This window comes from Cynocephalus volans, chromosome 8 (genome assembly GCF_027409185.1).
Source record: "Cynocephalus volans isolate mCynVol1 chromosome 8, mCynVol1.pri, whole genome shotgun sequence".
NCBI lineage: Eukaryota > Metazoa > Chordata > Mammalia > Dermoptera > Cynocephalidae > Cynocephalus > Cynocephalus volans.
Window position 1 is genome coordinate 102,174,874 of NC_084467.1, and position 288,358 is coordinate 102,463,231.

The window sequence follows — 288,358 nt, forward strand, 5'->3', positions numbered from 1 at the left end:
TTCTCATGATCCTGTGAACTGGCTGAATGGTTCTGCTGGTTTTGACTGGGATCATTCTTGTGGCTGCATTCAGCTAGGAGATTACTGGTGACTGGACTGATAGCTCATCTTCAAGGAGGCTAGACCAGCTTCCTCCCATGATGGCAGCCAGGTTCCAAGAAGGCAAACACCTGTGGGCAAGTGCTTACCAAGCTGCCACTTGTGTCAACTTTATTGATGTCCCCTTGGCCACAGCAGGGAACACAGTCAAGGCCAGAGTCAATGTGGCAGGAGACTAAAACAGGAAGTTTGATTCATTGTAGTCCAATAGTGTAGCAATCTACAACATTATAATTAATTAATTGTAAACTCATTTAAAAGGGTTTTTGAATCCAAAATGGCTTTTCATCATAATGTTTTCTCAATCATTAGAATGTTCATTAAAACTTCAGATACTCTTGTGAGGCTCCACGAAACTTTTCACACTGTAAAGGGATCCTCGTAGTCAAAAGAGATGCAAACCTCTACTCTAAATAAATGTACATCTGCCAGGAATTTAAGATATTTGGTCTTATTGATGTTGGGGATGAGATTTGACATATTTGGAAAATGCTGCTTTAATGTTTATTATGTTTTCCACCATACTAGGACCAGGAGTATCAAATGAAAAATGTTTTAAAAGTTAATTTACTACTGCACCTTTGCTAGAGGAATAAGATGGGGAGTTTGTTCCTCCTCACCCAGGGCAGACCATATCACACTGAATGCCTCCAGCCCACCCCTGGCTCCTATGGCTTTAATGGGGCAGAAATCAAGAATAAAGTACCTTTGAAAAAATGCAACATTGTAAAAAGCTAGCAACTGACAAATATAAAGCCTCTACTTTTAAATGCTAGTTTTAATCATGAAACCAAGGATCTAAAATAATGTAACATAAAGCTTATTTATTTTAATTTTTATATATTCTCTAATATGCCATACAAAGACTATAAAGTGAGAAAGGCATCAACCAGTAACGAAATAGGCAAGGAAAATAGTGTGTGAGTAAACTGTAACATTGGCAAAGAGAATCTTGTGGTCAACCTGCTGGGGTGGGGGGAAATCATAAGTAGAAACTTAAGTTTCTGGGTGAGTTGGATATTTTTCCATCTTCGCTGGTGATAATGAGTCAGAACTCTGGGCAATCAATAAACTCGCCATGCAGGAAGACTCAAATGGAGGAGACACAAGTCCTTTCCAAGGGAGCCTTCCAACAAGGGCCTACAGGGCAAAAGTAGTTAGAAGGCAATTCATTTGCTGTGGCCAACTGCAGGCAGCATCACACTGGCAGACTCTGAGAGGCTGCACCTGGGCATGCTGTCAGCACAATAGAGTTAAGTTGTTGTTCATCCCCATCTTTATCTGTGCCTTCCTGGGGTGCCTCCCCCCGCCTCCCCATTCATACAGAGTTTTCTACCTGAACCTGATGTTTTTCTTAAGACCTTTCTAGTTTCTCAAGACTATTTTCTTAGTTTCTCCTCTGTGGCTTAGCAATCCTCTCCAGTCTTCTTTTTGTTTTCTAGTTCTTCTCATTAATTTACTCAACATGTATTGAATAGCCACTGTGTTCAATGTTCTTTGCTAGTTACCGGGGCTACACAGTGAAAATGCAGTTGGTTAGGAGAGAAATATCACCAAATAGTCTCAAAAAAAAAGTAAGAAGTGATCATTGTAGGAGGACAGGCCCCTGAATAGCCTTGGCCAACCAAGCCCTTCTCCCTCCCACTTGTAGTTCTCAGGATAAGCATATACTGTAATGTCCTGAGATAAGGAAGAACTGTCTGGAACACCCAGGCCATGTCCTTGTTCCTTCTCAAATAGGATGTTCTTCAACACGTGTGCTCAGTGATCCAAGGAATTCCCAGGATATAAAATCCAGGGCAGGGTGATTTCTAGGTTCCTTAGCTATGGTGTGATATGGGGCACATGCAGACAAGACTCCATCCACCCTGGGCAACTTTCCTGAGTCTTGGTGGACTGGCTTACCATGAATCCTAGTGATACAGGAGGTGATCAGTTTCCCGGGGCTCAGGTTATGGAACATGCTTCTGGGTTACAAACCATTCCTCAAGGTTTCAGGTCCCTCATGTTAGCTCTCCCCTAGAGGAAAGCTAGTGTTGCCAGTTAGACCTATTTTCAGCACCAACAGGGGAAAATGAGACTGCAGGGAACTGGCTTATGCAAATCCAGAGGCTGGGCATGCTCAGTAGAGAGGGGTTATGTAACCCTAATGGCCAGGCATGCTCAGTAAAGTGGAATTTATCCTCTGAATGACCTTCCACTAGAGGTGCTATAGAGCACAGAATGTTCTTGAATATGCCTGGTGCATGTGACAGGATTTGAGCCATGAATATGTTCCAGGAAGGGACCAACTGGGCATGTGCAAGACTAATGTTACATAACTAGGGACCACCCCCTTAACTAAATATTCATTAGGTAGCAAAACTATAAAAGCTGAATCCCAGAAGAAGGCAGGGCTGTTGCTTACTCTCCTGGAGCCAGCCCACACTCTGCCTGTGCAACATGTATTTCTTTCTTTTTGTGTCAAACTTACTTTCAGCAAGCAGCTGTTCATTCTCTTGAGCCAGCCTACACTGTATGTATTTCTTACTTTTGTGTTAAACTTGGTGTGGGCCCTGCTCAGTCTCTGGAGCTACACTGCACTCTTTCTGTGAAATCTTTATCTCTTATTCATTATATTAAACCTGTTCTCACTTTCTGCTACGACTCTGCACTTCAATTCTTTCCTGTGGCAGAGTCAGCAACCCGGTGAGAGGACGGGGTGGGTTGAGGCCGACTATCGGGCCCCCAGACCCTACCTCTGGCATCACTAGGCTTCTGTTTATCCTTGCTGCATATCTGTGAGTAGTCAATCTGCTTTGCCCAGCTTGTGAAATTGCTCAGTCTCACCGGACTAGACCTAAGAATCTTTGCAATGATAAATGTCACAAGAGGTAGAATAAAGGGTCAGAGGGAGGAGCTGTTTCCCTGTTCTCCTACTTCCATGAGCATTGCTTTCCAGCTGGCTTCACAGCCTCCTTTTCCTCTTTGCCAGGACTCACTTTGCACCCTCTTCTCTTTCACTTGCTAAGCAACACCTCATTCCCAGCTCTGACCATACTCCTTAACTCCCAACCGTATTTTTAACTATCAGACATTATCATTGAAGGCTTCTAAGACTTCTCTCATGTAGCATGTCTAAAACTGAACTCATTTGTCTGGAACCTACTGCCCTTCTTGTGTTCCCAGACTCCAACAATGGCTATAAGCTAGAAACCTTAAATGATCTTTGATACATCCTATGTCTGGATTTCTGAATCTAATATCTTGCAAATATTAATTGGTTTTACCTTGTTTTTTACCTTTTTTACCAATACCTTGGTTTTGCCCCTGAAACTCCTCATCTCACACTCTTACTGTTTGATGACCTGGTTATTCATTCTCAAGATCATTACACAAACCTAACTTGTCTCCCCACCTCCATCTCTTTCTTCTCAACTATCCTCCACTGATATCTGAGTGATTCTTTTAATATACAAAATGATCATATCACTTCCCTGCTTCAGAACCTTATCATTGTCCAAAGTCCAGATTTGTTAGCAAGGCATAGAAGACTTCCATAACCTGGTCTCATTGCTGATATAGTAATATCCCCTCTTCCACCACCCCACCCCCATATTTCAACTCCTCTAAAAACCTCCCAGCTTCTCGGGGGGAAAAAAAACTGTCAAAGACTTGAAAATGATGAGAAGTAATTACTAGGAGTGCCTTCCATGAAATGTTGGCCTTGTCAAGTGGGACCTTCAGGGATAATCTGACTCTATAGGGCTGTGTTCCTGTAATTGCCTTTGATTGACTAGGCTATTTTATGATTCTGTAGAAGTAGAGGTTAAGTGTGGAAAACTGATAGTAGTAAAAATGTTTTCTTCCACAGCAATGCAAATGATTCCTGTCTATAACTATGCAAATAAATTTTGTCCCACAGAGATTATAAATCACTGAAAGTCAAATCTTGATTTTAACTGATTTTATCATCTTACTGGGCCCCTCATTACTTAAGGAGTTATATAAAATCACACATGTTCATTTAAAATTTCTATGAAAGTCATGAATTTGCCTTTTTCTGAATAATATTTTAGCAGTTTAGGAGGTCATCCACCAAAATGCTCTGGCGGACGGTCCTGAGGGAGCCAAGTGACTTGCATTGCATGAGACGTGTACCTCCTGGGCCACTTCTGTCCAGGCGCATCTTTTCTTAGCTCTCAGAGTGGCTCCCAAGTGGCAATAGAAGCTTAACTTGTTTGGTCAAGAAACTTTTTGTATCAACATAAATTATGTTTTGTTGTATGTCAGCTTAAGCATAATTTTCAAGATCTTAAGTAACTTAAAACCTGGAACTAATATTAAAGGGAACTAATACTTGAAAAAGAAGACATTTGGATACAAGCATTAATTACTAAGCATATTTTTAATTCATTTACTTTTGCTTTTTATTTTTATATGCTAAAGAGTGACTATATCTTTTGGTCGTTTTTGCCACTTTAAGAAGGTATATTCAGATCCCCACACTGGCCAGGCACCAAAAAAAAAAAAGGTGTAAAAGGATTGGGCATCTATAGAAAGTTGTGTTTTGTATATTCAAGATCTTTGATGTTCTGCCAAAATGCTTGTACATGACAGAGGTCAATTACCTATCTCCTAGTTTTCTCTGTAAAACAGAAATTAATTACTTTGATTAAAAGTAATAATATAATAATAATAATAATAAAATGTAATTATAATATAGGTGGTTAAAACTGTATAGGAAAAATAATGACAAAGAAAAACAACCCTGTGTTTTTGTTTTTCAAGGGAAAAAGAATACTTTTGTCCTAAAATGTCAGTTTGTTCCTGTCAGAATAAGAAAGAGCTTAATAAAGGACAAAACTTGAGGAGAGTGAATTCTATTGCCTGAAAAAAATTATGAATTCTTAAAATTTTGCCAAATTTTAGTCAATTCTAATGGGCTTGCTCCCTTGGTTTATTGGTTAATGCCTTTGTCTACATTGTGGAATGTTATTTCTTACCATTTCTGTAATCTGCCTAGAGATCAATGATTCCACGTCTTCACAGAATAATTTTCTGTGCTTTATGTTGACTTTATCATTATTTTTGATTATTAAAAATTTTTCTTCACCTGTGAAAGCATGAAGTGTTCATAGAATTGTATTATTTTCTTCCATGTTTATTTAGCTATTTTATCACAATTAAATTGATGGTAAGTGTTGCTTCTCAGTCACCCAAGATTCTGTCTATGTCAAGTCATCAAATCTCCTCTCACAACCTCTTTGATTTTGCCTTTCCAAGATTAGACCCTAAATTCAGAAAAAACAAAATAATATTTTCAGAATATTATTCACACCTACAGCTTTCTTTGAGAGAACCCAAAAGACACATGCAAAATGGCAAAAATTTGTCATTTTACCTTATAAACGGAGAGAAGTTAGAATTAGGTTTGTTTGGCATGCTCCATATTTATTAACTAGCTCAACATTTATTGTAAGAGTTGCATAGGGGGAATTATCAAATTATAAAAAACACTTGGCCTCCCCTGAATTATGTTTGAAAAGGTTAATATTATTAATATAAAGATTTCAAAAATATTATGCTTTGGGCCAAGCCCGTGGGCTGGCTGGGAGCACGGCAACGCTCCCGCCGCGGGTTCGGATCCTATATAGGAATGGCCGGTGCACTCACTGGCTGAGTGCCGGTCACGAAAAAGACAAAAAAAAAAAATTATGCTTTATGTGAAGGCCCTGGAAATTTTTCAATGTGCTAACCATCCCTAATATGTTTTTACCCTCAGGGGAAAATGCATATAAAATCTGTCCCCCAGCAGAGAATAGTTTTGTACCCCAGTAGAGAATTTTATATATTGTTCTACACTCTAATATTATAAATTACTATAATAAATTAACCTTAGCCTTTCAGTGTTTGTCATCTACAAATAACTTTTTTTACTCAGATGCTCGTCTGAAAATAGAATATTTCAGCCCCAAAATATATTTCTTTGATGTATTTCAAGATGGCTAATTCAGAGAGACTGGAAAAACAAGATTAGCTAGAAGACTGCTTCTTCGTGAAAAGAAAGTTACGTCTGTAAATGCAAATAGTCGAGCTTCCTCTGAGATGCCCCTTCTTTGGCTACTGTCTATTCTTTCGGCTTGGCTGTTAGACTACCTGAAGCATTTTCATTTGCATACTAAATGACTTCCTTCTTTCACCTGTGACAACACCTCACCCCAGAACGTCAGAGAATCCTGGTCTCAGGCCATTGTTCTGGGGCTTCTGTCTCTCCCCGCGTTCTCGTTCTCATGAACACTGGTGTATGAGCTTCGTTACTTCCATTGGAATTTGGGACATGACTCTCTGTGATTCTCCCTGAGCTCTGCCTTTTCCCAGCGCATCAAATAATAAAAATCGTTATGCTTTTTCTTCCTATTGATTTAAATTCGTTAGTGATTTTTATTAATGAACTTTTAGGGGTGAAGTTTTTCTTTGGCCCCTACAGTTGCATCAGGGACTTTCAACTACTGATACTTAAAAAAATGCATTCTTGGATGTAGGCTTCCGAGCTAACACTGCTTAGACAACGTCAGACCATACCAGTGAACTAAGTGGATTTCCAGGACTCATTTTAGTCTGGAAGCGAACAGCTTTATGAAGGCAAACTACTGATGGAAAGCCCAGCAGCAAAATAATTAATTACATTATTACATTAGACTGTATGAGGTAAACTTAATTGGAGCTATTTGTTTGGAATATTGTTCATGTTGTTTTTATGTGTGGTTTTTAAAAATGACTATAACAGGAAACTCGTCCCTTTTTCCTTAAGCTATTGCTGACCCTCAGTGTAGTAGACTCTGCTTTTCTACTTGAAATGAAACAAAAGGTATCCAATTCTCACCAACACTCCTCTCCCCCCGACCCCTAACTCAGAAATTCTTATAGAGTTTCCTAACTTTCCTTGAACAATATAGTTATTTGCATAGGTTAGATAAAAATCTGTCTTCTTTTTTTTACCAGGATATAATTGAAAACACGGACTATACAGTCAAGGCCATGCCTGGAGTGCCATGTATGAGAAAGATTCTTGTTTAATCAGATATGAGAAAAGGAACGTATGTGGAGCCCACAAAGCCCTTTGTCAGGGAAAGACTTTGACAGGGACGGGGAAGATTAGGTGTTGTCCTCTCTAGCACACCCCTCTTTCTGGGTTGTCTCCACCTTTTATTGTCATTGAGCTATTTTACAATTCTGTATGTTGTAGAAATTAATGCAATAAATTTGATTCTTGTCTGTGGAAATGCAAATTGTGTTTGGTGAAGATACAATTTATTATTGCCCTGTGGATATTGACTGGTTTCACACAATTAAGCAAATTTATTTTGACATTTCTAACTTATGTATCTACTCTTCGAATTCTCCTTTGAGCCATTCTTAATGTCTTGCTGTTTCTTTCATTAATAAATGAGTTAAATTAAATAAAATCTTTGGCATGTGTTTATTTTACGTTTGTGTGAATTATGTCCAAAAAATTATCTTTTCTTTTTTTCAAAGTTATCTGAGTTACCCACTGGATTCACCTGACAGTACCAGGTAAACCACATTGTCAGAGGAGTGTACTTTATGAGAAGCTTTAGCCCAGGTCTATCTTTTCTTGTTAAGTCTACTTTTATCCCGTCCTTTTTTTTTTTTCTTTCTACTGGATTTTTTGTTTTTGTTTTTGTTTTGTTTTTCTTATGGCCAACAAGTTATTCCCCAGTAGTGTCAGCAACATTGAAAATTTGGTTTTATGCCCTCACAGTTGGGTGATTTTTCTAGATGGATGATAGACGTCTATTCTCTGTTGGGAGAGACAACAGACAACCCAGTTTGCCACTCTTTTTTGGTTTTTATCTATTTGTCTACTTTTATGTCAAACCAATTAAGCATCTCTTGCACACTGGGAAGAAGAACAGCTCTTTGATATCTGCAGTGGTGAATCTTTTGTTTCTGTATTTATTCTTGACCTGTGGCTAAAGTTGTAGGTCTGAAGCTATAAGCTCTCATGTGTCTATGTGTCTATCTATCTTTAATTCAGAAAGACCTATATCTCTCATTGTGAGAGTGTGAAATGGTTTCCTATCTTTGGAAAACTCAAGGTCTCTGATGAGGTTGCAGTCAAGCTGCTGCCCAGGGCTGCAGTCTCATGTAAAATCTCGAGTGGGGAAGAACCTGCTTCCAAACTCACTCATGTGGTTATCAGAAGGACTCAGTTTATCATGGACTGTGGGGCAGAGGTCTTCAGTTTCTTATTGAGTGTTGGCCAAAAGCCACCCTCAGTTTCTTGTTACATGGGTCACACCATAGGACAGCTCACAACACGGCAGCTGACTTCCCTCAGAATAAGCCAGCCAGAGAAGGAGAGGGCACACAGGAAGGAAGTCAGTGTTTTTGTAACCTAATATTGGAAGTGACAACCCATCATTTTGCCATATTTGATTTCATTAGAAGCAAGTCAATAAGTCCGGCCCACATTCAAGGAGGGTAGATTACATAAACATACGACACCAGGAGGCAGAATCACTGATGATCATCTTAGACGCTGCCTATCCCAGACCTCAGAGCATTTACACACGTGAGTTACAACTGTCAATGTCATCTGTATTGGAAATGGACACCAAGAAATGCTTGATATTATCATTTATTGATTGACTCATTAAAGATAGCAATAATAAATGCGTTACATGCTAACATAAATAACATCTCAGTATTATTATGAAAATAGTTTTGACCTGATGGACATCTGAGAGAGAATTGCTGTCCTTGAAGTGTCAGTTTATTTCTGAATATGAAAGAGCATAACAAAGGACAAAACTTAGAACGTTAAATTTATTTGCCTGATTTAGCATATCTGCATCTGAAAGAAAGCTACAAAATGTGTTGAAATTACAGCAAGGTTCACTCATTGTTGATGGGTTTACTTCTTGGCTTACCAATTAATGCATTTATTTTCCTATAACATGAAAAACTATTCTTTATCTCTTTATAATCTACCCATATGATAAAGATTCTGGGTCTTATCAGAATAATTTTCCAAACTTTATATTGACTTTATCAAGACCTTTATTACTTAAGGAAAAATAAAACAAAACAAAGGTTCTTTACTTACAAAAGAACTAAGATTCTTTTCAACCCATGTCATCTTCTATGTTTACTTTTGAATGTTTTCTTGTCGTTTTAATTAGATAAGTAACGACATACTGTTTCTCAGATAGGATCTCAGGATCCTATCTTAGTCAAATGCCCAAATTTCCTACTACAACTTTTTTTTTTTTTTTTTAATAAAACTTTCAGGATCTCTCTTATACCTAAAACTATCTTTCCAGTTCCCTGGAAAATCAGAAAGATTTGTTCCTTTATCTTACAGAAAGAGAGGCATCAGGAATAATTAGATTTATTTGATGTTCTTCTCCTGAAGCAGTTACACGGAAAGAGTTGTCAGATCAGAAAAGACACCCAACCTGCCTCAGGTTAAATTTGCATGGGTAAATTATATTAATTTATATTTTATATTAGTAAAATATAATTATTTCAGGAATTGCATGCTTTATGGGAAGTTCCCGGATATTTATTAATGTCCTTCTGCTATAACATGTTGTTTTTCCCTAGGGATAAGACTGATCAAAATTCTAATGAAATAGCTCTGCTGAATTTTTCTACATTTATCAGAGTCCTGAAGGTGCTTTGTCTGATACGGGGCAACAACAGTATCACATTATCAGTCATAGTTTTGCATATTATTAAAATGTTTAATTGGCCACAATCTTACTTTTTAAATTTTCATAAATCATCTGCTAGGCCAGTGGCTCTCAAGTTGGTATGCACATCAGACTTATTAGAGTTTTACAAAAACACAAACGTCTAGGCCCTACTCCATACTTACTGAATCTCTTTACTTAATAGTCTTAGAAAAAATGATGTCTCAAGATTATTATATGTCAACCTCAAGATTTTTTTATCTTTATTGTACATACCATTGAAACGACCAAATTTCAACAGTTGCCTTTTTTATTTTATGAAGCTTCATCAGGCCTTTAACATTTGAAATTTATCAGCTATAAAATAACTACAGCCATTAAGCCGCTATTGTGCAAATAGATGAAGATGGCCCAAATGAGAACGAAGAAAGTCTATTTATTCTGAGCTTGCTGTTGCAAGGGAGTCGGCCACCATCACTTGCATTTGCCAGAGACTCAAAGGGGTTTGGCAGAGGAGTGGGAAAGCTTTAGAGTGGAAAAACAGGAACACTTCAGGAATGCCCTCACAGGAGGCTATTGGCATGGGGGAGCTGTAGGTGCACTGACTAGAAGCAGGGCATCCTATGTGATTGGTTTAGTGAGCATATTAGGCTTTTTCTAGTTGGTCCTAAAATTGGTAGCAGGGGCAAAAATTAGGGAAGCTGTCGGTTATTAATCAAGTCCTGGCCATTTTGGGCCAATTGCTGCAGAGTTATTGTCTGGCTTCTCGGACTGGTTGCTATAGATAGTAGGTTGGCTTCCAGGGCTGGTTGATGCAGTGTTGGTCAGTTCTACTTGTACAGTTTGGCCATAGTCTATCTCACTATCATTTACAGATAGCTTTTGTCCCACTCAGATGTTTGCTTGAAGTCTCTGCTGTAAGCTACAGACTAGTGTTTGTGTCTTGAACAAAGGACAGTCACAGTGCCTGGCTTGTGGGAAAAGACTACACCAGATACTACAAACTATTGACTTTTCAGAGAATAATCTCTTAGGTCCGGCTTCTGTGCTGACATTGCTTAGACAGCTTTCAGACCAAAGCAGCCAGGATTTCTAGCGTTCATTTTTAGTGTAGAAATAGGTGGCCTCATGAAAACAGGCTAACACATGATCTAGAAGAACAGGAATTAATTATATAAGACCTAACTGATAAGGGACTTTTTTTGGTGGTTATTTATTTTTGATATTATTGATATTTTTTGATGGTCTATCATCCCTATATGCATATATATATATATATATATATATATATATATATATATATATGAAAGTCCCTTCTTTCTCTTCCTAAGCTTTCTGTAATCCAAAACATTTTAAGAAACTCTTCTTTTGTAAACTCAAATAAAACATTTAAAAATGATATCTGGTTATCCCTGAACCCAACATCAGAAATTCTGAATTCTGAGACTCCTGTCTTTCTGTGGAAATGGAGCTATTTGCAGAGGTTTCCACCAGGATGTCATTGAACAAATTGATTGTGCAACCAGTTTCCTTAGCTGGAGTGTCAAATCTGAGAATGATACTCATTGAATCCAGTATGAGCAGCCACTTTTAAGGAACAAAGGGAGACTTTACTTATGGAGTTGATGCCTACAAAGCTTCACTGAGAATACGGTCCTGGCTTATAAGCTCCCATTTTCAAAGGTGATGAAGGTCACACCTAGAAAGCCAGGGACCTTAGCACATTTGGAGGACCTTAAGAAGAGAGGGATTTACTCAAATGTACAGGTACTGCAGGTGAAGTCTAGTGGAGAGAGTTTCGTAGGTTTGACTTCTAGCATACTGTTCCCTCTGCCTGAAATCACCACCTACACTTCTCCCTCAGATGGATTCCCACACCAAACCCAAACATCCTTCCAGGCCTGGCTCAAATACTTCCTCCTTGGAGAAACTTTCCCTAGCTCCTCCTCTAGGCAGAGGACCTCTTCCTTCCAGGTTCTCAAAGCACTTGCATGTTTTTATTATCCCGACAGGCCCAGGGCAAAGTGCAGCACATGGCCCTACACTGGAGCTAAAAATATGACTGAATGAATGACCAATTGATGAATGAATGAATTGATGAAGAGATGGCTTGCAGCTAAGAGAAGATAGCATTTGAACTGAGATTTCAAAAGATAAAGTTTTAAAATCTGGAGCAAAGTGAGTCGAGGTTGGGCTCTTGACAATGCTACCTCTTAGCCACATTGGCCCACTCTGGGGATCTGCTGCCAGGGGGACTGCCCACTCCATCCCAGGAATGGGGATATGAAACTCTGATGTTAAAAGCTTGGGAGTCACATCTGGTCTGGAATTCTCTGTCATTTACTCCTGCGTGAGCCAGCAAGTTACCTAACCTCTCTCAGCCCTCAATTTTCCTTATCTGTGGAGTGAGAAAAACAATATCCAAATTCTAGTATGGCTCTTAGGGTGTAAACAGATAATGTCTGTAAAACATTTAGGCCAGTTACTGGCACAGAGTAAATGGTAGCTATTGTATTATTATCATCACTTCCTCCCCCAGATTTTCCATTGTCTATTATATCAGCAAGTTAATAAGCTGCCTGATACGTCTCTAATCCTCAGTGGCTGCTTCTGCTTCCTTAGGCTTTTACCTCTGGAGGTCAGGGCCCACAGCTTGTGATTTTTCCCTAGCTGGGGTGTGTGTTTCTGGGACTCTTGAGGCTTTAGGTGCTCCAGGTGACTGCACCCAGCCTAGGAGTTTGTTCCCAGAGGAGTCTCTAGAGCATCCCCTGAGTGTTCCGTGTGTGGGTTTTGGCAGATGCTGCTGAGGCCTGAGAGGCTGGGCTGTAGGCTCAACCCCTCCTGGGTGGAACGCAGCCTCGGCCCTGCCTGTTGGAGAAGAGCTGGCCCACCCACCTGGAGGAAACAGAGGGAAGGCTGGACAGCCGCAGGTCCCAAGCCAGACCAGAACTGAGTTTGACTGACTTTGTAGGCTTCTCCTACCTTCAGAGGAGGGTAGGGAGGGGCTGGGAGCTAGAACTCTTCTATACCAAGGACGCACTTCATGTTAGATACTCTCTGTCCCTCTCAAAGTGTGAAAGGCCCTGTTTTTCGAAGCTTCTGCTACATTTTTAAGAAATGTTATCGTAAAAAGGGCAATTTATAAATTTTTCATTAATGCTTAAAAGGGTACCTGAATAATCACATTTGGAGCTAGTACCAGGCTCAGATCTCAGGCTTTCTGGGCAGGGGAGACTGGGGTGCTCCTGGCCCCGCTCTCTGGTGTGGCCCTCCAGGCTGGCCGATGGAAGTGGAGGAGCAAGGGGTGTGTCGGAGAGCAGGCCGCGGACGTGAACGGAAGTGAACTGGCTATAGAAACACAAGGCTGGTGCTGGGCATGGGGACGCCATTTCCTCCTGATCTGGGCCTGAGGAGGAGGACCAGGGACCCAGTCCTTCCTTCAGCAGTCCTGGCCCTCCTCAGAGCTGCTGCAGTCCAGTCTCCTCTTAATTTGTCCTCGGTCATTTCTTTGACCCTGGGACCACAGCCAAGTCCCCTGACTGCAGGGTAGATTCCCATGCTCCACCCTGGGCCCCAGGAGCACTGCCGTGCCCTGCCTATGCTTGTGGAGGTGCTTACCGGGGCCCTGAAAACGGGCAGAGCAGGACTGAGGAGTGGGGCACTGGGTGCAGGGAGGATGGACAGAATGACTGAAGATCATCTCACGCCATCCAGGCTCCCCGTCCCTGGAAGAGCACAATGGATGGCCCCTGTACTTTGTGTTCAAGGGATGGCCTAGGAGCAGCTGAGAGGACTCAGCCTGGTCTGACCAGGTGCCTAGCTGACCTGTAGCCTGTCAGTCCCTATGGCTGTCCTTGGTCCAAAGAATGCAGCACGAGCCATTGTGCTTGTCCAGGACACAGTGAGCAGGCTGAGGGCTGGTCTGGTTCACCTCCGTGCCACTGGGCCTGGCCATGGGAATAGAAGTCTCTGGCAGACCCTCTGAACTCCTAGGCATAGAGTGAGGGCAGGACAAGGAGAGGGGCCCTTTCCCAAGGTTCAAACATTTCCACATGGCCAAGACCAGGGAAATGCCAGAGGGTCATTCATTAAGTCATTATCAAATTATTAGTAAGCACTTCCTCTGGCAAAGGTTCGTGGTTGGCACTTTGCTCGGAGAGAAGAAGTTGCTCCTGCCTTGAGGGAGACGTGGAAGAAGAGCTCAGACTTCGCTGTCCCCACTCTCCCCCACACACCTGGAAAAGAGAAGCCAGCTGTCCCCTCAGCATCATGTCATCTCCATCCTACCCATCCAGACAGGGAAGATGGGGCCTGACGAGACCCTGCTGCTGCCTCTCTGGAGTGGCTGAGGAGCAAGAGACACCCATTTGTTCCCTTAGAGTAGCAAGACATGAGAAGGACAGGCCAGAGTGTGAGCGACAAGGCCTGGTCTCCCGCCTCCCACACCCCCATACTGCCTCCAAATCATAGAAGCAAGCAGGGCAGCGGGGAGAAGGGAGGGAGGGAGAGGTATCGAGCATGAATTGAGCGCCTCATTTTCACTGTATAAAACTGCTGTATGTGTAGGTCAGAAGCAATTCATATGAGCAGTTCCAACCCAATATGTGCCTGGCGTATTCTCTCTTTGAATCTGCACGAGCCCTGGAAGAGACATGTTGCTATTCCCATCGCTCCATGTTAGCGTGGGGGAACCTGCCCCAAGCGTCTTTGGTGGAGTAAAGTTTAGGGCTGGACACAGGTCCCGGTGGCTCCAGAGCTCCAGCTCTTCTCCCACGACATCATGATGAAATCATGAAAGACTGAACATCAAAGTGCGTTTTTCATATTCTCGTGCTGAATACTCTCTTCTTGCTCCTCCAGAATCCCCGTCCTGCCTTTTCTGTCCTGCTCTCTGCCTGGCTTTCCCACCTGCATCACACCCTGCCTTCTGGCCTTCCACTGGGTTTGGCCAATGGGAGGCCCCTACAGAGAGCCCAGGAAGTGGATATTGGGAGGAAGCAGAAGTCAGAGGAGGGCACGGCTGGGGCATTCACCCCCCCGGCTCTGTGCAGCCCTGGCCCTCCTCCACAGCCACGGTTCTCCCATCAGACCCCAGGAGCTGCCCCTCCACTTGACCTTTGGCTGAGGTTCAATCATGACCCTCTTCTCCCGTGTTGTTGGCACTACTGCAAATCATCATCTCTCATTGGTTTTCCTTAATCCTGCTCTTTCTCTTGTCCCTTGTGCTGTCATGCAACTCTCCTCAGTCACCTGGTTTGGGTGCACCTTGTCTTTCCAGCGGGACTGCCACACTCCCCGTCACCCTGGGATGCTCCTGCCTCCCTTCTTCAGGTACCCTCTCCACTCCCTGTCCCCCTCCACCAATACTTCTCTGACATAAAAAGCTCCAACAGTCTTTTATACTAAAAGGCCAGAAGATGAGTTCTCAATGCCAGGCCAAGGAATGAGGCTTTCGAACAGAAGTGTTTTAAGATCTGACAGCTAGATACCCACAGACTGGAGGGGAGGTCGAGGCCTGGGGGCAGGGGATGAGTCAGTGCTGTGGAAATGGCTTGAGCATGAGGCACTGAGGGCCGGAGGGCAGTCCTGGTTCTGTTAGAGGCTTGGGAGACTCTGTGAGTATGGAGCTGGGGAGCCAGAGGAGCCCAGATGTTAGAGACCATTGTGGTATCCTCAGGTATCTTCTTAGGAAAAGAATAAGGAAGGATTGTTTCTGAGGGAAAGGAGACAGGACGTACCTGGGTCTGAGGAGTGGCCTAAGACCTGTGTCTGACCCTGCCAGGGGCACAGGGACACCCTGACTGGGACAAGGGGGTGGTCTGGGAAAGGGGCGGACTCTGGAGCTCTCCACAGCGGTGCCTCGTGGGAAATTCACACCGCTACTTCCAGAACTGCCTGTTGGATCAAGTGTGGGTCAAGGTAGTCAGAAGAGAATCTTCTTATCTGCTTTCTACCAATAACTTTAGATACTTCCAGGCCAGCCTTTTTTGGGGTGACTGATAGTGCCAGTGTCTACATTTTAGTCAGCCTGCTATCTTGTTCTTTCCTTCCCTGTGAGGAGGGCCTGGCAGAAATCCTCAGAGCCTTTTACAAGTCCACATCGATTAGGCTGGCTGAGGAAGTCACAAAACTGAATTAGCGTGTGTGTGTGTGGCGCCATCTAGTGAGTCAAGGTCCACCTGCACCCCGTCGGACTTGGCTCTCCCCGGATACTGTGCAGACTTTCTCAGATTTTGGTGTGCATGAAGACCACCTGGGATGCTTGTTAAAAATGAGAACTCCTGGGCTCCAGACCCTGATGTTCTCATTTAGTTTGTCTGGGGTGTTTTCCTAACTAGTATCTCAGCTGTGTGTGAGGCAGGTCTCTGGATTACCCTTTGAGAAAAACTCTCATGAAGGACTGTATCTCTTAAATGTCCTGTTCTGCATGGGTAATTATGTACCCTTGCCTGGTTTTGAGGACTGTGGGGAGCACTCCTAACTTTGTAACTCAGGAAAAATCTCCTGAGTTTCAGCTGGTATTTTTTAACTGGTTGTTTATATCTCCAGAAACAGATGCATGGATTCAATACGGCCACATCTGAATCCTTAATCTCTAATCTCTTCCTCAACCCCAAAGACCCTTGTATTAGTCAGGATTCTGTAGAAAAAACAGAACCAACAGGATATACGTATATATAGATAGAGATTTACAAGGAGTCTTCAAAAAGCTCATGAAAAGATTCACATTATCTTTTCATTCAATGTTTCTACGAACTTTTTGGCGTACCATCGTATTATAAGCAATTGGCTCACACAGTTAGAGGCTGAGAAGTCCCAAGATCTTCAGTCATCAGGTTGGAGGCCCAGGAGAATCGATGGTGTAAGTTCCAGTCTGAAAGCCATCAGGCTGGATGGATACACAAGAGCCGACATTACAATTTAAGTGCGAAGGCAGGAAAAGATTAATGCCCTTGCTCAAGTAGTCAGACGGGAGGAGTTCCCTCTTACTCATGGGAAGGTCAGCTTTTTTGTTCTGTTCAGTCCTTCAACTGACTGGATGAAACTCACCCACATTAGGAAGGATAGTCTGCTTTACTCAATCTACCAATTTACATGTTAATTCCATCCAGAAACACCTTCAGAGACACACCCAGAATAACGTTTAACCAAATATCTGGGCAGCCCATGGCCCAGTCAAGTTAGCACATAAAACTGATCATCACAAGCCCACTCCTTGTCAACCTGACACACATACACATCTACCTAAGCTATACTTTAGCTCCAAATGAAGACAGTAACATCGTCATGATTCCACGTACAATGGTTCGACTATCCTAGTACAACTGAAAATGTACTGACCCTTCCCTAGAAGAAGAGGTAAGGTTCTCGAGTGATGTTACTCTTTTCCTTGATATCCCCAAACTTTAACAGTGTGATGTGAAATTAACAATACTTAATACTATGATATAAAGTCAATACATTTTGTTACATGATAAGGGAAAAAGAGAGGAAGGAAAACAAAGACATTTGATACACACGCACATGCATATATCTCATCACCTTCTTCAACTACCCATTCCATATTCCCTTTGCCTTCAGCAAGAGCCTCAGCTAGTTGTGGTTCTTTGCCTGGTGGGGTGACGTAAACCTTCATTCCTGACGGTCTGGGTTATTAATAATCCTATCTGAATTGGCTTGTTTGGGTTTTTTATTTACCTTAATTACAGGGAATGTTAAAACTAAGACACTGTAAGAGATCTCCTGTATCCCAGACATATGCTGCCTTACTTTCATTGTGGAGTAGTAGCTCAAATTCCCCTTGGTAGTCCAGATCAATCACTCCAACTAACACTGTAACTCCCTTCTTGGCCTGTTGACTCAGAGGCATGAGGAGCTCGAAGTGGCCAGGTGGCAGTGTTAACTCCCCGTTCAGTAGAATTGTTGTTGTTTCCTGAGGTAAGCATTCCTCCCTTTGGAGCCTCTAGGCCAGTTGAGCATGAAGTCACAGGAACAGGAAGCAAAAATTTTTGCTAGTGGATCACTCTAAGTAATCATGAGTGGTTAACACTCCCATTTCTACCCCCTGACTGCTGGACCTATGAATCCTGGTTATCGGAGAAATAGTAGCATATATAGGATGCTGATTTAGAGCATATACAGCTTTCTAGAGAACCTTGCCCCAACCCTGCAAGGTATTGCCACTTACCTGGCACTGTAATTGAATCTTCAAAAGTCCATTCCACAGTTCGATCAGGCCAGCTGCTTCAGAATAGTGGGGAACATGGTAAGACTGTTGAATTCCAGGAGCATGGACCCATTGCCACACTTCCTCCTGCCTGACTACCTTTGAGCTGGAACATTGATTTTATTCCTGCCTTCAGACTCTAACTGAAACATTGACTCTTCCTGAGTCTCAAGCCTGTCAGCCTTTGGACTGCAACTATACTATCAGCTTTCCTGAGTCTCCAGCTTGCTGACTGCAGATTTTGGGATTTGTCATTCTTTGTAATCACATGACTCAATTCCTTAAAATAAATAAGTAAATAAATAATCTTTAGTGAATTCTGGCTAATAAAGATTTTGATACTGGGAGTGTGGCGCAATGGCGAATGTCTTTAATCCTGTCAACATTGCCAATTGTAGCACTCTCAATCCTGTTCATGACGCCAATTGTAAAGCTAGGCGACCACACCAGTTGTTGGGCTCTTTTACCTGCTGGTGATCCTGCACCAACTGAGCCTATTGTTGAGCTAGAGCTGGGTCTGGAGCTCTCAGACCCCTCAAGCCCATTGTCCAGACTGGGTCATAAACCCTTCATATGCCAGGCTGGGTCAACAGACCCCACATGTGCCAGGCTGGGTCACCAGACCCCACACATGCCAGGCTGGGTCACCAGACCCCTTCACGCAGGTCTATGAGCTAGGTAACCAGCCAAAAGGTCCTTGGAGCCATAGGTTGGAAGGCATGGCTATGCAGGGCAGACACCCGGGGCAGACGCCCACCTGCCTGCTTCACTAAAACTCCTCTCTCTACTCTCTCTCTCTCTTTCTCCCCCTCTGAAGAACACAAGAAAAGCAACAAAACTTAAAAGATACATTGGCGCACATGTGCACTAACTCCACACACACAAAATTTGCTTACAAAGAATGCTGAACCACACCCAACCGGACCTGAGGCAAGGGCCCTGACCGAACTATTCTATTTTCCCAACAGGGAGTAGTGTTTGACTCTTGGCAACCCATGGCTCAGTCAAGCTGACAAAATTAACCATCACAACTCTTTTTCCTTCTTTCACCTCTTTTATGTACCAACATATTCCCAGTCACCAAGCCAGAAAACTAGGAATATCCTTGAGTCTGTCTTCTTTGCTCTCCCATAGCTATTCAGTGAAGGTTTTATGCTAATTTTGCCTCATAAACTTATGTCCTCTCCTCTCTATCCCTACTACTATTTGAGTTCAGGTCCTTATTCTTTCTTTTGTAACCTCTTAACTGGTTTTACTGGTTCTCTCTTGCCCCTTCTTAAATTCACTCTTTATAACACTGGCCAAAGTGATATGTTTGTTGCTTTACTGTTGCAAATGCTTCAATAGTTCCCATCTTCTAGAACAGGGTTGGCATACTTTTTCTGTAAAGGAGCACATAGTAAATGTTTTGGGCTTTGCGAGCCATATGGTGTCAGTCAGTTCTGCTGTTATTGAAGTAACAAAGGCAATATCCAAAATAGAAAAATTCACTGGATGGGTTTATTAAGAAAATGAAATGTCAGAGGAAAGAATCAGTAAACTTGAAGAAATTATCAAATCTGAAGAACAGAAAGAAAAAGTATTTTATAAAATGAATGAGTCCCAAGTACCCATGAACTAACAACATGAAAGTTCTAACATTCGTGTCACTTGAGTGGCAGAATGAGTGGAGAAGGGGAGTGGTGGGGGAGTAGAGTGTAATATACAAATGTGTGAGTGTGTATGTATACATGTCAAAAACTTCTCAAATCTGATGAAAGACAAAACACAAACTGCATAAACTCAAAGAAGACCATGTCCAGGCACATCATAAAGCTGCTGAAAACCAGAGATTAAAAAAAAAAAAAAAAAAAAACTCAAGGGAAGCCGCAAGTTACTATGCAGACATGGCCAAGTCCAAGAACCACACTACATACAACCAGTCTCTGAAATGGCACAGAAATGGCATTAAGAAACCTCGATCACAAAGACATGAGTCTCTTAATGGGGTAGACCCCAAGTTCCTGAGGCACATACGCTTTGCCAAGAAGCACAATAGGAAGGGCCTGAAGTAAATGCAGGACAACAGTGTCAAGGCCTTGAGTGCATGTGCTGAGGCTGTCAAGGCCCTCACAAAGCCCTAGGAGGTCAAGCCCAAGATCCCAAAGTGCACCAGCTACAAGCTTGATCAACTTGCTTACATCACCCACCCAAGCTTGGGAAGCTTGCTCATGCCTGCATTGCAAAGGGTCTCAGGCTCTGCCAGCCAAAGGCCAAGGCCAAGGCTCAAACCAAGGCCCAGGTTGCAGCTTCAGCTCAGGCTCCCAAAAGGGCCCAGCCCCCCACAAGGCTCCAGAATAGAGGCCTCTGTCTGCCAATATAAGGACAGAAGAACTGGTGTGACCCCTGGGCTGTTGTCTGTATTGGGGCTGGTGTCATCCTGTGCTATTTGTATGAATAAACTTGAGGCAGGATATGTAAAAAAAAAAAAAATCTTGAAAAGAGCCAGGTAAAAATAACTCATTATACAAAGAACAATTATTCAAAGGACTATGAATTTTTCATCAAAAACCATGTAGACAAGAAAGCATATCTTTAAAGCAATGAAAGAAAACAAAAGAAATAAAAGAAAAGAATTCTGTATGTGGGAAAATATCCTTGAGGAATAACAGCAAAACACAGACATTCTCAGGTAAAGGAAAACTACGAGAATGTGTCACAAGCTGAACTGCTCTAAAAGAAATGCTAAAGGAAGTTCTTTGGGCTAAAGAGTAATGAATGATACCAGAGGAAACTTTGGAACTTCAAGAAAGAAGAACAAAGGAAATAGTAAAATCTGGGCAAGTACAATAGACTATTTTCCTTCTCTTAATTTCTTTAACATATGCATAACAGCTGAAAGCAGAAATTATAACATTGTTCGGTGGGGTTTCTGATGTCTACAGAGTATAGATTACAAAAATAGAGAGTAAAGGAACTTGTATGATTATAAGATTTCCACATTTTACTTGAAATAGTAAAATATTAGCTCTATGTGGACTGTAATAGGAGGAAAGGCAGAACAGAATAAAAGCAGAGGTGATAAACAAAAAAGAAATAATAAAATGATAAATCCAATCATATAAAATAATACGTCACATATAAATGATCTAAATACATCAATTTAAAAATGAAAATGTTCAGATTGGATTATAAAAAGCAAGACCCAATTATAGTTGTCTACAAGAAACCCACTTTAAATATAAAAGCATAGATAGATTAAAAGCAAAAGGGTAGAAAAAGGTATACCACACAAAGATCAATGAGGTGGCTATGTAATATCAGACAAAGTAAACTTCAGATCAAGGAATATTACCGGGGATAAAGAGGGTGACACTTAATGATTAAGGGGTTAATTCACCAAAAATGCATAACAATCCTAAATGTGTATATACCTAATGACTAATCTTCAAAATACAGGAAGCAGAAACTGATAGAACTGAAAGGAGAAATCGGCAAACCCACAATTATAGCTGCAAATTTCAATGCTCTTCTCTCAGTAATGATGGAAAAAATAGAAAATCAGCAATGGTATGGAAAACCTAAACAACACAATTGAAACAACTTGGCCTAGTAGTTGTTTATAGAACACCCCACATAATGACAACAGCATAATACACATTCTTTCCAAGTGCACACAAAACTTACACCAAGATAGACCACATTCTGGGTCATAAAACATACCTCAGCAAATTTTAAAAAGTGCAATTATGCAAAGTATGTTCTCTGACAACAATAAAGTTAAACTAGGAATTGATAACAGAAAGACATCAGGAAAACTACCAAATATTTGTAAGTTAAACAAAAAGTATAAATAACCTATGCAGCAAAGAGGACATCACAAGAGAAACTAGAAAATATTTTGAACTCAGAGAAAATAAGATTACAACATATCAAAACTAAAGCTGTGCTCAGAGGAATATTTATTCCATTCAATGTTTATATTAGAAAATAAGAAAGGTTTCAAATCAGTAATCTCAACTTTCACTTCAAAAACTTAGAAAAAGAAATTAACAGATTAAACCCAAAGCAAGCAAAGAAGGTAAATAAAGGTAAGGGCAGAAGATGCCAATTACAAATAACAGGAATGAAAAAGAGAACATCACTATAGACCCCATATACATTTAAAAGGATGTTAAAGAAATTCCTCAAAAGACTTTATGCCAATACATTCCATAAAGCTTAGATAAAATGATCAATTTCTCAACAGACACAAATTACCAAAGCCCACTCAAGAAGCTAAACAATCTGAATATTTCTATATTGATAAATAAAACTCCAGGTCTAGACTGCCTTGGTTAAAATCATAGTTCTTGACCAATGGAATAGAACAGAGAATCCAGAAATCAACCCACACACTTACTGCCATCTGATCTTTGACAAAGGCACCAAGCCTATTCACTGGGGAAGGGACTGCCTCTTCAGCAAGTGGTGCTGGGATAACTGGATATCCATATGCAGGAGAATGAAACTAGATCCATACCTCTCACCGTATACTAAAATCAACTCAAAATGGATTAAGGATTTAAATATACACCCTGAGACAATAAAACTTCTTAAAGAAAACATAGGAGAAACACTTCAGGAAATAGGACTGGGCACAGACTTCATGAATACGACCCCAAAAGCACGGGCAACCAAAGGAAAAATAAACAAATGGGATTATATCAAACTAAAAAGCTTCTGCACAGCAAAAGAAACAATTAAAAGAGTTAAAAGACAACCAACAGAGTGGGAGAAAATATTTGCAAAATATACATCTGACAAAGGATTAATATCCAGAATATATAAGGAACTCAAACAACTTTACAAGAAGAAAACAAGCAACCCAATTAAAAAATGGGCAAAAGAGCTAAGTAGGCATTTCTCTAAGGAAGATATCCAAATGGCCAACAGACATATGAAAAAATGCTCAACATCACTCAGCATCCGGGAAATGCAAATCAAAACCACATTGAGATACCATCTAACCCCAGTTAGGATGGCTAAAATCCAAAAGACTATGAACGATAAATGCTGGCGAGGCTGCGGAGAAAAAGGAACTCTCATACATTGTTGGTGGGACTGCAAAATGGTGCAGCCTCTATGGAAAATGGTATGGAGGTTCCTTAAACAATTGCAAATAGATCTACCATACGACCCAGCCATCCCACTGTTGGGAATATACCCAGAGGAATGGAAATCATCAAGTCGAAGTTATACCTGTTCCCCAATGTTCATCGCAGCACTCTTTACAATAGCCAAGAGTTGGAACCAGCCCAAATGCCCATCATCAGATGAGTGGATACGGAAAATGTGGTACATCTACACAATGGAATACTACTCAGCTATAAAAACGAATGAAATACTGCCATTTGCAACAACATGGATGGACCTTGAGAGAATTATATTAAGTGAAACAAGTCAGGCACAGAAAGAGAAATACCACATGTTCTCACTTATTGGAGGGAGCTAAAAATTAATATATAAATTCACACACACACATACACACACACACACACAAACCGGGGGGGGGGGGGAAGAAGAGATAACAACCACAATTATTTGAAGTTGATACAACAAGCAAACAGAAAGGACATTGTTGGGGGGGAGGGGGAGGGAGAAGGGAGGGAGGTTTTGGTGATGGGGAGCAATAATCAGCTACAATGTATATCGACATAATAAAATTTAAAAAAATAAAAAATAAAAAAAAATAAAATAAAATAAAATCATAGTTCTACCACTTATTAGTTTGTGTAACCTTGGGAAAGTTACCTAATATCTCTGGGCCTCAGTTTCCCCATTTCAAAAGATATTAAATAATACTTACCTCATAAGGTTGTTTGGAGATTTAAACGAGTTAATATTTACGTAGAAATGCTGGACACCTCGTAAAGGGCTCCCTTAAGTGTTTATTAAATAAACTAACTAAATAAAAATAAATCTAGAAAAAGTCTACAGAACAGAAAAACATCTTTAAAGCAGAGAAAAGAGTGATTAGCTATAAAATATTGATAATTAAACAACTGTCTGCTCAAAGACAATAACACAAGACAAAACATAGTGAAATAATGTCTTTAATTTGCTAAGAGAAAAACAACTGGAATTATCTAACAAAATATTTCTCAGATACAAAGATGAAATAAATTTATTTTTAGGCAAACAAAGACTGAAAGAATTGACCACAAAGGACCTTCACTAAAAGGAATTCCAAGGGGTATTCTTAAAAAAAAAAAAAGAAAGAAAGAAAGAAAGAAAAATTATTCCAGAAGAAATATCTGAGATGTGAGAATGAGAAAGCAAAACAGTAAAGATGTCAGTAAATCTAAGTAGTACAAAAGGCCTTATTTTAAAAGAGAATAATAATAGCATGAAAAGAGTAGCACATAAATTGCAAGGAGAATCAGAGTTAGTGTCTAAGCTTCTGTTATTCTTTGGGAGGATAGTAAAAAGATTAATTAACTGATTAGCATGCACGTTAAAATTTTTGAGATTACTATAACATGAGAATAAGAGTAACTTTTAAAGTACTAAAGTGAAAAATGGAATAAGAAAATGTATTTAATTAATCCAAAAGAAGACAAGATAGAAGAAAAAAATAAGAAAATGTGAGACAAATAGAATGCAAAAATAAAATGGTAGAAATAAATCCATGTATCAGTAATCATGGTAAATATAAACGGCTTAAAAGCTCTACTTAAAAGGCAAAGATTATCAGGCTAGATTTTTAAAAATTCATGTATGTGTTGTTTAAGAAACACAGCTGACAACTAAGGATACAGAAGGACTGAATGAAAAAGGTTGGAAAAAGATATACCGGGCAAATGTTAATCAAAAGAAAGTAGTGTAGCTATATGTAAAATCAGCAAAATAGACTTTAAGGCAAATAGCATTAGTAGAGTTAAAGAAATTGCCACATAAATATAAAAGATTTACTTTACAAGAAAAAAAGTAGTGATTCTAAACTTATATTTACCTTGTAGCCCTGACCTATAAAAAGCAAAATTGACAGACCTACAGAAAGAAATATGTTATGCCATCATGATGGATTTTGTCATACTTTTTCAGTAACTAATGGACCAGTCCTGATGGAAAATCAGTAAGAATATTGAATATTTGAACAACACAATTATCTATTAGACATATATGGAATTTTGCATCTAACAATTGGAGAATACATATTTTCCTCAAGAACACATAAAATCAATTTTTAAAAATGACGGCTTTAAAACACATGTATTTGAAAATTTAGAAAGATCTCTTCTTAACAACTCATGGGTCAAAAAATTAATCACCCTGGAAATTAGATATTTCTTATGTTTTCAGAAACTCGCCTCGTGTACGTTCCCAGTCTCTCAGCTATCCCTTTTTTTCTCGTGGTCAGTGGTCCACCCACACCAGGTTGCCTCTGCACTTTGGACTTCACTGAAACACCTCGCTGTGGGGTATGAGATCTTGCTTCCTGAGCACCCAATGAAGGACTTGATGATACACCCTGGAAATGTGAGTTTCTTGTGGTATAAATCTAAACTGATGGGAAATGGAAGATGAAAAGCAGCTGGGAAAATAAATGACTCCTTTTCCTCTCCTGCAAAGGACAGGTGAGGTCCCTCCTTGCAACTTTTCGACATGAGTGAACACAGCTGCTGAGCAACCACTGCCTTTTCGCGGCTCATTGTGAAGTTGTCTGTGGAGCAGTTCGGCATTGTGTCACATTTCACTGCAACTCTCTTGCCTCACTTGTTTGTCCCTCACCTTCACTGGCCTGGACTTGTACCTTCCAAACATGTTAACATTTATTTTTTTTATTTATTTCTTTTTTAAATTTTATTTTGTCGATATACATTGTACCTGATTATTGCTCCAAATCACCAAGACCTCCCTCCCTTCTCCCTCCTCCCTCCCCCACAACAATGTCCTTTCTGTTTGCTTGTTGTATCAACTTCAAATAATTGTGGTTGTTATCTCTTCTCCCCCCCCCCCCCGGTTTTTGTGTGTGTGTGTGTGTGAATTTATATATTAATTTTTAGCTCCCACCAATAAGTGAGAACATGTGGTATTTCTCTTTCTGTGCCTGACTTGTTTCACTTAATATAATTCTCTCAGGGTCCATCCATGTTGTTGCAAATGGCAGTATTTCATTCGTTTTTATAGCTGAGTAGTATTCCATTGTGTAGATGTACCACATTTTCCGTATCCACTCATCTGATGATGGACATTTGGGCTGGTTCCAACTCTTGGCTATTGTAAAGAGTGCTGCGATGAACATTGGGGAACAGGTGTACCTTTGACTTGATGATTTCCATTCCTCTGGGTATATTCCCAACAGTGGGATAGCTGGGTCGTATGGTAGATCTATCTGCAATTGTTTGAGGAACCTCCATACCATTTTCCATAGAGGCTGCACCATTTTGCAGTCCCACCAACAATGTATGAGAGTTCCTTTTTCTCTGCAACCTCGCCAGCATTTATCGTTCAGAGTCTTTTGGATTTTAGCCATCCTAACTGGGGTTAGATGGTATCTCAGTGTGGTTTTGATTTGCATTTCCCGGATGCTGAGTGATGTTGAGCAATTTTTCATATGTCTGTTGGCCATTTGTATATCTTCCTTAGAGAAATGCCTACTTAGCTCTTTTGCCCATTTTTTAATTGGGTTGCTTGTTTTCTTCTTGTAAAGTTGTTTGAGTTCCTTATATATTCTGGATATTAATCCTTTGTCAGATGTGTATTTTGCAAATATTTTCTCGCACTCTGTTGGTTGTCTTTTAACTCTGTTAATTGTTTCTTTTGCTGTGCAGAAGCTTTTTAGTTTGATATAACCCCATTTGTTTATTTTTCCTTTGGTTGCCCGTGCTTTTGGGGTCGTATTCATGAAGTCTGTGCCCAGTCCTATTTCCTGAAGTGTTTCTCCTATGTTTTCTTTAAGAAGTTTTATTGTTTCAGGGTGTATATTTAAATCCTTAATCCATTTTGAGTTGATTTTAGTATACGGTGAGAGGTATGGATCTAGTTTCATTCTCCTGCATATGGATATCCAGTTATCCCAGCACCATTTGCTGAAGAGGCAGTCCCTTCCCCAGTGAATAGGCTTGGTGCCTTTGTCAAAGATCAGATGGCCGTAAGTGTGTGGGTTGATTTCTGGATTCTCTATTCTATTCCATTGGTCAGTGTGTCTGTTTTTATGCCAGTACCATACTGTTTTGGTTATTATAGCTTTGTAATATAGCTTAAAGTCAGGTAGTGTTATGCCTCCAGCTTTATTTTTTTTTGCTCAGCATTGTTTTGGCTATGCGTGGTCTTTTATTGTTCCATATAAATGTCTGGATGGTTTTTTCCATTTCTGAGAAAAATGTCTTTGGAATTTTGATGGGGATTGCATTGAATTTGTATATCACTTTGGGTAGTATGGACATTTTCACTATGTTGATTCTTCCAATCCAAGAGCATGGGATATCTTTCCATCTTCTTGTATCCTCTCTAATTTCTCTCAGCAGTGGTTTGTAGTTCTCATTATAGAGATTTTTCACCTCCTTGGTTAACTCAATTCCTAAGTATTTTATTTTTTTGGTGGCTATTGTAAATGGGCAGGCTTTCTTGATTTCTCGTTCTGCATGTTCACTATTGGAGAAAAGAAATGCTACTGATTTTTGTGTGTTGATTTTGTATCCTGCTACTGTGCTGAAATCATTTATCAATTCCAACAGTTTTTTTGTAGAGGTTTTAGGCTCTTCGATATATAGGATCATGTCATCTGCAAACAGGGACAGTTTGACTTCATCTTTTCCAATCTGGATGCCCTTTATTTCCTTCTCTTCTCTGATTGCTCTGGCTAGTACTTCCAACACTATGTTGAATAGGAGTGGTGAGAGTGGGCATCTTTGTCTAGTTCCTGTTCTTAAAGGAAAAGCTTTCAGCTTTTCCCCATTCAGGATGATATTGGCAGTGGGTTTGGCATATATGGCTTTAATTATGTTGAGATACTTTCCCTCTATACCTAACTTATAGAGGGTCTTTGTCATGAATGAGTGCTGAACTTTATCAAATGCTTTTTCAGCATCTATAGAGATGATCATATGGTCCTTGTGTTTGAGTTTATTAATGTGGTGTTTCACATTTATTGATTTGCGTATGTTGAACCAACCTTGCATCCCTGGGATGAATCCCACTTGATCGTGATGAATAATTTTTCGTATGTGTTGCTGTATTCTGTTTGCTAGTATTTTAGTGAGGATTTTTGCATCTATATTCATCAAGGATATCGGCCTGTAGTTTTCTTTTTGGTTATATCTTTACCTGGTATTGGTATCAGGATGATGTGTGCTTCATAGAATGAGTTTGGGAGATTTGCGTCTGTTTCAATCTTTTGGAATAGTTTGTAAAGAATCGGTGTCAATTCCTCTTTGAATGTTTGGTAAAATTCTGCTGTGAATCCATCTGGTCCTGGGCTTTTCTTTGTTGGGAGCCTTCTGATAACAACTTCAATCTCCTTTATTGTTATTGGTCTGTTCAAATTTTCTACGTCTTCACGGTTCAGTTTTGGGAGCTTGTGTGTGTCCAGAAATTTATCCATTTCCTCCAGATTTTCAAATTTGTTGGCGTATAGTTGTTTATAGTAGTCTCGAATGATTCCTTGTATTTCAGATGAATCAGTTGTAATATCGCCTTTTTCATTTCTAATTTTTGTTATTTGAGTCTTCTCTCTTCTTTTTTTTGTTAGCCATGCTAATGGTTTGTCAATTTTATTTATCTTTTCAAAAAACCAACTTTTTGATTCGTTGATCTTTTGAATTGTTTTTTGGTTTTCAATTTCATTCAGTTCTGCTCTGATCTTAATGATTTCTTTCCGTCTGCTAACTTTAGGTTTGGATTGTTCTTGTTTTTCTAGTTCTTTAAGGCGAAGTGTTAGGTTGTTCACTTGCCATCTTTCCATTCTTCTGAAGTGAGCGTTTAATGCAATAAATTTCCCCCTCAATACTGCTTTTGCAGTATCCCACAGGTTTTGGTATGATGTATCATTGGTTTCATTAGTTTCAATAAATTTTTTGATTTCCTGCTTGATTTCTTCTTGGACCCATATGTCATTAAGTAGAATGCTGTTTAATTTCCATGTGTTTGTATAATTTCCAGAGTTTTGTTTGTTATTAATTTCTAGTTTTAATCCATTGTGGTCTGAGAAGATACATGGGATAATTCCAATTTTTTTGAATTTATTGAGACTTGATTTGTGACCTAATATGTGATCTATCCTGGAGAATGATCCATGTGCTGATGAGAAAAATGAATATTCTGAGGTTGTTGGGTGGAATGTTCTGTAGATATCTGCCAATTCCAATTGGTCTAGAGTCTTGTTTAGATCTTGTGTTTCTCTACTGATTCTTTGCCTAGATGATCTGTCTAATATTGACAGTGGGGTGTTCAGGTCCCCTGCTATTATGGTATTAGTGTCTATTTCCTTCTTTAGGTCTAATAGAGTTTGTTTTATAAATCTGGCTGCTCCAACATTGGGTGCATACATATTTATGATTGTTATGTCTTCTTGATGGATCAGTCCTTTTATCATTAAGTAGTGTCCCTCATTGTCTCTTTTTATGGTGTTTAGTTTAAAGTCTATTTTGTCAGATATAAGAATAGCTACTCCAGCTCATTTTTCTTTTCTGTTTGCATGGTAAATCTTTTTCCATCCTTTCACTCTTAGTCTGTGTGAGTCTTTATGGGTGAGGTGGGTCTCTTGTAGGCAGCATATAGTTGGGTCTTGCTTTTTGATCCAGTCAGCCAGTCTGTGTCTTTTAATTGGGGAATTTAAGCCTTTTACATTAAGAGTTGTTATTGAAAGGTGTTGATTTATTCCTAGCATTTTATTGGTTGTTTGGTTGTCTTAGGTTTCTTTTGTTCCTTGCTTTCTGATTTACTGTTTGGTTTCTTTGTTTGGTGGTTCCTTAGGTTGTAGATAGTGTTTTTGTTAGCTTGTTTTCTCTTCATGAATGCCATTTTTATTATACTAGCGGGTTTAGATTTTTCTTGGGTTTTTATGGCAGTGGTAGTTATTTTTCAGGAACCAAACCCAGTACTCCCTTGAGGATTTCTTGTAAGGGTGGTCGTGTGGTAGTGAACTCCCGCAGTTTTTGTTTGTCTGAGAAATATACTATTTGCCCCTCATTTCGGAAGGATAGCCTTGCAGGGTAGAGTATTCTTGGCTGGCAATCTTTGTCTTTTAGTATTTTGAAAATATCATCCCATTCCTTTCTAGCTTTTAGGGTTTGTGATGAAAAGTCTGATTTTAATCTGATTGGGGCTCCGTTATAGGTGATTTGACGCTTCTCTCTTGCAGCTTTTAAGATTCTCTCTTTGTCTCTGAGTTTTGCCAATTTGACTATGACATGTCTTGGAGAAGGCCTTTTTGGGTTGAATACGTTTGGAGATCGTTGAGCTTCCTGGATCTGAATATCTGTGACTTTTCCTATACCTGGGAAGTTTTCTGCCACTATTTTGTTGAATATGTTTTCAATGGAATCTCCATTTTCCTCCCCTTCTGGAATACCCATGACTCGGATATTTGAGTGCTTGAGGTTGTCTGATATCTCTCTCAGATTTTCTTCCATGTCCTTGATTCTTTTTTCTTTCTTTTTGTCTGCTTGTGTTATTTCAAACAGCCCATCTTCAAGTTCAGAGGTTCTCTCTTCAACTTCGACAAGCCTGGTGGTTAAACTCTCCGTTGTGTTTTTTATTTCGCTGAATAACTTCTTCAGTTCAGCAAGTTCTGCTACATTTTTTTCAGGAAATTGATTTCCTTGTACATTTCCTCTTTCAGATCCTGTATACTTTTCCTCATTTCATCATGATGTCTGGCTGAGTTTTCTTGTATCTCATTCAGTTTCCTTAGAATTATCACTCGAAATTCCTTGTCAGTCATTTCAAGGGCTTCTTGTTCTATAGGATAGTGCTGTGCCAGGTCGGGTGCTCGCTCTCTGTCTCTGGTTTGTCGCCTTCCGTGTTCCCGGCTGCTGCCGCCTCGGGCTGTTCAGTCGCGGCGCGGCTCGGGCGCTCCCAGGAATCTTCTTTAATGCCGGCCTGAAACCTCGAATCCTGAATAGGGCAGCTGGCCGCCTTCAGCACGGCCCCGGCCTCAGGGATCCTGGCTGCATCCACAGCAGCCCTGGGGCCGTGTTCCCTGTTTCGAGACTTGCTTTTGCAGCTAAGAAACAGTTGTTTTCCTGCTCCACACTTCAAAGCTGTTGCCTGTAAATGAGGCAGCCTCTCCTGCCGGGGGCAAAGTGGCGGTCACCCCCCATGACCGGCCAGCAGCAGCAGTCCTCCCTTAAGAGATGGCGAGAGGAAGGACCACAAGTTTCCCGGCTGCCTGAGGCCTAGTGGCCGCCTTTTCCACCTCAGCTACTCCACGCCAGCCACCGCAGCCGGCGCCATCTTGAAACCCCCCAAACATGTTAACATTTAAATTATTGCTTCGGGCTCTGCTTCCTAAAGGACCTGGGCTAAGACAACTTAAAAGTGAATGATTAAAATACTGTGTAGAAAAACTTTTGTAATGCAGCTACAACTATCTAAGGGGAAATTTTATGCGTTAAATACCTGTATTAGAAAAGAAGAAAAATTCAAAATCACAGAGTTAACTATCCAACTAAGAAATTAGAAAAGGAATAAAATAAATCCAAAGAAAATAGAAAAAAGGAAATAATAAAGTTTTTAAAAAGTTAAGAAAATGAATAACAAATACATACATCAATAAACCCCAAACTTGGTTCATTGAAAATATGAATATGTCAGAAAAGCCTGTGATAGAATGATCCTCAGAAAAAGTATCACAAAATCAGAAGCATGCCATTTGTGACACTGTACACACGCACATGCGCGCACACACGGACCATTCGTTAAAGAAATTGAACTTCCTTGTACCAACAGAAGAGGGCAGTGTTGAATTAAGAAATCTAGTAAAGCCAGCTGTCTCAGCCCGGTTCCCACAAAAGCAGAGATTGTGAACAGAGCTTGCAGGCAGAGAATTATTTTGAGAAGTGATCTCGAGGAACAGGAGTGAGGGACTAGAGAAAAGATAAAAGGAAGGAGGAAAAATCAAGCCAAGCAAGTGAACAACCTAACACTTCACCTTAAAGAACTAGAAAAACAAGAACAATCCAAACCTAAAGTTAGCAGACGGAAAGAAATCATTAAGATCAGAGCAGAACTGAATGAAATTGAAAACCAAAAAACAATTCAAAAGATCAACGAATCAAAAAGTGGGTTTTTTGAAAAGATAAATAAAATTGACAAACCATTAGCATGGCTAACAAAAAAAAAGAAGAGAGAAGACTCAAATAACAAAAATTAGAAATGAAAAAGGCGATATTACAACTGATTCATCTGAAATACAAGGAATCATTCGAGACTACTATAAACAACTATACGCCAACAAATTTGAAAATCTGGAGGAAATGGATAAATTTCTGGACACACACAAGCTCCCAAAACTGAACCGTGAAGACGTAGAAAATTTGAACAGACCAATAACAATAAAGGAGATTGAAGCTGTTATCAGAAGGCTCCCAACAAAGAAAAGCCCAGGACCAGATGGATTCACAGCAGAATTTTACCAAACATTCAAAGAGGAATTGACACCGATTCTTTACAAACTATTCCAAAAGATTGAAACGGACGCAAATCTCCCAAACTCATTCTATGAAGCAAACATCATCCTGATACCAAAACCAGGTAAAGATATAACTAAAAAAGAAAACTACAGGCCGATATCCTTGATGAATATAGATGCAAAAATCCTCACTAAAATACTAGCAAACAGAATACAGCAACACATACGAAAAATTATTCATCACGATCAAGTGGGATTCATCCCAGGGATGCAAGGTTGGTTCAACATACGCAAATCAATAAATGTGATACACCATATTAATAAACTCAAACACAAGGACCATATGATCATCTCTATAGATGCTGAAAAAGCATTTGATAAAGTTCAGCACTCATTCATGACAAAGACCCTCTATAAGTTAGGTATAGAGGGAAAGTATCTCAACATAATTGAAGCCATATATGCCAAACCCACTGCCAATATCATCCTGAATAGGCAAAAGCTGAAAGCTTTTCCTTTAAGAATAGGAACTAGACAAGGATGCCCACTCTCACCACTCCTATTCAACATAGTGTTGGAAGTACTAGCCAGAGCAATCAGAGAAGAGAAGGAAATAAAGGGCATCCAGATTGGAAAAGATGAAGTCAAACTGTCCCTGTTTGCAGATGACATGATCCTATATATCGAACAGCCTAAAACCTCTACAAAAAAACTGTTGGAATTGATAAATGATTTCAGCACAGTAGCAGGATACAAAATCAACACACAAAAATCAGTAGCATTTCTTTTCTCCAATAGTGAACATGCAGAACGAGAAATCAAGAAAGCCTGCCCATTTACAATAGCCACCAAAAAAATAAAATACTTAGGAATTGAGTTAACCAAGGAGGTGAAAAATCTCTATAATGAGAACTACAAACCACTGCTGAGAGAAATTAGAGAGGATACAAGAAGATGGAAAGATATCCCATGCTCTTGGATTGGAAGAATCAACATAGTGAAAATGTCCATACTACCCAAAGTGATATACAAATTCAATGCAATCCCCATCAAAATTCCAAAGACATTTTTCTCAGAAATGGAAAAAACCATCCAGACATTTATATGGAACAATAAAAGACCACGCATAGCCAAAACAATGCTGAGCAAAAAAAAATAAAGCTGGAGGCATAACACTACCTGACTTTAAGCTATATTACAAAGCTATAATAACCAAAACAGTATGGTACTGGCATAAAAACAGACACACTGACCAATGGAATAGAATAGAGAATCCAGAAATCAACCCACACACTTACGGCCATCTGATCTTTGACAAAGGCACCAAGCCTATTCACTGGGGAAGGGACTGCCTCTTCAGCAAATGGTGCTGGGATAACTGGATATCCATATGCAGGAGAATGAAACTAGATCCATACCTCTCACCGTATACTAAAATCAACTCAAAATGGATTAAGGATTTAAATATACACCCTGAAACAATAAAACTTCTTAAAGAAAACATAGGAGAAACACTTCAGGAAATAGGACTGGGCACAGACTTCATGAATACGACCCCAAAAGCACGGGCAACCAAAGGAAAAATAAACAAATGGGGTTATATCAAACTAAAAAGCTTCTGCACAGCAAAAGAAACAATTAACAGAGTTAAAAGACAACCAACAGAGTGCGAGAAAATATTTGCAAAATACACATCTGACAAAGGATTAATATCCAGAATATATAAGGAACTCAAACAACTTTACAAGAAGAAAACAAGCAACCCAATTAAAAAATGGGCAAAAGAGCTAAGTAGGCATTTCTCTAAGGAAGATATACAAATGGCCAATAGACATATGAAAAAATGCTCAACATCACTCAGCATCCGGGAAATGCAAATCAAAACCACATTGAGATACCATCTAACCCCAGTTAGGATGGCTAAAATCCAAAAGACTCTGAACGATAAATGCTGGCGAGGTTGCGGAGAAAAAGGAACTCTCATACATTGTTGGTGGGACTGCAAAATGGTGCAGCCTCTATGGAAAATGGTATGGAGGTTCCTCAAACAATTGCAGATAGATCTACCATACGACCCAGCTATCCCACTGCTGGGAATATACCCAGAGGAATGGAAATCATCAAGTCGAAGGTATACCTGTTCCCCAATGTTTATCACAGTACTCTTTACAATAGCCAAGAGTTGGAACCAGCCCGAATGTCCATCATCAGATGAGTGGATACGGAAAATGTGGTACATCTACACAATGGAATACTACTCAGCTATAAAAACGAATGAAATACTGCCATTTGCAACAACATGGATGGACCTTGAGAGAATTATATTAAGTGAAACAAGTCAGGCACAGAAAGAGAAATACCACATGTTCTCACTTATTGGTGGGAGCTAAAAATTAGTATATAAATTCACACACACACACACACACACACACACACACACACACACACAAAAACGGGGCGGGGGGGAAGAAGATATAACAACCACAATTACTTGAAGTTGATACGACAAGCAAACAGAAAGGACATTGTTGGGGCAGAGGGGGGGAGGGAAAAGGGAGGGAGGTTTTGGTGATGGGGAACAATAATCAGCCACAATGTATATCGACAAAATAAAAAAAAAAAAATCAAGCCAAGGGTGCATTATTGAGCTGATTATTGCTGTAGGCAATTAAGTGTCAATCTTGCTGGGAACCCTCTGTGGAGTCATGGAGAATGCAGAATTATCCGCCCTAGAGATAATCCCAGGAGAGTATTTAATCTACTAATTCCCTTCCCCATTAGCTACCGTGCGTCCAGAGAGGTGTGTTGCTTAGATCTCCCTTCAAGAAAGGACTTGCCATTTAGCTGCAAAGAATGCCCTCAGCCAAAAGTGTCCAGCTGCTGTGCCTTCAGGATCTGCCCCTGCTTTTGAGCCAGTCATGCTCTACTGGGGCAGCACCAGTTAATGAGTGAGCATGATGGCTGTCCTAAGGCCTTGTGATTTCTGCTCAATGGGAGTGTTTGTTCCAGCTCACTCTCTTGGGCTAAGACCGCCAGGTCTGCCTCACCATTTGAGGTTCTCCCTTTCTAACCTCGTTTCCTTCCGTATATTCTTTCACAAGTGTCAGATCTGCATTGCGGTCTGAAGGTTTTTCCTACCCAATTCTGCTTCATCTCCTCCCCCCACATCCTCTTTTATTCTTTCATAGGAGTTTTACCCAAATAAACCACTTGCATCCTTACCTTCATCTCAGCATCTGCTTCCTGGAGGACTCAACTGATACAGTCAAAAATTGCCCCATTGGTGTTAACTCCCTCAAACTCCAGGTTTGCACATGGTTCAGAATGGCTGAGGGGCTCACATGGGCATGTCACATGGCAGTGCCAGAGAAACCCCAGGGAAGAAAGCTGGATGTGTGTAAGGCAGCTGAGGCCAGATGCTGCCAGTTTATACCTGTGCCCCCTGGTAACCTCAGTAATGACTACAGTAAGAAAGGTGAACTGGGAAAGTGTGAAGCCAGACATGAGAGGTGTCTGATGCAGCCAACCACCCTCTGCACCACAGATTCATGCCTAACCTTAAGTTCAAGCTGTTACAGAGCCTTCAGCGTGTAGCCAGATTCAACACACTATTTAGCAAATGGACTGGAGTGTGCACTGCTGCAACTAGTGCTGAAGCTATCATTTATATTCGTCATGTCCTTCCTCCACTGCTCCTTCTAGATGTCCCTTCTGCTCAGCCAGTACTTAGTGGGTCTTGGTTGCCTGCCCGGTGTGGTGCTTCAGATCTTCATCTCTGAGGGGTCTCTGAGCCCTTGTTGGGCCATGGGAAGGACATCCCCTGGATTCTAGATGCACTTCTATCATGTAACGGCGTACGTAGCTCTTCATAGTAACGAGGGCCTACCCTCCCTACCGATACTGCAACTCCTTTCTTTGCTGCTCCACTGGCATGAGGATCCCCCAAAGAGGTAGTAGTCACAGCTTCATTTTCAGTAGAGCCCTTATTGTGTCCCCCGGTAGAAGACATATAACCCCTCCAAACTCCCCCTACACAGCCAGGGTAGGAAAATGCCAGTCACCTCTATTGGCAAGTGAAATACTTCCCCCATTTTCTAACAGTGGCAATCTTTGGACTCTTCACGTTTGACTTGAGGGTAAGGGACTCCCCTGTGGGAGAGAGGAGGAGAGACTGTAGTGTTCTTCACTCCTGTTAGGTCCTTTTCAGGGGCTCTTTCCTTTCTCACTGACTCACTACTTTCTCTTTGTGGGCCTGAGTGGGGTGGGAACCTCTGGACCAGCTTGGCCACCCCTTAGCAAATTCTGTGGGGATGGGTCCAGTGCCTTTCTTTAGAAGCTGATGCTATTTATCATCTGTTCTTAGTTTTGAGGCTACAGCAGAAATTCTGAGCTGATCAGAAACGTTGAATTCAAAGTGAAAAGATGTTGAGACTCACTGTGATCGTAGAAATGTAATAAGCATCAGGAAATGTCACTTTTGACTCACAAGATTGGCAGAAATCATTAAGAGCAATAGCAGGCAATGTGAGCAGGACTTACAGCAATTCCGGAAGGAGCTAATGGGAATGCAATGAAAAAATTTTTTTTCTTTTGTTCATGTGGGGAATACTAATTACAGTTCATTTTTAAAAATCTAATATACAATATACTAATGTTTTAATTTTTAAAACCTAGTTTATCTTAAAAATTTAAGTTCCACCTACAAATCATCTTGTTTTATTTACAAATCTGGCAATTAAAAAGAATTTTAAAGATCATTTCTACTGGCTCTTTGATCCGTGTTCATCTAACTTGTTTAACAGATTAAATCCTTCTTAAATGTTTACTCCTTTTATTTTTTAATTAATTGTACTTCCTTAGACATTTGAAACTACAATCACAAATTTAATATATCAGATTTATCCAAGCAGTTGAAATTCCTGTTGTGGCAGACTTAAGCAAAATTATTTTCAGCAGTTATACTACTTTTGTAAATTAATAAATTATCTTATAAATGTGGCAAAGCATATTCTCTTACCTATTTCAAACATTATGATAACAGAAAAGCAAACAAAGCATATACAAAGCAGCACAATGATTTAATGGTGTCAAGACTTGTAACAAATCTCATTTAATACAACCCACTTGAAAGAATTCTGTATCCGTTTTTTTCTTTATCTCTGTACTTATTTGTTTACCTGTCCAGGGTTATAAATTGCTCCCCCAAACGAGGGAAAAAATTATGAGCTCAGCAGAATGATCCTATCCAAGATACATGTTGAAAAGATACCTAAATTTACTGCCTGATTTGAGATGTGTCTGCACCCTTCTCTCTATAACTTGTGAACCTTTCTCATTGCCCACTTTTTCTACAATACAGTGTTGACACTTAGAAGTGATGAGCCTATATGGGGTCGTCATATAGCCTGACAAGGTCACACTCATAACCACAGGCTGGCAGGTTTACACATCCTCAATTCATAGTTAGAGTATAACCTCTCCTCTATACCAAAGACTTAGGGGGAAATGCCATGCTAAGTCCACTCCTCCAGAGTACATGTTCCCATTTAGATGAATAAGCTTCCATCACTGGCTTTCTTCTTTATAAAATTTGACTCTTGGTTTGAAAACAAGTCCTTTTATACTCAAATTAGTGGTAACACTTCAATTAATGAATCTTCTGGAAAAAACACCCTTTTGTTTAAAACACACACCTCATAAGTTATGTTGGCACATGTATAGTTTAGCAGCAAATTCTCCACTTCTCCCTTCTCTGTTCATCCCAGGTGAAGTCTCCAATACCCTCTTTCTACCTCCACCTCTTCCTAGTTCCTCCACTCCCCTTCTTGCCATTGGGAGGCAGCGGGTTGGTGATGGCTGAGAATATGTCTTGTTTACATGAACCAAATACTTGGCCACCATGGTTGATCCTGCACAGACCCAGTCAGCAACCTGACTCCACTGCTATCTTGCTGGTCTGTCCACAGGTCTAAGCTTCAGTCTCCATTGTTATCAAAACACTCTCCTAAAACTGAAGGCCTTCGCTAGCCCCCAGCCTCCTTGACTGGGACCCTCCCCTCCTGTATCAGTGTTTCTCCAAGTACGGCCTATGATCACTTGAAGTAGAATTACCTGAGGTGCTTGTTAAAATGCATAATCTCAGGCCGCATTGCAAATATACTGAATCTCTGGGGATGAATGTATTAATCTGTAAGTTTAAAAGGTGATTCTTGGCTGGCAAATTTTTTCTTCTAGTATTTTGAATATATTATTCCATTCTCTTCTTGCCTGTAGAATTTCTATTGAGAAGTCTGCTGTTAGTCTTATGGAAACTCTCTTATAGGTGACATTACATTTTTCTCTTGTTGTGTTTAGGTTCTCTCTTTGTCTTTGAGTTTTGCCAGTTTGACTATAATGTGTTTCAGAGAGGACCTTTCAGAATTGATCTGTTTAGGGATTTTTGAACCTCCTGGAAGTGAAGGTCCTTGTCTCTCTCCCTGTTTCTAGGAAGTTTTCTGATATTTATTTCTATGAATATGTTTCAATGCCTTTTTCTTCTTACTCTCCTTCTGAAACACTCATGATTTGGATGTTTGTGTGCTTAAGGTTGTCTGCTAGATCTCTCACATTTTCTTCTTCTTCTTTTTTTTTTTTAAAAGATGACCAGTAAGGGGATCTTAACCCTTGACTTGGTGTTGTCAGCACCACGCTCACCCAGTGAGCAAACCGGCCATCTCCGAACCCATGGCCTTGGTGTTATCAGCACCACACTCTCCAGAGTGAGTACGGGCCGGCCCCATTTTCTTCATTTTTTAAAATTCTTTTTTCTTTTTTCTTTTTTTTTTTTGGTCCACCTGGGTTATTTTGAAAAGACTACCTTCAATATCAGAAGTTCTTTCTTCTGCTTACTCTAAACTGCTGCTTATGCTTTTGGTTGTTTTTTATTTCATCGAATGAATCCTTCAGTTCCAGGAGTTCTGCTACATTCTTTTTTAAGGTATTAATCTCTATGTAAATTTCCTCCTTCATATTCTGGATAGTTTTTCTCATTTCATTGTGTCTTCTCAGTCTTCTTGTATCTCATTGAGTTTCCTTAAGATTGTTACTCAAAATTCCTATTTAGTCATTTCAAGGGTTTCATGTTCTATGGGGCCTGGTACTTGAGAATTATTGTATTCCTTTGGTAGACTCATATTTTCTTGGTTTTTTTCATATTTCCAGTACTCTACATTGTTGTCTGTCATCTGGTGGAGCATTTGCTTCTTCTCTTACACTGGAGTGGGCTTTGAGGAGAGAGACTTCCTTCTGCAGACGTGTTTTATATTAAATGTTGAGTAGGGTGTTTTAGTGTTGGTTCCAGGTGGCATAGGAATGTAGTCTCCATGTGTGTACTTTGGCTGTATTCAATGTCAGAATGCATGTGAGTGGTACTGGGGGCACTTACTGATTCCTTGCTGAGGTTAATGACACTGTGTTGGGTCAACCAACTCACATGGGTGAGCTCTTGAGTTCTTTGGAGAAGTGCCCGGGTGCTCTGTAGCTCTTTGTCTGGGGTGGGTGACTCTGGGTGGGCTTCTTGGCACCCTGGCTAGTGTCCCATGACACTGATGGATGCACTAGGGGGTAATGGAGATCCTCAGTTTGAATGTGTGACCCTGAGTGGGGTTTCTTTTCCTTTCTTCCTATAAGCAGAGGCTCCTCCTGGGTCTATGCTTTCACCAGTGGGGGGGATGGGTTGATGGTAGATGGAAATTTTCTCTCTTACTTTATTTGGCTGTCCCAGGTTTCTGCACTCTGCAGGGGTTCTGCATGTGTCTATCCCTGGACCAAGGAAGTATTGAGGGCTGAAAATGTACCTGCCACCCCCAGGTGCACTACCATAGTGGGTAGCATAATTCTACCTTGGGTTGGAAAAGGGGGAGAAATAGTGTATTTCCCAGAAAAACAAACAAACAAACAAACAAAAAACTATGACAGTATACCATCACATGACCAACCTTAGAAGAAATCCTTAAGGGAGTCCTGAATCTGGAATCCAAAAAACAGTGTCACTGCCATGAATACACAAGAAGGAACTAAGCCCACTGGTAGAACAAAGATGCAAATGAGAAAGAGAAAGAAACAACATCTTACCACCTGAAAACAACAACAACAACAACAAACACTGAAGAAAAAAAATAAAAAGGGAAGAAAGGAAAAAAAGATGTTTAAAACATCCAAATGAAAATTGATAAAATGCCCGGAGTAAGACAAAATCTTTCAATAACAACCATAAATGTAAAGGCATTAAATTCTTCACTTAAAAGACACAGAGTGAACGATTTGATTAAAAAGCTAGACCCAACTATATGCTTCTACAAGCCTCACCTGTAAAGACACACACAGACTAAGAGTAAAGGAATGGAAAAAGATATACCATGCAAATGGATACCAGAAATGAACAGGAGTAGCTATTCTTATAACAGATAAAATAGACTTTAAACCAAAACCAATAAAAAGAGACAAAGAAGGCCATTATATAATGATAAAGGGATCTATCCAGCAAAAAGACATAACAATCATTAATATATATGCATTCAACATCAGAGCACCTGGATATATAAAGCAAAAGCTATTAGACCTAAATAAAGAGATAAACTCCAATATGGTAACAGTTGGGGACCTGAAAACCTCTATCTCAGCATTGGACAGATCATCCAGGCAACAAAACAACAGAGAAACACAGGATTTCAACTACACTTCAGACCAGTTGGACTTGGCAGATATCTACAGAACATTTCCTCCAACAGCTACAGAATATAAATTATTCTTATCAGCACAGCAAACACTCTGCAGGGTAGACCACATGTTAGGTTACAAATCAAGTCTCTACAATTTTTTAAAAATTGAAATCATTTCAAGTTTCTTTTCAGATCACAACGGATTAAAACTAGAAGTCAAAAACAAGAAAAACTCCAGAAACTATACAAACACATAGAAATTAAATATCTTCCTGAATAAGCTATGGGTCCAAGATGAAATTAAACAGGAAATCAAAAAATTCATGAAACTAATGAAAATAAAGACACATCATACCAAAACCTGTAAGGTACTACAAAAGCAGCACAAAGACTGAATTTTATTGCAGTAAACCCTTAGCATCAAAAGAGTAGAAAGATTTCAAATAAACAACTTAATGCCACACCTCAAAGAACTAGAAAAACAAGGACAATCCAACCCCAAAATTAGTAGATGGAAAGAAATAATTAAGATCAGAGCAGAACTAATTGAAATAGAGACCTCCAAAAATGATACAGGAGATCAATGAAACAAAAAGTTGGTTTTTTGAGAAGATAAACAAAATAGGCAAACCATTAGCTAGGCTAACTAAGAAAAAAAAAGAGAAAAGACCCACATAAAAAAAATTAGAAATGGAGAAGGAGATATTATGACTGACACCACAGAAATACAAAGAACCATTAGAGATTATTATAAAAAAATCTATATACCAACAAATTTGAAAACCTGGAGGAAACGGATAAATTTCTGGACATATCAAACCATGAAAACTGAACCAAGAAGAAGTAAAAAACCTGAACAGACCAAAATCAAGCAGTGAGATTGAAGCAGTAATCAGCAGTCTTCCAACAAAGAAAAGCCCTGGATAGATTTACTGCTGAATTCAACCAATGCTTTAAAGAGGAATTAATACCAATTCTCTTCAAACTACTTCAAAAAATTGAAACAGAGGCCAAATAGAGATAGAAGAAAAAAAAAAAAAAGAAAAAAAACTATAGGCCAATATCTCTAATGAACATGGAAACAAAAATCCTCAAGAAAATATAAGCAACACATCAAAAAAAAATTACACACCATAATCAAGTGGGATTCATCCCAGGGATGCAAGGATGGTTCAACATATGCAAGTCAATAAATGAGATACACCACATCAACAAAACCAAGGACAAAAACCATATGATTATTTCAATAGATGCAGAAAAGCATTTGACAAAATTCAACATCACTTCATAATAATGACACTCAGCAAATTAAGTATAGAAGGAAAGTATCTCGACACAATAAGAGCCTTATATGACAAACCCACCACCAATATCATCCTGAATTGGGAAAAGCTGAAAGCTTTTTCTGTAAGAACAGGAATGAGACAAGGATGGCCACTCTCACCACTCCTATTTAACATAGTATTGGAAGTATTAGCCAGAGCAATCAGGCAAGAGAAAGAAATTAAAGGCATCCAGATTGGAAAAGATAAAATCAAACTGTCCCTGTTTGCAGATGACATGATCATATATATAGAAAAACCTAAAGACTCTACAAAAAAAACCTCTTAGTGTTGATAATGATTTCAATAAAGTTGCAGGATACAAAATCAACATGCAAAAATCAGTAGCATGTTTATACTCCTATAACAAGCTAGCAAAAAAAGAAATCAAGAAAACAAGCCCATTTTCAATAGTCACTCAAAAAATAAAATACCTAGGTATCAATTCAACCAAAGAGGTGAAAGATCTCTACAACAAGAATTATAAATTACTGCTAAAAGAAATTAAAGAGGACACAAAAAAGGTGGAAAGATAGTCCATGCTCTTGGATTGGAAAAAGTAACATTGTGAAAATATCTATACTACCCAAAGCCATCTACAAATTCAGCACAATCCCCATCAAAATACCAATGACATTCTTTGCAGAAATAGAAAAAACAATTCTAACACTCATGTGGAACAACAAAAGATCTCAAATAGTCAAAGCAATCCAGAGCCAAAAAACAAAAACAAAAACAAAAACAAAAAAACAGAGGCATAACACTACCTGGCTTCAAATTATACTACAAAGCTGTAGTAGCCAAAACAGCATGGTACTGAATTAAAAAAATACACACTCAGACCAAGGGAACAGAATAGAGAATCCAGAAATCAACCCACAAATTGATCTTTGATAAAGGCACCAAGAACATACATTGAGGAAAAGAATGCCTCTTCAATAAATGGTGCTGGGAAAACTGGACTTCTATGTAGAAGAATGAAACTAGACTCATACCTCTCGCCATATACCAAAATCAACTCAAAATGGATCAAAGACTTAACTATAACACCTGAAACTATAAAATTCCTAAAAGAAAACAGAGGGGAAGCTTTTCAGGAAGTAGGGCTGGCCAAGGACTTTCCGAATAAGACCCCAAAAGCACAGGCTACAAAAGAAAAAATAAATAAATGGGATCATATCACATAAAAAATCTTCTGCACAGCAAAAGAAACAATTAATAGAGTGAAAAGACAACCTGTAGAATGGGAGAAAATATTTGCAAACTATGCATCCGACAAGGGATTAACATCCAGAATATACAAAGAACCTAACAGTAAAAAAGGAAGGAACTCAAAGAACCTAACAGTAAAAAAACAAGTAACCTGATTTAAAAATGGGCAAAGGACATAAATAGGCATTTCTCAAGGGAAGATATACAAATGGCCAACAGACACATGAAAAAATGCTCAACATCACTAAGTATCAGGGAAATGCAAATCAAAACCACATTGAGAGACCATCTCATCCGAGTTAGACTGGCTGTTATCAAAAAGCCCGAGAATAACAAATGCCGGTGAGGATGTGGAGAAAGGGGAACCCTCCTACACTGTTGGGACTGTAAATGAGCACAGCCATTATGGAACACAGCATGGAAGTTCCTCAAACAACTACAGATAGAACTGCCACACAATCCAGCAATCATACTGCTGGGTATATACCCAAAGGAATGGAAATCATCAGCCAAAGAGATACCTGCACTCCTGTATTTACTCAGCTCTATTTACAATAGCTAAGAGTTGGAACCAACCTAAATGTTCATCGGTGGATGACTGGATAAGGAAAATGTGGTATATATCCTCAATGGAATACTACTCTGCTATAAAAAAGTATGACATTCTACCATTCACAGCAACATAGATGAATTTAGAGAAAACTACATTAAGTGAAATAAGCCACGCACAGAAAGAAAAATACCACATGTCCTGACTCATAAGTGGCAGCTAAAAAAAGAGTGAAAGATACAACAATCACAATAATGCATTGAATTTTTAAAGGGAAAGAACAGAACTGAGGCTGCCAGAGGTGGGAAAGGGTGGGGGGTTAGCAAGAAATTGGTAATGAGCCACAGAAAATGAATACATTGTATAATGATGAATATACTAATTATCCTGATTTGAGCATCATGTACTGCTCACAGGTATTGATATTCAATGCTGTACATCACAGATATGTACAACCAATTATGTTTTAATAATTTTTTTTAAAGGTGATTCTCATGCAAACCAGAGTTTGAGGACCATACCCTGATCTTTCTGACCTATGCCTTCCCTTGGACCAACAGAGATGGCATCCTAATCCTTGCTATGAATAGACTGATGCCAGGACTCCATTGCCCCTCTGATTGCAAACATCACCTCTTACCTGCATAACTCACAGTGAGCCACTTATTGGGTGTAATTTTCAACCATTTTTACGTAAATCCCAGCATGCCCTGTTTCCATGGCTTGATTTATATTCCTGCTTAATGGTACTTAACTGCTTTTGTTTTTCATTTAATGATTATTTGTTTTATAAGTACCCCCTACTGACAATTTGAAATGCTAATGACACTCTAATTACTTTCTTGGCTAAGTGAAATTTGCACGTCGTTAGAGCACTATATTGTTCAGGGTTCTTCAGAGAAACAGACCAATAGGATATATGTAGGTATATAAGGAGAGATTTGTTATGGGAGTTGGCTCCCACAATTATGGAGGACAAGAAGTCCTGTGATATGTTGTCTACAAGCTGGAGATCCAGGAAAGCCAGTGGTGTGGTTCTGTCTGAGTCAGAAGCCCTGAGAACCAGGGCAGCCAATGGTGTAACTTCTAGTCCCAGGCCAAAGGCCTGAGAATTGAAGGTGTGCAGGGGGAGTGTAAGTCCTAGAGGCTGAGGGCCCCCAAACCAGGATCTGTGATGTCAGAGGAAGAAGAAGGTGAACATCTCAGCTCAAGAAGAGAGAATTCACCCTTCCTCTACTTTTTTGTTCTATTTGGGACTTCAAAGGTTTGGATGATGCCCACTTACATTGGTGAGGGCAGAGCTTCTGTACTCAGTCTACTGACTCAAATGCTAATCTCTTCCTGAAACACCCTGACAGATACAACCAGAAATAATGTCTCACTAGCTATCTGGGCAGCCCTTAACCCAGTCAAGGTGATACATAAAAGTAATCATCATGAATACTCTCTGAAGGGCCACTAATCGTAGACTGGTAGGTTTCAGGTCAAAGAACTACTTCCTTCAGTTAGTCATAGAAGCAGAAGCCTGTGCTTAATTGTGCAGCTGAGGGTGTGATGGACTTCCATGTAGAGAAATAGCCCCCTTCAGGAGATCCAGTGAATTCCTTTAGGAGCTTTTGGGTTTGAGCTGCAAAATGAACAGGCTCTACAGCTGCCGGGATGGCCAGGCTCCTGCAGGGCAGCCTTGGGCAGCACTGTGAGGCCCACTTTTTGCCCTCTTGCATGCTGAAGACCACATCACACATCCTTCCAGAAGGGCCCCAGCCCACCCCACTTTAACAACTGCTTTTGTGAGTTCTAACTCTCAGGTGGACAACTGAGAGAGAAACCCACACAAGCTTTTACTAGTTTGATGTGTTAGCTCTTCTTCTAAGTGTGTCTGCCTCTTCATAAGTTACATACAGAGTCATAGTATGTCAGACCTTAGATTGTCTTGTCCAAATCCTTTTTTACAGACAAGGAAATGAGCTCAAGGTAGCAGAGTCACCTACAAAAATGCACACTAGGAAGGAGTAGAGCCTAATGTGAGCAGGAGAAGCCTGCCCAGAGCCCTGCCCCTCATTTCCAGAGCCTTCTCTACAGCCTCCTAAAACCACACTAAATGGGAAAAAGAATGAACGTTCCCCCCAGTACTGCCCTGTGTCACTCTGTCATTCTCATTTCCAGCCTTAACCTCTCTCCCACATCCCAGACTCACATATCCATCCAACTATTTCACTGTTCCTCTTGGGCATCAAACATAACATGTCCAAAACCAACTCGAATCTCATCCCCTCTCCAAACTTGCTCCACCCGTAGTCTTCCTTACTTCAGTAAGTGGCAAGTCTGTCCTTCCAGTTGCTCAAGACAAACAACTCTGAGTCATCCTCATTGCTTCTTTCGCACACCATATTCTGTCCACCAGCACATCCCGTCAGCTCCACTTCCTACCCAGAACCTGACCAGTTACGACCAAGGTCACAGCCATCATTTCCTTATATTGCAATTGCTTCCTAAACACTTTCCCTGCTTCTACACCTACCCCCTTCCTGCAACACTCAGGGTGAAGATGGGACCATGACACTTCTCTCTTATAATGCTCCTGTGGCTCCCAGCTCAGGTTAAAAGCTGTGGTTCTTTTCGTGGCCCACGTGACATATGACATATGCCAGAGCTCCCTCCCTACCCTCAGCCCCCACCTCATCTCCTGTCCCTCCCCACCTCCTCCCTCTTCTCCAGCTACCCTGGCCTCCTTGCTGTTCCTCAAACTTGCCAAGGATGCTACAGACTGAAGACCTTTGTGTTTCCTCTTTCCCCTTCCACCAGCTCTCCCTTCCCAGATGCCTAATGCTCACTCCCTTGCTTGCTCGAGGCCCCTGCTCCAACATCACCACATGGAGGAGGTCCTCTTGACCACCCTACATAAAGTGGTAATAGTGGCCCTGCCCCCATACCACCTTTCCCCTTGCTTTATTGTTCTCTGAAGCACTTACCATCGGATGTATTTTATATTTACTTGTTTATTTATTTTCTACCACTGTGCTCTAGAATATGAACTCCATGATGATAGGAAATTTATTGCTGAATCTCTAGCATGTAGAACAGCACCTGGCCCTTACTAGTTGCTCAATAAATATTTCATGAATGAACGGACAAATGAGTGATTCTGTGGCAGACACTGTGGGAGGCACTTCATGCTCATTATCTTATTTCATCCTCACAACAAACCTGTAAGATGGGCTTCATTAGCCTCATTTTTCTGATGAGGAAATGCATGCTCAGAAAGGTTAAAAACTAAAAACAAAAGGTTTAGTTCACAATGCTCATTGCTGATAATTGGTGGACTCGGGATTTGAACTCAGTACTAAACGAGGCTCAAAAGAGGACACCTGGGGAAATGCTTTGCAAAGTATTGTCCCAGCGTGTGCTGTCATTATCACTCTGCTATGCTAATTCTGTCTCACGCGTAGTTAGACACTTGCATCTTACCTGAAACGCTAATGAGACAAATCTCTCCAGGGCTGCTCTAAATTGTGATAGGATCAGCTTGTCTGCCTCTCCTCCCCTTGAGCACCCTCTGACTTGTCCCACACTTTTGCTGGGGCTCTCTCCTGCCATTCACACCCACAGCCTTTCATTCATTTCATATACATGATACACACAGTTGCTAATTCTCTTGGACACGCACACACACGTGCACGCGCGCGCGCGCACACACACAGAGCATTTCCCCCCATCCTCACATTTGGACAAGGCAGAGCAACTTCACTGAAAGAACACTTCAAAGAAGGCCATGAAGGGAGGACAGGGAGGTGTGTTTGACAAGTGGCCAGTAGGTGAGGGTATCTGCATTGTGAATGGCGGGGCTGCAGCGGTTGGGGGCAGTGCTGGGGAAAACACAGCTGTGAAGGTAGGTGGGGCCAGGCGGTGGAGGGTGAGGGGTCCATCCTCGGTCCTGAGTGCAGTGGAGAACTGGGGCACATGCTCTCTTCACAGTCATCCTACAGTCCCCCTCCTCACCCTTTGTGGGGGGCAATTTCTGGCCAGTGATATTTCAGAAAGCCACCCAGTCAGGCTTTTTGTTCTTGGCAGATGGGTGTATTCTTGCCTCTGAAAGAGGTGTAACTGTTTGTGATCCTCACCCTGGGTGGTCTCTGTTTCCCACACTCTCATTTCAGACTTTCTGCCTGTCTCCCCCCGTTCCCATCCCAATGGAGCCCTCACTCAGGTCCTGTAGCTTGGGAGTCCCAGCTTCATCATCTGCCAATTAGAGAACAAAACCTCTGCAAGAGCTTAGTTTCCTGTGTGTAAAACAAAAAACTCTTCTGGTCATTGAGAAAAAAGAGAGAATCCAATGACAAAAAAATGAAGCTTCCCCCAAGAATGAAGAAAGCTGGAAAGAATGTTGTTCCCACCCTAACAATGAGGAAAAGCTGGATAAGCTACAGAATTATAAAATGTATGGAGCCCATGAAAAACTGTGATCAAAAGGCAACCAAGTAAACTAAATTCCAAAGAGGAACGAGGTCCTCAAGGGTGAGGTCAGGCACACACGGGGTCTCTCCTTCGGCAGAGCGTGGGAGAAAGACATGACCACCAAACGTAAGTCAGAAGTAAACTAAAATGTCAATGAATTCTTAGAGGCCAAGGGTGGGCCAGCATGTCAGTTTGGAATAGCTGGGGGCCCTAGACACAAGGGGAGTCTGCTCTCACTGGCAAGCTCTTCTTCATGAGCCTCAAAGACTGGGGGCAGAACAGGAGACTGAAGAGAGCCTCCTTGCTGGCACAGGAGAAAATAGGTGATGATGGTTGAGGGGACAGGCACAGAAGCCTGATTACCTCTCCAGACCTTCTCTCCTCTGAAGCAAAAGCCTTAAGCCATTAGGGGAGAGGTAGTGAACCCTCTCCATCCATAGCTTCTTGGAGAACAGTAGAAGTAAAACCCATCTTTCTCTGGAGAAGTTTGGAAACCCTCTCCCAGGACATAAGCAAAGAGTATTGCTACCCGAAGAAAGTTAGAAGCAAAGATCCTCCTCCCCTAGAAAGGGCAAGAAGTCTCTTGGATCCAGAATTCTACTCTGATACCAAGAAGAGTACTGTACGGCTGGAAAATAGAAGTCAATTGCCACCCAAGAGTAACAACAGATACGAAGCAGAGTTTGGCAGGCATGGTGAGCAGGGCAGGAACATCGACAATGACGCAACTCCTGAGGCCCAGGGGCACAGCGTTCACCTAAGAGTGAGGCCAGTCCAGAAAAGAGAGAACACCTCCTGCAATACCGTGAGCCTAGCGCTGAGTAACAAGAACTCTACTGCTTAGGAAGGGGGAACCGTTTATAAATCTGGCAGGGACAAGGGAGTCACTTGAAAACAAGCGTACATCAGAGAACCCCAGACATGTTAACCATTCACAGCTCTTCCAAAACATATACCCAGCTGTGGTGTTAGCACTCAGGGACAGCTGAACGTTGAGGGGGAAGCAGAAACACAGAAAAACTCACTAGCACCCCAGACCCACCCGAAGCAGATGGTAATGGCAGCCCACTGTTAAAAGAATTTTGAAACCCAAGCCAGCTCAACTCCTGACTAGAGCGGCTTAACTCCCACCTCCACATCCCCACCTCCCACTCCTACATACACACTAATGGTCTGACAGGAGAAGCAGCATTTCTATTTCCAGGTGTGTGAGAGGACACGTCCCCAGAGGACCTTGGCTGACCTAGCTCTCCCCACTTTTGTGTGCAATTCTCAGGTAGAGTTTATCAAGAATGCAACATCCTGAGATACGGAACTGTCCAGAATAGCTCAGGCTTTGTCCTCATTCCTCTTGTAACAGGATGTTCTGCAACACAAGGCTCAGCAATCCTAATTCTCCTGGGGTGTAAAATCCAGAGCTGAGTGCTTTTGCCTTCCCTCAGCTGTGGTGCAAAGTGGAACACATGCAGTTGAGACTCCTTCTGCTGTGGGCAGCTTGCCTGAGCCTTGAAGGACTGGCTGGCCAGGGACTCTAGGCTTCTGTTGACTCTTGCTGCCAACCTGTGAGTAATAACATGGCTTTGCTTGACTTGTTGTATGTGTGTTCTGTCTCACCAGACTCATACGCTGGTACCAGGGCTTGTGCAAAACCTCCTGCCAGATCTAGGAATCTTAACAAAGTGTAAATACTATTTACCTCAGTCTCTATTACTCTTCAACACATGATGTCTGGCATTCAATAAAAAATTATGCAGTCATAACTGGGTGCTAAGAAAGAAGGAAAGAAAGAAAGACCACAATAATACGTTGAACTTTCAGAAGGAGAGAACAAACCTAAGGATACCAGAGATGAGGAATAGGGAAGGAGGTTGGGGTGTGATGGGGAGTGATTGGTTGGGTAAGGGGCATAAAGAATAATTACAATTTGTAATAATGAATATAAAAGAAAAAATATGAGACAGACAAAATTGCAAAAGAAAATGAACTTTTGTCAAGAGATAAATCATTCAACAAAACCAGAGTCAGAGATTATCCAGATGCTGGAAATAACAGACAGAAATTTGAACATAACTAAATAATACATTAAAAGTTCTAAGGGAAAGTATGAATTCATGAAGAACTGGGGAATTTCAGCAGAAAGATGAAAATGATGAGAAAGTGTCTCTGCTAGAAATTAAAATCATGATATCAGAGATAAAGAATTCCTCACGTGGGCCCATAAGTAGAGTGGACACATCTGAGAAAAGAAATCAGTGAATTCACAGGTAAGTCAGTAGAGACTATTCAAACTAAAATGCAAAGAGAAAAGTGAGTAAAAAGAAAAATCAAAGTAAAGCTGTGGGACAATATTTAATGGTCAAATATACATGTAATTGGACTCCTAGAAAAAGAAGAGAAAGAGGACAAAGTGGAAGAAATATTTGAAGACATAATTGTCAAGACATTTAAAAAATAAAATACATGAAGCCACATGTGTAAGAGTTACAGAGAGCCCCAAACAGGATATATATTTTTAAAACACTTAGACACATCATTGCTAAACTGAGAAATATCAAAGATAAAGAGAAAATCTTGAAGGCAGCCAGTGAAAATAAAAAACATGAATAGCAAAATGAAGACTAGAAAGATAATAATTTCTCTAATCTCTCTCTCTCTCTCTCTCTCTCTCTCTTCCCTGGCATCTGGCTGGTATAGGGATCAAAACCTGGACCTTAGTGTTATTAAGCTGTGCTCTAACCAACTGAGCAACTGGCCTGAAGTACAATAATCTTCTTGTCAGAGATATACTACTCAGAAGAAATGAAGTGATATCTTCAAACAATTGAAAAACAAAATAAAAAAACCATGTCAACCTAGAATTCTATACTCAGAAAAAATATGTCTCAAAAATAAAGGCAAGATAACGACTTTTTATGACAGTCTAAATCTAGAATAATTAATAGACCTGCTCTACAAGAAATATTAAAATTTAAGTTCTTCACATAAAAGGATTAAGACATCAAATGGAAGCTTGAATATAATCAGGGAATGGAAAAAAACATAAAAGGTAAGCATTAAGGTAAAAGACATTATTCTACTTATTCTTAATTTCATTATAAGATAATTGGCTGACTAAAGAAAACAGTATAATAATGCATTGTACAGTGTAAGTCTGAACATTTCTTTATTTTACCTTCACTTTTGAAAAATATGTTTACTGTATATAGAAGTATATTGTTGTACAAAATTCTAAGTGAACAATTTTTTTTTCTTTTAGTACTTTGAAGATATTACTCTGGTGTTTTTATGTTTGCATTGGTTCTGATGATAGATTTGCTTTTATTCTTTTCTTAGATTTTCTGCCTGTAATGTATGTGTCTTCCCCTGTTACATTTCTTGCTATGTAACGGAGATGCAAAAAAGATTACTCAAAGCAACGTGAATGCAATAAGAAGCCCAAAGGGACTGCACCTCAGCAACTCCTCTGTTAGAAGGAGAAACTGGGTACAGCCCCGATTCAAAGTTAGCTTCTGTTTTTATTGTAAAGACAAAGAAGTTTCACAAGAAAAATCAGTTGATTCAATCATTTCAAAAGGACACAAAGACATAGACAACATGACAAAATTTATCTATGGCTAAGTATAGCTTAGACAATAGAAACTAGTAACATCATTTAAATTAACAATGTGACATTCCAAAGTACAATTTGTGAAAAGCTGAGTTGATCAAACTGTGATCATTATCTAATCTAAAATATAACCTCTCCTTAAATGATTTAAGCAAAAGTTACATTCTTACAATTAAATCTAAGTATAATTGTCTCTAAAGTTTCCACCAACAAACAGCTTGCCCTTAGCAAACATTTTTTTACATTTTTCCTTACAGCAATTCTTTCAACATCCTTCAACAACAATCAGTATGTTAAATAATCAAAGCACATAATCTCATCCCTAAACAGTGATTAGAATTGATTAGATGGGCTTCTGCCCACTAGCTGCAGGCCACTGCCCCCTAGCTAAGGACTTTTCTCCCATAAGTTTATTAGCTAAAAGCCCTATACTAAGAATTAACTGATAATCAACATTTACTTGATTGGATAGGCTTTTTGCCTCCTAGCTGTAGACCATTGCCTCCTAGCCAAGGACTTTTGTCCCATACATGCATTACCTAAAACCCCTATCTAATAATCAAATAAGAATCAAGATTTCTAACTCTTTACATTCCCCTTACCCCACTACCACCCTGTGGATGCTTTTCCCTTTGTTACTATTTTTTAAAAAATTTTAATTTTTATTGAATCAAAATTGATTATACATATTTTTGGGTTTCAACATTGAGATATGTGGATCAAATTAATATTATTAGCATATATATTGTTGCAAATTGTAATTATTCTTTATGCCCCTTGTCCAATCCCTCCTCATCCCCCTCTCTCTCCCCCCTACCCCCTCTTATCACCCTAGATTTCTTCTCTCCCTCTGAAAGAATAATGGTCACTCTGTTGATTTGCTGCCCAAATGATCTGTTGTCCAGTGCTGAGAGAGGCATGATTAGGTCCCCCAATACTATCATAGAGCAGATGTCTCTTCCGTCACTACGAAATGGGCTCTGTGGAGAGAGACATCCTCCTCCTTTCTTTATCTCTGCTTGAGTGAGTGTGTCAACTCACTCCAGTGGCTGATGGACCATCTGCATGGTGGTTGTGGCATCTAGCTGCCTTCGCGGCAGCCATGGTTATCATGGTGGCCGTGGTGGGCCACCCACATGGAAGAGATGTTTTTAGCATGCCCTGTGGTGCTGGCAGTGTGCCTGGTTGTGGAGAGTATCTGATCCCCAGTTCCATGCCTTGGGTCACCGAGTGGGTCCCTAGGCACCGGCACAGTGTGCTTGGTGGTGGGAGGGAGATCCAGTCCCCTTCTCCATGCCCTGGGTCCCAAGGCGGGTCCCAAGGTGCTGGCACGGGGTGCCTGGTTGTGGGAGGGGATTCCGGTCCCCTTCTCCATGCCCCAGGTCCCAGGGTGGGCCCCAAGGCACTGGTGTAATGTGCCTGGTTGTGGGAGGGCGTCCAGTCCCCTTCTCCATGCCCCAGGTCTCAGGGAAGGCCCCAAGGCACTGGCATGGGGTGCCTGTTGTGGGACAGGTGTCTTGTCCCTGTCTCCATGCCCCAGGTCCCCAGGAAGGCCCCAAGGCACTGTCATGGTGTGCCTGGTTGTGGGAGGGGGGTCTGGTCCCCTTCTCCATGCCTCAGGCCCCTGGGCAGGGCTCTGATGCACTGTCCCAGAGTGCCTGGTTGTGTGTGGGGGGTCCAGTCCCCAGCTCCTTACTCTGGGTCCATAGGTGGGCCCTGAGGCACTGGTGCAGTGTGCCTGGTTGTGGGAGAGGGTCTGGTCCCCAGCTCCATACCCCGGGTCCCCTTGTGGGCCCCAGGGCACTGGTGTGGGGTGCCTGGTTGTGGGAGGGGTGTCCGGTCCCCTTCTCTGTACCCCAGGTCCCTGGGCAGGCCCCAAGGTGCTGGCGTGGTGTGCCTGGTTGTGGGAGGGGGATCTGGTCGCCTTCTCTAGGTCCCAGGTCCCAGGGCAGGCCCTGAGGAGCTGGCACAAGGTGCCTGGTTGTGGGACGGGGGTCCAGTCCCCAGATCCATACCCCAGGTCCTCTTGTGAGCCCTGGGGCACTGGCATAGGGTGCCTGGTTGTAGGAGGGGGGCCTGGTCCCTGGCTCCATACCCTGGGTCCCCAGGCTGCCCCCGAGGTGCTGGCAGGGGGTGCCTGGTTGTGGGAGGTGGGTCTGGTACCCTTCTCCATGCCCTGGGTCCCAGCACGGGCCCCAAGGCACTGGTGTGGTGTGCCTGGTTGTAGGAGGGCAGTCCAGTCCCCTTCTCCTTCCCCCGGGTCCCTGAGCGGGTCCTGAAGCACTGGCACAGGGTGCTCAGTTGTGGGAAGGGGGTCCAGTCCCCTTCTCCAAGTTCTGGGTCCCTGGGTGGGCCCCAAGACACTGGCACGGTGTGCCTGGCTGTGGGAGGGAGGTTCGGTCCCCTTCTCCATGCCTCGGGCCCCTGGGTAGGCTCTGATGCACTGACCTGGCATGCCTGGTTATGGGAAGGTGGGTCTGGTCCTAGCTCCTTACCCCATGTCCCTGGGTGGGTCCTGAGGTACTGGTGTAGTGAGCCTGGTTGTGGGAGGGGGCTCCAGTCCCATTCTCCATGCCCTGGGTCCCAGCGCAGGCCCCAAGGCACTGGTGCGGGGTTCCTAGTTGTGGGAGGGGTTCCAGTCCCTTTCTCCATGCCTCGGGTCCTCAGGTGGGCTCCAAGGTGCTGGCTCTGTGTGCCTGGTTGTGGGAGGTAGGTCCGGTCCCCTTCTCCATGCCTTGGGCCCCCAGGTGGGGCCCTGAGGCACTGTCACAGCATGCCTGGTTGTGGGAAGAGGGTCTGATCCCTGGCTGCTAGCCCCGGGTCCCCGGGCAGGCCCCTAGGCATTGGTGGTGTGCCTGTATGTGGGAGTGGGGTCCAGTCCTTGACTCCAATTGTCAGGTTCTGGGTGGGGCCCCAAGGTGCTGGCAGTGTGAGTGGTTGTGGGTGGGGGTCCTGCCCCTGGATCCATGCCTCATGTCCCCTGGTGGGCCTCAAGGCATTCATGGTGTGCCTGAGCTGGAACTAAGTTTTTGTCCTTTGCTTACTTCTAAAATGGGAACTTCCTGTGAGAACCAGTACTTGAGCTATGTGGTTGAGCTAAATTGCTGCTTTGCTGCTATTTCCCTAGGGAAGGCTTTTTGTACAGCTCAGGGTTAATGGTTGAGCTTATAGGTACTTCCGGCTCTGGGACTCTGTGCACCTGGGTTGTGTAGAAACTCTGATGTGGGCCCGAGTTTTTTCATCAAACTGCACCCCATGCAATTCTGCATTCCTGACCAGTCTCCTCTGAGTGGTCCTGTGCTGATTGGGGGGCAGATTGGCTGTCCTTGCTGTGTCCCAGTGTTCTCCTGGTGGGTCTGTCTCCCCCACAGCTCATGCACCAAACACTTCCCATGGGACAGGCCCTGCACTGGTCCCTTGTGATGACTCACCGGCCTCTGAGTGGCTCCCCTTTTTCAGCTGTTCTGGCTCCTCACTCCTGCGTGGGTCCACAGGAACCCTGTTAGTGGTCTTGCTGTCCTGGGGGCCAGCAAAGTCCTCTTCTCCCCTGCCACCTCCAAGTACCTCCATCTAAAGGGCACAGCTGTGGCTTCTGCCTGCTCCTGCTCCATGTGCTCCAGCATTAAAGTGGCCACAGTCCGAAATGCTGAGAGCAGTTGTTTCTTTCTCTCTTCGTGGTTTCTCCTGCCTTCATGAGTTCCATAGGTCTCTCCTCCTCTTCACCTGAGCTCCAGTGGCCCAAGCTTGGCTATTGTTACATTTTATAGTTGTAAATTCATTGTTTTGTGGGAGAGAGTGATGCTGGGGACTGTCTATTCCACCGTCTTGATCAGAAGTCCCCTTTGTTACTATTTTTAAACAGTTTGATTTTGATGAGTCTTGATGTCCTTTTCTTCATGATTCTTGTGCTTGAAGTTCATTGAACTTCCCGGATCTGAGTGTTTATAGTTCTCATCATATTTGGAAAACAGGAAGCTGCAGTGAGTTGAATTTTGTTCCCCCAAAGTTTAATGTGTTGGGACCTTGGTTCCCACTGTGACAGTGTTAAGAGGGTGGGAAATCCTATTATAGTAATTGAAAGGTGGGGCTTTGAAGAGGTGATTGGATTGTGAGGACTGTGCCTAGTGAATGGATTGATCCATTCATTGAGTAATAAATTGGTAGATTAATGGTGGTCATGGGTGTGGTTCTGATGGCTTTAAAAGGAGCTAACTGAGAAGGTTAGCTCTCTCTGTGTTCTTCCATTCTCACCATGTGACACCCTGCATTGCTGTAGGGTCACCTTACCAGATGTATTCCCTGGACTTTGGACTTCCCAGCCTCAGAAACTGTGAGAAATAAATTTTGTCTTCTTATAAATCACCCAGTTCCAGGTATTTTATTACAAGCAGCAGAAATGAAATAATACGGAAAATTGGTACCAGACAAGTGGAGTGTTACTTAAAACAAATACTTGAAAATGTGGAAATGGCTTTGGTACTGGGTGTTGAGAAGGGGCTCGAAGAATTTGGAGGAGAGAGCTAGAAAATACCTAGCTGCTGATAGGAGTTTAGAAGACAAGAAAACCAGGGAAAGTTTGGAACTTCTTAGAGACTGGTTAAATGGTGGTGAGCAGAATGCTGTTAGAAATATGGACAGTAAAGGCCATTCTGAGATCTCAGATGTAAATGAGAAGAGACTTACTGGAAACTGGGGCAAACATCACCCTTGCTATGAACTGGCAAGGAACTTGGCTTGCATTCTGTTCATGACCAAAAGTTTTTTTTCACAATGGATCTGAACCCTTGACCTTTGTATTATATATCACCATGCTCTAACCAACTGAGTTATAGATTTGCTTTATATCTTCAATTTCTCTACTTATCATGCTTAATCTTTCTTCTAGCTTTTTGAATATATGAAATACTATTAAAATGACCATTTAATTTTTTTTAACTACTTCTATCATCTGTGTCAATTCTGGTGAGTTTAAACTGATGCATTTTCCTCCTCATTGTGAGTCATATTTCCCTGCTTCTCTACATGTTCGGTAATTATTTTATAGGCTCCTAGTCATTGTACATTTACTTTGTTGAATGCTGGATATTTGTGTATTCCATAAATATTCTTTTTTTTTTTTTTTGACTTTGACTTTTTTTTGACACTCTCATCACTCCTATTTAACATAGTGTTGGAAGTACTAGCCAGAGCAATCAGAGAAGAGAAGGAAATAAAGGGCATCCAGATTGGAAAAGATGAAGTCAAACTGTCCCTGTTTGCAGATGACATGATCCTATATATCGAACAGCCTAAAACCTCTACAAAAAAACTGCTGGAATTGATAAATGATTTCAGCACAGTAGCAGGATACAAAATCAACACACAAAAATCAGTAGTATTTCTTTTCTCCAATAGTGAACATGCAGAACGAGAAATCAAGAAAGCCTGCCCATTTACAATAGCCACCAAAAAAATAAAATACTTAGGAATTGAGTTAACCAAAGAGGTGAAAAATCTCTATAATGAGAACTACAAGCCACTGCTGAGAGAAATTAGAGAGGATACAAGAAGATGGAAAGATATTCCATGCTCTTGGATTGGAAGAATCAACATAGTGAAAATGTCCATACTACCCAAAGTGATATACAAATTCAATGCAATCCCCATCAAAATTCCAAAGACATTTTTCTCAGAAATGGAAAAAACTATCCAGTCATTTATATGGAACAATAAAAGACCACGCATAGCCAAAGCAATGCTGAGCAAAAAAAATAAAGCTGGAGGCATAACACTACCGGACTTTAAGCTATACTACAAAGCTATAATAACCAAAACAGTATGGTACTGGCATAAAAACAGACACACTGACCAATGGAATAGAATAGAGAATCCAGAAATCAACCCACACACTTACTGCCATCTGATATTTGACAAAGGCACCAAGCCTATTCACTGGGGAAGGGACTGCCTCTTCAGCAAATGGTGCTGGGAGAACTGGATATCCATATGCAGGAGAATGAAACTAGATCCATACCTCTCACCGTATACTAAAATCAACTCAAAATGGATTAAGGATTTAAATATACACCCTGAAACAATAAAACTTCTTAAAGAAAACATAGGAGAAACACTTCAGGAAATAGGACTGGACACAGACTTCATGAACACGACCCCAAAAGCACGGGCAACCAAAGGAAAAATAAACAAATGGGATTATATCAAACTAAAAAGCTTCTGCACAGCAAAAGAAACAATTAAAAGAGTTAAAAGACAACCAACAGAGTGGGAGAAAATATTTGCAAAATGTACATCTGACAAAGGATTAATATCCAGAATATACAAGGAACTCAAACAACTTTACAAGAAGAAAACAAGCAACCCAATTAAAAAATGGGCAAAAGAGCTAAGTAGCCATTTCTCTAAGGAAGATATACAAATGGCCAACAGACATATGAAAAAATGCTCAACATCACTCAGCATCCGGGAAATGCAAATCAAAACCACACTGAGATACCACCTAACCCCAGTTAGGATGGCTAAAATCCAAAAGACTATGAATGATAAATACTGGCGAGGTTGTGGAGAAAAAGGAACTCTCATACATTGTTGGTGGGACTGCAAAATGGTGCAGCCTCTATGGAAAATGGTATGGAGATTCCTCAAACAACTGCAGATAGATCTACCATACGACCCAGCTATCCCACTGTTGGGAATATACCCAGAGGAATGGAAATCATCAAGTCGAAGGTATACCTGTTTCCCAATGTTCATCGCAGCACTCTTTACAATAGCCAAGAGTTGGAACCAGCCCAAATGCCCATCATCAGATGAGTGGATATGGAAAATGTGGTACATCTACACAATGGAATACTACTCAGCTATAAAAACGAATGAAATACTGCCATTTGCAACAACATGGATGGACCTCGAGAGAATTATATTAAGTGAAACAAGTCAGGCACAGAAAGAGAAATACCACATGTTCTCACTTATTGGTGGGAGCTAAAAATTAATATAGAAATTCACACACACACACACACACAAAACCGGGGGGGGGGAGAAGATATAACAACCACAATTACTTGAAGTTGATATGACAAGCAAACAGAAAGGACATTGTTGGGAGGGTTGGGGGGAGGGAGAAGGGAGGGAGGTTTTGGTGATGGGGAGCAATAATCAGCCACAATGTATATCGAGAAAATAAAATTAAAAAAAAAAAATTTAAAAAAAAATTAAAAAATTAAAAAATTAAAAAATAAAATAAAATAAAAATAAAATAAAATTTAGTTGTATGTATTTGTCGGGTACAGTGTGTTATTTCAATACATACATATACTGTACAATGATTCACTTAAAGGAGATAGCATATCTATCACCTAAACATTTATCTTTTCTTTGAGGCAGTTATGGTCAAGATCCCCTTTTCTAGCTATTTATTTATTTATTTATTTATTTGTGGAGGCTGGCTGGTACAGGGATCTGAACACTTGACCTTGGTGTTATAACACCATGTTCTAACCACCTGAACGGACCAGATCTTTTAGCTATTTAAAAATATGTAATATAATATTATTAGCTCTAGTCAACCTAGTCCACCAGAACTTATTATTTCTATCTACCTGTAACTTTGTACCCGTTAACCCACCTCTTCCCCTCTCCCTGACCCCCTTCCCTTCCCAGGCCTCTGGTAACCATTATGCTATTCTCTACTTCTACAAAAACCACTTTTCTTTCTTTCTTCTTTTTAAGATTCTACATATGAGTGAGTTCATGTGGTATTTGTCTTTCTGTGTCTGTTTTACTTCACTCAATATGATAGTTTCCAGTTCCACATGTTGCTGCAAATGACAGTTTCATTTATTTTTACAGATGAATAATATTCCATTGTGTATATATATCACAATTTTTTAAATCCATTCATCTGTTGATGGGTATTAAGGTTGATTCTATCTCTTGGCTATTGTGAGTAGTGCTATGATGAACATGGGAATGCATGTGTCTCTTCAATATATTGATTTCATTTCCTTTGGGTATATACCCAGTAGTGGGAGTGCTAGGTCATAAGGTAGTTCTGTTTTTAGTTTTTTGAGGAACCTCTATACTATTATCCATACTGGCTTTATTAATTTACATTTTCACCAACAATGTATCAAAGTTCCTTTTTCTCCACATCCTTACCAGCATTTATTATTCTCTGGCTTTTTGATGATAGCCATTCTAACTGGAGTGAGATGATATCTCAGTATGGTTTTAATTTGCATTTCCCTCATGACTACTGATTCATATGCCTGTTCACCATTTGCATGTATTTTTTTGAGAAATGTCTGTTCAAGTCCTTTGCCCAATTTTTTTTTGTTTAAAGATGACTGGTAAGGGGATCTTAACCCTTGACTTGGTGTTGTTAGCACCACACTCTCCCAAGTGAGCCATGGGAAGGCCCTCTTTGCCCGTTTTTTAATTGGAGTATTTGTGGTGGTTTTTGCTGTTGACTTGTTTGAGTTCTTTATGTAATCTGAATATTAGCCCCTTGCCTGAAGTATAGTTCACAAACTTTCTCCCATTCTGCAGGTTTTCTCTTCACTTTGTTGATTGTGCCCTTTGCTGTGCAGAAGCTTTTTAATTTGATGTAGTCCCATTTGTCTATTTTGCCTTAATTGCTTGTGCCTTCTAGTCTTCAAAAAAGTGCTGCCCAGTCCAATTTCACGTAGCGTTTTTCCTGTTTTTGTCTCTAGTAGTTTCAATTTGGGGTCTTAAATTTAGGTCTTTAATCCATTTTGAGTTGACTTTTTGTGTATGGTAAGAGATAGGGGTCTAGTTTCAATCTCCTGTATGTGGATATCCAGTTTTTCCAGTACCATTTATTGAAGAGGCTGTCCTTTCTCCACTGTATATTCTTGGCATCTTTATCAAAAATTGGTTGGCTGTAAATGCATGGATTTATTTCTAGGCTATCTATTCTGTTTCATTGGTCTGTTTGTATTTTTTATGCCAGTACCATGTTGTTTTGCTTACTATAGCTTTGAAGTATATTTTGAAGTCAGGTAGTGTGATGCCTCCAACTTTGTTCTTTTTGTTCAAGATTGCTTTGGCTGTACTTTTTGGTTCTTTTGTGATTCCATACATATTTTAAGATTGTCTTTCTATTTCTGTGGAGAATGTCATTGGTATTTTGATAGGGTTTGGGTTGAATCTATAGATTGCTTTGGATAATATGGACATCCATAAGTATTCCTGAACTTTATTCTGGAATGCAAAGTATGGAAACAGTTTGACACTTTGAGGAATTACCTCTAAGTTTTGTTTGGCACCACCAGAGCATCATTTAATCTAGGGTTCCCCCTGCCCTCCACTACCGAGGTAAGACTTTTCTGATTACACTTCCCAGTGCTGCATGGATTATGAGGTTTTCCAGCCTGGCTGGTCATAACAGGCACTATTTATATTCCTGTTTGAGTTCTAGGTATTGTTCCCTTTTACCCATTCATGGGATCTTTCTTCACACACCTGCACTAAACAGTATTCATTTCAATACTTGAGGGGAACCTCTGTAGATTTCTAGAGTTCTCTGTCCCTGCAGCTCTCTTGTCTCTGTTACTCTGCCTTGCAAACTCAAGTCTCCTTGGCCTTCTTGGAATCTGATAGAGTTTGGATATATTGTCCCCAGAGAAAAACTCATGTGGAAATCTGATCCCCATTGTGGCAGCATTGGGAGCTGTTTGGGTCATGGGGTGGATCCCTCATGAAAGGAATCATGCTCTCCCTGGGGGCTGGGGGTACTGATTAGTTCCCTGCAAGAGCTGGTTGTTTAAAAGACCCTGGCACCTCCCCTCTCTCTTGCTTCCTCTAGCCATGTGATCTGCTTATACCTGCTGGCTGTCTGCCACTTTGTGCCATAAGTAGAAGCAGCCTGAGGCTCATGCCAGATGTAGCTGTCCCAGAATCGTAAGCCAAATAAACCTCTGTTCTTTGTAAATTACCCAGTCTCAGGTATTCTGTTATAGCAACACAAAAATGGACTAACATGGAATCCTAGCCCCACTTCTTTAATGCAGGAGGACCAACAGGCTCTGCTGGGCTCCTCTTCCCTGCACCACAACCCCAAAACTCTCTCTAGGCAGCAAGCTGGGGAAATTATAGAGATTAACCTAATTTGTTTCCTGTTTCTCAGGGATCGTTGTCTTCTGTTGCCTGTTGTTTTTTATATTTTGTATTAATTTGTAGTTATTTCAGGTGAGAGAGTACATCTAGCTCTGTTAGTCTATCTTGACTCTGATGTTTTTAAAAAGCATGGGAAACAAAGTGCATATTTCAAAACTATATTACTTAAAATGTAAAAATAATTATAAGTTAGAACCTAAACTCTCATGTAATCAAAAGAAGGAATTTTGTTATATCCTGGAATTTATAATTTATTTGTCTTTCAGATTTTCATCTGGTAGGGAGGAACCACAGATAACATTGCAAGGAAATATTTAGAAAGGGAAAAGTAGAAAAGTGGTGGGGAGTGGGGTGGGCAGTGATCATTAATAAGGGAAAGAAGAGGGAATAAAGAAACAACAAAAAGAAATCTGTCTTAGTTATCTATAACCAGTGGGGTAAGAAAGTCCTGAGATGGGGACCAGAGGACCTAAGTTAAGCCTCAATCCTGTGACTTTGGGAAAGTCATTTAACCTATTTGAGTTTCTGTAAAATATCTACTTTAGATTGTTACCAGGAAAATAGATAAGAGAATAGATAAAAGATGACTATTACAATGCCTGACACACTGTAAGAACCCAATAAATATTAATTGCTTCTCTCCATTTGGTCACTTATACAGTTCACAAATTAGCAAAGATTCAATAGAAACACTGTTTTAAAATGTAGGTTTTATTATATTCAGGTATGGTAAGGCCAACAGATCGGGGAAACAATTGCCATTGAAAAGACAGTTTGTTACTCATAGTTCCCAAGAAGAGAGGGGTGCCATGCAGGGCCACACAGGGAAGGGCCAGAATCAGCCAGGAAGCAGCAGGAGCAGAAGGAAAATGTGGGCAAGAGCCTTTATTGTGGTTCCTCTGGGAAGGATCAGGCAAGGCAGGATAAGCAGGCTTAGGACTGGCTAGTTTAAATAATTTCAGTAGGCTCTGGGGTGTAGGAGCTGTCTCTACTTGTCTGGTACCTGGCCCTGGAGTGATCAGGGCAGGAGGATAGTGGCCCAGAGTGTATGAGACCCACAATAGCCCAGTGAAGGAGATAATTGGGGTATGGGTTCTGGATTGGTTAATTTGCACACAAAAAGTATGCTCACAGGTGAGACTTTACCAGGCTAAGCAAGGCTCCAGATGTCAAAGCATTACAAATATGAAAATAAAAAGGCATAATTAATACAAACCCCGATTGTTAAAATGGGTGCTCAGTGTTGTTATACACAGACCTAGCCCTCCTCTTCTGCAGGTCCCACAGAGACCATTTGTGACTCAGGAGGGAGAGTGGATCTGCTTGTGGGCCAGAAGCCGAAGTCTTCCTTCTGTGCCTGTGTCTCCACAGCCAGGAGGAGTCTGAGCCTGGGCCAGCAGCTCCAGAGGCTGGCTCACCCTTGGGAAATAATGCCACCTGGTGTTAGTCCAAATAATTAGTTCAACACTCTATGTGGTGTGTTATTCAAGTGTTCCTCATAAATAGTTAATGAATTACTAATGATGATACTACAGATTAAAAAACAACATTAAAGAGGAAACTTCCAGGTCCCAGAAGGTATTATTAGCCTAGTCCAGCTCTGCCCATGATTGGCCCCGACTGTGATCCTTTGTACTTCCCAGGCAAGTGAAATCATTTTGAGAACACCTAGCAGCCCAAGGCCATGTGTACTGACTAATGTCTTTATCAGGCTCTCTGCCCCTCGGCTTGGCTCATATCCCTGTCACTGATAACAAGGTTGCCAAATTGAAGGGGTTGACTTGTAGGCTCGGCAAGATCCTGCTTCTGAGATCTGAGATCTTTACCTGACACAGCACTCCCTCCCAGCCCCCAAGGTAATGATAGCCGCCGGGCTGGGAGTGAGCTGCCTGCCCAGGCCTGCAGAGCTAGAGCAAGCAGCATGGCGAGACACCAGCAACTGGCCTGACTGGGGAGCTAGTGCAGTTGATCCACAGATCACGACTGCTTGTTCAGGCCCCCATGGGCCAGGTGACTTTACACAGAGCACACTTGTTTCCTGTCCACAGAATACACTCTCAAGCGCAGGCAAAGCTATCTAAAAGAAAATTCTACCATTTCAACTGTGTTTTTAAGTTTCCACTTGGACATCCCACCCTCACCTCAAACTCAGCTCATCAAAGATGAAAATTCTTAGACATCGAAGAGATTTTAGAGAGTACTAAGTCTGGGGTCTCTGGAAGGGCCTTGGGGTCTGAGAGCCCATTGAAGTTGTTTGCAAAATATTGGGGAATGTACGTTTTTCTGTGTTTTCCATGTGTGGCAATCAGATTCTCAAAGGGCCCCTGAGAAGTCACCAGATACATCTCTTCCTGGCCTGACTCCATCTCCTGACCTCCCAGGTTCTATCAGAGCTTCTTGCCTTGTACTTCACGAAGAACACTGAAATGGCTTTGACCTCCGATACCCACCAGGTCATCTCACCTCTGTCTGCAACAGTAGAAGGATTGTTCTTCCACCTGTGCTCTCAATCACAAGTCCTCCTTGTCCCCCCAAATACCCCTTCTTCCTTATATTTTGAACCTCTCTCTGGTTATTTCTCCATGGTCTATAAAGAGACTTAAGAGTTTCCCGTGTCCAAACTGAGCGACACCTGTCTTACCTTTGCACATCCCTGTCTTAACTCTGCTTCACAGTCTATATTCATCTACCCACTCTTGCTCTTTTCTCTACTGCATTGCTAACTACATGGAATCTCTGAAAACTGTATTCACCCACCACTAGCCTACCTTCTCCTGAGTTCTAAAACCACACTGCCAAAAACCAGGATAGCTTATAGATTAAAAATGAGGAATCTGTGGTCAGCCAACCTGGATTTGAAGCCTGGCCCTACCAATTAGCAGCTGTGTGACCTCAGGCAAGTTGTTTAACCTCTCTGTGGCTGAGTTTTGTCTCTGTAAAATGTAGATGATATAAACCTACATCATGGGTTGTAGTGAGGAATAAATAAGACATGTAAAATACTTAGCATAGTACCTGAAACATAATAAATGCTCAGTAAAAGTGAACTATTATCTTTGGACTGGCACATCCCTAGGTACCTTACACTTAACATGCCTAGAACTGAACTACTTTTCTCCTTGAATGCCTTCCTCCACCTGGTTCCCCATTTGTGATTGAGGTTTGTCTGTGACAGCTGCATTAACTTGTGCCCATTCACCACTTCAGGGTCCCTAGGTCTCACCGGCCTCCCATTTGGTCTCCCTGCCTTCACTTTTCACTCCCACCCAGCCACTCTCTACACTGCAGTCAAGACTGCTCATCCTATTCCTCTCCATAAAAACCCTTCAATGACTCCCCATTGCCTACCAGAAAACATCCAAACTTCTAAGCCTGCCATGTAGGGCCCTCTGAGCTCTGGCCTCTGCCCCTCTCTCCCGGGGCTGTGCCCACCCTTTCCCACAGGTCTCAGTCCTGTGTCTTCCCTTATGCCCTCCCATGCCAAACTGCCAACAGGCACCCTAAGGAGCCACTTGCTTCAATACCCTGTGCCTCCCTTTCCTTCCCCCATAACACCATCAGCACTGCGGTTTCTTATCCTTACAAACTTGCAGTTCTGCAGCAGCCTTCAGGGTAATCTCCCAGCCCCACTCTGCCAGCTCATCAGCACTGCACACTGCCCTCAGTTGGACATCCTCCGCCACACTCCTATGCCTTTTCCCAGGATGCTTCTTCCCTCTTTATTTGCCGAATTGGCCTTCTTCGAGTTCTGGTCCCAGGGTCATAGCCAACTGAAGTCATGCCTCTTCTGCAGGCAGAGCTGGGCCTTCTCTCTCCATGCTCCCACGGCATTCCCATCCTGCCTCTTGTCTCTGTCTCAGCATAACCACGTTTGATTGCAAGGCTTTGTGCACATAGCAGTGTCGCCCAGGAGTGCCTGAGCTCCTCCAAGAGAGAGTTGTACACACCCTTGCTCACATCTATCTCCTTTCCTGCTTTATTTTCTCCTTAGAACCCGTTACCATTTGACACTCTACTCATGTTGCTTGTTTGTCCATCTCTCCCCATTAGAATATAAACTCTATGAACACAGAAGCTTTTGTCTGTTTTGATGTATCCCCATAGCCTAGAATACTGACTAGTATATATAGTGCTCAATAAACACTTGTTGAATGAATTGTTGAGTCGATGTTACATTACCTAGCTTTATATTCCTGGTAGCTAACAATTGCCCAGCACATAATAGATACTAAGTATTTGTTTTTGGAAGAATGAATACTTTATCATGTGGCTAGCCTGTTTAAATTCAAACACTAGTGTTGGGTTCAACACTGTCTACCTTCTAATCCTAGCCACTCAACTTTGAATCCGTTATGTCTCAACATAAGCCCTTGTCTTGACCCTCACAGACCTGCGCCCTGGCCTTGAGTACGTACATCCCAGGCACTGCTCTCACCACTCCCTCGCCCACACTCCAAACAGAAACGTTCTGAACCATTTACTCAGCACGTATATATTGAGCTCTTGGGACAGGCCAGTCACTCTTCCAGCCACTGTCCTCCATCTATGCCTGTTCCATTTTTCTTTCCTCAAGGTGAGGGCAAACTGACCTTCCATTAGGAAGCTTTCCCTGACTATTCAGGCCTGTGTGACTCTCTCCTTGGCACTAATAGGACCTCATCACTAGCATTATTAACCAATAGACATATATTAAATATTTTACAGAAATATAGATTTTACAGAAAATGGTCCTTTAGAGAACAAGCACTTTTTAATATTTTGGATGAAATCTAATATTTTTTTTCACATCTTCCCTGTCTTCTCAAATAGAGTATGGTATACAGAATATCCATCTCGCCTTTTCACAATGCAGACTCATCACTTGCATTACCATCTATTATGCTGTGATGTGGCAGTGTGCCAGGAGGACTAGCTGTTTAAAGGAAAGGGCATGAGCTTTGAGATTAAACAGTCCTCACAATGAGCCCCTATGCAGTCCCTGGGGTCTCCCTGAGTCCCTCCTGACTGTCTTTTAATGTGTTTCTAATCTATAGCGGGATTAGGAATCAGATCATTAAACTTATTAGAATTGTTTGTAAACTAAGTGTAAACTGTATGAAAATTAGGGTAGGAGTGATTCTCCTATTTCTTGTCTATTTGCTTTAAAGCAAAGACTTTGCACAATCTATTTTGTTGATCATGGGCCTTTTCCACTTAACTCCTGTTTTTCAGATATATTCAGAATTCTTGATGTTAAATAAGTGATTTCTTAAAAAGTGTGCCTTTGGTGCCTTTAGCATTTTATGTATTATCTTTTGTTTTCCATTATCTTTCTGTGCATATATCATAACTTTTCAATAAAATTCTTCTCTGGTTAGATTACTAACTTCCCAGGGGTGAAAAGTACTTTATAGTCATTTATTCATTTGCTAAGTATTTTTTAAAGTAACTACTATGTGAAAAGATCTGTGATAGAAAAAAGATAAATAAGATATTACATATTACCGAGGAGATAAGATGCAAATAACCAATACATTGTAAAAAGGTGAGCATAAAAATTCAGAGTGCTATGGAAATTCGAATGGGAGAAGAGCCTGTTTTCTGCTTGGGAAAACTGGGGAAGGCTGATATTTCAGTGGGGTCTTGGTAGACAGGAAGAATTTTAATGGGTAGCTGAGGGGAAAAGACAAACAAACTTACTTTCTTCCTACTATAATCTTACAACACACAATGCTTCTGTGACCAAATGTGTAAAAACCAAATGTTTTTCCCCACATACCAAACAAGCAACCAATTCTGTGGTGGACACCAGCTGGGTGTCCTCTAATTCAAATCCATTCTAATGCTACCTACTTAAAGGGCTCAGTCCCTAAGACTGCCCCCACTTCAGATTCCAGTCTCAAGTCAGACCTCTGGAACTTCTGGCCAAATGCCTATTAATCAGAGTTCCCACAACCCCCTCCTTGCTAGATTAATTTGCTAGAGTGGCTCACAGAGCTCAGGGAAACACAGGTTTATCCGTTTATTGAAAAGGATATTTTAAAGGATACAAACAGCCAGATGAATAATAGATATATAGGGCCAGGTCTGGAACCATCCTGAGTGCAGGAGCTTCCATCCCTGTGGAGTTAGGGGCACCACTTTCCTGGCACATAGATGTGTTCTTGTTCACCTGCCTGCAAGCCTGTTTGGCTATCTGGAAGCTCCCCGAACCCAGTCCTTTTGGGTATTTATGAAAGCTTCATTACATAGACATGACTGATTAAATCACTGGCCATTGGCAGCTACTTAACCTTCAGCTCCTTTTCCCTCCCTGGAGGTTGGGGGTGGGAGCTCAAAGTTCCTCTGAGCACTTGGATGGTTCCCCTAGCAACCAGTGGTTATCTAGAGACTTTCCAAATATCACGGCATCAACATAAGCTTAGGTGTGGTCGAAAAGGGTTTGTTATAAATAACAAAAGGCTGTCTTTCACTAAAAGATATTTTTATTGTTCTAGTCACTTAGGAAATAACAAGGCCTACAGCAGCTGTGAGTCTGGAACCAGGAAAGAAACCAAAGTATATACATCATAGTGTAATAGTAGCACTCCAGGATTTGGGAAAGGGTGTGAGAATGAGGAGATAGAGAAATGTAAGCATGCATTCGTGGGCTGAACAGTCATGCTGGAGTCTTGAAAGCATCCAATACCTGATATACCATTTCCTGAATTGCGTGTGGAACAAATGGATTAGTGAGACAAAAGAGTGACAGATGGTGCCCACAATATTATCTTCATTAACTGCGTAAGGCTAAGCTGGAGGACTCGACTTGAGGGCAAAGCCAAATGAGGATGAACCACTTTGTGACTGGTAACTCAAGCCAGGGCAGGCCTCCAGCTTACACAGACCATCACTCAAGTCCTGAGAAGTTTTACAGCGCTTACCTTTTCGACTTGAATACTCAAGACTGTTGGATAAAAATGACCCGTAAATGGCATTTAAAGGTGAATTTATTATTTCAAAATAGAATTTATTTTGGACTACCTCTCTTTCCCACAAAAGTGAGCTAGAATTACTCGCTATGAAAATTCATCAAGGATCTGCGTATCACATTTGGGCTATTCAGGAGCATCAGAACTAGAAGTGGAAATCCCTGGCCTGTTTGAATTTTCAAGGTTCTACATTTTAAAGATGCAAGAGACATTTTTATAAAGCTCTACATTTCTGCACCTGGGCAGTGATTCGGGTGGATAGACAACTGTCTTGACTGGTGCGATCTGGCCACCTGAGTAAGCACCCTCTAGAGCCTGCTGAGAGGTTGGGGGTGGGCGGTAGGGGCAGTAGAGCCTGGTGGCTAGGAGTGGTGGAAATCGGCTGCACTGAACATATGTATCCTTTCAAGGAAGTGTGATATTTGGGGGAGAAAATGGGGGATAGAAAGGGTGAGGAAGAGGTGGTCGGGGATAGTTAAGGCTTCCTGGGGCTAAAGTTCCCGACCAAGGCTAGTTCAGGGTGGGCCTGCATTTCCCCAGCCCAACTGCCCACACCACTCCAGGAGACACCCCTACAAATTCAGCGCTTCACTACACGCTGCCTCCATTCTGTTCCACAAGCAGCTTTGGGTTTGAGCTAGAAATGCTCCCCATGGATCCCTAACCACACCGACGCAAGACAGCGAAGCAAGAAGAGTGCAACTGTTCTTGAAAATAGTTGCCAACTGTTCAGTACCTACTGGGCATTGGGCATAATCCTCAGCACAATCCTGTAAGGTGGACATTAGCATCCTGGCCACTTTCCCACAGGGGAACAAAGGCTCAGAGAGGGAAGCAGACCTGACTGAACCAGCACGGAACCTTCCGCGATCTGCCTGAAGCCATGTGTGCTCTTCCAACAGTTTCTAGGAGACTGGGGCTGTGGGCAGTGCTCGCTCTGTTGGGGCTGGGGCTGGGGCTGGGGAAGGGGGTGCTGGCTGTGGTGGCCTGTAGAGGGTGTGGGAGTGTGTGGTTATTTTGTGGGGTCATTTCCTGAGCTACGTGTGAGTTTAAGGGTGTGTATGGACATTTGTGGGTCAGTTCTTAGATTGTGCGTATATGAGCCTGGGGAGATTAGTCCCTGAGCCAGTGAATATGTGAGCTGAGGCTCTGGTGAGGGCATACAGGCTCGGATTTTGTGCATGATCGTAAGTGTGTGTGTGCATGTGTGTGAGCTTCGAAGTGCAAGTAATGTTTAGGCGCTGGGTGGGTGGAGAGGGGTCAATCCCTGGGCCATGTGTTTATGATGCGTGTGTATCTGCAAGAGGCTGGCTTACTGGACCGTGTGTGTCTGTGTAGGGTGCGTGTGTTGTCAGTCCCGGGGCCCTGTGTGTGCAGGAGTGTGACTGCGTGCGTCTCGGTGTGTATCTGTGTATGTCCGGTGTCTGCGTGTGGCGGGGGGTAGTGACGGGGACAGGGGGACGTGGGCCGGGCCCCCGCCCTTCGCTGCAGGTGGGCCGGGCCCACGGTGGGACTGGCTGCGCTCGCTGCTCTTGGCTCGCGGCCGCGCCGGGCTCGCAGGGCTGGGCTCGGTCCGCGGGGCGGCGCCGGGACAGGAAGCGGAAAGCAGCAGCGCAGCGGCGGCGGCGGGGCTCTGCCTCTCCAGGAGCCCAGCGCAGGCCGCAGAGCCGGGGCCGCTGTGAGCCGAGACCGCGGGCCGCGGAGCCCGCACGGCCGGCGCGGAGGTGAGTTCAGCGAGAGGCCGAGCGCGGCGCGGCGGCGGCCCCCGGGGGCAGACCTCGGGCGGGGAGACGCCCTCACCGGACCCCGCTGCCCCTGCGCTCCGCTGCAGCACTCCCAGCGCCGGGCTCAGATCCCGGCGCACTGGCCGGCAGCCTCCTCCGCTCCTCCGCACCGCACCCGGGTCGTGCTTCCCGGGACCCCACTCCTCTGCCATCCCTGCGCGGTGCGCCCCTCTTTCCCCTGCCCCACGCTCTCCGCCGCACCCCACTCCCGGGCTTCCCTGCCCTCCCCTCGGACGCCCCCTTCTCCTTTGGCTGGTCTCAGGGGTGCGCCCCTTGGGTGCTCGAGCCGGGGTCCGGGGCGCGGCGGGGCGACCGGCTGGGAGTGGCCGAGCGTGGGTACAGGACCGGGCGGCCGTATCGGCCGAGTGCGGCGAGGGCCGGGCCGTCCTGCGCTCCCGGGAGTCGGGCGCGCACCGTGGTTCCCACCCCGCCGCGGGCTCGACCCGGGTAACCGCCAGCGCCCGGGGCCGCCTGGCCCTTCGCCAGACACCGGGACAGAGCGGGCCTGTGTTCGCACCTCGCTTACAAAATTGAGTCGGCCCCGGAGGCCCGGGGCGCGAGTCCGGTTGCGCCTGGGAGAGCGCAACAGGCAGGTAGGAGTTTACTTTCAAAAAGGCCGGGGTGGAGCAGAGGCGCCCGGCGAGTCTGCCGGAGGTGTCCGTGCTTGGGGACACCTCACCGCACCGGGGCAGCCTTCGCCACCGGCAGGAACTCGCTTCCTCCTGCAGTCTTTGAGCTGCCCCAAGCAGCGCGCCCAGAGAAGTTGTGAAGCTTTATAAAAATTTAAACGCGTCGGCAGTGGAGGCAGGAGTGGGGCGGAGCCGCGGCCTGGCGGCTCGGTGAGGAGCAGGCGAGACTTGGAGCGGAGAAATCTTGCTCAGTTGTAACATCCGCGAACCAGGTATCGTGTCCACGCCGCGAAGATGTTGTAAGCTCATTAGATGCTCGTTGGGTGGGGTTAGAACGGTTTACGATGATGATTGTGTGGCTGGCATGTGCATTTTGTTAAAACCCTGTGATGGGGCTGTGGTTGGAAATGTATTTATTTTTAGACACTTATCCCGAAAGCTAGCAAGCTGTAAAGAATCTGGCATTTTCACTGACATGTTTATAAATTTTGCAGGGTTGCTGAAAAATATTATAAGTTATGTTACCAGTCAGCAGTGCTAATTAGCATTCTCCTTCTAGTGGGTGGGTTGTTTGATTCCACAGCTCCTAGGCTCTTTAAGTGAGGTAGCAGAAACTGTCTGAATCCAGGGACACATAATTAGCTATTTAACGTAACCACTAATTAAGAGTTTTTAGAGTTGAATTAAATCAATGTGATATAGTTGGGACTTTGATTTGTGAGAGGAAACTGTGTTATTCTGCAGTTCAGAGAAATAACACACTTACCTATCCATGGGCATTTAGCATTCCCACACGTTGGTGTCTCTCAGTATAATTAGTGAAAACACCTAGTGTGAAATTTCACTGTTACAGTGTTGGCAGTGTGACTTCGTTGCAACTTAATTTGCAAGTAAAATGGGAAAAGAATTTTGAGAGTGGTATATTTGTAAGGACTGCTTGCCAAGCAGTGTATTTTTGTTGTCTTATGTATTGAACAACAGGACAAGACCATAAATGAAATTTAAAGTTTTCTTACCAGGCAACAATTTCATATCAACCTTTTCTATTGAAGAATAAGTATGTGGAGTGAATAAGGTACCCTCCTCTTTATCTCCCTAACGCACATATAAACACACATCCTGTTTGCTACTCTAGACTTCAGCAGTTATTTGGGTTGAATGAGCCCTTATCACGTTGTGTTTAATTGGAGATCTCCACCTTTGGGCTGTGAACTCTTTAGGAGCTAGAACTATTTCAGAGTCTTTTCTTTTCCCTGAACTCTCTACAATGCTTGGGACACAACGTGTGAGTAGGAGTTGAAATTACAAAATTCTTTGTGGAGTTTTGGGTGGTTTGGGACAATTTATGATTGTTGCCTACCCTCCCCTATATAAATAAACAATTTTGGTAATTACTGCATTGCTATAAATTTTCCATAGCAAAGGGCACAGATTCTGGAGTTATACTCTTGAAGTTCAAGCCCTGGCTCCATCACTTACCGGGTGTGTGAGAGCTTGGTTTCCATAAATGAAATTAATGTTTTATCTTCCTTAAAGCTTTGCTCTAAGGATTGAGATATTACATGCAAGTTACTTAAAACAGTACCTAACACATAGCACTTGATAACTTTAAGCTGTTGGAGTATTATTGCCATCATCTCTCTGTAAAGTCAGCTAGCTCTGGTCAGGAGGCTAGCTGTGTGTGGTGTATGTGATCTGGACATTGCACTATTCTATTTTCCTTAAGATGGACAAGATTAAGTGGGTTTCCACTGGACCGTGTTTCTACTGGCAGTCCGTTCTTGCTGAAGTATCATGAAAGGCTGCATGCGTGTTCTGCTACTGTCTCCATCAGTGTGCTTCTGAATTCCACTTATTGAACAGCAGTCACTGGACCCAGCACCATTGGATTTACAGAGGAGGTAGTACTCATGAAATCTGTCTTTCTGAAGTTTAAAAATCTGGCAGGAACAAGGGAGTCACTCAAAACCAAGTGTACATCAGAGAACCCCAGATGTGTTAACCATTCACAGCTCTTCAGAAATCTATACTCAGCTGCTGGAGGTGTTTCAGAGGTAATTAATGACTCGAGCCAAGAGCAGTTACTCTGGCAAGGCAAGTTGAAATCAGTGGCAAGATCGGTAAAATGAAGTTGACATTTTTTTCCCTTGTGAACAATGACCCAGAATCATTCATTTATAAGAGTTCTGTTGTAATAAAAGAATCATTGGGTGTGTCCAAATGCCACAAGTCCTGTATATCCTCACATCAGTGACCCAGGTAATGCTTTTTGGTTTATAGACCAAAGTTCAACAAAATGTTTTGCAGACTTTGCCATGTTTCTTCGCACTCTCTTCCAACTCTATGGCCCTCCAAATAAAACCACTAAAAACTCACAATTTTCTCTGATCTTTCCGACATTCCCTTCCAATCTGGGGATGGTAAATGGAGGCCTGCAAGGCACAGAAAGGAAATCATGAAATCACTTAGCTACAGTTACAGTAGTTGTTAAAGGTAGACTAGCATAGACCCCCAAAATGTATATACATTCAATAAAAACAATGCATAAGTCCTGTGCTATACAAAGGTATTCTTCCTAACTGAAGGAATTTTGCTTTTCTGAATAATAATAATGGCTGACAGTTGTGCTTACCTTGTGCTAGGTACTGTTCTAATGATTTTTATGAATTATCTCATTTAATACCCACCACAAGCCTATAAAGTAAGTAAATATAATTCTGTTGTTACTGTTAGGGAAACAGAGGCACAAAGAAGTTAAGTAACTTGCTCTGAGGTCACACAGCTGATAAGTACCAAGCCAGGATTTGAGTGCTGATAGTCTAACCTCAGCCAGAACCTGAGCTCATTGCCACTCCTCTCTAAAAGAAAAATTGACTCTAAACAGAATTATTTAAATTGTCATTTTCCCTTCGAGTGACATATAATTAACAATGGGTACTTTGAGAAAAATGTTAGCTTCAGGACACAAATGGTAATTAATGGAATAAACCCTTTAGAATTATATGTATGGTAAAAATCAAATATTCAAACTAAAGTACATAGTATATATGGGCACAGTTTTACCAGAAACTTCTTTCCCTTGGAAATACATGCACTGCAGAGGGAGCAAAATAGCTCTTTAAATTCAGTGTGTGTCTCTGTACCTCTTGCAAGGTAACTACTTTCTGCCTTCCAAACCAGAGCTCCCTTAATTACTTAATAGCTCTAGGCAGAGCTGTTGATGTTTTTATAATTTCCTTTTTGTGAAGGTTAGCTGTGTTTACCACTGTCCTTACCATATTTCCTTCACATGATTTTCTGAATGCTGTTTTTCTTTTAAGTGGTACTCAGGTATATTTTATGTGAGTGAATGTGACTTAGGGGAGGATTCTATACGAGGCTGCTGATCTTCACTTTGCTTTTATTAAAGGATGGTAAAGGAGGTTCTTTCTGACATTTTTGCCTGGGAATTCCAGAATTTAAGACACCGCCTCTCAGACAGATGTACCCTGTGCACCTGTCTCCACAGTGTTCTCCTTGCCTTCATGTGATTTGGTTTGATGAGTGCAGCCCCATGCTAATGTGTGCCTCCATTCCCCACCAAGCAGTGCCTGTAGCTCTTAAGGGGGTATAACAGGAGGGACAGGATGTCCTGGGAAGCAGCCGAAAGAGACTGTGCAGATTTTTACTTAGCACACTGCAATATAAGTCCTGCTGCTAAGTGAGACTGCCCTACGAGCCAGCGGTGAAAACTAAAGATTTAAAATAGATAATCTTTTAAGGTTTCTTCCACCGTGGATCTATGGCCTCCTTGTCCTGAGATTTGCCACAAAACCTTTCATTCATTCAGCAAACATTGATGGGGTGCCCATTATGCTCTAGGAGCTTGAGAGACAGCGTGAAAATGTTCGCTACCCTCATAGAGCTTACAGTCTATACAGGAGCCAGACCATAATTAATCACACAAATAAACATGTAATTGGAAATTGTGATAGAAAGGAAGAGTAAAGAGTGCTGGGAAAGGACCTGATTTAAATCAAAGGATCGGGAAAGGCCTCTTGAAAGAAGCAGTTTTTAAATTGAAAGGGATGAGTAGGAATTTGGCAAAACGGGCATGTAAAGAGTGAGTACCAACAGATATACTGGAGTCCGCCAAGGCCCTAAGGCTCTGCCATAGAGAACTTGGAACTAGAGGAGCAGGCAGCTGGAGCAGTAAGCAGGACATTCCAGATCAAATGAAAAATTTTGTATTTTATTTAAAGTGCAGTGGGATACTATGGAACAGTTTTAAGCAGGGAAGTGACAGCTGCATTGAAATTCAGAAGGTCACTGTGCCTCCTGTCCAGCCTGGGCCTAACACAGTGTGGGTCATGTCAGGGGTCAGTATGACAGAGGGACAGCTCTAGATTCTAGGGTCCATATTCACACCATTGTATGACTGTCCCAGTCAGGCCAGTGCAGCAGCCTATCAGTTTATTACCCAGGGCATCTGATTCCTTATCATTACTTTATTATCTTTCCTGATAAGGGATTTCTGTGAATTGTGTGTGTATACAAGGGAACTATCTGGTAAATGTGTCATTGCAGTGATAAGCTGCAGGATATACTTTTATATTAACTCTATCAAAGCTCTTACCTTGGCTCAAGTTCTCTTTTAAAATGAGTTCACTCTGGGATTTTGTTCGTTTGCCTCCTGTTGCTTCTCCTTAATCCTCACTCAGATCTTGGTTAGGACAAGAGCTAATAGCTCTGATAGAAATGGTATTGACTTAGAAGAAGGGGCCTGAGCTCTGTGTAGACTAGATGAGAAGAGGAAGCCTGGGGGCTTTGTGATAGTTTAGCTCTCTGTTGATGGAGCCTGGAGGAAGTGGGCAGCTGTGGACCCAGAGAGTGAAGAGAGGGTCCTTGAGGACAGGCAGAACTCGGTGACAGGCAGATGTGTGGGAGGAGGAGGGGAGAGCGTGTCACAAATGGCACAGGGTTTGATCTGTAGGATTGATAGAGGGTGATGGAACCATCTTGTCAGAGGAAATTGGAAAGCGTTGGTTGGGATATCGAAGAGCAACTCTAGGGGTGATGATACTCCTACATAGAGCAGGAGGTATCTAGTAGGAAATGTGCATTTGGGATTTGTTCTTTCAGTGAGTATTTGGTGGGTACCTATTGTGTTCAAGGTATCTTGGTCAGCGATAGTTCCTTATACTGTACTAGACTTATACCATAGTAAGTCCGTGGGTGGGGAAGAATAACAGGGTGAGTTTTGCATATTGGGGATGGGGAAGGGAATTGTTGGAGGAGAATTAGCAGTGTAAGTGCCATCTCATTGGAGGACAGCCTGCAGCAGAGAAGCTCTGTGAGGGTAGTGGACCCTTGTCGTTACTGGGCTTGCACTGCTTAGCATGGCCTCTGCAGCTACTTACTAAACATGGAGGTGGATGAATGAGTAATGGGATAAGAAGGGCCAGGGGAAGGAGGACAAGGAAGTGGCCTTTGGATTGGGCTCACAGCAGTCTTTGTAGAGTTTTGAGGGTGGAGGATTTGGGGTACCAATTGAGAGGGAGGGAGGACAGCATGTACAGACCACCCCTTTGGGGAGTCTGGGCAGGAATTGTGGGAGAGAAGCTGGGTAAGGGTGGTTGATGGAGTTGGGGAAAGCCTTGCCCCACAGGGCACTTGGGAGCCCATGGTTTCCTTTGAGGAACATGCCTGGAATTGCTTTAATGGATGGCCGGAGGTTTTAATGAGGACAAAGAATGACGTTCTCTGGCAGAGGGGGAAGGGAATGAAACATGGGTTACCATGTGACAGAGACTTTACCTCTGGAGTTCTCCTTTAATCCTCAGCAATGTCTCTCTTCTGCCAGTAACATCAAATCCCAATACAGCTCTTACATCTTGTCTCTGCTAATCATCCTGTCTCTCTGAACCTAAGAAGAGATAATACTAAATGACTTCATTTTACAGGGAGGGTGGAGAACAGAAGCTCAGAGAGGCAAGCATCTGCCCCACAGTGTCACAGCTAGGAAGCGTGAAGGTAGGATCAGCGCAGGTCTATGGGGCCTGGGCTACCTGCCTCTGAGACATCCAGCCACATTTAGCAAGAAATAGCTAGAAGTTGGGATGGAACAGGGAATCAAGAGTATGGGTTAGAAGGCAGAAAAAAGTGTAGGGGTTGTGAAGAGTTAATTATGAATCTAGAAGAGAGGAATCAGCTTTCTGGGTAGAGGAGCCAGATGTTAGAATCTGCAGGTCAACAGAGAGCTGGGTCAGGGGCTTTCAGGGAAGTCTCAGTTCACACAGGGTGGAAGTCTCAGCTGCACTTCCTAATGTTGGTGCCTGCCAGGTATGAAGCAGATGAGAAAGCAGCAAAGCCCAGAGCAGAAAGGAAGTGAGAATTGAAGGTGCTGAAAGCTCATTGAAATTGCTAGTGAAAATGGTGGGACAAAGAGTGGGGAGAAAAAAGATGAGCCAGCTCTGGAAGTCTTCTAGGAAAGTCCAGAAGTAAAACTAACAGTTTTTAAAATGCTTGTTTTCACATTTAATCTTTACAGTCACCCCCAGAATAGGCTGCCTCATTTCCTTAGGAAACCTGAGGCTCCAAGGAGAAGCTGCCTTGCCCAGGTACACAGCTGGTTAGAAAGGGGTGGACTGAGACACGAGCCCCGTTCTGTCTCGCTGCAGGGGAGTCTCGTGGAGGGAAGGCCTGCTGTCTGCCTCATGCCTTTCTGGGCTTTTCTCCTACTGAGAAAGACAAGGAGAACATGGGGTTTCAGAACCAGCCAAGAGAGTGCTGATCGCCACCCACTCTCATTTACCCAGTGCCTCTGGATCCCATGCTGGGCACTTTCACAGTTGTTAGCTCATTTGGTCTTCATAGCAACCCTGATATTCACATTTTTCAGGAGATTGAATACTTTGACTGAGGTCCCATAGCTGGTTAGTGAGTAAAGTCTGGGATTGGAACCCAGCTCTGGATACTGTATCTGCTTGTATCTGCAGATCAACTCTGTGAGGCCCCTGGCTGGTTGATTTATGCCTGTTTAACAATGAGGAAACTGAGGCTTAGGAAGGCAAGTGGCTTATCCCAGGTTGTACTGGACCGTGGCTGAGCTTGGGCTGGAACCCAAGCTTCCCCACGGCTAGCCTTGGGCTCTTGATGGCAGAGAAGTGAAGGATGTCAGGATATCCAGGACCAGGGAGGCTAGCCCTGGGGGGCAGACCTTGGAAGTGAATGCACCGGGCAGAATGAATGGTCAGGGCAAATGCACCCTAATTCCAACCAGTATTTGAAGCTCTGGGGCTGTGTTGGTGTGTGCCCCAGTCAGCCTGATTCCCCCCAGTCTTACGCCTTGTTGCTGGGGTCAGGGAAACTTGGTCTCCTCCCAGCAGGGGCAGGGGTATGGCATTTACAGCTCTTTTGTTTCTTCTTCCCTCTTATCTCACTGGCTCTGTTTGCAGTTTCAGCTTCCAGGGGCACTGGAAGGAGGAACCCTGTTGGGTGGAGACCAGCTCTGGGGTGAGGGGTGCAGGGAGAGACAGGGTCTCGGTTTTCTAGAAGTAAAGGTTTAACATATGGGAGCTCAGGAATGTACTTGGAAATGTTTCCAATTTATTTTTATTGCAAAGCAATATCTAATGAAAATGTGGGAAAAGACCCAGGAGCCTGCAACTAATAAATCAACTGCTTTTGCTTTCTGATGTTCACTTTTAATCTTTGTTCTTACATAAGTGATTTTATATGATTGTAACTGTAATGTAGATTCAGTGTGTATCCATAATCCTGTATCCTGCTTTTAAAATTTATCAGTATATCATAAAATTTTCCATTCTTTATAATTATCATTTTAAACAAATATGTGATATTTCTTTGGGTGGGTGAACTGTGATTTCCTTACCTCATACTCAGTTTTGGGGGCGTTTAGATTTCTAGCTTTTTACTATTATAGACAATGAGATAATAATTTTTTTCTTTTTAAGAAAGAAATGAGTTCACTAAGATAAATTCTCAGGACTTTAGATTCCTGGATTGAAGAGACTAAGAATATTTTTTTAAATTGACTTTTGGAAATAATGACCAAGTCCCTTAAAAGCTGCTTCCCTGGGTATTGTTTTTATAACCAGCACATTGGCAGTGGGGGGCTGGGCACTGTGTCTGGGACTGTGGGTGTGGGAAGCCACACCCACAGCCTAAAAGTCAGCAAGGGTGGGGCTATGTTCAGGAAAGGGATGAGTGCCCAGGTCTCCCCACCTCCCAGATTTTCTGCTGCTGTGACAGGGGTTCAGCTTGCTCAGCACCTCTCCTGTGTCTCCCAGACACCCGAGGAAGCTTATTGCTGTGTGAGTGGAGCATTCAGAGTTCAGATGCTTCACCCTTATTCTCTTGTTCCATGACAGCGACCCAGAGAGGAGGTTGCTGCTTATGAGAGGTGGCTGCTGTCATTAATCTTTCAGCCTTTGAATATTGATATCTTTTTTCCCTCCTTTCCCCAGAATTTGTTCCTGTTGAAGAGAGTGGCTCCTCCTCTGATTCTCAGACTTCTTGAGGTTTTAGGCATCTAGTAGGTGAAATTCTCGACCTCTAAGGAGACACAGTACCTCCTCCTCCATCACGAGCAAGCTCTCCATTGCTATGGATACCGAATCCACATATTCTGGATATTCTTACTATTCAAGTCATTCGAAAAAATCTCACAGGCAAGGGTATGTAAACTATTCATTGTTGCACTTTTCCTCTGGGAGAAACCTGCAGGTTGATGGGGTTTTCTAGGTGTCAAACAATGATTCCAACTAGCAGGGCTGTTGACGCTGGAGGTTCAGTCCACTGGTGCGTGAGAAACCAGCTTTAAGAGCACTTAACATCTGTTGGGAGTAACTACACTACCAATTTACATTTTATAGCCACCATTAGAGTTGATGACCTTAATTTCTCACAATTGATTTTAAATTAAACTTTCTCCTGCAGTGGAAATGTTTTTCATTTCTAAGTACTTCTCATAGATGTCAGTTTTCTTAAAGCTTTACCAAGAATGTAAATGAAAGTTTTTTTAAAAAAAGTGTTAATTTGTTGCTTTTCGCCCAAAGTTGTTAACTCATTCATTGTTCATTATGTACTTGCCAAAAGGCTTATACATTGAACCGTGGGATTGGCGTGGTGCCTTGTTTCTTTTTGGCTAGTCTTCAAGTGAACAAACCTGGGTTTTGAAAATGCTTTCCTAGGTGATGGGGGCCAAATTCCCCCTCCTCTGCAGAATGAACAAGTCTGCACTGATATTCATAGGACCTGCTGTGTTACTGGCATGCAGAATGTTTACTGAGTAGAGGAGTAAGTGAACGAATGAGGAAATAAATGAATAAAGGGGTGGTGCTGTACCCATTAAGAATGCAGTTGGTGAAACTGCAGTGCATCCACTTACCTAGTTTTCTCATCTGTGATATGGGTACAGCAGTCCCCTCCTTACAGGGTTGTGGAGAGGACTAAATGTTATCATGCATATAAGCATTTAACAGCATAGTTAGAGGTCACTAACCAGTGGCTGTGTTAATGCTGTTGATGGCCTTAGCATTTCAGCACGATATTCAAAGGTATCAACTGGCCCCAGTGCATATGCCCACGTCTGGTCATAGCTCTGTGCTGGCTTGGGAACAGTGACTGTTTCCCTGACTGAGCAGTTCCCCATACAAGCAGTTGAATGCAGAGTGGAATTTTGTTTTGTAAAACGGCAATGGGATATGTACTTCTAATTATTTATTTACAAGCCTGTATGAATGTACACACATAGAAAGAGGTGTAGAAGGGTAGACTCCAAGCTGCCAGGATTGATCATCCACAGGAAGGGGCTTGGCAGAAGCCAGAGACTGACGGGAACTTTCATTTATGCTTATCTTTCTATATTCCATTTTTTTTTACAAGTGTGTATTTTATAATTTAAAAAAATCAATGGAATAAAAGAGCATAAAGGAAAGGTTTTCAAAAATTACTTATTTCATGAACATTTTCTCATGTCATCCATGTTACAAAAAACAGGATTCAAAACTTTGTACATTATAATAGTAATGTATACATATGATAAGATGAATGATGACATATTTACCATGCCTGAGTATAGGATTATGGGTGGTATTTTTTGACTTTCATTATCTTCTAAATTTTCATGTATTGCTCTTATAATCATAAGAGCTTGCATTGGAGCCTTTCTAATCATGATTAAGGAGCTCGGGGTAGGTGCTGCGGGGGAGGGGGGGCCCTGCAGTAACATACCGGAGGCTAAATTCTGAGAAAGTCAGACATCCTCTGGTGATAAAAATTGAGTCACAAACATCAACCAGTTTGTAAACTTATCAGATTTAGTTATAAATTACCAGAAACAGCTCTTTTATGAACCTAACTAGAAAAAGCAATTCTCTTGTCAATATGCCAGGCTTCCCTCTTCCACACCACAGTGATAGGAGGAGGAATTGGGGTTCTCTTGGTGCTTGGGGATGGACCAAGAAGGACGGCTTGCAGTATTCCAAGAAGGAACCATCTGTGTCCTCCGTTGTCAACATGTGCATCATGATCATGCTGCAGGGCCCATTGCCACACTCCCCTGTTTCCTCAGGCTCTTTGGGGCCCCCAGAAATTGATACTCCAATGCTCTTGTGGTGACTGTAAGAGACTGTAACTTTCAATTAAAACAACATGCAGAACTCTCAGTGCCTTCTCGGACCCATGTGAAAAGTACTTGGCAAATGTTAATACGAGCTGAGACTTTTAATCAGTTCATCAAGGAATGTTACTGAGTGCCTGCTCTGAGAAAAGCCCTGAGTGAGAGATGAGCATTAGAGATTGTAGGTGCGCTCCTTGGGTTCTTTAAAAAACACTTCCCATGGGTGGTGGATTCTCTAAAGACATTGTAGCGTATAGCAACTGCGGGGCAGAGGTTGTGATCAGTAGGTAATATGTGCCATGGAGTACTTTGCTGGGCATGAGGAATGTTCAGCAGTAATAGTACCCTCCACAGACATGAGAGCAGGCCCTAGACCCAGCTGAGGGTCTTGTATCCCAGGAGTGTCCCTAGGAGGGCTGCTCTGCTCCATGATTTGTCAGGAACTTGAATGGAAGAGTTGGAAAGGGAAGGACCTTGTTTTTTTGGTAACTTTAGTAGAACTCATACTCTGAGAGGAATAATGAAGTGCAGCAAACTTGATATGCCTGATGATGTGTGATCATCTTGGAGGACTGGCCAGATTCCAAGCAGATGACAAGTGAGTCTTTTCTAACAAGGAGGTCAGTGCTGATTTTGTGATGCCTGCAGTCTCTAGAGGGTGTCTAGTTAACTTGCTGGGAAAATGGTGCAGACTCCAGCTGACCTGGCCTAACCTTTGGGTTTGGAGCCCGAGATCCTTGATGTAGACACAGAAGCTGTCAGTAATAGGGACGAGTGCTTCAGGAGTGCCTGCTAGGTTCCTCACAGTTGTATCTCTCACCTCACAGCAGTCCTAAACCAGCTGGATGTGGTAGCCCCACTTTGCAGGTGATGAAACTGGGGAACAGAGAGGCAACATTGATTGCTTGGAGTTATGAGGTTAGTAGGTGCCCTCAGTGGTTTTGGGCCCAACTTGTTTCTTTGGAAGGGAAATGCCACTTCTGAAAAGGGAAATGAAGGGTAGCACGTGTGATTAGTGTACTAAAATGCATGGTCGAAAGAGGGCCTCCTGGGCAGTGGAGAAATTAGTGCTTTCACTCCAAGGCTGCGTCAGAGTTGGTTTGCCCTGCGTCCAGCCTTCCCACCCCATCAGAGCGAGAGGAAGCAGCCCCAGCGTCAGGGGAGGGAAGGAACAGGTAGTGGGTGGTGGTAGAAAAGGAAAGGGAGGAGTAACCGCTGGGGCTGGCTTTCCCCAAATAGAAAGAGACAAATAACAGAAACAGGACGAAATAGTCTTCCCAGGAAAATGTTGACTGTAAGTGGGAACAGTACAGGAACTGCAGGGATTCTGGCTGGAGTGAGGGGGATTCCAGCAGCCCCCACGGGCTTAGCTCTAGAGTTGAATTTCCACACACGTGTGCAGGTACAGACACATCCCCAGGCCTCCTACATGCTGCTGCTTGCTCTCCCTGCCTCTCTCACACACACATGTACAAATGGACTTATCTTTACTCATATGGACAGATGTTGCATGGAGACAGATTCAGAAATAAAGATACAAAGGTTCCCGGAGCTGACACAGCTGCCCAGCCAAGGCGCACAGGTGAGCCTAACCACTTAGGCAGAGTTGGAGCAACAGACGGGGGGGGGGGGGGTGTGTGTGTGTGTGTGTGTGTGTGTGTGTGTGTGTGTGTGTGTGTGTGTGTGTGTGTGTGTGTGTGTGTGTGTGTGTGTGTGTGTGTGTGTGTGTGTGTGTGTGTGTGTGTGTGTGTGTGTGTGTGTGTGTGTGTGTGTGTGTGTGTGTGTGTGTGTGTGTGTGTGTGTGTGTGTGTGTGTGTGTGTGTGTGTGTGTGTAGCACCCTTTCAGTGGCTTGGCAGCCTGTTTAGCCAGATTTTCCTTGGAGTTATAGCATCTGAAACTACTGGGTTGAACATTTGGGTACATAATGCAATAATGTGACCACACTGGGACTTGTAGTTTTGCAAACCGGAGAGCACTGAACGGCAGTATTTTTCTTGGCCATTATTATTAAGTCTTGGCTTGGCTCAAAGACCTTCCTGGAGCAGTAATTCAGGACCAATGATTTCTATAAAAGCTGCATGACATGTCTTGCTCCCTCGATAACAAGACCAGTACCAGGAGTAGGCCACCTGGCACCCTGCTGGTGCTGAGTTGATAGAACGTGCCTTACATTCACCTCTCACTTGATGGTATGTGGAAGGCTCTCGGCTCTGGGCATCTCTCAGTCCTGACTGCCAGCCGTCCTAAGTCTTTCTCCCAACTTCGTCTCCTTAATATTATTTTACTGAAGAAGCACTGTATATTGTAATGTTGTACAGCTCAGCATTACACTTATGGCTCCCGTTATTGAACCCCTCCTGTATATAGGGCATTTCACCAATTGGAAGACTTCCAAGCAGCTATTCCAACAGCCCCCACCCCCAGGAGCATTTGAGTGGGAGAATCTTGGGGAAAGTTTCCTGGACTACGCGCATCCTAATCCCTTTGGGTGCTGTTGAAAAATCTAGATTTCTGTTGTCTCCTTTCCAGACAAATTCTTTGACGGTGGGGCCAACAAATCTTCACTTAAATCTGCACCCTGGGTGGTTTTTCTGCACAGTTGGGTGTAAGAAACACTAGTTTAGGGTTTCAGGCTCTGGAGGATGAGAAACCTTCCTTGGGTTATCAGATAACAGGTTCTTATTTGGTTTACCTCAGATGGTACCCAGGGAGTTGTTAGACAGTTGTTTCTCATTTGGGTGCTCTTAGGCCCTTTAAGAGCCAGGCTGGGAGAGATGGGGGTCAGGAATGCTGGCTGGCCGTGGTGAGGCTGTTTCTAGCCCTTGGTGGCTTCCTAGTGCTCTCTACCCCAGTAGTGTTCAGGCTCCAGGAATTGGCACTCGGTGAAAGAATTTTGATTTACAGTGGAATTTGTGCTGTCACAGGATTTGACCCGTGGGACTAAGTGAATAGATAGATGGGTTAGGAGAGCATGTGACTTGGCTGATGGCCAAGAGAGTGATAAATGTGAGAGCAGTTGGGGAAAGTGGCAATGGATTAAAATAGAAGAGGGGCTTTGTCCATCTGGTGAAGGTGGGACTGGGTAGAGCAGCAGTTCTAGACTTAGTCTGAAGCTCATTCTGAAGAGTGACCAAACATGTGAGAAATCTCTCTCAAATTCTTTATTTTTTCTCACCATGAGTGCCTTTTGAAGTGATTGTATCCGACAATCCAAAGTGTTGGGCCTGTAGCTTTGTGCTATCTAAGGTCACAGTCCAATTGTGACTCTTAGCAGGAGCTTCAAAGGCATGTTTCATTGCTCCAGTGGTTTGTCAAGTGCAAGGGTGTGAGAATGAGCATTAGGAATATTTACGCTGTGCAGTCTTCTGACTGCTCTTCAAAACGGAGCAACAACAGTGGGTTTGAACAGAGGTGGTGGCAACAGACCTGGATTCTGATTCTGCTCTGCCACTTACTATAACTTCAGGAAGTCACTTAAACTCTGCGAGCCTCAGTTTCCTCATCTGTAAAATGGGGACAGTAATACTGGCCTCAAAGAGTTATTGTTAGGATTGAATGAAATTCATATAGTAAAGCACTTAGCAAAGTGCTCTGTGAACTGGGGTAGAGTGTGGGGTGATTGGTATTGTTAGATATATCTCTGGGTAAGCAACAAAATTATCTGCCTATTTGACTATTTACCTAGTTGCCTGGTTAAAACAAAACACCTGAGTTGACCAGAACACCTGTATTTCTAGAGTCAAATTTAGCAGTAGTTTGTAATTGTAAGTATGCTCTAGAGATAGAGTTGTTGTCACTTAAAGATTCTCTGGGGCCCTGGAATCTCTCTGGCTCTTTGAAGGAATTAACCAATGCTTGTCCTAGAGAGATATTGACAAGGTAGAAGTTTGACAAGAAATCTGCATGTGGCTTTTTTTTTTAGCTAACTAGCAGGTTAATAGGCGATGTATATATGGAGAGAAGGGGGTTAGATTGTGCTAATAGTTCATTTACATCTCTTTCTCCAAGGTGCACACCCTCTGCTCCACAAAGTCATGTCACCCTTCTTTGAGCACTAGGTGCTCTATGTGGTATTGTCATTGACCCTGTTTTAGTCCGTTTTGTGTTGCTATAATAGAAGTACCTGAGACTGGGTAATTTATAAAGAACAGAGGTTTATTTGGCTTACGATTCTGAGACAGCTGCATCTGGCATGGGCCTCTGGCTGCTTCTGTTCATAGCGGAAAGTAGCAGGCAGCCAGCGGGTACAAGCAGATCACACAGCAAGAGGAAGCAAGAGAGAGAGAGGAGGTGCCAAGTCTTTTTAACAATCAGCTCCTGCTCACTCAGGCCCCTGCTCCCAGGGAGAGCATTAACCCATTCATGAGGGATCCGCCCCCATAACTCAAACTGCCACACTGGGAATCAAATTTCCATGAGTTCTGGGAGGACAATACATCCAAACTCCATCAGTCCCCATTTCACACATAAGGAAACTGAGGCTTTCAGAGGTTGAATACCTTGTGCAGGGCCACACATCTAGTAGGGGCATAACTGAAATCTACAAGTATCTGTCTCTAAAACTTCCATGTGCAATTCTACTTCTATCTGGCCTGGGAGACCTTGGGTGTGAGAGCAAGTGGTTATGGGAAGGAGGACTAGTGTGTGTCCCGCCTGTGGGGACAGGAGCCTAAGGGAACTTCCTGACTCCTGGTCACTGAGGGGCACCTTTGGTGGGGGCTTCTGGGTGAGGGGCACTGGCAGCTGGAGGCAGGAATGTCAGTTTCCACAGGTGTTTATTGACCAGCTGTGACCTCTGGGCCTGACCACAGTGATTTATTTCTTTTGTAATTTCAAGATCACCCATGGCAGGGTGCTCTCACAGTCACTCGGGAAGACCACCCAGGAAGCTGGTCTGGGGTAAAATCATGCAGCAGCCAGCTTTCCTTAGGAGGAAAATCACACACACACACACACACACACACACACACACACACACACACACACACACACACACACACACACACACACACACACACACACACACACACACACACACACACACACACTTCACACTTCTTGGTGTCATTTGTTCTAGCTTTGTTTGTTTCTGTGGGTGTCTTTGAGTTCAACTAGAACCGATGGGAATGACCTTTAGTTTTGAATTTGTAAGAATGAGAAGTAAATGATTCTGTGTATTGGTTTAGAATTTCCTTTCTTCTCTTCTTGTCCAAAGGTAGGGTGAGAGTGTGTCCCAAATGTTTTTGGACAGACCAAAGCTTAGATATTCTACAATGTTGTCTCAATAAAAAAAAGCCCTAGAAAATTGGTTAAGGCAAATTATAACCAAATTAGGTCAGTAATTATTAAAATAAAATGTGCTTTAGCTACAGAAATTCTAAAATTAAAATTTTAGGTTTTGGGAAAACATGATCATTGTTGATAGAGGAGGAGTGATGGTCTTTGCTTTGGGTCTTGGAATGGCACAAAGAAAATACTAAGTAGGAAGTAAAGATCATCCTCCTTTTTGTCAGGGGATGGGGTGAGCGAGCATTGGTGCTGTGTGCATGTGTCTGTGCCCGCGTGTGTCTGTGTGTTGTTGTGTATATATGTACAATTTTCCTAAATTCAAAATGAAATTTGTAATATATTTTGATGAAACAGAGAATTAATTAACATGGTGTAAATGTGCCAAGTGAGTATCATTTTTTTCAGGGAGAGGACTAGAGAGAGACACAAATCACCCCGGAGTAAAGATGGCAGAGGGTCAGAAAAATCTGTCACCATTCAAGCTCCCACTGGAGAGCCCCTTTTGGCAAACGATTCTACTCGGACGGAGGAAGTTCAGGTAAGGATCAAAGGCAGTCTTTAAGCACACTGCCACTTGGCCAAGACTCCTTTCTGTAAATGTTTTCCTAAGCCTTGTTGCAATAGGTCCTCTTGGGTTTTTATCTGTATTTTTCTAGCATGTTAATTAGTTTATCTATGTCCCGTGGTTTCTTGTTGGTCTAAGGACAGCCTCTCCTGCCATTGGGTAGTCTGGGGATTCTTCTAAGGTGTGATTGGTTGGCTGCTTTGAATGGTGTTGAAAGGAAACTGGCAAGGTTGACGACACGACAGGGAAGGGAAAAGTCCCAGGCTAGAGTCTCCAGAGACACATTCCAAATGGAACAGGATAAGAGAGGGAAGGAAACTCCCTCTCCAGAAAATCTTCGTAGTGTTGGGAAGAAGAGGAAAGGTAAAGCCAGCCCAAACTGAGTGTTAGTTACTGCTGGGTAATGTGAAATAAATCAGGGGCTGCATACTCAGATGTCTGGTAGGAAAACTGAATTATATAGGCCCTGGGTCAAAAACACGGGGCAAAAATATATCCAGCAAGCTTTGAGATTAATAGCAGTCTGTGCAGTGCCTCTGTGTCAAGGCCATGGTATGGAGTGAAGGAGTCTCTGGCAAACTGAAGAATGCGTTTCCACTGCCAAGGGAATAGCAGCTCCTTGGCTCCTCGACACTTACTGCTGCTCAGGAATGCAGGAATTCAGTGTTACTGAGTCTTTCAATGCTTAAGAAAAGCTGGGAATTAGGATTTTATGTGAAATCACTCAATTTTAAAATATTGGCAGTTGGTTAATTTTTTAAAAACATTGTGTGGGTTCTTCTCGGGGTCCCAACTGTCTGGCGGCCCACCTGGTTTAAATAAACATCTGAGCTGTATTCAGAAACATGTTTGCTCACCGTCCGCACATCCTGAAATACATGCATGTCGAGCCTTGTCCCACACAAACAAAGCAATGTATGCATATACAGCTGTAAAGATACAGGAATTAGATAAGCCTATAGCTGTATGCACCTATAGGTGTACACAGATACGCATATATAACCAGATAGATGGATTGAAACTGCAGTTTCTTGAACGCAAAAGGTGCTGTTGGGACCCAAAGCTGCAATTGTGGGTTGAGCATGGGGTTTGTTCATTGATGACCTAATGCCTTTACTGTTGTTGCACTGCCTTGGCTCTGGGAGCGCTGATGGGTGGATAGATGGATGGATAGATGGGGCCAATCCTGGGAGTGAACCACTCTTAAGTGCTTCAGGGGGTTAGTTTCCTCCTAGATGTGGATTCAGAGGTGCTGGTGGCCCACTGTGAAGGCATTTCTTTCTTTGCAGCTTCTCTATACCTTGTACTTGCTGAGAAGCTACATAGGGATGCTACTGGTGTTTACACCAGGAAGATGTGGTGGAAGGAGCATTGAAATGAGCATTTGGAGGCTGTATTTCTCAGAACTACGTCACCTTGGGCAATCACAACCTTTGAGGGCCTCAGTTTCTTCATTGAAAATCTAGGGGACTGGATTAGAGGATCTTAGGTTCTTTTTGTTCTAAGATCCTCAAGTTTGAAAGGATCCTTTGTATATCTGCATTTTTGGTACAGATGTACACAAATTCTTTAAATGGACAGAAGATTTAGTTAGCAAGTCTTTGGCAGGTAAAAGGATGAAGAGGTGCATTAGAGCAGTGTGGTGGTCAACAAAATGACCACAAGGTACTAGTAATGATTATTTCAGCATTGATTATCAACTGCATACTAGGCAAAGTACAAAACGTGGGATCCAGTATTTGTCATTTTCTGTAGCCTGTGAACATATCTTATATCAAAGCAAGTTGTATATCTTTGAATTTGTGGCTATCTTTTTCCTTGCTGATGATGTATTTATTTTTTTCTTTTAAAAAAATTGACCTAAATTTATGCACAGAGAAATGAGCAGATCTTAAGTAGACAGTTTGATGATTTTTAACAGATGAATACACCTATATGACCGACACCCCTATCAAGATATTTCTGTCACCCCAGAAGGTTCTCTTATGTCTTCCCAGTCAGTCCCTGCCCCCAGCCCCACCTCTCCAAGGCAAACACTGTTCTGATGTCTATCACTGTTGATGAGTTTTGCCTGTCTTGGAATTTAATGTAATTGGAATCATATGGGTCTTTTTTCCTCACTCAGCATAATGATTTTGACATTTATCCACGTTCTGGTGTGTTTTGACATTTCATTGTTTTTATTGTTGTTGTTGTTGTTGTTTTTAATTTTTGCTGAGTAGTATTCCACTGTATGACTCTGCCACAGATTGTTACCCATCCTTCTGGTGGGTGGACATATGGGTTGCACTGTTTTGGCTGTTATGAATAAAGCTGTTAAGAACATTCTTGTGTAAGTCTTTTGTGGATGTACGTTTTTATTTATTTTGGGTAAAACCTGGGAGTGGAATTGCTGGGTCATATAGTTAAGTGTCTATTTAAATTTATATGAAACTGCCAGACCAGTTTTCCAGAGGTGTTGTACCGTTTTATACTTCCACCAGCAATGTTTGAGAGTCCTGGCTGCTTCTGGCTATTGTCTTAAATAGTAATTTCTCTCAAGGTATGTGATACTTCTAACTTTCTAACATGCATACTGACTGCAGGTAAGTCTGGATTTGTATAGTGATGTAAGTTCCTTTGCTATATACCCTTTGCTCTTCAGAGCTATTGGAGGGTGTAGCAATATTTCCCATTTCCAGAAGTTGGAGTTTGTAAGCCCTTATAACCCAGCATGAATTGGGAAGAAAATGCAGTGGGTTTTCTTCTATAGGTGGGCTTTCACAAGGTTAGTCCAGTAACTGGATTGTGAATTGCAAGGCAAACTCCCCGGGCCTCTCAGAGCCTCCTAGGGCTTTTCAACACAGCAGATGATAATCAATGTTATTAAATTATGTTTTCTCTGTTTGAAAATGTAATATATATATAATACATTTTGAAAAATTTCAATGCAAATTGTTAAAAACTTCAATATTTAAAGAGTTCAGTTTCTATTTTCTAGAAAGCCCCTGCCTGTGGGTTGGTAAATGAGGTGGGCCCTCCGTGTTGCCCTTGTCTCTTCGTGGCACTTACAAATGACCTGCTTTGTGTGGTTCATCGTCCTCACTTTCTTCTCACCATCAGGATGACAACTGGGGAGAGACTACCACGGCCATCACAGGCACCTCAGAACACAGCATATCCCAGGAGGACATCGCCAGGATCAGCAAGGACATGGAGGACAGCGTGGGCCTGGACTGCAGACGCTACCTGGGCTTCACCATCGCCTCGTTTCTTGGACTTCTAGTTTTCCTCACCCCTATTGCCTTCATCCTGCTGCCCCCGATCCTGTGGAGGGATGAGCTGGAGCCTTGTGGCACAATTTGTGAGGGACTCTTTATTTCCGTGGCATTCAAACTCCTCATTCTGCTCATCGGAACCTGGGCACTTTTCTTCCGCAAGCAAAGAGCTGACGTGCCACGGGTATTTGTGTTTCGTGCCCTCTTGCTGGTCCTCATCTTTCTCTTTGTGGTTTCCTATTGGCTTTTTTATGGGGTCCGTATTTTGGACTCTCGGGACCGAAATTACCAGGGAATCGTGCAGTATGCGGTCTCCCTTGTGGATGCCCTGCTCTTCATCCATTACCTGGCCATCGTCCTGCTGGAGCTCAGGCAGCTGCAGCCCATGTTCACGCTGCAGGTGGTCCGCTCCACCGATGGCGAGTCCCGGTTCTACAGCTTGGGACACCTGAGGTAAGGGGAAACATTCAGGAGGCAGAAAGGACTGCTGATACCTTGCTAGAAGACAGATGCCAGGTGCTAGGACCAGGCTCTGACTCTTCCGATTTGGGGAGGGGCTGAGTGAGCATGGGGGTGGGGTGGGGGTGCAGAGTGTCCATGTGCATTGACTTTCTGATAGGGCAGGGCAGTTGCGGGCTCTCATCCAGGTTGAGGTTTTGCTGGGCCTGTCCTAGAGTTGTTGACAGTTCCCAAGTGATGGAGAAAGGATTATGTATAGTGGTGGGTGCCTCCTTTGACCCAGAAATTGACCCGAGGGTGATGAATAGGGTGACCAGCTGTTCCATTTTGCCCAAAATGGTACAGCTGGTTTACCCTGTGGTTCCAGTGTAATTATTAATCATCCCTTTTTCCCCATTCTCAGTGGTATCTTGGTTTGGGCTTTAAATTATATGATTACCTAGTGACCCTCCAATAAAGAATTAAGTGCAGGTTAGAGACTCCAAATATGTAAGGGCTGAATGTCTTGAAAATGTATGCATGAGAAAGAGCTAGAAATTAATTGGAATGTCATACCTTAAATCTGTGCATAAAATCTGATTATTTTGTGTTTAAAGAGTGATGATCATTATTTTATTTTTATTTACCTCAAGGTGAGCACTTTACATAAATTGCACATTTAGTCTTCGCAGAACCCTGTGATATGGATATTATTAATCTCTATGTTATAGATGAAGAAATTAGGCTAAGGGAATTTGAGTAATTTTCACAAAATAATATGGGTAGCCTTGTTTAGGACTCATTCAGTGTCAGTGGGCCAGGGCTTAATTAATGACCCATCACAGCTTCTCTCACTTTGAGTTCAGTGGCCAATTTTTCCATATGTTTTCTTCCACAAACTGTAAACTCCCTGAGGACGGGTTCTGTGTCTTAGTACTCATGGCATCCTCAGTGCCTGTCCCAGAGCACAGCCCACAGCTGGCACTCAGATGGTCATTGGGTAAATGAATAACCTGGGATGTGTGAATAACCAAAGGCTTTGCCATCTCCTTGGACCCTTCTGCCTCCTTAGGCAATATGTGCTGATGTCTGTAACCTGCTTGACGCATGGTAGTCACCTAGTTAATTGTAGCTATTACTGCTGTGTCATGGTAGCTGGCGAAGCAGCCGAGATCAGCAAGGGCACCTTAGTGGGTATCTGAACAATTGGCTTTGTCATAGTTTGGGCTGAGGCCCAGGGAGGTAGCCCAGACCCAGTTTGGAGTCAGGTCACTCTGTCAAACCATCTCCATGTTGGCACGCCCCCACTTTCATTCCTCTGGCTCAGCTCGTACCGCCTGAGGATGGAGGACTGCGTGCTCAAGGTTACTGCCACCCTAACCCATCTTCATAGGGAATAGTGTCTGATTCACATGCTCTACCTAGCAAAGTGTGGTGTTTCAAGTCCTTCACAGGTACCTGTTGGGCTCAGAAGGCAAGTAGGTCACTGCTGCATATTAATCTCACACAGCTCCCTTTCCTTGTATTTCACATTGGAGAATGACCAGCAGACTCTGTCATCTGCTATATGCAGATCCCAGGACTCAGGGCTTCAGGGTTCCAGAGACACAAGGTGGCTGCCTTCAAAGCTCTGTTTCTGAACTTGTGGTGCTCACAGTCACTTGGAGAGAGACCGTGCACTGTTGTACAGTGGGCCTTTGCTGAAACAGGCCCAGGCACAGGTGATGGGGGCACAGGAGGAAGAGAATTTGAGACAGTGGCAGTGATAAAGTCCAGCAGGAAACACTCTATCTCAGGACAGGTTTTTCTTTTTTTTCTTTTTCCTGACCAGTAAGGGGATCGCAACCCTCGGCAGGGTATTGTCTGCACTACGCTCAGCGCTGCACTCTCCCGAGTGAGCCACGGGGCCGGCCCTCAGGACAGGTTTTTCTGAAGTTAAAGCAATGGAGAGAAATCATCTGGGGTCACAGAGGAGAGGAGTGCTATTTGGACTCTATGTAAATACAAGTAGCCAAGACATTGGCCAGGAGTGAGGCCTGCTGTGGTTTTGTTTTTTGGCCCTCCGCCCTAGTTGGTGTGAATCCCACCTGTGCAAGCAGGAAAGGGTAGCGTGTCTTCTCATCTTAGGTAGGGTGGTGGGACTGACTTCCCTCCATGGCTCCCACGTTGCTCCCCTCTAAGACTGGTTGATCTGTATGGTAGATCTAGGTGGCAGGTGGGGGGGGGGGGCAAACCACATAATCCCAGGAAAATATGCCTGTGGTGTGATCAGAAAATGTGATTAGCGGCAGTCCTCACATGTCAGCACACAGCTGTACTAGGCAGGGGTCACAGAGGGCAGGAGAAGCTAGACTGATCATCTGCATGGCTCGCAGGCTTGCTGCAAACCTCTGGTCTGTTCTCACTGTGACCAACAGCTGCCTAGTCTTTACTTTCTAAAGCTGAAGCCAGTAACCCCAATCCCCTAGGAAGACTGAGACGGTGGCGAGTGTCCAGCAGTCCTGGGGAGAGCATTTCGAGGTGGTCCCTGGTGTCTTCCTTTCGGCTCCTCTTTAGGGCCATTTGTTTTCCCCTCTCCTTGCCTTTAACAAGACCCCCTTTGTCCTTCATTGGAGACCCTGGGTTATGGGGTGCAAAGAGGGGCTGGGGAAGAAGAGGCGACTTTTCTCACAAATCGAGCCTTCAGGCAGGACCGGATGCCTGAATGAGAGCCAGTCTGCTAGAGCAGGGACAGGCTTGGCATCTCTCCCTGGCACTGTGGGCTTGGTCACCCGCCGATCCTTGGGCTAAATCTGGTCTAAACCCAGTGGTGGCTGAAAGAGTCACTGGGCTAGAAATATAACTTGTAAGCCCTTTGTAAAGTGTAGAAACAGACAGGAGGGAAGGCGGAGTAGGGACAGACAAAGCGAGCCTCAGAGATCAGCACAGCCGGCCTTCCTCAGACCCAGCCAGAGTCACCAGGCGCTTCCGCCTGCTCTTTGTGAAAGTCTTGGCGGTGGCAGCCCACCTATCTGGGCCTAGGTGCGGAGCGATGCTGAGCTCTTTTTCTCTGTGTTCAAAGGTGGTTTTATTGAATCCGCTGAGCTATTTTTGAGTGCTGTCAAAGGAATGCCTACTCTATGAATGCCTAAAGAAAAGGCTTCTCGTTAGCTCTCATAAAAGGCACTTGCAGTAACCCTGCTCGTTGGCAGGAATGGAGTTCTGGGCTTATTTAAAAACTTTCAGAAACATAAATGGTTATTGTTGTAGAATGTGAGATATCATAAATAGATTAAGACACTTCCTAGCCTTTGTCTGGTACCTTAGGAATTACAAAGGATTTTTCATATTTTTTGGCTCATTTACTTCTCACTGCTGGGTCAGGGGTTGGGGTAGGTGGGGTCGTGGTGTCCCCTCTTACAGTTGAGGGGTCTGCTCAAGGTCCCGAGGAGCTAGTGCCTTTTTGTGCATCACACCCCTTGCTCACTGCACTCTACAGCACCCAGGGGTCTTAGCACAGTTGGCTTGTAATTCCCCATACACCCCTCACCTTCACTTTTCTTGGTCCTGTTCTCACAATGAGTTGCTAACTTTTGCAGGATTTCATCAGAGATGATTTTTGATCTGACTATATCTGGGGAGAAACCCAGAAGAATAGAGAGAAGAGACTAAAAGTGAAATTTAATTATCCTAATTAATAATTTCTCATTTTTGAAATCTTTAAAGGGAAATACTGTGAATATTGGCATGTAGATGAGTGTAATTGACTGATGGAATCTGGAATGTAGGACAACAGAGAGAACAAAGAAAACCTTAACAATTAACAATTATGTAGTCCTTACTGTGCGCCAGGCACCTTCTTAGCTCTTAACATACAACTCAATCTTTACAATAGTCCTATGAGGTAGGTAGTGTTATCCTCATTTTCAGATGAGGAAACTGAGGCATGGGAGAATTAAATTAGTTGTCTAAGCCTCCACACAGTTTGTAATTGTCAGAGCCAGGATTTGAGCACAGGCAATCTGATTCCAGAATGATCTTAACCATTTCACCATATCGCCTCTGAATAGGTGGGTTCATGTTCATATCACTGCTTTAAGAACATGTGAACAAACTCGTAAGCATTTTTTGAGTGCTGACCATGTGCCAGGCTGTGTGCTAGCTGTTTTTATATACATTATCCTATTCACTCAGTTGACAGAGCCTGGTCCTACACAGCAATAGGTCAGACCTTTTTAACCTGCTGTTCTTTACATGTCTCAAAGAAGACTTCTTTTATCTATTGCTGTGTAACAACTACCCCCAAACTTGGTAGCATAAAACAGCAACTGTTTTACTATCTGTTACAATTCTGCGATGTGGGTTGGGCTCAGCTGGGAGGTTCTTTTGCTGGTCTTGCTAGTGGTCCCTGTGTGATTACACAGGACTTGTCTTTCTTTCTCTTTATTCTTAGGCTTTCTCCCTCTCCACATGGCCTCTCTTTGTTTCTTAATTAGGGTAGCTAGACTTCTTAAATAGCAGCTCATGGATCCCAAAAGCACAAAACCAGAAACTCCCAGGCATTTTAAGGCCTACGCCTGGAATTGGCCCAGTATTACTTTCACTGAATACTCTTGGTTAAAGCAAGCCCCAGCCCTAGCCCAGATTGAAAGAGAGAGCACTACTCAAGGTGGGAAAAAGTAAGAGGCTTAGGTCAATCTAGCAGACTTCCACAACCACCTTAGGCTCTTGTTCTCAGAGGCTGATTATTCTTACTTTGCATTTAGATTGAACAAGTTTAATTATTGATTTCTATACCTTAAAAGGTCCAGAATATTTCAAATGGGGGAAAGAGCTGCTTTAAGGAGGCACATAAACATCAGTGGAAAGGGATGACTCATAGTCAGCAGCAAGCGGGGAGATGGAGAAGCCCCAGCAGCAGGTACAACCTTCAGCCCTGGGCAACTTTCTTATTCACAGTGACCCATCCTGTAGGATGCTCACATTGCTGGAGTTTCATTGTGCATAATTCAGCCAGCAGGTTTTAACTGTTTGAGTTTTTGAGCATGCTTCATTCATTGAGACTGAGTATCTTATAAAACGGCACAGACCATGGGCGTTTTTATCAAAAAATGTGCTAACTAATCACAGAACCACCTGTACTTTAGAAGAAATGATTTTGGGGTTGCTTTTCAAACAGTAGAAGTTTATGGGCCGAGCCCGTGGTGCACTCGGGAGAGTGCGGCGCTGGGAGCGCGGCGACGCTCCCGCCGCGGGTTCGGATCCTATATAGGAATGGCCGGTGCACTCACTGGCTGAGTGCCGGTCACGAAAAAGACAAAAAAAAAAAAAAAAAATTATGATTGTGCATAATTGTCGCATTATTGTGTTGAAAAGGGACTGTTTTAGACTGAATTATTTTGTCCCCCCGCAAATTCCTATATTGAAGCCCTGACCCCCATTGTGGCTGTATTCGGAGCTGGGTACCCTAAGGAAATAATTGAGTTTAAATGAAGTCTCAGGGTGGGGGCCTGATCCAGTAGGATTGGTGTCCTTATAAGAAGAGACACTAGAGTGCTTATTCTTTCTATACACAGACGTGCACGCGCGCACGCGCACACACGCATGCACACACACACACACACACACTCACTCTCACACACTAAGATAAGGCCATGTGAGAACACAGAAAGAAGGTGGCCATCTGCAAGCCAGGAAGAGAGCCCTCACCAGGAACCCAATTGGCTGGAACCTTGATCTTGGACTTCTAGGCTCCAGAGAACTGTGAGAAAGTAAATTTCTGTTGTTTAAGTCACCTAGTCTATATATTTTGTTATGACAGCCCTAGCTAAGACAGGAACATTACACACGCTGGTGATTTTTTTCCCCTAAAGCCCCTGGAAACTGTGGGTTCAATAAGTGCAGCTTGGCCCTGATGACACAGAGCTCACATCACCTCTCTCCAGCTCACTCACGCATCCTTCCAGCTTGAGTGGGCACCTTGCTTCTCCGGGTTGCCTTTAGTTTTCTAGTTATACTGGGTCAAGTAACACCCAACTGGAGATTACAGTGCTAATCAAACTTGGCTGTCTTGCTGGGCCAGGCCCCTCCCTCCCATGCTCAAGACACATACCAACAGTCTCTGGAGGGCCCAGAGCCTTTGGCTGTGAAGTTTGGGAGTGTTTCAAAATGACCCTCAGAGGTTTTGGCTTATGTTATTATGATCATGTTTTCACGTAAAATCTCATTTTTAGAAGTATGCACTTTTTACTTGTAACTACTTTTCAATAAAGATGTTTTGCCAGTCCACACCCCTGCTACCTAAAAAACCAAAGGATAAAAACGAACAAGCCAAAAAGAAGAGCATGAAGGTTTTTGGTCCAACTGCTTTGCTGAGGGAGAATTTCAAAGGTTGGGAATGGAGCTGCCGTTTGTGGTTTGGTCCTGCAGTGCCTGTTCAAAGTGGCTTTAATGAGAGTGTAAGATGCTGCACACTGAAGCCCTGTGTTTATACAGCTGCCTCCTGGCGGTGGCCACAGCTGGGACAGCTTCCTGCACATGGCTCTGCCCACAGCCTTGTGCCCAGGCTGAGCGTGGCCGCCAGCGGCGAAGGAGCTGGAGAAGGTAGAGCTGGTTTGAGTGACCTTCCCGCAGGGCCACAGGTCGCTGGGAGATGGTTCCTTCTCCGTGAGTGGTGTGCTCTTCCTTTCCCTAAAGGACTCACGCTGTGGGCAGGGCTGGCACTCTACACACTTACCCACATGTGGATGGGTGTTATTTGACAGAGTGCGCCATGAGGTACAAACCCTCAGGGAAAATGGGCCAGAGCCTTCTCTCCTGTCCTGCAGCACCACTGTCCTCTCTGCTACAGTCTTGCCTGGCCTGATCGCTATGAGTGAGCAGAGATCTAGCTGGGCAGGCTGGTGGCCCTGACTCCTGACTTCTCATTGCCTGCTTCTGCAGTTTGCCTGAGGCCAGAGGACTGACATTGAGAAAGGTGAGATGGGATAAGAGAAGGCCAGTGAGCATCCTGGGCGGGTCTGCAGGTGCTGTTGGTCCATGTCTAAATATACTGCTTAAAGCACCCCAAGCAGGCACTTGTCTTTGATCTCCTGTCTCTGCTGTTTATCTTGCATGATTCAGCATAGTAATTTAAGATGCTGAGAGAGCTGAGTTCCCATTCCCAGGCAGGGGAGATGCAGCACAGGTTGGGCCATGCAGAGAGGTGGCAGCATGGTGGGGTCTGTGCTGTGGCCTGCAAGCAGGGCTGCCAGCTCTCCAGGCAGACTGGTAGAGCCAAACCTGTCACTTGTGGGCAAGTATGTCTCCTAGGTACCCCAGTGGGAGAGGTCTGCCAGTATCTCTGTGCTGTGGGGAAGCAGCCAGAGGGATCCAGCCATGACTGGATCACCTCCTCGGAACAAGGCTGTCAGTGCTGTCTCTGCACTTGAAACTACCTGCTGTATCATGGTGTTACACCTGGAAGGAATGCACATGAGTGATAGCTTTGTGTGTTTAGTTCCTGAGACCAAAAGAGACCGAAAGAACCAGGTTGTTGCATGAGCCATTATCTACTTCTACTTCTCCCAGTCTTCTCTCAGTGTTGGTAGACCAGGTGTGGTTTCATTTGTATTATTAGAGAGAGTATTTTCCAGGGTTATACTTAATTGTCTGAAACTTAAAGCGGGGACAGTAAAGGGCATGGGGAAATGCTCTGGATGTCCCCAGACTGCTCTTTGGAGGCCATTCTGTGATTACTGAGTCCTGTTGATTCTACTACTGTGGAGCTTTGGGATTAGCTATCCCAGGTTTTTAATCTGCTTGTCCTTCTTGCAATGGGGATACCCTGTGGGGCTTGTCCATGGACTGATATTCAAAGCAGAGGCTAGAGACATCTTCCAGCTTGGGAATATTGATTCAGAAAACTTGGTCACTGAAGCTTCTGCATACCTGAGGAGCCAGCAGGCCTGGGTACCAGTGAATCCAGATAGCCAGAAGAGAGACCTTCCTGTGGCCTCAGCAGCCAGACAGAGCCACTTCATCCACTCACCTGTTTCCCCACTCAAGATGGGCAGTCTGTCTCATAGCTCAAGATCTCAAGCAGCAGCTTGTGGCTCTCCTGCTCTATCCTGGCAATGTCCCACAAAGTCCAGGCTTTCTCCCAGGTCATTCTGCAAGTTAAGCCAATGTCAGTAAACACAAGCTAATTCCAGTTTTTGCCCTTCCTAGTCCTCAAGTTTCAAGGTGATCATTGCCTGTTATCTGTTTGGGACTTGTGTAAGCCGACTTGCCAAGTGCAGCTGTAAACAAACATTTTAATTAAAAGGCAGAAGGGTCAGGAGATATAAACGCTTGTGTGCCTGGTTGTCAGCAGAGGCGGCTGCGGTGTTCAGGGGCTAATTATATTTGCTTCTCTGGGACTCACACAAATATTGCCACAAATGGTCCTGACTGTCATACCGAAGCCAATTTATCTCCCAAGTCCAGGGAGCAGTGCAACCCACACATCTAGGTAGATTTAGCTCTTGTTGACTCTTCTGGGGAGAAGTAGCAGTTGGGTAAAACTGAGGGCATCAACTGTCTGGCCCTGGTTGGGGCTTTTCACAGAAAGCTGAATCAGCTTTCATTTTGGGTCCTGCATTTTAGAGTTTTCTCAAAGACCTAGATTTGGACCCTAAAGTGCAGGCACACTTTAAAGAGTACGAGATGGGGTGGCTTTAGTATACAGGCAGCCTTTAGTATTGGCATCCTGTGGTCATCACTGTCTGCTGACCCTCTCTCTCTGTCCCCACCTTCACTCACCTCTGCATTCAGTGGAGCCTCAGTTACCATTGACTTTTACCCAGCCTTTCCCTTTCCCTGTCTCTGTCCTTCTTTCCTTAAATGCACATGTGTTAGTTTCCTAAGACTGCCATAACAAAGTACCACAAACTGGGTGGCTTAGAACAGTTGTCTTTCTGTTTCTCAGAAGTCTGAAATCTAGGTGGGGTGCTGGTAGGGCATCTCCCCTGAAGGCTCCAGGAGGACCTTCCTTCCTCCTCATAGCTGCTGGCAGTCACTGGAGTCCTTGGTGTTCTCTGGCTTGCAGCTGCGTTACTCCAGTCTCTGCCTCCGTCACCATGTGGCCTTCTCCACGTGTGTTCTGTGTGTCCTCTTTTCTTCTCATAAGAATGCCAGCATGACTTTACCTTAACTGATTATAACAATAGCTGCAAAGACCTGATGTCCAAATAAGGTCACATTCTGAGGTTCTAGGTAGATGCAAATTTGGGGGACACTATTCACTAAAACAGGTTTCTCAAAGCTGCCCTGTGACTGATCACATTGACCCCATTCCTTCTATTGTAGATTTAGGTGGGTTGTCTAACACCAACCTGTTTTGGTTCACACTGCTTCCTCTGCCTGGAATTTGCTTTACAGCCCATTGTCCACATGGTGTGACCATCATTCATCTTTTCAGACTCAAAAACTCAGCTTTGCCTCTTCTGCGGATCTTCCTCCCCTGCCCCATGCACATGTTCTGTCACAAATGCTAAATCACTTGGTTGTACTTACTGTCACCACCGAGTGGAATGTAAGCAAAGGTCTTGTTCACATCCATATCTCAGTACTTAAGACTTAGCAAGTACTTATTTACAATTGCTTGTGATGGTGCTGGAGAGCCTGGTTATTAGGATTTTTCTGCATGTCAGCATTTTTAGTTGGCTCGCAAGATAATGAGTTCATGCTCTAAAAGGAAATCTTTGCAGATTTTACTATGTGACAAGAAAACTGTCTATTTAGTGCTTTTTCTGTATCAGAAATATACCCTATCAGAATAATGACCTGACATTTATGCAGGGCATTAGCATGCAAGAAATACATTCACATTTTCCACATGTGAAGAAAGATGTGTTTTTTTGACAGAGCTAAAGGGGTCAAGTTAACATTTGAAAAGAGGTAGCTAAAACTCAACGGGACTTGCCCACCTGGCCCTGTCTTCTCTCTTTCTTCTTCTTAAACTCATTGTTAATTTCTGATTTTAATAACAGGTACTAGTTTGATTACAGAAGCCACAATCAAGTCCAAGGGAAAGTGAATGAATAGGAAATAGGGGACCCTGTGTGTTTACATGTGTATGCATGTGTGTGTGTGCAGGCTCTCTGTGTGTGCACACTCTTTTCTTAGGCCATAGTGCCCTTATCTGCAAAGTAAGGAAGTTAAAAAGGAGGAGGTGTAGCAACAATTGTTTCCTTCAAGTATTTGATGGGTGTTCACAAGAAAGAGGGACGTGGGTCCAGAGCAAAATGGTTAAACTTAAAGAAAGATTATTTCAGTACCATGTGAGAGTAAACTTTCTTTTCAAGCAGAGGCTGGAGGTTGTCTGGGTTATAAAAAGTACTGTCTATGGGTTGGGAGATTGAACTAGACAGACTGATTTCTTGAATCCCTGAACACTAAGATCTTCTCCATTTCTAAAGTTATGTGATTCAGTAAAAGTGGAAGTTTGTTTGTGCTTTTATGCCCAGGGACGGTATGAATATCTGGCTACCAGCCAGCTCCATCCCCTGCTGCACAGTGCTCATGCTCATTATTAGGAATATGATAATATTTTCCAATTGTGTAATACTTTATAGTTTATGAATGCTTTCCCTGGCATTATTTCATTTGCTGTCCTCAACAACCACATGCAGTAGTTGGTATTATCTCTTCATCACAGGGTAAGAAGCAGGCCAAGAAAGGTGAAGGGCAGCAGGATCAGGTCTGGAATTCAGACCTCCTGACTCTGAGGGCAGTGCTGTTTCTACTTTGTGAACCATGCATGCCTCCCTGTAAGTGGGTTTGATTTTCAGGCAGCTAAGTTGGCAGGAAGAACTGCATAAAAAGAAAGAGTAGCATAACTTTATGTCCCTAATCCCTAAGGAAGACCATGCGGAGGGGACCCACCTTGCCTCATTTCCATGGCAGTACCCTTGTGGTGAGCCTTTGGTGGAGAGGTTGGTACAGGCTCATGTAAGGGACAGATTGGCTTCCCTAACGTAAATGGACATGTAAGCCCATGGTGGCTACCACTTATAAGCCATTTTCTTTGGTTCAGGCACTTTAAAATATATTATTTTAATCTTTAGAATAAAACTAAGCCAGGCAGGCAACTCCTCAGGAAGCAGGAAAGTGGAGGGTAAACTCCCAGGTCTCCAGTGTTTTTCCTGGCCTAAATGCCAACTAACTTTGGAGTCTTGGAAAGTCTTAGAGCCCAGAATTGTCCCCATTGGTATTTAAGCTCATGAGAAAACTGCCACAAGGTGATGCCAGCCTCAGCCAGCACCTGGTATATTTGGATCTCGCAAACTGTCCCTAGAATTTCTGACAAGCTACCTGCACCAGGTCTGCCTCAGTTATTTCATTAGCCTTCCAGAAATACATTTTATACCATTGAGTATTCTGGAGCCCATTTATCATGTTGTAGCAGGATTTTCTGGATTATTCCCACCCTCCAGTTGAAAAGTCAAGTTCTGGAGAAACAAATAATTTGTTCAAGGTAAAGGAGTAAATGAAAGAGCAGAGTCCTGTTGTCTGGGGCCAAACCTGCACCCTTTGTGCTGAACCTGCCTCCTCCCACAGCCTGTGTAAAGATGCAGACTTGCACAGAGCCCAGGGGCAGTGGAAGCTGTAGATATGTAGGACAATAATTTGGTTTGTGTGTTTTTATTCCTTCAGAGTTTATCTTTCAAAAATACATCTTTCAAATTTTTATGAACTGAAATTTGAGCTATGTTTCGATGTGCTTCTCTCCAGGTCAGTTTAAGACATGCAGCACGCCCCTCTTCGCTGTTGCCATGGCAGTCGTGTAACAGTTGTCAACAACATTGGAAGTGTTTTTGTGGTTGATTAGACACAAAAGACCACAGCATTTACATTCCACCCTCTTTGTCCTGAAAAGAAAATAGGCCAGTAAGGCAACATGGTCCACAGTGGGTTTTAAATATGGCTATGGAATTCCCTCAGACATCTGTGCTGGTCAGAGGCCTCTGTGTCCTTCCCTTGAGTTCAAACTGGACCAGCCTGGACCCAAGCATAGTTGAGGAGGTTACTTTCCCATTGGTAACAATGTCAGCTCCTGAATATTCCATTATCCAAATTCTGTTTTGATATGTATATCTGGGATTCCTATGTTTGTGTTTTTATGTGTAGGTCTCAAGTGGATTTCTGTAACAACTAGTGTGGGGAAAATAAGATAATTTAGTCAGGCTCCCTCTGCTCAGGTCTTGGGTGGGGGTCGAGCAGCACATTCTCATTTCTTTGTAAACAAGTTGTGTGTGGGTGGAGTTAGTGTGCATGTGCACCAATGTATGTTTTTAGTTAATTGCTATTGTGTGTTCTTGAGTTTGTGAAGCAGGCTGGCCGGCAGAGAGCTCACATCTAAAAATAGAGCATGTTTACTCTGCTGGCAGCTGCTCAGTTTCAGTTTTTCTTTGGACTTTCCTGGCAGCAGTTGAGTTTCTGAGTTTCTTCTTTGGATTGTTTGGCTCCTGGACATGTGTGTGCTGAATAAAGACTATTCCTTCTTCAACCAAGGCTTCAAGGACCTATTTCCTGGTTACCTAGCTTGTAGACCTACATGTGAAGGGTTTGTGAATAGGCTCGATGGGTCTGTGAGCTCCAGAAGCTAGCCCTAGCCTGACAACTAGTCATATCTTTGTATGTTGTTTTCCACAAATCTCTGTCGTCTGCAAAAGGGTATCTTCCTGGATGGTGACATAGGAAGGTATATTGGCACAGCTCAGAGTTCTCTATCTTGGGAGGATGCTCCTTGCCATAGGTTTTTGGTGGGGCCATGCCCACCATTTATACCACAGGCTCCGCCTTACTATAATACAGGGTTCCTGCATAAGGACTGTTTAGTCAGGTTACTGCCTTCTGTCTCTGAAGATCCTGGTGATAAGAGAGGTGGCAGGTTTCTCACCAACTCAATTTTTCTTGCCTCCCTCCTTCTGCAGAGGATGTCTGGTCTAGAGAGTGGGGTTAGTTGAAGGGTTTGCTTTGTTCATCACTGAGGCCCTTCTTGCCTCTGAAATTCCATGGTTTTATGAAATATATACTCAGGACTGATCCTAGACCTATGGGAATTCTAGGTTTTCATGGGTGGACAAGTTAACCCAACAGATATTTGTGACCATGGAGAAATCAAAGGAGGTGTCCCTTGTGGGTGAGGGACGTATGCAGGCAAGCTTGTTGACGAGGTGAGACTAGCATGCTTGACTCCCTAGAGGATGTCACGAGTCGTGTGGTGGCTGTTGCTTCTGTGAGTTTAGGGGCAGTTCATTGGGGACTGGAGAGTTGGCAAAGGCTTCCTGGAAGAAATCAGTCCTGCTCTGGCCCTGTGTAGCACCCTGTTTGGAGGATGCAGAGGAACAGAGGCAGGAGGGGTACTGAGCCCTGACATTGGTGGAAGGAATGGGCATCCTGGCCTTCTGGGGCTATGACTTAGGCTAGTGCCAGGGAAGGCAGCTAGGAATGGCTTTGATAGCCAGTAATAAGGGGCAACACAGAAGAAAACGTAAACAAGACAGCCTTGAGCGTTCAGACTGTGCTGCAGCATGGACATTGAGCATGGGGACACACAGCCTCTGCCCCGATTGGACCTGATGTCTCCACTGTACTACATGCATGGCACAGCTCAGTGATTAAGACACACAGTCATCACCCTGAGGCATCAGCAAGGCTTACATCACACGCTACACACTCTACTCTCATTAAAAAGATGGGTTTTTTAAAGCTGGACACTACAGTTATGTGGTAAGTTACGTTGAAATTCTCATGCCCAAATATTGCTGGATATGTTGAATGTGAAACAGACTGTTCTGAAGGCAGGAGTGTGCACAGCTCATGGAGGCGTTTATAAACTTCACCCTGGGAGTGCTTCAGCTCCGGTGTTACTTGTCAGCCTGGGAGGCTGGCCAGGTCCACACTGCTTCTGAGTCATTCTGGTGCCTCTGCTGAAATGATGGTGCTGGGGGAAGAGGAGGGTGCCTGCACTTTTCCCCTGCTTGGTTTTTCTGAGCAAAGGTTCTTGAGGTTTGGGAGGACTGTGAGACCCACGCATGTAACAGTGGGGACTCTTGTCCTGTGGTACCCACTCCATCCAGGGGACACCTGGGCCTTTGCCTCAAGGTGGGCTCTCAGAGGACTGTCAACTTACCCCAGTTTGGAGAATGTCTGCCAGAGCCCCCATGCTGGAAGGTGGCGGTGTGGAGCCCTGCTGGAGCTGGGCATGGAAAGAGCCACTTGTCTGTTGTCACGGGGTGGAGGGGTTGAGAAACGCAGCGATGAGGCCCTGATCCAGCCATACCCATGCTTGCTGGGATTCCCTGGGCTCCTCCTTGCTGCCTGGCCGGACCAAAAAGTAAAACTCAACAACCACAAGAGGGTTTTGCTTGAAGGTGGACCTGAGGGGAGCCTCTGAAAATTGCCTTCTGATTTTTAAATTTTGATTGGGGAAATAATTTTCTCTTGGAATCCAGGTGCCTAGAGATGTTTTTATGTCAGTATAGAAGTGTCAGATGAAATAGTTTGAGCCCCATGTCTGTGTGCATGAACTGAGACTTATTTCTGTGTAGCAGGGCTCCTTGTCTCACAAAAGCCTAGAGACTCTGGAAAAGTGGCATGTGGGGTGGGAGGTGTTATAGGCGCACAAGGGAATGTGTGTGTGTGTGCGTGTGCGTGTGCGTGCGTGTGTGTGTGTGTGTGTGTGTTATCGGGAAGAGGGCCACGGTAAGTCTCTGATGGAGTAGGGATTTCTAAGCACTTGCCTCTCTCTGGGGAATGCTGTAGACAGAGGGGCAAGAGGAGGTTGGGACCTCTCTGAGCTGGAGATCACCAGGCTGGAGATATTTCAGAGCAAGCAGTAGACTTCTGCACGAAGATCTGTAATGACACAGAAACCTCAGGTCAAGGGCCACCTCCTCAGGGAACTGCCCTCGCACCCCACCCAGTCGCAGGCAATGGGAAGCTCTCTTCTGTGCTCACTCAACCCCTGTGTATTCCAGAGCAGGAGTAGGCCATTGTCACAGAGCTTATGTTCCAGGTACCTGCATTCCCAGTGCTCAGCAGACATGGGTATGTAAATATGGGAATGATGAATGAACAGCTGAGTCATAACTCAACAACTGAGGCTTTCAAAGTATGCATTTGCTCTTAGGAATCTTACACTTCTTATGTTAAACGAGGTGGGTCTTGCCAGATTTCCTGACAGTGTTCCCCAGCCTCATATGACTGTACGTATCTAGGGTGAAATTAAACACCAGCTGAATGCAGCTCACTGATCCAAGGCACTGTTGGGGATATAACTAAGAAAACTGTGCCATGACTCTGCTCTCAAGGAGGTTAGCTGACTTACTTAAAGATTGTTATTAGACTCTGTGGTAAACTCTTAAAGTAGAGCCCCAAGGAGAGCTGAAGCAGTGGGTTGACAAAGTCTCCCACTGTAGGTTAGAGGCTGCATTGTGTTGGTGTGAAATGAAGATCCCTGAGCCACTCTGAGAGTAGTGGAACACAGCGTGGTCATCCGGAATCAAAGGCAACCCCGTCCTGGTGCTCAGGCTATTGTAAATAATCTTTGTAAGCCAATCTACTTAGCAGGGCACTAGAAAGGAAAATATAAAGGGCAAGATAAAAATATGTTTGTGGTATTTAGCACACTGGTGATTGGTGAACAGTTTAGAGAGCTGGCAATGTCAGGGCGTACAAGAGGCCACATGTTATAGGGAAAAGAGCTCAAGCTGGAGATTTGTTAATCCACATCAGAGTTCCAGCTTTCCTGTTTATTAGATGCATGCTATTGTGCAGGTCATGGATTTTGGAGCCTCAGTCTTACCTCGAATGGTTGTGAGGGTCACATGAGGTGAGGTATGTGAAAATCCCTGTTGTATCATTGCAAGTTGCTCCTGCAAGTGATGACTGTCCAGTATCTGACACCAGGGGGACCCAAGAGTGTGCTGAGTACAGACACACTCCCCCTATTCTCTCCCCACTGGTTGATGTCACTTCTTCTTTGCTCCCCTGCTGTTCTCTGAGGGTCCAAACAGGTGACAGATTGGAAACCTAGGTCAGTGGGGGGGGGGGGGGGTTAGTCCCCTTATCCCCCTCTGCTGAGGGCCAGAGACAGGAGTCCAAGGGGCAGGAGGCCTTGTGGACCAAGAAAGATCCAGCGGTCTCAGCTGAGGCCTTTTAAGTGGACTCTGTACTGTATGGATGCAATGTTTTGATCTATATAGTAACCTAAAACCCAGGGTTTCTTACACCTAGAGGCAATGGGGTGTAGGGAACAAAACAGTGAACTAGGCGTAAGAAACCTGAATGTACACTTTGTTCTTTCACTTGTTAGCTCTGTGGCCATCAGTAAGTGTCTTGCCCTTTTGGGGATCTTCAGTTTCCTCTTTTGTTAACTGAGAAAAAAATAGGAAAAATTCTTTATAACCTAAACCTAAATGTAAATTATAAGTGTGACTTCTTCCTTTTCCAATTATTGGCTAGATGAGATGTGGCTAATGATGTACCCTGGGAGGGGGCACTGAAGCCACTTGGCAGAGGGACTTGGCTTCATCTTTAAATTCCCATCCTGAAGACAAAAGTTGTGGTGGAACCCAGTAGACTTCTGTATGAGGTTATCCTTGATGTTTTGTAACTTTACCTGACTCCAGAAAAGGATTTTTCACCGAAGACCTGCTTATTCATTGAAAAACCTTTGCATTAATTTTGCCCTTTTTTCTCAGTATCCAGCGAGCAGCATTGGTGGTTCTGGAAAATTACTACAAAGATTTCACCATCTATAACCCGAACCTCCTAACAGCCTCCAAATTCCGAGCAGCCAAGCACATGGCTGGGCTGAAAGTCTACAATGTAGATGGTATGTGCCTTGAAACAGTGTCTGTGGTGTGCGTATGGGGCACAATTGGGTGACTATTTAGTTTAAACTTTGTGATACATTTGGTTCTTCTTCCTCTCTCTGCTTACCTTTATGATGCATTCTCATTTCAGAACAATTTCTTTCTTTTTTATTAACGCAGGCAAACAAATTTTCAGAGGAATGTTGATTTACACTCTGCATCTGTGGGAAGCTCATTTATTTAGGGATTTTATGATTGAAAACAATAGTGGTATATGTTTTCTGCCTGCTGCTGAGAACATCTTATATTGAAAGTTATTAGGAAAGGGCTGCTTTTCAAAATTTGGATAGATTAGCCAGATTCAGAAACGTACCCAAATCCTTTAACACCAGAAATCTCAGTAGTTCTGGCATCTGATGAGATACAAGTGTTTCTTAATCCTTGCTAGGAGCTGGACTTGAGTGGGTGTCAGGAGGCTGGAGGCCAGGCTGGGGAAGCCCGAGCTGTGTTTCAGGGTATCGGATGATTAAGTACAAGAAACAGGACACAGTGCCATTTCTTGCTGGGTACCTTGGGTCAGGGCAAGAGCTTTGCAAACCCTAGAAGAGGATCATGTTGTCAGCAAGTCAAATGTTTTATATATGGTGTCAATTTTCGGTGGTGATATCTTCCCAGTTTTTTTTTGTTTTGTTTTGTTTTGTTTTGTTTTACAAGGTATACACTCCCTTGTGAATCCTGAAGGATTCACCTGTGATCTGAAAACTTACCAAAGAGTTCCCTTAGTGAAACCAAGTCACCAGCCAAGTAGGTCATCTGTAAGAAAGCCTAGAATCTGCCTCGTCTTTCTGAAAAGTTAAGGTGGTCAGGGAACGAGACAGGAGTTCTGAGTCTGTATTAATAAATGGGCCATTTTGCATGTCCTCAAACGTTGATGTTTTCTGTAGAAGTTGTGGCTGCCGTGACATTCCAGCATAGCTTGTTTCCTGTTTGTGATCAGTGTCTCATAGCCCTTGACTTTCTTTTTTCTCTGTCTGTCCCTGTTCTCCCCATGCCTCTCATTCTCTCATTGTCTTGTTGCTGAAATGTGATGTCTCAGCTGCCCGTATGGCCAGACTAAAGCTTTGTGTAACAGATGGTAAACAACATCTTCAGCACACTGTGTGTTGTTTTTGGCCAATATTTAAATTGACGAGCATTCTTCACTCCCTTCTGAGTTCTTTTTCCATTTCCTTGGATCAGATTGGGTTTTAGGGAGATGTCCTTATGCCTTGGGCACAGTGAACGTGGAGCTGGGGTACTATTGACCCTCCTCAAAAGTTACTTTAGGATTTGTGTGTGTGTTTCACAGTATCGACAGACTGTGGTGCTAGTTTTCTGCTTGGTTTCCCAGCCCCTTGGTACTCAACCTGTTCTTCCTTTGCTGTCTTTTCCCCCTAGGCCCCAGTAACAATGCCAGTGGCCAGTCCCGGGCAATGATCGCTGCCGCTGCTCGACGCAGGGACTCCAGCCACAATGAGTTGTATTATGAAGAGGCCGAACACGAACGGCGTGTCAAGAAGCGGAGAGCAAGGTATATGCCGTCCTGACACCAGTACCCTCTTGTTGTGGGCTTGTTTTTCTTTTCTTTTTTTAAAGCATAGGAATGAAGTTTCAGTTTACAAACATGACCTGCTTGAGCCTTTGGAGTGTATCTTGCTCCAGTGTTTCTCAATCTTTAGCATTACAAGCATCACCAGGAGAACTTGTTAAAACATAGGTCGTAGGTTCTGGGCCCCACCTACAAAGGTTACTGTTTAGTAGGTCCGGGCTTGGGCCCACAAATGTGCATTTCTAACAAATTCCCAGGTGATGCCTAGGCTGCTGGCCCACGGCCCCAACTTTGAGTGGGCCTGTCCTGCATCCCTGGACCCTTGCTGTTTTCCACAATCTGGTTACATTAATTGAAGGGGACAAAGGTGGTTTCCATCTCTTGTGCTGTGCTCTCCCTTCTTTTTCCCAGGGGCTGCAGTGTGGGTGGCTGGGTCAAGGGGGGTGCAGCTTGGGTTCTTTATAAGGCTACTTCTGCACCACTGGCCACCTCTCAGTTTGTGCAAAGCCTTTTTTAGCCAGAGTGTGAGGGCCTTAGAATGCTTTTCATCTCACCCTTCATCGAGAGATAAAAAAAGGATTGAAGTGAATTTCCCAAGCTCATTGGTGACAGAATTGAGACCAGAGTTCATCTCCCAGTCCCAGGGCTCCTTCCTCCTCTCCCTGGGGCCCCATCCCACATATTATTTTTGCTGTTGCCTTTTTTCCTCCCTCCCTCTCCTCTCAGCCCTCTGGAGGATAGCTAAGGATGTGAGCAGTGTGATCAGGCCTTGGGTGAGTTGGTGGTAGGCCGGGCCATAGCAGGGTAAGCAGGCATCATTCCGGGTCCTGTAGGGCTCTGTTCTCAAGCCCCTCAGCCAGCACCATCCTGATTCTTGTGTTGGATCACCTTCCAGGCTGGTGGTGGCAGTGGAAGAGGCCTTCATCCACATCCAGCGTCTCCAGGCTGAGGAGCAGCAGAAAGCCCCAGGGGAGGTGATGGACCCCAGGGAAGCTGCCCAGGCCATCTTCCCCTCCATGGCCAGGGCCTTGCAGAAGTACCTGCGCACCACCCGGCAGCAGCACTACCACAGCATGGAGAGCATCCTGCAGCACCTGGCCTTCTGCATCACCAACAGCATGACCCCCAAGGTGCGCAGCTCCAGGCCGGCTCTGCTCACGGCAGCCTCAGTTATCACTGAGCTTGGGCCAGTCACATCTCAGGGTGTTACTAGGAATGATAAGATCCAAAGGCTTTTCTAAAACACCAAGTAAAAAGAATTGGTGTTTCTCACTCATTTTATGTTATCTTAGTACAATTGTTTTTTAAATGTGCCTTTCCAAGGCCTCTAGATTCTATCAGAGACAGTATAGTGCAGTGATTAGGGGTACTCTGTGGGCTTTGGAGCCAAATTGACTCATTCTTACCTGGCTCCTCCACCAAGCAGCTGTGTAACCTTGGGCAAATAGCTTAATGGCTCTGTGCCTCAGTTTCCTTGCTTGTATTGGGGATAATACTAATACCTACCTCACTGGGTTGTTGTGGACACTAAAAGAGTTAATTATGCGAGGTGCTTGAAACAATGCCTGTCATATAATAAGGGCTGACTAAATGACCATTACTGATAGTGGTAGAAATAATGCCATCACTTTGTTGGGCATTTTGGACATTGTGGAATTAGTTTTACTGAATGGTCTTTTTTGGGGGATTATGATGTTAGCATAGTTTTAGGGATATTATTGAAAACATCCAGGTATCTAATAGAGGGTTGTGGCCAAGGAGGCAAAATAGAAAGATTGGGTGTAGCAAATGACCTTTCTACAGACAGAGGAGGGTTCAAATCCTGGCTTCACCACTTGACTGGTTTGTGACTACACAAGTTCCTCCACAGTTGTTTTCCTCTTTCACAAAATGAGGCCAACAGTAATATCTACCTGATAGGGTTGCTGTATAAGAATTACATTAAATATGGCAACATGTAAAAGAGCTTGGCAAGTGGTGCACATGTAGCATTCAGTGGTTACTGTGTATAATAAGGCCCACATTCATATATTGCCCTGTGTATGCATCCTGCTGGTTGCATTGCCAATCAGTAACAAATCTTAGGAAAGCAAAACAGAAATATTTAGTAAGAAACTATAACATTTTTTGTATTCTTTGATTCACTAATCCCTCTCATAGGAAAAGTATTCAGCACAGCCAGATTTATGCATGAATATATACAAAGGTGTTTTTTGCAAAATAACATGTAATCAGTCCAAACTGGAAAGCTACCCCTTGTCTGTCTTTCTGTGTCAATACATACACAGAAATGCATTTAGCATTCAGATCTAAATCATTCCTGTAATAGCTGCATCTTATTCTACCGAATTTGTGATATGTTTTAGCTTATTGCCTATTGACCCACATTTGGATTAAGAGTTTTCATTAGTCAAAGCCAGGGGTGGCTGTTTTTCTTAATCAAATGTCATTGGAACACAGCCACGCCCTTTTATTTGCATATCACCTATGTCTGCTTTCACTTTATTCTGGCACAGTTGAGTAGTTGTGACAGTATGGCTCGAAAAGCTGAAACTATTTACATTTATAGAAAAGTTTGCCAACCTTGATCTAAATGGTGTTGCAGTGAATATCTTTTTGCATATGTATTTGTGCAAGTATTTCTAAAGGATACATTTCTAGTAGGGCAACAGCTGGGTCAAAATTATAGATCCTGCCAGATTGTCCTTTTAAGAGGTGTTAACCATTTTATACTTTTGCCTCTAGCATCTGAGATTTTTTTTATCTCCCCACACACTTGGCAGTGTCGGATGTTGTTATTCTTTTTAACCATTATCCATCTGAAAGAAGGAAATTCTTTTTATTATTTTAATTTATATTTCTTTAGTAATAATTATATTTCTTTAGTTATTAATATGATAGACAAATTTGTGTTTTTCATTAATATTTATTCTACAAATTGTCTTATTCCATTTCTCTAAGTATTGTTATTTCTTTTTCTTATGATTCATTAGGGCTATTTTTGTATTAGAAGTGTGAAAGTAGGCAAGGCTCTACTTTCTGCCTTAGAATAGATGCCCCACAGATCAGAAGTACTGTGCCTGGCAGTAGCAGTGAGGTTTGGATGGAAGAGGATACCACTTAAAAACCATTCTTGACCTTTGACTGGGACCGGATCGATACATCCTAATATTTTGCTGTCTGTATCACTGGTTCATTCTTTCTTCCTCCTCTTGCAGCTAAATCGTTATATTTAGTGATTTAATTCATATACTCTTGAGCTCCTAGTAGGTGCCAGGCACATTGGAAATTTAAATTAAAAAAAAAAAGAAAAGAACAGAGTTCTTGCCCTCCAGGAGAGTCAAGTCTCGTTTGGAGAGCGACAAGCAAGTCAGCAGTAGTAGTTCAGAAAGTAAAATGTCACATGAGAGTCATGTCTGTGATCATAGGCACCTAGAGGAGGGCATGTTAATCCATCTGAGAGTTTCAAGGGAGATGGTTTGAGAAGGTTTGAAGGGCAAGGAGGAATTTGCAGAACAATGATGGTTAGCAAGAGGAACGGCACATGTGAAGGCACGGTGCAGTCAGAGAACCCTGGCAAGCTAGGAGCCACCGGTGCAAAGGACTCAGGAGAGGGAAGGTGGACATTGGGTCTGCTTGTCCCTTGGACTTGCCCTGTGCACACTCAGCCCCATGTAAAATAACCATCGCTCACATTGGTTGTGCTTACTCCATGCCAGGCATTGCTCTGTGAGAGTTAACCCTTCTGTCCTCACAGCAGCCCCGTGAGTTAGGTAGCGTTATTATCTCCACCTCCAGAGAGGGTAAATAACATGCACAGTCAGCCAGGAAGAGATAGAGCACCCATTTTTGTGCATGCAGGTATATTCCTCTGTTCATTCAGCTTGTATTTGCTGAGTGCTCTTCTGTGCCTGGCATTTGCCCTGGCCCTGAGGAACTCTTCATTTAGGAGGAGAAGGTACAGTGACTTGTACAGTGGCCTGTACCTTTGGCATGGGGTTATGCATCAGGAATGGCTCCCAGGCAAACATTGGTACCAGCAATCCCACCTGCTCTCACCTCTGTGGCTACCAGCACCTGCACCCTCTGGTTAGAAACTGGCAGATGAGAATGCGGACATCCAAGAAGTCTCTTCCCAATAATGACTCCATGCTGAGGGTCTGATGGAAATTCAGTGTGATAAGCTGGGTTCTGGTGTAAGGTCTTGTTTTATTTGGAAAACATTAGGTGTACGAATGAATAGCCCCTGGCAGGTAGGACTCCCCTTGGAATAGGGTATTTCTTCCCTGACGGCCTTTCTCCTCTGCTTTCAGGCCTTCCTAGAACGTTACCTCAGTGCGGGCCCCACCCTGCAGTATGACAAGGATCGCTGGCTCTCTACGCAGTGGAGACTTGTTAGTGACGAGGCTGTGACTAACGGATTACGAGATGGAATCATTTTTGTCCTTAAATGCTTGGACTTCAGCCTCGTAGTCAATGTGAAGAAAATCCCATTCATTGTACTCTCTGAAGAGTTCATAGACCCCAAATCTCACAAATTTGTCCTTCGCTTACAGTCCGAGACATCGGTTTAAAAATTCTATATTTGTGGCTTTATAAAACAAAGAAGAATATATAGATATACAGATATATATATATATACCAGAGGGGTGTCTTTTTTTTTTTTTATTATTCTTCATTGCTGACTGAAACTGGCAGATGATAGACCAGTATTCTTTGACCATCTGCACTTTATTTGGAAGGAAGCAGGGGATGTCGCCCTGAAAAAAAGTGACTGGTGATATCTAACTTTGTAGATGGGACTTCTCAAGAAGCCGTTCCCTGGAATTTCTGTACAGCTGTAAACCAAAGCGGAGCTGGTGCGTTCTTGGGAGCCTCGCCTTACAGCTAGTCCCTGCCTTTCGTCCAGTACCACATAGACTTCTGGGGGACACATCTTTATTCTGTTTCAGGAAACTAGACACTACACGTCCACATATGTATTTCTGTATGTAAATGTCCAGTACCACATCACCCATGGGGGTGTGGGCAGTTCAGGAAACACCTGCCTTTGTCTTTGTTCTTTGTTGCCTTAGATTCTTTGGAGAAAGATGACAACAAAAAATGTGCACTATCAGTTTACAGCTATTAAGTGATTGGATTTTTTTTTTTTCCCCAAAGACAAAACCTACCTGCCATGTTTCTGACCCCGCTCCTCTGCTGGCTTGAAGCAGGAAGCCCTTTGCCAGCCCTGTGATTGCCGATCTGGTCTCTGCTCCATCCTACCCCACCTGGCTGGCAGGTCTGGCTAGGTAAGCTCAGCCTCACAGAGCTGACTGGGGCCTGGCTCTCATGTGTGCCTCAGGTCCTTTGCACAGCCTCAGGTCAGTCCCATGGATTATTTCCATGGGGAAGTGTGGAGCGCCCACCAGGGAGAACACAGGGAGAGCAAGCCAGCCAGAATGCCACTTTTAAGCTATAGCAGGAGCTCTTCTGTGCCTGATTCTGCTCCGCACCACCTAGAGGAAGACTAACACTGTGACTCCGGTTGGCAGGTGCAGTTTAGAGCCATGTAGTTTCCTGGGTCAATAAGTTCTCACAAAGCTCATACCAAGCTGCTCTGCCAAGGGAGACCAAATAATGCCAAGCATACTGGCAACTGCTGCTGTCCAATCCCTGTGTTTTATGACCACCATCACTGTGCAACTCATCACCTCTGCCACTTACTACCAGAAGGGGCTTGTTTAGCTCCTGATGTGTAAATTACTCTTAGTTGTTGGTCAAGTAGGGAGAAGGAAAATGAACACTCTGCAGAGTTTGGGGAAAGAAGAGGAGGGAGCCAATCTTCTGGTCCAGAACGATTCATCTGTGATCTGCTTCTTAAATGCAGCTGGCTTTAGGGGCCTTCCTCCTGGCCCTCGGGGTGTAGATGCTGCCTGAGTTGTGGGTGTAGGATTCATCCTGGTGGATCCCTGCTGCAAGGGAGCTCCTTAAGGAGCCATGTCCGGACACCGTCCAGTGGGCTGTCTTTATCTCTTTTGCCTTCCTGTGTCTGCAGCAAACCTTTAAAAAAAATTCACTCTTGCTTTTCCCAGATATTGAGGATAATCAGTTATCTTGTTTTAGTAAAGGGCGACACTGTCAAAATACTTGTTGTGTATGTGTGTGTACCCTTACTGTTTTATGTGCTCCACAAGTGGTACAGTATGTTGTGTGTCATTTTTAAAATCAAACTTCAGCTCAAAAAGGTGTATTAGAGAAGAAGGAAGGGGAAATCCGAGGGTATGGCATGGAGGCAAGATGTACTAACTACACGGTCCCGTTTATGAAAAACACATACCATGTAACCATGGTGCTTTTGTTCTTAGTTTTTGCCTTTAGGTCCCTTCAAAGTTCCTTGTGATGTCTTTCTCAGGAAATATTTTGGGAGATAGAGTAAGGGATGGTGAATTGTATGACTCTGGCTGCGTAAAGATGATAATGTCTCAGACTAAATGTGTCACAGGCTGCTGCGTCATGAAGACAGTGAAGTCGGAAGTGCTATAAATGTACATCTGTACAGTTAATAATGACACTATTCATCAGCTTTCTAAAATACTGTGCTCTCAACCCTATTTTAAATTGCTAGTCCAGAAAGGGTTAAGTTGGATTCATATGTTTTGGCATGTGCATTCTCGGTAGGGTGAAGAAAGGTTTAAAATAAGGAATTCATTTTCTCGGTCTCCCTTTCCCTCTCCCATTCTTTGTGTAGGATAATGTCATACTTTCTGGAATTATTGTTTCTGTTTTAAATTGAGTATCGATTTTTTTAGTCTAACTTTGTATTGAGTCCTTTTTGGAAGAATAACAAAATTAAGTGCAGGATCTTTGTAAAGCCTTTGCACTTTCACCCTCTTAATAGCTGAGTTACTGCTGCAGTGGGAACACTGTAAATGGCATTAAAAAAATTTAAGGTTTCAGAAGGCCGCATCACACGATGGAACACATGAATTTTTATTTCAATTCTGGGAACTAGTAGGCGATTTTTAATTTTTTTAAAAGAGGGTAAACTGTGCTCTAAGGCTAGTAGAGTATACATTCATATTAAAGGAGACAGGATTTTATTTGCCCTGAATGTTTATAGATTTTTCTATAAGTTTCAACCTAAGTTATTAAAATTTGAACATTAAATGTTAGAGAAGAACTTAACGAGGAGTATGTGTCTGAGATCGCTCTCTTCCCTGGTGATGTTTTAACCTATGGATAACTTTTGTTCTTAAGTGTGCAGTTTTCATGATATGACAATTTTTAATAGCCCATGAACTGAATATTAGAATTGAAACTTCTATATTCTTAGCGTTGGGAAGGATTTTAACGTTGGTCACGTAGTTCTTCCATCCCTTGCATTATCAGTTAAGTCAAAATGCACAATACTTTTGCTAATGTTCCTAAAGGAAGCTCTGGGGAAAATGCTTGATCACCAGTTTTTTTGCCCAAATATCATATTCCTTTCTCCTTCTCTGTCCTTCTCTTTGGAAATCTGCACAGAGAACAAATTCTGTACAGCAGCTGGTGAGAGGTAGGTGGCCCGTTGTGTTTGGCGTTGTGGTTCGTTGCCTGGAGCTCGGGACTCCCACCCACCATGCAGGAGCCGGGCTGTGCTGGTTTGTGTCGGGTAGAGGTGAGGTGCTTCCCTTCCACTCTCCGCACAGTAGTTGGTGGTAGTTGGGTTATCTCATGTTCACTTTCCAGTGCATGTATTTACGTGGTGGCGGTGGCTCTGTGGGATGCTGCCAGCAATGTGGGACTGATGGAAAGTGATTACCCTGCCCCTCCGACCATTGACTAACTGTTCTAGCCTCTCAGTGAGAACAACAAAATTGAACCCTTGATTTACCCTCTTGAGGATGGGCCCTGCTATGAAGATTTTCTAAACGGGGACACATATTTTTTTGTGGGTATTTGTTTCCATATGTGTGAGCATTTCTCTGAGTGTGTGTTACCATGTGGATGGCACATTTATGTGGTAGGCATCTTAACATTTGTGTTATCTATAGCAGATTGGTGTGTATCTCAGTGGATACTAGTGCACGTGTATGCGGTTGAGTGTGTGAGGGTGTATGTGTTTCTACGGATGCTCTGTCTTTGAGAGATTTCCCAATAGCTCCTGTCTTTTGGGAAGTTACTCTCAAGCCAGTTACTTCCTCCCCTTCTGTATTCCTTTCCTCAGTTACTGGCTTCTCCCCCAGGAGTAAGTGGCTTTAGCACAGCTTTGTCTTCTGGAGAGCATGCTGTCCTGCAGGCAAGTCCATTAGACTCTTAACAGCAAGAAAAAAGGAAAGGTCAAGCTCTATGAGAATTACTCAAACTTCACTACCCTGGAAGCCTTACTGTGTATTTTTAATATAACTTAAAAATTTGGCTTTATAAATAAAAAGCTGGTTACAAAAAGCATAGAAATTTATTTAAATAGTTTATTTAAATAGTCCTATGGCAAAAACCCCGCGATTTAAAGTAACGTATTTCTGGGTAGTGTTTGTGCTTTATGGATCTTGTTACAAAAAATAAATCACTACTGTGAATTTACTACTGTGTAACCTTGTGGTCATATTCCATTAGAAATAAAATATGAATTGTTCTTAAGCCCATAGAGCAGTTCTTAAATGGTATTCAGTGTAGTAGTGAATTTAGACAGTTTAGACACTCCATTAAAATTACTGTATTGAACTTTAGCCAAATGGATGCTCACAAAAATAGATTTTTGGATTGCATTCTGACAAAACATTATATTTTGGTCAAAGAAGGAAGGGAAGTTTACTAACATATTTATCAGGTATTATATAACAGATACTGTTCTACACAACCTTGTTATCCCCACATTCCTTTAAGGTAGGGGTTGTCTCAGTTTTACAGGTGAGAAAAAGGACTGTCAGAGAGGGAGGGACTTGCCCAAGGTCTCCTGGCAAGTGGAATTTCAAACTAGGTGTTTGATTCCAGTCCCTCAGTCCACTGTACCTTGATGTATGATCTCAATGGTTTGGCATTCTGGATGTGGAGGAGGGACCTAGAGACAAAACCTGGAATCAGAACCTGGGGTAGGGAATTTGTTGGGAGGTGGGACCCCTTCTTTCACTTTAGGTTTATGCTCTTGGGAAGCTTCTCCACTCTGCTGGCAGATCTCTTAAGCTATTCAGTGGAAAGAATTTGAGAAGCCCCTTTCCCGCAGGAAAACCCAGGCCTGCCAGCGTTGCACTGGCTGCAAGACACAAGTGCTGTTGTTGCCACAGCCACCCTTTGCTTTTGCCTCTCCCACCCTCCAACCCCACCCTGCTGGCTTGGACATGATGTGCACATTGGCCTTAAGCGCAGGGAGTCATGCAGAGGCTTGTCCTGGCCTCTTGCTGGTGCTATGGCACCGTTATGCCCCAGCCGCATACCCTGGTTGTGGCGGAAGGGCTGTCTGCAGGCCCAGCCTGGGAGGTGCAGAGCTGGAGTCCCCAGCCCTTCTCCTCGATGTTGGTGTTCTCAGCAAGCAGTTTGCATCCACTGTTTTCCCCACACTTTCCCCCGAGACTTTGACAGAACAGATATAAAGTAGGACTCTGTGGAAACACTGTTTCTCTCTGTTGCAGTGTCTAGGTTTTGATTGAGTTGTGCATGAACCATCCTCTGCCTTGCTGATGCTTTTGGTGGAGGACAGGAAAGGGCAGAGGGCGCTCGTGTCCCCAGCAATGCTTCTCACTGGGAATTAAGGCGAACTTCCAAAGGGGGGTAAGAAATGTGAAACTACTGAATAAAATTAGATTTTAGGACTCTGTGAGCCCCTTTAACCAGGTTCTGTCCCATTTCTACTTAGATAAATCACCTTGTCTCACCTGTAAAATAAATTTCTGTAATGGGTTGTTTTGGAGTCCCCCCAATACAACAACAGATTCCTAAAGCCTGACACAGCACAGTGAAAAGTTACTTTCAATGTGGCACTAAAAAGCTACAATTTATGTATCTCAGCTTAAAAACATCAGTTTTTAAGTCCTTAATGGAATAAAAACACATTTAAGCCTTGGGGACAAATGTGACAAACCCACTTTATCTTAAGAGTGTCTCTGGCACTTCTTTTGGCACTGAACTAGTACTTAGATTACAGTATTTGAATGTACAGTTGTCTAGTTTTGGTTTTGCTTGTATTTATCAGCTTTCACTTGTGGGCATGAGCTTTCATTGTGAAGTTGCTCATGACTTCAGAGTTTTTAAACCCTAACAAACTCTCAGCCTAGGAAAGCGTCATCTCGGAGGACCAGAGACTGTTGCTTAGGGAATGAGTGATGGGTGTCGGACGCAGATCTGCAGGTGACAAGTCGAGTAGGGAATTTAGGCAGCATGCATCATCACCATTCCTGGGCCAGGGAGAAAGACGTGGCCGTCTCTCGGTTAAAGAAGGAATGGGATATTCACTTAGGGTTGATCATCTTTCAAAAAAATTTTTTATAATGGAACATAAGTACATCTAAATGTTGGTGATAATTCCTTATTTTTATAATGGGTTTTTAGGCTTTAATTAAATGATTCCTGTGGGAACCCTAAATTATGACATGATTAACCAAATTTGGTTTCCAAGCACTCATTTTTGAGTAGAACTATTGCATAGAGTGCAGGATACTCTATGCAAGGATGAGGTTGGGGGCAGATACTGGCCCACAGGGGTCATGAACTTAACTTGTCTTGTGGGTGACCTCTTCCTCGACAGAGATGCTAACAAAAGGACCAAAGAGGCCTGGCTCAGGTCTTATTTGAGAGAAGCTATTTGACAATTGCTTTTGTTAGGAGGACTTTACATTTCTGGATTTCCAATTCAGCCTCAATCCAGAAAGTTCTGTGATGAGACCATCTATCTCTATCTGATGTAGTGTTAACCGTTAGTGCAGAAATGTGGCCAAGGACATTTTGTGCTCTTTCCAATTATTGAATATTGGACTTGATAACCAGGAGAGGCAGTTTTGCTAACCAGCGTCTCTACTCATGGCCACCGTGACATGACAAAGCCTGTGCGTGAGTTCCTGCATAAATAGGGTGGGGGGCTCTGTTGAGACATTTGTAAACAGATAAATAAATGAATTATACCAGCAACCATCTGCACAGTCTCCTTACTTGCATTCATAAGATTTATGCTACAAAATCTCATTGTGATGTCAGTAACAGTGTTACCATCTCTGACTGGTGTCGTGTACCTGGTATCCAAGTTACTTTCTCCCTTTTGGGCCTTCCAGCTATATAGCCCTCTCCCATCCCAATTAACTGTAAAACATTTTACACATTACATTTTTATACTACAAACTTGGAAAATAAATTGAAATCCCAAATCATATGTTGTTTCTTTGTGTGATTATTTCAATCTAAAAAGTTGTTTACTTTTGGGGGAACATTCTCACTCTTGCATAATTTTGACACCCTCTTAAAAACAACCTGTCGGATTTCTATGAAAATCAAGACAATTGTAATGATAGATTGCGAAAGTAGAATTACCATTGTAACAGAACTACTGGTTGTCAATCATTTTATGGTGAAGAAGTGTTTTAAATGAATAGATAATTAAAAAAATAAATCCTTACGCTCTAAAACTTGGAGATGAAATAGACCTTTTAAGTAAATAAGCAAGTGATAAAAGGTCTTTGAGTCAAGTAAGGAAGGAGAAAAATATCAGACCCTGGATTGAAAGAATGGAGTGTGAGTATTGGATTGTTTTTGTGAGTGGCTTGGTAATTCAATTTAAATATCGACTTATTTTAGGTAGGTCAAAAGGAAACTTGGTTATTTGACAAAAATATTGAAGCTTGCCTTCTGCTAAACTCACCTATCCTTTTCCTGACTAGAATGCTGATAGTACACAACCAAACTCTTAGCCTTTGCGTGGACAGGGCTCAGAGAAAGCAATTGACTTGAAGAGATTGATTGTACAGGTTATTGATAAGCTCTGTATCTTCAGGCTATCAGCCAAGATGTGCACAATTTATATTTACACAAGCAAGCCCTACTAGAGGAAAGATTACAGCCATGTGCAAACGTAACTCTTTTTCATTTATTACCCATGATCCAGCTATAGAATTTGGTAGAGTTTTGAGAATTTCAGTGATAAACTATCAAATTATGGAAGTAGATGAGAGATAATTGAGATGGTACCAGATAAAGCCACTGCCTGCTTGCCCTGCTCTGGAGACAGGGCCACCAGCAGTAGGGTGGGTGTGGGTGGTGTCCCTGCTTTAGGAGAGGCTTGGTAATTCCTTGTTAGTGTCAGTATGTCATGCCAGCATCTTCCAATTATACAGGCTAACGTTGGCATGGATGATCCAAAATTGTGTTTGACTTTTAGGGGTGTTCTCTGTATTCACATCTGAATGTGCTGCTGTGGTCTGAGACTTCATAAGATTTTAGACAAAATGATGATGCTTTTGCAGAAATGACACAAGGTATTTCAAACATTTTTCCTTTTCTAGCTTTCTGCTCAGCTCTCCCATCTACCCCACTCATTTTTGCCTCCCATGATCTACACGTGATAAGCTTTAAGGGTCGATTGGTTGAATGAATTGTTTGAATGAATAAGAACGTGACAGCACACTCAGTGCTAACACTACTTCCTGTAACCAATCGTATATGATTATTTTAGGGAAATTGGGATTTTGTGGAGTTCCCAGGGTTATCATTAAGAATTCTAGTCACCATTGTTCTCAAGAGTTCAGATTGATAAAATGCCACATTAATTCTAAAAGAGGCCCTTAATTCACCTTGCAAGCATTGGGTTGCAGATGCATTAGAATGAATGAATTGACATTTAGGTAGCTGTGGTCATTCCATTCCCAAAGAGTGGGGCTTGGCACTGATCTCACCCTGCTGTACTTCCCATGATGATGGCTGTATTTCTGGGGGACTTGGCTCACTTGAGCAAAGAGGATATCCCACACTGGAAACTTTCTTACTGCCAAAAAGAGTCTTGCTTTTATTTCTTTAGCAGATGACATCATGTTGCTAAAAATTTTTTGGGATAAGGTGGACTTTCGATAATCACTAGATTTGTTCTTACACATTCTTAATGGAAAAAATAGCTGTTAATTTCGCATCATGCTTAGAGAATATTTAATCAAACAAGATTTATTAAGTACCTATTAGAACTTAGGCAGTGAGGATTGAGCCAAATCAGCCAGGTTTTTTTTCTCTAAGATTGCTTTCAGACTAACAGGGAGAAGAAGACATACAAGTAGAAGTACAGTAAGCTGTAGGTTCCATAAGAGAAATCTGCACAGGGTATGGTGAGGGCTTAACAGAGGAGGTGGCCAGTTTGCCTAGGGCATGACTGGAAGGGAGTCACAGAGTGGGTAACACTTAAAATAAGACAGCTGGGAGTTTGCCAGGCAGGCATGGATGCGGAAGGACAGGAATCCCAGTAGACGGAACAGCATGAGCTTGGCAGTGTTAAGCAACCAGGGCAGCTTCCACCAACTTCAGGTTCTAGATGAGAGAGGTCAGGTGGCCGGGAGGCATCATGAGATGAGGCTGGTAGGGCAGACAAGAGGCAGCTCACATAGGCCTTAAGTGTCCTGCAGAGGAAACTGACTTTTACCCCATGTCAGAGTTAGACCTGACCGCCTCCCTTGTTGCCAGTGGTGCTGATTTGACTTCTGCTAAAATAACAACTGGGTGCCATAATCCCAAAACACATGCTTCATGTACGCTCCATATCTGCAGTGGAAATCACCCCAGCTGGTCCGGAGCGTAGGTAAGCCGTATGTCTGCAGGATATCGGCAGGACCAGCACTACTCAGACTTTGCTTTTCTCAGATGGAGGAGAGACACTCCAAGGATTTTTGGTTTTACAAGACTTACACATTTCTCCTCCCCAACCTCGTACCCCACAGCCTAGGCTCTACATTGGTGGTCAAAAACATCTCCACTCGTAGCTCACTCTTCCGTCTCTTGGTGAAAAATGTTTTTCTTCTAAACACTCAGTGGAAATCGAGAGCCACTGAAGGTTTTTCAGCATGCGTGAGACATTATCAGCTTTTTGTTTTGGAAAGATCACTTGATGGCGGTGCGCAGGCTGGATTGGAAGTGGAAGACCAGTCAGAACCTTGCTGAACCCGAGTGAGAGACTGGGAGAGCCTCGAGTAACACAGTGACAGTGGCTGAAGAGAAGAGGGAGGATTGTCCCCCATGAGCTGAGGGAGTGGGAACACCTGGAGGGTGCTGAAGCTTTGGGCGTGGACACGGTCACCCCAACTCCTCTGCTTCTTTGAGAAGGACCTTTTCCAAAACACTCCTGGCCTTTCACCCAGCCCTGATTCCTGTCCTAAGGTGGACTGAGTTACCTGCTTAGTGGGCAGTAGAGTTACCTGATAAGTGGGCAGTAGCCATTTGTCCATGTTTCTTAAGAGTGAGGTCCTTAGGGTGAAGTTGGTGTGTGGCGTCCAGACTTTTCCTCCTTTCTCTCCCCACAACATGCCTGAGAGGCAGTGGCCTGGGTCTTCTCTGCACATCTGATTCCCTTGGCTTGGGTGGGGAGGTAGGAGACGCAGTTAAAAGCAGTAAACTGGGAAGCTCATTCTCCTGAGCTCTAGTCTTCGAAATACTGCTTTTTCATAATAATGGTGATATTTTGAACTCTGTTGACTTTTTTGACCTAATTTCTCAGTTAGTTTGGATCACAGGAAAAGAGGGCTACTTTTTAAGAGCACCTCTTTAAAGTCCCAAAGCTCTGTTGATCTGAGGTGCCTATAGGACACACAGATGGAGCTGGCCAGGGACAGATAGTGGACTGAGGACTTGGAACTCAGGAGAGGCCGTGCTAGAGATGGGTGGCATTGTAGCCACAAGCTGGATGAGATGCCCTGGGGAAGTGGGAAGAGTGGTGGTTTCCAACCCTGGCTTATGTCAGTCCCATGACTTTTTTTTAAATGCAGAGGGTCAGGCCCCAGCTCTGGAGATGGTGGGTCAGTAGGTCTGGGATGGTGACAGGCATCTGTGTTTTCTAAAATAAAATCAGGCGTGATTCTGATGCTCATGCTCATTGGTAGGGTTAAGAAATCCTGGCAAAAGTAGTATGTTTGAGGACAGAACCTCAGGACCTACCAGCACTTGAGAGGATTTGTGTGTCTGGGTTTATCAGGGACTGATTATACGATTCACAGTATGGGTTTCCTGGGTGATACAAACTAGGGTCTGGACAGTGCAAAACGTTGTTACAGAAAAGACAAGCTCATTGAAATTAGGAGATGATTTTTTTTTAACACAAAAACACATTGAAAGTGATTGTGCATTCTGGGTAACACAATAAATATTTTTTTCCCTGAGAGATGGCCAGATCTCATAGTTCTAATTAGCCTACCTTTCCAATACTGTTTAAATTGATTATGGCCTCAGAATGAAAGGAGAAAGGACATCTTGGTTCAGGAACTAAAAAGGATTATGGGAAATTCACTTGAGTCCATCTTCTGACACCATCTGAGAAAAAAATGGAATTCTTTGATCCTTAATTTAAGAAATTTAAATGCTTGATTCAAGTATAAAAGTGGGGTTACATTTCCACTCCTTCAAAGTGTTTCTGTGAGCCTGGGAAAATTACTTGAGCCTTCTATGTCTCACACAGATTCCGCATCTGTGAAATGTGGATAATAATAAGACCCATCTCATAAGCCCTTGTGAAGATTAAATGAGATGATACACGTAAAGAATTTAGCACGGTGCTCCAGGCACAGAACAAATGTTCAATAAATATCAGCTTAAAGAGTTTTAGACCAATTACTAAACAGCACTAGTACTTACAGACAGTACCAGCTTAACACTCAGTGTTTCCAACATAGGAGCACCAGAACATGATTTAAACTTAATGCGTATTACTCAGGCCTCTGAGAACAAGCAGCTTTTCCCAAGCTGGGAAATAGACCACTTTCATAAGGGACCATACTCCTTTGCTTATTTCAAATGTGGCTGGGCCTGGTTGGATGGCAACACAGCACAGCTTGGAAAGCATCTGCTTGGTTTTGTGAGAGCCCTGTGTTATGGACTGAATTGAGTCCCCCTAAAATTCATATGTTCACGTCCTATCCCAATGTGATTGTATTTAGAGATAGGTTCCAAAAAGGTAATTAAGGTTAAATGAGGTCATAAGAGTAGGGCCCTAATCCATTAGGACAGATGTCTTCATGAGAAGAGGAAGAAACACCGTGAGAGTTCTCTCCTCTCTTTCTCTCACTCTCGCTTTCTCTCTTTCTGCACAGAGGAAAAGCAGGTGAGGACCCAGTGAGAAGGGCAGCTGTCCGCAAACCAGCGAGAGGTCTCGCCAGAAACCAACCCTGCTGGCACCTTGATCTTAGACTTTTAGCCTACAGAACTATGAGAAAGTAGTTTCTATCGTTTAAGCCACTCAAACTGTGGAATTCTGTTATGGTAGTCCAAGCAGGCTAATATACCCTGTAAGCTCTGTTATCTGACAACGCTGGAGAAATACAGGTATTTTGGTTGATCAATTATTCATCCATCAACTCAACAAATGAGTATCTACTTTGTGATAGAGCAGGGTGCTAAGTGCTGGGGATTCGAAGATAAATTCCTTGCCTCTAAGGAGCCTACAATTTAGTGAAAGGACGACTTACAAATATATATAATTTTAACAAGTGCCATGATCCAGGGTATGCACAAAATGCCATGAGATAAGAGGGGAAGGGGTACCTTCAGGCTACCTAGGCAATTGGATGGATAGTGATATCACTCATCCAAACTGGGACTCCATGAAGAGGAGGAGGAGAAATTTAGGGAAGAAGGCAGAGTTCTGGTTTTGTTGTGTTGAGTTGGAAGTGCTTGTACAACATCTAAGCCAAGATGTACAGAAGCAGTTGAATGAGTGGGTCTAAAACTAAGGCAAGAGGTCAAGGTTAGAGACCCATATTTGGCAGTCATCAGCGTACAGGTGGTCGTTAATGGCCATGGAAGATATTGCCTTGCAAGAGTGTATAGAGTTGAGAGATGCTGTGAAACAACAATATTTAAAGGGCTGGCAGAGGAAGAAAGGCCAGAAAGGAAAACAGAAAAGGGATAGGGAGGTAGGACTAGAGCCAGATGAGAATGAGCAAGATCAGAAAAGCAAGACAGGATTTTCAAGATAGTCTTAATATTTTCAAAATATGAGTTTAATGACAGAGTTAGTTAGCCAGTATTACACAAAAGGATTGCCCTATTTTCAAAAAATTTGCAGTGTCTTACACATGTGTTAACAGATTGAGAAAATAAATTAGAACATCAAACTGCACACTTAATGCTAAAACTAACAAGCACAGTATAACTTTCAGACAGCTTGGAAGGCACTTTGGGATTTGTTTGTCAGTGCCTCGGGGCATAATTATTGTTGTCCTGGTCAATGGTAGGAGTGCTGATAAATGGAGAGTTAATTGACCACTGGATAAAGCAACCTTTACTCTAAATGGGAAGGCTCACTGGCAGCCACAGAGAAGGGGTATTCAGATCCCACCTCAGGCTAGGAAACCAGCTGACCCAATCAGAGACATGAACCCATCAGAAAAATCAAAAACCTTTAATCCTTCCATTTCTCCACCTCCCACCTCCCATCACTATCACTGCTGGTGGATACATGAGACTTGTCATCTAGAGGCAAATTCAGAAAGCAAATCAACCCCCATCCCAGTATCCTAATATACTAGAAATGATGGTGACACCCGTACACATGTTTCAAAGCCTCTCGGTAGCCATCCAGAGGCTTGGATCTGAGTTCATAATGGTCTGACCCACATTTGAAATAATAAGTTTAATAGAGTCAAGAGAAGCTGATTTATAAACTTGTTTCCAAGGCTGAGTCTTCCCTAAGAGGAATCCTCTTGGCTTGAGGAAGGATCTCAACTGATGCTGTAGGTATGGGGGCTAAATTGAGTAATCGCGTGCCTTCCCTGGGTTATTATTATAAGGTCACTCCATGCTTGTGAGTTAGCAAGCTGTCAATTCTATTGTCCTCATAGTCAAAGACAAGTAAACTTGAGTAGAGGTGTTAGGAGATTGTTCTCCCTATACTTCCAGATTCTGGCACTGCTATGACCCTTGATGGTCTGGCAAAGAAAAAGCTGTTCCATGACAGTCCAGACAGTGAACATGGGAAGAATTCCCCTCCTGTCCCTGCTGAGTGGGATTTCTAGATTTGGGTAGGCATTTGCTGAATTTTGCTGCTCCTGATGATAAGGGGTGGGAAAAGAGATCTTGGAAAATGTAAAGGAGCTGGCTGGGTATGGGACAGGGCTGCTTGCTGGCACCTTGTGCTATCTAGGGTAGTGGGGAGTTGAGATTTTGTTTTCATCAGTGTCATTTGGAGATGGTGCTATTCATCATCATCATCACTGTCATCATTATCCTCTTCATCAGAATTGTCATTGTCGTCATCATCATCATCATTGTCGTCATCATCTTCATTGTCATCATCTTCAGTGTTTATCTTTCCAGAAAGCACGTCCTCAATCCAGTCTTCCAGCTCTTCAGCTGTGGGCAGGTCATCATCATCGGGAATCTCCATCCAGACACTGTCAGCCTACAGGGAGGGACAGAGTGAGCGAGTGACTGAGTCAGTGAATGAGTGCATGAAGTTTGAGCCAGACCTGAGGGTTCAAGTAGCTGTGCTGAGTGGGCTCCCAGGTCTCCTACAATTAACCAGGAATGCATGCACATTGTTAATTGGAAATGCTAAGTTGGAGAATGGTATGTGTGGTATCTTGTTTGTGTAACATAAAAGGAGATGTGTGTTCCATTACCCAATAAATGTATGGAACTTCTGGTAGGATATCCATGCAGCAACCACCAATTGTTCCCTCGAGGAATGGGAGTAGGGATGGGGTCAGGGCAGTGGGAAATACTTTTCCTTTTTGCCTTATATCCTGCTGTTCTGTTTTAAAAATGTTTTAACTTGTGCATTTTAAAAATTATTTATTATTATTATTACTTTTAGAAGTAGTTTACAAAATAAATGAATGTAGTTTCCCAGGTGATTGAACACTTACCAACGGGCAAAAGAACATTTCTAACTGGCCCCTGTGCACCAGAGATTCCACCGTAAGCAATTATAGTGCTAATGATCCTCTGTGATCATCCCTTTCTTGCCATTGTTTACCTAGTTGTATCTGTCCCCAGTTCTATTTTGTTATGGTGGAGTTGTATCAGATGTCTGGATTTAGGCCTAAAATTTCTCATGCTCTGTCAGTACACCTCACTAGGCTTTCCCACCCTCAGTTCAACAGTGCCTGAGTTGTGAGGAGGATCCCCTTATTCGCACGTGATTTTCTTCCTTCCCTTCCATAGGCCTGGTCTCCCGGCTGTTGGGTGGCTGCCAGCATGGGCTTCTGGGCCACAACTACTCCATCACCCATTGTGCAATGACAGCTCTAGGTGTGGGTTCCCTTATTAAAAGAGACCTTATTGTTTGGCTTTGGGGGGAAACAGGAGAGTTTACTTGGGTAGAAAGTTCCAAATCAGTGAATCAGGGTAGGCTGGCCCCATAAGCAAAAAAATGTGCCTGTGGAAGAGAGCCATGGAACCATAGATTGGGTCTGGCTCTGAGACCAGGCTTGGACCACACTGGCAAGTTTCCTGAGCTCGGTCAGGGCCAAGGGTCCTGCTCATTCCTGACGTGGCTGAACTCCTATAGATGTCTCACAGTCTAGGCTGCATAGCAGAAAACAGGCTGAGGGTGCCTGAGCAAGCCTTCCTGGGGGATACTCACATCTGTCACATTCACCACCCCAATCTGTGGCCTGAATAGGTCAATCTTGAAAGTCTTCTCCCAATAGGCAACGAGCTGCAGCAACAAAAATTAAGGTTAGACAGCAGGCAGAGGGCACTCCCTGTTAACGCCACTTTTTGTGGCTGGACCCACCTGCCATCCCATCGCAGTAACTGGGTCACCATTGATTAAAGGTCTCCAAAACAGCTGTGGGCACTTAGGAAATTGAAGACTTGGCCCCAGCCCTCAAGCACTTTAAATAAGCACTAAATAAAAGATGTCATTGCACATACTATGAAAACATGTGATATAAAAGCTTCTACAGTTGTAAGGAAGAATATTACAGAGATGGCTCAACGTTGATTCCCCGATTGCTTGTGGCTCTTTTATAGTTTATGGGTGACAGGAGGGCCATTTCCCTTCACTCTCTTGCAGTGTTCCATTTTAAAAATCCCTTATTTTGTGCCGCTCAGCTACACAAGGTGGCTGGCTGGGAAGGCCACAGTAAGCCATAAGTTGGCATATAAGTAGAAGAGGACTTCTTCACTCAGCCAGGCTTGGGTTCAAAGTGGACAAATCTCTGACAGAGACAGGACTGAAGGAGCAATGGGCCATGGGGGCTAAGGAAATGGAGATGTCAGTAGTAGAAAGTCTCCAGGCAAACAAATGGCCTGATGGAGACTGAGGATAGTCAGGAAATCAGAAGAGTCAAAAGATTTCTCCTTTGCAAAAACCAAGGCAAGCACATAGAACTGTCCAGGAGAACTGCAGACCATCTGCAAGCTTGCATAACAAAATGTTCAGATATACTAGAAATACAACCAGGAAGAAGCTAAATAAACAAAGTTTACTGTATGCAGTCTTATATGGCCACAACTTTGTTATAATTACCCCGCATTGCAATATAAGTCTCAAGTGCCACAGAAGTCTCTGCCTTTGATTCATCCATCCTCTCCAAAGGACTGGGTTTCAGGACCCTTGAGATCACTAAAACCCCTCAATTTTCTCTATTTAATTATAGTATTATTAGTCATGACCTATGCAACTAATGATAATTCCTGGAATAAAATTGTCATTTATAACCTCATGATAACTACACTCATACTGACTACCAGCAGTTAGCTCTTACCTAAAGCCATCAATAGATCAAGATTTGGTATCACCTAGACCTAGGCTGGAATATCACATCCACCACTTACTAGCTTTAACTTCTCCAGCTATTATGTGTGTGATAGGGATTATACCAATACTTACTTCACAGGGTTGTGGAGAGAATCAGCTTCGACGATGCAGGTAAAGAACTTGCTATATAGTTGCACACATAGAATACTGGCTACATTCACTATCATTACCACTGGGTTTAATTCATGTACAGATTCTGTTTATTCTTTTTTAAAAGTAAGAATAATAAAGGCTTTCTGGCCATCAATCACTGACACTGGCAAGAGTATGGACTTGAAGGTTCTTGTGCATTTAGCGTGTGCTGGGTACTATGCTAGGTCCCGGGGAGAACACGATGAACAACAAAGGCATGGCCTCTGTCCTTGAAGAGATGACTCCTTCTCTCCACAAAGTTCTGAACTCTGCAAAATGTTCATCTCTGGTTTTTACTGCTTAGTATTTCAGGATGCCTCAGAATGATGGCCCCCACCCAGAAAAGAAAATGAACGAAGTTACGAGGAGGGGTAGTGTTGGGATGAGGGGCAGCTACGGAGCTGATGGCAAAAGGAATTCACCCAGCTCACTTGGGTGGGCCCCTCTGAGGGTCTGCAACTCCTGGTCTGCAGGGGCTGAGAACAGTGAGTCTAACCATTTCAATGTATGCAACAGGCCCTAAGTTCAATGCTGCCCCAAGGGCCGAGATCTCCCACACTTGAAAGAAACTGGGTTTCTTCAGCTGCCCCTACTTATTTCACTTCCTCCTTCATGCTTGAGGGTCTTATGTGAAACACAAACCTGGGGCCGTGAGGGGGACCAAGGATGGGGCCCTGGCCTGAGCCACTCACCAGAGGAAAGTCATCTGGGTCGATCCACACGATGCTCAGGTCAGGGTTGTTGGTATTGTCCCGGGCAACCTGTTTCAGGATCTCCAGGAACTCGTAGCCATCTGAAGCAGGATTCAAGAAGGTTGAGTAACCCCTGCACACACATGGCTTCTCATACAGAGAGCAGAGAGCAGAGAGTGCGGTTTTTCCACAAGGGTTTCTTAGACCATCGGTGCGTACCCTCAATTATAGGATCATTCTATAAAATGAGTCAGCTGAGAGCTCAGCCACAAAGCAGCTTACATAAAGGAAACAATACAAATTTTGAATAAAGAAATTAAAAGTTCACAGGGAACTGGCTCGTTTTTAACTCGAAGCCAAGTACCATTTGTTCATCTGCATGTGAAAACTGACTGGCCCTGCATCAGAAAGGTCAGTCCCAGAACAGAGGAACCTCTACCTGGCCTCAGGGATCCTGTGCCACCTCCTGAAACAGGTTATTTGCATACCTCAGAGTTTCCCATTACATTTGCTCTATAGACCAAGAACATTGAAGCCCAGATCCTTAGTTTTCTACAACCTGGAATTCCTAAAACCTTCAAACCCAGTGAGCTTCTGATTTACAGTTGGTTTCACAGCTTCGAGATAGTAAATGGAGTTCCTCCCTCCCTCACCATTTCCTTGTATTCTGGGGCCTCCCGCTATGTAGTCAGCAGCATTCATTGCCTCTGAGGGAGGGATGATTCATAAGAAAAGCAGAGACAAGCCCTATAAGCTTCAAGAACACAAACTTTTTAGCTTTAAAAGCCTAAACCTTGAAGGAATGGGAGCATACAATTTTTGCCATAAACAAAAGTTTTAGGAGGATGTGTAGTAATAGAAAGCATATTCTAAACTCAGAACCACTACCCCACCCCCAGCTAGAAATAGAGAAAAGAGTTTAGATTCTGCAAGTCCCTGAGAATAAACTCTGTGCCTGTGTGTGTGTGTTTAGTGTGTGTGTGAATACAAGCCATGTGTGCATGTGTGTCCACATATACAATCTCCATAGTTTCAGGGAATCCCACAGTATAGGGGACCCATGCTTCGTTTCAAAATGAAACTCACGAAAATGGAAAGACCCCAGAATCCCTTCGAGAACCCTCTGTTGCAGGGGCACTAGGGCAGAAAAGTCTGTCAGGAGGCCCCACAGAGTTGTCTATGGTTCTGAGGATCCTGGTGAAGCCAAGAGGGGAGGCAGATCTGAAGTCCTGCGGCTGGGATGGAGAGGACCCGTGGTGACCTGGGTGTAAGAAGGGCCAGAGGTCAAACAGAATGGCAGACTTCTCTGCAGATGCCAGTGTGGACAGACGGACAACAACTCTGACCAGATGGACACCTGTGTGGCCCTCTGGCTAATGTCAACATCCTGCTCACAGTGCCAATTGTAATGCTCTTAATCCTGTTTGTGATGCCAATTGTAAAGCTACATGACTATGCCAGTTGTTGGGCTCTTTTACCTGCTGGTAATCCTGCACTGACTGGGCCAAGTGTCGAGCTAGGGCTGGGTCTAGAGCTCACAGACCCCTCAAGCCCATTCACAGACTGGGTTACAAACCCTTCACATGCCAGGGTGGGTCACCAGACCCTCCACACGCAGGTCTATGAGCTAAGTAACTGGCAAACATGTCCTTGGAAGCCATAGGTTCAAAGGCATGGTCACGTGTGGTGGCAACCACCAGAGGTAGTCAACCGCCAGCAAGCCTGCTTCACAAACTCTCTCTCTGAAAAACATAAGAATAGCAACAAAACTAGAAAGATACATTGGCTCACATGCACACTAACTCCACACACACACACACACACACACACACACACACATACACACACACACACACACACACACAGTTTGCTTACAAAGGATGTGCTGAACCACACCCAACCAGACCCGAGGCAAGGGTCCTGACCAAACCATTCTATTTTCCAAACAACACCCCATCCAGCTATGCCTGGAAACCAGCAAGGCCCGGGATCTTTTGGCATGGTGGGGTGGAAGTAGGGGGCCATTATTAATTGTCAGACCCAGTTTCCACTATTCAGTGGTATCTAGCTCAAAATCGAAGTTTAGGTTCAGTTAAAATGTAACAATAAAATTACATTTGTCACCCAGCTGAATTTGTGGCCTGGAATTTATACCTTCTATACAAGCAACTTGCCAACTGCTTGGGAATTCAGTGTGGCACCTGCCCTGTCTTTGCAAAGTTTTTGTTCTTTTGCCCAGGGTCTCAGCAAACTTGAGCTCTTCTCTATGGTCTCTGTTTAACAAGCCTCTCCTCTCTCCAGGTAACCTAGCCTTTGTTTCGCTATTTCTAACTCTTGATAAAGGGTTTTCTCTACATTTCTTCATCTTGAATACATTGCAGGCAAAATGTATACTATTCTTAGCAGCTCTGCTTTGAGTCAGTAGAGTCACTTTAAGTGTTGTTAACTCATTTTGAAGATTGGATCCCCTTAGGCATTGTTACCTGGAAAGCAGAGCGACCTCTAGTGGAGAAGTGGGTCTTTATGGCCTGCAGCCATTTGCTGCAGGAAAGCCAGGTTGACCTGGATGATTTTTTCAATCTATGCTCATAATTGTATTGCAAATAACGTTATGTGACAGGCACCTGAGATTGGTAGCGTCTTGTGCTTTAGAGTTCATTTATCTATCCTTGCGGGAATGGGGGTGGAGGTGGGGGTAGGGAGTACTATTCTTGCTGTCTGTAGGTGTGGCTGAGAAGGTGGACACTATGGCTGCACCTGTGCGCATGTGGCAGTGTCACAGGAGAGGGAAATATGGTGCTACCTTGGTTATCTCTGGAGATCACAAAGAGGAATTCCTCCAAAATAATTTCAGTCACTGTTTTCAGCAGCAAAGAAGAAAGAAATGGTAATAAATGAGGTAATATTGCTAGTACTCTGGAAGATGAGAATCAAATGTAAAAGTGACCTTGGCAAATCTGAATTCACAAAGAGTATGAAATTCAACAACACAGACCCCTGTTCAAGTAGAAAGTAAACTTGAGGTGCAAAAGCCTGATTCATATAAAGGAAAAGGAGAGACTGTCCAGGCACAATGGTTATAGAGGGCAAGATCTGTGATCAGAGCTACAAGCTGAATACAGAATGTAGCACTGTAGTTTTCTGATGGAAAAAACCCATGTTAACAATGGGATTCATAAAAAGGAGTGTTACATACAAGAACAGACGAGGGTACTTCAAAAAATTCACGGAAATATTCATATTATCTGTTAATTCTATTTTTCCATGAACTTTTTGAAGTACCCTCCTACATACAACAGTCCTACACTCTGGAGCAGGTTCAGAGAAGAAAAGAAAAAAGATGGAAGAAATAAAAATTGGGTTTTGCAAGAAAAATCAAATGCATTAGAGTTTTTGCATAAACAAGAGAAGTCAAAAGTGTGGCTTAGTGCCTGTTTTTAAAAAATATGACAGGTTTTTGTGAGGAGAATGTTCTTTACATCTACAGAGGAACAAGAAAGGCTCAAAAACCATTCACAGAATAAGTAAGGTTGACATTAAAGCCAGTTTCATCTAGACCCAAGGGCAGCTTTTTGACTTTCAGGGTGATGGATTTTATAATGGGTAATCGACTATGTCCCTGGATATTTTCAATAACAGAACTGAGCTCGTTCTTCAGGGACGCAGCCCAGTACGACACTTAAGCATATAGACTCTGGGGCCAAGTGATCTTGGTCCAAATCCTGGTTGTGCACTTAAAAAGTGACTAAGGACAAGTAATTTAATGTCTTGTTTCCTCATCTGTAAAATGGGGATGGTGACAATCATAGCACCTACTTCACAGGGTGGTCATGAGTGAAATCAGTCAGTATCTCTGAAGCACTTAGATATCTGTACCTGGCACATAGGAAGGTTTAGTCATCATTCTTCCTAAATGATCTGATGTTTTCATGTCTAAATGCAAGAAAGCTGGACAGAACCCTCTAAAGCTGGCCATTCATCTGTGCATTCAACACATAGGTATTAAATGCAGTGATCTAGGAAGAAGTGGGTTAGATACAGTCTTGGACCTACATGATAGAGGAGGTGATCACAGAAAATTACACCACACTACAGTATCTCATGGGGTGGTTTCTTACGGCTCTTGTTGCTGATTCTGTGACTGAAGGCTTCAAAGATGACCATGCCAGCTGTGTGACTATGAGAACCCTGCCTCAATACTGGGTTAGAGCAAGGTTTAATTGCTTTGTTTAATTGCATAAGCTCACTTGGATATTCCTAATCCAAGGTTTACAGGCCTCAGAGGCCCTTCCATCTTCAGTCCCCAGCCTTGAGTGTAGACCTGTTTGAATAGATTCTCATTCCTCTGGGAAAGCTGAGTCAAGGTAGTTAAATTGGTCTCAAGGTACAAGTTCAATTTCCTTCTAAGGAGACCTGTTGCTTTGTAAAACTGGCAGGTGCCCTGGAAAAGGGAAACATCACTTTTTGACCAGGAAGGAACATGTAGGAAGCCATATTTCACTTTTGTAATTCAGTGTTAAGCACAGGACTGTTCCACAGTTGGAATTACATGAATGGATGAATGAGTTTCAAATAAATAAATGTTTCTTTTATCAATGATGGACATAGCTTAGATTGATACATGGCCTTAGTTTAGATACACAGCCTTTTAAGATTGTGGCCATGTATCTTTCAGAAGGAATAACCCATAATTTTTAAAAAAGTACGTAAAGAAAAAGGTGGGAAATGCTATTCAGAGATTTGTAGGCTAAATGTTATCTAGATACAGCAACTAAAGGACTGTTCTATGCAAAGCTTAGAGAAGCACCAATTCTCAAAGCCAGAAGAAACTCCCAAACACCCCAAATATCCAGGCAGGTGAATAGCCCCCACTCCAAACATTGTCTTTTTTCTTGAACATTTCCAGGGATGAGACCCTTTGACCTCCCTAAAGGCTGACCACAAAGTTGATAATCCTAACAGCTGAGAATCTCTTCCTTGCATTCAACTGAAATCTTCTTTTTCTCCACAAGAAGTTCATTTCCCAATTTCTTCCTTTAAGGACACAGGACATGGTTCTTTATATGCAGACAGTCTTTATCCTTTATCTTATGAGTATTTATTGAGTACTTACTGGGTACTGAGTATTTTTGTATTTCTTCTTCACATCTAGTCTTGATGGAGGTTAGAAGATTTTATTATCTCTACTTTAAAGAAGATGAAATTGGGAGGGTAAGTGACTTGACCAGCATCTTGGGCAAGCAGGTGGGATAGCCAGGAGTCTAACTCGGGTCTTCCCTCTGTGTGTCTGGAGCCAGTTCCATGACCTGTCTTCCCTCTGAGGTCTCAGCACTCCTACCAATGCTGCTGCCTGCCATCTTCCTTCCTCGAGTTTTTTGAGATCCCCAAACCCAGAATGGAAACTTCCACCTCTGAAAGGCTGGGGCTGGGATGCTGAGGAAGTGGTTTGTGGGTGCAGCCTTGGTGCTGTGGGCTGGCCTCTGCCCTCCCCATGGAGCAGTGGGAAAAGAGTCTAACCATACTGCCGAATCTTCTCCTCCCTGCAGCCAGTATAATGGATTGGTTAACTCGGTCATGGCTCTGAGTGGGACTGAAATCTCAGAGATGGACCTAAAAAACAAGAGGGACCTGGGGCTGTGAGAACTACAATCCCTTCCCTGCCACACAGGTGGATGTACGGGACCCATGGTTTTGAGATGGCACTTGGGACATGTGAATATCCTACTACTCCTTACCATAGACCTCTTTCTCTGCTCTGTCTTCTCCTAGCCTTGGGATCCCAGAATTGGTGAGTCAAATGATACAATTTCATGATGGAGAGAAGAATAAAATGGTTCCAGAGCCCAAACCTGGGGCTGGACTGCTGACCTTGAGTCCCAGCTCTAGCACTTACTAGCCACGTGGGCTGCAGACGTTTAACCTCTGTGTGCCTGTTTCCTCATCTGTACGTGGGGAAGATGGGAGTAACAGTTCTCACCAGAGGGTTCTTGTGAAGTTACCTGCATTGACAAGTGCTAAGCACTCAGAACAACATTCAGGATGTAGTTAGAGCCCGATGTTAAATTTGATAAGCCAAATTTAAATTTGAAAGCTCAAAGCAGTTAGTGTTCTTATTTGATACAATTGGTCTCAAAATCATTTTACAAAAACCGGAGACAGTTGAAGCTCGGGTGGAACAGAGCTTGGAGACATTCATCCCAAGACCCATCACTAATTCTGTTCCACACGCACAGACAGCAGCCTGTCCTTGCATTTCCAGCTTGTTAGTGCTAATATTCCCGGTGCCCTTGGAGGATATCCATCCAGCACGCGCTCATGTAGAAATGCCGCTTTGCAAATCTTTCATCAAGTGTTATAAAGATGTCAGCCTGATGCAGACACAGCTGGGGGCAGCAGGGAAGAGAATCGTCCATTTTCAAAACTGTCAAATGAGCAGCTCTGGCCTGCATGGAGCACAGGATCCAGAGGAAGATGGGCAGCACCACCAGGCACGGGGCAAGAGCAGAGAGCCAGGGACTGTCCTTCCCAGCCAGGCCTGCAAGTAGGTACAGGGAGGAGAACTCACAGCAGGAGAGACCTGGCGTTTGCCTCCAGGGCCAGGGGAGCAGACACTGCCTCCCCCCAGGGAGGCCGGCTGCCCTCAGCTCTCTACAGTGGATAAGCACAAGCTCTTGGCTGTGAATGTCAAGAGTCCTTGGGGGATCCAGGCGATTGGGATGGATGTTGTTCTTGCTGCTGCTGTATAATCTTAGATTCCAAATGTGGGCGCATCAGTGGACAGTGGGAGGAAGTCAGGCTTTTCTTCATTAATTGGGTTCTCCAGTGTCCAGGCAGCTCTGCTGTCTTCTCATTCCCCTGCAGCCTCCCCTGCCTTCCCTGGCCACGTCCCCTTCCTCATCACGTTGTGCAGCAGTGCAGGAGCTCAGAAGCGGCCGCTGGCTGGGGCGTGGTTGGGGAGGTGGCGCGATAGTGTGGGTGTACCCAGAAGAAGCCCTCAGGACATCTCAGCTGTGCCTACAACCCTGTGATCTTGAGCACAACACTGAACTTCTTTGGGTCTCTGTTTTCTTGTCTTTCAAATGCCGGAGCTGGAGGGGGTGGTGAAGGACAGCAGAGAGGCAGGAGGGTGGCCTGAATGATCACTCTGAATGGCCTAAAGACCTGAGTGTCCTCAGCTTAATTCCAACTCCATTGCTTCCCAGCGAGTTAACTCCTCTCAGCCTCAGCTTCCTCAGAAAGCAGGAATAAAAATAGAACCTCCCTGATGGGGCAGGTATGACATACAAACACATAGTAAGGGATAATCATCATCACCTTCATCATAATTATGATGAATTTAGAGGCCAAGGGAGCCTGCTAGAATTAGAATCTTGGCTTAGACACAGTGAGCAATTTGGACAAGTTATTTAACCTCTAAGACTCACTTTTCTTACCTGACACTGGAATAATAAGAATAACCATGCACATATCACAGAGTGGCTGAAGGGATTAAATAATGTCATCTGCATCAGGCTCCCAGCACGGTTCCTCAATGCTGTTAGCTCTTTAAGAAGAACCACATTGTTTTGTGGATGTGCGACCTTCTTCCTTTGGTGGGTGGTTAAGAGTTTGGTTGAGGCAATAGGCCATGTATAACTTGTTAGTAAGAGCAAAGGTATCCAAGGAATTGTCCTCTGTGCAGGAATGCAATTCCTAGTCCTGCAGCCAGCCCCTGGCCCCAGGTTACACATCAGCGCCCGTAGGTAAATCACTGACTAACCACACAGTCAGAGTCAGGGACTTTCACACAAAAGCCTTTCCCTTTCCCAGTCCTGAGAGGCAAGGCCCTCCCTTGCTGAAGGAAGATGCTTCCAGAGCTCCTCCCCCTCCCCCACCCTGGCCTTGGCGCATTGCTTACAGCTGCCCAGTAACAAGCCCCAGCTTGGGCTCTTTTGGGAAAAGGCACAGCTTCAGGCCCAGGGATATTTGTACAGGGAGGAGGTGGAAGTAGTTTCAGGAGCTTGATTCATTACAGCAGCAATCTCGGTCAAACAGGTTCCTGCAACTTCAGGGAGGCCTCTTTGTTCCATTGTTCCAGGGAGCCAGACAGGCCTCCCCACAGTCCTGGTAGGGGGCAGGTGGGGCGGGGAAGGAAGCCACCTGGAGTCCGGCCAGCATGCTGCTGCCCGTGGCAACTTCATCCCGTTTGCACAACGCCAGTGATCCGATTCTGTTTGATTATAGCTTGTTTTTTTTTTTTTTTTTTTGTCCTTTTCGTGACCGGCACTCAGCCAGTGAGTGTACCGGCCAGTCCTATATAGGATCCGAACCCGCGGCGGGAGCGTCGCAGCACTCCCAGCGCCGCACTCTACCAAGTGCGCCAAGGGCTCGGCCCATTATAGCTTGTGAACCTTAGGCAACTGGCTTCCTTTGCTATTTGCTCCTCCAGGGGCAGAAGGATGGCCAGAATCTGTGGAAAGAAGCTGAAATTGCACTGGCATTTTTTTTTTTTTTTTTTGGACAAGGACTAGATTTTAAAGAGTTTCACCAACCAGCAAATTTATGATGTAAATCTGGCATATCAATGGACATTAAAAAAAATTAATGAAAAAGGTTGGGGAAGCTCTCAGATAATTTGGAGCATAAACTTGACTTTGATACAATGGAATATTATTTGGCCCTAAAAAGGAAGGAATGTAGTGATACATACTATGTAATGGATACGTTTTGAAAACATCCTGTTAAGTGAGAGAAGTTGACCAAAACAAAAAGCCACATATTATATGATTCCATTTATATTAATGTCAAGAATAGGCAAATCTATAGAGACAGTAAGTAATTCGTGGTTGCTAGGTGTGGGGGAGGTGAAAATGGGAGTAACTGCTAATAGGTATTTTCATAACTTTATTTTTTTCTGTAAAAATATTCTTTTTTAAAAAATTGAAACATTGATTATACATATTTGTGGGGTACAGAGTTATATTTCAATACATGTATATAATAAGTGATCTCATCACCTTTTGAGGTGATGAAAATGTTTTGGAATTAGTTTGCACAACTGTGTGAATATACCAAAACCCCTTGAATTGCACACTTTAAAAGGGTGGTTATTATGGTATGTGAACTATATGTTGATTTTAAAAATTGTATGATAAAAAAATTTGGGTTTCAGTCTGTAAGAAACTTTGGAGGCTGAAAATGTATCGCCCCCCCACCCCCCCAAAAAGAACTGGCCTGACAGTGAAGAGTTTGGGGCTCAGGCTTGGTCAGTCATCTGACTATCCAATCATTTGCCTGACATATTTATTGAGCACCCATCACGTGTCAAGATACTGTGCGAGAACCAGGTATAGATCAATGAACAAGACTCTCTGTCCCTCCTTCATGGTCTGCCACTAACTGTTTTCTTGTGCAGTTTGTTTAGCTTCTCTAAGCCTCTGTTGCCTGGTCTGTCCCGTGGAGGTCATCCCTGTATCATTTCCTAGAAGTGTACGAGAGGCTGAGGTCCCCGACAAATGCCATATAATTCTACATTACCTTCTACAGTGGTTCCCAAGCCTGAGGTGCATTAGAACTTGCCTCAGGGCCCCCAAAATCACAGGTTCCTGAGGGTGCTGTCTCAGCCAGCCCAAGGTGGCTTTGGCACTCGCAGTTTGGTGCACTGCCAGGTTTTGGATGCCCTGCCCAGGCACCTTGTGGCCTAATGCCTAGCCGCTAAGTCATCCTAAATGAAGCTCCTTGCCTTCTCCGGTTGCATTCTGGATCATCTCAGAATCTCCATATCCACCTTTCCTTTGGGGACCTTGTGTTTCACAGAGCACTGACAGGGAAGCAGCATTTTAACATCTGCAAAACAAATTCTTCTGCACTTCACTCTCCACCAGTGCTGAAAAGAGTGAAACCAGGGAAAAGTTTTCTAAGTTCCAAAAATAAAACACAGTTACTCATCCATTTATATGTTCATCTTGCAATTTTAAAAGAAGCTGCTTGTTTTGCTCAGTTCTCATTATTTAGGGGAATATTTTATATTCAGTTTCCTAAGCACAGGCAATATTTTGCAGCTCAAAGGATATATTTGTTATTATTTTAAGGCTGGATTGTGATATGTATAGGCTAGATCACAACATTGCTAAATAAACTTTTAGTGTGAACACAAGTTCACACACACACATGCATATCCTGTAAAGCTAGGATGTTTTCATACCCTCCCCAGTGCCCAGAGCTCCGCCCTAGTTTGGGCAGCTAAGCAGAATGTTTGAGGTTCTATCTGTCTTCTTCCCTTAGCTGTGTGCAGGATTGAAAATGGACTCATACCTAACCGGCGACCACCAGGGGGTGCCCAATATCTTGCAGTTTCATTGTAGATGGGCTGTGAGGGAAGAAAAAGGAGAGGGCTGCCAAAGGTAAGAAGTCGGTTTTTGCTAAAGGTCCAAAAGAGCATACTGGGGTTTCCTACCTGGGTCACTCTTCTCTGCAAAGGCCACAATGTGGATGCCATTCAAATCATCTTCCTGTAGGAGAAAAGAATCAAACGTTACACTCCCAGGTGGAGAGATACAAAGGAGTGAGCCAGGGACAGGGACTCAAAGGCTGGAATGGAAATAGCAGAGGCAGGGAGAGGTATGGGAAGGGGATGGACACAGAGGCACGGAGGACCTGAGCAGGGCATATGCTATGGAAGGGGGTGCTGATGAGCAACTTGAAGGAATGCATGGGGTTTTGCTCAGGGATTCGAATAATGGGTTTGCAAGATGGGAAAATCCAATGACACACAAGACAGCAGTAAACGCGTCTCACTCCTGTGGTCTGCTGGGTCCAGGAGAGCAGCAGCAAAAGACATAATAAGGAAGAATATGAGTCTGGCTTATCATGAGCTTAGGGCAACAACATGCACTCTGGAGACAGCTCAGCGCATGCAACTGGCAGTCTCTGTTTCAAGTTCACCACCAGCAGTTACAATCAGTGATGCGACAGATTCTGCTGACAGACTGAAACTAGACCCAGGTGGGTAGCAGACTGGAATCTTTGAGGCTGGTTAGGATGAAGGTTGGAGTTGCTCACACATGAATTATGTGCACAATGCTGTGTTCCACAGATATGTATATTCAATTATGTTTCAATTAAAAAGAAAAAGAGTAAAATAACTAAAAAGAAAAACTGTGTGCAAGTGGAGTGTTTCTCTGTTAGGAACCACCAACACCTCTTATTGAAGGAATAGAACCTGTGCAAGTAAGCTGGGGATGGCTTGCTGCTGTGACCTCCAGGGTATTTCCTTGAGGTCCTTTCTCCTCCCAACCTAAAGCTTGTCAAATCAGTATAGGCCTCCAAAGCATGTACTTGAGTGCAGGAGGCTCCAGAAAGAGTCTGGAACTTGGGCCTAGGGAAGATTGAGAGTGTGTGACTGAGAAAGATACAACAATCACAATAATTCATTGAACTTTCAAAAGGAGAGAACAGAACTGAGGCCACCAGAGGTGGGAAGGTGGGGAGGGGAGCAGTGAGAAATTGGTAAAGGACCACAAACAATGATTATGTTGTGTAGTTGTTGAACATACTAATTATCCTGATTTGAGCATCATGTATTGAACACAGGTACTGATATTCGATGCTGTAGCCCACAGATATGTACAATCAACTATGTTTCAATTAAAAAAGAGAGAGAGAGAGAGTGTGTGACTGGAAAAAGTGGGTGTGGCTGTGGGGGCTGGGGCAAGGATAAGAAGCCTGAATGAGTATCTCAAATCTATAGTATATCAAACGGGGCATTTTGTCCGTCTGCGTCTTAGACAGAAAGGCCATATGCATTCTGCTTCCTTTGCATTGATTACTCCTGCAGGAGGAGCGAGAGCTCAGGGGGAGCCTCTGTTATAAAAAATGTGATCCTCGGGAGACTTGGAGAGGAATGTATGTGAGAACGAGGCACCTGGGGACAAAGCTGAGTGAATACTGATTATGGCTGACAAGGCGAGAGGTGTTCATCGGGCTCCTGGAATGTCAGAACAGAATCATCCTATGGAAAAAAACTCCAGGCGTCTAAAACCTCCCATGATCTCCGTTTCCATTTCAATTGATTTTAATGCTGGTGCAATCCTATCTAAATGCTAATTTTTTTTCCTTTGAGTTTGGGATGGACAAATCCTCCAAAAAGTCTGAGAGAGATTAAATGGAAAATATTATTATTAAAAACAAGACTGTGGGCACTGCCTTGGTTTGATTCTCTGGGGAATTGAATTTTACAAATCTATATGTGTGTGTGCATGTGTGTGCCAGTTTATTACATAAATCTGACAGCAACCAGAAGGGAAGTCTGAGGTTTCACTGTTTTACATTCGCTCTTATTGCCAGACAGAATACCCCGATCAGTTCTCATTAGGCTGCCCTGTGTCTCTGTCTCCTGCCATCAGTTGAAAGTGATCACTGTTAATTCTGTGAAGCAGGCTACATTTCTGTGCACCCTTCTAGATCGCATTTGGAAATTGGTTTTAGAATTAAGAATCCATACTCATTTTCCAAGAGACTGCTCGCAATACGACTGTCACTTCCCAGACCTGAGATGGTCCCTGGGTGGAGAGCTGTAACCAAAGGAAAGAGTCTCTCTTTGTGTGTCTCAAAGATGCAGCTCACGAGCCTGTATTGAACACCTGTGAAGATGCAGCACATGCTAGGTGCCAGCTATTTTCAGTAATAAACTCACAGGGCAAGAATCCACGGGCAAGCTGGTACAAGGGTTACTCAGTGAGACTCCAGCACGCACAAGTGAGGAAGAGAAGAGCTGACTACAGGACTGAGCATGATCAGGGGCTTTCTCTAAACCTCACACCCTTTGTTACCCAGATCACCCGCTTAGTCTTCAGATCACATTGCCTTGGAAATTCTCTTTTTAATTGCATGAATCTTTTCTCCTCAACTCGTTGGCAAGCTTTCTGAAGGAAGGGATTATGTCCTAAAATGACAATGATGATTAAAATGGTGACAGTATCTGCCATTTGCCACTTTTTGTGTAAGTGCTTTATAAGTATATTATCTCTAAATCACAATTTAATGCTTAAAGAATAGAAGTGACTTACCTAAGGCCACAGAGCTAGTCGTAACATAAGTGGGATTCAAGCTACTTCTATCTGGCCTCACAGCCCATTGTCTTAGTCCATTCTGGCTGCTTTAACAAAATATCATGTACTAGGTGGCTTATAAACAACAGAAACTTATTTCTCTCTGTCCTGGAGGCTGGGAAATCCCAGATCAAGGCACTGGCACATTCAGTATCTGGTGAAGGCCTACTTTCTTGCTCACTGATGGTGTCCTTTTGCTGTGTCCTCACGTGGTGGAAATGGCTAACCAGCTCTCTGGGGTCTCTCTTATAAGGGCACTAATCCCAATCATGAGGGCTTTACCCTCATAACCTAATCACCTCCCAAAGGCCCCACCTCCTAATACCACCGCATTGGGGGTTGGGATTTCAACATATGAATTTGGGGGGACACAAACATTCAGACCATAGCACCCATATGCTTTCTTTCTTACCACCAACGGCAGAACAGCCTCCATGAATTGATTGCCCCTCGTCAGGGTTTGCAGAAGATGTCACAAACTTGCACCAGAAGCTCTTACTTAAGTTAAAAGAGGCTGAAAAGGGCCCTGTGTAGAAAGTGACCAAGCACAAGATCCCCAAAAGAGCTATAGATTTAGGAATGACTTTGATGAATACTTTCCTCAGAGTTCTCCAGCACTTAGCACGCTCTGCTGTCAGAGCTGTCATAGCAGTGACCATACTGGGCTGGTATTATATATTTTGAAATGATATCCTAAGTATATCCTGAGCTCCTAAGGACAGGACAGCAACATTAATTTTCATAACTTTGGTGGTCAGCACAGAGATTTGTATTAATGCCTATTGACTCAAAAAAAGAGTATGTAATGAAAATCTTACTCATTAAAGATACTTAGAAAATATTAGAGATACCAAGAAAAAACTAACCTAATCAATTACCCACCAATCAGATATATTACCACTGTTAATATTTTGATCTATTTCCTTCCAGTCTCGTTGAATGTTTGTTCTCATGTTGAATGAAGAAATGCAAAGAAAAAAATGCAGTTAAAGCTATCAGACTCCCTAATTAAGGTGTGATAAAGTGACCTAGAGGCTTGTATGAGGGTCTCTGGTCTTGTCTTGGAAGTACGTTGCTGTTGCAATAAAGGGAGGATTCTTGGAAGGAACTGCCGATTCTCATGCCCTGTGAGCAACTGACCGGGCCAGGATGGAGGTTGGAGTATCCAAGAAGAGTGACAGATCAGTACTGGGTCTGGATTGCCCTGCCTTACATCGACATTCTTTGAATATTCAAAATAAACAAATAGGTAGATAGCTCCCCAATTTACACACAGTAAATATTACTAGGTATCAGTTTCTCTAGTAATAATATGTGGTGCGTTCTATGGTCTGCTGCTTAGAAAACCTGCACAATTCGGGACAGAAGAAGATAAGTGGTTGCTTTAGTCCTAGCTAGTTTTCCTGTCCTATTGGAATATTTTACAATGTCTGAGGTTGTGGATGTTGAACATAAGGTCATTGAAGTTCATTAACTGGTTACTTTCCACAACATTGGTGGTTTAAGTTATTGTGGTCAAGTGGCCCATGGAGATGCTGCTCTTTGGAGCAGTGCCCTCCTAGGTGGGGACAGGGGGATGAGGAAGCGGTGGTGGGAGGGGGGAGGGGGATCCTCAGAGGTCCTTCTAACCAATTGATTTCCACTTGTCCTTTTTAAGGATGCAAAGATGACCCTGGAGGGGCTTGTCACATCTTTGCTCTCTGGCCGGAGACTTGGATGAGGGGCTGGCTAGGTCTGGATAGGGATTCTGGGGAAGTCAAGTGGCTGTTCCAGAAGAGGATGTTGGGAAGGAGTAAACCATTCTAGTGCTCTGGTTGAATTCAATATGCCACCCTTTCCCAATTAAAAAAACAACTGAAAAAGTAGTCACATAGAAAATATGAGCCATCACTGCTATTTTATATTACAACAAAAAGGCTGTAACTTATCTTATTCATTAAGAGAAAAGAAGCAGAGAATGAATTTCAATGAAGCCAGACAGTGCACTTCCTTTCTGAACATCTGCTTCTGACGTGACGAGTGGGAACATTTCTGAGCAGTTCCAGGTCTTGGGGGCGTTTTTGGTCAGGGGGAGACCCAGGCTCTGTAGCTACAGAAACGTCATGGTCTTGGGTGTGATACTGCTGTGTCAGTAAGGAAAGCCCTGGGAGAAGGGTTCCATGACCTTGTATTCTCTCCCTTTCCTGAGCCTAGGTAATTGAGACTTGTCTCTTGAAAGAGAAACTATAGATAAAGCCATAGCAGAACAGAATAGAAATAATAATAACTCTCAATTTAAACTGGTGTTTTGTGTCACGAAAGACAAAGAAACACCAAGAACCTGCTCCAGATTAAAGGCGACAAAAGAAACATAACAGCCAAATGCAAGAATGAGATCCTGGATCGGATTCTGGGCCAGGGAAAAAGTTTTTCTCTTGCAATAAAGGACATTAGTGGGACAACTGGTCAATTTTAATAAGGTCTATAGATTAGATAGTAGAACTATATTCAGTGATCATTGTACTGTGGTTATATGAGAGAAAGTCCTTGTTTCTAGAAAACACAGGAAGTATTTAGGGGTTAAAGGGGAATTGTGTCTGCTACTAACTCTCAAATCATTCAGAAAAAAAAAAATATATATATATATAGAGAGAGAGAGAGAGAGAGAGAGCAAGAGCATGATAAAGCAAAGGTGGTAAAATGTTAACATTTGGGGAATCTGGATGAAGAGATAACAATTCTTTACACTACTATTTTTGTAAGTCTGAAATTATTTTAGATTAAAAATAATTTTAAAAGTAATTATGTTTAAAGCACTGTTACACCTTTTTGTAATTATTATTTTTAAATCAAGTAACAAGGCCTTTTAAAGGTTAATTTTTGAAAGGTTTAAATGTTAGGAAAATATGTTTCTGTTGTGCTGGGTTGCTCTTAAACAGACCACTCCTCAAGACTGGGTTATTTGCCCTTCAGGGTCTTGTGAAATGTTTGCTTTCCCTTCAGACATCCAGGTAAGTTACGTGCCAGTAAAACAGTAAGTGTCAAGTTACTCTCTGGTTCTGTTCATCCCCCACTTCAGACTGAATTAAAGAATTACCTAAATAAATGCTTCCATGTTAATCCTTTTCTCTCCCCACCCCACCCCTCACCCCAGGTTGTTCCTTGTGGGGACGTGGCCACTCTGGGAGGCATCCAGGAGAGAACATGAGATTTGATTCCAGATGGCCTAAATGCTTATAAGTTATGTCCCTGAGTAATCAATGTAATCTGCACGATCATCAGTTTCTCCACATGCAAAATAGAGCTAAAATAATACTTGTTCAATATCACTTTCTAGAGCTGTTAAAAGGTCCAAGTAAAAGGATACACGAAATGCTTTGAAAAATACTCCACAGACTTTGGTTGTTATTGTTTATGGAATTTTGTATAAAGCTGAGGCAAGGGTGGGGCGTGTGTCCCCAAGGCCCTCTTTCTAATACTATTGGAGCCGCCTGACGTTGTCCATGACATAGACCTGGAGTACAAGCCTACTCAGCTGCTTTCCAGTGCCTTAAGTTGATATTTGAAAAACCAGCTACCATTTATTCACTGAGCACCTACCACATTCTGGAACTCTTCATATCACTCACGTATCACCCTCATGAAACGTCCTGATTTTAGATGGGAAATTAAAGTTTTGAAAGGCCCCATGACTTGAGGTAGGACACAAAGCTACCAGGTGGCAGATTCTGGACTTGAACCCATGTCTATGACTTTATAGCCTGAGCTCTGTCCATTATGTTAGCCTGGGTCTCTGGTGGCCAGTGAACAGAAGCCAGCAGGCACTGTGGGAAATGAACTCAGAGAGAGAGTAATTTTGCCTGGTGAATAGAACCGGAGGCTTAAATTGGATCCACGGAGAACTGGACTGTGCATGACATTGTCCGTATTTCAAATCTTCCACCCTCTAGACATCACCTCACCCAAATAAGACTTAGTTTGAGTTTGGGGACTTAACCAAAGGGGCATCCCTTTTGGAGGAATACACTTGTCTCTACAAGAGGAAAGATTTTGCCACTTTCTTACCCATGTTTCATACATCTCCTCTGGGCGCAGGCGACGTAGAGTGGGTCTGCAAAAAAAAAAAAAAGGAGGAGCTTCCTTGAGTAGGGATCACCATGGCAGATAACTGAGGCCTCAGCACCATGAATTGTAAAATGAGGTGTTGGCTTATTTGCAAGAGCATGAAGAGCCCTAGAAACGCACTTCTCCTCCCTAAGGAAACAGAGCTGCTCTACTCTGCCGTGTCAGACAGAGAGCTGGGCCTAAGCCACTCTGCCTTTTCACAGATCCATTTGATCCAAGGATTACAAAGTCTATTAACAAACAATGGGTCAGAGGACACAGGGTCAGCTCATTCCCAGGGCAAACAGCATTTCTCCCTTCACAGACAGTGAGCTCTCCTGAGAGCCCAGAGCAGGCCCAGAATGAGGAAATCTGAGAGAGAAAACAGGGAGTGCTGGGTTTCCTAGCCCAGAACTGTGTGGTTTTATCATCAGGGTCATCCATCAAAAGCCCTTTAGGGATGCTGGGGGAGGAAGTGGGATCTATATTTTGCTCATAGTTTCATTTCTTTCTGAATGTTGGCAAATGGTGCTTAGACATGGTAATATTTGTTCCTCTGAGTGCCACTTCCCTGCAGGGACTAGAACTGTCCAGGTGTGGGGGTCATGGTGCTCCAGGTTCAATGAACACACTTGTGCACATATGGGGTCAGGTGCATGGGAGAGGCAGCAAGTCCACTACCATGTTCCACGTTTCTTGACCCCTCCCTCAAGAGCAGGGGTCAGCAGACTACAGCTGGTGGGCCAAATCCAGCTAGTGCCTCCTGTTTCTGTAAATCTACTTTTATTGGGACATAGCCACACCCATTTGTTTACACATGGTCTCTGGCTGCTTTCACACTACAACAGCAGAGTTGAGTTGTTGCATCAGAGGCCATCTGGCCCAAAGAGCCTGAAATATTTACTATTTGGTCCTTTACAGAAAAAGTTTGCTGATCCATTCTAGAGCTACTCTAAGTTACATCAAATACTCTTATTTCTCTCCCAGAAGTTCTATGTATAGATTGTTCATCCTTGGCTAAGTTGCTTAGCTACTCTGAGTCCAAGTCCTTGATCTGTCAAATTTGGATAATAATAATTACCCCATAAGGTTGGAGATTAGATAAAATAGCTTCTATAAAGCAACTAGCATGGTACTTGGCATATAGGAAGCCTTTCATTAAATTGCTATCATTATTAATGTTGAATTTTAGTTACATCTTGCTCTGACTTCGAGGGAATTTGCTAACAGGAAGGAGGTAGTCTAACCCTGCTTGCATGTGTAGACCCATATTCAGAAGTAGTAACAATCCCTGCCATTTATCAATGACCAACAGAGCCATACTCATGAGCTCTGCTCTGCTGGGATACTCACTCTTGGTTGTTGCTCTTGGTGGATCTGAAATGTCACCAATGAAAGGCTCATCTCCATTCCCCAGACCCCAGACCCCCACTCCCTGCATGCCATCCTGGGCACCTTTGGTGTTCCTTCACGAACTCTACGAGCTCCTCTTCTGTGTAAGGTTTGTCAGGGATGGCAATGGGCTCATCCATAAATGGCTCATAGAAGTCAACCTCATTCATCTTCAAGGACAATTTCTTTGCAACCTGTTAGAAATAAGACGAAGTTCATCTGAATGTCAGTCACGAGTAGCAATGGGTTGTCCATCTAAGAGAAGTGTGTGTGTTTTCTGGCAAAGACATGAGAGCATATGTACAATTTTAATAGAATGTTGAAGTGATAGGAACTCATCATCGAAGGCCTGGGTGGGACCAATCTCCTTTTGTGATCAAAGAAGGAGAGACAGAGAGAAAAAAGAGAAAAAAGACTTATCTGGCAAATGAGGGTCATGCAAGGGCAGGGAGCAGCTGGAATGAATAGTGGGAAATTTAATTCTACAATCGCCATCACTCTACAGTATTTGGCAGGGCTGGAGAAGGAAACGAATCCAAGAGAGTATGTTTACTGTTCCGAGTTGTGTGGATTTACATGAACAATTTTGATAGAACAGGCAATCGATAGAAACCCTTAAAGCATACAGGTACGCAGAATCAGAAGCCAATCCATTAATCTGTCCTTGTACAACTCATAAACCCTAATTGCTATTTAGGTTGAAACACTGGCCCCAGGGTTGGATCTCTCAGTACCAGGCTTGCTTGATAGTTTGTCAGGCTCTGGAAACTGCCCCGTTTGTTCCCAGTCATAAGGTGGACAGCCATCCTACTTTCCTCAGGGTGGAGAGGTTTTCCGGGATGTGGGATTTCAGTGCTAAAACCTGGACAGTCTCCAGCAAGCCAGGATGAGTTGCCCACCCTGTAAGAGATAAAAACCTCAGGCAATCAGCCCATAGCCTGGAAGATATTTTCTCTCTTGATTAAAGAGGCCACATGGTCAGTCTGTTGTCAAGGCAGAATGGTTGCTGTGTTCGCCTGCACAGCCGCTGAACTCAGAACCTCTCTTTGTGAAATGATTCGAGAGGCCTGGAATGTGCAACACTCTATAGAAAACCAAATGCCATTCTTTTCTAGTTCAGAGCCGTGTTCCAAGAAGGCACAGGGATGAACAGTGGTTCCCTTGAAACTAAAGAGGAATTGCCTAAGAGCTGACGTCCTGTGGTGGTAACCACGGCATAGATGCAGTGACCCAGGGTGGCTGTGACTAATTGGGGAGGGGGAGGAGCTGGGTATTACATAAGCTCTTACACAAGGGGGTCCATCTTGAGGAAACACTGGTATCTGTATGATTTTTGCCATCAATTGCTATTAATTCCAGGTCACTATATTCCAAAGACATTTCTTATAGTACTTAAGGGAAAAGAAAAACCCAGCATCCTACTCAGAGCTAAAGAAATGAGGCCCTGTTAAGAGCTACAGTCAGTCATGGAGATTTCATTGTCATGTTGATTTTGTTTTAAGACAGGGAGGTGTGGAGTTTTCCCTCTTCTCTGGGGTAGGGGTGGTGTGGATGATGGGGTGGTGAGGCAGGAATTGAGGAGGAGGAAACAGCAAACGTACAACCAGTGTCTGGGTTTACACACAGTTCTCAGCAAAGCTGGGCCCGTGGTAGGATGGGCTTGAACATGACATTGGATTGTAGTTTTTTGGGTTAACTTACTATATATTCTAAAGACCAGAAAACTGTGCTTCTATGAAATGGGAAGTGATCAGATGAACAAAAACGGTAATAGTAGCAGACAAATGGAGTGCTTACTATGTGCCAGGCACTGTTGCAAAGTGGTTAGTACTTTATTTAATTCTCACTTTGATTGTATGAGGTAAAAACTACTATTGTACTTATTGTACAAATGATGAATCTCAGGTACAATTTGGGTAAGCAATTTGTCCAGATCATATTCCTGGAAGGGGTAGAGGCAGAATTCAAACCCAGTCCATGGAGCATTCTAAATCCCCAGTTTGCTGTATTCCAACTTTCTTTTCATTTGAAAATTACCCTCTCTTTGATAATGTAAAAAAAATATATATATGTCCCCGTAAATATTACACTGGCATGGCACATAATTTAGTGAAATGTTTCCTTGTTCCTCCTGTAACATGTTCTTATCAGTTCGTCCCCTGTGACAGTCTGCTATAACTAAGGCTTCCTGAAGGCAAGAAGCAGCTCATTAGAGCCACTGTCAAGGCAAGCTGTGTGGGTGTGTCTGTGATTTTGATTGATTGAAGTATTTATTTATTTATTTGTTTAACAAATATTTAGTGGGGCCCACTATATCCAAGGCACTGTTTTAGCAGCAGATCTGGTTCATGGGCATAACAATTTATAAGAATGAATTACACTATTAAAAGCCAAGTAGGTTCATACAAATGAGTTCTGCCATGCTTTTATTTATTTTTTTAAACTAGTTGGAATAGATCTTGACAAAGACAAGAAAACTATAGAGTACAATGCCATTTTTCTGGCATTTGCATGTATACAAGTTTTGATATTTTTCTACAAGTTAGCAAGCCATTTCACTTGCCGCCAGTGAAACCAACTCAATGTGAATCTAGGCCTTCTCAAAGTCTATCTTCTCCATCAATTTTATTGAGATAGTCACGGCTCCCTTTGGCCCCAGTGTGATTCAAAAAAGAAGGTGTTTTTGTCTCACTGTTCACTCAGACAGAAGAAGGAACAGGCCAGTGGGAGGTGATGTGGGATAATTAGAACTGACATCTTCCAGGCTGTAAGGTACAGCAGAGGGACACCATCCCTGGCTCTCTCACGCTCTCTTGCTCCAACCGCTCTCTCAGAGAGTTTGGGCCTTCACGTGGCTTGATTTAGGATCAGGATCAGTAGTTCTGCTCCCAAACCTGTGTGTCCTGTAAAATTCCTTGGGAATCTTTTTGAAAATGCAGATTCCTGGGCCCTGTCACAACCCTGAAAAGCTCAAATTTCAGGGGTGGGGCCCACAGATCAACGGTTTTAAGAGCTCCTTGGGGGATACCAATATTGACAGTGGCTGGGAACTACTAAATCTACCTCAGCAGCCTTGACATCTCACCCTCTTTAGAGTTTTCCAACTTATATATTTATTGGTTTGTTTATTTATTTACTTCCTGTCTTTCCATCTTCTCTCCCCCGCATTAAACTCTAAATTCTAGAAGGGCAGGAATCTGTTTTGATTACCATAGTGCCTGGCATACAAAAGACACTCAAAAAATACCTGTTGAGTAAATGAATGAATGAATAAATGAATGAATGAAAGACACCTCCAGTTGAATGTTGTCCCAACTTGTAGAAAATAGGCCTCATAACCCTGTCTTATGTTTCTCGATTGATTCTTCTTCCCAGACTTCCTAATGTTTACAGTGTCTTCACAATCTTTGCCGTCGTGAAGCCAAGACTTGCAATTTTAAGTTATTTGGGAGTCTTCCCCCTTCTTTCCTTCACTTCATCAATGCCCCAGTCCCCTTGTCACACTGACTGCTGCCAGTTGGTTTCTTCATGTTTGTGACTTTATCAGTGCTTCCTTGGCGCTTGCCTCTCCTGGTTTCAAACCTCTACAAAGCACATCTAGGTCCCTCTGAGATTCCCTACAGTGTTGTGCAAACAGGTCCTTTCAGCTACCCCATGACATATATTACTTTCCCCCTCTTCTGCTCTAGCGCCCCCTGCTGGACACCACTGAGGCTTCCACTGGGTGCAGCCATGCGTTATGGACCCCACTATCTCCCACTGGAAAACACCAACCCCCACCCCAATTGATGGGTGTAAGTTCTGTAAGTCCCAAGTGGCCTCAGAGTTCTCTCAGTGCAACTGCTCTCCCCTCTGTCTTTCTCTTTTTAAATGTTATGAAATCCCACAAGGCTATATGAACAGCGTCACTTATGACTCAGTCTTACCGAGTTTTCAGTAAAGCAGGTTTCTGACTTTTTAATTATAGCCTGACCTCACCTTCTTCATGGGCCACAGACATGAAGCCATATAGTTGGACTGGGAAGCACTTCTGAAAACAGATAATGCCCTGAACTGAGAGTTGAACCACCCTTCTAAGAACTCAGGCTTTGTTGCTTGGCTAAGCTTGTTTGCCTGACTTTTGTTTCCTTTCAGACAAGTTCTCACCCAGGAGCCACCTTAGCCACTCCTGACCCTTCAGAACCAAATATCAGTGATGGATTCACTTTAGGCTTCCCTGGACCTCTTCTCTACTAATATCCTACCCCAACCTCCCACTCTCCTGGACTTAGATGACGGCCTTCTTATTGACAACAGCACTCACGACTAGCGAACATTTACTGAATGCTTACTGTGTGCCAAACACCAGCTAAGCATTTTACATATATTACTTCTTTCTCTGGTATAGAATAGAACAGAGCATTGACTTTGAAGTCAGGCTACCCTGAGATCATAGCAAGCTTCATGATTTGCTATGTGTCCATGAGCAAATCACTTAATTTCTCGCCTCCTCAGTTTCAGTCTCCATAGAATGAGAATACTACTTCCTCCTTACAGGGGCATTGAGAGGATGAAATGAGAAAACCTATGTAAGGCTCTTAGCACAGAGCCTGGAGCATAAGTACTGAATAAATGATTGTTCTTCTTCTTCTTTATATTCTTGCTGAAGATCTCTCCTGACTCTAATGCAACCTCACTTTTATGAAGTTCATAGAGTAAACTTTCTTCAAGTTTAGATTATATTACTTAGACTATAGACCTCTCTTGTGGATTATCGGCTTGAAGACAGGGGCCATATCCATAGACATGGTTCAATGTATATATGAAGTGACCGTAATCTCTTTTCACCATGATCTTTCCCTGCTCCAACACCTCTGGTTTCCTTTTGTTTTTCACAGAATACTTGAATCCACATAGGATAAAGGCCCACAAGCAATGCTCACCAACAGACTTACTGCTCAGTAGGCCTCTCTCTGCTGAACTTTTACTTGAATTTGATCAAGAACTTAGTTTGTCCTATATTTATTTGTTCTAGCAAATACGGTAATTTAGGACTTTCAGTCGGCGTGTGCATGTGTTATGTGTGTGGGGTGATCGTGGCGGTGGTAGTGTGTGTGTATGTGCTGTGTGTGTGTGTGTGCACTCTGAATCTCAAGGCCAGGTATTGGGTCTTTTATTTAATGATGTGGTAGAGGAAAGGGCACAGGTTTTAGGCGCAGATTATCCTAAATTGGGATCTCAGTGCTACCATTAATTTGCTGGAGACTTTGGATATCACTTTCCCTTTCTAAGCCCGTTTTCTCTTCTGGGAAGTGGGAGTTCTTATCTTTCAAAGGTGTTTAATTGTGCCCAACACACAGAAAGCATTCAGCAAATAGCAGCCATGTAGCAGTGACAGGAGCCACAGTAGAGTACCGGACTGAAGTACATCCCATGTAAATGACCCATTGATTCGGGTCTCTCTGTCTCTGCTGTTCTTGGCTTATAAAATCACTTGCCACAGCCAGACAACAAAGAGCAGCTGGATTATAGAAAAGTACATCCACAGCATCTCCTGAAGATGTAGGTAATTTTCTGAAGCCCCAGGGCTTCAGATGGTCAATGCCCCTCCCCATCCTACCCCCTATCCTGATCCAGTGGGAGAGGAAGCCTGCCACCCAGGAAGGGAGAGGTCAGCTCCTAAGGGAAAAGGAAGCAGTGGCTCAGTGGCCTGACACACTCTGGGCTCACAGTTTTCTCCTCCTTAGTGTATGAGAAGATAAGCGTGGGCTGTCACTCTTCATCGGATGTCTTCAGAAATGTCCTTATATCCTCCGAGTTCATCACCTTTGCACTTGTCCCTCTTTCAGTAGTGGTTTACTGACATGTTCCTAACATTTGTGGAGCAACAAGCAAAGGAGGATGGTTAATGTTGCTAAAAGAAAAGAAAAAGCAGTGGGAAGTTCAAACTTTAACCCTTTGTGCTTACACAAGTGTTCAAATTAGAGTTTCACAGATACTTACCCCTTTGTCAAAGGTGGCAAAAAATTTGATGTAAGGCTGGAAGTGCTCAGCTGCTTCTTCAAAAGCCTTGTAATCTAAGAGGAAAAAAATGAGAGGGAGAGATGTCCTCAAAAGGCACACTGCAGGATCTTCTCTATTTTGTTTTTTGGCAGATGGCCTGTGCGGGGATCCGAACCCTTGCCCTTTGTGTTATAGCACCACACTCTAACCAAACCGAACTAACCAGTCAGCCGGAATCTTCTCTTTTTAAATGATGTAGGGAGAGTGGAAAGCCAGTTAATCCTGATTGGATAATTAGTAGATACTATTTAGATAAATAATTATTTAGCACTATTTAAACCCATAGTTTCCCCCAAGCAGTTTGACTTGACTGGTATTTAATCATCCAAGAGAAGATCTCTTCACCTCACTTTTATGAAGCTCACCGACAGAAAGCAGAAAACAGGAAACGAAGATAGGACAAGGGAGAAAAAAAGACGTGTAAAACTCCAAACGCAAACAAAAAGTCCTTTCACTTAAATTCACTGTTAGTTATACTTGTGCCTTCTAGAGAGAGTGCAGTTTATACAAATTAGCCCCATGTAAGGAGAAAATGCACCGTACTGTGTAAAGTAATGTCAGTCAAAAATGACATCACAGAAGTATTCTAAACCCCTGTTGGTGAATCTTAGTTTTCTTATCACACCCACCGCCTTTAAAAAAAATAGTTTTCTTTTTTTATTCTGATGCCTTGAGAGTATTACTTAAACTTAATCAAGCTTATGCTTGACTCTAGTCCCAAACTTGAGTCCAAACTGGTGAAGGTAGGCATGAGACCATGTGAGGGCAGGAATGCTGTGCCTTGGTCCCCCCAGGGATTTCCTTGCTAAGGACATCGTATTCAAGCCTCAGATGTGAGGGTGATGTTAATGGTGGTGGTGATGGTGGTTGTTCTGAATAAACTCTGTAACCTCAGAGTCAATGACCCTATGACTCTAATAACATCTAAACCTGTATAACTTCTTCTGTTTTTAGCTTTTAGTGACGACATAGGTTCAGACGACCTCTCCCCTCTGTTTCACACTAAAGCAGTTGACTGTCTAAGGAGGGTTCTATGAGAGCTTATCAGCTAATACATAGATTGAAAAATAAATTGTGAGTTACACACTGAAAAAATTTTAAAGGATAATTATTGACTTCAAAATATGCTGGACCTTGCTGAGGACTTGAATGAACTTAATTGAAAATTGCAAGGAGCATGTGAAATATGTAATGAACTGACAAGGTATATCAATTTAAAAGCAAAAATTCAACCTTAAAAAGGAGGTTAAAAATGGCTCACTAGTAATTTCATTATTTTAATTTTAAGAACAATTATTAAGACCACTGGTGTAATATCTGTGTATTCCTAAGGAAAAAAAAGCTTCATTATTACTTTGAAATACTTAATATAAAAAAGTTTAATCGGATTTGCAATCCTTTCAAATTCACTCAAATTATCATAAGAAATCTGAGCACTACATTCATCAATGAAAAGTAATAGCTGTCAGATTGAAAGAATGCTCATACCCTTGAAGGACAGTTTAGTGACTGAATTATCTGAATTATGTCCAACAGCAAGAAAAAAATGTTCATCAATCAGAAAAAAGCAATGAGCATTGTCCTCCTGTTTGCCAGAGTCCACGTGCGCAAAGTCTCTTGTCAATGCTGAGTATTAAGAATTTGAAAAGATCATCATTTAAAATCTTGATCAGGATTGCATATTGCTATTTTAAGCATAAAACTTAATATCAGAAAGCTATATTCTTGGAAATAAGCACAAGATTCTCATTGAAAATCTAAAACTATTTTATTGGGAAAATTTTTACAGTGCAATACGTGATGTGGTACCTATTATTTTATATTTTCTTCTCATTATATACTATAAAGAAAGTAAAAAAATTTTTTTTTCACTAAGCCCAGGTCTTTTCCAATTTACTCCCATTTTATGCCATATATGCTTCATTACATTTTATGTGCCACTACCTGACAAAACTTGGCAGAGTCTTGAGAGTACAGCCAAGTAGTTAAGTACACAAACTCTAAAATCAGATTCCTGGGATTCGAATCTTAGCTTCATTTTTTTACTAGCTGTGTGATACTAAGTGAGTTAATCAAACCTTTCTCTTCCATCCTTTCATCAGCATTAAAATGCAGAAAATAGTGGTCACTACCACACAGGCTGGTTGTGAGAATGAAATTAATGCACCCATAGTGTACTCCTAGCATAGGCCTCGGCATGTGGTATGTGTGAACTGAATGGAGCTGTTATGATGATTAGCTTAGGGCAGGGGAAGAGAGGTCCTGGGGGGCGTGACCTTTATCCTAGTCTCGGCCTTGTCTCTCTCCATATCTGCCATTCCGAGCCTAATGGAGGAGGAAAGAGAAATATAAAGATGGAAACAAATTGAGAGGGAGGGACTGAAAAGGAAAAAGGGAAATATAAAAAAATAAAATATAAAGGAGAAAGCAGAAGGGGGCTAGTGAAGCACCCCAGGGTAGTCAGCCCTGATACAGGAATGTGCAACGTGAAATAAAGACACCCAAGAAGAGCTGGGGAGAGACTTGGCTCCCCTTATATAATACATCCCTTGTAAACATCACAAATGGAGGTTTCAATGAAGCAAATGAGAAGATGGTCACAATGGGGCATAGAAGACAGAAAAAAAGGGGGGCTGTTGTGGATGAGGTGACTAAGGATGCTGGTGGGCAGACTGGGTAACAAAACAGCTTTGCAAATAATTTCAAAATATTTTGGGATTTCCAGACATAGTCACAGCAGCCCAAGTTTGCACCTCTTACTTGTACTAATGCTATCAAATTCTCCTTCACAGTAGTGCCCACCCGCTAACACATGCCCTCTCTCCAAGGCAGAGACACAAGAAAAAAAGCTTACTTCACTGGGCCCGTGCTGCCAAAGCAGTTTTTGAAACGCACTCAAGTAGTTACACCTCCTGGTCCCTTCTCCCTGCTCTTCCTGAGCTCCACCCATCATCTTCTCACCACTGTACCAGCTGTGGTGATGCTATGAAAGGTCCCTGTGCCCACCCAAAATCTGGTCACAAGGCTTTCAAAGGGAACATGCCCAAGGGTGTGGCTGTATGATGGCAGGCAGTCTTGGCGGTCAGCTGTGTGCTTGGCCAGCAATTTTCTACATTCTGGAGCAGTTGGTAAGCCCACCCCTGCCCAAATTTTCCTCTAATGCTTTCCAATTGACTGAGAAACTCTCCAGCTGGTGACCACGGCAGCTGCCATGAGACAGCTACTGTATGTACCATTTTAATGGAGAATCTCTCTTTTCTCTATTCTGTAAAACACTAACCCCCTTCAAGGACAGATAACATGGCCTAAGTGTAATGTTCTTTCAGCTTCCCTGCCTGTTTGGCATAATTTCTACACAGCTGTCCCACTGCACAGGACGCAGAGTGGATTCTAACCTCTATTCTACCCAGCAAGAGATGTTGAAAACCCAACCTCTTTTGGGATGATCTAACATACCTGTTGGAAATCTAGCCTATAGATTGACGGGCTAGAGTTGACAGGCAACTTACATTCTGAGTCCTCACTCTTGAAAAAGCCAATGAGTTTGATCTGGTCTTCAATGCGTTCAAAGGCCTGGACTTCCAGTTTGCTGTTGATGATCTCCACTGGGTCTTCAATTAGCTGAAATGACACACATACATACACATGCTCATTCAAATAAGAGGACTCCTCCTCCCCCAGTGGGGAAATGAGTGCTTTGGAGGAACTTTGTGGTTGGTGCTTGGCGTCCATCCCACCCTCCTCCAATGAGCACAGCAGCAGTGCTTTTTGAGAAGCTGATTTAACTCAATGGGTGGGATGATTGGTCTGGGGTCAATTCTATTCCTCTTGCCAGTTATTGATTCAGGAATGAGCAAATGACCCAACTCTGGCCCAATGAGACTTTAGATTTTGCTGAAGGCTTTGGGAAAGTTCTTTACTTGTAAGAGAGCAATGGGAAGCCAGACTTATTTTTTCTGTCATTGGATATGAATGAGGAAATGTGATGCATAGGCTCCTGCTGCTGGCCATCTTATACCTAACCTGAGAACAGTCAGCTTGAGGACAAAGACAATATACTGAAAGCAGCATTACCTGTTACTTACAGAGAAAAATTGAGCTAGAGCTCTGATCAGATCAAGTCTAAAATCTGCCCTAACTCTGCACTTCTACTTCTGCGGGTCAGTTACGTTGTTTATTGTTCAGGGCAACTAGAGTCTGGTTTCTAAGGCCTCCTCCTAGCTGATCAAGCGGCGCAGGCTCTTCTGCTGCCCTGATCAGCAATTTCAGGGCTTGGGATGTGGGTCAATGAGATGGCCAAGCAGAGTCTACGGGCACATGTTATTGTGGGAGGTGGCCTTCAACTCACTTCTGACCTTCTCTCTGATTTTTGAGTCCATAGAGAAGAAACAATAGACCACTGGGTACCAGCTGGTAGATAAGGAATTATCAGTGTGGATGTTCAACAGGAGGTTCTTTATCTGTGCAAGAATGTGTGTTCAAAAGCATTTAATTTCACAGCTGTTACTGAAAGTGTAAATTTCTTTATGGATAAAATATTTTCATAGTGTTTATTCCTGTTTCAACATATGGATCTGAGAGTGTGATACCTCCATGCTGACAGTGAGTGATATTAGGGGGTTCTTTAGCCCTGCCTCTTCTATGCTGCTCTGAGGGTAACTTGGGGTGACTTGGCTGATTGCTAGTCCTGTGCCTCCTCTCTTCAGGTGAATGGGTATTTCCCTCTCTCCCCACACTCCCCAGTACCTCTTCAGCAGCACTGGAGCAAAGTCAAGGAAATTTCAATGGATGTTGGTGTATAACTGGTAAGAAAAGTAGCACATTACTACTATGGTCCTGATTTGTGACCCTCTAGTCACTAATAATCAGTTTCTGTGGTGACTTATGGGTCAGCTTCCCAGTTGAAGTAGAGAGCACTGTGATGTAGGCACTCCTAAGTTTTTGTGAAGCCTGAGAAACCTGTCTTAGGCAAGGTCAGGTTCTCCAGCTTCTTTGTTCCTACTTCAGGGTTTTATCTCACCCTATATTTGAGCCCAGACAGCTCCATGCAGGGCACTGTGCATAAATTCTTACATCCAAGAGAAACTCCACCAAGACATCCGCTGCAAACTCGCCATCAAACTCAATTGTGCGATCACCCTTGAGAACGTACAGGCTTCCTTCTTCATCAAATCCTGGAATAACAGAGAGGACAATGTCATCCTGATATAGGAAGAGCTATCATGTTGGCCAAGGTCTGGCTCAGGGTCCCTGGGTGAAAATGGAGTCAGGATAAATTGAACTAAAATTAACCCCCAAAGTGGATATTTAATTTCAAACAGCCCAGAACTAACAATTTCACCTGGATTTTAACTTAAAAGAAAAATCTATTCTTCACCCCACCACTGCTTTACTTTTCCAAAAATACTACTGACCCTGTGTCATTTTCGGTATTCACTAAAACAATAAGTTCTCTGAGATCATTGTCTTCTTAGTATCCCAGTGCCTTGCACAGAGCCCAGACATATCAGCACCCCATAAACATATGTGGCCAGAACGAACAGCTTGCTTTCTTATTCTAGATGAGTCCCACACATCTTCTTTACCCAGTTAGCTGATAGACGCTGAAAGTGCAGGTTCCGCATCTTCTCCTGTACTACCCTCCAGCACTGTTGGTGTAATATTGCATACTTTAACAAATACTATCTGGAAAACTGCATTATTCCCCCCAAATGCTAAACAGCTGGGGCTGGGATTTTGTCCAAATGTCTGGCAACCTTAATTCCTTATATTAATTGTTTTCAAACTCTCTATCAGCTGGAAAATGCTTTCTCCAAATGAACTGTTCTGCAGAACCTCCAGGGGCAGGAAGGCTGGACTGCTGCCTGCTGTGTCCATAGGCACATCTAAAAAGCCCCTGGCGTACTGGGGAGTGCCCTTCCTAAATTGAAAGGAGCAACATGCCAGCTATTTTTGAAGACTTCGAGTGTTGATCTCATAAGGTGACATAGGGAACATCAGCCAATATCCTGCTGTTGGATCTTGTCCTGAGCAAAACTAGTTAGAATGCTATTTCAGGCATTCACTAGTATTCAGTTAGAATACTAGTTCAGGCACAACGTGGTAGAGGCCAAACTAAGGCAAATGGAAGAGGGGATGAAGATAAAAGAGCAGGTTCACAAAATAAATCCTCAGTCCTGTCAACCCCAAAGATCAAAGAGCCAGAAAGAACCTGCCCCAATTCCTCCAAGCTGAGCTTGGAGAACAGTCTGTTTAGACATAGCAAGCCCTGTCATGTCCTTCGCTGGCCCGTTCTTATGAATGCTGGCCCAGCTCGTCCTCCCCCCGTGTTTAGATTGCTGCCACACTAGCATTTCCCTCTAACTAAATTTATTGGAAATTCTCCTGTATTTAACTTCTCATTAAAACGATGGGAAGGGAGAAGATTGGGAATCAATAGGCTGCTGGGGGAGGAGGCAGAACTCATTAAATTGTTTTTGACTCCAGGGAAAGAGTTTAACATATTTTGTTAACATAATCAAGAGGAAAAAAATATTCCTTAATATGTCTCTAGAGAAAAAGATATCCCAGACATTCTTAATTATTCATTATCATTTTACAGTCATAAGTTCTTCCTCCTTGTGTCTAACTTAAATAGTCTCCTACAATCTAAATCTTAAAAAAAAACAAACAAAAAAACCCTGGTCTTCTCAAAAATAAAACAAAAAACAGTTGTTTCTAGGATAATGAACTTTTATGTACCTGAAGGTATTTATTGAACCACCACTAATCTTTATTTTTTTCCCTGTGCTTACTACTCCGAATCCAATTAACCTGTCTTCAAAGGTCCTGTTTTATAACCTCCTGCTATTTTTTAATAGCCATTCTTCATTGGTCATGCAGAAAAAACCAAATGGGCAGTACATGTGTATGGGTGTTTGAAGACCAGAGGAGCTACCTATATATTCTCTCTCCTTGGGATTTTAGAGGTAAGGATCTTAAAGTGCACTTGCACTTAAGCATGACATATTGACACGAGAGATTACAACTTCCATTGTGTAGTCACTTAATCGTACCACACCTAAATCCTCCCTCTCATCCTTGGTGATAATGCCTAGCTGGTGGTCAGCCTCATATTTAGAAACCACTGGAGTCACTACTATTAGTGCTATCTTTTATTGGCTGCTTTGGCCAAGAGGCAAGGAAATAATAGGTGATTGAGGAAGAGATTTTAACTCTCTCAGAGAGATCACCATGGTGGTGAGATAGAGGAGCTGGCCTTTTAGCCTGCTGTAGGAGCTAGAAATAAAGGCTTAAATTTTTAATATCAGTTTCTCCAGGAAGAAACCCTCTTTCCCGTACTGATATAAAGATATACGACATGAGTGATGTGAAACTATTCAATTCATGCCTATGTTTACTTTTATGAAACTCTTCTCCAGCCCAAGACTAAGAAATGCAGGCTCACTCTATATTTATTTTAAAATAGTCCAATTATCGTGCAAGAATAAATGCAACTGAACTTTTTTTTGCAAGATATATTTGTTTCTTCTTGATACATCTCAAAAGTCATACTTACCCAGTTTCTTGGCGAGCTTGGCTTCTTTTTTTGCATCCACCATCACGAAGCCTATATCTTTATGTTCCAGGACCTGGGCCACAAGCTGAAGGGACAAATAGGAGGGTAAGTGGGCTGAGGGCAGAAAGATGGTAGAAAATATTACAGGATAATATCTGATTATTGACAGGAGGGTCTTCCTCCATACATATTTCCTGTTACTCTGTGACCAATGCAAGCAGCAGCGAAGGGATTCTGTGTTTATCCCTTCAGAAGGATGACTCAGAAGAATGCTGAAAACCAAGGAGAGAAAATCAGAGGACCAGACCTAAGATATAAGATTTGGAAGAATATATTCACTGTCACATACTCTTTTCTGCCCTCAGGGCAGATAAAATTTGAATTGGGAGAGACGAGAATCAGAAAGGAAGGAAAGAGTGCTTTGCTGCCCATGGATACCTGACAAGGGGCCCTGAGCCCTTCTCCAGCTGCCAAATGAACCCGGGGTGGGGTGGGGACACAAGAGGTCCTTAGAATAAAGGAAGCCTTTGCTCTCCATATCCAAGGATAGTCCCCAAGTCTCCCCACCCTCGGGCTTCTGGAGCAGGAATGTCCACTGGGTGGACCTGACTAATAGCCTTGGGATAGCCTCCTAAGGTTTTCTGCAGTTCATTGAGAGGAAGAACTAGTAGAGTATCTGGGGGGTGGGGAGGTTGTTGCATATATCAACAGTTTGTTCCTTCTTACTGCTGAGTAGTATTCCACGGTATGGGTGTACCACAGTTTGTTTAGTCTTTCATCCGCTGAAGGACATCTGGGTTGTTTCATTATTGGCTATTATGAATAGAGCTGCTATAAACGTTTGTGTACAGGTTTTTAGGTTAAATATTAGTCTTAATTTCTATGAGATAAATGCTCAAAAGTGCAATTGCTGGGTTGTACAAAAGTTGTATGTCTAGTTTTTAAAGAAACTGTTTTCCGGAGTGGCTGTGCTAGTTTATATGCCCACCAGCAATGTGGGAGTGATCCAGTTTCTTCATATCCTTGTCAGCACTTGGTGGTGTTACTATTTTATTTTAGTCATTCTGATAGATTTGTCATGGTATCTCATTGTCATTTTAATTTGCATTTTCCTATGTGGCTAATGATGTTGAACATTTTTTCATGTGCTAATTTGCCTTATGCATGAAATGCCTGTTCATGTCTTTTGCCCCTTTTTAAATTGGATTATTTTTGATTGTTGAGTTTTGAGGGTTCTTTAATACTAGTTCTTTTTCAGATGTTTTCAAATATCTTCAAATATTTTCTCCCATTCTGTGGCTTCTCTTTTCATCTTCTTTCTGGGGTCTTTCACAGAATAAGCATTTTTAAATTTAATGAAGTCTAATTTATTAATTTTTCCATTTATGAATTGTGCTTTTGATGTTAAATCTAAAAACTTTTGTCTTGCCCTAGATCCTAAAATTTTCTATTTTTTTCCAAAAGTTTTACAGTTTACATTTTACACTTAAGTCCATGATCCATTTTGAGTCAAATTTTGTGTAAGGTGTGAGACAGGTTGAGTTTTGTTGTTCTTGTTTTTGTCAATGAATTTTGACAATGAATTTTGTTTTGTCATAAGACTGTTCCAGCACCATTTGTTGAAAAGGCCATCTTCCATCCATCAGATTGCTTTGCACCTTGGTCAAAAATCAGTTGGCATGTTTGTATGGGTCTATTTCTGATTTCTCTATTCTGTTCCATTGATCTATGTGTCTGTCCCTCTCCCAATACCACATAGTCTTGATTACAGTAACTATGTAATAGGTCTTGAAAGCAGATAAACTGCCTCTTCTCACTTAATTCTTCTTTTTTCAAAATTTCTTTAGCTTTATTAGTTCCTTGGCATTTCCATATAAATTTCAGAACAGTCTTGTTTATACCTACCAAAAAAGTCTTACTAAGATTTCGATAGAAATTGCACTAACTTTGTATATCTACTTGAAGAGAATAACGTATTTACTATGTTGAATCTTCTAATTTATGAACATAGTATGTCTCTTCATGTATTTGATCTTTGATTTCCTTCATCAGCATTGCATTCAACATATAAGTCTTGTACAAGTTGTGTTAGATTTATATCTAAGTATTTATTTTAGCCATTGTAAATGGTATTGTATTTTTAATTTTAGTGTCTATGTGTTTATTGCTAATATATGGATATCAATTGATTTTTAAGGTTTATCTTGTATCTTACAACCCTGCTGAACTCACTTATTAATTATAATAAGTTTTGGTTTGGTGTTTTTTTTGTAGATTCCTTGGGATTTTCTATTTAGACAATTGTGTTATCTGCAAATAGTTTATTTCTTCCTTTCCAGTCTGTATGCCTTTTTGTTTCCTTATTGTGCTGGCAAGAACTTCCAGCACTATTTTGAATAAGAGTGGTAAGAGTGCCTTGTTCTCCATTCCTTGGTCTACAAGTGGAGTGGGGGGATAAGGGGGAAGGAGAGGGAGGTTGGGGATAATTGGGTGGGGTATATGGGGTACAAGTGCAATTTATGGTAATGGGTGTACTTCCAGTATGAATCTGGCCCTCACATCATGGACACGAGGGGTGACAATCAGCTTTGTATCTGATGAATATTCATAACCGATTAAAAAAAAAAGAGTGCCTTGTTCTCCTACCTTGTTTTTTCTTTGTTTCTCAGTCTTAGGGATTTGTCTATTTTTCTTTTCAGTTCTATCATTTTTTGCATCACATATTCTGCAGTTCTATTCTTTGGTTCAGATACCTTTAGTATTTCTTGTCTTCCTGATGGATTGATCTTGGGTCTACTTGGCTCTACAACTTACACTATAAATCCCTCTACTTTTTGTTCTATACTTGCTTCCTTTATTTCCCTCTTTATTCCTATGTCTTCCTTAAATTTTCCCAGTATCTGTGGCTTCTTGCTTAGATTTCCTCTTCTGTTACAACTTCCTGGGGTCCTTCTTTGCCTGTCCTCTCTTCTCTCCCTGACCTTCTCATCTGCTCCCCATACTCTTTCTTTCTCTCCAGCTTCTAACCACTCCCTTCCTCCAAGGCTAAGGATAGTGGGCAGAAGCACAGAGAGCTGCTCTGAGGAGTGACCCTGGTGATGGGGTGGAGGCAGGGAAAGGGGCAAGTAACAACTGATACCACCCTGCCCACCACTGGCGCAGTTTTCTTTCCCTTCTTGGATTTTGGCTGGGACTAGGAAAGGCTTAGGATGAAAGGCATTATCATCAGTGTTTATGTTATGACTCATCTTGAGCTTTCCTGCAATGCCTAAACAGGCCAGTCTTTCTGCAAAGTAACTGGGCTTTAGTTTATTGCATTCAATCTATTAGACAAGGTTATTTTTGAATAAGTTTTCTGGCTTTCAGTGCAAGCCACTCTGTCCCATTTAGCACTATCAAAACCTTAACTGTTCCCTTGCCTACCATTCAAAGTCAGTAATGATGAGACCTAATGGCTTCATGATATAGTAAGTTTCCCTACTCATAGAGCATGAGCCTCTGACAGTGGTTCTTAAACCTCAGTGTTCATGAAAGTCACCTGAGGCACTGGTTAGAATGGGGCTTCCTGAGCCTCAGCTCCAGAGAGTACAGACTAGAGCTGGGTGGGGCTCAGGAATCCACATTTTTATAAACCGCACTACCACACCCCATGATCCTGACACAGCAGATCTCAAACCACACCGTGGAAAACACTGCTATAAATGGTTGTCAGTTTACCCAAAGTAATAGGGCATAATGTTCTTCTCACTGTGACCCATGGGCCCACGCTCGACTCTTTGGCCCCTTGAACTTTGGCATAGGAGAAAAGTATTAATAATAGTAAGAATAATAAACAAGAGAGAAAATAAGAAATTAACTCTGAGAGTTAAACAGAGAATTTAAATCTGCCTTCTAGGCATATGCCCCCACATTTTGTTTGTTTATAGGAAGATGCAAACGTGCGCCTCTCCTAAGCCGGTAGAGCATGGCCTTCTGGTTACCATATTGATGTTTATATGTGACTTTTGAAGATATACGAGTGGGAGGTGCTATTGCAAATGAACTCAGTTCTGTTCCTGATTTCCTGGTTAATGAAGCACAGCCAGTCACTGTCCTGTGGATAGACACAGCAGGCTAATCCTGGATGGGCCAGGACCTCCCCCTCCTCAGCACTCTCATGCAGTCCTTGTAGCACCCCTGTCACTCTCGCCTCCCACCCTGATTAGGCCCTGAGCCTGCCCGCTTGAGCTCTGTCATCACTGCCATCAGCCCTGGCATGCACCCTTCGTGGGCCTGAGCCTCATGTAGCCAGGGCTGGAGCAACCTGAGTGAGCAGTGAGATGGGTGGGGAAACAGCTGTGGGGACAGCCTAGGGTCTTCTGGGCTGACTTGTGACTTGGCCAGGCCCTGAGGACCTGGAGACCCTGCTAGGCTGTGGGGCAGACAGGACACTGTTCACATCCCACACTTGGCTCAGACCTGCCTTGGCCTTTGCTCTGGCCCTAAATCTCCAGCGCACACATTCCCTCCTCTCTTTCCTGCAACCCAGTCTCACTGCACTCTCTTAGGTTGCTGCCAGCCCTGGCCCAGCTCCAGGCTCATCTTTCACCCCATGCTCCTTCCTGGAATTCCAGCAGCCCATCACAGAGACACAGCACTCTGGCAGTAGCTCTGCAATTGTTAATGGTGTGTAAGTCTCTTCCGTATCATGACTCTTTTCTGCCTAAGGAGAGGACCCCATTTTGTGTTTCTTTTGTATCTTGCACATTTCCTTGAAGACACTCAGCATGTATGGATGAATGGATGGGTTGGCGTGAGTACTGCACAAGTTCAAGGGGCTGTGAGCCTAAGAGGCAAGAGGCAATTGCCACTAAACACAGTGACAAAGGGTTACATATATGAGAAGAAAAGATAGAGTCAATATGCCTCGTAAATTCCCAGAAAACTGGAACACTGTTTTCAGATGTGATTGTGATTTTCTCCTGTTGACTTATAACTGTTCCTCTGCTGATTTTGTTTCTTTGCTTGGTTACTTGTCAGTCTTCCCTGCTGTCAGAACATCCTAGAGAATGGGGTTGTCTCTTATTGGCTGTGCACAGCCCCTGGACACCGCACAGTGCTCACTCCTTCCAGAAACTTTAGATCTGCTTTGACCATGGCTGATTCTTTTGAGTACAGAAATAATTTTTTTTTAAAGTTCTATGTAAATAATATACTTAACTCAGTAGTAAAGAAGTGGATATTTATAGCATTTCCTTATTCTCTTTTTTAATATTGTATTCTACAGGCAGCTATAGTGCCACTGTTACCTCTGTAATGTTGAGGTCCAGGCAGATCTCATTTTCAAATGAATAAATTACTCAGGGATAGTATATCACAGTAGTTAAAAGCACAGGGCTTGAGATGAGAGACATGGATTCCTGACTTGGTCACAAGCCTGTGCTGTGACTCCATGGAAAAATGTGGACAGTAAAATATCTATTTCAAGGGCTATTTTGAAGATTAACTGAGATAATGCATGTAAAGTGCTTGGCACAGCTTTTGGCATGCAGTAAGTGTTTAATAAATGTTAGGTTGTCTTCTTAATATTATGACAGTTGAATAGGGTTCTGGTTCTTGTGCCAATTCAAAAATACCAAAGCCTAAAGTATCACCATGGAAAGAGCACAACAATCATTAATTGAGGACGTACTATGTTACGGTACTGAGCAAAACAAACACATGGAAGACGTGTCAGCTTCAAGGACCTTTTGATTTAATGAGGGAGAAAGCTAATGAAAAATTAGCTCTTGGTGTTAAAGGACTAGGACAGAAAACAAGGGCTGTGGAGGCTTAAAGAGAGAGCGAGCTCATGAGTGGGGAGGTGAAATTACAGAGCCCGGTGGGCTGTGATACATCGTATAGATTTCATTTTCATGTGCTCAGGATGAATCTAAAATCCCTGACATGGCTGGCAAGCTATGCACAGTTGGCCACACCTGCCTTTCCAGCCACATTTGGGGTCACTCCACAATACAATATTCTTTAGTTAGTACAAGCTTCTTTAATTCCTCAAAACATGAAGCCCTTTCCTGCACAGGAGCACCTCCTTCAGCTGCGCTCCCCCTGCAGAGGATGCCTTGTTCTCATTCACATCAAGGCACCACAGCATGCTCTGCTTCCACGTGCGCCCTTCTCTCTACCTGGAAGACCCACCCCCCCCACCATCTGCCAGCTCCTGCCATCCTTGAAGTCTACACTCACATGCCAATTCCTCAGAAAGCTCTCCCTGACGCCCAGTCTCAATTGTGTGCCCTTTTACTCTTGATCATAGCACCTGTGCTTTTCCCTTTCTCAGTTTGCAAGCACACATCACCTTCTGTGATTATTTGTCTATCAGCTGTCCATGTATAGCCTGTTTTTCTCTCTATGCTCTCTCTAGCATCTACTATAATACCTGAGCAGACTCAAAAAATATTGTTTTCTTCAATAAATGAATGAATAAAAGGGGAGGCTGCTTGGAAGAGAGAAGGCCTGCTAGATCTTAAAAGGAGTGTGGGGTTGGGCAGAAGGGAGCAGCAACGGCCCCCTGGAGGAAGCACTGGCATAAACAAAGGTCTGGAGGTGGGCAGGTGTGGGGCGCATAGGAGAACAGACTCACAGACTTGAGCAGTGGGCTTGTTTTAGGAGCTGAAAGGAGTCCTGTGTTTAAGGGACTTCTTTAGAAAAACAGTGTGAAATACTTTGAATATTAGGACTGGAAGTTCTGATCTGGGAGCTGTTTGAGTAGAACAATATGACAAATTTGAGGGCAGGGTGGATCTGAGAGCACAGACCACACAGACAGAAAGAAGAGTGGCTAGGAAAGGTGGCCAGTTGGGAGGCTGATGCCATTGTCTGAGTAGGAGAAGGCTCTGGCCTCAGACTAAGGTAGTGGCAGTGGGAGGAGAAGTAGTTTCTGCAGGTGACATTACAAGTTGAGTACCAGTCAGACCTGGTAACTCCTCAGCTTTGGAGAAAGAAGGGAGGGAGACCACAGGAGAGGAGGACGAGATATGATTCCAGGGTCTCCAGCCAGGGAATGGAGTGAAAGACACGCAGTGATGTCAGGAGGGCATGCCAGAACTGAACAAGCTTCTCAGCGTGCACACAGATGCATTGAGTTCATGGCCAGAAGTCCAGCCAAGAGCTGGAGTTGCGACCTCGTACTCGGGGGAGAGGAGCTGAATGGAGGTGTGGAAGCGAGAGGTAGAGGCATGCAGGTGGGTGACATCTCCGGAGGCAAGTGTGCAAGAAGCCACAGGGTCAAGGGCTGGCTGTCTTGGAGGCAAGAGCAAGAAGAGCCTGCTCTGCAGGCAGAGAGGAACTGCTGGGGAAATAGGAGGGGGAAGGATCCTAGAGTCACGGCTCCAAAGTCATGGAGCAGGTGATCATATCAAATGTTGCAGGGAGCTGAGGAGAGGTGGGATCCCCATGAGGCCTCTCACTTCAGGACTGGTAAGTCACGGGTGACCTTTTAGAGGAGCACTAGGACAGAAGCCAAAGCACTGGGAGTTAAACCGTTGAGTGGGTGGCAAGGACATGTCAGGCAGATGGAGATCACTTGCTCAAGAAGTTTGCGCATGAAAGGAGGGGTAAACACACAACAGTGAGGGGGCACGCTACCTGTTCTGTGTGACTGTCCCTGGCCTCAGAGGACAGCTCATCCGGTACAGCTGTACATGTCTTTCTAAGGACAGTCCCTTTGGAAGATTTAGCCCTAATCCAGGGGAAGAGGCAGAAAGTTACACTTGTACCACGTCTCAAGAACTGTCTCTGTGGAGGAGAAAGACTAATTTACTTCATGGTCAGAGGTAAGGTGGGGGACAGTAAAGAAAAAGGAGATAGTGACTTATTGAAGGGAGGTGGGTGGGGCTTACTTTCTGCAGGTTCAATAATCTGAATTAAAAAAAAAAAAATTAGAACTTAGCAGCCTGTGGGAAACATCACAGATCTCTGCTCAAAGTGAATGCCCCTCAGGTCAGTCATTAAAAATACCCTGGCTGCAACCCTGCTCTTTCCACGTAAGCCAAGAGCCAAATGGCTGTTTTTACCCACTGTCCCTGATACCATCTGGTGACATGTCAAGCAATTCAACAACTGTGTGTCCTCCTCTGAAACTGGAGAGCTGACGTTTATCTCGGGTAATCTCCTGTCACTTTCTGCAGTCCTCAAATTAGGCCTGGGCTATGTATAGCTGGGCGGTTGGCATGTGACGCGTCCCTGAAGGAGGCTGGCTGAGGGAATGCAGCAGACATTTCATGGGATTCAAGTGAATATTGGGGCCTCATGGGATGGGGATGGGTGGCCTCTGAAAGAGCCGTGGGGGAGAGGGAGTTGTTGATTGTTTTTATTGGCACTTTTGGGACTATCACCTTGGTCAATGCCAAGGAAGAGACCCAAGGGCCGATGCTCTGTGTTCTTTCCGCTCTACCAGGCTGAGCGGCTGTATAACAGCAACAGCAATAAAAATAGCATTTATTGGGTGCTTACTATATGTCAGCTCCAGCTCCAGCTACTTTACATGAATTATCTTACTGAATTTTCACAAAACTCCCATGAAGTAGAGGCTTGCAGATGAGAAAATGAAGGCACAGAGAGGTTAACTAGCTTACCCAGTACTACTCAGCACTTAAACTACCCAGCTGGGATTCCAACCCCAAGACTCTGGCTCCAGGGCCCAAGTTGTCATCCATCACACTCTACCCCTGCACCTGGGCCTCAGAGGGACCTGGGCCTGAATCCTGACTCTGCTATTTATCAGCTGGGAGTCTCTGAGCAGGTCACAACTCATCTGATCTTTAATTTTCTAATCTAAAGAGATGAGATCTAACTTTGCAGGAGTAACATGTATATGAGTACTTAGTGAATGTTTGTCCCCCATCAATTCACTACAGGGCAAACCCCATCATGCCAAGCCAGCAATTCTAGAACCTGAGCACACATCAGCATGCCCTGGAAGGAAGGCTGGTGGAAACACAGATTGCTGGGCCCACTCCAGAGGTTCTGATTCAGCAGGTCTGGGAAGGGACCCAGGAATTTGCATTTCTGATCAGATCCCACATGCTGCTGAGGCCACTGGCCTTGATCTCACATACTGAGAACCACTGCTGTACAGCAATCTCTAAAATATAATCACAATCTTTTACTGTGCAGCATCTTGTCATATCCAAACTGACAGAATGAGGGAGTCTGTCCCTGGAGGCCAGGTTTTCTGTTTGTTTTTTTTTTTGTTTGTTTTATACTAAAAATGTTTGTTGCAATGGGATTTTAGAAAAATGGATGTGACTAACACAAAGCTAGGCCATGCTCTTTTCCAATTTTTCTCAACAGAATTCTTTGTCTGAAAGCCTGTGAAAATACAGGGTGGCAGCCCAAACCCTCTGGTAGCCCCTCCCTCCAGCTGTCCCTGGGAAAGAGCCCCACACAGTAGTCGATGCCTTTCTGGAGCCAGAGAGGGATCATCCCGTTTTAAACTAACCTTCCATGAGCTGGTACTCTTCATTTAGAAAAAGGGGGCTGGGAGTGCTTCAGCTCATGGGGAGATTTCCTAGGTGTAAACTAATGACCAGACAAAGAGATCTTTGACTTGCCTCTTCCACAGAGCACATTAAAAAGCAGGAGAGGAACCTGTCACTGCTTGGCTGAACTTTATGAAATGTCTGACTAGTGTTTATTTTCATAGCATCTACTAATGAGAACAAGTACCAGGGACAACTAACGTGGGTGGAGAGTGGGAGTAGTTGTCAATGTGCTTTCAAATACATGAACATTTCAAAAGCAGCCCTTTCCCAACTTTCCCAAGCATTAAATGTGTGCTGATCACTGTACACGTCACCTCTTCTATCTTCATAAGAGCCCTGTGAGAAAGGTTATTGTGGCTTATGTTTTACGAAGGAAGTGCCCAGCCTTGAGGAGTTAAGTGTCCTGCCTTCAGTCATACAGCTAGTGCAAGGACTCAGACCCAGCTGGGTCTAACTCCCTAGCCTGAGCTCCTTACACTGCTAGACGTTCTTGCCAGTTACCCTTTATGTGTTGTATGCACCTTCTCTGTCTAGTCCGGGGACACTCTCATTTCCTTCATAAATAAATCAGGTGTGGGTGGTCAGGCTAACTCACAGTTTGGTATCCTAGCCAGGGTGGCTGCATGTGTTGGTGTAATGTAGAGGCAGGTGAGCGTGTAAGGAAGTACCTGTTGGCTGGCATGGCCCACCCAGCACACAGCAGATGGTGAGGAGAAGCCTGCCTGGCTTGCGGCACCTGGGCAGCAGGCAGGTGTTCCTGGAACCAGGCACTGTGGGCACTCAGAAGCGGCTCTGGCCTGTGCAGCCCATCTCATTGCAAGATGGTGAGCTAGACAGTTTTCTGTGTGGCTGTCCAGACAGAACAGCTTATCTGGATCACTCAGGCCTACCCTATCTAGTTCACAAAATAGGGAAGCCTCAGATGCTTCTTTGAACAGGTTTAGTACTTCAGGGGACTGGCTTTCTAGATGGAACAAGTTGTTTTAGATGCTTGTTAAGGTTAAGCGGATAATTGTATAAAAATACTCCACACCAACCAGTAAAGCTTCACCTGCAAGAGAGCAGGGCTGCTGATTTTAAAGAAGAATCTTGTGATTCTGAAATAGATTCTATTCCTCACTTTTTATTTTACTGCTTTATATTACAATAGCCCTTATCAGTTTCCATAATGGTGACTTTCACAATCATCACTTAGAAACGTATAACTCTGGGAGGAGGTCTACCTCAGGAACACAATGACTAGGTATTCTATGTGGGCTTGAGTGTCACTGAGGGTTTTTGGGGTGGGAGTAGTAAGAGAAGAAGGTTGAGATGGTCTAAAAACTTCTGAATCAACAGTGTATTTTCCACTTTGTAAAATCTCTATTTCCTTATTAATTCTATAGGCAGAGGATAATTTAACTGTAATTGACTCAATCCATTCTCTCACAATAGCACTTCCTTCTCTTTGGCCAGCTCACTGCACGCTTTAGTCGCGTTACTGAAAAGTGTACAAAAAACACTCATCAAAGAGGTCAACGGCTCTTGGGCTTTACAGAGAACAGCAACGTAAGAGCAAGCATCTCCTGACAGAGTACAGGCTCTATGCAAGGATTTGTTCTCAAAGCCAAACCAAAATAAGCCTGACCTCATCTGATTTCTCAGAGAGGAGCAGGTGTGAGTCTGGAAAGTGCCATCTTTGGGCAGTGAACGGTTGGAAAAAATACCCAAATCCTGCATGTGCTGCTATTCTCTGCCCAGTGTTCCCACATCACTCCATCTGTGGATTTACTTGACTCCGGCAAATTTATTTTGCCTTCCTCTCTTGAGGTTTCAAAATATAACCACTGGGACATTTGCCAGTGCTAAATAGGTTTAGAAAGTAGGGTCGGCCTTATAGAGCACGGAGGCTTCTGCCCATGTGCATACATATTTTGAGTTGAGTGTCCCATGGTTAAAAACAAATAAATTTTACCCATATTTCAGTGGGAATAAACAAGGGTAATAAACAGGTCTTTGAATCTGACTGATTCAATTTCTTCACCATTCTATTCAATACTTTAAAAAATTTTTAATTTAACTTAATTTTAAAAAGAGATCAGGGAGAAATATATTTCTAATATAGGCAATGTATTTATAATTCCTTGCCTTTCCTTCTCTCTTCCATCCATTTATCCATCCATCCATCCATCCTACATTTATTAAATTCCAAGTAGGTGCATTTACTCACAATAGTCATTTAGGTTCGACACATAGTTAGTCCAGTTGTACAATTTAACACTGCACAAGCGTGGGTGAAAATCAGAGTACACACTCCCATGTTCATTGCAGCTCTTTTTACAATAGCCAAGATATGGAACCAACCTAAATGTTCATCAACAGACAACTGGATAAGGAAAATGTGATATATATATATAATGGAATACTACTCAGCCATAAAAAAAGAATGAAATTCTGCCATTCGCAGCAAAATGAATGAGCTTGAAGAAAATTATGTTAAGTGAAATAAGCCAGGCACAGAAAGAGAAATACTGCATGTTCTCACTCATGAGTGGGAGGGAGGGAGGGAGGGAAGGGAGGAAGGGAGGAAGGAAGGAAGGAAGGAAGGAAGGAAGGAAGGAAGGAAGGCCACAATAATATGTTAAACTTTAAGGAGAGAACTAGAGGTAGGAAAGGTGGAGGGGGAGGGTTTTAGGGAGAAATTGGGTAAGGGACACAAAGAATAATTACGATTTGTAATGATGAACATGCTAATAATTCTGATTTGATCGTCACATATCTTACATGAATACTGATAGAACTCTGTTCTTCGTAAATATGTGTAAGCAGTTATGTTTCAATTAAAAAATGAATTAAATAAAGGAAAATCCAGAGTACTCTAAAGATACTTGTCCCTTCTTAAGTTGGCACCACTTACAAACACGAAGCAATCCTTTTCAGCTGTTCCTTGGTATAGTGGAAGGACCATGACATTTGAAACCAAATAGATGTGGGTTCAAATATTGCTTCATGCTGTGTTATTTTATAGCTTTGTGACTCTGAACAATTTTTACTTAAATTCTCTGGCTCATTTCTCTGTCTGTAATATGAGAATATGTTGTAAGAATTAAATAAAATAACATATGTAGAGCATCCATATTGGGCACGGTTTATGGTATGTTCATAATAAGTGCTATTTCCTTTCTTCTCCTTCCCCTTCTGTTCATCCAACATTTGTTCAACAAATACTGTTGAATACCCACTGAGTCAGATACAGATCTAGGTGCTGAAGGGTGCAGCAATGAATAGAACAAAGTCCTTGCCTTTGTGCATTTGACATTCTATAAGAGTGTCAGAAAATATGCAATATGTCAGCCAGATACAACGGAGAAAAATAAAGCAGAGTAGAGGAGGTAAAAGGAGTGCCTGGAGAGTGTGATATACACAGGTGGTCAGGAAGACAACTTCTTTGATAAGGTAACATTTAGGTATAGACCTAAAGGAAGTTAGTTCTCCGCATCGACAAAAGAGAAACATCTCCTTAGATATAAAGGGCCATGTCATTTGCATCTTTGTAAGTAAGATGAATATTTAATGAATAAACGAAAGAATGAATATTTCCATTCAGGTGTTCACAAGACTTAGTTTTACATTATGGAACACTCACTCACCAGTTTGCTCTGAGAAGCTTTCCCATAGTTCCCTACCTAACATCTTAACATCTTAGTATCCGCATTCACATACCTGCAGGGTTCTCAGATTTGCTGCCTCTTTTGGGGGAAAAGGGCAACATAACACAGCAACCACATAGATGCATGTCTTCTCTTTCCAAAAGTCCATCCTAGACCCAGACCTACTAGTACTTAGAAGGGCACCTTCTGATTTAGTCTCAGAAAACCAGGCAATTCAACCAGAAAGCTTCTCCAGTAAGACTTCTCAAATGATCAGATCACTCCCTTCTAAGGAGGTTCAAAGTACTAATCACTGCCTGAGGAAGTGGTCAGCTGGAGAACCCTGGGAGGCATGGCTTAGTCAGAGCAGACCTGAATCCCTGCACCCCCAGAACCAATTTAACATCAAGCATCTCTCCAAATCAGAGGTATGCTGACAGGTCCAATATCATTCAGGAGAGTCACCAGACCAAAGGTCAAACAGGTGCAACATGATTCTGGTCATTTGGAAAATTTCTCCAACTCAATTGACCGGAACAGTGCTTTGCAAACTTCATTGTGCCTACAAATCACCCTGGAATGCTATTGAAATGTAGATTCTGATTCTGAGATGGGGCCTGAGATGGAGCATCACCTAACATGCTCTCAGGTGATGCTGCTGCCACTGGTCAGAGGTCCACATTTTGAGCATTGAGTCTCGAGTGGTCCTCAAACTTGGCTGTGCATTAGAATTATCCAGGAGCCTTTAAAAATTGTAGCATCTGGACATCGCTCCTTACCTCATGACCAATTAAACCAGTATTTGGGGAGATGAAACCCAGGCATTGGTGTTTTTAAAAACTCCTCAGGTGATTCCAGTATGAGGCCCAAGCTGGGAACTACTGCAATTGGCTAACAACATGTTCGAAAGTTTAAGTGACAGGTGAAAGGAATTCACATTTGACAAGCACCAGCTATATTCCAAGGACTCAATTAGGAATTCTACATAGATGAACTTCCTCAATAGTAACTGACATTACAAAATAACAACACCTGAGTCTTGAACATCTTGTAATTTTATGAGAAATTCTTATTCACCTGCTTTCATTTAATTCTTTCAATTCATTGAGGTAGAAACTATACCATTGATTTTATAGATGAACATAATGAGATGACTGTCTGTGACTTGCCCAGGATCAGTTAGTCAGTGAATGGAAGAGAGGTTCAGGTACCCTGACCTCCTGTTGTCTGCTTTTCCCAAGCACTGCTACCTCATCTGAGGATGGACCCATGAGGATGATCATGTTCTTAAGGTGCACACAAGCATCCTGCCTGTGATGCTGGGCATGTTGCAGAGTCTGCAGAGGCTGTGATCATTGCCAGCTAAAGACTACTTTTCACTGACATACAGATTGATTAGGAGACTGAGACCTAAACAAAGAGTGGAACTCAGTCTGGTAGAGGCCTTGGCAGACACAGAACAGCGGCATCAAGAGACTCACCAATCAGCTGCAGAACCCAGCAGTCTACATTGCTGTGGATGATGGAACCAGCACCCCCCTTCCTTATAGGGCCTAATAATCTGTGCTAGAATCACAGTCTAAAAATTATTGGAAAGTAATCTTTATACCAACACTGGAAAATTGGTCATAACAGTAACCCTTCTTGCTGGTGGATAAGTCATTTCCAATACGTTTTAGGTAGTGGTCCTGCCATGTAATACCCAAGAGGGCTTGGGAGAGAGACCCTGGGTAGGTCATGTATGGATAGCAGAAGAGTATCCCCACAGCCTCTGTATGGTGAGCTAAACTGAGACTTCCTTAAGCAGGAAGAGCAGAATCATCCCACAGAGAAGACACTGAGGAGCAGCCTCAGACCTTGAACTCTAGCTGCGGCTTGTTGAAAAACAATAGGAGCAAGAAGTCAAGTTGTGTTCAACTACCAAGAAGATGAGGCTATTGCTGTGCCTAGACCCCAGATTGCCTGCCAGTCCAATGTTGCTTTGCTTCCCACGGATTTGCTGTCCCTTTTCCCCTGGGTGACGGAGCTGCCAAAGATTACTCAAAGCCCATCTCTTTTGAGCAGTGAGAAGCCCCAGAAAGGGGTTAATATCCCAGAACTTCCTCAAGTGCAAGGCATTTCTTCCATTTGGGAAATTAACCATGAATTGGGGTTCTCTTCCTGCATTTATTCTCCAGACCCAGAAGTTACAGGAAGAGACATAGGTGGGGTTTTGCTAAGTACAGTTTAACAAGTTTTACAATAGAAGCTGGTAACATTCAGTAAAAACAAGTCAGATGACATTCTGTTAGGCAATTAAGTGATCCACTAACAAAGGCTTGATTTAGCAAACATTCCTTTTCCCTTTAGCAGCTTTTTAGTAACTTTACATATCAATTAATAACTTGTCTGTCTTTGAGCCAGCAACCTTGCTGTGTTACAATTCTTATCCTGCAACAGAGACTCAATAGCCTGGGGAAAATTTCCTGTCCTTTGCAAGGTCAATATTTGAAACTGCAAGGCTTTGGAAATCCAAGCCCTGTGAGATACATTTGTTTTATGAATCCCCTACAGTCCAAGGGACCTAGTTCACCCAAAACAAATGAACCAATTTTTACTGCTCACAATGTGTAAAAGCACTGCTTGTTCATCATCCATACATCCACTCATTCATTCATTTATTCATGCTGAGATTATTGTCTGCTAAAAGCAATGAATATTTGATGTATGAATAAATACTTCCACCACAGGGATTCACAATACTTATTTTCATGTTCTAAAACACTCACTAACTTGCCTGAGAAAATCTCCCATAGCTTTCTTTAATCCAATAAATGTATACTGGTTACAGGTTGGTCTATTAAGTTGTTTCCTCCTCCTCACCTCACTACCCAAAACACATGTACACAGTTAACAGCATCAACTTTAAACATGAAATGTGTGAATATGAAATGAAAAGTGCCCCGAGATCCTAAAATTTTCATTTATTTTTTTATTATTTTTTAAAATTATTTTTTCAATTTTATTTTAAATTATTTTATTCATAGCATTAATTGTATTGGTAATAGTGCTGATGGAGCACTTATTTTTTCTAACCTTTACTTTTTAAAAAAATTTTTTAAAATTTTATTTTATCAATATACAATGTGGCTGATTACTGTGGCCCATGACTGAAACCTCCCTCCCCTCTCCCTCCCAACAACCTCATATCTGTTCACTTGTCATAACAACTTCAAGGAATTGTGATTGTTGTGTCTTCTTCCCTGCCCCCCCCCAGTTTATTTGTGTATTTATTTATTTTTAGCTCCCACAAATAAGTGAGAACATGTGATATTTCTTTCTGTGTCTGACTCGTTTCACTTAATATAATTCTCTCTAGATCCATCCATGTATTGCAAATGGCAGTATTTCATTCTTTTTATAGCAGAGTAGTATTCCATCGTGTAGATATACCACATTTTCCGTATCCACTCATCTGATGATGGACATTTGGGCTGGTTCCAACTCTTAGCTATTGTAAATAGTGCTGCAATGAACATTGGAGAACAGGTATACCTTTGACTTGATGATTTCCATTTCTCTGGGTATATTCCCAGCAGTGGGATAGCTGGGTCATATGGTAGGTCTATCTGCAATTGTTTGAGGAACCTCCATACCATTTCCCATAGAGGCTGCACCATTTTGCACTCCCACCAACAGTGTATGAGAGTTCCTTTTTCTCTGCAGCCTCGTCAGCATTTATCATTCACAGTCTTTTGGATATTAGCCATCCTAACTGGGGTGAGATGGTATCTCAGTGTGGTTTTGATATGCATTTCCCGAATGCTGAGTGACACTGAGCATTTTTTGATATGTCTGTTGGCCATTCGTATATCTTCCTTTGAGAAATGCCTATTTAGCTCCTTTGCCCATTTTTTAATTGGGTTACTTGTTTTTTTTTGTTGTAAAGTTGTTTCAGTTCCTTGAATATTCTGGATATTAGTCCTTTATCAGATGTATATTTTACAAATATTTTCCCCCACTCTGTTGGTTGTCTTTTAACTCTGTTAATTGTTTCTTTTGCTGTGCAGAAGCTTTTTAGTTTGATATAATCCCATTTGTTTAGTTTTCCTTTGGTTGCCTGTGCTTTGGGGGTCGTATTCATGAAGTCTGTGTCCAGTCCCACTTCCTGGATTGTTTCTCCTATGTTTTCTTTAAGAAGTTTTATTGTTTCAGGGTGTATGTTTAATTCTTTAATCCATTTTGAGTTGATTTTGGTATATGGTAAGAGGTACAGGTCTAGTTTCATTATCCTGCATATGGATATCCAGCTTTCCCAGCACCATTGAGGTAGAAACTATATGGTTGATGTTATAAATGAACATAATGAGGTTACTGTCTGTGACTTGCCCAGGATTAGTTAGTGGGTGAATGGAAGAGAGGTTCAGGCACCCTGACCTCCTGATGTCTGAGGTCCATGCACGTCTCCTTTCTCCTTTCCTTCTAGAGAAGGTTTAAGTGGCCATAAAATTGTTTCTATGGAAGTGCAAAGCTCACTGGGAACAAGCTTTTGTCCTTTTTCTTCCTTCTTTTTCAGGCTGGAATGCTGGTTTCCTAGCAGTGGAGTGGTACAGAGGAAAGAATATGGGCCCTGAAGTCAGGGATGAGATCTCTGCGAAGGCAGGAGGGGAACAGGAAGGAGCGAATGACTCCGTGTTCCCAGCTTAGGTGTTTGGCAGAAGGACGAGGCCATTTCCAGAGAACGCAGGAACTGGCCATGAGGATGCCATATTGCTTATGCCCGGCCAGCTGGGGCTCCTGCTGGCAGCCAGGCATCTTCTGCCACATGTTCCTATCAACAGTTCCTTCATTCAGCTGTGTTTCTGATTCACAAGCGGTTTCTTGATCCTTGCCCAATGTGAACTTGTCAGTTTGTTTGCTGTTGTTGTTTTGTTTCCCCTATTATCAAGTTTGCTTTGAATTCAGGTTGCTCTCAGGAAGCTTACAGTCTACAGGGAGAAATCCAGCACGTCTCCGTGAGCAGAAAGAGTAAGTTACAGGAGTTAGAAGAGGAGTCGGAGGAAACTGGAAGCAGGTCTCAAAGGCAGTGAGACTGACCTGCGGCTGAAAATGTGTTGACAAGGGTGTCGAATGCCTCAGCAAAGCCCTGGAGGGCAGAGGGAATGCTGAACCTGGGACACTGAGAGCCTGTGACCATGCGCCAGGCACTCCTGTCTGGGGCTCAGCTGGCTGTGAATAAGCAAGACAGTGTCGCATTCCTCATCCCAAGCTCCTTGATGAGGCTGGGTTGTATTTACAATCCTTGCTGAAAAGGGGAGTGTGGGCTGAAAGGAGTCAGCATGTGTTAGGTCCTTCTGTGCGCCAGAAGCTGTGCTCTTGCTGAGCCGCTTCATTCAGTTCTCACCGCACCACCATTATCTCCGCTTTTCAAATAAGGAACCTGAATGCAGAGGCTTCTGACTTGGGAACTGAACCCAGGTCTACTGAGTTAGAAGCCCAGGTCAGAGCACACCATCTCTCGAGCATTTCAACCTGAGAGGACTAGTGAGGTTGGGGGACTTTCTCTGGCAATATTTATGAGGCATGATTGGAGCAGTAGCTTGCACAGCCGTTTCAAGGACAAAGAGGAAGGAGAAAACAAAGGAGCCAGGAGGAATGGAATTCATTGCCCACATCCTTCTCTTGTGTCCCTGAGTCCCACAATGCTAATAGGAGTTGGCCACTGTGCTGTGACAAATCTACCATCTTGGCTGAAGCTGCAGGAGACAGCATACAGAATTCCAACTCCTTTTATAATTCATGTTGACACCCCAATAGAAAAATGGGGGAAAGGTATAGAAAAATAAGAAATTTTATGAAAAAATTCAGTCTAGCCAGAAATCAAAGAAATGTTCATTAAAATAACAATGAGCCTGGTCTGAAGGTAGTGTTATTGCAATTGATTGTTCACAGTCAGCTACAAACCCAAACCCCTTGTTCTTCTCTTTCTTCCCTTCTCACTATTTCTCACACTTGGCTAAAAACAGAAAACAAACAAACAAAAAACCCAAATTAAAAAAACCCTGAAAATTGTGTCAGAATCCAAAACGAGGAAAATTATTTTAAAAATATGAATGTATTGTGATACAATGGAATACTAGGCTGGCGTTAACATTATGTCTGCAAAGAATATGAAACTATTTAACGACATAGGAGCATTCATAATATACAGAAATTTTTAAAAAGCGGGAAACAAAACTGTATAAGTGGTATAATCCCAATTGAAAAGTATATATTAATGCATAGAAGAAAATACTGGAAAGAAATCTATCAGAATTTAACGTTTTTTTTCTGGGTGTGTATTTGTATCGCTTTCTTTATCCTTTTTCACATATTCTGAAATTTCTAAATGAGTACATGCTATTTTGCCGATGAAGAGGTCCCAACCAGAAATCAGGATTACTAGCTGTTTAAGTCAAGGCCACATCTATGAAATGAAAAATTCAGAACATTCTAGATGATCCCCAAGGTTCGTTTGAGCTCTAATGTTTCATGCATCCATTCATTCATTCAACAAGCATGTGCAGAACATCTGTGTTGGAATATGTACCGTGTACTGACCCTCGGGCCCTCTAGAGCTAGACCCCAGCCAGACTGGAAAGCAAAGTTTGAGTCTGGTGCCTCCTGGTGTCGTTTTATTTGCCTTTTTCCTGGTAAGCTTTTAGTGACCTTATATACTCCCCTCTCTCCTCTTATCAAACCCTGTTTTCAAGACATAACTCAGACTCGGTCATATGGAGGTGTAAATGATTGGCAGTTATCTTAAAGGACTCTCTCTCCCAGGGGTACTCGAGTAAGTAGGGATAAAAATCTTAGCCTAGAAGTACAAGACCCTTGTGCCCAAATTTCAAGAAAAAGCTAGCAGGTGGGAAAATATTTGAGAGCTGTCAGAATCTTTGCTCTTGCAGTTCCTGCCCCCGCCCCCTTCACCCTTGCTACTTTGCCTGGTAAATTGCTACTCATTTCACAAACCGATTCTTCCCTGTCCACCTTCCACATCTCTCCCTCTTCCTCTTTCCTCTGCACTCCCAGGGAACCCCACAAGCTGCTTAGTTGTTACAGTGACCCCACTGAACTGCAGCTTTTTGTTTGCATGTCTTCTTCCATACTAGGCTGCAAGACACTGTGTCTCATTTTCCCCGTATTCATAGCATCTACCCCGGGGCCCACCTTAGAGTAAGCAGCAGATGCACGGCTAATTGAATGGCATTTCAAGTGCCCCTCATCCAGCAGTGACCTCCTTGCCCTGCGGCTGGGGCTGCTTCTGAGTCTTTTCATTGACATCCCTTAGAAAGCAGCAGACAAAATAGACGTGAAGACCACAGTGCCTTTGGGTTTTTATCAGAATGAGATAACCCTGTGTGAAGAATTATGAACTTCTCATCCCTAAGTTTCTAACCCCTAAAAATTCCTTAGGTTTTCTAACTTGGGGATAGCAACTCATCACAGGAGAGTAAAATCAATTTAATAGGTTGGGATCAATATTTTTAAGTGAAATAACAGAATAGAATAAAAATAGGAGAAAAATTTCTTTTTAAAATCCAAGTATTCTCCAAGTAATGATAAGTATTGTCCCCTGAAACTTTTGCTTCAGTTACATGTGTATGTGCTTGTGTGTTCTAGATCATAGTGGGTTACAACAAAAAACGTCGCAAGCCACCTTCGTAAACTACTAAGAGGAAAGGAGCACTGCCCCCCGTGGCTGTTTGCCCATGGCTGAGACCACACTGCCTTGTGGGCACACACCGGGAGCTACCTCCTCTTTTCCTTCCACCTACCGAACAGCCACAGCCCTGGAAACTAGCAAAATACTTCTTTTAGTGCAAGTTTGGGGCCCAGAGGTTTAAGAGGACAAAAGAATTGTTTTGACCATGAAGAAAACTTACAGGCTCATATCCACTCTCTCTCTTTCCACTTATGGAATTCCTGGAAACATTTTTTTTTTTTCTTTTTTGCCAGATACTGAGAAACAAAGCCTGTGTCTGACAGGTGTCTCCACAAAGGCCAGCCCCACCACCACCTTCACTACTGGAGCCCAGGTCTCCTCCCTGGTTTGGATGTTTGCACGAGCAGTGCGTCCAGGGCTATGTGCTTCTCAGCCCTATGGTGATACAGCTGGCATCATCAGGCCCAGGCCCAGAGGGGCTGAGTAACACTGTTTAAGGAACACTGTTGAAACTATCTTAAACTGGGTATCCAGCAGCTCCTTGTACAATGTCTCATAGATTCCAGGAGTAGTGCACTATAGGGCTAAGACTGTCTTCACCTGCACTAGCTGTGCGACCTTGGCAACTTAGTCTTAGTTTCCCCATCTGTAAAATGGGGATAGTAACTGTACCTACTTTATAGAATATTGTAAGGATTAAACAAGCCAACACATACAAAGTGCTTAGGACACTCCCTGCACACAGTAAGCATTCAATAAATGTTAATTATTATTACTTAATCATCTCTTAAGTCTGTATGATAGTTATTATTTTTTCCGTATTTAAAGATAAAAAAACAAGGCTCTGAGAAATTAAGTAACTTGCCCTGCATCTAGTAGAGGCAAAGCCAGGACTTAAATCCAGATCTCCTGACTGCAAGTTCTGTGTTCTCCTTCCCCCAAAGATGCCCCACTCCAGCTTTAGGAGACTGAGGGGTATTGGAGTAGCTCCTGTGCTAAACTTCTCAGTCTCTGCATGGCCTAGCACCCGCGCAGGAAAGGGGCACTTTTGGGTCAAAGGTGTCTGGAGGGATGGTGAGCCCAGGGGAAGTCCCCTCTCGTGATTTTGCTTGGGGCCCCAGAACTTAGTCTTTGGGGAGGTATATACCTAGGGGATATATATATATATATATACACACACACATTTCTTTTTAAAAAATACGACCGAGAATCAGAAATAGGTGTCATTGCTTGCACTGGCCAACCAAAGCCATTCTTTTTGAGTTCTAGGCTAACCGGACAGTGATGAGCATGCAGGGTAGAATCCTTATGCCTTCAATTAACATTTTCATAAAAACGTCTTTCAATAATTGAGTGTGGTGGTTTGAGATGGAGATGATAACAGAAGTACTGATTGATGGGCTAAGCAGCAGCTCTGCTCTGTGTCCTGTTCTTTTCCAGCAAGCAACTTTCGCATTTCTGTAGTACAAAAACCCAGTAACTGTCCCTGCTTGCTCTTCTCTTGCAACCCAAAGAGGAAACTTGAACTTCTACATTCATCCCCCAGTGTAGGGCCTGAGAAAAAATTTAACAGTAATGGTGATATTTTTAACACACTTAGCATTTTGTCAACTGGAGGTCTCTGTAATGAGCACACCACCATACATAAATCCTGTGAAAATAGGTGTTTGTATGATGTTCAGGAGACACTTAGCATTCTGAAGTGCTTTTTAAATCATCAAAAGATATTTTGATGTATTCAGGATGGTTTTGCAGAATTTAATTATAGTCAATTTTTTTTTTTTTTGAGCATTAAAATCAACATGGGTTTTATATGGTAATTCTGTTAACCAAACTATTTGATTACCCTGAGCTCTCTGGTCAATAAACTGCATAATAAACTGTACAATTCTCAAGCACCCTTTTTCACAGATTTGTGCCCAGGCTGGGCATGGGGAATGATGAGGGATCTTGGTGGCTACCAGGACTCCTGGCATCCACAGGTACTCCTAAAGTGTAAGCGATCTTCAGCTGTCCAGGAGGAGCTGCAAGAATAGTTTCTGGGGCACTCACAAAGGATTAGAAAAAGGGCCCCAGTGCCAGGTCACAAACAGGCTATGTAATGCAGATAAAATAAGAACTGACTTCAGCCTCTGCCCTAAACTCACACCAAGAACTTTCTGAGGAAATAAAATTAACAAACAAACAAAAAAAATCCCGTTAATGAATGTGCATCTCAGAAGATCTTTACACATCTATACTCTGTGGTGCTGACTGGAAGCAAACCACAAGAGAGGAAAAGCATCCAGTGATGTTCCTCATCTGACCCATGAAGACAGACAAGGTCAAACGAGTCTCCTTTCTCCAGGATCATGGGGAGACCCGAGGCAGCAATGAGTGGGGAACCGGCACGCCTATTGAAACTCACAAGGAATCGCTGAATTTCATTTCAGTCCAGTAGTTCTAACAATAGTTTTAACATTCAGGAAATGGGACAAGAGCACTTGAAAAATCAAGAGTCCCTGTGATGTGAAAGACTTTAAACCAGACCCGTCTTGTGCAACACATTCGATCCTCTCCATTTTAAGAGTGTGGACCCACGCCTGGTTGTTCGCCCATCCCAGCTTTGCAACAAGAACAGCTTCCGATTTACGTGAGACTAAAATGCAGCAGGTGTATCATCTCTGCGCCCTCATCGCACATCCCCAACCCCGTCAAAGCCACCCCCGCAGGCAGCCACGAGCACTCAGCGCGGCCAGGGCCACCGGGACTCACCTCCAGCACGACTTCTTTCATCTGGAACTGCTTCTGCGCGACCTTATCTGAAGACACAGGCTCGTGGTAGTAGAGGCACAGCACGTCGTATTTCTTCAAAATCTGCTTGAAGTTCTTCTCGGAAAGACTTACCACTCTGTCCTTGCCATCATATATGGGGAACTGAAGCCCCTCTTCTGCCCTGCAAGAGGACAGCAAATAGAGCCCCACAACAAACAGGTGAGTTCTCTTCATTTGAGAAAAGTTTTGTTTCTCAGTCTCCAAAATACCGTGTACAGGAGAGAGGATGGAAGACCCTTAGAGGCTTTGTTGGCCGAGTGGGGAGTAGCGAGGAGCTGATTTTATGTCTCTCCTTTGCCCTTCCTGGGGCCGAGAAGTGAGTCCTGGCTCCTTGTGTCGCGTAGCTCTGCAGTGGTGGCTCCACACATGCGCATGGAGCAGGGGGGCCTGGGAGGCTGGGAAGCCAAGCCCCAGATACCTTACATAGCTCGGCCCAGCCCCTGTCTCATTAGGAACTCCATTTTTAGGATGCAGTTGTTTCGAGCTAAAAATAAATCATGCAATGAATAAAAAAGTTAGATATGACACTGTTGAGGGATTTGCTGATACAGTCTGTCAGCGTGGTGGCAAGGGAGGGGGCAGGAGGAAAAAGAAAAGTGTCTGCACGTGAAATAAGGAGGCTGGAAAGGTCAGAGAAGAGAAAGAAACTCAGGGCAAGGAAGAAAAAATAAGAGGAGAGAGAGAGGCCACTCCAACATTACTGAATTGTTAAATTACTCTAGGGAGGTAATTCAGCCTGTCCCCTCCAGGCGGCTGCTCATGTCCTACTGCTCACGTTGACATAAGCACAAAACAGAGCCCAAGGTGGACCTCACGTCCTGCACCTGTCTTTCCCTGCTTCCTCTCTCCTCTCAGAAACCCAGGCTTGGCTGTGCCACGGCACCAAGCCCACATGGCTCCGACAGTAACTGGGTGAGGGACACAGGGACACCTTCTCCCACCAGCCCTGCACACAAAGGGCTCCAGAGGCCTCAGCCTGCTCTGGGCCCCAGTCCACAGCTGAACCCTGCAAACACCAGGACAACCTATCCATATTTTTAAATTAAAACAAAAGTTCAATGGTCCCCATCAGAAACCCTCTTAGGTTTTCTGCTATCATCCCGGTTGTGTTACTTTTGTAAACGTTAAGTCTGAATGTATCATTTTGCCCCTTTCCTCTTCATTGGGACAGACTGGTATAGAGGATCTTGGAGCTGGATAGATCAGAGTTCACATCCCCACTCTGTGTTTTAGTAGCTGATGAACTTTGAGTGGTCTCTCACCCTCTCCAGCTCTCAGTTCCCCCTATGTAAAATGGGGGTGATCATAACTGTAAGGTTCAGAACACATAGATGGGAAAGCTTGGCTCAAAGTAGGTGCTCAAAAATAGTAGCTATGATACTTCATTTTTACTGGAGATGGTAGAACACTGGTTATTATAAAAATTGTTCACCAGTTTCTCATATTAATGATTTGTGAACCCTTTCCTGTCCATTTTCTCCTTGAGGTAGAAGTGATTAGTGCTCATTTTACAGATGAGCTAACTGGGGCTCAGAGAGATCAGCAACTTGTTGCAGAGTAACTAACTGCCAGCAGGAGAATTCAACTCTGCCTCAAAGCTGCTTTGCGTTTAACTTTGGGCAATTCTCCTGCAGTCACCCCACGTCTTAAGTGGCTCCCTGACCATCTCTTCTGGGCAAACAATGGTCTATTCATGTCTTTTCACTCTTCAGAAGGGTCTAGGGCCCTATGATTCTATCCCAGTTTTCGTCTTCCTTCAGTTGGAAAATCAGCTTTGGAAATAGGACTCTGTCAGTGGCAAATTTTGCAGAGGCTGCAAGGAACAAAGAAGCTCAGTGGACTCCCTGAGTGAGGTGAGGCCTTTACTTCAGCCAGAGGGCCTTCTGCTGAGAGTCGGGCTGATGGGGACTGTCCTGACACCACACTTTCATGTCCAGGAAGCCAAGGCCTTAGAGAACCCATCCCTGAAAGTTTTGAAAGCATTCAGTTCTTTCTAATGGTGTAGCTCTATGTTTTTAAAGATAGAGCCAAGAATAACCATTCTAAGGTACAGTTAGCTTTCCAGGACATTGGCAGGCATGCAAGATCTCTGTTTTCTTTAGAAAATTAGGAGGAAAAAAAGACTTCTGAATGAAACAATATGTGTCTTGTCTTTTTGAGGTCAGCCTCTCAAAACTGTTCCCAGTTGTCTCCATCTCATTGGGTTACCTTTATTTAGAATTTGCTCCACTTTTCTTAATATGTGTGCTTTCTTTTTAACTGTTGCTGAAAAACTGGGAGATATTTGAAGTCAAGTCTTTGAATTTCCTACTGAGTTACAACTGGCAAAAACCACCAGGGTAAAGGGATAGTTTTTTACAAATTTAGTTTAGCCCTTAAATGTGGCTTATGACCAAAAGCCCCAGTTGTTGAAAGTCCCTGTCCCTAGATCATAGACACTATTTGTGGCCTTACAGCCCAGCCCTAAGGAGGCACAGCTTCTGCCATATGCTGCAGTGATCAGGTTTCTCCGGAGCATCCACTGGTAGACATGAAGATCTAAATTTGTGTTCCACTCTTGAGAAGAGGTAGGTTTTCATGGTTTACATTTTATGTAGTAACCTTATTTTCTGCCTGCCTTTTATTTTCCTATCCTTGTTTTTCCTTTGCCTTATTGCTCACCAACTTTAATTTATTTTTGGGAACAAAGAAAGCTTCACACATTTCTGAGTGAAACTTGCACCCTGCAGATCAGCTGTTTCATTCTAGTTTTAGCTGCTGTCTAAGCCAGCATGTCACGCACTCCTAGTTTATGCTGTCATGCTGAAATGTGTGCATCTTTACGTGCCATTAGCAGTTTTTTTGTTTGTTTGTTTTTTGAACAAGAAGGGGTAGAACAAAATTTTTAAAATAGATAAAATATATGTTAATTGTTGTCACAATATGTGACATAGGCCTCATGATTTGCTAACCATTTCCAGTCCTTCACTCTGTGAGTGGGCACCACTTAGACTCCCTTAATCTAACCTAGCCCCTTTCATTTGTTTATTCTTGACAGATAGCAGAATGATTTTGCATGTATTATTTAATTTTATTTTCACAATAATCTATTTTACAGATGAATAAGAATTTGAAGCCACCGTCTTTCATTTATTTGCCAATTAAACACATTTCTATGAAGCATCTTCTACCAGACGCTCTTCTGGGTACTGGTGATAGACACATTGTAAACCTGAACTAATTGAACTTATGTCCTAGGGGGAGGCAGACAATAACCAAAAAGCAAAACGTGTGCCTGTGCGCATGCGTGCGCGTGCGTGTGCGCATGTGTATGGGTGGTTGAGGAAAGCACCTTTGAGCAGGGAACATGGGAGGGGAAAGTGGTAGGAGAGGAGGAAGTGAGGCTGAGAGCGAGCTGCTGAGCTGCTGAGGCAGGCGAGCCCAGGGAGAAGAGAGGCTGCCTCCACTCTCAGGACCTAACGGCATTCCACCAGCTCTGGGGAGACAAGGCTGGAAGGGATTTTATCACCTCTTCCTTCCCCTTATGTCAGCATTCATGTTCTCTCAGCCCATTGTTTCTTTTAATGGAACATACACATTGACCCTACATTTGAAGGTCTGCAGGTCTCTCTATATGAACCACTCTGAGTTGGCTTAGAGTGACAGACCACGACCAGGACCTGTGTCCTGCCTACCTTTGTTACCTAGGTCAGTTCTCCTTCCAGCTCGGGCCCTCACATTTCCACTTTCTGAAAAAGAGGGTCAGCCTGACTGATCTCCTATAACTCCTTTCTGGCTCTAAAATTTTAAAATTTATTATGAGATTTTCTTTTATTAGCATAGGCCTGGGCACAACACACAGGCTTGATGAAGTTTGATGAATGTTTCCTGTGGAGCAGGGTGCTGGTGGGTGTGATCTGGACCAGCCCAAGCTTGCCTCTTCACCAAGGCAAAGATCTCCTACCACGTATGTCACTGTCTCCCAAAGGTCCTTTCTTTGGTTAAAATACTCCACCCAGTGGACAATACAGAATATGGCATCTTTCTTTGATCCCGTTCCTTTCTCCTGTTCTGCTGGGCCACTGGCCAGGGAAGTACCTCCTGTTGGCCTGGTGGAGAGAGCGCAGAAATGCTGCGTCCAGAGTCCTGGGCCCTGTGGCTTCACGCTTCCTCTGGTGAGTTCAGAACAGGCCTGTTAGCAACCCCAATGCCCTCCTTTTGTCTTTTAACTTGAATTATCTGGTGATTCCCAGGAGACTTCCTGACTCTCCAGCACCAGAAAACTCCTAAACAGAACCAAGCACGAAAAGATCTAGCTTGAAAGACAGACCAAAGCCCCACTAATACTATTCCAGGTTTTGACAAATGTCACTTCCTCAGGGAGGCCCTCAGTGTAGACACGGGGCTGATATTCACTCCTCTTACACACTGCACTTCTCCCTGGGAACTCCTCCCACTAGAGATTCTCTTTCTCCTCTCCCCACTAGCTAAACTGAACCTTGCTGGGGCAAGAGCAGCATCTGTTCACTACTATAACAAGCCTGGTGCTTATAGTAGTTCTCATTAAATTTTTATTGTGCCAGGCCTTATTTTAAGTACTTTCAAATTTAACTCATTTACTCCTCTTAACAACCCTCTGAGGTTGATAGTTTTAGTATTCTTATTTAACAGATGAGTAAACCGAGGCAGAGAGAAGTTAAATAACTTGCCTACGGTCACATAGCTACTAATGGCAGAGCCCAGATCGAACGCAGCAGGCTAGCTCCTGTGTCTGTTCTCTACCACTTATAACCACGGGCTAGATGGCTCTCTCTGGACTCATGAAGTCACGTGAACAAGCCAGGAATTGCTGCAGAACAATAGCTGGCTGCCCACAACGTGAGACTGCTCATCGGGGACAGGTCCTGGTTTTTAGCCCTGCACGGAATCACCTCCTCTGCTTTCTGTCTATACAGGAGGAAGGGAGAAAGGAATTAATGTTTTCAGTGTGCGTGAAAACCAGTCACTGGACTCATTACAATTTATATGTCATCCCATTTCAATCTGTTCATACTGGGCATTATTCCTTCCATTTCACAGATGAGAAAACTGAGGTTCGACAAGGTTATGTAATCTGCCCAAGTCACACAGCTGGTAAGTAGCAGAGAATAGATTCAGACCTGGGTCTGTCTGGCTTGTTATGACACTAGACTCTTCTGCTTAAGAAGTCTTCTCTGTCACCTTCAGAGAAAAATTAAAAAATGGAGAAACTTAGATACACAGAATCTGTAGGACAAGAAAATAAAGAGAAACCAGGTATTTTAACAAGAGGAAAAGTTTCAAGGAAAGGAAGGAAGCAAGAAAGGAAGGGAGGGAGGGAGGGGAATGAGGAATTTAGTTCAGAAGAAAAGGTAGACAAGAACAGATAAATGGAAAGCTTAGGGTTAATTTGTCCTGGACCTAGAAGGAAAATATAGACTTCTCAGGGATAGTGGTTAAAGAACAGAAGAAAGCCTGGATACAGAGGTCATATCAGTGTCCAAATGGAGGGTGTGGTAGTCAGAATAAGGCATCCGCTAAGATTTCCAGGTCCTAATCCTCAGAATTTATGAGTGTTACCTTATGTGGCAAAAGGGACTTTGAAGATATGATTCAGTTAAGGATTTTGAGGTGGGAAGATTAGTCTGATGGGCCTATGGTAATCACAAGGGTCCTTAGGAAAGAGAGGTGGGAGGGTCAGAGTGAGATAAGGAGATGTGAGGATGGGAGCAGAGGTGGGAACGATGCAGGTCTGTGAGCCAAAGAATGTGGGCAGCCTCGAAGGTGGAAAAGGCAAGGAGAGGATTCTCCACCACAGCCTCCAAGAGGAATGCAGTTTTGCCAACCAGTTTTAGACTTTTGACTTTCATAACCGTGAGATACTAAATTTGTGTTGTGTTAACCACTATGTCTATGGTAATTTGTTACAGCAGCAGTAGAGAACTAATACGGAGTGAAAACTGACTCCTAAAATGAAGAAAATCTGTGTATTCTATGATCCCAGCTGTTTTAACTGTAAAAATAATCTGTACCTTCACCAAATCCCACTGCCTGCACCAAACACATGGCAGGGGTCTCACATGGCAGAATGGTGGAGCAGAGAGAGAGAGAGAGAGAGAGAGAGAGACTTTTACATGTTCTCCTTTTAAAGCTCTCAGAACAACATCCATGACCACCATTATTAATCCATTTATTGGGAGATTGTCCTCAGAATCTATTCACCCCTTCAAGGCCCAACCTTTAATTACCATAATCGGATTTCCTACCTCTTAACAGTCAGAGTAGGGATCAAGCTTCTAATACGTAAAACCTAGGGGACAGAATTCAGTCCATATCAATTGCTTTAGCTATTCAGGGTCTTTTGTTGCTCCACACGAATTTTAGGATTGTGTTTTCCATTTCTGCTAAGAATTTCATTGGTACTTTGATGGGGATTGCATTGAAATTGTAGATCACTTTGGGTAGTATGGGCATTTTCACAATGTTAATTCTTCCAATCCAAGAGCATTTCAGCAAAAGCTCTTAGCTTTTTTCCATTTAGGGTGATATTGGCAGTGGGTTTGTCATATACAGCTTATGTTGTGTTGAGATACTTTCCTTCTATACCTAATTTACTGAGAGTTTTCATCACAAAAGGTGTTGAATTTTGTCAAATGCTTTTCTGCATCTACTGAGACAATCATATGGTTTTTGTCCTTGATTTTGTTGATGTGGTGTATCACATTTATTGACATGTGTATTGATCCATCCTTGCATCCCTGGGGTGAATCCTGCTTGATCATGGTATATAATTTTTTTGATGTGTTACTGTATTCTGTTTGCTAATATTTTATTGAATATTTTTCCATCTATGTTCATCAAAGATATTGTCCTGTAGTTTTCTTTGTTTGTTGCATCTTTGCTTGGTTTGGTATCAAGGTGATACTGGCCTCATAGAATGAATTTGGGAGAATGGCCTGTGTTTCAGATTTTTGGAATAGTTTGAAGAGACTTGGTATTAATTCCTCTTTAAAGGTTTGGTAGAATTTTGTAGTAAAGCAATGTGGTCCTGGGCTTTTCTTTGTTGGGAGACTACAGATTACTGCTTCAATCTCATTACTTGTTATTGGTTTGCTCAGATTTTCTGTGTCTTCTTGGTTCAGTCTTTGATAGTTTGTATGCATCCAGAAGTTTATCTGTTTTCTCCAGGTTTTCAAATTTGTCAGCATATAGCTGTTTTTAATAGTCTCTAATAATTCTTTGTGTTTCTATGGTATCAGTTGTAATGTCTCCTCTTTAATTTCTGGTTTTTTAAATTTAGGTCATCTCTGTCCTTTTTTTAGTTAGCCTGGCTAATGATTGGTCTATTATGTTTATCTTCCAAAAAACCTGACTTTTTGTCTCATTAATCTTTTGTATTGCTTTTGAGGTCTCTATTTCATTTAGTTCTGCTCTGATATTAATTACTTCTTTCTGTCTACTAATTTTGGGATTGGTTTTTCTTATTTTTGTACTTCTTTGTGGTGTACTATTAGATTGTTTACTTGAAATCTTTTTATTCTTTTGATGTATGCATTTATTGCAATAAACTTCCCTCTTAGTACTGCTTTTGCTGTATCCCACAGGTTTTGGTATTATGTGTCTTTATCTTCTTGGACCTATATGTTATTCAAGAGCATGTTGCTTAATTTGTTTGTGTATTTTCCAGAGTTTTGCTTGTTATTTATTTCTAGTTTTAATCCATTGTGGTCTGAAAAGATACTTGAAATGATATCAATTTTTTAAATTTGTTAAGACTTGATTTGTGACCTAACATATGGTCTATCCTGGAGAATGTTCCATGTGCTTATGAAAAGAATGTATATTCTGTAGTTGTTGGATGAAATGTTCTATAGATATCTGTGACATCCAATTGATATAAAGTGTGTTTTAAATCCTGTGTTTTTCTGTTGATTTGTTGCATAGATGATTTGTCCAATGCTGACAGAGGGGTTTTCAGGTTACCAGCTATTATGGTATTGGGGTCTATTTCTTTCTTTAGGTCTAATAGTGTTTGCTTTATATATCTGGGTGCTCCAATGTTGTGTGCTTATGTATTTATGATTGCTATGTCTTCTTGCTGAATAGATTACTTTACTGTTATATAATGGCCTTCTTTGTCTTTTTAAAATGGTTTTTGGTTTAAAGTCTATTTTATCTAATATAAGAATAGCCAGTCCTGCTTGTTTTTGGTATGATTTGAGTGTATATCTTTTCCCATTCATTCCTTATTAGTCTGTGAGTGTCTTTACAGGTGAGGTGAGTCTCTTGTAGACAGCATATAGTTGGGTCTAACTTTTTAATCCAACCAGTCAATCTGAGTCTTTTGAGTGGAGAATTTAATCCATTTACATTTACGGTTGTTATTGAAAGGTATGGTCCTACTCCTGACATTTAATTGCTTTTTGTATGGTTGACTTAAATATCTTTGTTCCTTTCTTCCTCTTTTATTGTTTGTTTTTGTTGTTCATTGGTTTTTTTGAGGTGGTATGGTATAGTTTCTTTCTCTTTCTCATTTGCATATTTGCTCTATGAGTGGTGTTTGTTCTTTTTCATGTGTTCATGGTGGTGATTATCATTTCTTGGGTTCCAGGTACAGGACTCCCTTAAGGATTTCTTGTAGAGCTGGCTGTGTGGTGGTGAACTCCCACAGCTTTTATCTGTGAAATATACTATTTATCCTTCATTTTTGAAGGATAGCTTTGCTGGGTATAGTATTCTTGGCTGGCAGTTTTTTTCTTTTATACTTTGAATATATCATCCCATTCTCTTCTGGTCTCCAGAATTTTTGCTGAGGCATCTGCAGTTAGTCTGATGTGGACTCCCTTTTAGGTGACTTGATGCTTTTCTCTTGTTGTTTATAGGATTCTCTCCGTCTTTGACTTTTGACAGTTTGACTACAGTGTGTCTCAGAGAGGACCTTTTTGGATTAAATCTGTTTGGGGGTCTTTGTGCCTCTTGAATCTGGAAGTCCCTATCTCTATCAATACCTGGGAAATTTTCTGCTATTATTTCACTGAATATGTTTTCAGTGACTTTTCCTTTCTCCTCCCCTCTGGAACACCCATGATTCAGATGTTTTGTGTGCTTCAGTTTGTTAGCTAGCTCTCTTAGATTTTCTTCATATTTTGAAACTCTTTTTTATCTGCTTGGGTTATTTGGAAAAGACTGTCTTTGAGATCAGAAATCATTTATTCTGCTTACTCTAGCCTGTAGTTTATGCTGTCAATTGTAATTTTTATTTCATTGAGTGAGTCTTTCAGTTTTAGAAGTTCTGCTACTTTCTTTCTTATGGTATTTATTTCTTTGTAAATCTCCTTCTTCATGTCCTGGATTGTTTTTCTCATTTTATTGTGTTGTCTAACTGAGTGTTCTTGTATCTCACTGAGTTTCTTTAAGATTGTTACTTAAAATTCCCTTCAGACATTTCAAGGGTTTGCTGTTGTTTGAGGTCTGGTATATGAGAATTATAGTATTCCTTTGATGGTTTCATATTTTCCTATTTTTTCATATTTCTAGTATCCCTACATTGATTTCTATCATCTGGTGCAGCAATTGCTATATGGGCAGCTGGATGGTTGGGCCCCAGTGGGTAGGTGGGGCCATGTTGGTGCTCAGCAGTTGGGGTCATGTGGGCAGGCACGACTGTGTGGGCAGCTGAGCTGGGCCATGTGAGTGGCATGGGCCATGTGGTGTGGTGTGCTGTGGAGGATAAACTCCTGTGTGTAGAGTAGGACTGTGGCCCTGGGACTAGACAATGGCATAGGCAACTGTGGCAGTGATGGACGCAGGCTGGGGCAGGAGCAGGAGGAGGGTTACCTCTGGAAAGTCCTCAAAGCCAAGCAGATTCTTTTCACCACAAAGGAGAATTCCTCCTAGCTGATTGTGGTGTCAGAGACGTGGTAGCTCCTGAAGCCATACGCCGCTCTTCTACACCACCCTGCTTGGCTTTTGTGCTCCACAGTTTCCTCACCAGGCTTCCTCTGCCCTCCCATACTCTCCCACTGATGCTCTCCCCTGTGCTTAGTTGTCCATTCCTTGCCCTGGTTCCTTTCTGCAGGAGGATTGCATGTTGGGTACTTCTAGTCTGCCATCTTGCCCCGCCCCTTGAGTATCATTTTACTTCTGCCAGAAGGACTTCCTTTAACATTCTTGTCATGCAGGACTGCTGATGATGGTTCTTTTAGCTTTTGTTAGTTTGAAAATGATTTTATTTTGCTTTTGTTTTTGACAGATATGTTTACTGGGTAAAAGTTTTAGGCTGTCTGTTTTTTTTTTTTCTTTTTTCTTTCAGTACCTTGAGGTTGTTGTTCCACTATCATTTTCCTTGCATTATTCACTACAAGCAATTGCCCTCATCCTTACATTTGTTCCTTTGTATGGCTTTTTTTTTTTTTTTCCTGCCTGTTCTCAAGACTTTCTTTTTATCAGTAGTTTTGAGCAAGTTGATTATGATGTGTCTTGCTTTAGCAGTTTTGTTTTCTTCATTTTTCTTGTGCTTGGGGTTTGTTGAGTTCTTTGGATCTGTGAATTCACAGTTTTCCTCAGGGTTATTAAATGTTTGGCCATTATTTCTTCAAATATTTTTTCTGCCTCTTTCCCCTTTTAAGAACTCCAATTATACATATATAAAGCCACTTGGGGTTGCCTCACTGATGTTCTTTTTATTTTCTAAAATTTTTTTCCTCTCTGTGTTTCATTTTGGACAGTTTCTATTGCTATGTCTTCAAGTTCATTAATCTTTTCTTCTTTAACGTATAATCTTTTGTTAATACCAGCTAGTGTATTTTTTATCTTGGACATCATATTTTTCATTTCAAATACTCTGATTTGGGTCTTTTTTTGTATCTTTCTTTTCTTGAACTAAATTTTTTTTTAACATGTGGAACACAATGATAATAACTATTTTTATGTCTTTGTCTGCTAATTCTAATGTCTGATCAGTTCTGCGTCAATTTCAATTATTATTATTCTCATCATTATGGGTCATACTTTCCTGCTTCTTTGAATGCCTGATAGTATTTGATTGGATGCCAGAACATGTGAATTTTATCTCATTGAGTGCTGGTGGATTTTATTTTTTAGAAATATATCTTCTTGACCTTTGTTCTGAATGAAGTTATTTGGAAACAGTTTGATTCATTCGGGTCTTCATTTTAAGATTTATTTATTTATTTTTATTTTTGGCAGAACCAGTGCAGCAACTAGCCTAAGACTAATTATTCTCCACTACTGAAGCAAGACTCTTCTGAAGGTTTACCCAGTGTCCTGTGAATTACAAGGTTTTTCATTATGGTTGGTAGAAGCAGGTACCAGCACTGGCTCTGTGTGAGTACTGGGTACTTGTTCCCTCTAGTTTAATCCTTTCGCTTGTTCTTTTCTCCAGTCTCATGTAGTTTCCTTAAAACACATGCACGAATGAGTACTCTGCTCAGTACTTGAGAGCAACGCTCTGCTGATCTTCAAGGCTGTCTCTCTCTGCAGCTCTCATCTTCAGGGTTTTGGCCTGTAAACTTTAGCCTCCTTGGTCTCCTTGAATCTTCAGTTCCATCTCCTCAACACAGAGACTCCGCCTTGTTTACCCCTCCTTGTGCCACTGCCTAGAAGCTCTCTCTGGGAAGTATGCTGGGACAATTTTAGGGTTTAAATAATTTTCTTCTATCTCTCAGGGATTATGCTCTTTCATTGCCTAATGTGCAGTATCTTAAAAACTTTTCATCCATTTTGTTTTATTTCAGTTTTGGTTGTTTCAGATTGGAAAGTAAATTAATTGGTCCCTATTACTGTGTTTTGGCTAGAAGCAAAAGTCTTAGAAAACTGAAATTAGTGTCTTAGTCCATTCAGACTATAGATGACATAATAGAATACCATGGAGTGGGTAGCTTATAAATAACAGAAATTTATTTCTCATAGTTCTGGAGGTTGGGAAATCCAAGACCAAGTTGTGGACAGATTTGAGGTTTGATGAGGACTCACTTTTTGGTTCACAGATGGCTGTCTTCTCGCCATGTCCTCATGTGATGGAAGGGCTGAGGGACCTCTCTGGGATCCCTTTTGGAAAGACACTAATCCCATTCATGAGGCTACACCCTCATGACCTAATCACCTCCCATAGGCCCCACCTCCAAATATCATCATTTTGTTGGTTAGGATTTCGACATATGAATGGAGGGGATGGGGGAGAGACATAAATATTCAGTCTGTAGCACTTAGCTATGGATTATACAAGCAAAAATAAGGGAAAACTTCTTTTATAAGCTGATGTTAGTCATTCTTGGAGGTTGTAGTTATCTCAAGTAGTACTTCTTATAATTTTCAAAATTTATTTCCAAGTAATTAGAAAAGCTAAAACTATATCAGTGAGATTATATTAGGATTCAAGTAACAAAAATCCAGTGCAAGATAGCGTAGCTTATATAACTGGAGATGAGGAGGGCTGTAGGGTCAGTATGATTCATCTGCTCAACAATGCCATTACCATTTTTTCTATTATCTCTCTGCTCTGCCTTCTGTCGTCTTAATACCATATCATATTATTGACTGCCTGTTTGATGAAAGATGACTGCACTTCTGGAAAGAGAGTGTGGAGATTTTTTTCCCCCAGAAACCAGCAGCAACCATCATCTCCAGTCTCATAAACTAAAATGGAATCATGTTGCCGCCTCTGAAATATAGAGTCCAGGTAATAGATACTCTGATGGGGTTGGCTGCCCCAAAGCCCTAGGCTGCCAGGAAGGGATGGGATAACCCAGACACACTCAGGTCATTGTCGAAAGTCAGAAGAATGTGGGGAAGCAATCACAATGTCCACCTGGGTGGGCATTAGGCCATTTGGAAGCACCTTGAGACAAATAACACAGCAGAGGTGTGAGTAATCTCTTCATTGCCAAAAAATGAAAAGCCAAATTCATTTTAATTATGATAGCATCTGTTTGGACTCTGATATTAGATATTTTGGAGACATCTGGATGTATTAATTGGGATTTGGGTCACGTACATTAAACTTATGAGGTTATAAAGATCACTTCCAAATTAATTTGCAGAATTAATATTTGTATGCTTCCTCTTGTGTTCTAGCAACAATGTCCCTTGTATTTCTTATCTTTGTAAAATAGTGTGTTATAGGTGCAAATTAGATGACTAAGCAAATTAGATGACTAAGCAAAAAAATAATTGAAAGTTCTGCAATAGTCAGAAAACAAAACCACTGTGGGAACTGAGTGATGATCTGAGTACCTGAGTCAGGAGCTGGCCCATCTAACCCTACTAAGCACCATGTGGACTAATATATTTAACTGGAGGCTTTCAGCAGTTTTATTTTTAGTGGCAAGACATTTATTTGAATTGGAAAATATTTTAGGTATATACATACAGAAAAATATCGAAAAAGAAGCCTTAGTATCATTAACAACATGAACACTTGGAGCACTGTCACAACCCCCCCACCCCATCTGAGAAGTGCTACAGCAGATCACTTGTAGGGCTCACTGTGGGCCAAGTGCTGTGCTAAGCACTTTACATGTAATGATGAATGTATATCCTCACAAATACTCTGTGAGGTAGTCACTGTCATTATCTGCAGTTTACAGACAGAGAAACTGAAGTGCAAAGAGATGGAATTCCCTTTCCCAATGTCACACAATAACAAACAGTAAAGCTGGGATCTGAGCAGCTGATATTCTGTCTCTAGGGTGGGTGTGTAATTAACCACTACACTGTATGTCTCTGTTAAATGCTTGGGGCATATTTTTTTTTATATAAAGAATGGCTTTTGGCTTCACAGATATAAATAAATCAACATATGTGTTGGATTGTTAGCGGAGGTGTCTGTATTTTACACCAAGCCCTTGTCTCAGAAAATAGTATTGCAAGTGCTCTCACTTCTTCTGAGGCTTAAGGCAAGAAGGCTGGATCAGTGGTTCTCAATCAAAGATGATTTTGACCCCTGGTGACATATTGTAATGTCTTGAAACATTTTTTGACGTTCACAACTTAAGGTGAAAAGTCAGAGTGTTACTGGCCCCTAGTGGATAGAGGCCAGTGATGTAGTAAACCTACAATGCACAAGACAGCTCCCCACAGCAAAGAATTGTCCAATCCAAACATGTCACTGGTGCTGAGGTTGAAAAAGCCTGGGCTACACTGAAACAGAGCTCACAATGTGCTCATTGAGATTCTCTCTCTGTGGACATTACCCAAGTTTTGGTCCTTGTGACTGCAATCTTAACCCTGCTCATAGAATCTGAGGACTATGGGACACATTTGTTTCCTTGTTTGGTACATGAGCACTGGTTTTGGCATGTGTCTCTAGCCTCAGCTGTATAGTTTGTTTTGTTACTGTGTGCAGCTCTGTCTCCTTGCCTCATGAGCAATGGGATAAGTTTAGATTGGGAAGAACATTTCCTCCTTAACTGTTCCAGGACAAGTATTCACAGCATGCCCGGTTCTTTTATCTTTCCTGGGTTATGCTTTTAATATGGTCCTTTGATACCTCTTTCAGAATGTCCTATTTGCTGGATCCTTGTGGTGGCAGCAACCCATTCTCTGAAATCCCCTGATTATCAACCTCAGCACATGACCAGCCTGACGGAGCTGAAGTGCTCAAACTTCTGTTTTGCCTGATGTCAGGGCTCTCAAGCACTGTGCAGTGCATGGGCACATGACTGAAGTGAAGTGTGGGAGAGCCCTTCTGGTGCTTGTGCAGTAGCATTCTGAGGCCTGTGGGTTCTCATGTGTGGGAATGATATCCCTAAGTCATCATCTTAGCAATGCTCCTGGAATAACCACTGTATCTTGCAATGTGGTCTGGGTTTGTAACATCCAGACACATTCCTTTACCACCTTCTTTTTGAGGGAAAAGGGACTGCTAATCCTCCCTCTGATTCATAATTAAAGCCAACTTCCAAAGTGGTGAGGTTGCAGAACTTAAGGGACAGGCCTCATGGCCCCAAATACTTCTTCCACCTGCTTGCTGCTCTAACAAATTCCTACACACCCAGTTAGTGTTATTATAATTCACTCCAATTTTATAGATGAGAATCCTTAAACTCAGAGAAGTTAAGTGACTTTCCTGAGATGACACACCTAATAAGCTAGATAATCCATGTCCATGTATTTTAAATTTCCTTCTCTTTGCTGGGTTATTTCCAAGAAATGTCTTGGCTTTGTTAAGTATTGAGCAGGACTAGTGAAATTATCTAAGGTCTAAGCAACAAGGATGTGTCCTCACTAACAAAATCAAATGGAATGTCTAGGCATGAAAAATAAAATATCTGAAGTAAAAAATGCACTATATGAGATTAAAAGCAGATTAAACATTGAAGTAGAATAGACCAGTGAACCAGAAGAAATGGCAATAAAAATTATCTAACAGGAAGTACAAATAATTGAAAAAAATAAACACAGCCCTAGTGACCCGTGAAACAATATTAAGCAGCCTACAATACATATAATTAGAGTCTTTGAAGAAGCAGAGATTAAAGAAGGATTGGAAAAAATATGAAAAAAAAATAAATGGCTAATAACTTTTCAAATTTGATAAAAACTATAAATGCACACATCCAAGAAGATTAACAAATCCCACCAGAGACAAGCTAAAAGGAAAGCAGGTGAGGCAAATTATAATCCAATTTTTGGAAATGGGTGATAACAAGAAATACTAAAAGCAACCAGAGAAGATGCTTTATGTACAGAAGAACAAATATAAGAATGACAGCAGACTTCCCGCTAGAAACTAAGCAAGCCAGGAAACTGTGGAGAAAAATGATGGAAGAAAAAAAAAAAAACAACTGTCAACCTAGATTTTTTGCCAAGGGAAAATGTATTTCAGAAATGAAGAGTAAGGGAGGAGTGGATTAAAAAGAGCATGAAGGGTGCAGTTTTCTGTGTGACCATTCATGGCAACACTCACAGAGGTCTAGTCCCCTGGCAGACCTGAGAGGCTGTTCTTAGCCCCCTCGCTGGACTCTCCTGTGCCACATAAACCCCTGACCCTGGGGGCTTGGACCACAGGGCTCAGAAGGACAGAACTAGGACTTTACTGAAGTTGTTGTGGAGCCTTCCGATCCCCTCAGCCATCTCCCAAGTCTGGCCAGGCTGATGTAACCAGTGAGGAGACTCTGCACCTTGACCTTCAGAAATTGAAGAACTGCTGGACAAGGAGATCTCCCAATTAATATCTGAAGGCTACAGTGAGGATGAACTGGAGGACCACATCTCCCAGCTCCATGAGTATAATGACATCAAGGACATGGGGCAGATGCTGCTGGGCAAACTAGCCATGATCCAAGGTGTTAGCAATAAAGAGTTGTATCCAGAATTGGGTCTGGATGTGAATGACTGAGGAGAAGCTCATGGCCCCTTGTCCATGGCCCATAGGGACAGGCAGATGTGGACATGAGAAGCAGTGAGAGCCCAGCCAGCACACCTGCAGGGTTTCCAGTGACAAAATGCCAGAAGTCCTTTTCTAGAGAGCCCACACTGCATCAGGAAAGAACCTAGAAAAGAGGGGGGCAGGTTCTGGAAGTGTCACAGTGATACTTGTGTACAGGTATGTGCATTTTTTGTCAGTAAACATGTAAGTAATAAAAAATAAAGAGCATGAAGAAGTTTGTGGGTATGAAAAAGTTTATCATCTTGATTTTGGTTTTATACACACACACAATTGTTCTTTAAATATATATGTTTACTATAGGTCAGTTAGACATTAGTAATACCACACAAATTACTAATAAAAGAGAGAAATTAAGACTTTTACAAATAAAATCTGATGAATTTATAATCTATAGATCTGCTCTACAAGAAATGCTAAAGAAAATTCTCCAGGAAGAAGGAAAATGATAGCAGATGAAAATTTGTGAGTCAAGAAAGGAATGAATAGCTCTAGAAAAAAACCTGCTAAGTATGACTATTTAGAGCAAAAAACATATAAATGTATTGTGATATATATAGCATATGTAAAAGTAAAATGTGTGATAGCACAAAGGACAAGATGAGAGAGTTGGAGGTTTACTGTTGTAGTCTTATATTATGCTATGGGTTAAATGTGTCCCCCAAAAGTTCATGTATTGGAAATTTTATCTCCATTGTAACAGTGTCAAAAAGGTGGGAAATCCAATTTTTTTTTTATTACTTACATGTTTTTTGTCAAACAAAAATACCAATTGATATTTGAAAACTGGGGCCTTTAAGAGGCGATTAGATTGTGAGGGCTAGGCCCTTGTGAATGGATTGATTCATTCATGGAGTAATGGGTATGGTTTTGATGGCTTTAAAAGGAGGGTGAATGGAAAGTTTCACTCTCTCTTGCTCAGCCCATTCTCATCATGTGATATTGTGCATCTCTGCAGGACTCTGCACCAAGGAAAAAGCCCTCGCTAGATGTGTTCCCTGGACTTTGGGCTTCCCAGCCTCCAAACTGTAAAAAATAAATTTCATTTCTTCATAAATCACCAAGTTTCAGGTATCTGTTTAAGCAACAGAAAATGGACTAATATTCATTATATGTGAAATAGCAGTATATAAAAATACAGATAGGTTGAAGCTAAAAGCTAGAAAAAGAAATACCAAGTAAGCATTAATCAAAGGAAAGGCTGGAATAGCTATATTAATTTCAGAACAGTGGATATTACCAGAGATAATAAGGGATATGTCATAATGACAAATGGGTCAATTCACAAATACACCTAAAAACCCTAAATGTGTATAAATTGAATAATATAGTTTCAAAATAAATGAAGCAAAACCTCATAGAATTGAAAGGAGAAAAAAAAAGAAATACACTATTATAGTCAGATATTTTAATATATCTCTCTCAATAACAGAACAAGTAGATTGAAAATTAGTAAAGATACAGAAGCCTTGAATAACACTATCAATCAACTTGACCAGACACTTATAGAATACTTCACTTTTTAATGCAGCAAAATAAACATACTTTTCAAGTACACATGGATCATGAAGGTAGACCATGTTTTGTGTCATAAAACAAGTCTCAATGGATATAAGAGGGTAGAGATCACACAGTGTGTTCTCTGATTAAAATAGAATTAAATTAGAAAAAATAACAGAAAAATACAAACAATTACTGTATTAATCTGTTTCTGTAGCTTATAACAAAATACATGAAACTGGATATTTTATCAAAAAACCAAAATTTACTACTTACAGTTTTAGAGACTGGGAAGTCCAAAATCCAGGGAACACATCTGGTGAGGGACTTGTCCAGGTAGTGACCACAGCAACTGAGGGTATTACATGGTGAATATAGTGGGGCAGAGAGAGTAATCTCTTCATTTACTCTCCTTTAAGCCCTCTAAACCATACCCATGACTACCATTTTTAATCCATTTACTACAGCATGGTCCTACAATCTAATCATCTCTTCAAGGCCCCACTTTTCAATTACCATAATAGGATTTCCCACCCTCAACAGTTACAGTGGGGATTAAGCCTCAATGAGGTTGCTGGGGGCAGGCACCCAATATACAGTAATTACTGAATATTTTGAAATTAGTAAGACACTTTTAAACAGGTCATGGATCAAAGGTAAAAAAATCACAAGAGAAATTAGAGTATATTTTGAATTGGATTAACATGAAAACAATATATCAATATTTGTGAGATGCTACTAAAGTGATGCTTTGAGAGAATTTTATTGCATTAAATGCTTATACGGGAAATAAAAAGAAGTCTCAAATCAATGACCTCAGCTCCTATTGTAAGAAACTAGAAATATAGCAAAATTAACTTCAAAATAAGCAGAAGAAAGAAAATAATAAAGAACAGAAATCAATGAAATAATAGACAGAAAACAATAAAGAAAATTAATATAACCAAAAGACAGTTCATTAAAAAGATCCATAAAATTGCTAAAACTGTACCAATATTTTTTTTAAATGACACGAATTACAAGTATCAGAAATAAAAGCAGGAACATCATTACAGATCTTAACAAAATTCCTTAGAAGACACAAACTGTCAAAGTTAATTCAAGAAGAAATAGATAAGCTGAATAGCCTTATATCTATTAAGGAATTTGAATTTGTTGTTAAAAATTTTCCCTCAGAGAATACTCCAGGCTTATATGGCTTCATGTTTAAGGAAGAAATAACCCCTAACCCCTACACAAACTCTTTCAGAAAGTAGAAGAGGAAGAAACCCTCCCCTACTCATTTTTATGATGCCAACAAAACCAGGAAAAGTTATTTGAAAAAAGAAAAAACTACAGACCAATATATTTTCTGAAGTAGACAGAAAAATTCTTAAAATCATTTTAGCAAATCAAGTCCAGCAGAAGATACATTATTTACCATATAGACAGAACTTCTCCCCATCAAAAAACCCTATATGATCATTTCAATACATGGAGAAAAAACATTTGACAAAATTCAATACCCATTCATGATAAAAGCTCTCAGAAAATGAGAAATAGAAAGTAATTTTCTCAAATTGAAAGAGATCAATTCCAAAAAAATTGCAAATAACCTCATACTTCACAGTCAAGCACTGAATACATTTTTCCTACTAAAATTAAACAGGGAGGTCAGCTGTCACCACTTTTATTGAACATTGAACAGGAAGTCTAGCCAGTGCAATATGGCAAGAAAAAGAAATACAATACATACAGATTAGAAAAGAGGAGAAGAATTATTGGCACTTGTAAATGACATGATTGTGTAGAAAATTCTAAGGAATTTACAATAGAAGCTTCTAGAATTAATCAGTGAATTTAGCAAGGTAACAGGATATAATGTCAATATGCAAAAATCAAGTTTATTTCTATATACTGGTAATGAAAAATTGGAAAGTAATTTAAAAATACTATTTGCCATACCAACATTTACAGGGATAAATTTAATAACAGATGTATAAGATCTTTATACTAAAAACTACAGATATTGCTAAGAGAAATGAAAGGATACCTAAATAAAGGATGCACCATGCTTATGGATTAGAAAATTTAATATTTTTAAGATTTCAATTATTTTCAGTTTGAGCTATAGATTCAATTTAACCCTAATGAAAATCTCAGGGGCCATTTTTATAGAAATTAGAAAGATATAAAAATAGAAAATTTAAAATTCATATTGAAATACGAAGGACCAAAATTTATATGGAAATACAATGAACCATAAATTTATATGGAAGCACAAAAGAACAAGTTTGAAGAAGAATAAAGCTTGAGAACTTAACCTACTTGATTTCAAAACTATAAAGCTTTATTAATGAAGATAGTGTTTTATTGACATAAACCTAGACACACAGATCAATGTAACAAAATAAAGAGCTGAGAAGTAGACTCACACAAGTATGATCAATTGATTTTAAACAATGTTTCCAAAATAATTCCACGGAGAAAGGATAGTCTTTTCAAAAAATAGTGTTAGAAAAATTGGATCTCTATATGGGAAAAATGAACCTGAAACCTCACTTCACACCACACATAAAATTTTAATAAAAATGCCTTGTAGACTTATATGTAAGAGCTAAAAAAATAATACTTTTAGTTATGTGGAAGAAAATACTTGTGATGATGGGTGGGGCAAAATCTTCTTAGGTAGAATGTAAAAGAGAAGAACTGTAAAAGGAAAAAAATTGATAAATTGGACTTTATTAAAATTGAAAACCTTTGTTCTTGAAAGGATACCATTAAGAAAAAGAAAACTATAGACTAAGTGAACATATTTGCAAAATATATATCTGATAAATAACTCACATCCAGAATATATAAGGGTACTTCAGAAGGTTTGTGGAAAAATAGAATTAAAAGATAACAAATCTTTCCATGAAATTTTTGAAGTGCCCATGTATAAAAAAACTCTTATACCTCATAATAAGACAAACAACTCAATTAATAAATGAGCAAAAGATTTGAATTGACCACCAAAGAAGATAAATGAATGGCAAATAAACATGTGAAAAGGTGCTTAACATCACTAGTCATTAGAGAAATGCATATTAAAATCAGAGTTAGATATCATTACATTACTCACTAGAATGGCTAAAATTAAAAAGGCTGACCATACCAACTGTTCGAAAGTATGTGGAGCAGATGGAATTCTCATACATTTCTGGTATTTTTGGAAAACATTTTGGTGGTTTCTTTCATAGTTAAGCCTACATTTACCATATAATTCAACAGTCCCCTAGATATTTATCCAAGACCAGTGAAAACTCACGTCCACATGAAGACCTGTAACGAATGTTCAAAGCAGCTTTAGATGTAATAGTTAAAAACTACAAGCAAACAAAATTATGAACAGAAAAAACTTTGTGGTGTATCCATATAATGAACTACTCATCAATAAAAAGGAACAAACTACTGATTCATGCAGTAACATGAGCGAATCTCAAAAGCATTATGCTTAGTGAAAGAACCCAGAAACAAAGGACTACATACTATATAATGCTATTGTCAAGTATTTTATGAGCTGATTAAAAAAACACAGCCAATATTAAAAATCAAATTATATATACTTATAATTAGATAAATTATATTAAAACAAAGTAAATACTCAAAACTCATAAACTCCCTAATTATTTTACTATACTTTACTAATGTATATGCTCTCGAGGTTATTTCAATCTGTTGCATCCGTGTGCTGGAAATTCGTATAAGGGCGCTCCACTGCACACCACTTACTCACTCTGCCTTCAGTGATGTCATGTTGGTAGCATGAAATCAACCATGGTAGAAATATTTATACCATGGAAACTAGCAAACAGTAAATCAGGGTTTTGTTTGTTCATTTTTCAGGAGAGCTGTTGTTAAACATTTGCCAGCACATCAGGAATGTAGTAGACATGGAAAATTATATTTCAGGAAAAGGAGGTAATATACAGGATGGATAACAAGAGTATTCCGGAGGAGGCTGAATTTGAACTGACCCTTAAAAAATGGGCAGAATTTATATTGGCAGAGAAGGAAGAAAAAGACATGCCAGACAAGGGAAACAAAAACAAAAAGCAAGGGCCAGTCTGGCTGGAGTGAGGGTTGTGTGTGCAGCCATAATGAGCAATAGTGCTATGAACATACATTGAACCCAACTGAGGGATGCGTTGAATGACAGGTGTAATGGGTAGCTGCTGTTTTCCTTTCCCCTTACTACTACTACTTCTTCTTCTCCTCACAACAGGCTTCCATCTCCAGCCATGTCACTCCAGTGGATTCTGACCACCACAGAGTCTACCACACCCTCCTATCCATAGTGATAGGTCCAGGGAGGGACACAGCCCAGATGCTCTAAGCAGAGTCTTCCCTGTGATGTTTTCTAACTGAATATGGTAGGTCCAAGGACATTTCCCCCTTCTCTGGTCACTAAGCTTGAAGAATGACAGTCCAGAGCTGACTCAAGACATCAGGAGGAGATACTAGAATCAACATATAACAAAAGAAGAGATAAGAGAAGGAAGAGAGTTTTGAGTCTTTAGTTCCAGTTGTCTTCAGATCAGCAGTCCCTGTCCTTCCTGAGGCTGAATGTGTGAACCAGTAAATTCTCCTTTTTTTGTTTAACCTGGATCGAGTTTTTTTCTGTACATTACAATCGAAGATTTGTGAACAGTACACTATGCTCAGGATTTTAACAGATATTCTTCAGTTTTCAACCCTGAAAACCTGAATTTGTATGAAAAGAGCAAAAGGGAAGGGACCCAAGCCATTTACAGACAGGTGTCCTACTGTTGGGAGGAGTTTATTTCCATCTTTTGTCTAGTCTTAGGGGGTTTTCTTGCAGATGAGGTGATTCCTGGGCATTGGAACAGGAGGGACCTTTGAGGTAAGCCAGTGGTTTGTTGTGGTTTGCAGACTTGAGTTCCTGGAGCCATTGGCTTGCATGCCCCAGGGAGTGCTAAGGGGGCTTGCAGGGAGAGTTTGGGCTCCGGTGACGGAAAAGCAGCTGTGATGGCAAGGCAACTGGAAGCATCTTGGTGTAGCCTGGAGAGCACATTGTATTTATTTATATTGCAGTCTGACACATCGTGTACACTGCAAGGAAACAGTTTTCTTATTCAAACCCCAGGATTCACCAAGGAGCAAGGAGAGAAGAATGCTGGAAAGACAATCCACCTGAGGAGGAGGGGCTACTGAACAAGAATTCTTAGAAATCATTCCCCTGAGTTTCACCTCACTTGGGATTCTCACCCCAGGGTACATCAGTTTCCATTTAAAACTCAGGCTGAACGGTGGACAAAATTGTTTCCTCTGGTGCTTTATAGCACAGCTGAGACAACTTGACATTTTCAAAAGTAATTTAACTAAATACTAAGGGAGAACAAAGAGGAAATAATAGCAGACAGTACAAATAGTGAGTTTCCAGAGCACTGGTTTCTGATCCTAAGGTAACCACACAGTGGTCTTAAGGATGGTGTGACAATTTGGATTATTGTTCAGCAAATACACATTCCTTATCTCTTCCCACTGTGGGTGGAATACACATTCCTGTCTCATTAATGTCGAGCCTGAGCATGTGACTGTCTTTGGCCAATGGAATGTTAATGAACATGACATGGACAGAGGCCTTAAATGTGCTTATGTGGCTTGGCTTTTGTATCCAGTGTTCTGCCATGAGAAGAACATGCCTTGGGTAACTATTCTCTTTCCCTAGAATGACACGTGAAACAGACCTAAACCCAACCTGAAGCCAGGAGCCCCACTTAGCCAACTCACAGCCTGAAGCAGAGCCTCCCAGGTGGCACATCCTAGATCAGCTGAACTGCAGAAAACCCACAGACCATGAGCATGAGCATCAAGACTGGTTGTGGTGACCACTGGTGCTGAGCTGACTTGTTTCTCAGCATTAGAAGGCAATAGCTGACTAACACAAATGATGCAATATCACTGATCCTATCTAAACTTCCTTCCTTGGAGCAAGTCCTGCCCATCTTGTTTCCTGCTCCCCAGGTGCTGTATCAGTATGTCTTGACCTTACTCCTACTGGCCAGGCAGTTGAGTGAAGAACCACACCTGCCTCCAGCTCCCTACTGAAGGGGAACTTTACCGTCCTACTCAGGAAAAACCCCTGCCTCATCACCCACACCCACAGCAGAAAGCAGCTTGCTATAAATAGTGTGATGGTGTAGCGTAGCATAAAACCTGCGTGAACCACACAGTAATTGATGCAGTGAAGGCCGAGACCGGGCATGCCTGCACCTGTCCATGTGCTTCCAGCAGCTCGGAATGCTCATCCCTCCCTCTTTTTTTTTGTTTTCTTAAGGTGAGTCAAGTGAAGCAGTGGGAGTGGAGAAGGAAAAAAGAAATCTGTAACTGGTTGTGATCGATTTGTTGTAAACAGCACTGCACTCAGACCCACCATGGAGTTAACTCCACTTATCCTTTTAGCTCTCAGCTCAGTTGACACTTTCTCAGTGGCCTCCCCTGACTGGATCAGGTACCCCGTATTCATTCCCATAACTCTTTGCTTCTTCACAGCACTTACAGGGGCAATTTGACATGTACTCACAGGAAGACTTGCTTAATGTCCATTTGCCCCACAAACTGCAAGCCTCATGTGGCAAGGACACACTCCAGGTTGCTTCTGCTCACTACTGCATGCTCAATGCCCAGCACCGTGCCTGGCACACAGAGCCCTTAATAAGCATCAACCGAAGCGACAGGGCATGTGTCTCTCTCCAAGCCTCAGAGCTGCCCTTTCCTAGGTAATCGTTTGCTTTCCCAGGTTTTCTTTCCTTTTATCTAGCACTTTTTATCCCTCTGCTTGTGAACTTACATGGTTCTAACCACAATTGCAAAGTCCCTTTTGGCCCCCCAAGGTCACAAAGTCAGGAATAGAAATGGAATCTTCTCTCACAGAAAGGTCTTACCATCTACGTCTTGGATATGAGGGCACATCCCCCTTCATTAACAAAGGGCAAAGCTGAGGCACATTGTCCCACACAGGTTTACTCAGCCAGCCATTGGCAAGTGTTAGAGCTGTTGACAGGAAATTGGTTCTGCCCCCTTTTGTTGTCACTGTGGGCACAAATTGTTTTCTCCTCAAACGATGACTTTGGCACCAAGTACCATTGGTCTGAAACACCCATTCCTTGTAAAGCAACCCTGGCTTTAGAGGGTCTGTGAGTGAATAAGGACGGATTGGGAGCTGTCCACTGGCCAGGTGTTTGGTAGCAGCTGCCACTTCCCTTTCTTTGTTTTTTCTACCATCACTGGTTTTAACCCTCATCTAGAAGGCCACTTTGTCTGGGACGGGAGATAATTTAGTCTCGCGTCTGTTTGGCAGCTCCCTGATTGCCAGCTGAGCCTGATTACACAGTCTGTGTGCCTGTCCCAGGACAGACGCACTGCTGGCTGGAGGAGAGAGGCAGCTCCAATTGTGAAATTGCACTTGGGGGTCTTACTTCCAACACCTCTCTGTGGCTAACCCAGACCCAGTTCCGCAGGCAATGGGCCCCCAGTTCCGTGGTTAATTTCAAAGCTATTTGCGCTCACTCTCTCTCTCCAGCAGGGGTCCTACTAGATAGACCAGACTCTCATCTGTCTCCAGACCTCACATCTGCCCCTTTCCTAGGCACCCCTTGGATTTCCTGGGGTTTCTTTCCTTTCTCTAGCAAGAACTACTTCCATTCATGAATTTAATAAGTTTGACTAAAACACTTGGCAAGTATTTATTGAGAACTTCCAGGAACTTGAGATGTAAGTTTAGTAAGGCACAGTCTGACCCCAGGAGCTCTCAGAACAGAGATGGAGACAGGTAGGCAGGAATTCTAATAGTAGGAACCTAGGAGAAGAGACTGGTTTTCTCAGAGAGGGGTGGAGGGGAGTAATTCCAGAAGGCTTCGTGGAAGAGGTGCCATCTTGTTTGGGTCTTAAAGAGAATAACTAGGATTTAATATTATGTGTAACTGAGTTATGTGTGAGGTGGGGACAGAAGCATGGATAATCCTGTCTATGGTGGATTGGAGAATGGTGAGTAATCAGATCTGCCTGCCTGGAAGATGTACTGTCAGGGCCTAGGGAAGGGGAGGGGTGGAAGATGAGGCTGGAAAGTTGGGTTGCGATCAGAGGGTGAAGGCTGTTACATGACAAGCTATGAGGCAGGCAGAGTTACAAGCATCAGCTACAAACATCAGCACCAGTTTGAACATGGAGCAGGTTATGGAGCTTCTACAGGAAAATATAACTTTTATATGATAGATTAAATATTTTTCCTGGAAGATGAAACACATGTTTTTCCTGGAAGATAAAACACATAAGCCAGGGAAGATTACTTTTAAAAGATCCCTTTCTAAAGTGGTATTAGGGCTAGCTGGTGAATCACTGTCAGCTGGGAAGCAGTGGCTGACACCCATGAGTGCTTGCAGGGAGCCAGACACTGCAGAAACACTTGACGTGTGTTTACCTCACTTAACTCTTAGAACAGTACGAGGAAGCAGATATTATTTTCATCATCCCCACTTGGTAGTTGAAGAAAGAGCATTTGGTGAGTAATGCAAATGGAAGGCAATCGGTCTAATTTCAGGGACTGTACAGTAACTTATATGCTATTTGGGAGACAGTCAGAATCCTGAGCAAAGGAATGCCGATTTCCTACAGGCAGTGGGGAGCCACAGAGGATTCCCAGCACAGGGGAGATGTAATCAGTTGACCATGACCACTCTTTGTTGAGCAAGTAAGGAAGACAGAAAAAATACTAGTAGAACTTTCAGGGGAAGCACTTCAAACAGTGAGGCAAAAACGAGGGCCCTTGAGAAACTTCAGTCCCAGGGAGGCCAGGCTGTTAGGTAGGGCTCTCCTCAAGAAAGACTTTGTGCTGACTGTGCATACAAGGAACCAGGCTGCATGGAGTGACAGGCTCTGAGGACTGAGGGCTGCCTGTGCACATCAAAGAATGGTCTTCTCTGGGTCCCCGTGGCACAGACCCTGGTTGCACACTGGTCTTTTCAGTCTTTCATGTGCCTTAAATGACCCCGCAGCAGGAGCACCTGCAATTACGAAGGCAGAGATTCTGATCTAAATTCCCTTTGTGTTCTTATAACTAAATTCAGCAATCTAAGGGCAATCTTTACCTTGCCAGTCCAAACCCCTAAAATTATGTGCGTGTTCCCCAACAAGCAAAGGTAAAATCTACTTGTGTTAATGACAGCTGCTAGGGTGCTTTCAGAATTCCTGCAGCGTGAGATGCCTTTCACCCACTGCACTGGAGTTATTTCCCTCGGATACACTATGTCATGGTTTTCCAGGCTGTATCTTCTTTGTTTTTTTCTGACCAAACGAACCTCGAATTTTATTCCCACTCTTCTTGGGGTCTGCAAATCCTCTGTAATGAGTAGCCATCTGCAGATTCATTTTTATGCGATTCCCCTCCCCCTTCAGGTTGGTAATAAAAATATTAAACAGGACTAAACCCAGTGCTGACCCTGCTGCACCCTGCTAGACAGCCTCCCTTAGGACTGGCTGTCTTTAATCACTGGCCTTTTTTTCTTGCAGTTGTTTGGCCAATTTATAGTCATCTCCCCCTGTCCTCACTCTAGTCAATCTGAACCGATTTTGAAAGTAAAAATGTTGAGAGATACTCCAAGCTTTTTCGGTTAAAGTTCAAACCTATGTCTTTTTCTATACAGCAGGAAGCAATTTGGATAAAAACTGAATAAGATCACATTAAATCTCAACATATTTTGATGTGATCTGGATAGTTGACTAAATATTTTATTTTCAACATGTTCTTGGATTCCCGTGCTGATGAGCTAAAAATTGTTAATAAAGAGTAAAAATTTTACTCAGTTTCTCTTTTTGGTTGTAAACTCAGACTTGGGGCATTTTGTCCCTCAATTTCTTCAGATGTAAAAAGATGAACTAATTTGTTTTTATAACAAACTCCAAGAAATGTTTGATAAACTACGAAGGATTGTATATCCTCTAGAAATGCTTTGTCTTTTAACACAAATATTCCCTGTTTGGGGGTCCTACCAGGAGAGATGCTAGGCCAATTCATTTCACTTTTATTCTGCATAGTACACACTTCCAGAAGTCCCAGAAGAAGAAGAGCATCTCACTCCTCGGGGACTGCATTCCTGGTGTAGGGATGTGCTGTGAAATATGAATGTATCTGTTCCTGGGCAGTTTTTTTCCCCTTGCACTCCTGAGATGCAGAGCTCAGGGCGTCAAAAGCTCAGGTGCATCTATCCGTGAGAAGACGTCTTTTCAGGCTCTGTTTATCTTTGCCTCAGTACCCTCATCATAGTAATGAGGATGGACAGAGATTTCAAAGCATATATCTAACAAATAGACCAGAGCACTTTCTAATCCACATCCAGAACAAAAGATAGCCCTTCCCAGAATTAGCTCCCCACAGGGAAACACTCTCATCTACTTCTGTAAAACCACTGCTTTTCTCTCAAAATATTCCAAATCAAGTACTTGTAGAAGGACCATAAAGAGAGAGCCTTCAATGTTTGGTCTATATTTTTAAAGTTTTGTGACATTTTCCACAAAAATTTGTTCAAGAAATGCTTTAACAAACAATAAGACCATCCAAATTGGAAACCTTAATGATAATTTTTACGTTACAACTGAACAATAGAGCATGAAATAATAGGAACTCCACCATCTGCCATATATATTAAATCTACTGTATAGAGAAAAGTGAAAAGGATAGTATAGTTCTCAGAATACCTTTATCTTTCATCACAAATATATTATTTGCACTCTCAAGATATCACTGTACATGAAGAAATTTCTGAAAATGATATATATTAAATACAGTGTAAATAGCAGATTGATTTATTCTATACTCAATATTTGCTTGTGTTGTGTATTATATAGCATGTATTTTTGTAACTGCATTTCTAAAACCATATATAAATGCAGTGTCACTGTTCAGTGGTCTCATTGGTATGGTGATGTGGGGCCTCAGCCTGGCTTTCTTTGTATCTGGGAGCATCAGGTCTCAATGGCAATGGAGTGGGAGCTGTCCCGCTTCTGAGTCCCTGCAGCCCAGGTTGTGTTTGTGTATGGGGAGAGTTAATGAGAGCAGAATGGCTTTCTTCCCCTAGCTTCCCCAATCCCATCTGTTCAAACAAAAGGCTGAAAGGGAAAGAGAACCGAGACCCTGCTGGTCAAGGGGGGAGGAATAATAACACATATCCTTGGGCAACATTTCAGCACATGCAACCCTTTTATACTCTGCTTAAGGTTTTATTCAGACAAAAGGTAGTCAGGCCAATGTAGGTTCCATTTAAAAAAAATTCTTTTTAAAAATACATCACGCCCAAAGGCTATTTTTTTTTCAATTACTACATTTATAAGTCTAGATTGAAAAATGAAAAATAAGAAAGGGAAGGAAAAAAGCAATTTGGTTAGAGTGAAATCTGCTGAGTAACCCACCTATGCAGTAGGCAGTTGTAGAAGAGCGATATTACTTTGCATAAAGTTCAAGGTGCAAGTAACTAGCATTACGACAGAAGGAGTAAAATAAAATCTGTGAAAATATTGTAATTTCCAGTGGTGGACAAAAAAGCCAGTTTCCTTCCTTGACTCAGGTCAATGGCTTGTCCACAGAAGTGTGGCAAGTAACTCTGAAAGGTCAGGACAACTCTCCCTGGAGCAGTTCATTGAGGTTGACTGGCTCCTAGAGATGGCTCCTGGAATCCCAATGGGACACCCTTGAGGGATTACTTCCCAAGGTTTGCTGATGCTGTGATACATGCTGCTGTTCATCATGACAGGAAAAGAAGAGATTTCCTGGATATTACTCCACTAAATTTAACCAGGAGCTGTTGGACACTCTTACCAAAGATGGGAAAGTAAATTTGCCATCAAACAACTAATTTTCTTTTATCTGTTTTACAAACTTTATATTTTAAGTCAGTCATCACAACAGCTGTGTTGCCTTCACACACATACAGACGTCATTTTTTGGAAAGTGTATTAAATGAATTCTACCCTATACACTGAGTTAACCCAGATGCGATTGCTTCTGTGAAAAGGAAGATAAGGAAGGAGTGAAGTGATTTACAGACTGAGATTGCCAGGGAGTTACGATGTTTAGGTCACTATATATTTAGGAATGAAGAAGTCCACATCTTTAGAATATTTCTCAAAGGATGAAAAAAGAGAAAGGAAGGGGAAAATAAAAACCAAATGTGAGCATAAAGAAATGTTGTCTTAGGCTCTTCTGAGAATCATGAAAGTCCAAGGAAATTTCATGAGGAAATGCTGCTAGAGCATCTAGGACACACTGCGGTACAGAGTCTGGCTTCTTCCACAGGAGGTCCATCAGCTGCCTAAGAAAGGCAAATCAGACTTTAAATCTAAGGACCATAGTCTCTGAAAAAGGGAGAAGTTTCCTGAAAGGGGGTTGGGTGGAGGGCTTTAAGCACAAGTAAACGTGCAAAAAGCACAAGTGTATCAACTCTCAATCATCTTGATAGAATATTTTCTCTTAAATGTTCATTGTCATTGTGTTGTCAACATTCAATTATGCGTGCACATGGAAGAGAGCGCAGCGAGAAGACAGTCCAGGGTGGCAACTGGGCAGGACATACGGTCTGGCTGTCACCTGCATCATATCATCCTTTTGTTGTACAAAGCGTTTTCTCCCCTTATTATTTATTTTTGCTTGGGATAATTTTAACATGAGTTTAAAATACCCCCGGTGTACTAATCAGTGTTGGCCCAGAATGAAAAACTTGCCCCCGATAATCCAGAGATTATGATCCCCGACATTAACAACTGATGAGCTACATGCACTTGCCCACTCCGTTGCTGTCCTTATCCCTAAAGGAGAAGAGGAATATAAATATGCCTACTTCACAGAAGAGATAAGTTCTTGAAGGGTTGGCTACAAAAGAAATTTTTTGTTAAAAGGATTAGATTTTGCCATGTTCATCTCAACACTAAAGTTGTGTACGATGTGAAAAGTCTTGCTCTAGGGGATAATAGGAACCACGCAAGAGGATAATAAGGCTCTAAAGATTGTACATTTAAAGGAAAGGTGATCAAGGCTAATTATGATGAACTTCACTGGATAATCTTCATTATATAAATATGCTGTGGTTTGGACAGACTCCTCAGATATGATACAGAATCCCCCACTCTTGATCTCAGTCCTAGAGTTTCAGGCAACTTTATTTATTTATTTATTTATTTTTCAGGCAACTTTAAAGCATGTTTATTGTGTTAGTTTTTGCCAGTATTTTGTGCAAAGTCATCATACAAGTAAATGGGACTCCTCTCTGCTGTCACTGACAAGGGGGATGTACGTTTGAAACAGCTGCTGTCTTTTGACGCTTACATACAGATGTATTGATTTATTCCATAACTATTCCTTGTGAGAAACTGAACAGAGGCTGTGACTGATTTGAAAAGGCTGGGGTTCGGGTGCATGTGCGAGAGTGGAGGACGTGGCTGCCACGTTTGGGGCTTAGATCTTTATGTGGAGGGTGATGAGGAGGTGGGAAACAGAGAGCGTGGGAGCAGATCGCTGTGGCAATCGTGGTTACTCTATTCTTTATCTGGTTTAACCAAACTCTTCCTCACAAAATAAATTAGTGGCACTAAGATATTCCTGCAAAGACATAGACTGAAGCAAACAACAGAATGTCAGAGCCAGTCTTCTACTCTTAGCATGAGCTCTTCCTCAGCCATGTTATGAGGTAAAAGCAAAGACAATACAATCAACTCTGACAAAAAGTCAGACAAAAATAAAAAATTATCAAGACTCTTTGAAACATAGATTTGTATCATTAACTACAGAGTATAATCCATATGGTGTGAATCATGAGGTGAGGTATCTTTTGAGCAAGTCTGCCATGAAATCTAGTAGGGAAATAAAATGGGCTTAGAACCACAACTTTGACATAGTAAAATATTAAACTAAGTTTGTTTTTTTTAGTTTACAATTACATTGCTCTCACTAAAAATATTATTATAAATTCTAATATTAAAAGAGTAAAAAGTGTTTTTGTACCATTAATAAAGTAAAATAATTTTAGAAATATTATTTATTTATCTTTCTCATTTTTTTCCAGTTACTATGCTGCAGCATAAATCATCCCAAAACTTAGTGGCTTAGGACAAAACAGTATTGATTTTGCTCACTATTTTCCAATTTGGGCAAAGCTCAGCAGTGATCGCTGGTCTCTTCCACACAGTGTCACCTGGGTTGGCTTGAAGGCTGTGACCTGGAACCATCCGAAGCTGGGGAGTTAATGCTGATGGTCAGCTCCTCTCCACGTGGGCTTTCTACTCTTATATGGCTCAGGGCTCCCAAGGGACATGTCCCCAGAGAAAAAGAGCCAAGCAGAAGCACTGTCTCCTCTTATGATCTGATCTAGCCAGCTGGCACAGTTACAAAGTTCCACCCCGGTTCAAGGGGAAGGAACACAGTTTACATCTTTCAGTCAAGGAGTGTCAAGGTCACATTGCAAGAAGCATAAGTAGGAACAGATTATGTTGATATGGGCATCTTTGGAAAATGTAATCTTCCAAAGTAATCATTTGTATTACCTTACTATATTTTGTGTTTTACACAATACATATTTACATTTTATGCATAACTAAGTATGTATAAATATTTATGACATTGTCAGAATGTTTCATACATTAGGTTACATCATCAAAGTTGTTTGAAAACCTCTCGTTTAGGGGATTGAAGGAAAGTAAAGCACAATGTATATTTGTATAACACGGCAGGCACTCACCATATTTTAGCTTCTTTGTCCTTCCTCATTGGCCTTAAGACTAACAGAGGAGTCAGTACCCTGTTAAATGTGTTTCACTAGGGCCTCTCACCTTCATTAATCTCCCTTTCCCTATATTCTGGTTGTATATTGTGCCTTCGGTACCACATTTCTCACATTTCATTTTGCATTCAAGTTACATACATAGATGTCATGTAAGACCAAGTCTAATTCAGCTCTGTATATGCAGCAGGTACTAGGGTGCTTTGCAGATAGTGCTTGCCCCTCCCGAAATACTGAGTAGAATGGACTTGCTAAAGTTGTAGGACCTTTACTTTAGGGGGGAAGTTGTGGTGGGAGAGCTGATTGACTTAGGAGGAAGGGAAGAAAGAGGGGAGCGTGCTCTGGCAGTCTGTTCCTCAGACCAACAGCTCTCCCTAGCATGTTTGATACTTCTTCCAGCCAACTCTGACGGCCATGGTAGGAAGGAGGCAGAGGGAGATGACTCTGCCCTTAATCCGAAAGATGGTAAATATCTACTGCCCACCCTCGCCACAGGTGCTGCTGTCCCTGATCCCATGGCTCATGGTGAAGTGGAAATAGCTCTAGATTGACAGCCATGCATGTGTTATTGACTGGGTATAACCTTTGGTCAGTTAACTCTTGGTTTCCTCACCTGTAAAGAGGTGGAGATGTAATCTCAAATTTTTAGGTGGCCTGAAGCTCGAAAGAGTCAGAATTCTCAAAAACCCTGAGATATGTTTCTGGATTGGTGGTCATGGTGAACCAAGGTTGGTGGTTCCAATTCATGGTCTAGATATGGCACTGTCTTACATATGGGCCTATGGTTTAAAGAAAACCCTTGAAAATATACATTATTTTTCTTACATCCCCAGTACTTAACATAGTACCTGACTCAAGATAAGTGCTCAGGGTATTTGTTGAGTGTGATATGATGAAGAATATAGCTGGTCTTTGCTCCTGGTTCCTGGCAGAGTTTCAAAAACCCTTGGAATTTCCTCAGTAATAGGAGTGTCTTTTATTTTCATAAGAGCCCCTTTTGATCATACCTGAGTTTATGCTAATGAGGTGACTCTTGGTGGGACCTTAGGTAGTTTCAAGGGAAGGACTGACCACATCAGGAACACCAAGCATGTGCCTGGAAGGTTGGAACTTTCAGCCCCACTTCCTGTCCTCCAAGGAGGGGAGGAGGACTGGAGATTGAGTTCAATCATGTAGCCTACGAATCAATCAATCATACCTATGTAATGAAAGCCTGGATAAAAAATCTGAACACCAAAGTTCAGGGGAGCTTCCTGGTTGGTGAAAAGATTGATGTGCTGGGAGGGTGAGGTACCCAGAGAGGGCAAAGAAGCTCTGAACATTTTTCCCCAGACCTTGTTTTATGTGTCTCTTCATATGGCTGTTCCTGAGCTGTAGCCTTTATAATAAAACCGTAGGTATAAGTATAGCGCTTCAGTGAATTCTGTGAGTCATTTTAGTGAATGATCAAAACTGAACAGGGTCATGGGAACCCCCAAATTTGTAGCCAAGATGAACAGAAGTGTAGGTATCCTGGGGACATTACTTGTGGCTGGCGTCTGAAGTAAGAGCAGTCTTACTGGGGACCTTGTGGGATCTGATGCTAACTGCAGGTAGTTAGTGTCAGAATCAAAGGATTTCACCCTTAATTTGTGGGGTCTGCTCTAACTGTGGATAGTTAGTGTCAGAATTGAATTAAATTGTAAGACACCAAATTGGTGTTGGAAAATTTGTTGGAACATACTGTTTGTACAGGTCATAATAAATAACGTTAATGAGTGCCTACTCCATGCACTGTTCTGGGTGCTTTACATATATTAACTCAACTAATCCTCACAACAAAGCTACAAAGTAGGTGTCATTATCATCCCCATTTTCCATGTAGGAAACTGAGGCATAGAGGGGTAATTTCAGTGTCACACAGCTGGCAAAATTGGAATTCAAACACAAGCAATTGGACTTCAGGGCCCATATTCTAAATTTCCACCTTACACAGTTCCACTACTCAGCCTTGTCTTCTTTCCTCAGGCAGCTGAAGCAAAACTGAGGGTCACGCTTGGAGATGTTGGGCATATCTGATGGCAAATACTCAGAAATATGGAAAAGATTTCTTCCGAGGCACTTCAAAAAAGAGGCTGTGATGTTCTAGTTTCCTGACATGGGAATTGTAATGATGCCACATGCCTCATCTCAATCAGATATTAAGTGTGAAATTCCTTAGACCTGATTAATCAAAGCTATCGTCAGAATCCATATTCATTAAAGAGCCAAGTGCATGAATGAAAGTTAATCACAAAGAAGGACATTGATGCTGCTCCCAAGTTGGCTCTGCCCAAAAGGAGAGATAGCACTAATGGAGACAAACCTTCCTTCCTGTCTTGGGAAGAGGGAGGGTGGGAGAAAGTCCCCCTTATCTGAGTGGATTTGAAGCACTCCACAGCTGCCCCTGTGCCCTCCTCTTATCTCTTCATATGTAAAGTATTTTCTATTTGGAGGACAGGGCAAGACTAGATTAATAGCAGGGCTGGTGACCCCTATCTGTAAAGGGCCTTGGCCTCTCATAAAAATACTTAATAGAGTTCCTTCCCTTTAATTGCATGCCACAATCTTTGGGGACCCATCCATCTCTGTGAATGCTCCAGGCACTAGCCTCCCTTTGTAATGTGGTTCTGCCTGAGTGTGGAATCGGCTGATGAGGCCAGGGGTCCCCAGGCAGTACACCATCTGGCCAAGGTCATGGGTGGCAGATTACCAATTAGGAAGCATGGCAGGGAGGATGTTGTGTGGCTGGGGGCCAGGAATAGATGGTGGATCAGCCATGAGTAAGGGAACCAGTGTAGGTGTTACAACAGATTAATAACACAAATCTTTGCTCTGGGGGATCCTGCATGAAATCTTAGGTTTGGTCATTAGGAGCTTTTAGAGGTGGAAAATAAAGCACTTAGAGCAGTGTTTCTCAAACTTTAATGTGAATCACCTAGGGATCATGTTAAAATGCAGTTTTAGATTTAGTGGGTCTGAAGTGGGCCTAAGATTTTGCATTTATAATAACCCAGGATGTGCCAGTGCTGCTGGGCCATGGACCACATTTTGACGCAAGTTCAAAGAACACATTCCACCTGGTTCTCTTTTTCCCCTCTAGAAGGCCTCGCCTGCAATAATCTACAACCTTGAAATCTGGTTTCTATAGATCCTGCCTTCTACTCCAATTCCTTAGATTAAATGAGGTCCCTCTTGTATGTTAATGATAAATGAGAAAGGCAAAGTACCTACAATTTCTTTTTTCTTTTTCTTTTAACTTACTTTTTAGTTGTGCAAGTAATACATGAATGTGTCTGGAGTATTTTAGCCCAAACATCATATTATTTAATCTGTAAACTCTTCCTTATCTATATCTAACATAAGGACTCACTCTTTAAAACACACACACACACACACACACACACACACACACACACAAAATGCCATTACTATTCTCAATAAGGTTAGTAATAATTCCTTTATATTGCCTAATATCTAGTCCATGTTCAATTTCAGATAATTGTCCCCAAAATGTCTTTTTATAGTTGATCTGTTTGAGTTAAGATCTAAACCACATCTACACATTGCATTTGGTTGATTTGACTCTCAAATCTCTTTTAATCTCTAACAGTTCCTCTTATTATTTGTTTGCTATTTCATTAAATTTATTTGTTGGAGAAACTAGGTTACTTGTCCTGTAGAATTTCCCTCATTCTAAATTTGTCTGATTGCATCCTCATGGTGTCATTTAACATGCTCCTTTGTCCTTGTATTTTCTGCACATGGGTAGTTAAATCTAGGACTTAATTATATTCAGCCCTACTTTTTTTCTTCCAAATCAGTATTTTTATTTTATTTTTTGCAGTAATTCTCTGTAACTGATGCTATGTGCTTTCTACCCCACCATATTGGGAGGAACATAACAACTGGTTGTTTCACTTTTAGAAGTGTTAGGATTGATCACTGGGTTTGGATGATGTTAACCTGTACCATCTATTGTAAGGTCTTCTGTCAACCTTTCACTTAGCAGCTTTAGATGTCATTGATAACCCTTGTTTGCCCTCTTGAAAGTATCCCTGTAGCACCCTGTGCTTCTCTGTTACAATACTTTATTTCTCAATTTTCTCTGCTTGATGGTGAATTCCTTCAACTCAGGATCGTGTCTCTCTATCTTCAGCACCTAACCCAGTACCTGGCATACAGTTGGTATTAAATAGTTATTGAATGAATGAATCTTGCTCCTAATATCTCCTAGATTCATGGGTGCCTGCCATAGATTAGTTCTTAGATTACATTTTGTCTAGAGGTGCTGGGGACTTTGAAAGTCTGGTACTATCAAAGGCGTTCCTTCTAGGAATTCTGCCCCCTATTGGGTTTAGTGTGGGCCTCAGAGACAAGGTATTTCAGCTATAACTGGAGTTTCCAAGCCCCATGGTGCCACAGAGGAGATGAGGAGAGAATAGGCAGAAATACTTTTGTAGAGCCTTTCCCAGTCTTTGAATAAAGGAATCTCATCTCAGAGTCAGACACATGGTCACAGGCAGAAGCTCACTGAGGGCACAGATTAGTGCCTGTGTTGGGAGCGAAACAAGGAGATACTTCAGGCAGCAATGTTTTGTATGACTGCTGGCTGATTTTAACCCTAATATCCTGTTTTCAGAATGGAGGGGCCACTGGTGCTTGTGCTAAACTTTTTTCTCCCTCTTCCAGGAAGTCTTCAAATTTAACTAGGGCCTGGAAGGGCCCTCACATGGAACTGTTCCACTAGTGGGAGGGAAGATGACCTTTGAACTTCTTCAGTGCCCTTAGTGACAGGGAAGAAAGGGGAGTGGGAAGCTGCTGGAATGACCTTGCTAAAGGGGCAAAATCTTAGCTTTTGAAGACTGCAGAGTTAATGACAGTATGTCCAGTAGGGGGAGCCCTTACCAATGAAGATGTTGTGGAATGTTGGAATGAAGGGGAAATGCTAGAGGAGGTGTTCGCTGAGGTCCTGAAGACACCCTTAAAAGCAATACATAAGATTAAAAAGAAACTGCTAACTTTCCAGGTTCCAAATGCTAGCAACCTCATTGTCTTTTCTATTACTCCCTCTGCCAACGTGAGCAATACCCAATACACCAATACCCAAGCCTATTTCATAAAAAGTGGTTCTGAACTGGGGATGATTTTGCCTGGAGACATTTTTGATAATCAGGACTGAAGGGTTGCTACATGCATCTAGTCCAGGGATGCTGCTGAACATTCTGCAATGCACAGGACAGACCCCCACAACAAAGAATTATCGAGTCCAAAATGTCAATAGTGCTGAGGTTAAGACACCCTGCTTAAAACAATCTTTGTCCATTCACCAATTATAGTCATACTGAGTTGTAAAAACTCTCAAACTCTTAGGTTCCCATCATTCTTATGTCTTTCATCTGAATCCCTAAAATCTCATTCTCAAGTTTCTTAGACTCTTTCAAGTTATCCTAGAAACAGTTCTATTATATCCTTCAAAATCAGAGGTCCCAAATGCACTTCTCTCTTACTAGACAAGGCTACACACTATCCCCACCAGAGTTTTTTTACACTCCGCTTTTCCTACCTCATATTGTGTTAGGTAACAGAGTACAGAAATACACAGACCAACAAATTAAAACATCTACGGTTAAAAATGTTTATTCTCTATGAATACTCCTACAGTCTCTATTTCAAAATTTAAAAGGTTTCCCCAAGAGCACTTTTGGGGGCCATTTGCATTCAAAATTAAGAGATTTGTATTTGACAGAAAAGGCTAGGGGGTTTGAAACTTTGCTGAATTTGAAAATGAAAAGCTGTATCTCTCTGCCATTGTTGAATTCCCTTCAATATTTCGATGAAGGTGGTAGAAAACCCAACTTTTTCCCTGTTAAATAAAGGGTTGTCTCCAGGATCCCTTCCAGCTTTACACTCAGAGTCAAGACCCACACTTAGAAACAAGGGGCTAGATTGAAAGGTTTTGGGGAAGAACTAATCGGAAGAGCTGCAAGCTAAGCAGGCAGGACAAGTTGGGTTGTAAACAGAAAGACGTTGAAGTAGATATGTCGCTTCCCCTCCTGCCTTTTTCTGGGAGAACTGTGAGCTCCTTAAATCATCATGATCACCATCACCATCACCATGGGCAAGTGTTAATGCTTTACCTACTAATCCCCAATCTGCCAAATAAATTTTGAAGCACTATAGAAAGGCAATAATTTCTTCAAGTTTAGGCAGAAGAGAGACAGGTTCATGTATATCTATCTGGGGAGTGGGTCCAGGATGGGAGTAAAATAAACAGGAGAGAACTTATGAAATGGCAAAAATTGATTTTGGGTCTTTGAGTGCCCAAGGAGATACACCAGCCATCAGCCACTGAAGGCTGAACAGCTCAGCCTCACCACCTGGCAAGGCCATCATAGCAAACACCACATGGTGGGTTCCCTACTTTTCATATTTCTTTCCTGTCAGCTCTTAGACCTATATACAGTCTAAATATCCCACTGTCTCAGTCTGAAGATATAAATATAATTCTACTGTTACTGATCAGCCAAAGTTTCTACTATTGCCCCAACCTGCACCCACCTTCCTCACCTCTTCAAGCCTTTCCTCACCCCTGTATTTTGGACAGTCACTAAAGAGGTGCCCTGCATGTGCTCAAAAACCATTTGCCCACTTTGATCACTGCATAGCATCTGTCACCTTTTTCTTTTTGTGCTGCCCCTCTAATTGATGTCTGCTAGTCATGAAGCCTCTAGAAGGAGTGGCAGTATTGCTACTTTAGTTGGCGTCCTCCTCCCCACCCCAGGAAGCAAGGATCCATTCCACATGCGGCACCACCAACTCTTAAAGTGCCAGAGTTCAATGTGGTACCACCAGCCCTTAAAATGCACTGGGTTTCATGGCAAAGTGAGAAAATATCTTTTCCTCACCTCTGCTTGGATCTTTGCTGCTGGCCCTCAAAGCTTTGCCCAGAGTTGAAGAAAGACCTTCAGGAAAGCAGTGCCTTCTTCTGATGCGCCTAATTGACAAGGAACACACACACACACACACACACACACACACACACACACACGCACACCTTCCCCGCCACACACACACATAGAGACCCGTACAGTGGCTCATATAAACAAGCAACAGCAGAGCCCAAATATCTTTTTAGAAAATAAACATTTTTTCCAAAATAAGCACGGTCTGCAGAGATACAACTCTGTCCAAAACCTAGATAGCTTTTTTCCATTCTTTACATTTCCCTCCTTTCATACTTTCAGTTAAGGTGTCTCAAGTATCTCACTTTCCAATTATGGACCTGCTTTATATTTGCATGTCTAATGTCTATTCCAGAGGTTTTCCAAGATTAAAACACACACAGACACCCACACTGTTCAAAAATTTTGTGAAAAGATTTGTATTATCTTTTAATTCTATTTTTCCATGAACTATTTGAAGTACTCGTGTGTATATTTTTATCTCCACCTCTTACAAGATAAAACTCCTTACAACTTTGAAATCATAGTTTTAAAAGCTATGTAACCTTCCCGTGAAGTCCTCCAATCTGTTAGGGCAAAGTTTCAGTCAGAGCTCAGATTCAAGTTTCTTTGGGCTTCTCCTTACTCCAGCACATGACCTGGAAATCACTTCTTCCTAAGGAGATGGTAATGGAAGAGGAGATGGTAGGAGAAGGCATATTTCCCTTTTCTATGTCTTTCCCTAGAAATTGCTTCCTTTTCCTGTTCAGGGTCTTACTCAAACGTGGAATGTCAGACCTTGAAAGAACCTTGGCAGCCTGCAGTGGACGCGGCAAATTGCCTGACTCAACCTCCATCCTCACCTCCTAGTGTGCTTCCTGTACTGCAGGTGCTGGAAAGCTCAGCATTTCATTCCCCAAGCTTTCCTTGAAACCAGGGTCTTGCATGCAATTTAGGTTCTGTCACTTACAACCATGAGCAAGATTTGAAAAGTGGAAGTGAGGTAGAGGCCATCTTTTGTTCCATTGGCTGCTGTTACTGGTGTGCAGGATTGAGGATACGAGGTGTGTCCTGCAGCAGCTTCAGTCCCTAGAGCTTTCTAGAACCAAGAGACGGTTGTGGTGGAGGCAGCAGAGGGTGCAGATCCTTGTGGCAGTGCGTACTTGAGCTCAGCAGTTCCAGTGATGGCTTTCTGGAAGCCCAGCATAGAATCTACTCCATCAACCCTTCCAATAACTTCATACTACCTCATTTCCAGTATTAAATTTCTTTCTGCTTAAAATAACCAATTTTGTTTTCTATATTGAACTCTGCCCCATACCAGGTGATAAACAATGAATAAGCTCCTATCTTGCTTACCACTGATCTCGGTGCAGAACAGAGAGCCCCAGTGGTAGCAGAGTGGGAGATACTGACGAGGCAGCTAAGCCGGGATGCAGCAGGGCCAGGCGAGGGGAATGTGCTGCTAGGCTTGGTTGTGGGGAGACCTTGGAGAGGCTTTACAAATATGAATAAGGATGTGTTCTTAAGAGCCACCATTTTAACTGAAATATTGTAAAAAGTCCCTAGTGCGTAGGCTTGGAGTTGAAAACAAGAATGGGTTTGGACTGCATGGTGAACAGAAATACCTGTTAAATATGTCTTTTCTGGATAAATGTGAAAAGGAGGTGGGTGCCACTTATTAAGTGTGCCTCATGTTCCGTAAATAAGCTGACAAAGTGATAAAAGTGAGGGATAAGGTTGTGCATAAAAAGCTTGTATTCACATAAAATCCTCAGGCTTTCTGGCTGTGGATTATACCCATTGCTGAGAAGTTTAATTTCCCTGTTGTGTCACAGCATGTTATTCAAATAACCTGTAAATTTCCAGCATAGCATTGTATTGCAATTCTAGGGCATGCTGTAGATTCTCACTTCTGTTGTTCAGAGTAAATTTTTGCTTTACAGTATCTGAAAATTGCCTACAGTTTCAGGCCCAATTTTAACACAACTATCTGGCAAAAGAAACAAACTGGAAGGGTGAAGGGAGGCCTATTAGACTTTTTGGGAAAGCTGAAAATGAAAAGGTGAAGTGCTGTGTTGGATAATAAGGTGAGAGTCAAGCATGATCCCCAAGGCCATTGGAAGAGCAGAGTGGCCTTGGACTCTGGATAAGCTGGGAGGCATCCGGGAATGTTCATTCCCACCCCCTACTCTGGGCAGTACACAGAGCACTCCACTCATGCTGTCTGCGCCAGGACCTACTCCAAGGTGAAATACCAGGTTCCGGCCATGTTCTTCCCCCACTGTCCCTTTTTCTGTCACTCAGGGTGGGGTGTATGTTAGAAGACCCCAAGACCACCCTCAGGCTTGATCACTCACTAGAGGGCCTCACAGGAATCAGAAAAGCTGTTGTACTCAGGGTTAGAGGTTATTACAGCAAGAGGATACAGACTAAAATCAGCAAAGGAAAAGACATGTGACAAAGTCCAGGAGAAACCAGGTGCATGATTCCAGATGTCCCCTCCCAGTGGAGTTGCACAGGTCGTGTTTAAGTCTCTCAGCAGCAGTGTGGGATAACACAGACAAAGTGTTGCCAACCATGGAAGCTCACTCAAGCCTTGGTGTCCAGGGTTTTGACTGGCAGCCCGTCATGTAGGCATGCTGTGTTTGTGTGACTGACGGCAGCTACTCAGACTCCAGCTCCCCAGAGAAAAGCAGGTATTCACCACAAATCACATTATTATAAACTATCTCATCAAACTAGTAACATGTAGCCTAAGGCCCCAGGCACACACAAAGCCTCTTATCAGGCAGAATATCCCAGGGGCTCTGAGCTCATATCCCAGGAGCTGGCCAAGGGCCACTCCTGAAGTCAGGTCTTTCTTGGGAGTGAACAGAGTTTGAGCAACCCAGACCTCCTGAGCTATCCTTCCCTGGGAGGAGAGGAAGATTGGACAGTGGGAGGGGGCACCCTTCCTGGTCAGTGGCCTCAGGACTGAAGCCTTGCTCCCTAGAGACTCAGGATCCCACAATAGCAGTGTCTTGGTAACTACAGACATTCAGTCAGGCCATCTGTACTGGGTGTAAGAATTGATAGGTGCCCAAACGACCAGTGGAGAGCTGCTGAGAGTGGAAGACCTGCTGGGGGATGCAGCTGAGGACATGAGTCATCCTCAGCGGGGCCTCAGCCCTTTGTCTCCATCCAGCATCACTCACTACGGGCTACTCATTTTACACTTAAGCATTTCTCAGATCTGCCTCTCCTCTGCTTCTCTGCCACCATTCTCCAGTCCAGGTCAAAATCCTTTCTCACCTGGACCATGGCAACAGCCTCCTCCCCAGTCACCTGACCTCTGGTCTCTTTCCCACTGTAGCCAGCATGAGCTTTACTAAATGTCTTCCCTTCAGAGGCTCCCATGGCCTGCAGGATGAAATCCAAGCTCCATGACTGAACGGAGCATTCTCTTGCCCCTGCTCCTGCCTCCCGCCTCCCCTGGCTCTCATCTTTGCCTTTGGCAACCCAAGTTGCTCGTAGTCCTCAGTTTGGAGCTTTTTGTCTCTGTCAGGCCTGTGCCTTTGCAGCAGCCCTGTGTCTGGAACTCTGCTCTCTTCTAACCTCTCTGCCTTAGCCTAGCCACCCCCTGCTCCTTCTGACCCAAGTGCAGGTATCACCTCAGAAAGTCTTCTCCAAGTCCTCTTCACCCCCATGAGCCAGGTTAGCTGTCCTCCTCTATGCATTGTAATTATCTGTTCACTTGTCTATCTTCACTTCTAGAATACTCTTCGTGAGGATAGAGATGCTGTTTTATTAATTTTGTTATTCCCAAATACCTAGCACAGTGCCTGCCACATAATAGGTGTTCAGCAATTGCTTAATGTATTAATAAATAAATAAGTTTTGAAAATGCATGAATAGATGTGAGGATCTATCCAACTAGAGTCAGACTTGTCTTGTGTGCTTTCTGAGAAGTCTGTATTCCTTTTAGGCAGTTTCTTGCACCAGTCAAAAGCATAGACTCTGGGTGTGTATCTCAGTTCTGCCGCTTAGTAGCTATGAGAGCTCAGGCCAGTTACCTAATCTCTCTGAATCTTTGTTTTCCTAGGTGAAGCAGGGACCATAATCATAGGGCTATCGTTAACATTAAATGAAATGTCCATGAAAAGTGCCTAGCACGGTGCCTGCCATATAATTCGTGCTTCATATAGAGGAGTGCTTTTATTGCTCCTAATTAATTTGCTTCTATATCTTATCTGGTCTCCTTCCTGGACCAACTGGAAAAACCTCTGCTGTTATAACCCTCCTGAATCTCCAAGTCTCATATTCAGCTAATGGCAGAATGCCCCAATTCTCCTGAGATTGGGATTTCGGTAGGGGATAGGGGAGCTAAGTCTCCAAGACTGAAGTCTGCTGGCATCAGAGAGCCTTTTCTTCTAGATCTCCTAATCACTTGCCTCCTTTGACTCCGGGAGCTAACTGGTCACCAGGCCCTCTGAGTCTACCACCTCAGAATTCTAACTCCAGTTCTCATTGCCATCGCTAGCAGACTCTAGGGTTTGGGGTAAGGGCCTAAGTCACTGAAATCATGGCCTCTCCTACTGTCTGACCTAACCATTCTTCTCTGGTCCATCCTCAAACTACTGTCCGAGTTCACCATCTTCACGGGGTCATTACACAATGCTAAGTAACTGAATGCCTGTGAAGTGTTTAGCAGGATGCCTGGATCATAGTGAGTACTCAATAAATGGTCGCTACTGTCAGATCTGATGTCATGCCTCTGCTTGGTAGCTTTCACTGGTCTGCTACTGTTGACAGAATGAAATCCAGATTCCTGAGCACAGTATTCAAGGCCTTCGATGATCAGAACTCCACCTATCCTGAACTTTTCCACCTCTGTCATTTTCTGACATCCTTCTTCTCACTTGGAATCCCTTTTCCTCACTTTGCCTGTTGAAACCTGCCCACTGAGGCCCAGTGCAAATACAATTTCCATGAAGCATTTCCTGACTCTGTTGTAATTAATCACCTTTTTTCTTGGGCTCCCGTGGGGTTTAATTTATATTTCCATTCTACCCCTTTTTTCCTATGTTTGTATTAGTTAATTCTGTTATCGGACTTCTTAACTCCCTGCAATTAGAGAATAAACCCACAGTGCAAACAAAAGTTGGCTGAATTGTTGAATACAGAGCTGTTGGCAATCAGCAATAGAAAATATGTGGGTGCGACAGACCAAGCTGCCAAACAGAGCTGCAAGAAAGGCTGTTGGAGTCGAATTAGAGAAAGTGCGTGAGGGCAGTATGCCAAAAAGAGGCTTATCGGAGTCAGGGGGACCAAACTCAAACTTCTAAGGGCTGGAGATGTCTGGTATTCAGTAGTGGTGGGAAGACGTCTGCTCTTCAGAGAGAACATGGACTTCACTGGAGTGGAGACTGATGTGAGATTAACTGTTCTGCGGGCTGTGTTGCCTCACGGACACGAGAAAATGGAGGTAGTGGACACCAATGCTTCCCTCCTCACGCTGATGGTTAATAGAGCTGAGCACAGGCTCCAAGTCTGCATTGCTAGGTGAACAAGAGGATTAGAGAGAGGGAGGCTGCTGACTGCTCACCCAGAAACCTAGCGTGCCAGGGAACCAGAGTCTTTCTGCAGGTGGCTCTGAGGGTAGTCCGGTCCTTTGGCCTGTGAAAGGCAAGGAAGGGTAGGCCTTGGGGCAAAGGCAAACACGTCCCCCAACTCATATTCTGTCACAATCCCTTTTCAGACACAAAACTCCCCAGCTTTTCCTTCCCTTCTGCTGGCTTTTTTCCTCCCTTTTTCTTGTTAATGTTTTTCTCCTCTTCTTTTTCCTCCTGTCCCATAGGTGGGTCACCTTAGGTCATCTTGTCCTTAGTAACTGTTTCGATGCCCCAACCATCAGCTTTCTTACATTTTTGAAATTTTAAAAAATCTTTTTATTGAAACATAATTGATTGTACATGCATGTGGGGTACCTTGTTGAATATCAATACCAGTGTGCAATACATGATGCTCAAATCAGGATAAACAGTATACTCCACATTACACAATGTAATCATCTTTTTGTGTCCCTTTACCAATTTCTGGCTAACCCCACCTCCCAATCCCCTTTTCCCACCTCTGCTAACATCATTTTGTTCTTTCCTTTTGAAAGTTCAACGTATTATTTTGATTGTTGTTTTCTCTTCTTTATTCACGTTTTTTTTTTTTTTTTTTTTTTTTTTAGCTCCCACATACGTGTGAGGACATGCAGTATTTCTCTTTCTGTGCCTGGCTTATTTCACTTAACGTAATTTTCTCTAAGTTCATCCACATTGCTGAGAATGGCAGTATCTCATTCTTTTTTATGGCAGAGCAGTATTCCATTGAATATATATACCATGATTTCCTTACCTGATCATCTGTCGATGGACACATATCGGTTGGTTCCAACTCTTGGTTATTGTAAATAGAGCTGCAATGAACATGGGAGCACAGGTATCCCTTCAACATGATGATTTCCATTCCTTTGGGTATCTACCCAGCAGTGGGATCACTAGATCATATGGCAGTTCTATCTGTAGTTGTTTGAGGAACATCCATACTGTTTTCCACAGTGGCTGCACCAATTTATAGGCCCACCAACAGTGCAAGAGTATTTCTGTTTCTCTGCATTCTCCAGCATTTCTTATTCTCTGTCCTTTTGATACTGTCCAGTCTAACTGGGGTGAGACGATATCTCAATGTGATTTTGATTTGCATTTTCCTGACGCTTACTGATGTTGAGCATTTTTTTCATATGTCTGTTGGCCATTTATTCACCTTCCCTTGAGAAATGCCTATTCAGCTCCTTTACCCATTTTTTAATCAGGTTACTTGTTTTTTTTTTTTTTTTTACTAAATTGCTTGAATTCTTTGTATATTCTGGATATTAACCCCTTGTTGGATGCATAGTTTGCAAATATTTTCTCCCATTCTTTAGGTTGTCTTTTCATTCTGTTAATTGTTTCTTTCACTGTGCAGAAACTTGTTAGTTTGATATAATCTCATTTGTATATTTTTTCTTTTGTTGCCTGTGCTTTTGGGGTCTTATTCATAAAATCATTGCCCAGTCCTACTTCCTGAAGTGATTCCCCTGTGTTTTCTTATAGGAGTTTTATAGTTTCAGGACTTATACCTAAGCCTTTAATCCATGTTGAGGTGGTTTTGGTATCTAGCAAGAGGTACAGGTCTAGCGTCATTCTTCTGCATATGGATGTCCAGTTTTCCCAGCACCATTTATTGAAGAAGCAGTCCTTTCCCCACTGTATGTTCTTGATGTCTTTCTTAAAGATCAGTTGGCTGTAAGTTTGGGGGTAGATTTCTGGGTTCTCTCTTCTATTCCATTGGTCCAAGTGTCTGTTTTTATGTCAGTAGCATGCTGCTTTGGTTATCATAGCTTTGTCGTATAATTGGAAGTCAGGTAGTATAATGCCTCTGGCTTTATTTACTTATTTATTTTTGCTCAGGATTGCTTTGGCTACTTTTGGTCTTTTGTTGTTCCATATAAATATTAGGATGGTTTTTCCTATTTCTGTGAAGAATGTCATTGGTATTTTGGTGGGGATTGCCTTGAATCTATAGATCACTTTAGGTAGTATGGACATTTTCAAAATGATACCTTTTCTAATCTGAGAACATGGGAAATGTCTTTCCTTTTTTTTTTTTTTTCCCCTCTTTAATTTCTTCCAGCAGTGATTTGTAGTTCTTGTTGTAGAGATCTTTGACCTCCTTGGTTAAATTGATTCCTAAGTATTTTATTTTTTTGGTGACTATTGTAAATGGGCTTGTTTTCTTGATTTCTTTTTCTGCTAGTTCGTTGTTGGAATATCAAAATGCTACTGATTTTTTGTGTGTTGATTCTGTATCCTGTGACTTTACTGAAATCATTTATCAGCTCTAAGTGTTTTTTGGTGGAGTCTTTAGGTTTTTCTATACATAAGATTATGTCATCTGCACACAGGGACAATTTGATTTTATGTTTTTCAATCTGGATGCCCTTTATTTCTTTCTCTTGACTTATTGCTTTGGCTAGTACTTCCAATACTATGTCAAATAGGAGAGGTCAGAGTAGGCAGCCTTGTCTTGCTCCTGTTCTTAAGGGAACTTTCAGTTTTTCCCCATTCAGAATGGTATTGGTGGTGAGTTTGTCTTATAGGGCTTTTATTGTGTTGAGATATTTTCCTTTTATACCTAATTTGCTGAGAGTTTTTATTGTAGAGAGATGTTGAATTTTGACAAATGCTTTTTCTGCGTCTATTAAGATAACCATGATTTTTGTCCTTGATTTTCTTGATGTGGTATATCGCATTTATTGACTTGCATATGTTGAACCATCCTTGTATCCCTGGGATGAATCCTATTTGATCATGGTGTATAATTTTTTTTGATGTTTTGCTGTATTCTGTTTGCTAATATTTTGTTGATGATTTTTGCATCTATGTTCATCAAAGATATTGCCCTATAGTTTTCTTTTTTGGTTGTATCTTTGTCTGGTTTGGGTATAAGGGTGATCCTGACCTCATAGAATGAGCTCGGAAAAATGGCCTGTTTCAATTTTTTGGTGTAGTTTGAGGAGAATTGGTATTAATTGCTTTTAAAGGTTTGGTAAAATTCAGCAGTAAGGCCATCCGGTCCTGAGCTTTTCTTTGTTGGGAGACTGCTGATTACTGTTATTGGCCTGTTCAGGTTTTCTATGTCTTCTTGGCTCACTCTTGGTAGTTCGTATGTCCAGAAATTTATTCATTTCCTCCAGGTTTTCAGATTTGTTGGCATATAGTTGTTTATAATAGTCTCTAATAATTCTTCGTATTTCTATGGTATAAGTTGTAATGTCTCCTCTTTGATTTCTGATTTTTATTATCTGGGTCCTTTCTTTCCCTTTTATTATTTGTCTTTATTGTTATTTGTTTTGTTTTTTTTCGTGACCGGCACTCAGCCAGTGAGTGCACCGGCCATTCCCATATAGGATCCGAACCCGCGGCGGGAGCGTCGATGCGCTACCAGCGCCACACTCTCCCCAGTGTACCATGGGCTCGGCCCTAGTGTTATTTGTTTTTTTGAGGTGGTATGGTATACTTCCTTTCTCTTTCTCATTTGTATATCTGCTCTACCAGTGATGTTTGTTCTTTCTCATGTATTCGTACTGGTGATTATCATTTTTTGGGTTCCAGGTGCAGGACTCCTTTAAGGATTTCTTGTGGCTCACTCGGGAGAGTGTGGTGCTGAAAACACCAAGGCCATGGCTTCGGATCCCATATAGGGATGGCCGATTAGCTCACTGGCTGAGCATGGTGCTGACAACACCAAGTCAAGGGTTAAGATCCTCTTACTGGTTATCTTTAAAAAAAAAAAAAAAAAAAGAATTTCTTGTAGAACTGGCTGTGTGGTGGCAAACTTCTGCAGCTTTTTTTGTCTGGAAAATATACTATTGGCCCTTCATTTCTGAAGGACAGCCTTTCTGGGTATAGTATTCTTGGCTGGCAGGTTTTTTTTCTTTTAGTGCTTTGAATATATCATTTCTTTGTGCTTTTCTCTTGCAGTTTATAGGATTCTCTTTGTCTTTGACTTTGGACAGTTTGACTACAATGTGTCTCAGAGAGGACCTTTTGGATTGAATCTGTTTGGGGATCTTTGAGCCTCTTGGATTTGGAAGTCTGTAAATCTACTAACACATGGGAAGTTTTCTGCTACTATTTCATTGAATATATATTCAATGCCTTTTCCTTTCTTCTCCCCTTCCAGAACATGCACAATATGGATGTCTGTGTGCCTAAGATTGTCTGCTAACTCTCTTAGATTTTCTTTGTTTTAAATTTTTTTTTCTTTTTTTGTCTGCTTTGGTTATTTTGAAAAGACTATCTTTGAGATCAGAAACTCTTTCTTCTTTTTTTTTTTTTTTTTTTCGTGACCGGCACTCGGCCAGTGAGTGCACCGGTCAGTCCTATATAGGATCCGAACCCTCGGCGGGAGCGTCGCCGCGCTGCCAGCGCAGCACTCTACCAAGTGCGCCACGGGCTCGGCCCAGAAACTCTTTCTTCTGCTTGCTCTAGCCTGCTGCTTTTGCTCTCAATTGTAGTGTTCATCTCATTTAATGAATCTTTTAGTTCCTGGAGTTCTGCTACATTCTTTTTTATGGTATTTATATCTTTCTAAATTTCCTCTTTTGTGTCCTGGATTATTTTTGTCATTTTGTTATGTTGTCTAAGTCTGCATGTATCTCACTGAGTTTCTTTAAGATTATTACTTAGAATTCCCTTTCAGACATTTCAAGGGCTTCCTGTTGTTTGAGGTCTGGTATGTGAGAATTATAGTCTTCCTTTGGTGGTGTCATATTTTCTTGTTTTTCATATTTCTAGTATCCCTGTTGTATAAGTCTGTTTTGTTTTGCTGTAACTGAATACTTGAGACAGGGTAATTTATAAAGAACAGAGGTTTATTTGGCTTATGATTCTGGGACAGCTGCATCTGGTATGGGTCTCAGGCTGCTTCTACTTATGGTGGAAAGTGGCAGGCAGCCAGCAGGTACAAGCAGATCATATGGCAAGAGGAAGCAAGAGAGAGGAGGGGAGGAGGTGCCAGGGTCTTATAAACAACCAACTTTTGCAGGAACTAATAGAGTGAGAACTAATAGAAGGAGAACTCACTCACTACCCACCCCCCAGGGAGAGTATTAATCTATTCATGAAGGATCCATCCCCATGACTCATACAGCTCCCATTGCTGCCACATTGGGGATCAGATTTCCACATAAGTTATGTGAGGACAATACATCCAAACTCTATAACCTGTGTTGATGCCTAGTCATCTGATGGAGAGGCTGCTTCTTCAATTACTCTGCAGTGATTTTTGAGGAGAGAGACTCCCTCCTATAGATTTGTTATATATCATCCATTAGGTGGGATATTTTAGTTTTGGTTCTGGGTAGACTCAGTAGTTTCCATAGTTCCAGGTAGACTCAGCTGTTCCACATAGATTCAGTAATTCTGGGTAGACTCAGTAGTTCCAGGGGGCACTGGCAGCTACAATCTGTGGCTGGGCCCACATGGGTGGGTGGGGGCCATGTGGGTGGCCATAGTGGCTGGGGCCACATAGGCAGCTGGGTGGCTGGGCCCACACGGGCAGGTGCGGCCATGTGGATGGCCAAGTAGATGGGACTGATGGGCAGCTAGACTGCTGGTCTTATGTGGGCAAGTAGGGCTGCCTGTGTGGCTGGGGCCTCATGGGCAGGTAGATGGCTGGGCCCACTTGGGCAGCCAGCACTGCACAGTGGAGTGCACTGTGCATGATGGACTCCTGTGTGGGGAGAAAGACCACAGCTCTGGCACTAGACAATGGAACAGGCAGCTGTGGCAGTGGTGGGGGTGCACTGGCATAGGAACAGGAGGAGGTTACTGCTGGGATGTGCTCATGGCTGATTCCAAGCAGATTCTTTCCTCTGCCAGGGAGAATTTATCCTGGCTGATCCTGGTGTCAGAGATGTGGTGGCAGCTATGACCATGTGTCTCTTTCTTCTCTACACCACCCTGCTTGGTTTTTGTGCCCTACAGAGTCCTCACCAGGCTCCCACTGCCCTTCCATGCTCTCCCACCGATGCTCTACCCCATACTTAGCTGTCCATTCCTTGCTCTGGTCCCTTTCTGTGGGAGGATCGCATGTTGGGCACCTCTAGTCCCCAACAGATTTCTCATTCCAGAATAATGTTAACAAATCTAATTGATTTTCCTAGAATAAGCATATGGTAATTCCCAATGGCATATAATTGGAAAGCCAAGTGGGGTGGGGTGTTTTCCAACATACAGGATTCAGGAATGAAGGCTTTGGGACTTAGATGTTCTTGTGTTGACTGCATCTACACCCAACCATCATGGGTGGGATGAAATTTTGCCATTTGATTAGTTTGCCTTTGAACCACCTCCATAGGAAATTAGCTCTCTGTTTTATCCTTTGGTGGACAACTTTCCTGGAAAACTAAGATGCTCCATGAAGGCCAAGGGTGAGAGGCTGGGAGAAAAGAGGGTATTTGTCACTGCAGTTTTTCTTTACTTATGGAAGAGCTTGTCCTGCCCTCTCCAGATTTCTTTGCTTTTATTCCACGATCACCAAGGACTCCTCAGATTATAATTCACTTTAGTTTGTAGGCTCTCCACAGGAAGAAGATGTGGTGGTAAGCAACCTTGAAATCCAGTCTGGTTAATAATCACCCATTTAAGAATTCAATCTATTTAGAAATCATCTTTCTCATGGTAAATTTAAAACTTGAAATGTGACTTGTGAGGAAAAGGGGGAAAATGACACAAGTCCAGAGACAGCTCTCTATACTCTCTTACATGTTCTCCAAATCCCACCCACTACCCACCACCCCACATATTTTAAACTAAATGAATAAATGGACAGCCCTAACAGATAAAAATAGAGGCATAAATGGGCAATATGTGGCCAGAGGGGAGCAGGTAGAAGTGGGGGGAGGCTTTGCTGAGAGCTCATGGAAGAATTTAGGGGCTAGTTGTGTGATTGAACTTTGGGCCTTTCTAAATGTGAACTAAGTCCTTTTATATCATCATCTGCTTCCCCAAATCACTGTCTATGATTGTAGACTGAATTCGCTAAACTCACCTCAGTAATTAACAACCTACTTATTTTTCCTACTAATGCGTAAATAATCAAATCAACTCCTGGAGCTCAATAAAAAGAAAATAAGTCCCTCTTGGGATACAGGGATAAAATGGAAAAGATAGAAAAACATTCAACATCTAGTTCTTGTTTCCCCACCCCTGGTCCCAACATGCTCCCTAGGGTTGGGGGTTATCTCACATGAATTGGTGTGCATCTTCCTATCTTTGCTGTTCAGGGGTAAAACCTCCAAAATTGGGTTAGGTCTAAAGGTGTTAGCCTGATAAAAGGAAAGCAATATAAGTGGCAGCAGCCCATGTTTGAGAACAGGGCTTAAATCTTTAAGCATGTCCTACTTTCCATGACTGTTCATTAAATAATCATATTCCTGTGGTCTGACTCTCCTAAGGCTATTAAATCAGAAGTGGGAGCCTTATCTTTGGCTTATTGTTTCCTAATATCCCGGCAGAAAAGATGTCTAATTACTATTGACTCAACTACTTTCTTCTACTTAAGAAAATAAGTTAATATATCAAGACATTTTTCTTACAGTTGACCAATATAAAGCTACCTTTTAATTTATGATAAATTAAAATTATTAAAACAATTTTTTTGCCTAGGTAAAATATATACAAATAGTTAAGAAATCATATAATGCGGGCCGCCCCGTGGCGCACTTGGGAGAGTGCGGCGCTGGGAGCGCGGCGTCGCTCCCGCCGTGGGTTGGGATCCTATATAGGAATGGCTGGTGCACTCACTGGCCGAGTGCCGGTCACGAAAAAGACAAAAAAAAAAAGAAAAAAGAAAAGAAAGAAATCATATAATGCAAAAAGGTGTTTATAACGGAATACCACAAGCTCTTACCCCTCCACACGAGTCTGCTCTCTAAGGGGCAACCACTTTAGACTGTTTCTGTGTTTAATTCTTACAGTGGTTCCTTCCATACCTCTAAATCATAGGATTATTGCCATTAGACATTACCTGATAGCTCCTCTTAAGGTAGACAATGCTTTAGGTCTACATACCTTCCTGGCCCTTCTTCATTCCCACAATACAGTAACATAACTGTTTTTTACCCTTAATAAAAATATGTAAAACCCTCTTTCTTGTTTTGTCAACTCTGATTTCTTACTTTGTAAGTTGAGGATATTAAAAGCCCTACACTTCTTTTCAGCTCTTTCTCTCCTTCTGTCCCTCAACTACAATCAGCTGTACTTTTTCTTTTACATTACCAAGATTTATAACATTCTGCTGTGCTACTACTTCTAAGTCTGCTATTTGTCTGTAGTTTCATTCTAAAATTTAAAAAACAATAAACAAAATAGACTTGACTGAATGAAAAAATATGTTCTTGAATAGAAAGACTCAACATCTTTTCTTCCTAAGTTGACAAACCTAATGTAATACAATACAAATACCATCATATTTTTTTTTCTGAAGCTTGACAAGTTCATTATAAAGTCTATTTGGAGGAAAAAACAAACAAGAATAGCTAGAAAAATTCTGAAAAGAGTAGTGAGGCTGAGCCTAGGCCTACCATATATTAAAGCATATTACAAAGCTTCTCTGAGTCATAATGAAAACAGGATGGTGTTTTCCCATGAATAGACAAACACAATGATGAAAAAAATCTTCTAAAAATCCAGCAATACTTCACTGCATATGGAGATTTAATTTATGATTAAGGAATAAGTTCTGTTATCAGGTGCATGCAAACTTAAGACTGTTATGTCTTGACGAATTGACCATCTTATGATTATGATTATATAATGCCCCTCTTTATCTCTGGTACTACTTCTTGTCTTAAATTCTATTTTGTCTGCTATTAATATAACCACATAGATTTCTTACGAATACTGTTTGAATAATATATCTCTTTTCATCCTTTTACTTTTAACCTTTTGGGACGTTGAATCTAAAGTGCATTTGTCTTTGATCTTGTCATTACTTGAGTTGGGGGCGTTGACTACAATTTCAGATACTTTTGGTTCACCTTTGGATTCTACTCTGTTGTGTTTCCAGAATCCAGTCACTTTGATAATGCACAGAACTACATAATTTCTCTGCTTACTAGCCCCTCCTCTACTGCTATTTTCTCAGCAAAACTTGGGTGAAACATCCCACTTCTAGAAATCTGCCCTAAATATATACTAGCAAAAATACCAAAAGATACATGCACAATATTATACATTGCAGTGCTACTTATAAAAGACTAATAACCTACATGTCCATCATTAGGGAATTTGTCCTATAAACTATGGTATATCTACATGCAGGATACTGTGCAGATGCAAGAAAGGAATAACTTAGAAGTGAAATGATTGAGTTGTATGGCAAATATATGTTTAACTTTTGAAGAAACTGACAAGATATGTCTATGCAAATACTGACACATAAATATTCACAGCAGCCCCAAACTGGAGACAGCCCAAACATCTACATGTTGGTGAATGAATAAATAACTGTGGTATACCCATTCAATGAAATATTACTCAGCAATAAAAAGAAACAAACTACTGATATGTGAATAAATCCTAAAATCACTGTGCTGAGTGAAAGAAGGCAGAGAACAAAGAGTATATATTGTATGATTCAATTTGCAGAAAACTGTAGAAAATGAAATCTAATGTATAGTGAGTGTAAATAAAAGTGAATGCAAAGATGGAGGGAGATCCTACAAATAAGAAGAGACTTAAGGCACTTATCAATCAATGTATAAAGTTTATTTAAAAGATGATCATTGAGAGTTAAACACTGAACTATTTATGGATGTAATGATATGATGACTTATATATATTTCCATACAGGAGTAGGAAGAGGAAGTAAGTGGGAAGTATGAATGAAATAAAATTGGGCATAAGGTGGATCACCATTGAGCTGGGTGACGGGCATGTATGGGTTCATTATACTATTCATTACTTTTGTAAGTGTTTCAAATGTTTCATAATATAAAGTGAAAAACAAATCACAAACATTTACTTTTTATGACCATGCAAATGTTATTCACAGCAAAGTTGAGTAGTATACTATTGTTCCAAAGTCCCAAACTCTATGCCTCTCAAAGGAAATATTTCTAACACCAAAGCTAAAGAGATACTACTTTCTTGCAGTATACTAATTGCAAAATATTTTGTTACATTTTTGTGTTCATCTCTGGACCATACCTTTTGTATTAGTTTGTTTTCTGTGCTTATAACAGAATACCTGAAATTTTTTTAATTTGAAAAAAGAAATGTATTTCTTACAGTTTGGGAGGCTGGGAAGTCCGAGGTCCAGGTAGCACATCTGGTAAAGGCCTTCTTCTTGGTGAGGACTCTCTGCAGAGTCCCAAGGAGGTGCAAGGTATCATATGGCAAGAGTGCGGAGTGTCTTAATGTGCTCACTTGCTGTCTGAATAAAGCCACCAGTGCCACTCCCATGATAACCAATTTATCCATTAGCCCATCAATCCGTGAGTGGATTAATTCATTTGTGAGGGAAAAGCCCTCATGATCCAATCATCTCCCAAAGGCCCCACCTCTCAATACTGCCACATTGGAGATTAAGTTGCAATAGGAATTTTGGGGGGACATTCAAACTATAGTGCCTTTCTAACACATTTTGCCTGAATGGATTCTAGTTTTCTTCCAGAAGTCCACTAACTTCCTGTTCATATTTGAACTGGCTGCTTCATATTTGGATTTTTGACTTTTTTATGAAGCTTTTTCCTGATTTTTCAAATGACCTTTCTAATTGCTGTAGCATTCCCTCAGGTTTATTTCTCCCCAGATCTCAAGAATATAGTGTCCCTTTTATAATCAGGGGCCTCCATCCTGATACCTTCTATTTTTCTGCTCCAAACTGGACTATTTTCTTTGTGTCATTGTCTGCCATCCTGGGACTTTGCTTCTTTGCTCTCCTAAATAAAACCCACTCTTTTTTGGCTTTTATATTACCCTGTTTGTTTGTTTGTTTAAGCCCTTGTTTTTCCTGCAGTATATATTCAAATAATTTACTAAAAAAAGGAATGTAAAAGGCAAGCTTCCCATGGCTGTGCATGTTTTAGAAAGGCTTTATTTTGTCTTCACACTTTATTAATAACTTGGCTGGGTATAGAAGTCTAAGTTCAAAATCATTTTTTCTTCAAGCCTTGGAAGGTACTGCTTTATTTCCTTTTGGCATAATATGTTGTCAGTACAAATACAAATCATGTTCTTTTATAGGACGTTTTTCTTTTTCTCTAGAAATTCTTAGAATTTTCTCTGTATCTTTGGATAAAATATCTCAATAATGTGCTTACGTATTGGTGTTTATGCATACATCTTGCTCAGCACTTAGTAAAATAGCAATAACAATGAAATAACATTTACTGTGTACTTGTTATATGTCAGGCATTGTTCAAAATGTTTTATATGTATTATTATACACAACAACCCTGTGATGTAAGTTTGATTCTTTCCCCCACTTTACAGATAAGAAAACTGAAGCAGAAAGAGGCTATATAATGATGCCCTTTCAATTTGAATAATGGTATATACTTTCATCTATGGAAAATTTTATTATATTACTTTATAATTTCTCTCCTCCATTTATTTCATTTCTCTTTCTCAAATTACTATTTTTGATTTCCTGACATGAATCTCCATGTGATTTATCTTTTATGTTTTTCATAGTTTTGTTCAATGTCATGAGAGATTTTTGTCTTTATTTTCTAACCCTTCCATTTATTTTTCCTTCATGTTTTACTCCTAAAAGTTATATTGACCTCTAATTTTCCTTTTTCTTATCTTTTTCTGTTCTTTTAATGAATATAATACTTTTATTAATATAATTTCTCGAGGATACTACTTAGAGTTATTTTAATATTTGTCATCTATTTTCTGAATTATCTTTCCTAATCCCAATGTCAGGTTTGCTTGAGTGTGACATCAGCAAGACGGTGGAATACGACTTTCCAGTGCTCATCTCCTCTCAAATATATCAATTTTGACCACTATCCATGCACAAAAATATCTCCATAAGACCTAAGGAATCCAGGTGAGTGATTACAGCACTTGGGTGGAGCACAGAAATAAGGAAAGATGCATTGAAGAAGGTAGGAAGGTTCCTGCCACACTGTTTTCCAAAGTGGTTGTACCATTCCAAATGACCACCAACAGTGTATTAGAGTTCCAGTTGTTCAACATCTTTGCCAGAACTTGGTATTGTAAGTTTGTTTGATTTTGTTTTTATTTTTGTTTTTAGTTATTCTAATAGTTATGTAGTAATATCTCATCATGGACTTAATTTGCATTTTCCTAACAACTAATTATATTGTGCATCTCTGCAAATACTATTTGCCATCCATATCTCTTCTTTGGTGATGTTTAAATCTTTTGCCTGATTTTTAATTGGGTTGACTGTTATTTTCTTGTTGAGTTTCAAAAATCCTTTATGTGTTTTAGATAGGATCTAAACACCATTCAAAATACTTTATTTCTTTCAGGAGTCCCTTGAAGAAGATACTATAATTATACCTATTTTATAGATGTTGAAATCAAGGAACAGAAAAGTTAAGTAACTTACTCAAAGCCTCATGGCAAGCAGGTAATGGCAGCATTGGGAATTGAAACCATGCAGTCTGATTCTAGAGCTCTTGCTCTAAAGAAGGAATTGGCAAACTTCTGTAAGGGACCAGATAATAACAATTTTAGGTTTTGTGGACCATAAAGTCTCTGTTGCAACTGCTCAACTCTGCCATTGTAGCTCATGGGAAGTCATAAAAAACACATAAACAAGTGGGCATGGCTATTCCAATGAAACTTTATTTATGTACACTGAAATTAGAATTTCATGTAATTTTCACATAATCATGAGTATTGCCAACTCTTGATCTAAGTCATGATCCTGTACTGCTTTTTACTTGAACAACTTGCACTTTCCATTCATGTGTCCCCAAACACCAAAGTTTTAAGTACTTTCTGTAAAATATTTATCTTCTTGTCTTAAAATTGTATGTTCCTTTTATAATTACTCATACTGTATATGATGCATAATGGCATGTAGGTACTCAGTAAATATCTGTTGAATTGAATTCAAATAACTGAATTGAGTAGGCATATGGACAACATATTTCATTCCTTATCCTCTTCCCAACTATTTTCTCTTAATAATTACTAGGTACCTTCTCAACTGTTGTTGTTCTTTCTATGTCATAGTTTCATAATATGTCATTATCCTCCAACATAACGGATCTAATGATTTTATAAGTATTTGCCTCCCTCCCTGTGAGGTTTCCATGTTCAACCCTCTTGAATAGTTTGCAAGGTTTGCCATGATGTTCTTCTTGTTGATATTAAAATATTAATTGAAGGCTTGTTATATGCCAGGCACATCACAGGTGCTGATAATTCAATCCCCAGTAAGTCAGATTGCCTACCTTCAGGAAGGTCATAACCTAGGACAAGTAACCAGTATAGAGCAATGATATCAGCATTATGATAGAGGCTGGTAAAAGGGGTTGTAAAAGCTAAACAATGAAGGCTCCTACATTAGGGGAATCACAGTCTGTGCAAAGTGACCCTTGCCAAAGAACCTTGCATTTTGGCACTGTAAGCCACAACCTCAGGAGGGTGTGGTGAGGGGAATCTCAAAACTGTCTTTTGAGTTTCCTAGTCACTTTCTGAATGAATCCTCCTTTCTTTGCCAATTTAATGACTTTCAAATGTAAGAATCTAAAACATTGCCTGTGCCCCAATCCCTTTAATTTTATGCAAGAACTCCACATATATCAGAGACACATTTTGGTTTCCTCTGGCTACAACATACATTCTGATTTGAGTCAGAAAGATGGGTAGCAGGTTTGGAGCCCTGGTGACTTTCCACTCAAATCCTGGTACTGCAAAGAGAGCAGAACTCACAGCAGTGTTGTCACATCTGCAGTTCAGATGGGCAAACTCAGCCTTTGGATCCTCTTCTTGAAAGTGGTTTTCTTTGACTTGTCATTGCCTGTGAATCTTTCTCAATTTGGGTCCTGGATGTGGCTTTCTCCCTTGTCTGTTTACACTGGGGTCTTGGCCGGGCTGCATTTCTCCTCACACAGACCATGTTTATCCATGTCTGAGAATACTGCGACCTATGGCTATGCAGCGACACCAGCACTAAGGGCCAAGGATCCATATTAGTGTCTGTATTGCAGAGGGTGGGGGGCAGGAGTGCCATGGAAAGCAACAGATTGTTGTGTACTGCTGTTTTGGGGTAAGAATGGCAGAATGGTGTGGGGGAACTGTTGGGACAGAAGGGTTTCCAATCACCAGCTCATATACACCATCCTGAGATAATTTCCTCTTTTTATCATCATAAGTATTGTGTGAATGCTTTGCATATTAATTGTATGTTTCCTCCAAGGAGCTGGAAATTGTGGCTCCTTCTTGCAAACTCCACTGTGCTTTAATTCTAGAGGCCATCTCTTAATGTCACCATCTCTTTGAAGGACAAACCTCTAAGAGATAGACTGTTCAATAGCAGAGTGAATCTAATAAAAAAAAAATTCCCTTGTTCTTTGTACTAGAAAATAATTTTAGCATCACTCTCTATCCATCTGGACATCATTAATATTGTCAACCACTCCCTTCAATAGCCTTTAATGTCTAAATAATTACTCCCTGTGGCCATAATCCGACATGATGTCACTCCCCTCCTGATTTGCATTTCATAGATAACAGACAGCTTGGGAATTACATGAGCCTTTGTGAGCTGTTCTGAAAGCTAACACTTACTCCCACCATCACCTCAATCACATCATGTCCCCTCCTCTAAATCTGTCACCAAACTGCACAACCTTCCCCCACTCAATTACCCTTTTCCTTCTGTTACACCATCGTTGGCTGTGTCTATACCAACCTCCAAATTCTGATTGATAACTGGAAACAGAGTTGATCAATCAAAATATTTCAGTGCTTTGCTTAACTTGGGTATCCTTAGCTGGAATTTTGACTTTTTGTTTTTCTGTGTGATAACCGCCTCCCCCTACCCCCAATATATTAATCCCTTTTGTACTTTGTGGCCTCACCTCTTCACAGACACACAGCTGCCCTCCTAGTACGCCCACTGCCAGGGCCCAGGATGCTTCTCCAGGTCTCCTCATGGGTTTCTCTTCCTGGTCACTCCCTTACACCCAGACCTGGACAAGCAGAAATGCTTGTCATGGAGCCAGGTAAGAATGAGGCCAAGATGTGGCCTATTAAGAAATAGAAAGTTGTTCCCTTTTTGAAATTTTACTTGCTTTTATTTTTTACTCCTCTTCACATTTTTTTTTTCTTTAATTTCTCCTTTTCTTCCCCCAGCACCACTTGATTTCTCTTCTTGTTGTCCTTTTAACCAGCTCTTGGCTTCCCTCTTCCCAGTTACTTATTTTTCTTTTCCATGTCTAGGTTTGGTTTTTGTCTACATAATACCAAGCATCTGGATACACAGTAAAAACATGCTATCAGATACCCAGATGTTTGGAAACATCTGGGTATTTTTGGCATCTAGCAGCCACAGCAGCTGGATATTGGAATTAATTTTTCACTTTTCAGTCATCACTTGACATTGCATGGACAGAGTCTTATCAGCCACAATCTGAATGTGGCCTGTTATCTGCTAGCGACTCCCTTTTCCTCTCACCTGGGGAATTATCTCTGTCAATCATTTTATTGTCAAAGAAAAGGGGAAGAAATATGTCTCTCCTCCAGCCTGCCGTACATCATCACTCTATGGCTCAGTTCTTTTCTTATTGAAAGAGCTAGTAGGAACTGACAATTTCTTTAACCTTTCCCACCCCCGAGGCAGGGAGAAAGAATAAGGCATATGAAACACTGTTTTCTCCATAGAAGTCTGGAGAATTTGACAAGATCTTGTTTCTTCTTAGAACCACTCACTCTTTGTCTGGTTTGAAATTTTGTTTCCCCCTCATTCTCTCCTACATTCTTTGTACCACTCCATTGACAAGAGAAAGCAAAATGATAGCAATTTATTATTCCTGTTCACTGTTTTCCACAAAGCGCCCACATTATGTTTGTATTTTTCTCAGGTAGCTTAGAATAACATTGTTGTGCCCCACTGGGGCCTTCAGCACAAGGAAGATCTCTGGAGACAGCCCCAGACTGCAAAGTGTTCATCCTTATCTCCGGTTATATCTGGCAGCCTCAAAGTAACTTCCAAAACGCTAATGAAGCTGCAGGACATCACCATTGTAGTGTCAGCGTTAACCCTCCCTGGCTGAAGGACAAATAGGGGCAGAGGTGCAGTGGCTGTGCCCGCCCAGGGCTGAAATCACCGCGGTGCACTCTGTGCCTACACGTGCAAGTTAGTGTGGCTTAATTAAAGTGTGTGTGTGTGTGTGTGTGTGTGTGTGTGTGTGTGTGTGTGTGTGTGTGTGTGTGTGTGTGTGTGTGTGTGTGTGTGTGTGTGTGTGTGAGCAAGCCATTGTGCTAGACTGAAAGACTACAGTGAACAGATCTGTTGGATGTTTCTGTTTTCAGAATAGAGACACAGCTCCCAAGTCAGTGCAGTCAAAAAACATATCAGTCAGTTTCGTGAAAACCAATGGCAGTGTGACCGTCTGCTGGCGCCGCGGAGACGCGGCCGGGCCAGGGAGGAGCCCCGAGGGTCGCCGGCCCACGCCGCTCGTCGCACGGTGCGGTCTGGTGCCCGCGCACATCCGCCGATGGTGGCGCCCGAGCGGACCGGGGCTGCTGCTCTCGGTGGCGGCCGGCCTGCCCCTCCCCCTCCGCTCCCCCTGCCCCCGTTCCGTCCCCCTCCCTCCCTCCACCCTCTCCCAGAGGAGGCGACAGACGGGCCTGTAATTTGGTTCCATTCGCTCGACTGGAGCAACACCTGCCCCCCTCCCCTGGGACGCGAGGGTCTCATCCCAGACCGAGAAGAAGCCAAAGACAAATCCGGGCCCACATGCAAATACGACGGGAGAGCGCGGCCTGCGAGCCTCGGCGGCCCAGTCTGCCCACACACCACACACCACACACGGGAAACCCGGCATCTTCAAGTGCAGCTGCTAAACGTCGCCAAAACTTGAGTTAGGCTTTCACGTTTAAAAAAAGCAATAATTTCGTGTTTTGTAGTAAGTACTATTTCCTTCCACTCACACCACATCACAATAAAACAAAGTGCCTGGCATTAGGCCATGCAGATAGCAAAGTTTGGAAATAGAGCTAGGCATGGAGAACACGGTGACATGAGGTATGCAGGTGTGTAAAGACGGCTGTCAGCCCCATGGTGTCTGTCCCACCCACCACACAATAGATGTACGACCTCTGGGTGGGCTCAGTTTCTTGAGTGGCCACACATAGCCTCTCCGGTAAGAACGACACTCACATCTCTACCTGTTTATGTAGAATAGTACAAGGGCACTAATCACTAAGCCTTTCTGAATATTTCCAGAGTCTAGGTGTTGTTAGGATCATCCTGCAAGAGTGACTCATTCCGGATCCTCTTGAGGCTGGAGCCAGAGCAGTAAGGCATGTTGTTGTTAGCATGGAACCTTCTACAGCCAGACTCAGAACCACCGCCCACACTTAAGCCGTCCTTAGCTGTTCCACTTCTTTGTGCTATTGAGGTCTCCCCTTGTGGCATGAGAAGACGAGAACAGCAGATGGGCCAGTGTCCAGTCCAGGGCCCAGTCTGCTTAAGAGATGATTTGTTCTTTCAGTTACTGTTGTGGTTTTTTTTTTTTTTTTTTCCTAAATTTTCACACAAAAAGAAACATTTTTCTTTTTGATCAAAGTATAAGGTTTTGAATTTCATGGCCCTTCTGGTTCATTTTCCCATTCAAATGCTTACTAGCAATGTGACCTTGGGCAAATTATCTAACTTCTCTGTGTCTAAGAGTCCTCATCTATAATTTAGGAATGATAATACCTTCTACCTCACTGAGTTTGTAAAGGGTTAAATGGGTTAATAATGGAAAGTAACTGGCATGGGTTAATAATGGAAAGCGGCTGGCACAGGTAAGTGCTATGCCTGTGCAGTTGTTCTTGCGGATAGAGCCTGTGATTAGTCCCCAGGCTGCAACCCTCGGTAGATGGTGGAAGCTATACAGTACAGCAAGCACAGGATTGATGTCAAGAGGCTTCCAGGTGGCTCTGACCCTGCAGGGTGTGAGACTGTGCGTGAGTCACTTACCCACTCAGAGTGTCAGTCCTACCCTCTGCACTAGGGGCCTGAGGGACTCAGAAATAACATATGTGACCCTCAGGCCCCCCTAGGCTGCTGTCAAGGAAGGCTAGCAGGTCCTCACTCCTAAGCCCTCAGAGAGCCTCCTACTCCAGGTCACCTCCTGACCCCAGTGCCTGACCAATGGTGAAGATAATCCACCTGATTTTTTTTTTTTAAATCTTTAAAATCTGCCTAAATTGGGCCCTGGCAGTGTATCCACTCTAACATGTTCTAGTGGTGCCTTATACCTTCACCTTTACCCTTGGGTTGAGTTAGCCAGCCACCAACTGCCAGTTGTCCCAGCACGTCCACAGGGCAGCTTTGGACTGTGGGGCGGCCTTCTGTGCTGAGCAGGCCAATCGTCAGGCATGTCTGTCCATGACGAGGACAGGAGGAGGATGGCCAGGGGGGTGCTCAGGTCCAAAGTGTGTAAGAGAAAGTGCCAAGGTTAAGGAGGACAGGGGGTGAATTTTAAAAATATAAGGACGACAACCGGGGAGAGGATCCAACTGGCTGAAGGAGAAAGGTAATCAGGAAAGGTGGGTTAGGCCAGCTGTGAAATTCCCATCCAAGATGTAAGTGCTCACCAATGATATTCAGGCCACACTATTAATTTGTTTCATTCTGATAACAGTATTTTTTTTTTTTTATGTTAAAAGAAAAAAAAAAATAGAGTCCTTATCTTTTAGAGATACTTACTGGTGTTTTTATGGATGAAACAATGTGATTGGAATTTGCTTTAAAACGTCCAAAGGGGTCATGGGAGAGAGAGGATAAGAGTATAAATGGAATGTACTTATTGAAGATGAGTGTTGTGTATATTAGAATCCATTCTACTATTCTCTTTCTTTTGTAGATGTTTTTAAGTTTTCTATAAGAATGTTTTTAAAAATGTAGCTGCTCAGAAAATTCATGTTGATTGATTTGCCTGACCAGGCCCCAATGAATACACCTGAACTAGGGCAACCTGCTCTCGCCACACAGCTCCGCCCTCTGCCCTCCGATACAACCCCCCTCCTGCTGCTGGAGGAACATTCTCCAGCCCTCATTACTTTTCGTCACTGCACAGTTATCGCTCCACAGGGAGGGAGGGAGTTCCCTTCCTTGCCATCTTTCAGTCACTCTGGCTCTCTGTCCCTATCTAACAGACTGGCCCCAGTGACTTTTTACTTCCCATTATTCCATCTGGACCCCAGGAAATCCTAGAGAAGAACCCTCCCCCTATATCTACCAATCATACCACCTTTCTCATGAGTCAAGAAGCTCCTGAAATCTCTCCTTTTCCCTGATACCTTTCTGGAATCGTCAGCAAAGAGATAAAGAACTTCCCTCCTGACTTGCAAATGCTTAGAAAAATTGATAAGGAAATTCCAACAATTTCTCTGTCTGTTACCTCAAGAATAATTTAACTATTTAATTCTATTTTTAAAAAGGTCGCCTACCATAAAAGCTAATATACTTAGTGCTGTTGAGCTTTTAACATCCACCAGGCATGTTCTAAGTGCTTCATGTGAATTCAGTCTTCCTAACAATGCTACCAGGTAGGTACTAAATCACCCCCATTTTACAGGTGAAAAAACAGGCACAGAATTAAGTGATCTGTTGAAGATCACAGCCAGTTAATAGGAGAGCTGGGATTTAAACACAAGCATGTGTTGTCAGAGTCTGACCATTCTGCTATAGTGTCTATAATAGCATTCAGCGCTGTGGGAAAAACCAAGATGAAAAGAGAAGACAGTGGAGTGGGGCTTTCAGACATGTACATAACTTTAAATGTGTGCATTTATGGTGTATTTCATGGTTCACTATTAACTTATCTGTAATGTTTTCTGTCTTGTAGGACAGGGATTATTTTTTAGAGCTACAAATGTGTCATATGCAGATGAAGACAGTTGGTGGAAACTACAAATCATTAATACATTAATAAATTAAAACTGTTTTTAGCTTCTCCTATACAACTTCCTATGAGTACTATAAATACAAAGGTAATAATAATAGCTCATGTTTATTGAGCACTTTCTGTGTTCTTCCTGTTCTGGTAAATACTATGCATTATCCCATGGAAACCTCTCAGCATGCTTTTGAGATTGGTATATATATCATCCTATCCTACACATTTGAAAACAAAGGTTAAGGAGATACGGCAATGTGCTCAGCATCATACATTCAGAATCAGTTGGAGCTAGAGTCTGAACCTGGCTCCAGGGTCTCGGGTCTCAAACACAGGAACAGGAGAAACAGATAAATTCTGGTATAAGAGCGTATGTACGTGGGACTCAGAGAACAGAGCAGCTAATGAAACTGAGGCAAGCTTTGCAAAGTAGTTTGAGTTGGGTCACAATGGAATAATTGGAATTTTCCAGGTAAAAAACAAGTTTGGAGGAGAGCATGTTGAGCAGAGGGAAAGTACGTAGAAAGGCCCAGGTTTTAGAGAACACAAGACCTTTGGAGAAGAGAGGAAATCTGGATTCACGAAGAATGTTTAACCTCAGGGAGAGTGGTTGAAGATGGTGCTGGAGAGGGTCTGGAACTGTGAGTGATTTCCATCAAGATCAAGAGCTTGAATTTTATTTTTTTAATAGTCAAGAGGAGTTTTCATGCTGGAGAATGACATGCTGATTTTAAAAGACGGTTCTAGGTGTAAGAATGGGCTGAGCAGGCCAATCTTAGAGATGTGCTAAGGAGTGTGGGTGGGGAAGACCAAGGAGCCAGACCCACCCATGTGGTGGTGAGTGACAATACCGTGGATAGTGTCAGGATAACTCCAGTCTCCCCTCAGGAGGGACTGGCCCAGGGCTGCTGTTAGACTGCACTGTCTTCCTGCAAAGCAGGAAAAAGCTCCTTTTCCTCTAGACAGAATAGCCCCAAGCCAGGGTGCACGCTTGATTTGGCAAATGGAGCACAAGCTCAGTTTTGGCCTCCACTGGCCCCTTGTTTGGGCAGCCATGTGCACTGCAGACCCTGCACTCCTTAGGCATTGCCTGAGCTGCAGCTTCCCCTAGCACATGGATGGAGAGATGCGCTGCAAGGGCCAAGGGTAGCATGTGTGCATGGCGTGGCCGCCCCTCTATCAAAGGACAACTGTGGGGTATGTGGGTTCAGGGCAGGAGCTCTGATAAACCCACAAACATGGCTTCATGATCCTCGACAAGTTAACCCTTTTAAGCCTTGATTTCCTCATCTGTTAAATGGAGATGATAAAAAGTATCTACTTCATTGTGTTGTTGTGAGAATTACACGAGATAATGCATGCAAAGCACTTAGTTCGGTAAGCTATAGTACACACTCAACACACGTTAGCTGTTAATATTTCTACTACTAATGATAATATATGACAGAGCCCATCTAAGCCTGGGAAAGGGTATTGACTGGACATGCACCAAGTTGGCTCTCCTCTCTTCCTTAACCCCCTCTGTCCCAAACCTCAGTGGGAAGAAGACTGGCATCTAGAGATGGACAGCAGTGATGGGAACTGGATAAATCACTACCTCACAGAAGTCAGCTCTGTCTACTAACCTCGTGACTAACCTGGTGACATGTGTTCATGGCTCAGGGCCACTGGAGGAAGCCCCTAAAACGTGGGTCATATGGGCAGCTGGTGTTTCCTTCCCCTCCCGCTCCCCCACCCAGCCTCATTTTTCTCCAAACCCATTTCCTTTCTGCTTAGTCTGCTCTTCCTTGTCCACTCCATCCCACTACTCCTGCTTCTCCCCTTGCCCTCTCCCTGGAGGGAAGATTTCTTTGTCCAGGACTTTTGCCCCTTGCTCTCTGGAAGTCTTTGGGAAGTGGGAGAAGTGAGAAGGCCATCTGGGCAGAGAAACATTCAGCACAGGTGGCCTTGTCTGCTGGGCAAGGTGGGGCGAGGCTTTCTGGGCAGCTGTAGTGCCATGCCAAGTTGCTGAGCAGCTGGGGGCAGAGAGAAGAAGGTGAGAGGAGCAGCAGGAGGACCTGTGCTTCCAGGTCCATCTAGGGAGAGACCCAGCTGGGGTTGAGGGATGAGGCAGAGGCCAGCAGGGGAAAGGTGAGTGATCAGTATGGGCTGTTTTGGTGGCATGACATGACATGACCAGGACATGTTAACAGGTTGCAAGAAGAAATGATAGTGCCAGTGGCAGTAATTGTGGAAGGTGGCTAAATAGACCTAAGTGTCTATGCAGAAGCTACCTCCTCAGAGAGGCCTTCTCTCACAGCCGTATCTAAAACACTACCCACAGGCACCAGCAGCTGCCATTCTCTATCTCTTTACCCTGCTTTATTTTTCCTTCATGGCATTTAGCATTATCTATAAATATTGTTATTTATTTGTCATCAGTGCACTTCACTTCTCTAGGAGACTTTGTCTTATATATTGCTCTATTTTTAGCATCCAGACCAATGCCTGGCACACACACAGTAGGTCCTCAATGGATAACTGTTGAATGTAATCGTGAACGATCACCATCATCATCATTTAGAGAATCATTGCTCCCTCACCCATAGCAGAACAATCACTGAGTCTCCATTCCAGGGGTTGGTCAGTCACCCTCTGGCCTAGCAGAGTGCCACAGCACTTCGTTTCTCTTTGGAGGGTGCTCAGCAGCTTTGGATTTGAAATGACATTGCAAAGTTCCTCTCGTGGGATCGCATGGGCTGTATAACTGCTGCCTGTTGTCCAACTCCAAGGTCAAGGGCCTTTAGTCTAGGTAGCTAAGTTAACAGGTCCCTACTAAATGTGACTGGGAGGACTGTGTTGGTCAATTAGAAGTTGGGCTCATAAGCCAGGAAAGAGAGGCTCTCAGAAGCTTTCCAGAGGTTAGAAGTTGACTTCATATCCTTGGCATAGAAGCAGAGCCAATTTTTCTGTTATATAATAGAGAGATGCTATGAGGACGGGGAGTAGTCATGTCTCCCTACTGTCTACAGGTGCGAAGACCGACAGATCATGTCATTGTAGATCAGAGCGTAACCAGCTATTGCCGGAGTGGTCAGGACATTGTCCAGATACAAGGCAAAGGAAGGTACTGTTCTTCTTCACATCCTAGGAAGTGCTTTTCTGCTAAGCACCCCCAATGTAAAGAAGAGAATAAAGTCCTACTTACTAAGTATCTGTGAACCTGGCTACAAGATACCTGGGTGAAAAGTGAAAAAATGCTAGCAATCCCACACATATTTTATATGTATAAAATCAGGCATCCACATAACGGCATTTACTCTGAAACCAGAGATTTGGTGTGATACAGACTCATAGTTCATAATATTCTATATATGTGTGTGTGTACATGTAATTTTTAAGTTATTCATGTCTTCTGTTTACAGACAGAATATTTCACATTTTCACACTAGCTGTAGACTTTTGTAGGCGACATTCTCCTATTTCAATGGTAGCCCAGGGCTCCATTTCTTTTTTCTTGGTTGCAGATGTTATGTCTTGAATCTATGTACTGATTAGTTGTTAAAACTGTAATACACACCTTGTTCTTAATAAGTGTCCAGAGGGACTGAGAGTCATCACATCAGGGGTCTTCTTTCCACTGCCAATAAGTAGCTATGTGACTCTGCACGTCAGACCTTGGGCCTCAGTTTCCCAACTCTGATTTGAAAAGATTGGGTTAAAGAGTTACAAGGTTTACTTTTAGAGCAAAAGAATCTAAGATTCAAGTAATATTTTACATAAACATTATACTTCTTTTCCCCATTAAGAGTAGCATAATCTATGTTACAATCATACGCAGGGCATCTACTTATAGACTGAACAATGTCCAAGTTTAAAAAGAGCATCAAATATCTCAATACATAAATATGTTTATGTTAAGATTGTGTTTTGTTTACTAGTTCCTTTCTAAAGAATTGAGTCCATTAAGATATTCTGCGCTCAGCCAGCATGTTCATTATTTTTAGATAGTACGCTTAAAATAAAGTAAAGAAATTTATTTGATACCTTTATTTATATGCAAAACAGCGCACCATTCATGAGATATGAAAAACTCGTCAGATAGAAACCAGATTATATCTATATTCACTACAAAATATTGCATTATATAAAGCAACAGAGACACAAAAAAACCCTGAAAAAGACTAAAATCTTTGGATAGCAGATGTGTTTTTTTCCCTTGTCTCTAAAATACACTCCTTGTTTTAAGAGTTTCACAGCTGAGAATATGAAACATTTTCAGGTCACAGACTTTTCTTTTTGGTTGTCACAGAGGAAAGTAGTTCTGATTTTTTTTTTTTTTTTTAGGAAAATAACTTAATTTCCTAAAATCATCCCACACACAAACATCACACACACACACAAAGAAGCTACTCTCCTTATAAACAGTTCGTAAAGTACTTTTCAGACATAACTACAGATAAGAATAACACACTTTTTTAGAAAACTATAATAGTGAAGTGCTAGTGTTGCCGATCTCACAACAAAAGAACTTTTCAAGAACAAACATCTTAATATATAAAATATGTTTAGAAACAGGGAGAAGTGGCAAATTTGTTATACAAGTGCAATATAATTAGAGCAAAAAGAAAGACCACAGTATAATCTCAACAAACACGTAAAAAGTTAGACGTAATTATTCCACAGGAAAAAGTGTAAACACTTGACTATAAATAAATTGGCACAGAGTATCCAAAGTAAAATTGTCACCACTCTGAAAAATAAATGTCTTGAAAAAAATACTCTACTCCTTCTAACATAAATAAAAATAGGTCGTCTTTTTCTAACTGCACCTATAGGTCCACGTATTTAAGGTCACAAATAGATGTTTTTGGATATATAAAGGGGCACTTCGCCTGAAAAAGCAATCAGATATTAAAATTTCCATTTAAATATGGATTTTCCTGTCTACATTAGTGTCATATCTTGGGGTTAAAATCTCACCAAGCTCAGATCCTCCCACAGTGTGTCTACTTGTTCTCAGTGTGTCTTTTTAACTTTACTAGATATTCAGGGTTTGTCTTATTTGGAGTCTAATATAATCTTTCTTTTCACTATGGAACGGAGAGTTTCCTGGTCCACCTTTCTGTGCCTTAAATCTCTGTTTGGAAGAGATTCTTTCCTCTCCTCTCCTCCCCAATGTTTGATGATTTGTCAACTGGAAAAATCCCAGATAGCCTAAAGTTTAGAGCCTATACTCCGACTGTCTGCCCTCACTCTCTCAAAACACGAAGATGTGTGGGAGATAAATGGAGGAGAACTCGAAGTCTCCAGTGCGTTAAAGCAACAGCCCTTAAAGGGTCCCAACACAGCGAGGGGAGGCCCGGAGGCCGATCATCTCCGGTGCCTCCAGGAGGTTCTCCTGGCCCGGAAAATCCTCGGGGCGAGCGCCAGGGCCCTCCAGAAAACCCCACCGCCCCGCCTCGGAAACCTTCCCTCGTCGCCCTGCTGACCAGAGAAAACAGGTTGCGAGCTGCTTCCCCCGTCCCAGTGTCTCGCGGCGGCCGCGTTTCGGGGACGCGGGGACAGGCAGCCTCCCGCGGCGCCCCCCGCCCTACACGTCCAGGACGTGGTTGAGATAGGAGATGTAGCAGATGGCCAGGCGCAGGATCTCGATCTTGGAGAGCTTCTTGTCGGGGGGCAGCGTGGGCAGCAGTTTGCGGAGCTCGGCGAAGGCCAGGTTGAAGGCCTCCACGCGGATGCGCTCGCGGGTGGCGTGGGCCGAGCGGTACTTGGCCGTGGCGCGCCGGCGGCGGCGCTTCTCCTCGCGGCTCAGCTGCTGCGGGTGCGGGTAGAGCGCGGCCCGGCCGCCGCCCTTGCCGTCGCCTTCGGCCTCCTCCACCGGCTCCAGGTCCGACACGCTGCCCAGCACCTTGGCGTCCGCGCCGCCCAGCGACTCCGGGTCCGAGTGCGCCGAGCTGGGGTGGTCCGAGTCGGCGGCTTGGTCCGGACTCAGCATCATTTTGGAGGCTGAAGGGGAGTCAGAGAATCAATCAGTAAAAGGAACCAGACTCTTCCTTTGCTCTGAAGAGGGATGGCGGGCGCGGGCCCACCACGCCGGGCCCCCAGGCGGACGCACGTCCCGGGCCCCCTCCCCACACCGGGCCGGCGCTCCAGCAGGGAGGGCGCCGAGAGGAGCGGGCCCCAGGGCGCGAGCCCCGCGCCTCCCGATGGCTCCGGAGGCCGCATCCCGGCCCCGACACCTCGGCCGGCAGGAGGCCAAGAGCGGCCTGCGGCCCTGGGCCTGGGGGACTGAGCGTTGGTGTCTCCTCCGGCCAGATACCACCTGCGCCATTCCGTCTCCCTCACCGCGACCCCTTCCCAGACAAGCGGACGATGCGGAACGGCGAATACACCTGGGTGCGCTTCCCGCCCGAGGGCCTGGCGCGGGTTTGGGGCGGCGCAGGGCGTGCTCCGCGCCGGGGTGCGGGCGGCCGGGAACCCCCATGCCCGAGCGCAGGCAGAGAGCTCCCGGCCCGGAGCGGGAAGGCTTGCTCGTCCCCCTCGCGCTTCTCCGAAATAAAGAAATGACCAGACAAACGTGGACGCCCCTTTCAAAAGAAAATTAACTCCTATGCCCTCGCAAGCTCCCGGGGCACCATCTGTCACGCAGACAGCTACACACATCGGGGATCTGGGGACGCGGCGACGTGGGATAAGACAATGCGCCCGGCAGTCTGCCGACCACCTCGCGGGAAAACGCCGGCGGCCTGGTCGCTGCGGGAGGAGAGGCTGAGAAGGAAGGGAAGGCCCGGAGCGGCGGCCGCATCTCCGCGAGCAAAGTTCGGGCGCTCCCGGGGCCCGGGCGGCCGGGCCACGGCCCAGCGTGTCTGTGCTTAGCTTTCCCCTAACGATGCCCTCCTGGAAAGGCCACCAGGCGGACGCCTGGAGGACGGGGCCCGGCCGCGCGCTTTCTGGGAGGGGGCCGCTCAGAACCGCTGGGCTTCGGGGGAATTCGGGCTTCACGGCAGGCCGGCAAGAGGGGAAAGGCACCTGCGGTGGCTGCGCTCGCCGCCCGCGGGCGCCGGGAGGCACGACCCGGCTGCGAACCCCGGCCCCTGCGTGTGCAGCCCGAGCGACGCTAGGCGCGGGAGAAATCCGCGTCCGCGACGGGTACGAGGGTTTGCTCCTAGAGGAACAAAAGCGAGGGCATGTGCGATCGGTTTCCAGCACCGCACTTGCTCACGGGCGGACTGACCTCCAAAACCGCTTTCATTTCCCTGCGAGGAAAACAGGTCCTCCAAGCAAAATAAAAACAAATGTTCTAAGTGAACTGCATATGACTCCCTACGGGCTTTTCTCAGTACGTTTATAAGTAGAAAAACTTGCACCTATACTGTCAGCTTGAAAGGACAGAAATAAATACGCGAGTAATGGAAAATGACAATAAGCCACAACGGAGTTGTAGGTAGGGTAAAAAGTTCCTGCGTTGCCTTCAAAGCATGTTAAATTCTCCAGATACCTTTTAAAAAATATTCATAAATATTAAGTCTTGTATGCATTTTATTTCTATAGCTATGGACTGAAATGCATCTCTAAATGCAGTATGAATAATCTAACTTAGTTTCAAGCTGGAAAAAAAAAAAACGATTTAAAAAAGTCTTACCTTGCAAAAGCCTTTACGACAATCTTTTCTCCAATCTTTTACAGTTAAAATTCCAGGGAATAGAGAGGGGGAAATTCCGGAAAATATTAAAAGCAGCAAATATTTATTACATTCAGAAATGAAAAAGCAGCTGTCATTTCGCTGGTGTCCACAGCGAGGGACGATAATATCTAAGGATGTGGACGAGATGAATGATTGTTCACTTAATTGATATATCAAAAACGCCTTTTCCTTTTAATTGTTCTCAAACGTTTTTGAGAAATTCGTTGTTGATATTTTTTAACGATTTTTTGAAAAGTCTCGTGCCTTTTTTCCTCTTCTAGGTCTCTATAAATAACAAAAGAGATGCAGAGATAAACACAATCACATCAAAGGGTTAGTTCCTCTACTTTCTAATAGCGGCGTAATCAATAAGAAAGATGGTTAAGGTAAGATTCTGCTCCTGTAGGATACCTTCCCTTCCCTTCCCTCAACGGGGCTGAGCAGAAACTGGGAAGTGCAAAGCAGAGATGCGATCTTGCTCAGAAGTGATTTTTTTTTTTTTTTTTTTTTTTTTTTGAGATAAGGCTTTGTTCAGCTGATGTCTCCCTAGTTCCCAGGAACACAATACTGTAACTCAGAGCTAAGGTTGCCTCTTCCCTCATTTACTCGAATGTTGTATAAACACACCTATTTTCCAGTTTCAAAGTCTGTCAAGGCTTGGTTACATCCCCCACCCCAATCCCTCCTCTCTTTACCTTGTAGCAAAATATATATATTCAGTGGCTTGGAGATGCTTGGAGAAAGGTTGGTGAAAAGTGAACGTCTCCTGGAATAACAGTGAAAGGGAAGCAGAGAAAGACGGAAAGAGGGTGGGAGAGCCAGAGCAAAGAGGCAGAGATGCGTGTGTGGCTTCTTGGCTCTCCTGGTACCAAATGATTCAGCCTGGAGATGGTGGAAGAGATAAAGGCTTAAGAAGGGGGATGGAATTTTTTCCCTCTAAATTGATATTTAATGGGAAATCCTATTGGACAGAAACCTGGACATGAGTCACTTAATTGGACTTGACATCTGTCACAGTGTGGGAGTTTTCACAGCCCAAATATTTTAGCAGATCAGATTCCCACTGAATCTGTGCCATAAAATATAACAGTTGAAAGCAATCCATGATAGAAATCTTAGCCTCTAAACAGAGTCTCTAGCCATAATCAGGCTATTTCTGTTTTTCACGTTATTGATGCAGTATTTAAGTGCAAGTAAACAATGTATTGACTATGGAAAAATTCCCCTGGCATATTACAAAACCAGCATCTTTTCTTAATGTTTAGAATAATATTTGTCTCCAGACCATAGAAATGTATACTATATAAGATGCTGCAATGAATATAAAGTATTCAGATATTCAACAGCTAACATTTATTAGAGATCGTTTACATTTTAAAAGACACTTTAACAAGGTTCGATTAAGCATATTAATGTTTTTGAGAGATACCCTGCTATGAGACTAATTTATCAATAGACGATAAAAACCTTTTGATAGATTAATTTGTCATTGGTATTCGGGGACCACTATGTGAGACAATTCTACTTTTCTGAATATATTTGTTTTCCTCTTTACCCACTCATTCACTCAAGTTAAAATATAACATTCTACTTGCATTGATTATTGTACTTCATTCTTGCCTATTTTAACACGCGAATACATTTAGCTGTGTGGCAGTGCATTGGGTTAGGATGTAAACACATACAAATCACCAGTGTATTCCAGCACATAATGCCTTTGCCTTACACGACCCTGTGGATCTTAATTTATATGTCTTATAACAAAAAGGAAAATCTAGTTCAATTATTTTGCCACTTCACAAGAGATACTGTTACCATCAATTACATATTATTTGCAATCATTTTAGTTTTTTTGATTGTTCAAGCTTAAAATAAATAAAAGATTATTATAGCCTTACTTCCCGCCTCCCCCACCCCTAGGGGATCATTCATGGAGAGAAGAGTCCTCACTTTCCCTCATTTATCAATTTTGCCTTAAAAGACAGGTTTTATCATCAGTGGAGGGGCATTGAGCAGGCCACCCCTGAGAGTGACCCTTTGGGTTCCTCATGGCTGCCACAAGTACTATTTGCCTTTGCACAAATTTTTCCTCCTCTGACAGATTCCTGCACCAGAATGAGGTGGGGGCAGGAGAGCCTCCACAGAATAGGGACACCAACATATCTCAGCCCTGCCTCTGCCCAGCCCCAGCACAGTATGTTTTAGATATCCCTGGGACTTTTAAGTGGAGACAGAAGCCAGCCTCATGCAGGTGGCAATGGAAACAGGTGAGTGGATAAACTCCCCAAGGTGGTGAAGATGAAGGGAGAAGGGAGACTTTCTTAGTCTGGTTAGGAGCAGCCAACACTAAGCACATGCAACCAGAGATGTGTGCACAGGTGTACGCCGACAGATACCTGTACCTCTTCACCCCCATCCCCCATTACCCATGTGAGCTGGCTGGCTCTATCAGACTGCTACATATTCAGAGTGATGGTCTGGAAACCTGGTAGGTCTAGTCACCAGAGCTCTTGGGTGGACAGCTGCTAGGTGGGAAAGGACCAATATCTCTGGTTACCCTGGTGTTCAGGGACTGAAGGGGGGCGAGGGAACATATCAGGCCAGGTTTGATTCTGCTATGGTGTGTGTGTGAATCTAGACAAATTCTCTTTTACATTCAGGCTTACTTATTCCACACTGGCAGATGGCATGTATATAAATTAATATTTACATGAGTTAGCCTTTGTAAACAGGTACACAGTCAGATCCATACATAACCATGTGTAGACACACCATCATAGGCACAAACATGGATTCATATGCACACACATGAATTCTGTCCCCAGGAAAGCTCTCCCTCCCCCGCCTCCTTCAGCTTTTCTAAGTCCTCCCTGGCACGGATGGCCCCACCTTCTGTGCCCCATGAGCACTCCTTTCATATGAAGGGAGTTTCCCTTAGAGACTACATGTTGTGTATCGTGGTTCTCGGTTTCCATACCTGTCTCTCTCACTAGACTGTGATGCTTCCAGGGGAGGTCTGTGGTTTAAATTCAGCACTGATGTCTGAGCTTGACACATTATAAGTACAGTTCATTTATGGTGAGTGACTCCTGTGTACAGAGGCACCCAGGATATTTGTAACATAGAAACACTTCCACCAAAAGACTCCCATGGTTACAGTTGTATCAATTTTCTCTCCTATAAAAATGAGGATAATAATCCTGCCCTTGTCACTTCATAGGCTTGGTATGAGACTCAATGTATATGAAAATATTTGATAAAATACCAAGCAACATACAAATTAAGATATTGTGGAGTATAGGAGTAATATTTAATAATAGTGTTATAGCAGCAGGGAGGTGGTAAGCAGTGATTTAAAAAGCCAAACTTCCTGGCTCCATCATATGCTAGCTGTGTGAATTTATGCTAGCTGTGTGTTACTTAACCTCAATTTTCTAATCTGTAAAATGGGAATAACCAAAGCATGTTAGGTTATATTATTATGTTATGTCATATGTTTTTTTTCCAAAGGTGAAGAAGATAATCTATGTAAAATGCTTAAACTAATGCCTAGACCTTGCGCTCAATAAATGCTGACTATTAGTATTGTTAATAATAATGTTAGTATTAAATATAAGTACATATTGAGAATAAGATAAATATTTATCTAGGAATATAAACACATCCAGATATACTCACTCCCATTGCATGTTTGTGTTTGTGTGTGTGTGCATGTGTGTGTATCCATAGCTCTGGTGGCTGAACTACAGTGAGCACTTTCCGTGTGTCAGACATAGATCTAAGGACTTTGCACATATTAGCTCACTTAATGTGCACCACAACCTATGAGATAGGTACTGTTGTTGTCCCAATTTTGCATATAAGGAAACTGGGACAGGGAAAAGATGGTAATTGATTCAAAGTCACATAGCTAATAATTATGGGCCTAGATTTAAACTCAGGAGATCTAAATTCAGAAACTACACTCTCAACCACGATGTCCTACTGCTTCTGTATCATTGTATCCTATACAAGTATACCTATGCACAAGAATTATTCACCAAATAAGGGGGGAAGGGAAGAGGGAAGGGAAGAGATTGGATAAGGGGCATAAAGAATAAGTATAATTTGTAACAATGAATATGCTAATAAAAAAATTTTAAAAAATTATTCACCAAATGAAATGAGTATGCTGAGGGAGATATATACATACACACAAAACATAGATAAATGGCCACCTTTGGCATTCAGGGTGGTCAGTGAGTCAATACAGTTTTAAATGTTTGCTATGCTTATAGTATTGTGTCAGACATTGTTGGACTAAAAAGGCTTTATAATTGTTTGTTAGTTCCATTAGACAGCTGTTTCCAATCTATTTTCTTAAATTTTGGACCCCACGAGTAAAAATTTTGAGCATACATATTCAGAATATGTATATTTATTATTAATAAACTTTATATATGTACTATTATACTAGCATATTATGTAATTATAAAGCATACACAAAAAGACATTCTAAAAGGATGATAAACAAAATAAAGATTTATAGAATAGTTAATTTTACTTATTAATGGCACAAAAAGCTATTAATGGCACAAGATTTTCCTGACATTATATAATTTTTCAGAGCAATAGGCTTAATTTTGTTAAAGTCATTGTTTAACCCTTTGAGGTAACATGATTTGATAGTTTTGTTTTAAGCTCACTTTATTTAGAATCTGGTTTTTATGGCTGACATAGCAGAAAAAGATGTAATACAAAAATTCAAATATAATCACAAAAAATAAGCATGTGAAGTGATGGATATGTTAATTAGCCTGAGTTAATCATTCTACATTGTATGCATATCTCAAACATAACATTGTATACCATAAAGGTATACAATTTTTCATTTGTCAGTTAAAAACATAATAATAATAATAATAAAGTGGAAACAATCCAAAGGTCCATTATCTGATGAATGGATAAGCAGAATGTCATATATCCATAGGATGGAATACTTTTTGGCAATAAAAAGGAACAAAGCACTGATACATGCTACAATGTGGATGAACCCCAAAAACATTGTGCTGAGTGGAAGAAGCCAGACACAAAAGACCACATATTGTGTCATTCTATCATATGAAAGTTCTAGAACAGGCAAATCTATAGAGGTAGAAAGTAGATTAGTGCTTACACAGGGCTAAGGTAGGGGGAGTGGGGAAGTGACTGCTAATGGGCACAGAGTCTCATTTTGGGATGATGAAATATTCTAAAATAAGATTTTGGTGATGATTTCACAACTCTGTAAATAAGCTAAAACACATTGAGTTGTGCACTTTTAATTACGGTATGTTAATATATCTCAAAGAAGTTGTTAGGAAATTCAGAAGACAGACATGTCATGTTCATATTGCAATCTATTTTTACTATATTACTCTTTTTATTTTATCTAGAAAATACCTTTTCTTTATTGTCATTGATTACAACTTGATTTTAAATGTTTAGGTTTTTATTTATTTATTTTTGGTTTATTTGCATTTTCCTGGTTTTTTTGCCTTCCTTAAAGAAATAAAAGAATCTACTGTAAGATGTAGTACCTTAGAAAACTCACCATCCATGTGATCTGAACAGTGCTGGGAGTCAATGCAACTGGAGTATGAAGGCAGACAATAATGACATCTCCTAGTTCTTTCTGTGCTTGTCTCTGGTCCACCTCTTATGCTGGTGGGCTGATATCTGCAGATAGATAACCATTTTTAATTTTTAAAAATTCATAGTAAAATTCCAATTTATTTTATTTAAGCCAACATTATGCCATTAGTAATAATTACAGGGGAAAAAATAAAAGTTCTTTCATGACGAAGAAATATTTAAGCATCTACACAAGCTTACACACACACACACACACACACACACACACACACAATGATAGGTCACAATCTGAGATATTTATTTTGACTAAAAATATATTAATAATGAGTGTTCAGAATCCCTTATCCCCATTCAAATATTCAAATACACACCCATTATTGTGAAAGGTCATTTCTTTTTCTTATTAAAGAATAAAATATGTGCTATAAGAAAAAGAATTCAAAGGTCCAAGTGGAAGTTCATCACTGATTGTGTTAACTAAATTATGATTCTCATTTTTCTATCTTATCTATCAAATATGCTGAAGTTTTCTTGAAATTTGGCTAGCAAGTTTCTTTCTATTGTGAATTAGGTATTTTTTAACCAATGGATTCACAAACTCCTGAAACTCCTGACTTGGAAAATTTTTTAACAGTTTAGAAATTTACATTTCCAAGTGTTTTAAATGTTCAGATATAAGAGATTTTAATATATAACACATTCCCATTATTGGGGGCAGCAAAAATTACATAACAATAGAAACATATCCAAATATCTCTTTCAAAATGCCTTCTCCATTGCACAATTTTCTTTTTTAAAAGTTACCGTTTAACTCATTTAAAAATAAATACTTAAAAAGATACATTAAGTGTGTGTTCATTTTTTTTTAAATGCTGGTAACTATTGACATTGTTATGAAGGAAAAATAAATTCGGAACATTTATATTCAAGTTGAACAACTCTTAAGTACTTGACTACTTGGTAACCAGCATTTTTCTTTGCAGGACAACAGAATTACATGGTCTTTTCACATTTCATGTACTGCAAAGATTCTATTACACTCTAAAGAACTCATATTTCTAAAACTACATGGGTATATCCTGTACACTTGCATTGCAAATTCCTTATGAAAATTCTTATATAGGAATTATTTAGTGAATAAATTTTGTTTATGATGGTATCTCTGACCCCAGACTCTTTATATTTATTTGAGTTAAAGCAGCCCTTTTTGCAGTGGTTACACCTCCACAATTTTCCCATAAATCATTCTTTTTACTAAAGATCATTTCAGCTGTGAATATACCTTATCCCATACATTTTCCCATTAATAGCCCCTTAAATCTTTCTGCATTTTGTTATTGAAACAGAATCTATAAAGTACCATGATCTGAAACGTGTTAGAAATAGCCGCTGTTCTTTCAGCCAAATAAATAGCAAACTTACATAATCCAACACTACATAAATTGCTCTAATACTTGTTTCTTCACATCTTCAGCAATGATCAGCAATGTTTCTGAGGTATCTATCAATGGAATTTGCCAACATGGGAAAGCATTTTAATTCGTCACCTTATTAGTTTCTGTGTATTATTTCAGCTAGTCCCCCAAGAGTGTTTGGCTTTTGCTACAAAAGAAGAAATCTTGTAAGAGGCTTCTAAACATTTGTCTTTATTTTTAGTGAAATATTTAAAAGTACTGGATTGAGTGTAGCATGATTTTAAATGTCACTAAAAAACTAAAGAAGTCTGCTTTTATATTTTGGATACTTAATTTTTTAAATCAGTTCATTGAAGTATAATTTATATAAAGTAAAATTTACCCTTCAGAGGTGTTCAGTTCTATGAATTCAACAAATGTATACATTCATATAATCAACACAGTCAAAATATAAAACATTTTTGTCACCCTGACAAGTTCCCTGTACACTTTAGTAGTCAATCCCTTCATCCACACCTAACGTCAGACAACCACCGATCTAATTTCTGTTCCTACAGTTTTGCTTTTTTCAGAATGTCATAAAAATAGAATCTTACAGTATTTAGACTTTTGAGTCTGGCTTCTATTTCTTAGTATAAAGTTTTTAATATTCGTCTATGTATCTGTAGTTCATTATTTTTTATTGCTAAGTAGTATTCCATTACATAGATGTAGCACAGTTTATCCATTCACAAATTAATAGACATTTGGGTAGTGCTATGGGTCAGATGTGTCCCCCCAAATTTCATGTGTTGGAAATTTAATCCCCACTGTAACAGTGTTAATGGAGTGGGAAATCTTATTGTGGGGCCTTTTAAGAAGTAATTGGATTGTGGAAACTGTACCCTGTGAATGGATTAATCCATTGATGGTTTAATGGGGGGTGATGGGTGTGGTTCTGATGGTTTTATAAGGAGAGCGAGTGAGAAGGTTAACTCTCTTGCTCAGCTCATTCTTGCCGTGGGACATCCTGCATTGCTATAGAAGGCCCTCCTAGATGTGTTCCCTGAACTTTGGACTTCCCAGCCTCCAAAACTATAAGAAATAAATTCTATTTCTTTATAAATTACCTAGTTTCAGGTATTCTGTTATAAGCAACAGAAACAAACTAATTCAGGTGGTTTTCAGTTTTTGTGTGTTAAGAATACAGCTAATGGATCTGGCATAACCATACATATATAAGTATTTATGGCAGCATGTATATTCTGTTCTCCTGGGTAAATAACTAAGAGTGAGATGGGTGGGTTGTAAGGTGAGTGTTTGTTCAACTTTATGAGAAACTGCCAAACTGTTTTACAAAGTAGCTGTACCATTTTGCATTTTCACCAGCAGTTATGAGTTGCTCCACATTTTACTAGCATCTGTTATTGTAGCTTATTAAAAATTGCTATTTTTAACCATTCTAATAGGTGTCTAGTGGTATCTCACTGTGATTATATTTTGTTTTTATTCCCTTTTTTAGCTTTATTAAGGTATAGTTAGTACTTTAAAAGCTGCGTATATGGGCCGAGCCCTTTTCTTGTTGCTTGCTTGTGTTTGCATTTTTAGTATTACCTTTCAGTGATGGTTACTTCAAATGATTTATTTTTAGGCTACTTGACTCTTTGTGAGAATTAATTTTCTTAAAGCTAGATAATGTAATTGCAAATCCTCTTAACCAAGCACACTCAAACTGCAATACATCACAGTGCCCTGGAAGTGATTAAATGGCAGAGGTCTCCACTGTCAACCTCTCTAAGTTTGAAAACTCCCACTCTGCCCTGAAGATGCTTTTATACCATACATGACATTTGACTATACGATATAGATTACAACCGAGGAAGCCAGAAACAATTCTCATATTAAATATTAGAAAAGTTTAATTTCTTTCTTTAGATAAAAAGTTTGTTAGAATATTAGAAATATTAGAATATTAGAAACAGAAATATTAGAAATCCTAATATTTTTCTCCCTGAACTTCAATAGATCTCCTTGTGTCTTACCTGGCTTGCACACCCTCAACTTAAAAGATCCTGCACTAGACTATAAGTTCCTTGAGGGTAGAACTTGTGTCTGAATCACTGTTTGTTACCCCCAGTGCCTAGTATGACAACCTAATTATGACAGTCATGTGAAAAAATAAAAACCTACCTAAGATGATGTATAATAACTAAATTGCACCATACTGATGACAACATCCATTCGATCTTAGAGAAAGGGAGTTAAATACAAATTGGAGTCTTGGGGGTAAGCACATGGAGAAGGACCACTTAGGCTGAGCCTTAATGTTGGGGAGCACTGCAGTAGTCAGAGGTAAAACCGGTCCTTTCCATCAACACAACACAAGTAAAGTGGAGCATGTGCAGGGTCCGGGTTAGTACATGACTGGAAGGGGTAGGAGCAGTGGGGCCTGTAATTTAACCACACCAGCACCATGGGGAGTAGGGGAGGGCTGAAGAACTTGTTCAGGCAGTGGCACACTCATTGGCCCTACCTGTGATTGTTACTTCTGGTCTCCAGTGCCCTCTAGCTGGTTCAGCAGACACAAGTGCGCTGGGGCAGCCACTGAACCACAGTAGCCAAAGTAGCATGTATATCACTATGGCCTCTTCTCCCTCCATATCACCCCCTAATGCATAAATTTCTCCCTGTTTGGCTTGATTACCTTCAAAAAATGTTTATTTAGTGACTAAAATGAGGCGAGTACTCTACAAGCATCAGAGTTAAAGAAAAATAAAACATAATTCCTCCCCTTGAGGAACTTAGTCTTACGGGAGACAGACACACAAAGCGAATATTAAAAATGTCATGCACTGAGTACCAAGATAGAGTTTGCACAACACATTATGGGACATCAGAGGAGAGACAACTAATTCAGTTCTGGGGGGAAAGGAAGAAGGGATGAAGAGAAAGAGTCCACAGCAGAGACAGCTTCTTAGAGAAAAGAACGGCAAAGCTGAGCCTTAAAGGTTGAACAGGGGTCACTCAGGTAAGGAGGGATACAGGACCTATTCCAAGAGGAGAAAAACAAATGCCACTACATTGCAAAGTGTAACGCAGGTAGAAGAGGGAAATTAGTCTAGAGAGTTAAGCAAGGACCTGTTCATTGAGGGTCTTAAATGACATGTTAAAAAACTTAGAAAAATATTAAGCAGGGGGCGAGATCTGAATTATAGTATGTTTATGTTGTCAATACAAAAGCAGACTGGAGGAAAGAAGGCCTGTTAGAAAACTGCTGTAGTGATCTTGTCAAGAGATGACAGTGACTTGAGTGAGGGTAGAGAAGAGGACCAGAGACAAAGAACGTAGCAATTGCGGTAGCAGAACTTGAAGGATTGAATGTGAAACCACAAGATGGATCTAAAATCTCTGCCTTGACTTTCAAGATGGCGGCGGCTGCGGCAGCTGGCGCGGAGTAGCTGAGGTGGAAAAGGCGGCCACCGGGACTCAGGCAGCCGGAAAACTTGTGGTCCTTTCTCTCGCCATCTCTTCAGGGAGGACTGCTGCTGCTGACCGGTCGTGGGGGGTGACCGCCACTTTGCCCCCGGCAGGAGAGGCTGCCTCATTTACAGACAACAGCTTTAAAGTGTGGAGCAGGAAAAGAACTGTTTCTTAGCTGCAAAAGTGAGTCTCGAAAAAGGGAACACGGCGCCAGGGCTGCTGTGGATGCAGCCAGGATCCCGGAGGCCGGGGCTGCGCTGAAGGCGGCCAGCTGCCCTATTCAGGATTCGAGGTTTCAGGCCGGCATTAAAGAAGATTCCTGGGAGCGCCCGAGCCGTGCCGCGACTGAACAGCCCGAGGCGGCAGCGGCCGAGAACTGGGAAAGGCGGCAAACCAGAGACAGAGAGCGAGCACCTGACCTGGCACAGCACTGTGAGTGATCCCTGGCACAGCTCTGTTCGGGGGGTGGATGCCCACGCGGCTCCCCTGCACCACCAGCCCACTCACCGCCGGTGCTGCCTCCATTTTCCCAGGTGCGGGCAGCTCCGCCCTGCTCGGCCATCACTGAGCCCTCCCACTTGCTGGCCTGGCGCCAGGCTTTCCAGAGCCTGCGGACCGGCCTTGGCTCCCACTCCCTCTGTGGTTCTCTGGCGGGGCTGGTGGCGGAGGGCGTCCCAGGCCAGTTTCGGGAGGGCAAGGAAGTACGGGCGGGCCGACTGTCACTCCACCATACCCTGGACTCCGGCCCCAGGTAAACTCCCTGTTACTGGGAGGCAGATACCATCTGTGCGGCCACCAGTTTGGAAAAAAGCCTAACGAATTTCTGGTTGGGAATAGTGTGGTAGGAGAGTTCCCAGGTCCGCTTGAACCTGCCGGAGACCAGGCTGCAGGTGGGCGCTAGACTCGGTTTATACTGGGGGGGATACAAAGGTGAACAAGACCCGAGAAAGATCTACATAGTGCCACAAAGGCACCCAGAGAGACCGGTCGTCTGTGCCCAGCAGAAACCTGGTAGACTTCCTGGGCGAGGCGGTGCCGAGCAGGGTCTTGAAGGCCCAGCTGTTAGACGAGGGGTGCAGAAGACACGCCCCAGCCCAGCACAGTGCGCACAGAGTGGGGCGACGTGCGGCCAGGGAGGCGGAGACTCGACAAAAACCACACACCCGGTGGGGTCGCTACTGCACGATCTAACAGCCTGGGCCAGAGCACACGGAACAGGGAGAAGTCCTGCACAGGAAGTGAAAGCTCAACAGAGATCACACACCCTGTGGTACGTGACCCACCAGCCCAGCAGAGTCCAAGCTGACCAGAAAGGTGGCTCCCTGGAGAAGCCCAAGACCCGAGGCAACCACACACACAAGGCACTAGAGGCCAACTGAGCAGTCACGGAGGGAGCCATACGAAATTGGCAACCACAGCAACATCCTAGTTAGTCATTAGTCTCAAACCGGTGAACTGTGAAACCCCCGGCCACAATGAATAAACACCAAAAAAAAGATACCAGAAATACAAAAAATCAAGAAAGTACACCACCAAAAGTTAATAAATCTCAAACTCTAGATCCTATAGAGCAAGAAGCCCTTGAAATGACTGACAAGGAATTTCGAGTGATAATTCTAAAGAAACTGAATGAGATACAAGAAAACTCAGCTAGACATCATGATGAAATGAGGAAAAGTATACAGGATCTGAAAGAGGAAATGTACAAGGAAATCAATGTCCTGAAAAAAAATGTAGCAGAACTTGCTGAACTGAAGAAGTTATTCAACGAAATAAAAAACACAACGGAGAGTTTAACCAGCAGGCTTGTCGAAGTTGAAGAGAGAACCTCTGAACTTGAAGATGGGCTGTTTGAAATAACACAAGCCGACAAAAAGAAAGAAAAAAGAATCAAGGACATGGAAGAAAATCTGAGAGAGATATCAGACAACCTCAAGCGTTCAAATATCCGAGTCATGGGTATTCCAGAAGGGGAGGAAAATGGAGATTCCATTGAAAACATATTCAACAAAATAGTGGCAGAAAACTTCCCAGGTATAGGAAAAATCACAGATCCTCAGATCCAGGAAGCTCAACGAACTCCAAACGTATTCAACCCAAAAAGGCCTTCTCCAAGACATGTCATAGTCAAATTGGCAAAACTCAGAGACAAAGAGAGAATCTTAAAAGCTGCAAGAGAGAAGCGTCAAATCACCTATAAGGGAGCCCCAATCAGGTTAACATCAGACTTTTCATCACAAACCCTAAAAGCTAGAAAGGAATGGGATGATATTTTCAAAATACTAAAAGACAAAGATTGCCAGCCAAGAATACTCTACCCTGCAAGGCTATCCTTCCGAAATGAGGGGCAAATAGTATATTTCTCAGACAAACAAAAACTGCGGGAGTTCACTACCACACGACCACCCTTACAAGAAATCCTCAAGGGAGTACTGGGTTTGGTTCCTGAAAAATAACTACCACTGCCATAAAAACCCAAGAAAAATCTAAACCCGCTAGTATAATAAAAATGGCATTCATGAAGAGAAAACAAGCTAACAAAAACACTATCTACAACCTAAGGAACCAACAAACACAGAAAACAAACAGTAAAATCTCTGCCTTGAAACAATCAAAAGAAGAAAAGACTTTGGAGTAGGTAATGCGTTTGGTTTTAAACCTAATGAATTTGAGAGACAGATAGGAATCCAGGTGAAAGTTTCCACTGGGCAGTTGGATCACAAAGCCTGGATGTTAGGGGAGCAGCTGGGCCAGCATGTGTGACAGCTGAAGCCACAAGATGTGCACGAGGTGACACAGAGAACAGTGTACAGTGGGGCAAGCACAGGGCCCTGCAGAAGATCAGCATTTCTGGAGCTGGAAGTATGCACCGCGGGGGGAGAGAGGAAAGGGATGGTCCCAGTACTTCCCCCAGGGTAAGCGTGCAATCAGGGGATTGAACAACAGGCCAAATGAGCCATATTCCAGTGAATGACCCATAAATCCTGCCAAGAGCCAAGGACAGATCCCTGAAGGATCAGCAACGTTTAAAACAGGCTCGGGGGAGAGAAGTGCACAAAGAGGCAGCAAGAGATTGGTGGGAGACGTACGAAGAGGAGCAGGAAAGGGGGTCACAGAAGCCAGGAGTGTAAGCATTTTAAGAGGGAAGGAGCGATCCTGGCATCAAGTGTAGAAAGAGTTCCAGTAGAAGAAGACTGAGAAGTGTTCTTTGAGTTTAGCAATGTCGAGGTTAGGGGTAATCTTAACTGCAGCATGTTCAGTGGTGGGAACAGCAGCCAGATCCTCCCGGGTCCAGGCGGACAGGAAGAAAGTGGGGAGGGCCCTGACACACTGAGAGAAACTAGAGGAACCTAGGAATCAGGGTTGCTCTGAGATTGAAGAGAAGGCTTAGCAGGGACGTGGCATGAGAGGCATGGTGGCCAGAGAGCAGAGTTGCTCCAGTGAGGACTCAGTTCCATGGGAAGGTGAACTGAGAAGACTGTGACATTGAGAACATCAAGGAGGACTCAGGCTGGGCACTGGACTGACTGTCCACCGGAAAACTGAAGTCACTAGAGGATGGACAGGGAGACTGTGAGGGTGGGCAGTTTTTAGTGCATTTGGGAAATGACATGAAGTCAGTAAATGGTAGAGATGAGAGGTGAAGATGACAGAGTGCGGTGACAGCCACCTCAGGGGAGCAAGATATTTATTTACCTGAGCGTAGAAGAGTGGTCCAGAAGTAGCCTTGGGAGATGAGACAATGTGAGGGTTCGAGGGGGGTGGACAATGAGCAGCCTCTATGAGAGTGGGCCCCAGGGAAGCCCTTAATGTCCTCAGGGAAGAGACACGTGGCCCTCAAGGCTGACAGCGATGGGACATGCAGCCTGAACACGCATACCACAGAGCAGAAGCTTCTCGGGACACTCGGGGAAAGCTCTGAGAGGAGGTGGCAGTGGAGGTCCCGTCAGAGAAGAGGGAGCATGGAGCAGTTTGGGCTGACAGTGGGAGAGGTTGGCATGAGAAGACTTGGAGTGGGAGCAGAGGCTAAGGATGTGGGGTTGGGGACCCAGGGGCTTGGCTGGACCAAGAGCTGCTTTTGTGAGGAGGCCATCTGAGGCCCAGAGGTGAGGCCATATGCTGGAGCGAGCCAGGGAGGGGGAGCCTGAGGCTACAGAAGCTCTGCATCCCCAAGCACAGACTTCAGCTGCAGCCCCGGGGGGCTTCGCGGGCATTTTCCGGGGGCCAAGGAGGGCAGCTCCCTACTACTGCCCAAGCTCCCCAGCCTTCTCAATCTAGGCAGGGCCACACTGATTTTCTTTTTTCCCTGCTTTCGCAGGCCCCCCTGCCTTACCTGCTGCCCCATCTTCCCCACCTGGGGAAGCACCTTGTAATGCTGGTACCGCCAAGAGAGAAAGAATCTACAAAAGCCCATTTTCCAGACGGCAGAAACTTAGTCCTTTGAGAACCAATCTTATGTTACAATTTCTTGGTAGAAACTGGCCAAGTTTTTAATTATCAATTCTGGTAAAAAAATGTTGATGGAAAGTGCTCGCTTAAAGAACCATTTTATCTAATATGATTTAACTTTTTCACAGTGATTAGGGGGCCTGGTGTTTGTTTGGAAAGGAGGTGACACATAAACGAGTGAATGCTGGTGACTGGGGTCATCGTTATGGACATCAATTACATGTCTATTATAATATGTTGGTGCTCCAGGGGCCCCTGAGGTAGACTAGCAGCAGCCTCTACGCTGCAGCATGAAATATCTCCTCTAAGGCTCTTGGTCCACTCTGTGGCTGCCGTGATTGTTTTGTTTCTTCCTTCTCCTCCACCCATCACTTCTCTGCTGCTTCTGATCAGTTGCTTCATTCTCCACTTCATTGTCCAGGTGAAGTCACGAGGGCAATTCTGCCTCCCTAACGGGATCCCACAATTGGACTTTGTGACTGCTGCTTGCCGCTCAGAGAACGTTGTAGCTTCTTCCAGAATTGGAATTCTGCTATACATGGCCCATATTGCCTGATTTTATTTATTTACTAAAAAAATATTTATTGACTACTTACTATCTGCCAGGCTCTGAGGTAGGAACTGGGGGCAAACAAGAAAAGAGAGTCACTACCATCATGAAGCTTGTGGTTTAGAGGCAGAAACAGACAAATCAACCAACAAACAAAAATTACAAGTTGAGAAAAAATAAATGAAGGAAGCAAACAGAATGACGAAATAGAGAATGTCAGTCTTTCTTTGGGCTGTGTGTGCTGCGGGGAGGCATTAATCAGATGAGCGTCACAGAAGGCATCTTTCAGAAGTGATATCTACGGTGAGTCCTGAAGGATGAGGAGAGACTGCCAGGCAATAGTTGGAGTAAGAGTGACCCCAGCAAGAAGACTGCATGTGCAAAGGCCCTGAGGAGAGAAAGGCTTTTGTTCTTGTGAGGAACTAAAAGGAAACCAGTCTGGCCAGAACACAGCAAGTGTGTGAGGGGAAGAGAGATACTGCAAGTGGATGTTAAGAGGACTGCCAGCTGGCACCAGTGCTGGAGGCTATGGCATGCACTACCAGGAGTTTGGATTTAATTCCGAGTTTAGTTGGAAGCTGCTGAAGGGCTGTGAGCTTGGGAGCAACATGATTTGGTTTCTTTTACAAAATCCCTTCAGGTACTATGTAGTGAATAGATTGGAAAGAGGGAGAGTGAAGGTAAGGAGATAAGGTAATGGCTCTTTATATATCCCGAGTAAGAGACAATAGTGGATAACGGAAGTATCTGGCAGTGCCCAGCAGTCATCACTTCTGTCTGGTTTTATTTATTTATTCATTCATTCATTCATTTTTTTAACTTTTCATCATGTGATAGTTTCAGACTTACCAAAAATATAAAAAGAGCACAAATAATTTCTTTATACCCACAAGTGTTAATTAACATCTTCCATAAGCACAATGATCAAATCCAGGGATTCAACACTGATGCAGTGCTATTAACTACACTGCTTATTCATATGTTGCTAGTGTTCCTTTTCTCTTGTACAAGATCTGATCCAGGATTACACATTGTCACGTTACCTTAGTCTCTCCAATCTGGAACAGTTCTTCACTCTTCTTTGTTTTTTATAATCTTGATGCTTTGGAAGAATACTGACCAGTTATTTTGTTCACTGACCCTCAGTTTGGGTTTGTCCACCCTTCCCCAATGATTATAATCAAATGATACATTTTTGGCAAGAATACCACAAGAATGACACTAGGTCCTTCTTGGTGCATCATATCAGGAGGCCCATGGTGACTATTTGTCATATCACTGGTGATGCAAACTTAATCACTTGGTTAAAATGGTGTCTGTCATTTTTCTCCATTGTACAGTTATTATTTTTCCTTTTGCTATTAACAAATATCTTGTTGGGAGATACTGTGACCCTCTGTAAATATCCTTTTTCTCCTCAAACTTCGTCCTTCTAATGTGTATATACATTGATGGTTCTTGTCTGCAACAATTGTTACTGAGGGTTGTGTGTAGTGGGGGTATGGGTTAATTTAGATTGAGCAGCCAAATGTACAAGCAATCGTGACATAGAAAATTCCGAAATGTCTAATGGGGATTTTCCATGTCATGATTCCTTATACATTTATTAATTGAAATTCTATTGTAAGAAAGAGCTTTCCCTTCTCCTTGTTTATTTATTTATTTACTTATTTATCGATTTATGTATTTATATTGGTATGGATTCATGAATATTTATCTTAATCTATGGGTTATAATTCACTCTATCATTACTGATTTTGTTGCTTAAATTTCCAGATGTGGCTATTGGGAAACACCTCAAGTTGGTTCCTGTGTCCTTTCAATATGTCTTCACCATTTCTGAGCATTTCTTTATTTTCTTAGACCACAAGGTGCTTCAGGCTTATCTTGTACTTTCTCTGCCCCAACCTCGGAATCGGTCATTTCTCCAAGTGTCCCTGATTCCTTTTTTGGAGAATGAGTTTTAGAAACCAAGATCTGGGTTCTAGGTATGCTCATACAATGGGGCGTCTTGGTTTCTTGGCCCTCTCAGTGGATGGATAAAGAAAATATAAGTATAAATGTACACACATATTCACGTACACCTATACTATTTCTGTATCTATCCATATCTATGTATTAAAAACTGATACTTCAAGTACAGTCCAACACCACAGGGTTCATTACAGCCTTCTCCCTTTCCTTGTTTGCAATTCCTTTCTGACAATGAGAAACCTGGCTGACATGATGCACTATAAACTTGTTTATCTGCTCAGTCGTACAATACACATAAAGTAGTTTCAAAACTGCCAAGCCATACTCTTGTAAAAAACATACTGCAGTATTTGTGCAGAATTCTTACTGTCTTTAGCCTTATAATAGCCATGATGCTTGGTTTTATATGTCAACTTGGCTAAGTTGTAGTCCTCAATTATTTAAACAATCAAACTTGCAAAGGTATTTTGTAGATGTGATCAAAGTCTATAAACAGTTGATTTTACATAAGGGAGATTATCCTAGATGATCAACCATTCAAAAGGCCTTAAGAACAGAACTGAGGCTTCCCTGAAGAAGAAGAAATTCTGTCTGTGGACAGCAGCTTCAGCCCACACTGGAAAGTTCCAGCCTGCCCCTCCTGATGGCCCGTTGTTCGCAGTACTACAAGCTCATTCTTTGCAGTAAATCTCTTAATATACATGTCCTTCTAGTTCTCTTTCTCTGGTTGAACCCTGACTGATGCACTATCCAATCAGAATAATGTTTTCCAAATTCACTTAGTTAATTTTCACCCAATCACCCAACCCCTTCAGTTTGCTTTTGTTATTTATTTATAATTTAGTTAGGTTCATTTGTTAGTGTTTGAGTTCTATTTCAATTGCTCCTGAATCTTGGTTGATTTTAATAGTTTATTTTATGTTTGAATAGGTTAAAAACATAATTTTAAAAGTCAGAACTCAACAAATATGTATACTGAAAAGAGTTCTCATCCTTTGTACCTTCTTCATCCTTTCTACTCATTCTTTATCTCCAGTCCCCTATTCTATCTATCCAACTGCCATCTGCTTTCTATAAGTAACCATCTCAATATTTTCTGGCATATACTTTATTTTTTGACACAAATGAACAGATACATGTATTTTTTTATGTTCCCTGTTTCTTACATAAAAGAGAATGTTATAGTTTTTTTGTTTGTTTGTTTGTACATATATATATGTTTGTTTGTACAATATATATATACATGTATATATATATTGTACTTTCCTTTTCGCTTTAACAATATATCCTGGAAATCACTTTACTGCAGCTGATGGAGATCTTCTTCATTCTTTTTTATCATTGCATAGTGCTCCACTGTGTGGATGTCCCATAGTTTATTCAATCACTCATCCTGTGTATGGGCTGTTTCCAATATCTTGCAATTAAAATGAATAAATATTCGTTATATTTTAAGTACCAATTTTAGTACCTACATTTTAAGTGCCAATTTTTGAAAATAAAGTTGTGTTCTAATTTCATACTTTCTGGTAGATTTGCAAATCATGAAGTCCAGAGAGGAAAAATGTTGAAATTCATGGAAGACGTTGGGCAACAGTGTGCAATTCAAGCTGACTGATGGAAAAGCTATACAGTGGGGAAAATGATCCTACGTTATGGTGGGTACAGCAATGAAAGGAAGAGCAGATGAACTGGACAATATTCTCTAAGCCAGAGGTCCCTAAAGAAGAGTATATGTACGCCAGGGGAAGTGCAAGTTAATCCTTTGGGGGAATAGCAAGAATATATTTGAACTTTATTTATTTAAATTTTAGCTAAAAATGAAATGTGTTACTATTATTTAATACACAGACTGAGAGTGATGACCTTGCTGTACCAGTGTCTGCTGGTCACAGGCCACAAGGGTGCTCTGCAGCAAGGACGGGCTAGCAGTGGAAACCACCCTTGTCGTTTGCTCTCAGAATTGCAATGCTATGTGTAGATGCTGTAGGATATCACTGGCTTGGCTAGATTCATTAAAGCAAGACCTTTAAAACCTAGAAGAATCATTACAATGCATTTTTAATGAGATGAGGAGTGACTGTGAAAATCTTTTTTGTATTTTACAGAAATTTGCTGAACTCATGAAAAATTACTTTAAAGAGCTGTGAACTTGGAGATAGAATTTAACATTTTTCTTTTACAAAAAAGAAGTATTCCCCAATAGCCAAGAGATGGCATCAACCTAAATGCCCATCAGCAGATGAATGGATTAAAACAAAACAAAAACTGTGGTATATATACACAGGGAATACTATTCAGCTATATTTAAAAAAATAAAAATAAAATCCTGTCATTTGCAGCAACATGGATGGAACTGGAGACCATCATGTTAAGTGAAGTAAGTCAGGCACAGAAAGACAAATACTGCATGATATCACTCATATGTGAAACCTAAAAGAAGGAAAAAAAGTCGTTCTCATAGAAATCGAAAGTTGAATAATGGTTATCAGAGACTAGGAGTGGAGGGGAAGTGGTAGACTAAGGTACAAACTATGCTGTGCACCTTAAGTGAATCACTGTACAGTGTACTCATGTATTAAACTACACACTGCACCCCATTGATATGTACAAGTAAATGTTAAAAAAAAAAAGCCTTAAAAAAAAAGTGCTCCAAAGTTACTAACCTTTCTCTGACAACAAATGGCATTAAGTAATTTGTAACCAAGCATATATTTTATATTTTCAAAAAACAAGCAAAATTAATATGCTCCTTCAAAGTAATAAAGAGTGAGAAAGTGATAATATTTTTAAAGAAATTGGTGCTTTTGAGAAATTGTTTTGAAGGATGGAAAAGTGATTTTGTCTCCAGAAACAAGTGTCAGTGTGTCACCCATTAAAAAAAAACACCTTCTATCTGTACCCTTAAAAACAATTTAGAAACAATTTTTTAGTCTGTTTAAAATTTTTCCAAAACAAGGGCTTCCAATGAGTTTTAAACCTAGATGTTTTAAATATTAAAATCAAATGCCTTCTGATCAGTTTGCAAGGAAAAGTGGTTTAGAGCAGGGAAAAATGAAACTTTACTAGCCAAATTTCAGTGAAAACCAGCATGTGCAGGTGATGATACAGCTCTTCCATGTGGATCTGCACATACTGTGAGATATCTTCTCACTCATGGCAGTCTTTAAAACCAAGAACCAGGATAAACTAAGCTGGCAACCAAAACTGTGACTTGCTAAATTACAGTGTTAAGCCAAGATTTTAAAAAATGTACTAAACATATTCAATTACATTGCTCTCTCTCTCTATTATTTAATATTTATTTTAGTGAGATTAAAATGGGGTTTTCCATTATTAATAAACAAAATATATATTATTTAAAAATATAATTTATTTACTATTTAGGTACTTCCTTTGGGAGACTATGGATGCCTTATAATGCATATAATATATGAGTACATTAGCATTCATGTGTGAGTTATAAATAAACAAACAAGCACAGGCTGGGAGAGCATGTTCAAACAACTTTTTACTGATTGTGATGTGTGATCAAGATGTTTGAATAACACCTTCTAAAGAATGTATTTAGCAAATGACCTTTTCACTATTAATGCCTGACTAATAGACTTTCAAAAATTACTTTTTTATTTCCCAGTTTTCAGAATCATAGGTTGGTGTTCTATCTACCTCTAAAGGTGACCAGTGAGTTTTGATTTGTTTCCTCCCTCTTTCTCCATACACACACATATGTATGTACATGTACAGTACATATAGTCTTTTTTTTTTTTTTTACCATTTCAGAATGGGTAGTAGGTGTGCTCCTGTATTCCTAAATATTTCAATGTATATTTCCTAAGAACAAGGACATAACCACAGTATAATTATCAAATCAGGAAATAAATGTTGATATTGCATCAGAATTTAAAGATGTTGACTTAATCTGATCACACAGTAAATGTGAAACAAGTCAATGGCGAGTATAAATCAAACGTCTTTACCTGAATTACCTCACTTGTAATATGAAAACTAACACCTGCGTCACATACCTCACAACAATGCTGTGGACATTAAGAAAATGTTGAGAATGATTTGAAAAACAAAAAATGTCATATAAGTGAAAGATTGTCATAATCATTTCTATCGATTTTATTGTTTGTAAGTGTTTGTATAGGTGGTTGTTCTGAAGTGTAATTATTTTAAGCACTGTTTAAAGTTCTAGGCTACCTTAATTTAAAAAAATATATATACTATACATACATGTGTGTATATACATACATATATACATATCTCCATTGATCAAACTTACTATTAGACTGAGAAGAAAAGTCTTTACACAAGCAAAGTATGATCTACAATTGTGATGAGGAGCCCAGCAGCAAAATAAGGAGCAAGGCAAGAGGTGGGAAGATGTGCATGAAGAACTGCTATCATGGTCCCTGCGGACAGAGAGCTGTGTTGCTGCCGGCTGTTGACTTGATTCATAGCTAGTGCAACTTACTGCGAATTACCAATACCTTGCGGATGATCAGAAGTGAGGTGAGAGAGGGAGGAAAACAGTCATGTCAGCTTAATGGCACTGTTACCAAGAGACCCCAAGAGACCAGAAATTTGGAAGTAAACAGCAGCAGAAATTGAGAGGAACTACAGATGGTTGTTTTTGACTTGATTCTCAGGTGGTAGGAAATCAAAGGAAGCATTCTGGAATCTGCTCATTTGGCTTCTCTCTCTCTCTCTCTCTCTCTCTCTCTCTCTCTCTCTCTCTGATATGCCATAAATGCTACTGGTCTCCCTGGAGAAAGTAAAAGGGCTTGAGGAAAGACTTCCTGTTGTCCTTAGCAGAGAAGACAAAAGGTTCCTAGACTGGGTGAAAAAAAAAATAACCCAGAATGTAGTAAAAATGGGTAAGAAGGCAGAGGGGTATCCCGACAAGTGTATGGACTGGAGGAAAAAGAAAAAAAACCCAGAAACTTTCCATCCTTGGAGCTCTCTCCCCCAGCCCTGAAGATCTTCCTGCTAAGGATAAATCCAGATCTTCAGAGGAAAAAGCAGCATCACCTGCCCTCAAGAATAACCAAGAGAATATCAGGCACTGACATGTTTGAGAAATCCTGAACTGGACACCAGGCAAAGAAAGGACTAGTGAAAGTTTGCTCACTCCTTCCTGAAGCTGATGGAGAAACTCACCCAGATCTCACAAGGCTTTTCTCATTTCTTCTTCCAGTTGAGGTTTGTAATTTTGGAAGAGATAAGAAGAGAGGAGAAATAAACAGCTGACTATATAGATGGTATTCAAAAACAGGATTTGGTTTTGTAAACAAGGGCTGATGATAGTAGAATGATAGGCTCTAGGCAAGAAGAAGGCATCTCTCAAAAACCCAGGTGAACATGTTTGGCCAGAAGCTCTATGATCTGAAAAAGAGGACTTTAGAAGGAAATTCAGGAAAGACAGCAGGGAAATGTGCTCAAATAAAACTGTAAAGACAGCGTGCTGTGTATCTTCCCCCTGCCTTTCAGATCTGCTCTCTGCCCTTCTCCCCTGCTCTGTGCCTGGGAAGGTGACCACACAGCCTGTGACCCTCACTTGTGCTAATGAGAGCCACCATATAGGAACTCTCTGGGTTCAGGTAAACACACCTTCTGGCCCCTTCAGACTTAGATGTTATGATACCTCCGTGTGGTGGCCACATCTAGGATGCTGCATTATCCAGCCTGTTTTCTCAAGTCATGCTTTCCCCTTTGTAAGACCTTTAATTGATTTTCAAATCGCCCTTTTTGTGTATGCCAGCTTCTTCTATGATTCTGAAAAATAGTTATCTATATGGAGGATGGTGTGTGCAAGGTAGAAAAAGCGAGTGTATGGGAGGAAGTGCCCAGTGATATTCTGTAGAAAGGTGGAAGGGAAGAGAGACAGGAGCTGTGACAATTGTGGCAGCAGCAGTGATATTTGTGGCTCCAGAAGTCTGCATGACAATGAAAGTATTTGGATGACAAAATGAGGTAGAACTCTTAATTCAGATTGTTAAATACAACCCAAGCAGTGAAGCTCATATAGGGGCCAAGGGAAAGCTTCCTCTTCACTGCTGAAGGTTCACTGAAAAATCAACTGGCAAGATTTAATTAATATGAAACAAAGTTATAATAAATTTTTATTTTAATGTGCCGGGGAGGGATAATAACAGGGTAATTGCAAGAGCGTAATTTTCCAATAACACAGTGTGGTACGGATGCTTATATACCCATCTTCATAGGGAAAGGGGAGATGGGGGTTGTAGGAGTAAACATTCCTAGGGGGGTTCAGTGGGCTTGGATAAAATACAATGGCCTGGGACACAGTCTGTTTGGCCCACAGAGCAGACAATGACTGATAAATGATCCTCTTCAAAATGGGACCAACATAGAAGACTGTGACAAAAGTCTGTCCAGGTGTGTTGACAGACTCCAGTCTTCCTTCCTGTGATGAGTTAAGTTAATGAAAACTCAGGGAGAGGACCAGAGGTAATTGTCTTCTTCTTTGGCTGGTTCAAACTTTAGGCAGATAAGGGAACAGCTTCATCCTGTGCTTTGGATGAAGTGATAGAGAACTGAGAAATGAGGGGGTAGGGAGGTTAGAGACCTTGAAGCTGCTTCTTTATTCCAGCATGTCAAAGCACCATCTTTGGGGGGTAACGGCCTCTGAGCCCCAACACTTGTGTCTGCAGGGCAATAGTTCAAAAGAAACTGATGAATCCCAGGGCTTTAGAATAGCACTGCCTATCAGGAAGGTGCATACCTGCATCCAATTATCTGAGGATGGACTCATAGCAGAGAGCTAATGGGTGAGGAGAGAGAAGGGAGGCATAGAAATATGGGATTATCTACAGCAGTAGTTCTCAACTATGTGCTGTTTTACTCCCCAGGGAACATGTGGCAATGACTGGAGATATTTTTGTTAATCATGACTGGCAGGAGATGGGGGTGCTTATGTCATATAGTGGGTAGAGGCCAAGGATACTGATAAACATCCTAAAATGTGCAAGATGACCCCACAACTAAGAACTAATCTGGCCCCAAATGTCAATAATGCCAAGGTTGAGAAGCCTGATCTACAGCCTGGCTGGCCAGGTAGAAGCTGTGGAGCGTGCGTCTACTGTAATGGTTAAGACTGTACTCTCTACAGTGAGCTAGACCTGGGCTTGAATTCCAGCCAGAGATATTGGGCAAGTAATCTAACCTCTATAACCCTCAGTTTCTTACATTTAAAATAGGGGTAATAGTAAGAGCCACCTCACAGAGCTATTGTGAGGATTAACCAAGTGTTCAGCCCACTGCTTGGCACATAGTTAAGTTCTCAACAAGTGTTTACTCTTTTATATTAATTATCATCGTCCTAGTACAGATTATAACTCCATTAAAACTAATATATGAGGCAAGAGGGAAATTTCAGTGAAGCTGACAGGTTTTGTGACTAGGTAGTTAGATGGATGTATTCATTTGTGAAAATTCATGGAGCTCTACACTTATAATTTAGGGACTTTTCCGTATATATATCATAATCCAATGAAAAGTTTACTTGCAAATAATTAATGGAAGTCTCGTTCTGCCCCCTTTCCCCAAATCCACAATATCTGATAAGGTCTTCACTTCCCTTGCTAGTAATTCAATCTCTCGGAAGGTGGAAGATGCAATGAAGGGAACAGTTACTTTCGGCTCTCTACTGACCCAAACAGAGGAACTGGAAGGAAAGAAGTGGAACCGAGAGCCGCCTCATATGCAAGGGACCATCACGTCATAGTGTAGGAAGAAAGTGTTTGTTAAAGTCCCAACCTCTTACCTACATTTTAAAAAAAATAGAATTCAAAATGTTTGGAGAAAAAATAGCTGTGATCCCATAGTCTGGATTCAAAAAGGGAAGGTGGCTTAAGAGGAATGGTAGGATCTAAATGGAAATTCTAACTCTTTGGTCATAAACTATCATGATCACGGAGAAAAGTAGGTGGCACCTAAGAAAACAGGTCAGTGTGGCACAGAGGGAGCTCCCTGATGACTTCAGGTCTTTACGGGTCTGCACAGGGCGAATGAAGAACACGCAGCTGGGGGCTAACACGAAGAACGACACAAATGGGCCTGTTATGCCTACATGCTAAATTAGGACAGGGTTAGTTGAGGCTTGTGAAGCATGCTAGAGACAATCAAGAAGCTTTGTAGGTGTGTTTGGAGCTGGAGGAAGAGCAAGGAAGCACATGGCCACTGCTCAACTAGTGGTAATTAGAAGCCCAAAGAAGGCAGAAGAACTCATTTCATGATTTTCCTTAATCGTCTCTGTCAAGGAAAATGATCTTCAAAGGATGATGGATAGCGTGACACTGGCTAGGAAAAGATTTGAGCATTAACTAGTTGAATAAGCAGCGGGAGCCCCTTACTCGCCTTAAATGGGCTCAGAGCTGCTGGCTGGATGAAAGATGTGCAGATGTGACTGGGAAACCCTTTGTAAACCTGGAGGTGAATGGGCACGAGGAGCTGCGCTGGAAGACTTAAGGACAGATGTGCTTATTTTTAAAAGGGGGCTACACTTTTCAGAAACTACCACCCAGTGAGCTTGCTGAAGATCCCTGGGAAAATTCTAGGCTGATTTGACTAACAGATAGTTTGTGAGTGCTTGGTGGAATAAAGGAGTACAAAGCCCTGGCCTCAGCTTGATTTTCCAAGGAAAGGTATTGTACCAGTAATTGTCAACATTTACTAAGCACTGTGCCAGCATGTACCAAGCATGCCCCAAGCTCGCCACTCATCCAGCCTCAAAGAACCTGTGAAGCAGGTACTGCCACTATCTCCACTTTCCAGATGAGGAAACAGAGGCACAGGAGGTCAATGCATTTGCCAGAGGTCACACGGCTAATGAGTGATAGAGCTAGATCCCAGAAAGCAGGCTGGCACCGGAGTCTCTGCTCTTCCTCTTTACGCTGTGAGGCATTTAGCAAAGCAGTGGATGAGTACAGACATATTTTTTGGAAAAACATAAGGAAATACAGGCCACGCTGTACTACAGGGAGGCTGACTAGCACTCGGGTAGGCAGCCTCAGCAAGAGACTCCTGATTGAAGCTTCCTTGCCTTCCTGGAAGGCTCCAGAACAATGCTTTAGGCTGCACTGTTAAATATTGGTGACATTTGAGTACTTTTGACCTATAAAATGTAGTTTTGTATGTTCCAGCCTCCTACCTGCCCTCTCTTGCACAATACTTTTCAAAAATTCTACCTGGCTATGCACAGTGCTTGTTGAACCATTTTCAATGACGCATAGCTGGGATTGATGACCACTGAAAGAGGTGACAGGATTGTAATTTAGAAAGATCTTGGCAGTTTGGAGAGTGGTGGCTGAAACTATAATGAAATGGATTTTAACAAAAATAAGTGAGAAACTCTGGGTCTAGTTTCAAACATTCCATTTACACAAGTGTAGGATGAAGAGACCTTAGCAAAAGTTTTTGAGGCAGCAGGGGATTTTAGGTCTCCCCCAGCTTACTTGAGTCCCCAGGTGGTGAGATGATTGGGGAAGCCAAGGAATACTGGGCTTGATTAAATAAGCTCACCGTAATCATTAGGCTCTGTCTAGGGACCAAAGTGCCAGGCGCTGGGGTAGCACTGTAAATGTGGAAGGTGTTCAGAGAAGGGTGTCTATTGTACACAGAGCAGTTGAGAGAACTTGGAATTTCTAGCCTGAGGAAGCTTGGGGAAACCTGATAGCAGGTTTCCTATGTTTATAGGCAGCAATAGCAACAACAGAAAGGAGGAAGAGGTGCTGCAGCTGGTGGACGAGGTGGTGCTAGG

General features: G+C 42.3%; 3 protein-coding genes, 1 long non-coding RNA gene and 2 pseudogenes across 6 annotated transcripts; 4 read left to right on the top strand and 2 right to left on the bottom strand.

Moving 5' to 3' along the window:
- The first annotated feature begins 19,913 nt into the window (after nt 1–19,913).
- On the top strand, nt 19,914–20,389 carry LOC134384242 (large ribosomal subunit protein eL29-like; annotated as a pseudogene).
- Nucleotides 20,390–71,155: 50,766 nt separating this feature from the next.
- On the top strand, nt 71,156–121,871 carry VANGL1 (VANGL planar cell polarity protein 1). 3 transcript variants are annotated; one of them, XM_063104761.1, is made up of 9 exons: nt 72,153–72,240; nt 73,695–73,869; nt 80,437–80,646; nt 88,288–88,420; nt 91,550–92,157; nt 108,852–108,985; nt 110,403–110,535; nt 111,449–111,683; nt 114,867–121,871. In XM_063104761.1, the coding sequence occupies exons 3-9, from the start codon at nt 80,576–80,578 to the stop codon at nt 115,125–115,127; spliced, it is 1,575 nt and encodes a 524-aa protein (XP_062960831.1). In that variant the 5' UTR covers nt 72,153–72,240; nt 73,695–73,869; nt 80,437–80,575; the 3' UTR covers nt 115,128–121,871. The 3 variants fall into 3 exon arrangements, with proteins under 3 accessions (XP_062960830.1, XP_062960831.1, XP_062960832.1); XM_063104760.1 differs by lacking the exons at nt 72,153–72,240; nt 73,695–73,869 and adding an exon at nt 71,156–71,279; XM_063104762.1 differs by lacking the exons at nt 72,153–72,240; nt 73,695–73,869 and adding an exon at nt 77,917–77,980.
- A 5,793-nt stretch (nt 121,872–127,664) lies between these two features.
- On the bottom strand, nt 127,665–188,504 carry CASQ2 (calsequestrin 2). The gene is made up of 11 exons (XM_063104097.1): nt 188,025–188,504; nt 164,437–164,521; nt 161,952–162,052; nt 160,388–160,499; nt 156,819–156,892; nt 150,900–151,030; nt 149,406–149,451; nt 142,709–142,763; nt 132,274–132,374; nt 130,268–130,342; nt 127,665–129,082 (listed from the first exon to the last, which is right to left on the bottom strand). Exons 1-11 carry the CDS (start codon nt 188,256–188,258, stop codon nt 128,876–128,878), a joined length of 1,221 nt encoding a protein of 406 aa, XP_062960167.1. The 5' UTR covers nt 188,259–188,504; the 3' UTR covers nt 127,665–128,875.
- Nucleotides 188,505–190,542: 2,038 nt separating this feature from the next.
- LOC134384820 (uncharacterized) lies at nt 190,543–199,820 on the top strand. The gene is made up of 3 exons (XR_010024263.1): nt 190,543–190,651; nt 193,143–193,196; nt 199,290–199,820. It is a non-coding gene; the product is annotated as an uncharacterized LOC134384820 (long non-coding RNA).
- Nucleotides 199,821–203,917: 4,097 nt separating this feature from the next.
- LOC134384243 (DNA repair protein SWI5 homolog) lies at nt 203,918–204,668 on the top strand (annotated as a pseudogene).
- Nucleotides 204,669–259,017: 54,349 nt separating this feature from the next.
- NHLH2 (nescient helix-loop-helix 2) lies at nt 259,018–259,425 on the bottom strand. The gene has a single exon (XM_063106537.1). It carries the CDS (start codon nt 259,423–259,425, stop codon nt 259,018–259,020), a length of 408 nt encoding a protein of 135 aa, XP_062962607.1.
- Nucleotides 259,426–288,358: the final 28,933 nt, after the last annotated feature.

What these genes read in the sequence shown, in the direction of transcription:
- NHLH2 (XM_063106537.1), bottom strand. Translation starts at nt 259,425, where the DNA reads ATGATGCTGAGTCCGGACCAAGCCGCCGACTCGGACCACCCCAGCTCG.
- CASQ2 (XM_063104097.1), bottom strand. Translation starts at nt 188,258, where the DNA reads ATGAAGAGAACTCACCTGTTTGTTGTGGGGCTCTATTTGCTGTCCTCT. An exon ending in TGAAAGAAGTCGTGCTGGAG is followed by an intron (nt 164,522 to 188,024) that starts GTGAGTCCCGGT and finishes TTGTCCCTTCAG; the next exon opens with CTTGTGGCCCAGGTCCTGGA. An exon ending in CAAGCTCGCCAAGAAACTGG is followed by an intron (nt 162,053 to 164,436) that starts GTAAGTATGACT and finishes CTGTTATTCCAG; the next exon opens with GATTTGATGAAGAAGGAAGC.
- VANGL1 (XM_063104760.1), top strand. Translation starts at nt 80,576, where the DNA reads ATGGATACCGAATCCACATATTCTGGATATTCTTACTATTCAAGTCAT. An exon ending in TACAGCTTGGGACACCTGAG is followed by an intron (nt 92,158 to 108,851) that starts GTAAGGGGAAAC and finishes CTTTTTTCTCAG; the next exon opens with TATCCAGCGAGCAGCATTGG. An exon ending in GTCAAGAAGCGGAGAGCAAG is followed by an intron (nt 110,536 to 111,448) that starts GTATATGCCGTC and finishes ATCACCTTCCAG; the next exon opens with GCTGGTGGTGGCAGTGGAAG.